A 206,830-nucleotide genomic window follows, 5' to 3' on the forward strand; every position below is an offset into this window, starting at 1 on the left:
TTCTTCTAATCCACAAACATGGAATATCTTTCCATTTGTTTATGTCATCTTTAGTTTCTTTCATCAACATCTTATAGGGGTTTGTGTGTGTGTGTGTGTGTGTGTGTGTTTAAGATTTTATTTATTTATTTATTTATTTGACAGACAGAGATCACAAGTAAGCAAAGAGGCAGGCGGGTGGGGGGGAAGCAGGCTCCCTGCTGAGCAGAGAGACCCATGCGGGGCTCAATCCCAGGACCCTGGGATCATAACCTGAGCCGAAGGCAGAGGCTTTAACCCACTGAGCCACCCAGGTGCCCCAGCATCTTATAGTTTTGAGAGTACAAGTCTTTTCATTTCCTTGGTTAAGTTTATATGTATTTTATTTTTTGGTATAATTGTAAATAGGATTGTTTTCTTAATTTCTCTTTCTCATAGTTCCTTGTGAGTGACTACAAACACAACAGATTTCTGTATTTTAATTTTGTATCCTGAAACTTTACTGAATTCATTTTATAAGTTTTCTTCTGGAGTCTTTAGGGTTTTCTATATATAGTATCATGTCATCTGCAAATACTGACCGTTTTACTTCTTCCTTACCAATTTGGATGCCTTTTATTTCATTTTATTATCTGATTGCTATAGCCAGGAGTTCCAGTATTCTGTTGAATGAAGTTGCCAAGAGCAGGCATCTTTGTCTTATTCCTGATCTTAGAGGAAAAGCTCTGTTTTTCACCTTTAAGTATGATGTTAGCTGTGGGTTTTTCATATACGGCGTTTACTGTGTTGCGGTGTGTTCCCCCAAACCTATTTCATTGAGTTTTTATCATGAGTGGATATTGTACTTTGTCAAATGCTTTTCCTACATCTATTGAGATGATTATATGACCTTTATTCTTTGTTTTATTAATGTATCACATTGACTGATTTGTGAATTTTGAACCACCCATGCATCCCAGGAATAAATACTACTTGATCATGGTGAATGCTTTTTAAAAATATATTGTTGGGTTCAGTTTACTATTATTTTGTTGAGGATTTTTGCATCTATGTTCATCAGAGAGATTGGCCTGCACTTCTCTTTTTTTAGCAGCATCTTTATCTGTTTTGTTTTGTTTTTATCTGCTTTTGATATCAGGGTAATGCTAGCCTCATAGAATGACTTTGGAGGTTTTCCTAACTCTTCTGTTTTTGGGGGGAATGGTTTGAAAAGAATAGGTATTACCTCTTTTTAAAATGTTTGATAGAATTCACCCCTGAAGCCATCTGGCCTGGACTTTTGTTTGTTCAGAATTTTTTGATTACTGATTCAAATTCATAGCTAGTAATCAGTCTGTTCAAATTTTCTATTTCTTCCTGATTCAGTTTTAGAAGATCGTATGTTTCTAGGAATTTATTCAATTCTTACACATCTCATTGGTGGGCATATAATTCTTCATAATATTCTCTTATAATTCTTTGTATTTCTGTGGTATGGTTATTTCTCACTCATTTCTGATTTTATTTATTTGAGTTCTCTCTTTTTCTCTAGTGAGTCTGGCTAAAGGTTTATTGGTATCTTCAAAAACCAGCTCCTGGTTTCATTGATCTCTTTTATTGCTTTTCTTTGTCTCTGTTTCATTTATTTCTGCTCTAATCTTTGTTATTTCCTTCCTTTTGCTAGCTTTGGGCTTTGTTCTTCTTTTTCTAGCTCCATTAGGTACAAGGTTGGGTTGTTTGAGATTTTTTTGTTTCTTGAGGTAGGTAGGCCTGTATTGCTATAAACTTTCCTCTCAGGACTGCTTTTGCTGCATCCCAAAGATTTTGGACCATTGTTTTTTCATTTTCATTTGTCTTTATGTATTTTTTATTTCCTTTTTGATTTCTTGTTTGATTCATTCCTTTTTTAGTAGCATGGGTTTTTGATGGTTGTTATTGTTTTTCATCTTCCACATATTTCTGTTATTTCAATTTTTTTCTTGTAATTGATTTCCACTTTCATACCACTGTGGTTAGAAAAGATGCTTGATATGATTTCAGTCTTCTAGAATGTATTGACATGTGATCTGTTTGTTTTTGTTTTTTTTTTTTCCTGGTTTGACATGTGATCTATCTTGGAGAACATTCCATGTGCACTTGAAAAGAATGTATTCTGTTGTTTTTGGCTGGGCTTCCATATATATCTGTTATGTCCATCTGGTCTACTGTGTCATTATAAGCCCTTGTTTCCTTGTTGATTTTCCATCAGGATGATCTGCCCTGTTATTGTTTTACTGTCAATTACTCCCTTTATGTCTGTTAATAATTATTTTATGTATTTAGGTACTCCTCTGTTGGGTGCATAGATATTAACAATTGTTATATCCTCTTGTTGGATTGTTCCCTTTAGGAGATGTTCCATTTTTGTCTCTCACCACAGTCTTTTTTTAAAGTCTGTTTTGTCTGATGTAAGTATTGCTTCCCATTTTTTATGTTTTTATTTTGCTGTCATTTACATGGTATGTTTTTCCATCCCTTTACTTTCTTTCTTTAAAAAAAAAAAAAGAAGATTTTATTTATTTATTTGAGAGAGATAGAGCACAACCAGAGGGGTTAGGACAGAGGGAGAGGGACAAATCAGACCTCCTTCGGTTAATTTTATTAGGATTCTTTTGTGCTTCCTGGATCTGGATGTCTGTCCTTCCACAGACCAGGGAAATTTTCAGCTATTTTTCAGCTAATTTTCTTCAGAAAACTTTTTTGCTACTTTGCTCTTTCTTCTCCTGGGATCTCTATAATTTCATTGCATTATATTTGATGATATCACTGAGTTCCTTTAACCTAGTATGTCTGTCTGTCTGTCTCTCTTTTTAACTCTTTGCTCTTTTTACTGTTCAGCTTGGTTGCTTCCCATTACTCTGACTCCCAGATTGCTAGCCTGTTCTGCATCCTCCAATCTGCTGTTGATTCCCTCTAGTGTATGTTTTATTTCTGTTACTGAGTTCTTCATCTCTGACTCGTTCCTCTTTGTATTTTCTCTCTTTGTTGAGGGTCTCACTGAGATTCTCCACCCTTTTGTCAAGTCCAGTGGGTATCTTTATGATCATCACTTTTAGTTATTTTTCATGTATTGATGACCTCCATTTCATTTAGCTCTTTTGCTGTTATTTGACCTGTTCTTTCAATTGGGACATGTTCCTCATTTTTTCTTACTCTCTGTTTCTGTGTATTAGGAAGATTAGATACATCTCCTGGTCTTGAAAATAGTTGCCATGTGTAGAAGAGGTCCCTGTAGCACAGTGCCCTCTGGGCACCAGAACCAGGCATTCCAGATGTGTCTCCTCTGTGGGTTGCACACTTTCTACTGTTAGGGCTGAACCTTGTTTGCTTCAGTCCAGTCAGCTGCAATGACCCCCCCACTTTGCCTACCTTCACTACGCTGGGCAGGATTTGGTTCCTGCATTGTTGAGGGCCTTTCTGAGGTCACCATGGGCTTGTAGGTGGGTGACGTCAGCAGGCAGACTAGCTAACTAGCATACTAGCCATATGCACTGAATAGCAGGGCTCTCTCCCTGCATAGTCAGCTGGAAGTTTTCACCTGCTGGAATTATAGGCACACTGGTGTGTGGGGTTATCTCCCACCTCTTTCTAGGGCAGCAATCACTTTGGAGTGGCACTAGTCTCTACTGGGGCTGCTTATAGGGTGTGGCAAGGGCAGGAGCTGGTTTGGAGGGATATCTGCTAAAATGCATGGGTTGGATAAGGCAAGAGCACAGGGGAATGTGAGGGCAGGGCATGCAGTGCCAACAAGATAGGTGGAGAATGTTTACATTGGTTCCCACAAATGTGTGACTATCTAGGCTGGAGGTAGAGAAGAGAAATGGCACCAACCAGCACTCTTATTCTTAGAGAAGTCTCCTGAAAATCTCTTCCCCTATAGGGCATGTTCTGAGATTAGTAAATGAATCTACTTTATGTAATACCACAGGCACTTTTCAAACTTCTGTCTCCTCGGGGTTATTTATTATGTTGGCTCTTTAAGGGCAGGGTCTCAGTTTCCTCTTGCTTTCCAGTTCTCCCTGGGCTAAACCCACTGGTTCTTAAAGTGCCTGGAATTAAGCTTCAGTGATTCTAAAAGCTCAAGAAGTTAAGCTTCACAGGTTTTCAAATTAAGTGTTACCGGGACTTGTCTTCTCAGTGCAGGCCCCCAGTGCCTCAGGGTGTCTGGAGTGGGGTGGGAACCTTTCTCTTCTTGCTTGTGGATTCCCTTCCATTTGTGGTCAGTTTCATCAGGGCTGTGGTTCTCATCCCCATCTCTCCTCCTCCCACTCTTTTACACGTGTCCTCTCTAAGACTTAACTGTGGAAGTTCTATTCTGCCAGTCTTTGGGGGGTTTTTTGGGTTTTTTTTTCCCCCCAGTATTAGTTGTACGGATGTAGCTGTTATCTCTGTGTGTCCACGAAACGAAGTGAGCTCAGGATCCTCTGCCTCTGCCATTTTCCTCTGAACTTTCCTCTACATTTGATTGTTTTTGATGCTTCATGTAAGAGGAAGCATTCATTATTTGTCCTTCTGTGATTGACTTATTTCACTTAGGATGTCTTCCAGGTCCACCCATGTGCAGCAGATAGTAGGATTTCCTTCTTTTTTTTTTTTTTTAAACACTGAATAATAGTTCATTGTATGTAATTGCTATATCCATTCTTCTGTTAATGAACACCTGGGTTATTTCCACAACTTGACTGTTGTGAGTAATGCTGCAGTGAATGTGGGAGTGCAGATATTTCTTTAAGATCCCATCACCCAGAAGTGGGATTGCCTAATCATATGGTGGTTGTATTTTTAATATTTTGAAGAACCTTTATAATATTTTCCTATAATGGCTACACCATTATACATCCCCACTAACAGTATACAAATGTTCCAATTTCTCCACATCCATCATTACCAATAGTACTATTTTGGGGCTGTGTGTGGAAGAATAGCCATCATAACAGGTGTTGTTGTGTTCCAGATTTTAGGGGCAAAGATTTTCGCTTTTTACCATTAAGTGTGATGGGAGCTTTTCGCTTATGGCTTTTACTGAATTGAAGCAAGTTACTTCTATGCCTTTTTTTTTTTTTTTTTTTTTGAGAGTATCATGAAAAGGTAGTGAATTTTGTCAAGTAATTTTTTTATACTTATTTAAATGATCATGTGATTGTTTTTTGTCTTTCATTCTGTTAATGTGATGTGTCACATTGTTTGATCTGTGCATGGTGACCCATTCTTGCATCCCAGGGATAAGTCTCACTTGGTTATGGTATGTGATACTTTTATTTTTTTTTAATTCTCATTTTTTATTGCTTTTTTTAAATTAAAAAAATTTTTTTATTGTGTTTTATTAGTCACCTTACAGTGAATCATTAGTGTTTGGTGTAGTGTTCCATGATTCGTTGTTTGTGTATAACACCTAGTGCTCCATGCAATCCTCCTTAAAACCCATCAGCAGGCTCACCCATCCTCTGTTCCTCTCCATTCTAAAACTCTCGTTTCCCAGAGTCTCTAGTCTCTCATGGTTCATCTCCCACTCTGATTTCTTCCCCTTAATTTTTCCCTTCTCCTAATGTCCTCCATGATATTCCTTATGTTCCACAAATAGGGGAAACTATATGATAATTGACTTTCTCTGTTTGACTTATTTCACTCAGCATAATCTCCTCCATTCCCATCCATGTTGATGCAAAAGTTGGGTATTCATCTTTTCTGATGGCTGAGTGATACTCTGTTGTGTATATGGACCACATCTTCTTTATCCGTTTGTCTGTGGTATGTGATACTTTTAATGTGCTGTTGAGTTAGGTTTGCTGGTAATTTGTTGAGGATTTTTATATCCATGTTCATCAAATATATTGGCCTGTAGTTTTCTTGTGATTTTTCAAGAAATTCACAAGTAGTGAAAACTACAAGTGTAGTTTTCTTATTTGGTGTTGATATGAGGGTGAATGCTGGCCTGTGAAATGAATTTGGAAGTGTTCCCTCTCTTTTTTGGAAGAGTTTAAGAAGGATTACTATTAATTATTTTCAAATGTTTGATAGAACTCACCTATGAAGACACAGACCCTGGGCTTTTTTTTTATCCAGGAGCTTCCTGATTATTGATCAATTTCAGTATTTATTACTCAGTATTATTATTGATCTTTTTAGTCTTTCTGTTTTTCTTTCTTTCCTTTTCTTTTTTCTTTCTTTCTTTCTTTCTTTTTTTTTTTTTTTTGCAAGAGAGAAGGGGAGAATGCATGCATGTGTGTGCGTAAAGAAGGGGGCAGAGGAAGAGGGAGAAAGAGATCCTTAGGCAGGCTCCATGCCTAGTGCAGAGCTAGATGCAGGGCTGAATTTCCTGATCCTAAGATCATGACCCCAGCCAAAATCAAGAGTTGGACACATGCCCCTTTCTGTTTCATCTTGATTTATTCGTAGGTTTTATGTTTCTAAAACTTTATCCATTTCTTCTAAGTTGTCCAACTTTTCATCATATAATTGTTCATATTAGTTTCTTCTGATATCTTTGTTTCTGTGGCATCAGTAGTAATGTCTCATCCTTTATTTCTGATTTTATTTATTTGAGTCTTCTCTCTTTTTTTCATACTTGGTCTAGCTAGGGTTTGTTGATTTTGTTTGTCTTTTAAAAACCAACTCTTAGGGGCGCCTGGGTGGCTCAGTCATTAAGCGGCTGCTTCAGCTTAGGTCATGATCCTAGAGACCTAGGATCAAGCCCTGCATCAGGCTCCCTGCTCTGCAGGAAGCCTGCTTCTCCCTCTCCCATTTCCCCTGTTTGTGTTCCCTCTCTCACTGTGTCTCTCTCTGTCAAATAAATGAATAAAAATCTTAAAAAGAAAAAAGAAACTCTTAGTTTTGTTTATTTTTGTATTCTTCCATTTTTTTATTTTATCTATTTCTTCTCTGACCTTTATTATTTCCATCCTTCTACTAACTTTGGGTTTCATTTGTTCTTCTTTACTAGTTACTTGAGATATAAATTTAGGTTGCATGTTTGAGATCTTTCTTATCACTGTAAACTCTAAGTACTTTTTTTGTTGTTATATCCCTTAAGCTTTGGTATATTGTGTTTTCGTCTTCATTTGTCTCAAGATAGATTTAAATTTCCCTTTTGATCTTTTTTTGAGTATTGTATTTCTGTAGCTAGACTAGCTTCCTGAGCACAGAAAATCTGCCTATTTTATTTTCTTTTTTTTTTCAGGATGCTTTACCTGAACCTCCATGTTGCTCTCCTGTATGCTTCTAGTGACTTGGGTGTGCATCTCTCATTGTGCTTCTATTGAACTTACTTGTGGAAATGTCTGTCTGTTTAATTAGACTGTAAGCTTGTAAGGGCAGAGAGTATGTCTTGGTCATCTTCGTATGCTGGCATTAGCACAAAAGCTAGCATTGAGGGCCCACTCAGTTCATTTGTGAATTAATTCTGTCACTCAGTCAACAAATATTTATTGAGATTTTACTATGTGCCAAGCACTAGTCTGGTTTTGAGTATATAACAGAGATCAAAACTGCTAAAAGTTTCTGCCCTAAAGAAGCTTACGTTCCAGGTAAGAGACCAGACAATATTATAAGCAAGTCAAATAAACACTATGTTGTTAAGTAAATAAGAGGAAAAATAAAGGAGGGGAAAGATCAGGAAATTAAGGAAGGAGGTGTGTTGACATTTTGGATAAGCAGTCTCACGGTTGACAAGTCATTCATATAAAGACCTAAAGAAAATGAGGTAGTGGGCTCCGTGGATGTTTTGGGGGAGAGAATAGCAAGGACAGAGTGTTCGTTATGGGTGGAGCCTCTGTGTCTGGCATGTTTGGAGAACATGGAAGAGAACAGCGGTGGGTGGGGAAGATTCTGGAAACCATTGAAAATTCTGGTAAAACCATGGGCTTTTACTGAAAACGAGGTGGGAAGCCCCTGGTGGCTTTGGACAGAGAAGAGATAAGCAAACTTACCTATTAAATGTTTTTGGAACTAAGTGGGCCAAATATGCATAGTACAAGAAGACTTAAAACTTGTATGCCTTTATAGTCTAAATTTTTAAAGGAGTAATTTAGGTTAGAAAATTCCAAATCCATAATATCATTAAAAATACGGACTTAAAATGTGTGATTAAAACAAAACAAAACTTGCTCCACCCAGTGGAGTGAGGGAGCACTGCATTTAGACATACCACTTGGAAATTTTCTCTTATCTACATTAACCAGAATAACTGGATAGTTGTCATTTCTGGGGACTTCACAAAGATCTGGCCATGTCCACTAATACTGTTTTCAAGTTATTTTTTTCTTAAGATTTTATTTATTTATTTGAGAGAGAGAGAGAGATCACAAGTAGGCAGAGAGGCAGGCAGAGAGAAGGGGAAGCAGGCTCCCCGCGGAGCAGAGAGCCTGAAGTGGGGCTCAATCCCAGGACCCTGAGATCATGACCTGAGCCGAAGGCAGAGGCTTTAACCCACTGAGCCACCTAGGCGCCCCCATGTTTTCAAGTTATTTTATCTTAAGTAAGGAAAAATTGGAGAGCTACAAACTTGCCAAGTCCTTAGCAGCGAAGATTTGAGAAATACAGATTAAATCATTTTTGTGAACTTCGGGATGAATATACAGTAATTAATTAGGGCTGCATCTACATTTAAATAGGATTTATTTATTTGCTTAAATTTGTTAACTTTGGAATATTGAAAAGCTAACCCAGACTGTTGTAGTCTCTTAAAATATAAAATCTGAGAATCACTGTACAGAATGAAGTAACTTCCTCTTTTCTTTAATAGTCTACTTTTTTTTTTTAAGATTTTTATTTATTTACTTGACGGACAGAGATCACAAGTAGGCAGAGAAGCAGGCAGAGAGAGAGAGAGGAGGAGGAAGCAGGCTCCCCGCTGAGCAGAGAGCCCGATGGGGGGCTCGATCCCAGGACCCTGGGATCATGACCTGAGCTGAAGGCAGAGGCTTAACCCACTGAGCCACCCAGGCGCCCCAGTAGTCTACTTTTAATGATTAGCTCCCAAATTTATGCCACTACACACAATTTGTGTAATGGGAAATCTTAAATCATCTTTCTTTCTGTCTTTCCATGTTTGAGATCTGGGCACCTTTGACAGAAAAAATATTTCAGGGGAGCTTTATTATTTTTACAAAAGTAAGGACAGCCTCTAAATTTTGTTAATTTCAAGAATAGCATCACTAAGTAAATACCAGATATTAAAAGGGCTGTATAAGCAAATGTGCTATTGTCCTTGCTCTTACAAAGTTGTTTATTTCATAGTCAAGGAGATGAAATTGTCCTTTTTTCCCGTAATAAAAGTGGAACGTCATCTGGACTGTGATAGCATAACATTACGAAAAGGGGCACAATCCGTTGGTGATAGAATCTTACTGAATTCACTTCGTGTGTTTTGTTTGGTGACACCTGCTTATGAGGATCGGTATTGTATTTTGGAAATACTCTTTGGAAATTACAAATAATCGGTAATTAGGTCCAACCTCTTTCCGAGGCTCTCCGCAGATCCAGCTTGATCTGTAGAGCAATTTCACTGCCCCCAGCTCCTGCCTTTCTGCTCATCAACACCATATGATCACAGGAAACAAACCCCAGATATACCGGAACATTCCTGGCTGTCTGTACATTTTGTTTCACAGACCCTACACTGAAAACAATGAACGAACCTTGAGATTACAAATGATCTTACTAACAATTTAAGAGACTTTGAATTTTTGACTTCCTGCCTGCAGGAAGGAAATGACAGTTGGAAGTGTGGAGAACAGGTGTTACCCCGGACAGCATGATATCTTCTGCTTACTAAAATAAAAAACACTGCATCAACATTCCTACGTGGAAGTGAGTTCTAACCACAAGACTCAGTCTTTCCACCACAGACCCAGCTCCAGAAAACCAGATCTGTTTCCTACCAGGAAGTTGTTAAACCCAGCATTAAAGGGCAGAGTAAGGGGCAGAGTTCTTTGAATTGGTCTTGGATGAATCCAAGTCAAGAATTTGGGGGTATGAAAATGTCCCCCTGCGTGTCCTTGCAGTTACTGGCCCTGCAGTTGCATGGCGGAATCGTCAGGGGACTTAGAAGGGAAAGAATCAGGATTGGCATAAACTGGTCTCAGCGGAAGGGTAGGTGATTTCAAACCCTCTCTCATCTCCTTTTGTCTTTGTCTCCAAGTGAGGGGTCTAGCACTGTTTCCTCCCAGGAGCTTAATGTTGCTGTCATAGCATTCTTTTCTTTGCCAGGCTAGCTTGTTCTCTATCCCTGGTGAAGGAACCTACCCTGCCTCCCAATCTGTTATGGAAATTTTAGACTATTTTAGATCCCTTAGAAGAGCTGAGGACTCTTAAGTAATTGGAGGCTATGTCTTGGTCCAGACAAATAAGACCAGCCAGTCCTCTCCAGCCTCCTTTGTTAATGGTTCAAATCCATTATAGGATATGCATTTTTGAGGACATATGGATTAGAAAATGTTGGGAACGATATTGTAACACTGGGACCTAAGTCTTTGTGAATGCTTGTAAAGAAGCATGGTCTTGGGGCGCCTGGGTGGCTCAGTGGGTTGAAGCCTCTGCCTTCAGCTCAGGTCATGATCCCAAGGTCCTGGGATCAATGGTCTCAGGGTCCTGGAATTGAGCCTCGCATTGGGCTCTCTGCTCAGCTGGGAGCCTGCTTTTCCCCCTCTCTCTCTGCCTGCCTCTCTGCCTACTTGTGATCTCTGTCTGTCAAATAAATAAATAAATACATACATACATACATACATACATACATAAGCATGGTCTTTTCCTAACATGCATCTTGAGGTGAAGAAACTGCATTCCCCAGGAGCTTTGTTTTCTCTCTTCTCTAGAGACCTTACAGAGCCATGGCTGTGCAGGAAGGAGTCCTGGGGGCTGTAATTGGGACCACACAAGGAAATCGAAGCTCACAGGCTGAGTGGACAGATTGTATTGGGACAGGTAATACGTGATTTCTCCTTCTGAAAGGTCAGTGTGAGAACCAGGATTCTCTTGGAATAAAAGATGAGTTAGCCATTATCAAAGCTTGGCACATTCCCCCTACTGCCCACCACTTCTCTTACCCTCCATCTCCATCCATTCCTTTCACGAGATCTTTCAAGGGCCCATAACGCGGTAGGCACCATGCTGAGATACGACCGTACAAAGATGAAAGCGAGTTTTCTCTGCCTTCAGGGAGCTTCCCTGGGGAAAGGGAGCTTTTGTAGGGGATCCAGTGCCCAAACTATATAGGGAGACAAGTGGGACAGTACAAGCGTGGACGAATCCAGAAGGATGCAGAAGGTGTTCTGACTCAAAGGAGGACATCCTTCCTTCTGTTTGGAGAAGGAGAGTAAGGAAGGGTTTCAGAGGGGAGGAAACTCTTAGAGTGGGGCCTGCAGGTGGAAGGCTATGCTTTTCCCTCTGTCATGTGCGATCAGAAATAGGCGGTAAAATTCTATCCCCGCTGCGTAGCCGGCACACAGTTATTCAAGGCTCTCCCCGTCTTCCGCTTGCCTCTTAGGCATTTCATTGCTCTTTAGTGCTGCCATTTAAGGGATAAGTAGAATTGCAATTCATTTATGTTGCTTTTGCTGAGAAGTTAGGGACAACAAACCAGTGGAGGAAAGATTTTAAAAAAATAGAGCATAAAATGTATATTAAGCCAGAATTGCTTTGTTTAATTGATTGTTACTAATCTGTAATTACTTTCCAATTTTTATGCTAGTGAAATACTGCAGCTATGCCAATATTAATCAATCGAGAGTGAAAACTCCTCCACCCCGCCTCACCCATTCCCCAGGGGCAACACTCTTAGTCTGAGGAGTGTATTTCTGGATTTTTAATTTATGCTTCAATCCACAGCTATGATATTTTAAGACAAAAATGAGATTGTGCCATTCGCATTGTTATACATAGCTTCTACAGTTTGCTACCCTCTCCTACCCCTCTCCTAACTCTCTCTATCATGAACAGTCTTAGGACTAATTTTCAAAGAAATTGTCCTCATATGGCACAGAGAAAGTTCCATATGGATATTGCTTTGAGTCAATAGAAAAATCAATTTGGCCAAAATTCACCTCCTTCAAGAAGCCCTCTCTGATCAACTCTACTTTGGTTTGTTTTCAGTCCCTTCTTCTGAGTCATCTAGCAGCCTTACATCTTGTTTTTGTGTACTGTTTGGCCCCTGCCCCTAAATATATTCCTTTCTTGTACTCAAGCCCTTTTGGTTGCCAAGACCAGAGAGCCCATTCTGTGAGCCCTTTGGTTGCCTCTCACTATTGACCTCCGTTCCGGTCTTCTCACTCTCTGCGTTGGCTGCTATGCTAACTCTTCCGTCCCCTCACCACTTGCCTTATGTTTGTTCCTTCCTTCACTCGGCAAATAAGTACCGAGTGTCCCAACATGCCGGGCGGGTGGCGGGGGGTGCCCACACGTAGAGTCTGAGTGGCTTTAATCCTGACTCCAGATCATGGCCTCCCGCAATTCCACTTACCAAATTCTCCCTGTGTTTCTTGGTTCAGATTTCTAAGCTGGAGCATGTGGCCCAGTTTACGGAGGGGCATTCTGTGAACCAGGGCCTGGTCATCCAGATGTGGCTGGAGAGGGGTGTGGAGGACTGTGCCCGGGAGAGCCCTTCAGTCCATCAATGTTCTCAGGTCTTACCTGTGCATTGGTGACATATCCCTAACTGGGACATAAGTGAGGAAGAACTGTGTCTCTTACCACGATCTGCTCGTAGAAAAGGTTCATAAGCTATGCTAAAACAGGCGCTCTTTTGTTTACAGGAGGTGGGCTTATTGTGGGTAGCAAGCAAGCATCACAACCTCCTTTCTGTTCAGACAGCATGACTAGTTATCAGAGCTTTCCGTGCCATAGAGAATTCGGGGTCCTATCACACGAACTCTGTCTTTGAAGGTAAAGGTGAAGAGATTAGAAACTGGAAGGAAGGGTGCCTGGGTGGCTCAGTGGGTTAAGCCTCTGCCTTCGGCTCAGGTTGTGATCTCAGGGTCCTGGGATCGAGACCCACGTTGGGCACTCTGCTCAGCGGGGAGCCTGCTTTCCCCCCTCTCTCTCTGCCTGCCTCTCTGACTACTTGTGATCTCTCTCTGTGTCAAATAAATAAATAACATCTTAAATAAATTTTAAAAAACTGGAGGGAAATTAGATATGAGAAATATAAAACGAGTGCCATTTTTAAATTCCCACACATGGAAATAAAAAAAAAAATTTGAGTATTTAAAATGGAATTAAAGACCTAGGCCAGAGTCCTTTTACTTGGTGCCAGACAATTTTATTCAACAACTGTCTTCAAATGCCCAGATCACAATTCCTATTAAAACACAAAATTTCTAGAAGAAATTACAACACAACATACCATGATGACTCAAGACAGAGGGCTAGGAGGTTAGAGTCTAGTTTGTATCCAGTCTCTCTTAAATATAAAGTTTTGTCAGGGATGACACAGAGAATCGGTGACAATTATACGGTATTAGAAATAGTTGGTGACAGAAATGGTGCTCGCATGGTTTTTCTACCCTGTCCTCTCGTGTTCTCGGTACCAGTCTTCCAGCTCTCTTCATTCGTCTGAGAGGACTTCCGCAAAACATCAGCAGGTTGCAAGTTCAAGTTCAAATAAAATAGCTAGCTTGAGGAACCGGCTGACTGACTGTTGCAGTGGGCGGGCAGGAGGCGGTAATCCTCAGAGCTGCTACCAGAATCCTGGGGGCATCGGGGAGCCAGGAAGTGCAGGGCCTCTTCTGCAAAGGGCCTGCCTGGGGAGAGAGGAACCCAGAGAAATACTGGCGTGCCTCAGGCTGCCAGGAGGCGCAGGGGAAGCCATCAAAGGAAGCAGGTGTGTGGCAGGGATCAGAATCAGTGCTCCCCTCAGCGCTCTTGCTTCATTGGTTGCCCCCGAGGCTCTCCCCGCTGCCCAGGCGGCTCTGGGGCTCCCCTCTGGCTTCCCCTCCTCCAGGTTAACACTGCTCCTGTCCTTCCTCCACACCAGTGCTCACCACCCTTTCCAAATGATCAAGTAAGTGGATCTTCTGTCCAGAAAACATTGCTTGATCGCTGCCTGCCTCACACACACGCATACACCACACACGCAAACACCCCACCCCACCCCGCACCCACACCCAGATCCTTCATGGAACATTTACATTCTGACCCCAGCCAAGTCTTCTAACATCACCCGTCCTTACTTCCTGCCACAGGACACCAGACTCTCATAACCGCTCCAGCCTCCTGCCTTCTTTTTTTGTGTCTGGAATGTTACTGACACCCCGAAACCTGCCATCTGTCCTCCTGTCTTTCCCTCCCACAGCCCAAAGAGGAAATTCTCCTCTGTGTTACCATAGCACTTGGGTTGTACTTCTGACCTCAGTGATTTTTCTCGTCCACGGGTTTGTTTCGTCTGTTGGACTTTGAGCATCTTTAGGGCAGAAATCTTCTGTCCATTCACTTTCACACTCCAGCACCTAGCAAAGGCAAAGTGCTCATTGTGGGTGCTCCCAAGTAGTTTTTGAAAGAAGGATATTCATGTTGACAGTTGTTGTCTTTTAAATATTTGATATGCTTTCGGACTAGATATGGACAGCTCTTAAGACGTCAATCCTGAGAACAGGTTCCCAACACATGCTGGTTCCCTCACCAGCAAAATAAAAATATTAATCTGGGTTACATAGCAATGAATGTGCAAGAACAGATAGTTCAGGTACCAGGAAGAAATCTGGTTAGGAGGCTGGCAGTGTGAGTCCAAACTCCCTTTTCAAGCACTTTGAAGAAAAACAAGGGGTACTTTTCCTTGATGAGGACCCAGGTTTTGGGTATCTCTTTTTGCCTGGATTTACTTAGATAAAAAATCAAGGATCGGATTACAGCTCTTCTTCTCCTTTAACTCTAAAATTATATGATTCTGATGGTTCCACTTAACAAATGTTAAGTATTCCATAATTTTTGTGTGTGTGTGCTCAAGTTGGTGATCCAAGCTACACTGAAAGACCTGCTTTTTACCAGCGCTGCAAAGCATATTCAGAAATCCATTTGACTTTGAATAATGGACGTGCAAACACATTAAGTCATCATCTCCACAACTGTTCTGTTTCTTTAAGAGACCTCGCTCGGCAAGTTGGAAGATCATTGAACCATATGAGGGTCAATAAAAGAATAAAAAGTCACTGATTAGTGATTTCAGGACAAGGAACTGGATCCTCGCTCCATATCAGTGTCCGTACGCTGCTCACAACCCAAGGGGGAGTGTTTGATCATCAGCAGCTAGCCCTTCTCAGGATGGCTTCTGGAAGACTCATCAAGCTCCTGATTTTTGAGCTTCTTGAGTTTGCTGCTTTCGCAACTCCCACGCTGGTGATCGTGGAAGGGTTTGCCACTGCCTATCAAAAGAAAGCGGGTAGCCCCGGGAAAACGCATTATTGGCTGATTGTTTCCTGTTCCATTGCCTATGTGGCTTCTGTGACTCTACTGGTATGGGTTCCTGTTAAAGTTCTCTTACACAAGAAGCATCGCCTTTACAAAAAAATTAAAGGATGGTGAGTAAAATGGTTCTAAAGCAGGGAATCTCTGTGATGCTTTCAAAGACACTTTCTCAGGTACTACAGGTAAGGATGTTTGTGTAGCACAAATGTACATAATGTATGCATGCTATGATCAGTGAAGAGGAATTAGCACTGCTTCTATAGATACGCTGATATTATGGAATCTTCCTTTAAAAAAAAATAGGGACATTTTTCCTGACTGATAGCAACACATTAATGTGTTCCTAAGTTTGTGGTTAGCATGAGTCTATGATATACTAAATGTTGGACCTAATTCCTCTGTACACTGAACTGCATAAAGTTATCACAGTGAATTTATAGAAATCGTAATTGAAAGATTATAACGTAGAATTTTACTTTTGTGTGAAACAGAGTAATGTCTATTTAGAAATGTTTATATTGCATTGTTTTGCAGGTCTAAAGCATCCTTTGACCCTTAATCAACTGAGATTTTTAAGCAACTGGTCTCTTTACTTAGATTTTTAAAAAAATAATACTTTACTATGTCAGTAAATTCTTTTTCCCTGGTGTGTGTCTGGTGGGGGGGACTGCCACAGTAACAGTATAGAAATGTTTTAAATAAATTAAGATCTAATGTTGGTTCAACAGTAATTTGACGACCATATCACCTGTATCAATTAAGTGCGAATAATCTCTGATACTAATATTTTTTCCTTTTAGATATTCAGATCTGATTTTTACTCATCTGAGATTTCTTTGTTTTCTTTGCTTAGTTAAACCTTCTTTCATACTGATATTTTATTTATTTATTTTAAAGATTTTATTTATTTATTTGACAGAGAGCGAGAAAACACAGCAGGGGGGAGGGGTAGGCTGAGGGAAAAGCAGGCCCCTCTGCTGAGCAGGGAGCCCCATGCCAGCTTGATCCCAGGACCCTGGGATCATGACCTGAGCCGAAGGCAGAGGCTTAACTGACTGAGCCACCCAGGGGCCCTAATACTGACCTTTTATTTTAAAGTCAAACAACATCAACATATTTGAAAGCAAGCCCCTGGGAATTTTAACAAGGACAGAAATGTAAAAATCATAGAGAGAACCATCTAATTGTATTGGGAGGGTGCAGAAGGGGAGGACTGACGTGTTGAGTTCACAAGGGATCTCTGGGTGCCAATTTTAGATGTGGGACTTTCATTTCCCTGAGGGCAAATATGTTGAAGTGTTTCTGGAAATAAACCATTTGGTCGACACTGCATTTATCAGTGGGGTTTAGGGATTTTCCAAACCTTGACCCAAAGTTTCAGAATTACCTGTGGAGCAGGTTTGGAGCTGAGCTGGGTCCTTTACTTCTTATATCACCTAGGAGTAACTTTGACTGTCTAGGACTCCTGGCTGGGCTGGGAGTTTTGAGGGAAGGATGGACTATCCAAATGACTCTAGAAACCATTGGTTTACTCCAGCCCAGAAAGGCACTGCTTGATTTTTGTTTTGTTTTGTTTTTTACTTTGACTCAAATCCCTAGGACTATAGGTTCTGAGTATCATTCAGGCAGCAAACCTTCCATATCAATTACCATCATCATCATTAAGTTATAAGTGCTTCTTTACTCATCACGTTTGTGCTGAGAGATTTACATGTGAATTTCATTTCCTTCTATATTACCTTGTAAGTAGATATTTTCCTGAGTTTATCATTGTTGTTCCCGAGAGGAAATTTATGATTAGAGAGGTTATGCAACTTCCCTGGTCATTTAACTAGTGAGTGAGAGGACCAGACTTTGGACCTCCATCCGTCTGACTCTGTAATCGGTACTTCTTTTTTTTGTGTTGTTTTTTTTTAAGATTTTTTTTTATTTATTTGAGAGAGAGAGAGAAGAGAGAATGAGAGAGGTGAGCATGAGAGGAGAGAGGCCAGAGGAGAAGCAGACTTCCTGCCGAGCAGGGAGCCCAGTGCAGGACTCCTGGGACTTCGGGATCATGACATAAGCAGAAGGCAGTCGCTTAACCAACTGAGCCACCCAGACGACCCATAATCGGTACTTCTAACCACTCTCCTAACTGTGTCTTTGAATGACAAGGTCCCAATCTGCTGGGGTAAGTTGAGGGTAAGGAAGAGAGGAGCTTTACAATTCTACTCCCCGGTACACATTTTGTTTTACAAATCTGGTCCACGTACTCTCCTTGTGCTAATGAGTCTTGGGCTGTGTCACAGTTACACTTTCCATGAATTCTTTGGAGAAATACTTTTTTGGTCTTTCATTTTCTTTGTAGGTGTGGCTGGGCGCAGGTGTTCTAAACAGGTATACGATAGGTTATTTAGTTATACTGCAACTGTGAAACTATTTCCTCATGGCCTCATTTGTGAACACTGTCATATTGCTATCTCTTACTGGCATAGAAGAGAAAAGTAACCTAGCTCTATCCTAGAAGCTTTACACATTCTGTACTATTAAATTAAAGTTTTATGACAGCCAGGTGGGGTATATGCTAGTATTCTCATTTTATAGATAAAGAAATAGAAACTCTAATAACTGATCGACTTTGTCAGGTCAAAAAATTTGTAAGTGGTGGAGCTGGGATTTATAAGCCCAGATTGGCCTAAATCTGTGCTCTTTCCTTTATCTTGTATAACTTCTCCTTTACTTTTTTCTGTCTTTGAATGCCAAGTGTATTTCAAGATCAGTGCAACTCTTTTGGTGTCATTAATATATAGTACATCCAAAGATGTGTATTTAGATATTATATATGATTCTCAAACTTGTGTATATGGATATTTTAATATATGTAGTCAGGCAGAGTGTTTATCCTAATTGCTAGATAAAGATGATGCAAAAATAATTGGTATTATAGAAGGTAGGAGTTGAAATAGTGACTATTGAAGAATGCTTAAATAGTTATTTACACAAAATCTTATAGGTCCTTAGTATTTACAGATAGATGGTTGTCCTATTTGAGGATGTCCCTGTAGGTTCACAATGCCATTATTCGCCCCATGAAGCTGGTATTCAAGAGAGAGTAAGGAGTGTGCCCTGGCCATATAGCTGAGAGGAACAGACCTGAGTTCATATCCCAGCTTTTTTTTTTTTTTTAAGATTTTATTTATTTATTTGACAGACAGAGAGACAGCGAGAGCAGGAACACAAGCAGGGGGAGAGGGAGAGAGAGAGGCAGGCTTCCCGCCAAAGAGGGAGCCTGAGGAGGGGCTTGATCCCAGGACACTGGGATCATGACCTGAGCCAAAGGCAGATGCTTAACAACTGAGCCACCCAGGTGCCCCAAATCTCAGCTTTGACATTGACTGTGAGGATTTGTGCGAGTTATTTAAGTCCTTTGAATCTTAATTTTCTCATGAACATAACAAGGACAACTGAGCTTTTTCATTTGAGTGCTGTTTTAAGAAACTGAATAGGATTAGGCATATACAATTCCAAGCATAATGCCTGGCACGGAGTATGGATTCAATGAATATTATTGTTATTACTTCAGGGTGAATTTAGTATTTCCATTTAATTAGCAGTAATCATGCCTCGGATAAACCTCATTGACTACAATACTGCCACTGCACAAAGCTAGTATTTCCATTTAAAACATGATCTTGTTTAGGGGCACCTGGGTGGCTTAGTTGGGTATGTGTCTAACTCTTGATTTCGGCTCAGATCATGATCTCAGGGTTGTGAGACTGAGCCCAGTGTTGGGCTCTGTGCTGAGCATCGAGCCTGCTTAAGAGTCTCTCACTTTCTTCCTCTGCCCCTTCCCACCCCATGCACACTCTCTCTCTAATTAAAAATACCAAAATGAATAAATAAATAAACAAAAATGTGATCTTATTGAATCCCCAGAATAACTCCAAGAAGTGGTAAAAGTGATTTTTTAAAAAGTGATGATGAAGAAAATTATATGCTATAAGTGATATTCTTCGAATTTGGAAAATCTTGTAGGTCTCTTTCATCCTTCGAGAAAAATGATGGCCCATATAGTGATACCATGAATATCTTACAAAGTATTTGGCACTTATACAGTGCTTCTATGTTTTGTTTTTTTTCACTTGACCTGCATGCCAGTGTTGCGAAGTTGACCGAGTGGATATAATTCCTATTTTGTAAGGGAGGAAACAATGCCAGAGATCTTAAGACATCCACACTAAATCAACAGTAGAGTCTGAACTTTAATCCAAGTGCTCTTTCCTTTACTCTGGTGAAACACTTCCTTATTCTTAGAATGAGTGTTCCTTTTTCGGGATGCCTGTCACAATTCATAATAGACTAGGGAGATAGTTTGAGGAATGAGGAAAAGCTGTTTACGTACCCACCAAATTGTATATCCCAGTAAATAAGAGAAATCCTTTCCTGGGCTATCAGTGAATGTGTGAAACCATTGAGCTACAAAGCTGGTCTGCAACTGGAGCCTATCTCAGTGGAGAGGGTACCTGGGAATAACTCATGGGGATTCCCAGAATGCCTTGGGACCCAGGGATGCATTTCAGGAATTCTCTCAGTCTTTCTGAGTACAATTACCTTGGATCATGACATGTCATGAATTCTGGGCGGCGCCATGTTTGAAACACGCCAACCTTTTGGACTGCACTTTACCTTGCTTAAGTCCTTAACCTGTCAGACGTGCTTTGCTGTTGATTTGTTGAAGATAGTGATAGTAATAATAGTAGTAGTAGTTATAGTCGTAGTAAAATAAGAGAAGTACTTATTGAAAGCTGCTCAGTAGGAACACTATGTACCAAGCATAGTGGTAAATACACGGCCTATATTATTTTAGTTCATTCTCTGACCTTTTTATGTGAGAACACTTAGAGTGTTCTTCTTACAAATAAGGAAATTGGGGCACAGAATTTATAAGACCACAGCCAGTGAGCTGTGGAACCAAAACTGACCACGGGGTGGTCTGTCTCCAGAGCCTGGTCTCTTGAGGACCTTACTATCTTACTACCTTAAGTAAGGACCTACTTCTTACTACCTTCCTCCCACAGTGACACACACCAGTCATGTGCACAGTGGTAATAACGCCTGGGCACTGCCGGACAGGCTGGACGAACGGAAGGAAGTAGAGCTTGCTCTTTTCAGACCTGGGAAGGCCATCAGTAGGTTACCATGAACTAAGCACTGGTGCTCAAGTTACTTCTTCCCAGAGCACTCCTCTTTTTTTCAGTGGTCTGTCCGTTTTCTACTCATTAGCAATAATGGTGTGACATTTGACTATAGGCTTTTTCTTCCTTGCCCCACCATACCCAGTAAATCGGGAATATATTTACTTTTGCTTTTCTCTCCCGCCTTGCGAAATAAGTCACCAGATTCCATTAATTCTTCCTCTCTCATCTTTCTTGCACCACCTCTTTGTTCTCCATGACTGTTAACCTCACCCCAGTTAGGCACTAACTTCCAGGGCCATCGTACACAGACACAGTTCCCCAAATTTACCTATGTTCAAATCCAGTATCAGTATTTGTCCTGGTTGTTTTGTTCAAGGAAGCATGAGGAACACTTTATTAACTAATGCTGGGCCTCGTGAGCTTCACCAGCCGCTGTCCTTGTCCTTTGCTGCTTCTCCCCACCATCCCCCTCCTTTCCAGTCTTTGTTCACAGAGTAAAAATCTCCTTTAAAAATGTTTTCTGCACACCCTTCCTGCCCCTTAAAAATTGAATCTCCCCCTTGCTGGTACAATGGTATTGACATTATACCACAGAATCCTAAAGCTAGAAGCCACCTTAGAGTTCTACCACACTATTTCTCACAATACAGATAGACAATGGACCTCTGACTTCAAGGGGAATTCACTAGTTTTGGTGTCTCTAATTCTGAGGATAGTCTCCCTTATTTCTATATAAGAAAATAAAAATCTGCCACCATGAAAGTTCCTCCCCATCTTCTTCGTAGACTTCATGTCCTCTACCCTCCCTTGATATGCCAGTGAATTTGGCCATGGCCAGGAGCTCTACCCAATTCCTACCCCTAATTTTCTAGATTCCCCCCCACCAAACTCTTTCTTTTTAAGTAGGCTCCATGTCTAGCTGGAGCCCAGTGTGGGGCATGAACTCATTACCCTGAGATCAAGACCTGAGCTGAGGTCAAGAGTTGGATGCTTAATGGACTGAGTCACCCAGGTGCCCCCCACAATTTCCCCTTTTTATTGCTTTGCAAGTGTTCTCATTGGCTCCTAATATAAACTCCCCCTCATATGATGATGATTCCCAAAATTGTGTCTCCAGGGTTGACTTTCCTCTGAGTGACTTCAGAGGAAAGTGTGTATATTAAACTTTTTCAAATATTTGAAGGTAGCGACCTCACTCTGCCATCCCAAGCACACCCCATGGCGGTCTGCTAAGTCTTCGGTGGGGTACAGGTTTCATCAGGTATCCTTGCTCTGTCATTTCTGGACCTTTTGCCCTTTTGGATATTTCCTTGGGACGATAGCTGACTTGTTAATGTTCAGATGATCTCACTGGATACTCTGATATCCTATGGATTCATCTGTCAACTTCAGCTATTGGTGTGATGTATTGACTTCAACTACAACTGTGTCACTTTCATCACTGAGGGTGTGACTTCTCGAAAAACTGGCTTTTATTGCAGTTACCTTATCTTGTGCTTAGGCAACTTCCAGGAACCTGTAAGTGCCATACAGTCAGTGTGTCTTACGTGGTTTTTCATGCCAGGAACAGAGTGTAGTTCACCTATTTAACAATAGTTTAGATGAATGGGTGAATGGATGAGTGCAGAACTCGGCTTGTAGTATGAGCTCATTGGGGTTAGTGTCAAGGAGGAGGGTCATTATTTTTTGTTGGGAAGTTAATGGAAGATTGTGGGGAGTCTTGAAAGACAAGGAAGGGAACTTGGACTTGAAGAGCTAGGTGATAGAGAATGTGTGTGAGTTTCTGAGCATAGAGTGGTTTCCCCCATTATTATCTGACCTGCACTTTGTCCATGAAAAATCTCAGGGCCAGAATTCTTGCTGCACAAATAGGAATCATTAACTCATCATGGCTGAGCTCAGTCAGGTCTTTCTTGGTAGGGCTACTCCTGGGGGAGGGAGGGGTCCTTCTTTCTAACTTATTCCAGATACCCCCAGAGCTCTACTGGCAGTGCCCTAGCTCATCCTTCCACCTGGAACTTACACCTGGTCCACAAGTCCTTCTCCGCAACTGTTCTGTTCTCTGGTTACAGCCTTGCACTAATCTTAGCACAAGTACATTTTCAAAGATGTGTCTGTGGGATTTCCAACATAAATTTCATTGTATGAAATTCCTAGGGTAGCTGTTATAGAGTATCACAAGCTTGGGAGTGTAAACAATAGAAATACACAGTCCCCTAATTCTGGAGGCTAGAAATCTGAGGCCAAGGTGTTGGTTGGTTCCTTCTGAGGGCTGTGAAGGAGAATCTGTTCCAGGCCTCCCAGCTCCCGGTGGTTTGCCGGCACTCTTCAGCATTCCTTAACATATTGACGCATCACCCTGATCTCTGCCTTCATCATCGCGTGGTGTTCTCCTTGTGTCTCCTCACATGGTCTTCCCTCTGTGTGTGTCTGACTCCAGATTTTCCCTTTTTATAAGGACACCAGTCGTGTTGGATTAGGGCCCATGCTGATGACCTCATTTTAACTTATTACCTCTGGAAAGATACTATTTCCAATATAGTCACATTCTGAGTTACTGGGGGTTGGGACTTCAACATGTGTCTGCCTATGACAGTCTGCCCTCTGGCCCTGTCCAAAATTCATCTTCTTCTTACATGCAAAATAGACTCATTGAAACGGAGAAGGGCAAATTTCACTAAATTGTGAGGCTTGAGAATAATCCCCTGTGGCTGGACACTGTATCCTCTGGGCCTATCAGACTGGAGGCTCCAGGTTTTTCCTGGCTTCTGGGTCTGAGGAGGAAACTTCTGGGCCACTGGTGGCAGTGGTAGCCTCTCAGGCCTCTGAAGCACTGTCAGAGTCATTCTTCCCTTTTCTTGAAAGATAGCACACGTTCACAGCCAAATAGCTCTAGCAGCCCACTTCCTGCCTCTTGAATCCCAGAAGGCTTTCCTTCCTTTTTGTCCCATCTCTGTCCCCCTTTAGTCCCAGCTGGCAGTGCCAGCATTTCTGCTGAGACAGGTGATTGGATTCACAGGTCACACCCTTAGTATCCTCTCTAGAATATCCTCTTTCATTTTTTAAAAAGATTTTATCTATTTGAGAGAGAGAGAGAGAACATGAGCGTGGGAGTGGGGCACGAAGGGGCAGGGGAAGAGGGAGAAGCAGACTCCGTGCTGAGCAGGGAGCCCGATGTGGAACTCGATCCCAGGACCCCAGGACCATGACCTGAGCCGGAGCCAAACACCCCACGAGCCACCCAGGCGCCCCTCTTATTTTTTACATCATGGATAGACAGAAATTTCCAAATCTTCAAGTTCCAGTTCCTTGACAGTTATTCTTTCTTCAGTTTCTCTCTCCCCTCTTGAATTTTGCTCTAAGCAGCCAGGAGACACCAGGCACTGTCTTCAGGACTTGGCTTAGAAATCTCAGCTAAGTATCTGAGTTCATCAACTGTGAAGTTCTACTCTGTACCCCGCAGAACACAGGTCCTCCAAGTGTTCTGCTACTTTATAGAAAGGATCACCTTCCCTCCAGTTTCCAGTAACACTATCCTGCGTGCTGCCTGAGTCTTCACCAGGAACACCTTAACATTCGTATTTGTAGCATTTCTGTTCATGACAATGTGCATCTACCAGTTCTGGAGGCTAGAAGTCTTGGGTCAAGGTGTCAGTTGGTTCCTTCTGAGGTCTGGTGGTTCACGGGCACTCTGGTGTACTTGGCCAGCATCATCTGGCTGAATTTATGCCTTCATCTGCTGTCTCCTTGTGTCTTCATATAATCTTCCTTCTGTATATTTTCCTAATTTTCCCTTTTTATAAGGACACTGGTCATGTTGGATTAGGCATCACCCTAATGACCTCATTTTAACTTCTTACCTCTAGAAAGACCCTGTTGCCAAATAAGATTACGTGGTAAGGTGTCATGAGCTGGAACTTCAACATATCTTTTGGGGAGGGGGCACAGAATTTAACCCACAACCCTTATTCATAAATTATAAACATATGTTGGCAGTCAGTCAAGATTTTAAAATACAAATTATCATTATTTCTGGTTACATAAAACACAGAACTTGGACTGGGAACAGGTTACATCATTATTTTCACTAACCTCTAATTGAAAGCTATGATTTCTTTCCGTTTTGAACGATGGTAACAAATCACAGTAGTATTACCAGAACCTGTAATTTCATTACATAGGTCTTTTCATATCACATTACAGCTGTTGCAGATACTTCATTGAATGGGTTATGAATGATTTCAGTTTCCACTAGATCTTGAGTACTCCAAAGGAAATCAGAAGACCATGTTCATAGATAGGCACGTATATTACTATATCAAAATTGTAAAAGAATTTGGATAACTGTATTTCAACATAATTGGTTGTTTTTTTAAATTATGTTTGATGAAAGGCCCATCACCGCACAAAAATTGTTCAAAAACATTGTGCTAGCCTGTGGAGAGAATGTATTGAAACCACTCAGATAAGTTTCCAGCTTCCATGGAACTTAGTTTGGGTGACTGGCAAAGAGGAGGAATGTGTAAAATGGTACACAAGAAATAATAATCAGACTTTCAGATGGCCGTAGGGCTATAAATGTATATTATTCTGTGTCAGACACGGAAGATCTGGGAGTAGAGAGCTGCTGGCGAAAGGAGAGCAAGTGTACAACTCGAAGGTGGGGCGAGTTTGCTGTGATCAGGAAATAACTAGAAGGCCAATATGGCTGGAGTTAAGAGGTTTTTGGGAGAGAAGAAGGTCATTCTAAATGAGAAAGACAGTGGGAGAAGAAGAAAAACCACAACATATAGAACATGTAGGCTAGAGTAATAGGTTTCAGTTTTATTCTAATGACGTTACTCATGCATCGGTGATTTTTAAAAATATGTAAAATGCACAAGTGTATGTATTTTATGAAAAATACACAACATAAAACTTACCATCCTAATCGTTTTTAAGTGTACAGATCAGCGGCCTTAAGTGCATTCACACTGTGTCCAGACCAACCAACCATCCGCAGGGCTCTTTTCATCTTGCAAAACTGTAACTTTATCTCCACCAAACGCTAACTCTCCATTCACCCCACCCCCCATCATTGGAGAATTTTTGGTAGGGCAGCGATAATCATGTTTTAAAAGTTTAGAAATATAACTGCCCTATGGAGACAATGTTGCTAGGCAAGAATAGAAGCACTAACAGGAAATTGGTTAGGAAGTCAGATGAGATATGATAGCCCATGACCTGCAGTGTTAGCAAAGGATAGATTGGAAAAGTTTTTTCAGTAAATATACTTGATGTAAACCAGACAGCATTTGATGATAATTGGAACAGGTATGGGGAAGGATGTGGAGTCTTTTTCAGGCATGTTAAATCTGGATTGCCTACTAGACATCCAAGTGGAGGTACCAATAGAATTGGGCATACAAGCCCAGAACTCAGGCGTATTTACATTTATATAATACTGATATTGATTTTTTGGAAAAAAGACAGAGATCGTAAGAGATAAACCATGACTTCAAGTGAAAACATTTGGATATTTCTTACTCGAACCAAAAAAATCATATATATATATATGATAATGTATATGATATTATATATATATACACATACATATATACATATATACACAATATTCGGAAGCTATGGGTAAGTAGGTGTTATTTAAAACCATGGGATTGGCTTAGGTAATTGAGGGAGAAAATATAGATAAGGAGGAGGAGTGGGAGTAATCCCTGGGACATTCTTATCTTTGAGTACAAGCTGAGTAGAAGAGGGCTTCATAAGGCTCTAGCTAGCCTTAGAGAACCAGGTGCTGCAGGAACCTAGATCTGGGCTCCGAAAGGGAGGCAAAGCTACCCCTTAAAAACCCCATTGTACCTCTGGTTTTAGCAGGTCATACTGGGTCTGGTTGGGAGAGAGGTGTATCCCGCCCCCTAATTTATGTCTATACCTAGAAGGCGAAATAGACGGTAGCATGGTAGTACCAAGGGGAAAACCTTAGTTATTTGAAAGAGTTCAACACTTTTTTTGTACTTAGAAACACATTATCATATAAATGTAATTTTTAAAATGTGTAATTAGTGAAATGTGTATTTAAGGAAAGGAGGTATTTCATGATACAAAAGCTTTGAGTATACTTTGTCTTCCCATAAATTAATGATGCTAAGTGTATATTTTAATTCTTTCTGTCGTAAGATATTTTAGGTATTATATATGTGTTGTATCCCAATAACTATTTGATTAATTGATTATTATAATGTTTAAGAAGGAGTTCAAAAACAAGTTTGAAATATTATGTGATTTTTATGTATCATATATATGTATATATACACACATACATATGTGATTTTTTATATATGTGATATATAAAAATTTTTATTTTCGTGTATATATATTAAAATGTGATATATGTGGTATATAAAATCACATATATAAAATCACACAATATTTCATGATATATATATATATATATGATTTTTTTCAAGTAAGAAATATCTAAATGTTTTTACTTAAAGTCATTCTTGGTATATGTTCTCTAAATATCTTTTTGAAAAATCAACTTTAGACATGGGGTATAATATAACGTAAGAAAGTCATGTTCGGGATGCCTGGGTGGCTCAGTCAGTTAAGCTGCTGCCTTTGGCTCAGGCCATGATCCCAGGCTCCTGGGATCGAGTCTCGCATCGGGCTCCTTGCTCCGCAGGGAGCCGGCTTCTCTCTCCGCCTCTGCCTGATATTCTGCCTGCTTGTGTGCTCTCTCTCTCTCTCTCTCGCTCGCTCTCTTTCTCTCTGACAAATAAATAAATAAATAAATAAAACCTTAAAAGAAAAACAAGAAAGTCATGTTCTTTTTTTCAGTTGGTCACAAGAGCCAGAACTCTTGGGCAAGATTCCAGATAATAATGAAAATATTGAACGTCTCTCGTCTTGTACAGAGATGCTCTTAGAAGTCCATGGTTTGCTACTTATTTGGAAATCTCTCACCCCTTTGTTCTAGAAAATATTCTGGTTTTTGCATGTGTTGCCCTTTGCCATACTCAAACATTTGGGAAATGGAAATAGGGAAGCAGTAGTTTCTTAGAAAAACTATAGATGAATGGAACAGGAACTGCTAAATTAGCAGAATAGAACAGGAACTGTTGATCTTGTACATTATTGCTTTTGCTTATTTTTTTTCTCCTTTGCTAGGAGACCTGTTATGATGATGTGTGTTATACTCACCACACTTCCCAGCTTCAGCTTTTCTATCGCAACGACCGAGGTATGGGATTTTTATTTCTTCTGCTGCAAGATTTTGAGATTTTAAAATTTCCTCTGTTACTGGAATTTGATAGAACAGTGTGCCCCAAAATTTTCTTAAAACTTTATTGTATCCAATTTTCTTCCAAGTTGCAATGTATATTTTTAAAGTACTAAGAACAGTTACCTCTGTGATTGTGAAGGAAGGTCTAGCAGCCAATTAAAAAAATACCTTCTGTGTTTGTGCGTGAGAGACAGGAATGTTAATTTCAAAATAATAAAAAAGAAAAAGCAAGGACTTTGAAAGTAGATTTGTATTTGTTTCTTTTAACTAGATGTCTTTTCAGTGTCCTCAGTCCGAAGGGACATCTACTCACATTCTAAGACCTTTGATAGTACCTCTATTGGCAAAGCATTCGCACATGATATATATTTGAATATAAACTGTATGTTTTGACTAAATGCAGCTTCAAAAGGACTCTGATAGATGGGCATCTACAGGACAGGAATATTATAGGCAGAACTTGCAGGTTGTGAGAATTTTATCGTCTAAAAAAGGTTCAAAGAAGAATGCCCTATTAACCTTATTAATTTGCACGATGCTGTGAAGTATATAATTTTCACTTCCCCAAAGTGAGTAACTTAAATTACTTTATATTCCACAGATGAAATATGTTGAATAGGTACTGGGATAGAACACTCAGGAAATTTGTTGGAATCTCTGGCGTTCAGTAATTATTTATTGACAGTAGAGAGAGAAATAAACAGACAATCAGAATAGTTATGATAGGCTTTATGAGAGAAGTGAGTACTGGGTAATGTATGATATCATTAGAAATACACAATTGTCGGACTGTGTCCTAGATTCTACATTAGGACAATATATAAATGTATTAGAATAACTTCTGAAGGCTGCACTCGATGCACATACTGTCCCTCAAACAACAATATGTGTATATTTGTATCTAGATTTATCTTTTTTTCCTCTCTCCTCTCCAAAGACTTTGTAAAGCTCATGGGAGGTTCCCAAGACCTTTAAAAATTTAGTGTACAACATTTTAAGCAACCCTATTATCGTAAAGTGATGGTATATTTGTAGTCTGATTGCCCTTCTTGAGGCAAAAAGACCATTTTTTTGGCTCTTTTCTATTACGTCCTTATCCACTGTTGCACATTTTTTCATCCTTTCATTTCATTTTTCACTCAACTATAAGACACAAACAGAAATGTGAACAAAACGATATTAGTGAAATACTACAGAGCAAAAACCAGTGTAAACACTATTCAGGTCAAAAAATAAAATATTGCCAGCTCCCTTGTTTTTTTGCAATGACAAGCTTTCCCTCCTCTTTAAAGGTAACTTCTACCTTAACTCCTAATACCATAGGTTGGTTTGTCTGGTTTTGAATCTTTCATAAGAGAAATACAATGATAGATATATATATATATTATCTATCTATCCACCTATCTATCTATCTATTTATCTACCTAATGTACGTCTGGCTTCTCTTATTCAAAAGTGTGATTCATTCAGGTTTTTGTATACAACTGTATTCCATTCATTTTCATTCTGTAGAGTAGTTCATATTATGAATATATTACAGCTTACATTTCTGCTTTTGATGCCCACCTTCAGATGTGTCTGGTTTGGGTTATTAAAGATAACACTGCTGCGAACATCTTTGAATATGTCTATTGATGCACATATGCAAGAATTTCAGCTGGTGAAATATGCAGGATTATAATTGATGGGTCATAACATAACATAATAGAACAATAAAAAAATTTAAAAGACCAAAAAAATTCAAATGTTCAACTAGCAGCAAGTGCCAGGTTTCCAAAGAGATCCTACTAAGTTAGACTGAGCACTGGTGGAGAACAAGCATACCTGTTGCTCCACAGCCTTGCTAGCCTTACCTCATAAATCTTCTAGCCATCCCAGTGTGTATATTCTTGAATCTCATTGCAATTTTATGTTGCATTTCGTCAATAATGAAACTGAGCATTTTCTTTTCTTTTTTTTTTTTAAAGATTTTATTTATGTATTTGACAGGGAGAGAGATCACAAGTAGGCAGAGAGGCAGGCAGAGAGAGAGGGAGAAGCAGGCTCCCTGCGGAGCAGAGAGCCCGAAGCGGGGGTCCATCCCAGGACCCTGAGATCATGACCTGAGCCGAAGACAGAGGCTTAACCCACTGAACCACCCAGGCATCCCGAAGCATTTTCTTATCTTGCCAATTTTTTTTCCTATTGTGTTACTTATCTTTTTGGAATTGACTCAGAAGTTAATTATATATTCAGATTTCAAGCCCTTTGTTGATTATATGTGTTGCAAATATATTCACACTTTGTGACTTAATACTTGTCATGCCATTTTTGGATGAAGAGTTCTTCATTTAAAAACGGTGCAATTTGTCGGTTTCTTTTTTTCATGGATAGTAATTTTGGTAGCTTGAAAAGATTTTGTCAATCTGATTTTGTGAATCTGAATCTCAAAGACCTGAAGATATCCTCCAATATTATATTTTGGAGCCTGTATTGTTTTATATTCTCTTTTAGATTCACAATCCATTTGAAACTAATTTTTGTATATGTTGTGCAGTAGGGAGTGCATTTTCCCCCCAGTTAATGTCTAATGGACTGAGCACTATTTATAAAAAATTCTGTCTTTCCATGTTTCTCTGCAGTGCTACTTTTACAAATCAAGTTTATATACGTACATGTCTATTTCAAGTCTTCTGTTTTGTCTGCTTTTATATACCTCTGCCCACACTACATTGATACAATTCTTCCAGGTTTATAATAGCTCTTTATACCCCAAAGAGTAAATCTTTATATCTTTTTCACCTAAATGTCTTGCCTTCTATATTTCTATATGGATTTTAGAGTTTGCTTGTCATTTTCTGCAGTCTTTGAATTTTGGTTGAGGTTGCATTGAATGGTATCATTTTTTAAAATCTCATTTTCCCTTTATTGGTATTTAGAAATAATTTATCCACTTTGGGGAGATTTTCCCCATGTACAATTATGTAGTCTATGAATAAAAATATATATTTCTTTTCTTTCCAATACTTACTGTGTTTATTTCATTCTCTTGATTAATTACACTGGCTAGGACCTCTAGTACAATGTTGAATAGAACTGGTCATGATGGCACCTTGGTCTTCTTCCTGATCTCAGAGGGAAAACTCTCAACATATCACCACTAATATGATGTTTGCCATAGTCTTTTTTTTTTTTTTTTTGCGTATACCTTAGTCAGATGAAAGAAGTGTCCCAAAACCAGGTTGGGTTTAACCTGGGCTATCCCTTCTTAGAAGACCCTGAACTCCATCCAATATCTGTCCCCCACATTCTTCAACCTAAGGACTCCCAAAGGCTCTGGTTAGCAGTAGAGTGGGAAGAAATAACCCATCCCACCGTTATCAGGAGCCTGCTGTAGTATTTTTGCATGTGTTTACCAACCTCAATCTTGAGCTGAAAGCTCTCCCACTGATAGGAATCTTTGTTACATCTTTACAAATTGTTCAAAAGTTTATGGGGCTGCTGAGAGACTATGGACTCCCAGAAGCAAACAGGAGAGTTTTTAGAAGGGAGGGGAGTGGGCGATGGGTGAGCCTGGTGATGGGTATTAAGGAGGGCACGGATTGCATGAAGCACTGGGTGATATATGCAAACAATGAATCTTGGATCACTACATCAAAAACTAATGATGTGGGGTGCCTGGGTGGCTCAGTTGGTTAAGCAACTGCCCTTGGCTCAGGTCATGATCCTGGAGTCTTGGGATTGAGTCCCACATCGGGCTCCTTGCTCCGCAGGGAGCCTGCTTCTCCCTCTGACCTCTCCCCTCTCATGCTCTCTCTCAAATAAATAAGTAAAATCTTAAAAAAAAAAAAAAAACGAAAACAAAACTAATGATGTACTATATGGTGACTAACATAACGCAATTTTTTTAAAAAAAGCTTACCGGGTTGAATACCTGAAAAGCTGGAAATTAAGCCTCTAATATTTTAGTAAATGTCTTTATAATTTAGTGGTGCTTTCAGACTATTAAAAGAATTTTAAACAAAGAAAGCACAAAATTTAATCCTTCTAAATGGTTTTCTGAAAACAGGTTCAAAAAAATAGCAGTAGTTTGACGAATGGCTTTCCTGAGATGTTACCTGACCTGCCAGTTTCTCTGGTTCTGACTTCCTTGGTTGTGGTTGATATTATTGAAAAACTCAGGATATATCCTCTTAAAGGACGGCTAAAGAGTAAGTATTCTTTTAAATATAAATATTTTTAAAAGTTTGACAGATTGGGACACCTGGGTGGCTCAGCGGATTAAGCCTCTGCCTTCGGCTCAGGTCATGATCTCAGGGTCCTGGGATAGAGCCCCGAAATCGGGCTCTCTGCTCAGTGGGGAGCCTGCTTCCCCCTCTCTCTCTGCCTACTTGTGATCACTCCCTCTCTGTCGAATAAATAAATAAAATCTTTAAAAAAAAAAAGTTTGATAGATTGTTCACCTTTCTGTCCCTCTGTTATTTGCTGACATGTTTAATGATACTTTTTCTTACAGTTAACATTATAGTTAGAAGATCAGAAATGAAGATACCTAAATATAATTATTTTAAAACCTACTTTGATTGCTAGACAGTTATTCTTCTTTGTATTTTGTTAGTACTGATAAATGAATAAACTTACCAAATATTTAATACCAAAGCTTTAATGTTTACTCTAGCAAGAAAATTTTCTAAGTAAATTGCTATAGATTTGTATTTTTTGGAAACTCTCTTAAAACCTTTAGTTTAGATAAATAAATAGTTTAGTTTTGTATACCTTTGATACAGAAATTAATGGGACTGATGCAGTTATATCCTAGAGAATTATGTGTTTTTAATTGTGGATTGTCAAAAAGCTAAAGATCACACTGACAAAACCAAGATACGCCACAAATATTCCTCCAAAGGGATCAGTCAAAACTAAATTTAGGTTGGCCTTAAAAAAAAAAAAGATATTTTGCTAATTGAATTTGTGCTTGGTCTTAAATTTTCTCAACTTTCACTTAATTTCATGTCATAGTATTTGTGTTTAATTTATAATAAGTGTATGCTATTGTTCTTGCATGGCTAAGATTTTATATTTGAGATGGGTAGATTTTTGTCTTATCACTTCCTGGTGGGGTGGAGGGGTTAAATTGAGTGAGTCACTAGGAGAATGCTGAAGAGCAATAGGGTTGACTACTACAGCCGGGAAGGAAAAGACCAGAGAATCATTTATGGGCCATGAGCCACCAGCCTTCCAGTCACTCTTACTCCTCAAATTGAAAAATAAAACGGAGTTGGGAGGCCACCAGGAAATCTGAGACTCTGAGCTTCATGTTTTGCACTCTGTCCTCAAGTGGGAGATGACGGTCATTATGTTTAACATAATGCAGGGGACAAAGTACGTAAGATGGTAGCCAGTGGCCATCTTTTGAGGGAAGAGTATCCTTGAGTTACATCTACCCTCCAGAGTCAGGTGTCTTTGTCTCAGACTGAGGAGATTCAGGAATTGCCATGTCCTTTGCTACTTGCCTAGACTCTTTCTTGATGCAAACCTATTTTGAAATTGGATTGTTTTTAATAACGCTGTACCTTCCATGTACGGGGACATTCTGTTTAAGTTTTTAGTGAAAGTTCTCTTTCTAAAAAATGTACATGCATGTTTTGGGAAATGAGTTATTGGCATCTTATATTTTGAGTGATGAGTTGGATTATCAAAGGGGAATTTTCCCCCTATCCAGCAATGATGATGATACTGAGAATTGAAATAAGAAAAGCCCAAAGAAGTCAGTCTTGGAGACAAGACTGGAGAACATCTTGCACAACTGCACAACAACCTTCTTCTTGAGCTCTTCTCTGCCTAAACTTGGGAAGGTTAATATCTGGTTTAATAGCCCTACCATTTAATGAAGTCATGCTTTAAAAAAAACTAGCATTCACTCAAAATACCTTTGCAAATATTAATATATGTTAATTTAATTTTTGGCAAGCTTTTGAACATGCATACTAATAAAATGGATTATGTGAGTTTTGAATTTATGGTGTATTCTCATTCTCTGGAATTTAATACATAAATTCATAAACATGTAGGTTATAATGCATAAATTTGAACATAAGCCAGTATGCTAAAAATATGCTGTCATTGCATGTGGTAATTCAGAATCCAAGAGGTAGAGAAGGAGTGGGTGATAAATAAGCTCAAGAAATATTTGGCTTCCTTTAGAAAATGTTGAGAAATGGAATATATTCTGTTCTGTGCTCTATCCAGAGTTTGAAATGCCTGCCCATCTATCAGCTTGTAGCAGTTATGACCTTATATTTGATGAAACTAAGGTAATCTATAGTGCTTGGATTTCTGGACACTTTCATGCCATCTCAACCATCTCAATTCTAAGCTAGCGAAGCTTGATCCTTGTGTAGCTTTTCCTTTCCTGTAATTTTAAATAAAAGTTCTTCTATATAAAAAATATGCTTATGCTTAAAGCAGTCTTCACTGGACCAGGAAATCCTTTCTGCTAACTTTCCATTACCCGCTGAAATACCTCAACCTCACACGGTCACCATGTCATAACAGCCAAGCACATCATCTCACATATCCTGAGCCTCACACAGGAATATTTTCTGACACACATATCTCCGAGACACAGCCATTTCACAGATGTATGTCGTACCTAATAATGTCACGTCCCCATCATGAGAACAAGTAATAATAGGAACACAATATATAGACTAAATGTCCCCAGCTCTTACTAGTATGTGGGTACAGGCGAGCACACTTTGATATTTCTGTTTGAATTTTGCTAGCTCAGTCCCAACCAGTGAAGGACGGGACCTCCATCCCTCTCCCTCTTCCATATTGTTCCCTCTCTCGTTTTTTAAGCCAGACCCAACGTGAGTCTTCTGTGATCTCATTTTTTGGTCCAGACTGCTAAATATTCCATTGCTCCAGCTTATTTTTCCCCAGTCATTGTTCTCACACACAAAAAAACCTGGCATGCTCTTTTCCCACCACTCTTGATTGACTCTGCTTGAAATGCTTATACCGTTGTTACTTGCCTCTGGGATATTGTTTGATGTTTTGCTGGTGCTTTAACTGACTGCCTTTCTTCTGACAGTTAGAATACTGACTTCACTTCACCGAGATCTACTTGTTTAGAGAGGTCCCAAGCAGAGCAATAGATTTTCATTTGGGAACACAAGCTTTTTTTGCCCAGAATGTCTATGTACCAACAGATTGGCTGGGATTCAACAAGTTCAAATGATGGCCATTCCACTCCACTGGAAATCACCATTTCTCCTCGTATCACTAGATCTTGTTGTTGATTCTGATAGAGCCAGACTCCTTCTCTTGAGGTAGTCCCCCCTCTCCCCCACCATCAAGGGATCTCAAGAGTTTCTCCTTACATTAGTTGTACTTATATTATCTGAACCCCAAATCATGGCCACCATTAGATTCCCCCTGCCCCATGTAGATTTCTTAACCTCCATAAAAGCCAGTGAGGCAACCAGACCCACAAAGAAGTCCATGGTTAGGAGGCAAATTTTCAGTTCTACCTACAAGGACTCACTTAAATAGCTTAAGCCTAGCTCAGGTACCACGTTGCAAGTGATATAATAGAGTATAATAGTTAAAGTACTATGGGGTGACACATGAGGTAATACTTTGTTTAATCTAGGGTGTTGGAGGTCAGAAAAATCCAAAGGGAGTATCTGGGATTTGTAGGAGTTTAGGCAGGTATGGTGAAGCAAGCTTTCTACATGGAGGGAAGATTGGGCCTCAAGAAATCCAAGTATACATGTAATTAATGGGCGAAAGTAACCATTTGGATTTCATACTATGAATGGAAAAACCTATTGCTGGAATGGAAGTTGCCTTCTTAAAACCAACTTTTGTTTGTTTCTCAACTAGTGAATGGGGAAGCCTACCAAGTTGCTTTGGGGGGGGGTGTAGGCAGAAGGGGGAGGCTTAATTGGCATCACTGGTTGCTGCAATTCCTACTTGAACCAAATCAATACATTTGCTGTTTAGGAGTTGATATTTTATGTAAGATTTCATTTGGGGAGAAAAAAACCCAGATTCTTCTGCTGTCTGGAAACTAACCCAGGACCCCATTTAGAATCACAGCCTATGGCTTTGTCTAAGGCAGTAGCATAACTCAAGTGTCCAATTCTGTACCTCTCCAGCCCATGGCTTCCTGGGAATTATGACCCTTTACCACCAAAGGACAAAGTGTATCCTCATCTGAGCTGTTGCTCTGGGCTGTGATACAACACAGTACAACACAACACAACACACTAAAATGCACTACAATACCAGGCTCATTCCAGTAGAGCACACACAGGTTTTGAGGAATATAAACACATATAACATCAAATACATTTTTTAACATTCCATTTTGAACTGTTTTACTTCTAATGTGCTGCTTTCCCAAAATCATACTCATTCATTTAAAAGATGGTCAAATAAACATAAGCAAAAAAGAAGAAAATGGAGATCAACCACGATCCTGTAGACTAGAGATTTAGAACTGATAACATCTTCGTGAACATGCTTCACTTAAGGAAACTTATTTTGTATCTTTTTTTCTGAGCAGAATGTGGTGGATATCGTCCTTATTATTGTATCTTCTTCAGTACATGGTTTTTATTGGTTGAATAATATATTCCATTATTAACAAACCCTGACTTATTTAACCATGGTTCATTAACTAACCCCTGTTGTTGGACAACTAGATTCTTTTCCAGTTTTTCACTACTAAAAAGACGATTGTTAGGACTCTTATTCGGAAGTTAAAAGGGTTGCAGAAAAAAGGAGAAGGATGTGGTAAGAAAGAGCAGGGTGATGTGGTTTGAGTTGAGCAGGGGAGGCAAGCCTTGCTTGGAGCACCCATGCATGGATGGCAGAGGTGGATGGTGTCTGGGAGACCCTGCACTGTGCAGGACCATTAGCAGCCACTTGTAGGTCACTGGCCAAGCAGTGGCTGGGGACAGAGAGAGTTAACTGTCCCGGGATGACAGCTGAGTGATACCAGGAGGATGACCACAAAGTGTCCTCGGAAGACCCTGAGCATCTGCACATGCCCAGACTCCTTGGCAACGGCACTTGCCAGAAGAAATGGGACTATTATGGGCTGGCTGCCCATGCAGACAAATAGAGAGGGGGTCATTCATAGGGGATTGGACAAATGGGGTGGCAAGATGGTCGGGCTGCATTAGGGATATCTGCACAGTCAGAGACGACTTGCTAGAGGTGAGGTCAACGGGCTGTTTGTGTGGAAAACATCCGAGCTCTGAAGAGGGGTGGTTTCCACTGTTGCATCAGTGAGAGGTGCCAGGTATGACATCGGCAGTGTAAGGTTTTCAAATAAATCTGCTCTCAGTGGCCCTAGTCCTGTTCCTACTGTGCAGTCTCTTTAAAACGCAGAGACTGGGGCCAAGAGCTGTAGGACCTCAGCAGCCTAGATAATTACTCCTTTATGTTAAATGCCTAGACGTACAATTTCTTGCTCAAAGTATATGTAAACTCTCACGGGTTTTGACAGATGTCAATCGATCAAATGGCCCCCCTCTAAAGAATGCCCTAATTTACCATCTAAACAGTAGTATAAGAAAACACCTGTTTCCCCTCAACCTTGTAAATTTGGATAATGTATTCCTTTTCATCTTTGCCAGTTTCATAGGCAAAAATAGTATGTTACTGTTTTAGTAATTTGCTTAAGGTAGTAGTGGTGTTGAGCATTTTCCCATAGGTTTCTTGGCTATTTGTATTTTTAAAAAATCATATCTTTCCGTCCTTGATCTCTTTTTCTGTTGATATGTCTGTTCTTTTGTTGTTGTTGTTGTTTTTACTACTGATCCATGAGTTCTGTAAATAGTGAGGACATTAAACTTTGCCTGTCAGAAGTATATATTTCAGAGTTATTTTATTTTAACTGTACTATAGTGTTTTTTTTTAAAGATTTTATTTATTTATTGGTTAGAGAGAGAGAGAGAGAGAGAGCGCACATGCAGACAGAGTGGCAGGCAGAAACAGAGGGAGAAGCAGGCTCCCCACCGAGCAGGGATCCGGATGTGGGACTCGATCCCAGGACGCTGGAATCATGACCTGAGCCGAAGGCAGCCGCTTAACCAACTGAGCCACCCAGGCGTCCCACTATAGTGTTTTTGATATAGGAAATTTCTAATTTGGACATTATCTGATCTACAAATATTTCCTTTCTGGATTCTATGATGTTATGCTTTAAAATCTTTTTTTTTTTTCACTCCAAGCTGATATAAATATTTACCAATTATCTTCTCAAAAATTTTGTACATTTAAATGTCTCATGAAGAGAAGAAGTTGGAATCTCTGTAGGGTATAAACTCATTAATTTATAGGCATATATATAGATAGATAGATACACCTGTATATTTATAGGTATAAACTCATTAATTTATAGGTAACCAATATCAGGAATGATAATCAGTATGTTTATTTACTTGATCTGGCAAAGCTTTTAGACCCTGCCTTTATTGTACTCCTTTCTCCTGAGATGTCCAACATAAAAAAAGGACTTAATAGAGTGCTTTAAAAATGTCAATGCCAGTCATAGCAAGCCCAGATAAATTGAATCAGGATCCCTGAGGATGGGACTTGGGCATATTTAAATCTTTAAAAGCAAAACCTCATTGGATTCTGATTTGTATCCCCAATTAAGAGCAGTGGTTTTCGCTTTCTGACTGCATGTTCAGATCGCCTATGGGACTTGACTTTTTTTTTTTTTTTTGACTCCCAGACTGAGCCCTAGATCATTAAATCATAGTTTTGGCGGAGGATAGGTCCAGGCACAAGGAATTTTTAAAGCCCCCCAGGTGATTTACACTTGTGAATGTGATTCAAGTAGATGGGCAGAAAGCAAGCAGGGACCGTTTGTACCTGTTAACCTCCCAGTGCCTTTGTAAAATAGGAAGCAAAGTTACCTGCAGAGAGCACTGGGGACGGATGGAAGAGAGAGAATCTGTAACAGGTTGGATAAGGTTTGGAATAATCGCTGAGGGTCAAGGACAAGAAAATGGATGATTGAGAGATGCATAAGGTTCAGCAAAAGATAGAACGCAGGAATTTGTCCTGGGACCAATCAAGATTATGAGAGCTTTCTTCAATGATACTGAGAAATCTGGGCATTGATTGTAGAAAAGATAGAACTGTAGGACTGATCCAGGTTTAGGGGTTCGCAGAACAGAAATGGAAGAAGGACAAGGATCTGTTGCTTTAATAGTTATTTCTTCTTATTAAATTATACAGTTTCTTAAATGCATGACAATGATGGTTTTTATTGAACTTGTACACTATTTCCAGTGAATCATGGACCACCATGTTCATGGACCACCATGTTCATGGACCACCATGCAGGGACCCACCCTTTGGGTACTCACCAGAGGCGTCTTTTCACAACACATATGCGTGAGCGTTCTCTTCCTATCAGTACGCCGGGGGAAGGTTGTTGGGGTCTCAGCATATACAGTTAACTTCTTCAGGTTAAATGCCTAGACTAGCAATTTCTGGCTTGAAACATATGTAAGGTTTTAAGGTCTGGCATCCGCAATTTTTTAAAAGTTCCATGGACAATAAAAGTTCTGATACCTACCCTGGCTGAGAGCCCCTGGTGAAAGGAAGTATTGGGACTTGTAATGCATCCCAGGTTAAAAGCTGAGAGCCCGAATCCAAATTCCTGAAGCTATTTGCTTTCCAGATTTCCTTGAAATGGAATGCAGCACACTTTAACCGGATAGAATGTAAGAGATGCCACAATAAAGGTGGGGGTGGGGGTGGGAGTGGGGGCGGGGAGAGGGACGCTGCTTTTGTCTGAATAAAATAAATGGGACTTTGAGTTCCCCTTTGTTTCTTTTTAAGAAAAAGCTTATTATACAATATAAGCCCAGCGTGTGAGCTGGGTTTCCATAATGTGTTTTGCAATGGGTTTAGAGAGTACGTATGAGGAACACTGTGTTCGGGGCTATGCCAAAAAGGGGGAGTATTTCCTTCACACCCTCCTCTTGCTGTTTAGAAGAAGGAAGTTTCAGAAAAGTACGTACGTTAGTTCCAGGATTTTTCCCTCCTCTCAAGAAATAAGTAGCTATTTACCAGACTGGGATGAGAGAAGGATAGAATTTCTGATTTATTCTTTCTAATGAAGTACCAGCTGTCAGGATTAGGTCAGCGTGTATCGGGCCAGGAACTGTATTGTGGCGATCCCCAGGCCAAAAGACAGAGGACATCACGGTGCTATCGAATTGTGACCCTTTGATTAGAACAACTTCACATGATTATAACAATTTGGCATTCAATTGTTACTTTCTTCCTACATGGGGAAAATTATGAACAATTTCAGTATCTACAGTGAGATTCTTGAGGGTTGCAGGATATTTTCAAAGTAAATATTTTAGGGAGACTGACGGAAATAAGGGCACATGAAGAACTCAGCCTGCATTACTTTGTTACAATACTGAGCCTTGTTCTTCCTATCATTATTAGTCAGCAAAGAGTATGGCCCCAGATTGAAAGTAAAGGCATAGGTCCTTGATTTTGAATATCTAGACTTCCGTGGGGTGCCCTGGGGGTGGCTCATTGGGTTAGGTGTCATCCTCAGCTCGGGTCATGACCCCAGGGTTCTGGGATGGAGCCCCATGTGGGCTCTCTGCTCAGCAGGGAGCCTGCTTCTCCCTCTCCCTCTCTTCCTCCCCCAGCTTGTGTGCTCTGTCAAATAAATAAATAAAATCGTAAAAAAAAAAAAAATCTCGATTTTCTTATCTTGGAGTGAAGAGAACAAAGTAGGTTGAGCTGATGGTCTACATAATGTATGGACGTTCTGGATCATTCCGTGTTAAACATGGTGGGTCCTTTGTATGGAGCACCATTTTGTTGCTATTTCAGAACCCCAAGTCCCTCTATTTCTGAATGGCGGGGGGGGGGGGGAGTGTTTTGTCTGTTTCCTATGAACTCACAAACACTGTCTTCTTGGAATCACCCGTGGACATTTTTGTTCCCTGACTGGTGACTCCCGATGCCTCCAGGGTCTGGGAAGCCTTTGCAATGTCTTGAATCAGGCTGCTGCTGTAGGGGTCATCTGTCTGTCCCAGTCCTGCTGGGCAGTGCCGGGGACACTTTGCACTGGCTGGCATCCTGGGCCCAAAGCCATGTGTGACATCCTCTCCCACTGTTGAGTACCAGGCCCTGCTGCCAGGACCTCCTAATGTCCCCCCAGGGCTGTGCTTGTTGGCTTTATCAGTCTCCTGGTCTCTCTTAATAGAGCTCTCTCTAGGACTCGGGGCAGGCGGCAGTCTTAGTGGCTGACCCTGTGCAGGACTCCAGAGGCCTTCTTGCTGGTGAAGGAGGGTGGAGGGGGGTGCGTTGTTATTCCGCATGGTTTGGGTGCTTTGGCCTACTTGCCTTCGTGCCCATTTCCCCCGCAAGATGCCCATTGCTTGCTTATGCGAACAGACCCCGGAACAGGAATGTCTCCCATCTTTCATACGGCAAATCTTTAGGGAGGATCTCTTGCATACCAGGAGGTCCGCTAGGTCCTAGGGGTACAGCGGTGAGTGAAAACGGGTTTTATGGAGCCCTCGATTTAGTGGACGTAAAAGCACAGCAGTGAACTACACTAGCAAATGGGTATAATTAAAGCTGAGGCAAGTGCTTTGAAGGCTAAAAACAGGCTCATTCCCATTTGGACACAGGTGTCCATTTTTGTCACCCAGCTTGGGTTCCTGCTGGGATTCCAAGCTTTGGTCTATGTCCAAGCACTTACTAGTAGAGGCATTTCAAACCATTTCAGAGTTTAGAATTATGTGTATTTGGAAATAAGATACCCATATGCTTTTTAACATTTTATGTTATTTGTTTTATTTAAATTAGTCAGTATTATATAATGGATAATTATCATATATCAATGCATATTATAGATTTATAATTGTGTATGTAATATACTTAATATATTATAATGATTAATTATTACATTATTTTATATAATATAGTATCTTGTCCGGGAAGATGGTCTTTAAACTAGCCAGCCTTCAAGCTGCAGAAGACAAAAGAATTTTCTGAGTATTTTACCTTGCCTAAAATCCAGAAATGATACATTTATTTCTTCTCATGCTTGGGAGGGAACTGGGATTGAACAGACTTTGGGATGTACTGAGAAACAGTTCAGTGCTTTTTCTAGAGAAAGTCCATGAGTTCTTCCAGAATTGCTCATGGGTTGAATATTTGTCTTGACTTCATTATTATTATGAATTATTATTATTTGGTGAAAACTTGCACACTATTTTGAACACAGGCAGTGGTATGCTGGTCAGTGTTTAAACCACTGTCTCTCCAAAGGGTGCAGGGGAAAACTTTTTGGCCCCTGCCCATAAATGGGAGAGGGGGTAACAGTGTAACTCTAACCAAAGTTTAACAAACTGTGATCCCTTTTACTATTTATTGCATTCTTCTATTTAGTGATTGTTGCGTTTGATGTGTTTAACACATATACGGCTGTTGCTCCGTGTGTCAGGCACGATTTTAAATGTTCTACACACACCAACTCGCTCAGTGAGGTAGATGCTGCTTTCATCTTTTATTACTTGGCAACGAAGCTACTGGTCTTCCAGAGCTCAGATGTGCTGCTGAAAGGAAACAAGCTCTCCACAGTCCAGCTGGGTTTAGGAAGTAGATAGCGTCAAAGTAACAATGTATATAAATGCCCTGTTGTGTCTTTTAATTTATTACGTTTTTTCCCTTAGTTTCCAAGATTATGACCAAAAGTGTTTTGTGTGCTTAATATACTTTCAAATATTTGTAATGACTAATAATTTTCTTTTTGTCTAGATTTTTTTTCTCAGAGTGTGATTTCTAGTTCATTAGCATTTCACGTTCTCTAGAACATTTTTTTCTCTCAGGAAAAATAGATTTGGGGTTCTGTTCATCAAGGTTAGTCTTCTTTTTTCCGAATACTTCTTTGATCTCCTGGCTGCCGTGAATTGAGTAACAGTCTCATTTCACAACAGCTGCCTCAGTGGCCTTGAGAACCTCTCTGCTGATGATTCCATGTCCTTTCTGGTTCCTCTGCCTTCCTCTCTCCCTCTTCCATTGAGCTCAGAGGAAAAGTCCAAAGCCTTTACCATGTCTGACTCTGCCACGTATGATAGCGTGATCTAGGGGCAAAGGGTTTGAGGTTCAAGTTCTGGTCTCTCTACTTGCTAGCTGTGTGACCTTAGAAACAATTGTCGATCTTTCTGTGCCTCTGTTTATGCATCTTTCAGGTAGGAAAATAACGGCATCTATGGTATAGAGCTATTCTCAGGATTAAGTGAATTAATGCGGAGAAAGGGCTTAGGACAGTGCCTGGTATGTAGGGAGCACTTCCTAGGTTTGTCTCCACCCCTCTTCTTCCCCCTCTGCCTCCCCAGCTCCTTACAAAACTTGCCCTCTTTCCATCACTGTGGCTGTAAGATCTTTACACACATGCTCTTTCTACCACCTAGAAAGTTCCTTTCTCCATTCTTCGCCTAATTCATTCCTACTTATTCTTCAGGTCACTGCTTAGCCGTCACTTCTCAGATGAGCCTTCCTGACCACCAGTCTCACTCAGACCTATACAAGAATTTCTCATCACAGCACTGACCTTCCTTTTAAATCCCTGCCACATTTTATTCTTCTGTGTTTATTGATGTGATCCCAGGTGACAGCATGGTCAAGGTGGGAATGTGGCTTCCATTCTCGATGCCCAGCTGAAGCTTGGTCTGGCTCTCTACGATCTGTCTGCTCCCAAAGGACAGCTGGGAGACTCACTAGTGCATTTTTACTATGGCTCCATTCCTGTCTTGGTTTTCGGTGCCTGTCCTTGTGATTCTTTTTATTTATTTATTTATTTATTTATTTATTTATTTATTTTAATTTTTTAAGTAATGAATTTATATTTCCTCATTAGCTTTTCCAGTAAAATTTCAGAATTACATAGACATTCTAGATTTTAATTGGTCTTTAGGAATTCATACAATGTGTATCCTTCTCTGATTTCAATGAGTATTTCATTCTGAATGTGAATAATTTCCTCATTTTTCATGCATCAGCCTGTCATATTTCTTTTTTTTAAACTTTTTTTTTTTTTTTGGTGTTCCAAGATTCATTGTTTATGTTTAAATAAGTTATATTTCCTTCCTAGTCTCTTTCCAAGAGGAATGCATGCTCACTTCAGAAAATTCTCCCCTACTGGTTTGTTACATTGTTCTTAGGTTTTCCCTGTAAGCTATCTAACGCTTTGGGGAATAAGTCAGAGATGGAAATACATCAATACAAAGAAATAATCAAGGGCACCTGGGTGGCTCAGTTGGTTGAGTGACCAACCCTTGGTTTAGGCTTTGGTCATAATCTCGGGGTTGTGGGATCGAGTTCCCTGTTGGGTTTCCTGCTGGGTGCAGAGTCTGCTTGTCCCCACTACCTCTGCCCCCCCACCCACTGATGTGCTCTCTCTCTCTCAAATAAATAATTAAAAAATCAAGTAAAATAGATGTGAGTCACCTACTTAAACATTTACCTGTGATTAAAATGACATGTTTTTAAGTATTTAGCTTGCACAGTGAGGACCACAGGTTGTTTTGGCGACTGGCATTAGATGTAGGGGGCTACACAGAATGGCTGTTACTTTTACTTTTTGCAGGGAAATGTCAACCTCTAGGGAAGTGAGTAGATTTCTTTCTTTCTTTCTTTCTTTCTTTCTTTCTTTCTTTCTTTCTTTCTTTCTTTTAAGAATTTATTTATTTACTTGAGCGAGCGAGAGAGAGAGAGAACGTGAGAAGGGGCAGGGTCAGAGGAAGAAGCAGACTCCCTGCCGAGCAGGGAGCCTGATGCAGGACTGGATCCCAGGACTCCAGGATCATGACCTGAGCCGAAGGCAGTCACTTAACCAACTGAGCCACCCAGACGCCCTAGATTTCTTTCTTCATGCTTAAATCTTTTGTGGATTTTGCACAAATAAATATCCTTTTCCCCCAGTAGAACACTAACAACCACAACAAAAGAACAAAGTGGAAATTTGAAAAAATAATGATTTGGAGGGGAACTCGTTATTGAGTCAAAGGGGACAGTATTGAGTACATGAAAGTTTACATTGCTTGGAGGTAAATTTGTGGGTCTACTCTAATGACCAAACAGTTTCTTGGCATCTTCAGTACTACCTTGCCCTCTGCCAGGCCAGCAGAGCTCTCCAGCCGATAGTTCTAGTACTTCTCCCTTGGAAAGAAGACAACAGAGTCCCTGTAACTGCAAATCTAAGCTAGTTTCTATTGAGCTCTAGAGAGATAGGAAGCTCCCAACCCCACTTTCACCAAATACCCACGGGTTGGGACTTTAATATTTTATTAAAAATGAACTCTAGCTAAGAATTCATTGTTCATCCTGTGACTCTTATCCTCAGATATTAGGATTCTTACTGACTGTTTAAAAATGTTAATGTGTCATGTCTTATCTTGCCACTTCCTGGCATTGAAACAGTGCTGAATTTGCAATCAGCCTCCAAAGCGCACATTATACACTGCATTATTGATGTTGACAAAGGAATTTGGATTTCCATTCAAACAGTTTTAACTACAGAGACAGGTGAAGGAGAGTTCTCCAGGACATAACATACTCTAAGAAACATAATTTCCATGTTGTTTTTCTTTCTTTTGTAAAACGAGAGATATAGCTGATGCCAGTGTGCATCTGAGTTTAAAAAGAGATGATTTTATGAATATTAAAATAATAGTAATGAGTATATAATCTTCTTTCTTACTTGACTATTGTTTATTAAAATGATACTCATTCATGCTACTCTGTCATCTAAGGTTGGTAAAGAAGTTTCTAAAGGTCTTACCATTTCCTATAAATGATTCATATCAGAAGTACTATTTCATCAAGAATTTAGATTATCTTTTTATTTTATTGATTTATGCAATTTGCACTTAAAATTTAAAAAAGGAAAACTGAGCTTTGTTCTATAAACAGCTCCTATTTATAGTAATCATTTTATTAATCATTAATCATAATAATTTATTTATTTTAAAATGTTTTCAGATCAGTTCGATATAGTTCAACAAATTTTTATTGACTTCATGTCTCTAACCTTTAGAGCTATTCAATACAATGACTTCTTTAGATTTTGTCTTATCGTATTGCTTAATAGGTAATGATAAGCATGTTTGCTGAATAAACTTTGCTAAGACCTAACAAATTCTTAGCCCCCCCCCCCAAAAAAGGTGCTTAACTAGGTAAATGAGAAATGATGTGCTCTACCATTCACGTATAGGAACCACACCATCAACATTGGTGGTGGTTTTTTTTGTTTTTTTTTTTTTGTTTTTTTAAAGATTTTATTTGTCTATTTGACAGAGAAAGATCACAAGTAGGCAGAGAGGCAGACAGAGAGGGAGGGGGAAGCAGACTCCCTGCTGAGCAGAGAGCCTGATGAGGGGCTCAATACCAGGACCCTGAGATCATGACCTGAGCCGAAGGCAGAGGCTTAACTCACTGAGCCACCCAGGTGCCCCTGGTGGCAAGTTTTGAGTTTTGAGGATCCCTTCGTAATTCCCCAACCTCAACACCCATGTCTCACAGAGAGGCACACTCGTGGGTGCACCTACATGCTCACACACAGTGTGATGTTCATGAGAAAATATCCTCCTTATTCAGATAACTGTCGTGTTGATCAGGGATAGCCTTGTGGCCACAAACAAATTGCTTTAGTCTAATCAGTTGTACTGACCGGTTAAAAACTCTGAGGATAGCACAGCTTAAAAAATCTCAGACTGAGCGGCACCCTTCACCAAGATTTCTCATGGTCAAACAGATTCTGTCTTAGGACCAAACTCCAAGCCTGGAGATCTGGGTTGTAGTGATCTCTGTGGTCTTCTTATAAAAAATGACAGGATTGGACCATTGGACTTTTAGAGTCATTTGATTTTATGATATGTGCATGTTTTATAATTAGCACATGACGTATTGCCTCTAGACAGTAATAGCAGCCATAAAGTTAAGAGATTGTCGATTGGGGTCAAACAAATCTGGGTGTAAATTCCAACTCTGCCCATTACTGTGTGTTTGTATTGGTGTGTCATTTTACCTCTCGGGCTGCAGTTTCTATATTTATAAAGTGGGAGCATAATCCCCATCTGTCAACTTTTTTCCTGAGGATTAAATGAGATAATGTGTGGAAGTGCTTATCTCTCTAACCAGTAATGGCTAGTACTGTGAAATGGTAACATGACTTGGGATCCGTAAATAGAAAAATAGAAAAAGAAGAAGAACTTTCTCTGCATTTGGGTTTTTTTTTTTATTTAAGATTTTATTTATTTATCTGACAGAGAGAGAGATCACAAGTAGGCAGAGAGGCAGGCAGAGAGAGAGGGGGAAGCAGGCTCCCCGCTGAGCAGAGAGCCCCACGTGGGGCTGAGACCGTGACCGGAGCTAAAGTCAGGGGCTTAACCCACTGAGCCACCCAAGTGCCCCCCCCCCAACTTTTTGTCATTATGCTTCCCATTGAAGTTCCATGTGTGAAACAGACGTCACATAAGAGAACACTTACAATTTTATCTTTAAATTTTAACACTTTAATTTACAAAAAATTAAAATGAAATTTTAATTTACATAACATTTCAACAAGTTTGAAAATTCAAATCTGTTTGTTGCAGGTGACAATGATAGGCACATCTGTACAACTACTTTGCAGCAAATAAAAACTGTGACGGACCAAGTGAAGCAAAATGAAGGAAGCACTTCCCCTCCGCAGCCGGCCAGGAGGACTGAGGCATCACTGCCACCGTCATCGAGGACACAGAATCCCTCTCCAGTTCTGGCGAGACCCCAAGAGCCCTCCTTTCACTCAGGACTCCTGGGAGCAATGTCCCAGCAGGATGATCGTGCCCAGATCTTCCTGTGGAGCTTTATACTGTGGTCTGACACCATAGAAATGGTGCGCGTGGCTGGCCACTCTGCCGTGTACAAGTCAGGCTGGGTATACCCAGTCTACATATTCAGTTTTATTTCTCTCCTTCGAATTATATTAACTCCTCAGAACCCTCTTCTGAATACCCTGGGCATCCTTCTCCAGGATTTACCTTTTATTTTTGTTAGACTTAGTTTGGTCATTGCCCTGGGCACTATCACACCCGTATTGGGCCTTTGTAAAAACATCCTAGTGACTGTCTCTTATGTGTACTTCAATTACTTAACCAAATTCAGGGCTTTCTCTACCTTCGAAACATCTTCATTTTAAAGAGAAAATGTAATATAGTCAAACCTCTTCATTATGCGTGTGTATACATTCGTATTTTTTTTTTTCTGGAGCCTAAGTTTTTGTAGTATATAACGAAATGAGGAATACATTGTAGAGAACACACTTTTTTTTTTTAAAATAACTGTAGCATATCACTTTTTCAGAAATGTATTCAAATGATGTTAAATTTAAGCAAAGTTTTATTCTTATGTTAACTCCCCTGGGTCTCTAGAAAATGTTAGTCATTTTAGTCCGTTATGTATACCACACTTTTTCTCAGAACACTCTCCATTAAAGCTTTAAAAAAATTAGAACATGTTTTCCCACTAAGTTAATTTCAACCATGCATTTGTGAAAAACAATATGTAAAATCTTAGGATTACCTCAGATTATAATTTTTCGTCAAGTAGTATTAGGTTCAAAATGAGCAAATACACAGATTAAAGTTGTTCTATTGATTCGTCAGGCATTTGACTGTCCCCCCCTGAGTTTTCATAGATCCTAATTATAGCGCTCTGTTAAGACTTTATGGATTTGCTTTTTTGAGTTCCCCGTCAATGTTTAAATCCTTAATCTTGTGGACAAATGGATCTCTCACCTCATCTGTCAATCCAACAGGAACTTGTAATACTTATAACTCTTAAAAATGAGAATTGAAATAATTTCTTTCAAATTATGCTATGATAATCTTTTTTAATTAAGGAAAACTTATGGTGAAGTAGTTGATTTGTAATGTTCTTAAATATGAAAATATTTTATATACACATATATTGGAATTTATAGTGTGAACAGTGCTTAAACTCTAAGGTATTACTTATCTGAGTTTAGAATGCATTTTGTGTCTCATATTTGAATATGGATGTACCTGATATATTGGGAAGTCACAACACTTAATACAAACAGTGAAGTCATGTATGTGTAGTAGGAAGATTATTGAGTAACTAATATTTTATTTCAAGAGTATACACGTTTGTAAAGTTCAAGTCTATTTTTTTGTTTCAATGCTTTTCAGTATTTTGTTTAATTAAAATTTTTTTAAGTTGAAGAATAGTTGACATACAGTATTAATTTTAGGTGTATAACATAGTAATTTGATATTTACATACATTACAAAATGATCACTATAATGAGTCTAGGTACCATCTGTCACCATACATAGCATTTACAATATTATTGACTACATTCCCTATGCTGTGTTTTATATCCCCATGACTTACTTATTTTATAACGTGAAATTTTTATCTTTAATCCCCTTCACCTATTTCACCCACCCACCCACACCCTTCCTCTCTGGCAATTACCAGTTTGTTCTCTGGGTCTAAGAGTCTGTTTCTTTGTTTTGTTTGTTCATTTGTTTTGTTATTTAGATTCCACATATAAATGAAATCATATGGTATTTGTCCTTCTCTGTCTGACTTATTTCACTTAGTGTAACACCATCAAGAACCATCCATGTTGTGGCAGATGGCGAGATTTCATTTTTTATGGCTGAATAATATTCCACGGTAATATATATCACATTTTAAAATGTATTCATATGTTGATGGACACTTAGGCTGCTTCTGTATCTTGGTTATTGTGAACAGTGCTACAATGAACCCAAGGGTGCACATATCTTTTGGAGTCAATGTTTTCATTTTCTTCTGATAAATACCCAGAGGTGGAATCACTGGGTTGTATGGTTGTCCTATTTTTAATTTTTTGAGGACCCTCCATACTGTTTTACATAATGGCTCTACAATATTACATACATTCCCACTAACAGATGTAGGTTCCCGTTTCTCTACATTCTTACCCATGCTTATTATTTCTTTTCCTTTGAATTCTAGCCATTCTTATTGGTGACGTGATATTGTAGTTTTGATTTGCATTTCCCTGGTGGTTAATGATGTTGAGCATCTTTTTGTGGTCTGTTGGCCATCTGGATGTCTTCTTTGGAAGATGCCTCTTCATCTTGCTCCTTTGCCCATTTTTAATTAAATTGTTGTTGTATGGTGTTGAGTTGTATTAGTTCTTTATGTATTCTGGATATTAATCTCTTATCAGATACATCATTGGCAAATATATTCTTCCATTCAGTAACTTGCCTTTTCATTTGGTTGATGGCTCTGTACAAAAGCTTTTTCATTTGATGTGGTCCTATTTGTTTAGTTTTACATCTGTTACCCTTGCCTGGGGAGACAGGTCCCAAAAAAATATTGCTAAGACCTATGTCCAAGATTTTACTGCCTCTGTTTTCTTTTAGGAATTTTACAGTTTTGGGTCTTAAATTTATGTCCTTAATTCATTTTGACTTTATTTTTGTGTATGGTTGAAAAAGTGGCCCAGTTTCATTCTTTTCCATGTAGCTGTCCAGTTTTCCCAACATTATTTATTGAAGAGCATGTCTTTTTTCCTCATAATATATTCTTGCCTCTTTGCCATAGATTAATTGACCATGTAGTTGTGGGTTTTTTTCCTGGGCTCTCTGTTTTATTCTGTCGATTTGTGTGTCCATTTTTTGTGTGTGCATCTGTGTTCACGTGCACACGTATGTGTGTGTGTACCATGCTGTTTTGATTATTAAAGCTTTGTAGTACACTTTAAAGTCATGGAACATGATGGCCTCCAACTTTGTTCTTTTTCAAGACTGCTTTGGTTATTCAGGGACTTTTTTTTTGCTTCCATACAAATTTTAGGACTATTTGTTCTATTTCTGTGAAAAATGCCATGGTATTTTGATAGGATCACACTGAATCTATAGATTTCCTTGGGTAGTATGGGTACCTTAATAATATTACTTATTCCAATTCATAGCCAAGGTCTAGATTTCTGTTTGTTTGTGTCCTCTTCAATTACTTTCATCAACATCTTAAACAGTTTTTGGAGTACAATTCTTTCACTTCCTTGATTAAATAGGCATTTTATGCCTTTTTGGACCCCGGCTAGCACCTTGAGAATTGTCATTCTGAACTCTAGATCTGACATATTACCAATGTCCGTATTGGTTAAGTCCCTGGCCTTTGGTACTGCCTCTTGTTCTTGTTTTTGTGGTGAGTTTTTCTGCCTTGTCATTTTATCCAGATAAGAATATATGAAGGAGCGAATAAAATTCTAAAAAAGGGTGGCAAAGCCCCTAGTAAAATGTGCTTTAACCAAATCAGAGGAGACCCCAAATCATGGGGTAGGAAAGGGGGTAAAGAAATTCAGAAAAAAAAAAATTAAAAAGAGAAAAAAAATAAAGAAAAAAAATAAAAAAGAAAAAATATATATATTAGACTGGTGAATAGAACAGGTTCACCCACTTACTTTTGGGAGTATTTTGGTCTCTTAGAAGAAACTACCTCCCAAAATTTTAAAGAATGAAAAACATATATAAGGGTAAACATGATGAAGGGATGGAATATGACTATAAAGATGAAAAAAAGATTTTTTTAAAATTTCTAAAAAGGGAGTTGATAAGATAAGTTGGTTGGGAGAATAAAGAAAAAGAAAGTGGAGAGAATTTCCTCAGGTTGGAGACTAGAACAAAGCCCTGTGCTAGATTTAGGGTATATTTTGATCTATCAGAAGAAGTTGTATCCCAAATTTTTTTAGAAGAAAAAAACCCTTATGTGTATACAAAAAATAAAGTTAGATACAATGAAGATTAAAATGTGACTATAATAATGAAGGTCCAAAAAAGATTTTTTTGGGGGAAAGGTATTGTTATGATAAACTAGTTAAAAAACGTTAAAAGAGGAAAGGGTAATATTTAAAGAAAATTTAGCAGAAGAAAAAAATAAAATTAAAAAAATTAATTAACTTTGCAAGACTAAAGAATCATGGGGAGAAAGCCATGAATTCCATGCTTTCTTTTCTCCTTCTCTGGAATTGCTGTTCTCCTTGGTAAGTGAACTTGGTCCTGGCTGGTTTACTTGCTGATCTTTTTGGGGAGGTGCCTGTTGTAATGATTCTCAAGTGTCTTTGCCTCAGGTGGAATTGCACCGCCCTTACCAGGGGCGGGGCTAAGTAATTCGCTCGGGTTCGCTTTTGGGAGCTTTTGTTCCCCGAACGCTTTCTGTAGAATTCTGGAGCATGGGAATAAAAATGGCAGCCTCCCAATCCCCAGCCTGGAGGAGCCGAGAGCTCGGGGCCCCACTCCTCAGTGCACCCTTGGAGAAAAGCAGTCAATCATTCCTGTCTCCCTGGCCTCTGGCTGCGCTTCGAGCTCACCCAGCCTGTGACCAAGCATCTCTGTCTCTGGCACACAGCCCAGTCTGGAGTCTCGGAACCCCACAGACCCCTGAGCTCTTCCAGGGGAGTCTCACAGAGCGGTGACCTGTGCCACAGATCACGATAAGGTAACCCCAGGTTGAGAGCTCACTCCTCCGCTCTGTCTCTGTAGCCAGCTTCCCTGCTCTAATACCTGTGAGCTCTGCGACACTCAGACACCCCTGATCCTTCTGTGACCCTACGGGACTTGAGGCCATGCTGTCCCCATGTGAGCTTCACCTCTGTTTAGCCTCTAGAGCGATGTCTCCCTCAGTGGAGCAGACTTTTAAAAGTTCTGATTTTGTGCTCTGTTGCTCTGCCGCTTGCCGGGACCTGGCCCCTTCCCCTGGGGTGTATCTTCCCGTAGCTTTGGGTTCACTTCTCCACCAGTCCTACCTTTCAGAAAGTGATGGATTTTCTGTTTCTAGAATTGCTGCTCTTCTTCTCTTTGATCTCCTGTTGGATTTGTAGGTGTTCGGAATAAGCTATCTAGCTGATCTCCTGCTACCTGATGTTATCTCAGCCTGCAAATTCTCCGCCATCTTGACTCCTCCCCTAAATACGCATTTTAAAAAGACTTCTTTGTCAATTTGGATGCCTTTTATTTCTTCTTGCTGTCTGATTGCTGAGGCTAGGACTTGTTGAATAGCAGTGATGATAGCGGACAGCCATGCCATGTTCCTGACCTTAGGGAAAAAGCTCTCAGTTTCTCCCCATTGAGAATGATATTTGCTGTAGGTTTTTCATAGATGGCTTTGATGATGTTGAAATATGTATCCTCTATCCCTGCACTTTGAAGAATTTTGATCAAGAAAGGTTGCTGTACTTTGTCAAATGCTTTTTCAGCATCTGTTGAGAGTATCATATGGTTCTTGTTCTTTCTTTTATTAATGGATGTTTCACACTGATTGATTTGTGGATATTGAACCAAACTTGCAGCCCAGGAATGAATCCCACTTGGTCATGGGGAATAATCCTTTTAATGTACTTTGGATCCTATTGGCTAGTATTTTGGTGAGAATACCGTGTTCATCAAGGATATTGGTCTGTAATTCTCCTTTTTGATGGGGGTCTTTGTCTGGTTTGGGGATCAAGGTAATGCTGGTCTCATAAAATGAGTTTGGAAGTTTTCCTTCCATTGCTATTTTTTGGAACAGTTTCAGGAGAATAGGTATAAATTCTTCTTTAAATGTTTGGTAGAATTCCCCTGGGAAGCCATCAGGCCCTGGGCTCTTGTTTGTTGGGAGATTTTTGATGACTGCCTCAGTCTCCTTACTGGTTATGGGTCTGTTCAGGTTTTCTATTTCTTTCTAGTTCAGTTTTGGTAGTTTATGTGTCTCTAGGAATGCATCCATTTCTTCCAGATTGTCAGATTTGCTGGCGTATAGTTGCTCATAATATGTTCTTATAATTGTTTGTATTTCTTTGGTGTTGGTTGTTATCTCTTCTCTTTCATTCATAATTTTATTTATTTGGGTCCTTTCTCTTTTCTTTTGGATAAGTCTGGCCAGGTGTTTATCAATCTTACTAATTCTTTCAAAGAACCAGCTCCTAGTTTCATTGATTTGTTCTATTGTTCTTTTGGTTTCTATTTTATTGATTTCTGCTCTGATCTTTATTATTTCTCTTCTCCTGCTGGGTTTAGGTTTTCTTTGTTGTTCTTTTTCCAGCTCCTTTAGGTGTAGGGTTAGGTTGTGTACTTGAGACCATTCTTGTTTCTTGAGAAAGGCTTGTATTGCTATATACTTTCCTCTCAGGACAGCCTTTGCTGTGTCCCAAAGATTTTGAACAGTTGTGTTTTCATTTTCATTTGTTTCTATGAATTTTTAAAATTCTTCTTTAATTTCCTGGTTGACCCATTCATTCTTTAGTAGGATGCTCTTTAGTCTCCATGTATTTGAGCTCTTTCCAACTTCCTTTTTGTGGTTGAGTTCTACTTTCAGAGCACTGTGATCTGAAAATATGCAGGGAATGATCCCAATCTTTTGGTACTTGTTGAAACCTGATTTGAGACCCAGGATGTGATCTATTCTGGAGAATGTTCCATGTGCACTAGAGAAGAATGTGTATTCTGTTGTTATGTTCTGAATATATCTGTGATGTCCATCTGTCCCAGTGTGTCATTTAAAGCCTTTATTTCCTTGTTGATCTTTTGTTTAGATGATGTGTCCATTTCAGTGAGGAGGGTAGGTGTTAAAGTCCCCTACTATTATTGTATTATTGCCGATGTGTTTCTTCGATTTTGTTATTAATTGGTTTATATAATTGTCTGCTACCATGTTAGGGGCATAGATGTTTAAAATTGTTTCATCCTGTTGGGCAGACCCTTTAAGTATGATATAGTGTCCCTCCTCATCTCTTATTATAGTCTTTGGCTTAAAATCTAATTTATCTGATATAAGGATTGCCACCCCAGCTTTCTTTTGATGTCCATTAGCATGGTAAGTTGTTTTCCATCCCCTCACTCTAAATCTGGAGGTGTCTTTGGATCTAAAATGAGCTTCTTTCAGACAGCGTATTGATGGGTCTTGTTTTTTTTATCCATTCTGATACCCTGTGTCTTTTGATTGGGGCATTTAGCCCACTTACATTCAGGGTAACTATTGAAAGATATGAATTTAGTGCCATTTTATTGCCTGTAACATGACTGTTACTGTATATTGCCTCTGTTCCTTTGTGGTCTGTTATTTTTAGGCTCTCTCTTTGCTTAGAGGACCCCTTTCAATATTTCCTGTAGGTCTGGTTTGGTTTTCTGAATTCTTTTAGTTTTTGTTTGTCCTGGAAGCTTTTTATCTGTGCTTCTATTTTCAATGACAGCCTAGCTAGATATAGTATTCTTGGCTGCATATTTTCCTCATTTAATACTCTGAATATATCATGCCAGTCCTTTCTGACCTGCCAGGTCTCTGTGGATAGGTCTTCTGCCAATCTCTATTTCTACCATTCTGTGTTACAGACCTCTTGTTCTGAGCTACTTTCAGGATTTTCTCTTTGTCACTGAGACTTGTAAGTTTTACTAATAGATGATGGGTTGTTGACTTATTTTTACTGATTTTGAGGGGAGTTCTCTATGCCTCCCGTATTTTGATGCTTGTTCCCTTTGCCATATTAGGGAAATTCTCTAGTATAATTTGCTCCAATTTACCTTCTGGCCCTCTTTCTTTCTTCTTCTTCTGGGATCCCCATTATTCTAATATTGTTTTGTCTTATGGTATTGCTTATCTCTCAAATTCTCCCCCTGATCCAGTAGTTGTTTATCTCTCTTTTGCTCAGCTTCTTTATTCTCCATCATTTGGTCTTCTATATCACTAATTTTCTCTTCTGCCTCATTTATCCTAGCAGTAAGAGCCTCCATTTTTTATTGTACCTCCTTAATAGACTTTTAAATTTCAACTTAGTTAGATTTTAGTTCCTTTATTTCTCCAGAAAGGGATTTTATTTCTCCAGAAAGTGATTCTCTAGTATCTTACATGACTTTTTTTTTTTTTTTAAGCTCAGCTAGCACCTTGATAATCGTCATTCTGAGCTCTAGTTCTGACATCTTACTAATGTCCTTATTGATTAGGTCCCTAGCCATCAGTACTGCCTCTTGTTTTTTCTTTTGAGGTGGGTTTTTCCACCTTGTCATTTCATCCAGATAAGAATAGATGAATGAGAGAACAAAATACTAAAAGGGTAGCAATGGCCCCAGAAAAATATACACTAACCAAATAGGAAGAGACCCAAAACTGGGGGGAGGGGGGAAGAAAGGAGAAAAAAAAATCTATCTAGATATATCTATATATCTCTCCATATATAGTGAATTGAATAGAGCTACACACTTGATTTTGGGTGTATTTTGCTCTGTTAGAAGAAACTGCCTCCCAGAATTCTAAAGAAAGAAAAACTTATATACATACAAAAATAAGGGGTAAACATGATGAAGAGATGGAATATGACTGCAAAGATGAAAATTTAAAAAGATTCTAAAAAAGGAATTGATAAGAAGTTGGTTGGAAAAAAAAAAAAAACAGAGGAAAAAATATGATCAGGCTGGAGACTAGAACAAAGCCATGTGCTTGATTTAGGGTATATCTTGATCTATTAGAAGAAACTGTATCCCAAAATTTTAAAGAAATAAAAACCTGTAAGTATACAAAAAATAAGTTTAAATACAATGAAGGGATAGAATATGACTATAACAATGAAAATTTAAAAAGATTTTTAAAAGGTATTGATAAGATAAAATAGTTTAAAAAGATTAAAGTAGGAAAGGAAAAATTAGAAAAAATAGAATAAGAAAAAAATAAAATTTTAAAAATTTAACTTTGAAAGACTAAAAAACCATGGGAAGGGTGCCTGGGTGGCTCAGTGGGTTAAAGCCTCTGCCTTCAGCTCAGGTCATGAACCCAGGGTCCTGGGATCGAGCCCCACATCGGGCTCTCTACTCAGCTGGAAGCCTGCTTCCTCCTCTCTCTCTGCCTCCGTGTGATCTTTGCCTGTCAAATAAATAAATAAAAAAATCTTAAAAAAAAATAAATAAAAAACCATGGGAAAAAAGCCATGAAATCTATGTGCTGTATTCCCGTAGCTCTGATGTTTTGCAGTTCTCACTGATTTGTGAACTTGGTCTTGGCTGGATATTCTTGCTGATCTTCTGGGGGAGGGGCCTGTTGCCATGATTCTCAAATGTCTTTGCCCAAGGCGGAATTGCACCACCCTTGCCAGAGGCCAGGCTAAGCAATCTGCTCAGGTTCCCTCTCCAGAGGTTTTGTCCCCTGAACGCTTTCCGTACAGATTTGGAGGACGGGAATGAAAATGGCTACCTTCCAGTCTCCAATCCCAGAGGAGCTGAGAGCTCACAGGTCCCACTCTTCAGTGCGTCCTCAGAGAAGAGCAGTGAATCCCTGCCATCTCTGTGGTTTCCAGCTGCACTGTGAGCTCACCTCACTGACGAAGCGTTTCTATCTCTGGTGCTCGGCCCTGTTTGGAGTCTCCAAACCCAGCAGATTCTTGACGTTCGCTACCTCATCACTCCTTCCGGGATCTACCAATTGTTGGGTCCTTCCTCAAAGAGCAGTGGCCTGACTGTGCCTCAGATCATGGTTCAAGGTAACCCCGAGCTGAGAGCCCACTGCTCAGCTCCATCTCTGCCTCCAGCTTCCCCACTCTGTTATCTGGGAGCTCTATAACCCTCAGATACCCCTGGTCTTTTTTTGACCCTGAGACCACACTGTCCCTGCAAGAGCTCCACCCCCTCAACTTAGCCTCTGGAACAATGTCCCTCAGTGGAGCAGACTTCTGAAAGTTCTGATTTTGTGCTTTGCTGCTCCACCACTTGCTGGGAGCCAGCCCCTACCCCCCACTGCCCTCTCTTCCCACTTACTGCTTCGGATCCACTTCTCTGCATGTCTTACCTTCCAGAAAGTGGTTGCTTTTCTGTTCCTAGAATTGCTGCTCTTCTTCTCTTCGATTTCCTGTTCAGTCTGTAGGTGTTCAGAATGGTTTGATAGCTATCTAGCTGAACTCCTGGGACCCAATGATATGAGGAACATGTTTCCTGCTCCTCTATCTTGCTCCTCCCTACCCTTAATCTTTTCTCTTTGTTTTGATGATTTTCTATGGGTTTTGTTTGAAATTCTTTCTCCTTATTTTTTGGGTGTTTCTTGTAAGGTTTTGGTTTGTTGTTACCATGAGATTTATATTTAACACCCTTTGTATATACAAGTCTATTTAAGTTAATGGACCGTAAGTTTGAACATGTTCTAAAAGAGCTGCACTTTTGCTCCTTACCCAATGTTTTATGTATTTGGTGCCATATTTTACATCATTTTATTTTGTGTATCCCTTAATTAATTATCATAATTATAATTGATTTTACCACTTTTGGTCTTTTAACCTTCATACTAGCTTTATAAGTTTTATGCACTACCTTACCTATGTGTTTTCTTCTACCAGTAAGATTTTTCCTTTCATTTTTTTTTTTTTTTTTACTTCTAGTTATAGTCTTTTCTTTTCCATCTAAAGAATTTCCTTTAACATTTCCTGAAAGGCCAGATTAGTGGTGATAAATTTTAAATTTTGTTTCTTTGGAGAGCTCTTTATTTGTCTTTCAGTTCTGAATGATAACCTTACTGGGTAGAGTATTTTTGGTTGTACTTTTTTTACCTCTTTCAGCAGTTTGACTATATCATGCCAGTCCCTTTTGGACTGTAAAGTTTCTGCCAAAATATGAACTGATAGTCTTAGAGGCGTTCAATTGTACATGACAAGATGTTTTTCTCTTGCTACTTTTAAGAGTCTTCCTTCAACCTTAACTTTTGACATTTTAATTATTATGTGTCTTGGTGGGAACTTCTTTGGGTTCATCTTATTTGGGACTCTCTGTGCTTTATGAACTTGGATGTCTGTTTCCTCTCCCAGGTTTGGGAGGTTTTCAGCTATTATTTCTTCAAATAAGTTTTCTTCTCCTTTTGTCTTCTATTTCTAGAATCCCTATAATAAAAAAAAAAAAAGTGTGGTTGATGTTGTTTCAGAGGTTACTTAAACTATTCTCTTTTTTTAATTTTCTTTTTGCTGTTCACTTTGGATGATTTCAACTACCCTGTCTTCTGGATTACTGATCTGTTCTTCTGTATCCTATAATCTGATGTTGATTCCCTTTAGTGTATTTTTCATTTCAGTTATTGTATTCTTCAGCTTTGCTTGGTTCATTTTTATATTCTTTATCTCTTTATTGGAGTTTTCACTATCTTCATTCATTCTCTCCCTAGTTCAATAACCAAGTTTATGACCATTACCTCCAATTCTTTATCAGACAGATTGCTTATCTTCATTTCATTCACTACTTTTTCTCTAGTTTTGTCTTGTTTGTTTGTTTGTTTTGTTTTGGTTGGAAAATATTCCTCTATTTCCTCATTTTGTCTGACTCTCTCTGTTGGTGCCTACGTATTAGGTAGATCAGCTTCATCTCCTGGCCTTGAAGAAGTGGCCTTATGCAGATGTCCTGTGAGGCACAGAAGTACAATCCTCCCAGTCACCAGAACTAAGTGCTCCAGAGGTTTCCCCTGAGTGAACTGCATGTACCCTCCTATTATGGCTCTGCTATGACTGGTGGGCAAGCCTGGCCCCAGTATGGTTGATTAAGAGGCCAACTGTGGCTTCTATGGGCATTCTTGTGTTTGAAGTTGGCTGAAGGCCCAGCTGATGTGTAGGCCACCCTGCTGTACCTGTACTGGAAATGTGCTTCAGTTTCTCACAAAGAGACATTAATTCATGGACTCTAAATCGTGCTTCTCCATGTATTTTTCAGGACTGTCATGAATGACTGTGGTAGCCCATGGGAAGGGCACCCCTTTAGGTTTACCAGTGACCAACCCACACATCCTTTTGCAATGCCCTTGAAAAAAAGAAACTTCCTCCAATATGCATTCCCTGTTTGGTGAGTGTTAACCCAGAAGATACAACCAAGCTGAAGAATAGGAAAAGGAAAGACTTTTACCTGCAACAAGTAAGAAGAACATCAGGGATTTTTCCAAGATTGGAGAGACAGACAGGGAGTCACAGCTTCCTAAAAGAGATACCAGCACCCAGGTGGGAAAACCTCAGATGTAACTGATGAATTGTTGAAGGCTCTGTGTAGATAACTGAGTTAAAAGGTCCAGAGGGACCCAGTCATAGGAACTCCCCATAATACTGTGAGATTAACCTCAGGAGCTTGATCAAGTTTCCATAGTAAATATTGGGGAAAAAAATTCCCTCATGCTTCCACCAGGGGGAGGAGAAAAGGAACCTATTTGAAATAATTCAGGGGAAGCTAGCTAACCAGAGCCTAATATGCTGGCTGATCATCAGAGTCTAGCTGAGGGAAGCTGACCCAGTTTCGGCCCACTTTAGCTATCTTGTTGACTTAAGGATGGGGGAGAAAACAAAACAAAACAAAACAAAACAGGGAAACTCTTGTGAAGTTCACAGTCCAGAGTCATAGACTGCCTAAAGACTGAGACCTGGTCATAAATTATAAAATGCTGCCCTCTGACACACACATGTTTCACCAGAACATCACTAAAGGCCTAGTTACAAAAGTTCCTTTTTCCTGGTATACCATGTCCAGCTATCAAGAAAAAATTAGCAGGCATACCAACAGGCAAAAAATAAAACAAAACAAAACAAACAAACAAAACTCCCAAAACCTGAAGAGATAGAACAAGCATCAAAACCAGACATGTCAGGGATGTTAGAATCCTCAGACCACGAATTTAAGACAACTAGAGTTAATATGATAAGGGCTCAAATGGATAAAGTAGAGAGTATGCAAGAACAGATGGGCAGTGCAACCAGAGAAATGGAAATCCCAAGAAGGAATCAAAAAAGAAATGCTAGAAACAAAAAACAGTGTAGCAGGAATGAAGACTGCATTCAGTAGACTTACTAGTAGATTGAATACAGCTGAGGAAGGAATCTCTGCATTAAAGGATATAGCAATAGAATCTTTGAAATCAAAGAAAATGAAGTCTGAAGAAAAAATGGAACAGAGTACCCAAAAACTGTGGACAGCTGCAGAAGGCATAAGTTATGAGTAATAGGAATACTAGAACTGGAGAAAGAGAGAAAGGAAGTAAAGAAATATTTGAAACAATCATGACTAAGAATTTCCCCAAATTACTGTGAGACGCCAAACCCACAGATCCAGAAAGCTCAGAAAACACCAAACAAGATAAATGGCAAAAGAATTACACCTCGGGATATCATTTTCAAATTATAGAAAGTCAAAGACAAAATATCCTGAAAGAAGCCAGAGGGAAAAACCACCTTATCTCTAACACCCACCTTCTCAGAAACCATGCAAGCAAAAGAGAGAACAGTGAAATACTTAAAGGGTTAAGAGAAAAAAGCTACCAACCTAGAATTCTGTACCCTGTGGAATCATTCTTCAAAGGTGTGGAGAAATAAAGACTTTCCTAGACTTACAAAAGTTGAGGAAATCTGTTGCCAGTAGATCTGTCTTACAAGAAATGTTTAAAGAAGTTCTTAGAGAGAAAGAAAAAAATGAATCAGAAACTGAGATACACAAAGAAAGGAGGAGCATCAGGAAATGGATAGATGAAGGAAAATAAAAATTAAAAAAAAATTGTAACTGACCTAATGAGTAACAGTTTGTTCAAAATAATAATAGCAACAATGTAATTATGTATGCATATGTATATAACATATATATATATATTTATTACATGCTTTATACAAATACGTGTAAATAAAGTGAGTGATAGCAATGATACAAATGATGGGAGGAAAGAATTAGGAATTTTTTAAAATTTTAAGATACTTTCATGGTAAGTGGTTTAGCATTATTTGAAACTGTACTTGGATTAGCTGTAAAAATATGTTGCAAACTCTAGGGAAGTCACTAAAAACGTTTAAAAAAGGAAGAATAACAGACACCCTGATAAAAGAGACAAAATGGAGTCATATAAAACGTTCAGTTAATACCATTAAAGGGCAGAAAAAGAGTGAAAGACAAAAAGAACAAAGAAAACAGCAATACATATGATAGATATGAATCCAGCTTTATCAATAATCACTCTGAATATCATTGGTCTAAATACACCACTTAAAAGACAGAGATTGTCAGGAAGGCCTGGTAGGCTCAGCTCTGCCTATGGCTCAGGTCATGATCTCAGGGTCATGGGATGAAGCCCCGCCTGAGGCTCCCTGCTCAGCCTGAGGTCTGCCCCTCCCCCTGCTCATGTGCACGTGCATGCTCTCTCTTTGTCTCAAATGAATAAATGAAATCTTAAAAAAGTTGGAGATGGTCAGAGTGGATCAAAAAGTATGACCCAGCTCTCTGGTCTACAAGAAACCCACTTTAAATATAAGGACACATTATAGATAAAAAGTAAATGGATGGAGAAAAACATGTTTACATTAACAACAAAAACAAAAAGCAGTAGTAGCTATATTAATTTTGGAAAGAGAAGACAGCAAAGTAAGGAAAGTTACCAGGATTAAGGAAGGTATTCCATAATGTAAAGGGTGGATATCTTAAGGAGACATAAAAATTCTTAACGTGTATGCAACCTAAAAACAGAGCATCAAACCACATGAGTCAAAAACTGCAATAGATAAATCCATTATGGTCAAAGACTTCAACACCCCTGTTCAGAGATGGACAGTTCCAACAGGCAGAAGTAAGGGCATAGTTGAACTCAACAACACTATCAATCATACTACAAAGCTCTGATAAAAAATATCAAAGGAGAACTAAATAAATGGAGAGACATTTCACGTTCATGGATAGGAAGACTCAATATTGTCAAGATGTCAGTTCTTCACAACTTGATTTAGAGATTCAGTGCAATCCCAATGAAAGTTTTCACAAGTTATTTTGTGGATATTGACAAACTGATTCTAAATTTATATGGAGAGATAAAATGTTCAGAAGAGACAACACAGTATTGAAGGAGAAGAGCAATATTGGAGAATTGATACTGCCTGACTCAAGACTTACTATAAAGCTACAATATAGTATTGACAAAACAATAGACAAACAGATCAATAGAATAGGATAGAGAGACCATAAATAAACCCACATAAAAGTAGTCAACTCATCTTTGAAAAAGGAACAAAATTAATAAAATGAAGAAAAGATAGTCTTTTCAACAAATGGTGTAGGAACTACCAGACATCCACATGTAAAACATTAATCTGTATATAGACCTTACATCCTACACAACAACTAAGTCAAGATGGATTATATATCTAAATGGTAAATATGAAACTATGAAACTCTTAGAAGATAACAGGAGAAAACCTAGATGACCTTGGATATAGTGATGCTTTTTTAGGTATAACATCAAAGGCATGATCCATACAGAAATAATTGATGAACTTGATTTCATTAAATTAAAAAGCCTCTGCTTCATGAAAGACAATGTCAAGATTAGAAGCCAAACCAGAGACTGGAAGAAAATAATTGCAAAATTCATATCTGATAAAGATTGCTATCCAAAATATACAAAGAACTCTTAAAACTCAACACAAAGAAAACAAGCAACCCTGAAGACAAACCACAAGAGACTCTTGACTCAAGAAACAAACTGAGGGTTGCAGAAAGGGAGGTGGGTGGGGGACTAGGGTAACAGGGTGATGGGCAGTAAGAAAATCACGTGATGTGATGAGCACTGAGTGTTATATGCAACTAATGAATCACCGAACATTATATCAGAAACTAATGATGTACTATATGTTGGCTTATGGAATTTAAATTAAAAAGAAAAGAAAACAAGCAACCTAATTAAAAAATGGAAAAGGACCTCGCCAAATGAATAGACACCTCACAGATGGCAAGTTAACCTACAAAGAGATGTTCCAGATCGTATGTCATCAGGGAAATGCAAATTAAAACTACAATGAGATACCTCTACACCTCAATTAGAAGGGCAAAAAAAAAAAAAAAAAAAAAACTGGCAAGAACAAATGCTGGGGAGGATGTGGAACAGAAGAAATTGTCATTCATTGATGACAGGAATGCAAAATGGTACAGATACTTTGAAAGACAGAAAGATGGTTTCTTACTAAAATAAACAGTCCTATAAAACAATCCAGCAATCAGGCTTCTTGTCATTTACCCAAAGGAGCTGGAAACTTACGTCAACACAAAAGCTTGAATGTGGTTATTTTTAGCAACTTTATTTATTCATAATTGTCAAAACTTGGAAGCAAAAAAGATGTCCTTCTGCAGGTAAATAGGTAGGTAAAATAGTTAAATAAACTGCGGTAATTCCGATAATGGAATATTATTCAGCACTAAAAAGAAATGAGCTAACATGCCAGGAAAAGCCATGAAGGAAACTTATCTGAATATTACTAAATGTAAGAAGCCAGTTTGAGAAGGTTGCATGCTGTATGATTCAAACTATATGACATTCTAGAAAAGGCAAAACTACAGAGACAATATAAGAATATGAACAGGCAGAGTACAGAGGATGATTGTACTGGTGAAGGCTATGTATATGTAAGGGCAGGGGAGTAAATGGGAAATTTCCATACCTTCCTCTCAATTTTATTGTAAACTAAGTGTCCTAAAAAAAATCTTAAAAAAAGCAGTGTAGCCTTAAATATATAAAAAATGATTTTATATGTGTTCAGGATAATATTTACTATAATAATATTTGTTGTGAAAGTTTTCATTTATATATATATAAAAATCTTAATTTTTCAGGATGTGCCTATTAAAAAATCATAATTTCTCATGCATTGAAATTAAAATATTAATAGATTTTCCAGAAATCTCTTATTTCTCTGCAATGTATTTCTTTCCTTTTTTTTGAAGATTTAGATACCTAAGAGAGTAGAATTTCTAGAATATTTCAGTGAATAGATATAACATTTACATTCTATATTGCTAAATATTATAGGTAACATTGCATATTTGTGTAGTTCTGGAAAAGAAATCTAATGTTCTTATGTTTTGGCTTCCAACTATAAAGTCTTGGTTGTTTTCAGACCATAAAGTACATTTTTAATCTTATTCTTACATTTTTTCACAAATATTAAATGGGTCAAATAACATTCTAATTAAGTTATTTTGCAAAGTTAAATAAGTTTATTATAAAAATGTGTGCGATGCCAAACAAAAGAAAACATAACACCAATTGGAGAACTGTAAAACTCAGGCCCTCAAATAATCTGCATATATGTACTGTAAATTATGATCAATCTAAATATTCTATCTGAAGACAAATTTTATATAAATAATCCAATACAATAATTTTTTTATTGCAGTAAGGCAATTGTTTTCTAGTAAACTGCAAATGCATTACTGGTGTTTTGACATATTTTGGTAAAGATCAGAACATGTGAGGAATAAGAACATAAAGAAACAGTGTTCTATCCTTTAAATTTTTAAGTTTATACTCAGCTGCATCATTATATCTTCTTTTTTTTCTGGGTCAAAATTATTGTGATACCATTTGAGCCAATTTGCCCATCAAAAGATAGTCTTGCTTAAAACAAACTTCTGAATCAGTTGCCAGTTTTAACCATGGAAAATGATAGAACAGTTTACAAAAAATGTGTTGAGCTAATTTTCTTGGAACTGTTTCAGAGCAAAAGAGTCACCAAATTCATCTTTTATGGAATTGAGTGGGTGTGAAGTACGTGATGCTTGAGAAAGAGAATGTCTAGGAGGAAATGAAATAGTTCAGCAATTATCTTGGCTATTAAAAAAGTAAGGATTTTCTTAATTTTATAGAAATACTTCATTAGCTTGAAGGAAGTGCTAGTTAAAAGCTACCACTATTGGGGTCCCTGGGTGGCTCAGGGGGTTAAGTGGTTGCCTTCAGGTCAGGTCATGACCCCAGGGTCCTGGAATTGAGCCCAGCATCAGGCTCCCTGCTTAGTGGAGAGCCTGCTTCTCCCTCTCCCTCTCCCTGCTGCTCTGCCTCCTTGTGATCTCTCTCTCTCTCTCTGTCAAATCAATAAAACCTTAAAAAAAAAAAAAGAGCTACCACTATCATCAACAGTTAAGCAAAAACCAGAACCAAAACTTAGTAGAAAAATATGGTAACAGATTTTATTTTAATGTGATAAAATATATGTAACATAAAATTTCCCACTTTAACCCTTTTTATCTGTACAATTAAGGAGCTTTGAGTATGTTCACAATGTTGTGTAATTATCACCACTACCTATTTTTAGAAGGTTTCATCATCTCAAACAGAAACTCTGTACCCACTAAATAATAAAATTCACTCTCCCTTCATCACTTGTCCCTGGTAGCCTCTATTCTTTCTGTCTCTATGAATTTCTCTGTTCTACATACATCGTATAAGTGGAATCATACAATATGTACCCTTTTGTGCCTGGATTATTTCACTTAGCATAATGTTTTCAAGGTTGTACTTGTTATAGCAGGAATCAGATTCCTTTTTTATGATTGAATAATATTCCATTGTGTGTGTATGACAAACACTACATTTTGTTTATCCATTCACCTGCTGATAGGTGAATGCTTCTATCTTTTGGCTAGTATGAACAATGCTGCTATGAACATTGAGGTACAAAAATCTGTTTTAATCTTTGTTTCCAGTTCTTTGAATATATACCTAGAAGTGGAATTGTTAGATGATATGACAATGATATGTTTAGCTTTTTGAGGAAGGGCTGAACTATTTTTCACAGTGGCTATATCATTTTATGTTCCCTCCAGCAGTGCCTAAGGGGTCCAGTTTCTCCACATCTTCACCAATGCTTATTATTTTCTGTTTTCATTTTCTGATAGTAGCTATACAAATGGGTATGAAGTGGTATGCCATGGTGGTTTTGTTTGTGCTTCCCTAATGACTAGTGATGTTGAACATCTTTTCATGTGCTTATTGGCTATTTGTGTGTCTTCTTAGGAAATATGTCTGCTCAAGCTCATTGTCATTTTTAAACTTGATTGTGTTGTTGTTGCTGTTGACTTCTACTTCTTTATATATTATGGTTATTAATCCCTTATCAGATATATGATTTGCAAATAGTGTCTCCCATTCTCTAGATTGTCTTTTCACTCTTTCGATTGCATCCTTTGATGTACAATTTTAAAAAAATTTTTAGTGAAGCCCAATTTATCTATTTTTTTTTCTTTCATTGTCTGTGCTTTTGGTGTTATCCACCACCACCCCCAAAATTCATTGCTGAATCCAATGGCATGAAGATTTTCCCTGATGTTTTCTTCTAAAAATTTTATAGTTTTAGCTCTTGACTTTAGGTTTTTGATCCATTTTGAGTTAATTTTTGTATATGGTATAAGGTAAAGGCCCAATTTCATTCTTTTGTATGTGGATATACAGTTTTCCCAACACCATTTATTGAAAAGACTATTCTTTCTCTATTGAATGGTCTTGGCACCCTTGTGAAAAATCAATTGGCCACATGTGTGAGAATTGATTTCTGGACTTTCTATTCTGTTCTATTGGTATTTATATTTCCCTTATGGCAGCACCACACTATTTTGATTACTATAGCTTTGTGGTAAATTTTGAAATCAGGAAGTATGAATTGAGTTCTCCAACTGTGTTCTTTTTCAAAATTGTTTTGTCTATCCCTTGAGATTTCATGTGATTTTTGTGATTTTGTTTTATTTCTACAAAAAATGTCATTGGGATTATTATAGAAATTGCACTGAATCTATAGAAATCTTTGGGTAGTCCTGTCATCTTAATAATATTAAGTCTTCCATTGTATGAACATGGGATATCTTCCCTTTTATTTAGGTCTTCTTTAATTTCTGTTTTATAGCTTTCATTGTATAAGTCTTTTGCTTCCTTGGTTAAACTTACTCCTAAGTATTTTATTCTTTTTGATGCTATTGTAAGTGGAATTTTTTTTCTTAATTTCCTTTTTAGATTTTTCATTGATAGTATGTTGAAATAGTATGTAGAAATGTAACTGATTTTTGTGTTTTGATTTTGTATCTTTTAATTGTGTTTCATTTGTTTATTAGCTCTAACAATTTTTTTTTTTTGGTGGAAGCTTTAGGGTTTTCCACATATAAAATCATGCCATCTGTGAAAAGAGATAATTTTACTTCTTTTTTTTTTTTTTAAAGATTTTATTTATTTATTTGACAGACATCACAAGTTGGCAGAGAAGCAGGCAGAAGGAAAGAGAGAGAGAGAGGGAAACAGGTTCCCGCCTGACTAGAGATCCTGGTGCGGGGCTCGATCCAAGGACCCTGAGACCATGACCAGAGCCAAAGGCAGAGGCTTAACCCACTGAGCCACCTGGGTGCCCCAATAATTTTACTTCTTGAGAGACACTTTTACTTCCTTTTAGTTTGATACTTTTAATTGTTTTTTTTTTTCTTGCCCAATTGCCCAAGCTAGAACTTCTAGTACTATGTTGAATATACGTGTTGAAAGCAATTAAAAGCAGTGGCCAGTCTTCAGAACCCACAACTCTGATATTTTGAAGGACAAAGTCTTTATTGTCCACTCTGACTCTCGCAAGCTACACTGGAAAATCAGTCTGCCACCTTCACACTGCCAGCCACAAAGATTGGGGATAGAGGATGGTAGCCACTGCCATTAGGGAAATGTTGAAATTCATTGAAATTTGCCAGTTCTCCACTGGGTGTTTCAAAGTTTCTGCTACAGCCCAGAGTTTCAGAAGTCACTTCATACAGTTGCTGCCAGTTCAATACTTGTTGAGATGAGATGATGGATTCCTAGAGCTTCCTAGTCCACCATCCTCTGTGATGTCACTCTCCCAAAAGTTACATTTCTTTTTTGCCTGTCCACCCCTTCTAGCCTGATATATTTTTGTTTCAATAAGGTCAAGGCCTGAAGCCTTTGTCTTCGGCTCTGGTCATGATCCCAGCGTCCTGGGATCGAGCTCTGAATTGGGCTCTCTGCTCAGCAGGGAGCCTGCTTCTTCCTCTCTTCCTGCCTCTGCCTGCTTGTGGTCTCTGTCAAATAAATAAATAAAATCTTAAAAAAAAAAATAAGGTCAAGGCCTTGAGGTAAATTCTTTGTGGGACAATTGGATTCCTTTTGTTTCAAAGTCACAGATTTACCATTGATTTTGGCTGGCCATGTGACACATTTGTGTAATTCAAAAAACCTTGAGGATGAGTGTAGAGAGAATATAATTACATTTTCTTTGCTTCTGAAATTGATATACATCTAAATTGGGACAAATTTTTTGTATTTATGTAAATTATTTATATTTAAAAGCCATGAATGACTCATTTAAAATATCTTTTTGTGTATGTGATAAATCAGTGAAACAGTGTTTCAGAAACAAACTTGTTGTTTTATCTGTTCTGTTTCATAACCAACTTTTTCTTTCAGTCAAGTCTTAGCTTAATGAAAAAACAAAAACGACAAACTTTTGTCCTGTGCCCTACATTTTTATCACCTTTGGCATCCTGTCTGAATAAAATTAGAATGTTTTAAAAAATCAGTGAGGAGACTATATCATATTTCTTCCTAGGAAGCAGTTTCTAACTTTTATAATGTTCACAGAAATAGTCAATTTGGGGGCTACTTCATGATAAACTACTCATTTAAATTTTCAAAAAAAGGGGTATCTGGGTAGCTCAGTCAGTTAAGGGTCTGCCTTTGGCTCAGAGAATGATACTAGGGTCCTGAGATCATGCCCTACATTGGGCTCCCTGCTCAGCTGGAGAGCCTGCTTCTCCCTTTCCTCTCAGCGAATCTGCTCTCCTCTGCTCATGCTCTCTATCTGGCTCTCTTTCTCTCTCTCAAATAAATAACATCTTTAAAAAATTTTAAAAAAATGCAATGTTTCTAGCAGCTTCATTTTGAATTGCTAATTTTTACCATGTTCCAGGTGTGGGTTGGCTATCTAATTACTGATATCTGCATCAAGATACTCTTAATCCACGTTTTACTTCTAAAAATAACAAAGTAGATGTTCAGGGGTTAACGTTGTGTTTAATGAACACTTTTGTTTTTATTTTTATTTATTTTTTAAATTATCATTATTTTTTTAAGTAGGTTCCACACCCAGCATGGAGCCCAATGCAGGGCTGGAACTCACAACCCTGAGATCAAGACCTGAGCTGAGATCTAGAGTCGGACGCTTAACCAACGGAGCCATTTGCTCCCATTTTTGTTTTTAAAGAAAGAATTCCATCCATCATGTAATGAATATACATCCTTGTGACCAAGTAAGCAGATTTTCTCCTTTAACAGGACCTTTCTGAAGTTGAAGAGGATGAGTATGGTTGAGGCTGGGCTTCGAGGCTTTATTAAAAATCTCTTATCCCTGTTTTCTCTGTTTTTCTGGAGAACTTTCTAGAGAAAGCCTTCTAGAACTATCTGCTTCCTAGCCTTGAGGAGATTCCCTCTTAGGTTTAGCCTCTCACTTTTCTTCTGACCGAAGGAACAAAGCTCTGTGAGAACGGTGTCTTTTGAAGCTAAGAAAAAAAGACACGACACTCCAAGCACTGAGTATACAAAATGAGGGGAATCCATTTCAGCCCTTAAGAAAACGTTTCCAGCACAAAACTGTCCTTTTTAGTGCCTGCCATTTCTATCACTCTACCGTGAGGTTGTCTGCTGAGGGGCCGTTGACTGAGCCGCTTCACTGAGGGAAGCCCAACTTCCGAGGCCAGGTAATGGCCTCCTGCTTGCTTTTCACACAGCCCCTTCTGAGCCAGCCCTGAGCCACGCAGCTGTTTCACTTCTCCCCTTCTCTGCAGGCCAGCCTGGCTCCGCGTTTCTCACCATCACCCTTTCGCCACCCTCCCTTCCTCACCCCTCTCCCACACGTGTCCCTTTCTTCCCTTCCTCTGTGTCTGCTCTTCTCAGAAGTTAGCTTACAAAGCAAAGTTGTAACTTTGAATTCCTGTTTTTCCAACTACCATCATGTGACAGGATATCTCCTTATTGGAGGTTTTCCCTAATTTCAGAAGCCCTTTAAAAGTGAGAGCTTCCTCCACACCTCTTTTCAGCAGGGCAGCTCGGAGAACAGAGTAGGGGAAGGGGTGATTGGGTGCCTGCATTGTTTTGGTTCCTTCCTCCCCCCTCCTCTCCATTAGTGCAAGTGAAGGATAAACTGTGGGACATGAGGCTGTCTCTGCTCCTGGTTTTCTTCCCTCTCGTTCCGGTCGCTGTACAGCTGTTGGGTAAGTTGACCAAAGCAGAAGCTTTCTGACTTGGGGCCTGGGGGAGATGGCACACCTTCCCTTTTGGGTCAAGGTTAATGGATTCCTTTTAATACCGTGGTGAGGAGGAAAGCAAAAGTCCCCTGCACCACCAGGTCTGTGGGGGAAACGGTTTTCCTCCTCTTGGAAGCCGGGAACATGGAGTAGGGAGGCTGCTTCTCAGGCCAGAGGTGCTACCTGGCCCCTGGCCCCACAGAACCCCTGTTTCTTTCTGACTTCTTTCACGTCCCATGGTTCCTTCCCTGTTCTGTTCTTAGAGGCATTTCCTCTGTAGTTTGTGCGTTCTGGTTTTCAATTCACAATATTCCTGTCTAAGCACCAAGAAATATCTTCTGAATGTTTTTGGCCAAAAGGAGGGTGGCACTGCTCTCTTTCTTCATGGTGGGTTTAAGGACAGGGTCATAGATCATCCTCCAAGGACAGATTTCATGAGGTTTTCACAACGCGTCTTTTTCTGTGAACAAACCTTTTAATCATCCATAGATTTTTACAGCTACAAAGTTCATCAGTATTCTAAGTTGTTCAAACTGATTTACACTTGTTTTCTTCCCTTCCCCCCCCACCCCAGAGACTGGTGATTACTCACGAGGAACAGAATCATAGCTTTTCAATTCTCAAAGACATTGTCGAGTCTCCCTTTTCTTTTCTAGTCCTTTAGACTCAGCCTGTTTAACTTCAGAATGAGAGTACCCATTAGAATTTTCATTCCCTTTTGAAATGAGATCGAAGGGATCTCAACTTTGAACTTTGGTTCCTGATCTCTCTTCTTTTCTCCCAAATGAGCACAGGCCATCTGTGTGCATTCTGTTCCAAGGGCACTCCACACTCTCCATGTAACTCTCCCGTGTGGGCGGGACTGGGGCACATCAGTAACACAGAAATGCCCGCCACCAGGAGACTTCCAGAGAGGGTGCTGACCACAGAAAGCATTAAATCGTAATGAGCACTAAGTAGTGGTGATTATATGGGGGCACTTGGGTGACTCAGTCAGTTAAGCATCCGGCTCTTAACCTCAGCTCAGGTCTTAATCTTAGATGGTGAGTTCAAACCTCTTGTTGGGCTCCATGCTGGTGTGGAGCCTACTGGGGAAAAAAGAAAAAAAGAAAAAAAAGAAGTAGAGTGATTACAAAAGGTCAAGTGAAAGACCTCTGCCCTTGCCAGGGAGCTACTTAATTACACTGTGTTTTAGATTCCCTGTTTATGAAATGGGGGGCATAATGTTACCTGCACCACGTTTTTGCAAGGATTTAATGAGTTACAACATGGAAAATGTTTAGAACATAGTCTGGCCCATAGGAAGGCTTCCCAAGTGCTAGCTGTTAAAAGTAGTGACTTCTGCGTGCCTGGGTGGCTCAGTGGGTTAAGTCTCCGCCTTGGGCTCGGGTCATGATCTCAGGGTCCTGGGATCGAGTCCCACATCGGGCTCTCTGCTCGGCAGGGAGCCTGCTTCCTCCACGCTCTCTCTCTGTCTACTTGTGATCTCTTTCTGTCAAAAAAATAAATAGAATCTGTTAAAAAAAAAAAAAAGTAGTGACTTCTTGTTCCCGCAGCAGTAACAAATTATCCAATAAAAGCAATATACTAAGCATTTAAAGGAGAGATTTCCCAAGGAACCGTGCTGAGGTTCCAGGAGACTGAAAAGATATTTTGCCTTATTGCTGGCTACAAAGCATATCTCTCAATGAGTAGGGGGTGCTGGAGGAGGAGATGCTTAACGCAACTGGGAGAAGACCACAGGCTGGGGTTAGACATTAACACAGTGTTTGTCTTGCTAGTCTGTCTTGCGGCAGGGACTTAATGTATGCTTCAGGGCCCCAAAGGTTAAAACTAAGACCAGTGAAAATCTAAGAGTTGTGCTGTCTTAGATAGGATAGTCTGCTTAGGAGTGAGTTCGCTGTCACTGAAGGTCTTCAAACAGAATGTCAATGAACAGTTCAAGGGCTCTGTATGCGACCTGGATTCTAACCCAGGCAGTCCAATAGAAACATCATTGGTTAAATTATGTAGCCATGCTAAAAAAAGTAAAAAGAAACAGGTGACATTGATTCTTATGAATATATTTTATTTAATGCAATATATCCAAAATATTTTCAGTGAAGATCACTAATATCACCTGATCATTTTATCAGGATAAAATATATGGGGATATTTTTATATTGATTTTTTTAAAACATTAAATTTTCAAAATCCAGTATGTATTTTGTACTTAGAGCACCTTTCAATTCAGACTGGCCTCATTTCGAGTGTACAATAGACCCTCAGGGCTGATGGCCACCATATTGGGCAGCATAGGTGCTAATTTTCTTTAAACTGACTCAATGTTTTGGGGCAAGAAATGTTTCTCAATTTGCTTAGGAAAGTTTCCCTCCTTGAGACAGCAGGATGCCTTGCTCTGATGAATGTCTTCCTCTTCTTAGGCACAAATATGGGGGAAGCAGGGAGGTGCTAAAGATGTGTTTACTCAGAGAATTTGAAAAAAAAAAAAATGGGTAAGAGAGCCCCTTCCAAGTTTTTTTCTCTAACTCGAAAGCCTATAATTCTGATTTTACCTTTTCTTGGTTCACACAGCACATGGACAGAGGTTAGTTACTGCTTCATAATAAAGCAGTAGAACCAAGGGTATTTGAGTTCCCATACCCCTTCCACCAGCTGCCCTGGGTCCTAACCCATGAAGAAAACCCACAGAAAGGTCTCCTTACATTCTGTGGTTTATTTATTTATTTATTTATTTTAAACTCAGAACACTTTCTCCTACCTCCCGTAGTGCATCCTGCCATCATCAATGCTGGGAGTACCCACGTCATACCTCGAGGGGCCAGGAGCCCAAGCTTAAGCGGGGGGTGGGGGAGGGTGGTACACGGAGTTCTTCTGCTTCTCTTGCCCTGCTATCTGTTAGCAGGAAGAGTTGCATTCAGCACTAATGTTTAGATCTCAGTGGGGATATAGTCATGGTAGTGGTATAGTAAGAGATGTTCAGACACAGAGGTTAGACCTCAGCTGAGAACTTTAGCTTAAAATGGAATGGCTTAGCTTATCAGCAATGGTGTATTAGTAAACTTAACAATCGATTCTCAGAGAAGAGGGAAAAAAGACCTGATTTGTGGCATTTAGTGATTTCCATGGTGTAAGATTCCTGCTATGGTTGATTTCAAACTACAAATGCTATGTCACGGGAGGCAGAGTTGGAAAAGATGCCAACAATAGGACCTCACTAGCCAATGAGTGTAAAACAAATACAGTGAATGTGATCCCTGGCTCAGTCTCATGCAGCATCCAACCTCTGTGTTTTATAGGTAAGAAAATTGAAGTCCTGACAGATCTTTCCAGAGTCCCACAACTAGTTAATGGCACAACCTATTTAGTGCTTAGGAGTCCTGACTCCCAAAGGAGTATTCTTTCTATTAAAGAGAAGCGATGTGTTTTCTTGCTGAATGAGTGATTGGTTAATACCAATCTAGAATTCTTCAAGAAACAATTCCCCACTGCCATTCCCTTTGTCATTTTAATTTTCATGAAATTTTCCTTATGATATTTCTATTTTTCTTTATTTCTAGTCTCTTCATTTCTTCCTTTACATATGACTTCTTTTAGAGACCAGATTTAAGACACACTTTATCTAAAGTTACTGAGCAAAACCAAGTTCTTGTCATTGTTTTTTTTTCCTCCATTGTTCTTATATTTGTCTATTTTTCCTGTTATTGTTCCAAACTTCATCTGACTTTTCTGAAATTGAAAAATGGAGTTCTCCATATGTAGGATATTGCGGTTAATGGTTGGATGACACTTGCTTTGCTACATGACAATTCAGCGCCTTATGAGGACGCTGAACTTAATTTCTCAGTAGGAGGAGTCAATTTTTCAGTAGGAGGAGTCATCGTTGGTTAAATGTGAACTTTACAGGGTCCTATGTGCTCAACCTCAGTTAAAGACAAAAACCCTTGCCCTCAAAAGGGAGCTAGAGTCCATAGGCATCCTTCAACACTCAGATCTGGCCTCTGGGACTGGAAGGCAAGCAGCTAAGGGAGAACTAAGAAGTCACAGAGGCCACAAGAGGAGTGGAACAAAAGGAAAGTAGCTTCTGAAGTTGCATATTTCCATAGCTGAGAGGGAGTCAAACTGATGTCGAAAGGAGAACACTAATGTCCTCTTGCCTCTTGGCCACCATCAAGCATTGTTGGATGGAAACATCATGTGGTTAGTTTGGGCCATAGAGGAGACTAGTAGAAATCAGTCAGAACACAAATGAGAGTGAAGGTGGTAAGAAAGCAAGGACCCTTTCAAAAAGAATTGAAACTGACATTGGAAGGAGAAAGCAATCTAAGACAAATTTGTCCACTTACAAACCAAGTTAAAGTCACAAAGCACGTTCAGATCCCTCGTTCCATTCATTAATCATTTTCAGATCCTTCACAATAGCCCCATGAGGTAAGATGGGTAGGTGTTACTGCCCACCTTTTACCACAAGAGAAAACAGGTTCAGAAGTCAGCTAGCCACTAAGGACCAGAGCTGATTCTTGACTATTTCCTTCTGGCTCTTGACGCTACGAATTTGACAGCTGGAGTGTGTTGACAAGGAAAGACATAAAATGTGCTCAAAACAACAGTATTTCAAAAAAGGACTTAGTCCCTCTATTTGTATCAACTGTTTAGACTTTTCACTTAGGGAGAGGTAGGAGGGCATTAACCCCGCAATATTTACTGTATGCAAAATGATATGCTGGGTTTTTTACATAAATTATCTCATTCAGAAATTCATAGCAAGTCTATCATGGAACATTATTATCCCTATTTTACAGATGAGGAAATCAAGGCAAGAATGGTTAATTTAACTGAGCAACACAACTAGCGAATGGTGGAGGCAGAATCTGATCACAAGTTTGCTGACCCCAAAGAATGCACTTTTCTCTACTACATCACTTGTCTATTGAGTTTGGAAACTCTGGAGTCTCCATCATCTCTGCTCTTCTGTTCCTTTCTCTGGGCTGCTGCAACAGCTCTATTTTCTCTAGTCTCATCCTCTTTTCAACCATTTCATGCTGTCTTCAAGACTGATTTTCCCAAGTTAATGATAATACTTAACATGGATATAGTAATTTCCACACGTCAGGAACTGCTCTCAGCCCTTTCTTTAGAAGATCTCATTGGATCCTTACAACAACCAGCAGGTTCTATTATTTCCCCCTCATTTTTCAGATGGAGAAAAGGAAGCACAGAGTGGTTTAGAAACTTGACCAAAGTCCTATAGCCAGTGAGCATCAGAGCTCTGATTATGACATGGTCATATGGACGTGATACGTAAAGACTAATTAATTAGCATGACTGTGAGGGGAAGAAGAAAGAAGAAAGAGTGGTGTAGGTTCAAAACCTGCAGATTTTGCTTGTTTGTCCTAGGATTGGGGGAGGGCCTGGCAATCTGAGGTTGAAGATCTAGGAGAGAAAGAAAGGAAGAGAACAAGTTGAGAGGCAGAAGGGGGTAGCATCCAGGACTCAGGTGAAGAGATCAGCATACTGAGGGTGACCTGCTGAGACGAGAGTGAACAAAATCAGGAAGGGTGTAGCTATTCATATCTTTAGGAAGTGACACAGGAAGTTGGAGAAATTTCTTACTCCTGCCCTCACCTTTCTCCTGAGGTCAAAACCCATATTGGATTCACCCTTGTACCTCCCCAAATGGCCAAATGCAGTGACTTAAAGTATTAGGTTCTCTGAAGATTTGGTGAATAAATGAAGGATCAGAGTGAAAACTAAAATTACTCAATTTTTCCTTTATTCTTTTATTTGATATTGCCACACTGAACACTGTGATCCTTAGTCTGGCCCCTGCCCCCAGCACTTGGCTTAGTTTTTTTGCATGTACTTGGTGTATGATAAAGATCTGCTTTTCACTTAACCTTGGTCCTTGTTGGACACCTCTGTAGGTTTTACCTTCATTTACTGAGGCTTTAGGGACAGATTTCTTGGTTTGGGTTGTTTAAGACACTATCTCTGATGGTGATCGGCGTGAAGTCGTTCATATGGGAAACAGTCCCAGGAAACACTGGCAGAGGAGTGGGGAGGTGAGATGGGAAGGGAAGGAGCTGATGGCCACTGTGGACAGCTGGAGTTCAGCCCCTGCTGGGGTGCTCTGGGTGATAAGGCAGACTATATCATCCCACCCAATATGCCAGGGATTGGGGTTGTTTCTTCATCAGCTGCTATTAGCCACTGGTGAAGAGCTCCTCCCGGGGGCCTTCATTCTCCAACCCTTCTTGCCTTCATAGCATGTGGGGATGGGGGCCTCTGATGCACCCCAGGCCCAGAGATGCTGTGCTGACATTGAGGAGTGGGGCTTGCATGCACTGAAATGGCGAAAGGCGAGAAGAAATAAGTAGAGTTCTGGCAGCGCCTGCTACAAAATATCCAATTATTTTCCTCGTATCCAGTTTCTCTATCTTGCAAAAGATCGTTTTTCATGTTTGCAAGTCAGGATTTCATTTATCGATAGTAAGGAAAGACTACAAATGTATAAGGAAATAGAGCATATAATAGTTCTGTCTCTAGAGGTCAAATTTAATAATCTAATTTTCTTTGCTAGTCAATTTAGAAATTTCAGTATTTGCTTGATGTTATGGAAAAATGTAAGACTGTTAAAACATGCTTAAAAGAATATTCGCCTTCATGGGGTGCCTGGGTGGCTCAGTTGGTTAGGTGTCTGACTCTTAATCTAAGCTCGGGTCTTGATCTCGGGTTGTGGGTTTGGGCCCTGCATTGGGCTCCTTGCTGGGTGTGGAATGTATTTAAAAAAGAAATAATATTCACACTTATGTTATTGGTTACCTGGTCTTCACTCATTTTGACATGAGATATGGAACTGAAACTTATTATCATTGCTTCTTTCCTGCATGTATTTTGACCTTTGAGGTTTCTGCCTTTGAATTAGCTACAGGCAGTACGAGCTCAGTGGGGCACAGAAGTTGTCTTTGGTTTGTCCTTACAATGTCACCCGCACAGTGCCGGGTACATATTTATCGAAAAATTAATATGAGGGACCCCTGGGTGGCTCAGTCAGTTAAGCATCTGCCTTCATCTCAGGTCACGATCCCAGGGTCCTGAGAGTGAGCCCCATGTTAGGCTCCCTGCTCAGCAGGGAGTCTTCTTCTTCCTCTCCTTCTGATTGTTGCTCTCTCTGTTTGTGCTCTCCCTCACTCTGTTTCTCTGTGTGTCAAATAAATAAAATCTTCAAAAAAATAAAAAAAATTAATTTGAGATGAGGAAGATAAAGATGAAAGCTGGGTCTCTTCAATTCTGTAAATATATTTCTTTTTTTTTTTTTTAAAGATTTTATTTATTTATTTATTTGACAGAGAGAGATCACAAGTAGGCAGAGAGACAAGCAGAGAGAGAGAGAGGAGGAAGCAGGCTCCCTGCTGAGCAGAAAACCAGATGCGGGGCTCGATCCCAGGACCCTGGGATCATGACCTAAGCTGAAGGCAGAGGCTTTAACCCACTGAGCCACCCAGGCGCCCCCAATTCTATAAATATATTTCTGATGTGTATTTAAAAAGCAGAAAGAAAAACACACATTCAATCCCATAATTGAGATGGCAGAGAAAGGAATATAACAATTCTACTGTCCTCATTTGTTAGCTTTGTGCTGTTTCTATTATAATTACATAACTAGTATAGACAGAGAACAGAATGTTTATATATATAAAACATTGGTATAGTTAATAGTGGCAAAAAAATACCACAAGGTATCTTTTGGTCAAGGTCTTGACTCCATTTAGAGCAAGAAACTGCACAGAGCAACTGCACAGAGACCATGATAAAAGGAAAACTCCATGTTGATTAGTAGGGGAGAGGAATAATGGATTATTGTGGAATCATAAAGTGATAATGTTACATTTCCTTATATTGTCTAGCAAAGACAATATCAAACTTGCCCTGCTCCCTAATGTCAAAAATAAATAAAGGAAACCAGAATAGATAGGGTTGAATTGAAATAGAAACTTTTCATTTCCAAGTACTCCTTGTATAAACAATTTATGAATTGTTCTTTGGTAAAAATAAACTTTCAGGAGAAGAAGTAACATGAAATATACTAATCACCATTCATCAGTTATTAAATAAACTAATGTATCTGAATTATTAGTCAAGATGCTTCAGATTAAACTTATGTTCTTTCATTCATTCAACTAATATTTGTGGACAGAATATTTTGCTCCAAAAAGAGATGATACAGTCCTGAATCAGAAAGATTAAGTCTTTCTACTTGTGGGATTTACATTCCAGTAAAAGGACATGGACAAAACATAACTAAATGATTTTTTAAAAAGAGTCTATTTTAAGATGGTTATGAACGTTGTATAGAAAAAGAGCAAAATTTGGATCATCTGCTCACTAAGGACTTGACGCTTGAGCTGGGACCTTAAAGAGCATCCAAAGAAGAGGGAACTTGAACTATGAAGTTTCTCAAGTGGAAAGGAAGGGTTTGAGGAACAGAAAGGTCTTGCGGCTGGAAGGTGGTGGGTAAGAGCAGGGACAGGATCATGTCCTCCCTAGGGAGCTAGGATGTGGAGGTTGACATTTTTCTCTTGTGTACAAAAGCACACTCTTAAAGGATTTAAAATTTTGGGAAAATACAGTTAAAAACAAAATCTCTTCCCAACTTAGAAAACCTCCCATCAAGGTAGAAGAAAAAGAAAACAATTTTGTGGTAGAATAAGCACTCAACCAGAATGGGATGCATATCACAGGTCATCTGCTAAAACAAAGAAATCTGACTCTTTTATATAGTTAAGTGGAAACAACCCATTACATTAGGGAGGTGCTGCAATTTGGAGTCAGCTGGCAAATTAGGCCCATCTCACCCAGGAAGCTGGGAGATCAAGAGTTATCTTCTTTGATGCTTGCATTTCAAAGAAAGGAAGACCAGAGTGAAACTATCCTGGCTTGGTCTAGTGTGTTGGCCATAGTGAAAGAGAGAAAAGAATGGATTGTCAAGGTTCTCCAGAAAAATAGAACCAATAGGGTATGTAAGTGTGTTTATATGTGTGTGTATCCCTATGTCTGTCTGTCTGTCTGTCTGTCTATCTATCCATCCATGTATCCCTCCTCTATCAGTCATCTTCTGTCTCTCTTTTGGGAGATATTAAAGGAACTGGCTCATGGAGTTGTGAAGGCTGGTGAGTCCCAAATCTACAGGGGTAGACTGGCAGGCTGGAAACTCAAGAAAGAATTGATATTGTAGCTCAAGTCCAAAGGCAGTCTGGAGGTAGAGATTTTTCCTCTTTAGGGACCTCTGTCTGTTATCTCTAAAGACCTTCAACTGACTGGATGAGGCCCACCCACAGTACAGAGGATAATGTCCTTAAAGTTGACTGATTCAAACGTTAATCTTATCAAATAAACAAACGAACAAACAAACACAGCAACAGCCAGACTGCTATTTGACCAAATATCTGGGTACTGTGACCTAGCCAGGCTGACACATAAAATTGTCACAGTATATTTTTGGGTAGAGCCAGTAGATTCTGCTTTTGTTCTAGAAAGTGAAGGACAGCTTGGTATCCAGGATGTCCTAGGTTTTTGGCTTATGGATATGAGTGGATGATGTCACCATTAATGAAAAACAGAAGATTGGATGTTTGCTCATTAAACGCCGTGATATTTAGAGAAAAATTAAGATGGAACTACAGATGAAAATGAAGTACATGAAATGAAAGTCAAATAAGTATACAAATCTCCAAAGGAAGAACACTATTTGTGCATGAAAACTTTCAAGCACCTTACCTTAAATGGCTGGTGACCAACCGGTTGTATGACTGAATATGGGTGATGAACAAATGTTGGCTGTTCAGTGATGCTGACATATGTTGTGGAAGATATTACTGTTGATGAGATGTTACTAAGCAAAACTATCTAAAAAGTGGAAGATAAGTCTAAATAGGAAAACAATTGGCAGAATAGCAAACAAATTGAACATAAAGGGCCATATAGTTGAGTCTACAGATCTATGTGACAAAATTTTCAGACTTCACTACCATTTTAGATTAGAAGAGCCTAGATGTACATTTACGTGAGGTAAATGATCATAGCGATTGGGGTTTTTTATTTTTTTTTTACTTTTTGTTTTCCTATCTCCTGTTTTATTATGATCAAGACAGCATATTATTAATATTTTGATTGTATTGCCAATGCAGAAAGTTACTCATCTTGTCACACGAGGACATAAGCAGCCACAAGATGAGATCAAGTCTGGGAAGGAGTTCAGCTAGATGGGAGGGGCTCCGGCGGGACATTGCCTGCTCAGTTGACAGTTGTCAACTCCAGAGACGCCAACAGAAGCAGGTGTTATGAGTTGAGACTCTATTGAGTCCCAATTCCAAGAAATCAAACCAAGAGAAATGAGAACCCCATTCCGAGGAAGCCCGGCTAAGGTTCAAAGTAGCACCAAATTAGGAACCCAGATAGGTTAGAGGCAGGATGTCTCTAGCAAGTGTGGGACAAGAGCCGATGCAGGAGCAGGGCAGGGAAAAATAATCTTTGAAGGCACAGAATTGTGCCCTAAATTAATGGTGCAAGAACTGATCTCAGAACGTAATGGTGCTAACCTTACAGGGGTGTTGAGGACAGTAAGTAGAATACGGCTTGGGAAAATGTTTTGTAAATGGTGAAGGACTCTGCTGTGGTACCTTAATGACTTAGTTATATTTCACTGGGATGCTTTGATTTAAAATAATGAGCTAATTACTCAGACCCTCAAATATCTGAAATTCTACCAGCTCATTTTGAAAGAACACTTGTGTAAAAGGAATTCAGTAAATCTTTAGAAGTAATATTTGATATTTATGTCATAAAATGAAGTCAGTTCTTTTCATTTGTCTATTCTTAAAAAAAAAAACAAAAAGGAAAAACCTTTACATGAATTCTGTTTTAAGGGGAAAAAATATGCTTACCAGATCCTTTTCTTTTTTTCTTCCTTCCTTCCTTCCTTCCTTCCTTTCTTTCTTTCTTTCTCCCTTCCTTCCTTTCTTTCTTTCTTTTGGCAAGAGGAAGTTCAGTTTTGCCAGCTAGCAGCTACGTGCTCCAAGTATAAGCCATCTACACATATTTATTTAAATTACCAGCCCCAAATTATAATTATAAAACAACACTGTTATTTGTAGTTATTGTCAAAAATATTACCACAAATGAAATAAAAACATATTTATTTAATCTTTACTGTGAACTTGACAAATTAGTACACTTATAAGTACATTTTTATATCTTTTTGTTATACAAAGTCTAGCATGAGCATGCCAATGAAATGAAAGTTAAAATTATATAAAAGATACGAACTTATAGATCTAGATGCTACACTATTAAGTTATCTATTGTTGCAAGGGAAAACAGAACAAAACAAAACACTTCTCTAGTAGGGCTCTCCAGAAAGCATTTAGTTCAAAGATTTGCCGAACATAAGGGTAAAAGTTCCTAAAATAAAACTATCTTTTAAGTTACAAAAAACCTCACCAATATTATAATTAGAATAATTATGTATGAGCTTCCTCTATCTCAAAGAGAGTAGGAATGAATCAGATTTCAAAATTCTATTCCAGGGTACACATATATCTAATTCTACAGCTTACTGTATTCATATCTAAATTTTCTTTTTTTTTTTAAGATTTTATTTATTTGTTTGCCGGAGAGAGAGCAAGAGAGCGTGAGAGTACAAGCAGGGGGAGCAGCAGGCAGAGGGAGAAGCAGGCTCCCCACTGAGCAGGGAGCCCGACATGGGGCTCAATCCCAGGACCCTGGATCATGACCTGAGCTGAAGGCAGATGCTTAACCATTGAGCCACCCAGGCGTCCCTCATATCCAAATTTTCTTTACTCAGATGGTTATTATTTCTTTCTCTGTTCTCGACCTTTTATGTTTACTACACTACAATTTGTGTGCATTTAAGACAGGCCTTTTGTAATGGTCCCATAATGAACTAGGATGTCTTAAGGATTTCTGGCCAGTTGCTGGGGCCTCCTGGGAAGAGGCCCCTCATCCCCTTCTCTATCTCCAGTCTCAAGGACATCCCCCTTTCTCCTGGGATCATAAGTTTTCTGGAAATGGAAACATTGGGAATTTTGACCAAAAATATTCTTTGTCACATGTATCCACTTAAACATCTTTTCTTATTCTTTTTTTCTTTTTTAAACAGACACTAAGCAATTTTTAATGTATAATGAAGATCACAAGCGCTGTGTGGAAGCATTAAGTCCCAGTGCAGTGCAAACAGCGGTTTGCAACCAAGACAATGAAGCACAGAAATTCCGATGGGTGTCTGAATCCCGGCTTATGAGTGTTGCTTTTAAATTATGTTTGGGGGTACCATCAAAAACGGACTGGGTGGCTGTCACTCTGTATGCCTGTGACCCGAAGAGCGAACTTCAGAAATGGGAGTGCAAAAATGACACACTTTTGGGGATCAAGGGAGAAGATTTATTTTTTAATTATGGCAATAAACAAGAAAAGAATATTATGCTTTACAAGGGTTCCGGTTTATGGAGCAGATGGAAAATCTATGGGACCACAGATGATTTATGCTCTAGAGGTTATGAAGGTAAGAAGCATGGACTATCTTGACTTTCTGTCAAATTTTTCTCATCTTTCTTAGTTGGAACCTAATTCAAGAAAGTAAGAAAGGCTGGGTGGCTCAGTGGGTTAAAGCCTCTGCCTTCAGCTCAGGTCATGGTCCCAGGGTCCTGGGACCGAGCCCCGCATCGGGCTCTCTGCTTGGCGGGGAGCCTGCTTTCTCTTCTCTCTCTCTGCCTACCTCTCTGCCTACTTGTGATCTCTGTCTGTCAAATAAATAAATAAAATCTTAAAAAAAAAGTAAGTATATTCTTGTTTAGTCTGTGCTAGAAATACTCATTCATTATGTTTGTGTTTTAAACCATTCTGTGTGCTATGAGAAAATGACAGTGAATAAATATAGTAAAAAGTACTGAATGATACTTTAGCTGTTTATAATTAATGGAATGAATCTTTTCTCTGTGTGTGTGTGTGTATGTGTGTGTGTGTGTGTTTAATTTCTGCTAAGGCTTTTTTTTAAACTATGGATTATGATTTTTAAAAATGAATTTTCACTCTGGCCTTTGACCAAAAGCCTCCTATTTGACATTATCTGGTTGTAGTGATAAATGAATTTAACCAGATGTCTCTTTTCCTTTGGTTTAAGCTATCTCTAGAGAAATGACCCATGGAAAATCATTCTTTCCCAAGTCAGATTGCCTAAAATGAAATCTTGACATTCCTTGATCTTTTAAGTTTCTCAACGTTTCTCTGTCACCTTATGGGTATTAAAAGACTGTACTAATGAGAAGATTAGAAAGGCTAAGGAATTAGCCTGTAAATTAACATGCAACATAGTCCACTCTTTTAGAAAGTGGTAACACCTGTGGGCCAGAAAGTCATTTTATATGAATTTGGTTCCTTAAGCTGTTGAAGGTTAAATAAAACCAGAGTATTTAGTTTTCTCTTATCTTGGCCAAATTTCATTCTCTGGTGGCTTGACAGAAACAACATAACACAAATAAAACAGAACTGGAAGCCTTTTACAAAGCCTCTTTGTGTCAGATGACGTTTTAACCACATTCCAGGTTTGGACACTTGGTTATTTGGAAGTCTTACCAAGAACGACCTCAAGGTCAGAGGAAGAGATTACCTGTTTCCAAAATTACTCTGTTACTGAGGCTACAAAGATTGGTTGAACCTAGTTGTCATAGCTCATCAGAGCCTGGGAGTTCAGATCTTTGTAAGGCCACAATTTGTCAGCTTTCCATTTTCCTTCTTTATGAAGAGGAGGAAAAATAGGCATTGAATAAGAAAGAGAAGAAGAGTTCAGAAAAAGGCTATCCTGAGGCATTTCTTGAACATAATGAAGGTTTAGAAGTTATAGGGGAAGCAGCCTAAGTAGTATAACCTTACAGGGGAAACTTGATAGAAAACTTTAGCAGGACAAGAGTGAATCAAACTTGACTGAGTCAAATTCCACAGATAGGACAGTAGTCCTAATTGAAGGATTCCAAACAAAGAAGATTGCCATTAAGATGCTGGACTTCTTATTTTATTTAAAAATATTGGGGCGCCTGGGTGGCTCAAAGGGTTAAAGCCTCTGCCTTCAGCTCAGGTCATGATCTCGGAGTCCTGGGATCGAGCCCCACATTGGGCTCTCTGCTCAGCGGGGAGCCTGCTTCCCTTCCTCTCTGTCTGCCTGCCTCTCTGCCTACTTGTGATCTGGCTGTCAAATAAATAAATAAAATCTTTAAAAATATATATGTATACATATATCACTGAAGTTACATAGACCCCACTTCTAATCCCCACCATCCTTTGTGCTCTCCTGATAATTTGAGAAGAATATGCACAGGGTTAGGATGGTGGTTCTCAAACTACATGTTTAAGAATCACCAGGAAATCTTGTCAAAAGTGCAGATACCAAGGTTCCCAAGGACATGGGGGTAGAGGGGAAAAGGTCTAAAAATCTATTGAGTTATTTCTATGAGCACCTGGGTGGTTGGAAGAAGACTGACCACATTTTGCCTGCTCCCCAAATCTCTCTCGGTACTTAAGATTTTTCTGCTAGAAGGTCTAGCACTTCAGAGTGATCTTGGGATCTACTCATCGGGATACACCTTTGATCTGAAGACAACGTAGAGAGGGTCTACGTAGAGTCTGTCTCTCTAAAGAAAACTTGAGGAAGACAACTGGCTGGAGCCAGGGATTATTTTAGAATAATGGACTCAGAATTGCAGCCTTAGCAGGATCTGAGTGTTGTCTGAGAATTTGGACCATAGAGGAAGAAAAATTGACTGCAGTTTCATGACTTGTCAGTGAAGTGGTTGGAATAGAACTTGGTTCTTTAGGCCTCATCAGGACTTTGTTAAATAAGTCAGGTTACTCCTAAAAAGGCCATTTCTGACTGAGAACTATAACCCAGCACTGAAAATTTCTTGGCTAATTTAATGAACAGTACAACTAGCCCTGAGGTGGTCTTAACAGATTTTTTTCATATGAAGGAACAGGAGACCTCGTGATTAATAGGGGTGTAATTATATCTAAATCCAGGATGTTCCTTATACAATATATGATTTGGAAAACTGGTCCTGTAACATGGTGGGACAAAAGCTAGAATTGTATCTTGAAGTTCCTAACAACTAGCTAATTGGTGAAAAAGTGACTTTGTGGTAAATGAAAATAAACCTAACTTGTCAGGAGGACTGGATAAGTACAGTGAGGAAAGAGAAAGGAAAGAGGGTAAGGAACTTAATGTGCATTATGATTTTAATATATGTTAGGTGCTGTGCTGTATGTTTTACAAATGTTATATCATCTAAATTGGATTTTGAGATGTCTTTGGGGGGCTTTTTAAAGTCATAGAATCTAAAAAACTTAATTGAGAAAAGAGTGTTTTTATCCTGGACAAATTTTCTCTGTAGAAGTTTTCCCCAGGGGGTGTCCCTACAGAGACAGAGACACTTAAATATTTTGGAGAATGTGGCTACGGGGGGTGGTATTGTTTTGGTGGAGATTTGAGCTTCTCTAATCCTTTGGCTTCAGCCAAACTACAATCAATGATGGTTTTTTATTTTAGGCAAACCCGGAGATTACCATTTTCTGTCTGAAATCGGTTTTAAGAAAGACAAATATTGACTGTCAATGGTATCCAATGGTTTTGAGTGCTTTCTTTCCATGATGTGGATTAGAGAGTTACATCCAAATTCTGACCCTTTCTCATAGTCCTTGTTGAGGGACTCCAGGAGAGGCTGGCTTGACAGGAAGTGGTGGTTGGCGGGGGGGGGGGGGGGGGCGGCAGGGGGGGCATTTAACTTTCAGTTAAGTGTTTGAGTTACACAGCTGTAACGCTATTTTTCCATCTAGAGAGTCATTCATTCTGTAAGTCCAAGCAAGAGGAAGAATGCCTTCTTCTCTGTTTTGGGAGAAATGCAGAAGTCAAGGCAGGTGTCAATAGAACTTACTACTTTTGCCTCACATGAAGAGAGAGGAAAATCTGTCCTAAAAGACAGCAGACATGAGGTGGTACTAGAGTTGTTCCTAATACAGGATGCTGTGTGTATTCAGCAAAAGATGGGGTAGAGAGAGAAGGCAGAGAGAAATGAATTCCCCATGTGGGGACATCCAATGTGGTCAGAGAAGGAAGACCGCATTCTTTCAGCATCCTTCTTATTGGAAAGCCATAGGTCAGAAGATTGACTGACATTGTAAGTGTGATCAATGTATCTCTTCTAGACATGTACACGCTGCTGGGCAATGCCAATGGGGCAACGTGTGCCTTTCCATTCAAGTTTGAAAACAAGTGGTATGCGGATTGCACAAGTGCTGGGCGATCGGACGGATGGCTCTGGTGTGGGACCACAGCAGACTATGACACGGACAAGCTATTTGGATATTGTCCCTTGAAATGTAAGTAACGTTATCACCAAGAAAAGTTTGCCACATTTAGTACAGCAGCGTGGCGAAAGACCTTGTGTTTATTGAGACCATTTTCCCCCTCAAAGTTATTTCTCATTTATTGACTTGTCACACTCTACCACAACCCTGGGCAGATGTCATGGTCCCACTCTATAATGGAGCAGCTGATCCATATCGGCTGGAGCCCAGACACAGGTTTTCTGACCCTCGGCCCTATGCTGCATCACATGACCCCTTTATTTCTGCCAACTGCTTCTTTCCTTCAATGTTTTCTGCTACTATCTGTTATTTTCTAAGACTATACGACAAATTATACTGTATATGATACAATATATACTGAATATCCCCCAGGAGTTTACCTTCATTAAGCCATAGATCAAAAATAAAATTTAAGCAAGCATAGAGTTTGATGGAACAAAAGAGATGTGAGGGGCTCCTGACTTTTTGCCAATGTGATGAAAAGGGCTTCTTTCCCTGAAAGTCGTAGTAATGAATAGTAATGATTTTAAATTTAATTTAAGAGCAGTATCATTTAATTTAATGTAGCTGTGAATCAAATGGAAGTGGATTATTTTTATGCTTGAAGGGATTTTTAAAATGAAAACCTATTATTGCAGTAATACAAAATAAGTAGCTTTGCATGGTATTGATGGGAAAGCAGCCAGAACATAAGAATTCTCCTATGTTCCTTCCACACTCAAGAATCTGTAAAGAGGGGCGCCTGGGTGGCTTAGTTGGTTAAGCATCTGCCTTCAGCTCAGGTCATGATCCCAGTGTCTGGGGATCGAGCCCCATGTCAGGCTCCCTGCTCAGTGGGGAGTCTGCTTATCCTTCTGCCTGCCACTGCCCCTGTTCCTGTTCTCACTCTCTCATTCTCTTTCTCTTTCAAATAAATAAAATCTTAAAAAAAAAAATCTGTAAAGAGACAGTGTAACAGGTTTGGGTGCGGTGGAGGAGGGCATCAGCCTTGGGAGAAGGGGTTGGGACTCAAGAAGGAGGCAAGGGAGGGGTTCTTCTACTTTCCCTGTTATCCTACATCGTCAGCCTGCTGCCAGCTACCCCCTTCCTTTTTCTACCCCCTAAAGTTCTTACTGTCTGCCCTCTTGCTCCTTCAGACTTTATGGATCACAGCAGCTCCCATTTTGTGCTATTACCCAGAACTTTCTCCTGTTGGCCTGCAGAGGGATGGGTGCTGGAGAAGAGACTGGGTGAAGATGTGGTCCAGGATGGTTCTAAGGCCACAGAAATTGCAGGAGCATTGCTTACAACTGAATTGTGGGGACCCCACATCCACATACAGTCACATTATTCCAAGCACTACTGTGAAATAATTCACAAAAATGTTTTAGTGTTTTTTAAGTTAAATCCCGAAGTCTAAGATCATACTTATTTCTCCCTTTTGATTTATAATCCCACTTAAAATAAATTTTATTTTTCAGCTCCATATATTTATTATAATTCTGTCCTTTGTGCAGTCCCTATGTTCTGTGTGAGTAGCTACAAAAAGAGGCTTTCCCATTCATAGTGACACTCCTCTCCTGTTCTTGAGTAAATTAATTGTACTTGCCTCTCTTATAACAACTCTTAGAGGTTTGATTCCTGTGAAACGTTTATAGATGTCCAACCTCATTTTAGATGCTTTTTGTCAGAATCAAGCTATTTTTCCCCCTAAGATAAAGCAACACTTATTTTCCAATGGTTGAGGACTGTCTTTCACCTTTACTTAGTAGAAAGGGTATTTTCTGAATCTATTATCATGAAGTTTCTTGGGAGTGTGGATTTTGTGGGTCTAACTATAGCATCTCACACTTAAGTGGTATTGATGAAAGAGTTGTTGGAGGTATGTACGATTTAATCAATCATTAAATGGAAGACAAATAGTTAGTCATTAATCACACACACACACACACACACACACACAAAAACCCCCCCAAAAAAATCTCACAACCTTGGGATCAATGTGTGTTGGAGCTATATCCTGAGTATTTTCTTGAATAATCTTTTAGTATTATTACTTCTAATTTATGTCTTCAAAGCCTATATATGTATTTTTTTATTTAATATATATCTTCATATTTTATATATGTCTTTAAAGTCTACATATATGTATTACTTTTACATTTATCTATAAATATGAAAGTAAAATAACTGTGGGGTATCAAAAATGGTTTGATATCAATATACATTAAAAATTTAAAGCACATTTTACACATTTCATGCCTTTCTTAAAGGGCTTTGTGATTTCCCAATCTATTTCACTTTCCTTGCTCTGTGTTTCTTTCAAAAGAACATTTTAGGGGTGCCTGGGTGGCTCAGTGGGTTAAAGCCTCTGCCTTTGGCTCAGGTCATGATCCCGGAGTCCTGGGATCGAGCCCCGCATTGGGCTCTCTGCTCAGCGGGGAGCCTGCTGCTTCCTTCTCTTTCTCTGCCTACTTGTGATCTCTGTTTGTCAAATAAATAAATAAAATCTTTAAAAAAAAAAGAGAGAACATTTTATTTCCTATTAGCCTTAAAGTAACGGTTTAATACGGGAAGATGAGGTATCAGTTATTGACCTAGTGACATTTTAATAAGTGCTCTTTGTGGTCCTTTGCATTGTTTATTGTCATGTTTTCCTTCTGTTTAGACATTTATTTTAAAGTATCATGAGAACAGGAAAAGGAAAAAACCCTTTCTCTCAGTTCTCCATAGCTTGCAACTTTAGCTCTCCAAATCGGTTGTGCTGGTTTGCTGCAGAAATTGGAACAATCTGGAGAGGTGTAGGGTCAGCAAACCTCTACACTCATTAAGAAATGGATTTTAATTCCTTGATCTAAAGAGCAAAATATACTTTTTTTAAATGAAGAGAAGAGTTAAATTGCATTTCTTTCTTGGGTCATGTATATCCCCTCTCTTCCATTCCTGGGCAAGAAAATTATCCCTTTTTTTTTGGTTTGTTTGTTTTGTGTCTCACATTTTCTACCATATTAGACCTCCAAATTTCTAAAAATATGTATTTTAAAACATCTCCATCTTCAAAAAGCCCTCAAGTCAGTCTCATTTAAATGATCTTACTTACGTGGAGAAGAATCATTTTGGGTATGGAACTAGTAAGATCTCAGGTTGTGATCACTGAAATTAAACATTACCAATTCAAATTTATTTTTATGTAATCATATAGTAATTTTATAATGAAAATATCTTAGAAATTTCTATGTTGTTGCCTGAATGGAATTTTGATTTATTTTTCTTCCTCTTTGATGTGCCATGGAACCACAGGTTTCATATCATAGTGTGTGTTGTCTGTCTGAAAAAGGTCACTTCCTTGTTACATACAAAGATTCATGGCAGCATAGGCTATATGCTTATGGGAAACTGGCCAACTTCTTGGCAGGTTGAACACGTCTCAGAAAATTTGAGAAATTACATGATTATTTTCTTCCTTACAAATAAGTAAAGAGATTATTACTCCCTAGAATTTTTAAGTAGAATTTTATATTATTAAGAAGAGAAAAGGGACATTTTTATAACACCAAGCACACAGAAATACTTCATTTGTTGACTAATTTCCCAAACATCTTAGAAGTAACATCTTAGAAGTAACATCTTAGAAGTAACACATTATAAATTATATTTATCCATTGACACTATTGGCCTTTCGTAGGTACAACTAAGTTTATAGAGTATATTGGGAACCATAAAATAGCAAAGGCAAAAATAAGCTCAAAAATGATTTTTTTACTCTGAAAATAACAATCTAACAATCAGTATCTACTAGGACCTGGGGATACACAGATTTAATACATCCTAGAGATGAGGATATGAGGCTTCAGAACTAAGGACAAACCAGTAGTGAGTGACCATGCCTGGGTGTAGGTCCAGTCATCCTGGTGGTGGAGTGCATGACTTTACCTTCTAACACCCATGCCTTCGGTCTAAAAAGACCTATCTAGAATGTGAAGGCAAAATATCTACTTGTTGAGAGAAGATTTATATCTTTTCTCTTTCTCCTATATTTTTTCTAGATTAAGGAACTTGGATTAGCATCTCTATTCTTAGTATTTTCATTTGCCTCACTTCCCAACTCAATTGATCCCAAACATCCCAACACAAAAATAGGAAGACAATGCCTCTCTTTCCTTTCATAGGCATTTGAAAAGAATGAGATACAATCGATCTTTTGAAAGCTCCCACTCTTCATCAGAGGAGTGAAGAAAATCTCCTAGGCACTTCAAAAATAAGTAAAGAAAAAAAAAAGGAAAACAAATATGCTTCAGGCAAAAATGCTCCTAGACTCGTTTAAGAAGTATTGTTACCTGAAAGTCTTTTCTATGCCTAATGCAGCCAATCGCATTTGACTTCTTTTCTAGTTGAGGGCAGTGAAAGCTTATGGAATAAAGACCCGCTGACTGGCATTGCCTACCAGATAAACTCCAAATCTGCTTTAACTTGGCACCAGGCAAGGAGAAGCTGCCAACAACAGAATGCTGAACTCTTGAGTATCACGGAGATTCACGAGCAAACATACTTGACAGGTAATGATGGGAAAAGAAAACAAAGTTGCAAGTAAGATCATGATGGTTGTATTTTGGTCCAGTTTAGCTTAGAAGCAGACGGCACATGTGATTATAGACATCAGGATAGAGTAAGTCCTGAGCAGGTGTTACAAAGTGGGGGTGGGGGGTGGGAGGGCGGCGACGGTCTCAAGAACCTGTGTTAAGAAGGATTCTGAGACTTGATCTGGGCTTAGAATAGAAGATACTGCAATCAATAGGTTATGTTCTTAGACAGGGCAAGGGCACTGTGGTGGTCATGTATTCCAGGTCTAATCTGAAGCCAAAGATTTTGCATCAGCATCACAGACATCAAAAGGAAAAAAGGAAAAGCCAGGGATGAGTCAAGAGCAGCTCAGAAACTCTGCCTCCTTTTGGCTTCTTCTCTCTCAAACTCGCAGGCTGGACAGGGTTTCACGTCTTATTGGTATTCTTTTCACGATGTGTTTGCTTTTTAAGCATTTGTTCTCATAGGATTGTAAAGATGAAAAGAACGAATGTTTGCTTGGTATGAAAGTATTTGTTGTAGCTTTGAGATCCACACTTGGGGATCAGAGAGATTAGGAGCAGAAAAGAGCAGGGAGACAAGGCATCCTCAGGCCCCTGTTCCAGAATCCCCTTCCCCCAGTTCACCCTGACACTGCTGCCAATGAACAGATCTCTGATCTATGACTTACCATGTTCAGAAAAATCTTAGTGGCTTATTTCTTGTCAAATAATTAAGAAAACACTTTTGCCTGCCATTCAGAGGCTGTCATCTGTCCCCTGGCTGCCATTCCCCTTCATGCGTGTTGCAGTCTTGACAGAAGGGTTTTGGGTTTCTCATCTTTCCCTAATACTTTCTCACTGCTACATCTTTTCCCAGGCCATTCCATGCACCAGGAATTCCCCAGATTTCATACAGCTGAAATGCAATCCTATCCATTTCTAGCTGCGTTTCTCTGGTCTGCTGCTTTTATAATAGCTACATACATTTATGTCCCCCTTCCACTAAGACTAGAAATGCATTCACTTATTTTTTGTTCATTCATTCGTTCATTCATTCAACATGGTGGCTGGTATCTGTGTGTGAGGTCTAGGTCCTATGGACACGACGGTGACCAAAGCCAGTCATGTCCTATCTACAAGGAGCTTAAAGTTCAGTGGGGAAAACAAACAGAAACAAGAAAACAAACAAATACAAATTTTAGTTAGTGCCATGAAGAAAGGAAACTGAAGGCTGTGTGGAGAATGGATTGTAGGGGCAAGTGGCTGAAAATCAGGAATGTCTTATGAGTATATATGGCTCCCCAATCCCCAAGGAGACTCACACGGAACCTTCCGGAAGAGTCTCAAAGAATGTTTGCTGACTGGCAAATGATGGTGGAACACAATAAAAGGGATTATATAGAAAGTCATCCTCGTGTGTGGCGAGGTGGTCAGTTTATGGCAAGAAGACAGTAAGTGCCCTGGTCCTTCAACGTGAAGGTGCCTATTAATCACCGTTGAACTTTGTTAAGATGAAGGTGCGTGGGCACAGACTCCAGAGATGCTGGATTGGTGGATGTGACCCCCTTCCTGGGGCCCAGGAAGCTGCAGATTGTTAACCGTCCAGGTGACTCTGGGATAAGTGGTTGAGGGACCCCCACGTTAGTGTCCGCTGCGTCAGCCATGCCTACGCATTCCAACTCACTAGCCCCCAGGCAGCAGAGTGCAGGAGTAAAGAGAGTCAGGTCTGGAGCCCCACTGCCTGGGTCTCAGCTTCTAGGCCTCAGTGACTTCGTCTGTTAAAGGGGAGAGTATGTGAACCAATATGAGGGATAGAGCGTGTCCCCACCTTGGCCTTCTTTTCTCTTTCTGGGTGATACTCTTCATTAACGGGACCATCTTTCTCCTGTAAGTTATTATTTTTATTTGAATTTTTAATTACTTTTAATTGAATTTTCAGGTGTTTATTGCATTCTTTTTTTTTTTTTTTTTTGGAGAAAGGAGTAAACACATTTATTTAGCACAACCTTGCGAAACGCATTTTTCTACTCTTCCTCTCTTCCTAAGGACTAAAGCATGAACTGCTTCACTGTAATGAAATCTTTAATATTTACTTATTGTCTCCTCTCAGTAGAGGCAGCAGTTAGCCATTTTCTTTCCATCATTATTACCGAGACTGACAGAAGACGAGCCCTCTGACCTCACCGTGTATTCACACACTCAGAGAGGGAATTATGCCTCAAGTCTGCTCAATTATTCTGTTTTGCGTTGGTCTACGGGGCCGCTAGTATTGGGGCATAGTATCAGAGTGATTAATATTTATAACCATGTCTAAAAATAAGGATGGAAATCATAGAAAGAGATAAAACTAAATTCCTATAGATGATCAAGGAAGAGAAAAGATGACTTAAGACTACCCAGGTGTTTTCTGGGCGTGCTGGCATGAGTGCGAGAAAGTTCTATGAAAGTTGAAGTGATTTCTAAGTCAGTTAGAGGAAGACGAATACCATAGGATTTCACCCAGATGTGGAGTCTAAGAAACAAAACAAACGAGCAAAGGGCAAAGAGAAAAGACAGAGAGAGAGAGAGAGGGAGAGACAAACCAAGAAACAGACTTTAAGTATAGAGAACACACTGCTGGTCACCAGAGGGAAGGAGGATTGAGGGTGAGGGGAAGTAGGTGATGGGGGTCAAGGAGGGCATTTATGGTGATGAGCAGAGGGTAATGTATTAAAATTAAAACTAAAAAAAAAAAAAGTTGAAATGGTTTCAATTGGCTTTTTTTTTTTTTTTAAAGGAATCTATTAGTGGGTTGTATTATCTTGACTCTTTCCAAGTTTCCAAGTTGACTCTTCCAGACTTTCCAAGTTTCTTGTTTCCTGGCTTTCTGGAAGCCACAGGAGAGAACCCAGGTTACTTTTTACCAACCTTCGGCAGCTACCTAGAAGAAAGGGGTGATGTGGGCAGGACAGAAGCTCTAGCTGGGACTGCAGGAAATGCTTCCCTAATCAGCCGTGTTATCATTGTGTCCCTCAAGAGCGCAAACAAGCCCTGAGAGATTCTGAGGCTGAGTTCATTTCAGATACTCATTTGAAACTTATCCAAGCCTCTGGAATTTTAGTCAGCAAATTTTAACTGAAATCTGGATAAGAATGATTTCATTAATGAGATCTGCGGTATTTCCTGATTTTCTTTAAGTCAAAAATATCATGCATTAGGGGGAAAAAAGCCTACGGGGGAATTCATAAAGTGAAGCAGAGGTTTGGTTTTTGGAGGGAAGATGTTCATGACTTTCAGGATTTATTGGGATGTAGTGGGGGAAGAATCTAGAAAATAATGGTGTGAGTAAAGGATTGTGATCTACCTTCTTTGGGGAAATATGCCACTAAAATACAAAAAATATGCCCATAAATAGTTATCTTTTTAAAGTAAGATTTATTCTATGTGAGGATTGTGAACAGTGTAAATATTCTTTTTTTATAAAAAGATGTAAACCATTTTTATGACTCAGTTCCATTTAGCTGTCATTTATTGATCAGCTGCTGTGTATCAGACACTGGGTTTTCTTTCTTTCTTTTTTTTAAGATTTTATTTATTTATTTATTTATTTGACAGGGAGAGAGAGATCACAAGTAGACAGAGAGGCAGAGAGAGTAGGGGAAGCAGGCTCCCCACTGAGCAGAGAGCCCAATGTGGGTCTCGATCCCAGGACCCTGCTGTGTATCAGACACTGGGTTTTCTTTCTTTCTTTCTTTTTAAGATTTTATTTATTTATTTATTTACTTATTTGACAGGGAGAGAGAGATCACAAGTAGGCAAAGAGGCAGAGAGAGTAGGGGAAGCAGGTTCCCCGCTGAGCAGAAAGCCTGATGCGGTTCTCGATCCCAGGACCCTGAGACCATGACCTGAGCTGAAGGCAGAGGCTTAACCCACTGAGCCACCCAGGCGCCCCTGGGCTTTATTTCTAAAGCTCACACCAACCTCCTAAGTGAATACTATTGTCTCCACTTTACAGAAGAAATAACAGGGAGAAGCTAGAAACTTCCCTAATTCCTTCTGTTCAGAAAATAGTTAGATTGGAACTGAGCACTGTCTGATGGCCTGGGTCACACTCACGAAATAGGTGAGGATCTGGTGGTCCCCAAAGCACTAAAGAGAACTTTAATTTAGTTGTGAGCCACTCCTTGCGCTGGTGAACTTAGTCTAAACCCACACTCTGATTCCCTCTGGTCTGCAGGGGTTAGTGTCTGCCCAGCGGCGACTTCTTACATCATTCACGTTCTTTGCATCATCCTCACTTCTGTTTCTACCCCCAAAATGTTGGGAAGCTATTTAATCCTCAATTCCTAAATCAGAGTTATAACTACATTATGTGCAGGATTAGGATTTACAGAACTGAAATAAGATGCGGGAAGTGAAAGCTGGCTTGCTACCGTGATTGTTTTTGATGTTGGCTGGACAATGAATTGGACCACAATGCGGAAGAGATGAAAGCAAAGGGCAACATTGGACCCAAGTATATCTTCTGTTATTACTAGGTTTGAAAGTGGGTACATAACCGTTTCAGACAATACATGCAGAAAAAGCAAGAATTAAAAAGTTCAGCCTGTGAAATTTGTATTTTGTGTTATAATGCTAAAAAAAAAAAAATAACAACCCTTGGTATCTCTATGACATTGCAAAAGCACATTAGAGAAAGAAATTTGTGGATGGTGCTCATTTGCTCTAAGTGAGGATTTATTTAACACAAAACTTGAATTTTGTTTCTAATCATACTTTTTGCCAACCTGATTCAACATAGAGTAGTAGTAGTAGTAATAGTAATAATAATAATAGCTCATTTTTATTGGGCACAGATTATGTGTTAGGCCCTGGTTTGAAAAGTATTTATTAATTCAATTCTTCAAAATAAGCCTACAAGTACCTAGAGTAGATGAGGGATGTCAGAGGACAGATAATTCCTTTAAGAAGCTATCTGCTTTGCTCTGTTATGCTAAACACAGTAATTTCAGCAATCAGAAAAAATCTACATCAATTCTTTCTATAGTCAGTGAATTATTTATAGTTTGAAAACTTATAAATGCTTATTTTCTTAATGAACAAATTTTTAAAAATACAAGAGTATTTGATTTGGGGGAATAACTATATTAAGCATTTGTGAAATGCTACTTTCAGCATCATTGTCTCTAGTATACCCCTCTCTACGTACAGAGATTATTAGTCAGGTGACTACAACTTTAAGTAATTTATGAAAAAAGTCATTCAGTGTTCAATAGTATTTAATGGAGTAATTACTAACATAAAATGTAGTGTCAGTGTGACACTGATCCCAGAATGACATTTCTAAGGCACAGAGTAGTAGACAAGTATTTCCACTTGACACATCATAAGTTACCTATTACATAAATAAGACAGAACTTTTTAGTTGATTTCTTTAATTTATCCTAAAGTGACTAAATAGTATAGTACTCAAATAGTTTTAATAACTATATGTAAAAAATAAAAGGTGACCACTGATAAGATAAATAATTATAAAATTAATTTCATATGAATGCATTTTATCACATTATTATTATTATTTTAAATAAATGCAGTCATACTTGGTGATGCTCATCCCAGAGATTTAAGACTATAGAAATACAAAGGCTTATCCTTTTGATAATCTCATCTCCTTGGTAGAGTTTACAATAAACATTTCTATTTTTTTAAGATTCCAACTTTGGAGAACCCAAAGCTGAGTCTTCACAAGTGTTAGGAGTGAGTTCTGGCATGGGCTTTTGTTTGGAGAGGAATGACACGTATCAGAAATAGTTGTCTGGTTCATTGTTGTTTATTTAAAAGTGCTATAATATTTAAAGTTATCTAGAAAGCATATTATAGTAATAACTCACAGGCAAAATTAATTTAAACTGGGATTGAATCCACTGGAAAAACCACATTGAACCTGATCTGCTAATCCTCTGCCTCTCCCCATGTTTCTTAATCTCTCTGTCTTTAATTTTTTCCTCTGTAAAATGAAGAGATTGGACTAGATCCCTCCCAAGGTACATAAAGCACCTGTCTGTAAAGAACTGTGCTAACTCAAACAATTTTTCTAGAATATCTGATAAAAATGAGCAGATCTGAATTAATTTTCACTGATTTTTACATTGCAGTATTTAATTTCATCCCATCATTATTTTATTACTTTGTTTAAAGAAATCACACAATAGGGTTTACTTTTCAGTAAGTAATTCCAGTATCGAATTCAGTTCAGTTTATTAAGCATCAACCTACCTAATCAATATCAACCTAATCAACATTCTCAAGTGGGTATTTGGACCGCGCTTTGTGAGTGCCTTGCTTCCAGATTCTGAATGTACGGAGTGTAACATTCAGGCCCCATGACCTCTAAGACCATCACCTGCCCTTTAATGGAAGTGGATGCAATAAATGTGAGATCTGGTTATTTGGCACTGAGTCACTGTGACCTCCATTCATTTGAATTGGTGACATGAATATATGCATATGTGAGCTAATGAGAAATTGGGGAAAATGTTAGTGACTTTGAGATAGCTCAGTTGGTTACATGAGAACTGTAGAGTCTGGGCTTTGGTGTCACGAGACACCTATCATAGTTTGTGGGATTAAATGGACACATACAGTACTCTGAGTAGAGTAAGTGGTAATTCTCGCATTGACAAGAATACCAACTTAAGTTTGGCATTTTACTTAAGACAAAGGATAGTTTTGCTTTTTATGCATCCCCCCTTTTTTAAATTATGTTCAACTAGCCAGTATATAGTACAACATTAGCTGTTGATGTAGTGTTCAACGATTCATATAACACCCAGTGCTCGTCACCACATGTGCCCTCCTTAATACCCATCACTCTGTTACCCCATCCCTCCACCCCCATCCTTCTGTAACCCTCAATTTGGTTCCCAGAGTCCAGAGTCTATCATGGTTTGTCTCCCTATCTGATTCCTTCCCATTCACTTTTCCCTCCCCACTGTGGTCCTCTTTAATCAACTAAAAACAGGGTAGAGAGAACAGAGAATCTGTTTTTTAGAAGTGTGGGTAGGTAACAAATCAGAGTGTTTGACACCACAGGGCTGATGTCCGTGTGGCTTGTTTTTTATTCTACATCAACCTCCACCAAACCACCCCCCCCAACTGCACAGAGTTTGAAATATTGTAATTATGATTTATGAAGTGCCTAAACAAAGTATTGTTCATGTTAGCCAAAGAATTTCACTTAGACTTTAAGCAAAATATTAATAAAAAGAAAAATTGATTTTTAAAAAATGTCATGAGATTAAATTCATAGATTATGTTCTACAAGTTTAGGTAATAACTTATGAGAATGATAGATTGAAATGTTCATTAAACATTTTATGATAGAAAACTTGGAATTTTTTTCATAATAAATCTTATTTGTTTGGGTTTTTTTTTTTTTTAATAATAAATCTTATTTGTACTATAGGGGCACCTGGGTGGCTCAGTTGGTTAAGCGTCTGACTCTTTATTTCTGCTCAGGTCATGGTCTCAGGGTCGTGAGTTGGAGCCCATGGAGGGCTCTGGGCTCATCAAGGAGTCTGCTTGTCCCTCCTGCTGCTCGTTCGTGGACTATCAAATAGATTAACAAAATCTTTAAAAAAAAATCTTATTTGTACTCCAAAATGAAGTAAAATTATTTTTTGTTGATAGAGTCTTATCCAAATTAAAAGCACACTCATACTATCCGATAGGAGTATTCCAAGATGATAGGGTCGAAGCCTGGTCATATCTGGGTTAGAAGTTAGCAAGAATCTTACTAGAGCTCGCTAAGATTCTTACTCGGGCTTTCTTTGTTTTTCTGTTTCTTTATCTGCCAAGGGAGGTAGTAGTTGTACTTACTTTAGGAGAATCTGAGGAGAAATGTTAGGCATTGTTTTTTTTATTACTTCTCTCTAATACATTTTGATCCAAGCACTTAATTCTGAATTCAATTCCATTGTCTTTTCCAAATGTCAGTTTTGTTTTTTTGTTTGTTGTTTGGTTTTGCTTTTGTTCCATAGGATTAACCAGTCCCTTGACCTCGGGACTCTGGATTGGACTTAACAGCCTGAGTTTCAACACTGGATGGCAGTGGAACAGCGGCAGTCCATTCCGGTATTTGAACTGGTTACCAGGTAGGGTCCGGCTTGTCTGTGGATAAATACATCTGGACACCAAAGTGATCTTCATCATCTCACATGGGGAGCTCCAAGAAAAGAATTGGGAGACTTTACCAAATATAGTCTATTTCTCACATACCTTGGAAATCTGCCAACTAGACTTGCATATCATAAAACCGTGAAGTTATACCTGCTTCCCGGGTTAGAGATTTGGTCTGGCAGAGTTATGACACAAATCAATACAGGACTCTGTTAAAGTACACATTCTCTGAATATCCTTGATTTGCTAGCTATTATATTCAAAATCAGATTTTCAAATTCTACAATGTTCCAGTTGAAAGTGCTTATATATGAAATTTATACTTATGAGATATATATATATATACTATATAATGCTATATAGTATATTCAAAGATTGTATATGTATTTATTTACATTTACACACACACATACTGTGAATTTAAGTGAATATGAATTATTTGGGGCTGGACAATTTCTCATTGTCTTGAGCCCTGAGATATTTGTGATATTTCTGTCATTGTTATAAGGAGCTTAACATCATTTTCTTTTGTTGTTAATCTAATAGAGTTGGATTAAAATGGTATTTCAGACATAGATGATAATATTCCATGCTAGCGTAATAATTCATTAGCACTTTTGTGCTTGAGATGCTCTATGGAGTGTGATTCAGAACTCCCCACCCCCTCTTCCAACCCCACCCCATACTAATGTTGGTTTATTAGCAAAGAGTATAATAATTAATGATTACTAATGTCTGCATGGGTGTGGAAAAGGATAGGTCACATTTTCATTTACTAATTCTGCTATGAGAAAATACTGACATAGTGTTTCTTCATATGGTCAGATTTCTTTCTTAAAAGCCACCGAATGTTTTTTGCATTGGGCTTAGGAAACTAAATTCTCTTCTATAGTACTAATTTATGGTATTTAAAGAAAATGAAAACTTTGAAAATAAGAAAGAAGCAAGCTAGCTAGCTAGCTAGCTCAGAATAGATGCCAAACACAAAAGGGAAATTTTAGAGGATATATTTGGTTTAAACTGATGCACTTTTACTATGAAATTCCACATCCAATGCATTCCTTCAGTGCATAGTAACAGGGCTGTCACTAGAGTCAGCTTTGTTTTCCTCTACAATATGGGAACTAAACATTACGGTAGAGGAATATAAGATGTCTTTCTCGTGGGTGAGGATTTGATTTGTCTGCCCACTCAGTCAAATTAAATTAGAGAATGCCAGTTGGGCTCAATCAGATCATTAAATAATAATGTTTTTTTTAAGGAACTAGAGTTTATTTTTTGCTGCTGAGTTATTGCATGTTTGGCAAGTCACTTTGTTTATTATGCAATTTTGGAATAATTATTGTGATACTTAACCACTTGCATTCTAAGGGTTCAGTGAGAAAATTGGGGGGGCTAACTGCAGTGAAAATGAGGAAGGAAATTGGAATATTGATGAGAAAAGAAAAGAAAAGAAATGTCCTCCGTTATTAAACCAAGTTCCTGAGAAATAAGAGGCACAAGGTTAAATCACCTTCTGAAATAATCTGAAACTCTCTGGAGAGTTTCTTCAAACTAAATTCAGAAACCTTGTGGAATATTAGAAGCTGTTATTGCATGAAATATTTGATTAAGCATTCAATTGTGTACTTACCAAGAAATACATCTATTAAAATACATTCACATTTAAGGTGGGGATATTTTACACAAATGCCGGAGAAGTGTGAACTCAAATCTATATCTATGGTAGCCATTTAAAGACAACTAATTGATATATTTAAGTCCTTATCACTAACAATGTTTTTCACTGTACGCTCTTCCAAAACTTTCAAAAAATGTTGACAAAAGCTTTATGGAGCAGGAGATATGGTTCCCATCTAGCAGGAAGGCAAAGTGAGGTCCAGGTCCAAGTTATATACATGTCAGAGGTCACAGAACAGAGTCATTAACAAAAGGTGGCTCATCACCCTGTCTTCAGGTGAGAGATGGCGCTAGTTTTCAGAACACTGGTTTTAAAATCCTGTATTAAGTAGTGAAAAGGCATGAGAAATGTGGGCATCAGTATATCCATTGCATTCCCAAAGTTGACTTTATCTGGTTCTTTTATCAATTTTCAGGAAGATATGGGATGAAGGGTTAGTGGTTAAAAATCTTCTGTAGTCTGGGTTGAAAATCTTGAGGAAGAGTCTGGGTTTGGGGTGGACTTTATCAGTGTTTCCTAAGTCCTGTTCCTTCTCAAGCTCCCCTTCCCTAGTCTTTCTCCTCTTTGCTGTCTTCCTTTTCCATCTCCTCTCTCTAGTTGGAGAAAGTTTTCTCATGTTCAGAAATTCTCTAGTTTGCTCCTCATAGTTAGCCTTACATAAATTTTTGGTAGGTATTTACAGTGTTTAATATGGTTGGTTTAGAACATTGTGTGTTTTGCATTTTGTTAGTTACCTCTAGATTATACAGAACAAACCCCAATGTGAAGATTGTTCAGGATTATAAAGTCTAGCTTTATTGTCAATATTGTGAAATGAGTTACTTCAAAGAAGTAAACTTGTATAATCAACATTTTAGACACTAGAATGACCCAACGATAAGAAAAGAAATAGATACTCAACATATCTTTTGCACTGCAGTCAGTAAAGATTTATTGGTGAATGTGAAGCCAGAGACAGAATGGGATCCAGTTAAATCCCAAGGATGAAGCTGTGAGGTTGTGGTGGCTAACTGTTTGCACTACCATAATAATCCCACTTTGATTTTTCCTTTTCCCCAAAGGAAGTCCATCAACAGAACCTGGAAAAAGCTGTGTGTCACTAAATCCTGGGAAAAATGCTAAATGGGAAAATCTGGAATGTGTTCAGAGACTAGGCTATATTTGTAAAAAGGGCAACACAAGTTTGAATTCTTTTGTGATTCCCTCTGGTAAGTGATCTGTTTGGTCTGAAGTGTCGAAGATATTATAATTGGAAGAAGAAAATTATAGACAAGCATAACTGTAGGAAATGACAGGTTTTGTTGATAATTTATGGAGTAAACTTTGTCATAGTCCTACGGAATTTCTTTTTGTTGGTTACTCGTAACGGTCACTAACATTTCCTGAGTGTGCTGTGGTGTTCAGGCATGTACAAAGCCTTTGAAAGAACATAAATAAGAATTCTAGCCTCATAGCAGCCCTACGAGCAAGGCATTATTATTCACACATTCTCGATGAGGAAGAGGATATTCAGAGGATATATAAAACTTGCACATGTGACAAAACAGGAATCCAAACTAGGAAATAAATATCTGCAAAGGATGTTTTTATTATATTCTGGCTATTTAAGGATTTATCTGGGCTCTCGTGCTGTAAGTTTAGCGTCTTCAGTGGAGGTCTTTACAGAAATGGGATAAAACATCCAAAAAATACCAACTGAATTTTATATATTGGCTAGATTCTGGGGAAAGAAGTCAATTATGCTCTCTTTTATAATTTTATAGAAGAATTAAGTTACTAATGCAAGAATGCACCCTTTTTTCAAATTGACAAAAAGCAGACAACCCACATTTTTTTCACTATCAGCTGTTTTTGGAGAGACACTTAATACTTTAGAGGGATGTATGTATGTACGTGTGTATTCTGCTTGAGAAATCTGACAGTATGGTCTTCTTGACTTCTCTCCTTGACTTCTAAAGTTAAAAAAAAGTTGACTTTAAAATATGATTGACATGGTTGGAAAATCAAAATTTACAAACTGATAGAAAATAATAGTATTTTCCTTCTACCTCTTAACCTCTAACACGTAGTTCTCGTCCCTGATAAATAACTGTTTCTGGGTGTTGATCCTTATCTGGTTAGTCTATAAATATATAAACAAATATGTTTATGATTATTTCTTTCTGCTTTATACAAATGACAGCACACAATACATATCTTATTCACCTTTTTCAGATAAAAAATGTGGACATCTTTCCATATGGTACAAAAATAGCTTTTTGGTTTATTTTTGTGACTCACAATAGACATTAGAGAGAGACCATGTATATTTTTGGCCAGTCACCTATTAATGGACCTTCAATTTTCTTCTGATTTTTTATTTTTACCAACAATCCTACAGTGAATAATTTTATACACATGTCATTTCATGTGTGTGATCATTCCCAAAAGTGGAGTTGCCAGACCAAAGAGTAGGTGTATTTGCAATTTTTAAAATATTTTTATGAACATATAATGTATTATTTGCCCCAGGGGTACAGGTCTGTATTTGCAATTTTAATAGAGACAGAAATGGTCACGATCTCCAGTGGGTACAGACAATGGTCCTGGTTCTTGGGTTTGATGATATTATGACTGTAAACATGTGTCTGGGAGACCTAAATCATTTTGTACTTCATCTTCTCTATTCCTCCCATAGGAGAAAAAGTATAATTCTTTCTCCTTAGAAAAAGTCATACAATTCTCCTTTAGAAGATTTGGAATTACCATGTAGGGGGAGATGAGAATGCTTTTTTTATAGCTTCCCTGGTACAGAAAGCAGAATTCTGGAACTTAGCCTTGTTACTTAACTCCCAGTTTTGGGTTCCTCATCTGTAACAGGAAATATTAATACCTGTTTTGCCTGTGAAAATATGTTCATACTGTCAAGCATTCCATAAATTAGCCTCATTTCTCTACTATGCCCCACCTCATTTCCCTTGCTAACCTTCACTTGACATGGGGTTTTGAATTTCTCTGTATTTCCTGGATGAATCATTCTGTCTTATCTATAAACTCAAATAAACCACAGAGGAAAATCCTGTGAGAGTTAAAATTATGCAGTACACATGACTGGTGGCTCCCTGGGGCAAGTGTTCTACCTTGTACCCTGTTGGTCCCTGCAGGGCTACCCCATTTGCCATAATTCCTGGGATCCTAGAACCACACTGTCACATGACCACACAACCACGAGTGGCCACTGAGATCACGAAGTAGGGCTAGTCTGACCTGAAATGTGCTCAAAGGGTATAAAATGCATACGGCCTTTCCAAGACTTCCCACACGAACGAGTAAAAATATCTCGTGACTTCTTTTTTATTGATTACATGTTGAAATGATAATATTTGGGGTATACTGGGTTAAATAAAGTAAATTATTAAAATTAAATGCACCTGTTTCTTTTTACTTTTATTTAACACAGCTGCCAGCAAATTTAAAACCCCGTATGTGATTCTCATTCATGACTTACATCGTATCTCTGTTAGACAGTTTTGCTCCACAGGAACGAAAGATCTTTTCTGGCTGCCCCTTTTCCTTGGCTGTCTTCATGTTTTAAGATATTTTTAAAGGTCACCGGTTCAGTTTTTGAAGGCCTCAGCACTTACTGACATTCTTTTCAGCATCCCAGGTAGCAAGATCAAAATATCCCACCAGAGGGCTCCAGAGTTAAAGTAATTTTTTTTTTTTTTTTTTTTTTTTTAACATAACGTAGCAGTGTAGACTATCTAAACTGTATTGAGGGGCTGGAATTTTTTAAGCACGTGCATGTTTTCTGTGATAATAATGCAGTGCTTGGTCATCATGGGTGACTGTTTACTTACATGACTCCGGTAAACAGAATCCGGGACTCAAACATGTGGCAGACAGTCCTGGTCTATAAGGGAAAAGGGCTTTAAAGGATTCGTTAAATGAATAACACACATTTACCATACTGAGCATTTGCTTAGGTAGCATGCTGAGAACGTTCACTACCAAACATGTATAAATTAACATTCATTTGGTTATGGAGTCCCTCTTTAAGCAAGGTGCATTGCTAACTTGCAGTTTGAAAGAATATCTATAAATGGTAATGATAAGCTGTTGCGTACCCAATATATTTTTTCAACCTACGTTCATTACACCAGCCATGTGCCAACCCCCGTGCCAGTCCTAGGGCATACAAGGGTGGAAAACCTGAGTTTCTGCCCTCAAATATCTTTCCTTTCCCTTTCACCAGCTCATTATTATTACAGTTCATTTTTGCAACGTGAAATCACAATTTGAGATTTAACGCTAACTCTTAGTAGCAATAATTAGGATGTTGGCCACTATTACTCATTGACTTAATAATAATTATTGTGGTGTTTGTAATTTATAGTAACATTATCTCAAATGGTTTCTAGTCCGGAAGAACACAGTGAGGATAAGTAACTTCCTATTAGTATTGCTATCAATATTAGTGAAACATTTTTACATATATGGATCCTTTGGGTCCTGTCATGTGACTTGCCCAAGATCACATGACCTGTGGCAAATTCAAAAGACTTCTGAATCTAAATCCCTTCGCTCACCACAGTATCATACGCTGTCTTGCAGGAGCAAGCCAGAGGCCATGCGAAGGCACAGGTGGCCAGCTCATGCTCTGGTAGTTTCTGTGGGTTTTTGGTGGCTCTTCTGCCCACACCTAGTGTATCTTTTGTGGATATGCATGCCAAAAAAGAAAAATAAATATTGCCTTTAAATGTTTACTATGAATTGTTTTGTATATCAAATGATAGAAAATTTTGTTATAATTTTTAAAACTCTTTTTTTCTCTAGAAAGCGATGTGCCCACTAACTGTCCAAGTCAGTGGTGGCCATACGCAGGTCACTGCTACAAGATTCACAGAGAGGAGAAGAAAATCCAAAGAGATGCCTTGACTGCATGCCGGAAGGAAGGTGGCGATCTAGCTAGCATCCACAGCATTGAGGAATTTGACTTTATCATCTCCCAGCTGGGATATGGTGAGAAACCTACAACAGTAATACACTTCCCTCTCCCCAACTCTCCATCCATCTCTGGAATTTGATCATTGTCCACTTAATCACAAATGTTATGATTTAATAATTTTAATTTAATAACTTAAAATTAATGAGATTATTTACTGCATACAATAAATATTAATTATGTATAAAAAGTAAAAATTGTTTAGAAATTTAAAGAATTTAAAAAATATTTTATTTATTTATTTGAGAAAGAGAGAGAGAGAGAGAGAGAGTGAGCATGAGGTGTGGCGGGGGGGGGGGGCGCAGAGGGAGAGAGAGAATCCCAAACAGATTCTTCACTAAGCATGGAGCCCAATGCGCAGCTTGATCCCAGAACTCTTGAGATGATGACCTGAGCTGAAATCATAAGTTGAACACTGAACTGACTGACCCACCCAGGCACCCCGAAATTTAAAGAATTTTTATCCGAGATGATTTGACTTATTTTTCTTTAAATATGCAATCAATTGACAGTTTTAAAAATATTATTTTTCTCTATATAATCTGCATTCAGAGCAGTCTACCTTAGATTTGTCAATAATACTCCATTTATTAGAAATATTGGTGCGTATGTATTTTCTTTCTTAATGCCATATTTTCTCTCACCAGAAACGTCTCTAAATGAACCATTTCATACTCTGGACTTTGTTTTCTTGATTAACCTAGGTACCGCTGCTACGGTGTTGAGCAGTGGAAGAAACAGGATAGTTTATTGGGGTAGTTAGGTGTTGGCCTCAAACTTTTAAAGAAATGTATGCCTCAATTTTAGGTATGTAAAGATTCTAAAGAAAATGTACTGAACAAAATTTCGTAAAGTTTTCAAAAATCAGTTCTATCAAAAACAGAACAAAGCAAAGCAAAGCAAAACAAAACAAAACAAAAAACCCCCCAAAACAAAACCAGGGAAAATGAGCTAGGAACAACTCCTGAAGAGGCAGGCGAGGAGGAACAGAACGCTAACTGGCAAGCAGGGGTACCTGCTGGTTAAATGATGATCATTTTCTGCTTCCCCCCGAGCCTGCTGACTAGCCGCAGCTGTTCATTTCCAGCCAGCAAAACAAGAGGAAATGGATGGTGGCGATGGTGGGGACGGCTTCCTGACGTTTATTGCCTGAAAATTGATAGGAGTCAGGGTTGGCGGGGGAGGGGAGAAGAAAAATACAGTTGACAAATAGACGGGAATTAGCAGCCTAGTCGCAGAGAGCAGTTGCAAAGACCCCAAAACACCAGGACATCTAACACCCGTGCCAAATGGGATTCTTTCTCCTCTGTGTACTTCCCTCGGTTTAATAGACCCTGATAATAGCCTGCGGCAGCCTGTAAACAATTTCTTGATATTCTCTGCTTACCCATTCTGGAGAATTAGACCAGACGGTAATAATGTAAGCAGGACTGATGTGTCTGAATAATATCATGGCATACAAGTCACAATGCTTACAGCAGGTAATAAAAGTTTGCAAATGAATCACTGGAGACCAGATTAGTTAAGGGGCTGTAGTGCCAAAGTGCAAAATTTTCTTTACTTTCTATAACATGATATAGTAATAGGAAAAGCTGGTATGTTTATTGCTCTGGTTATATAGGGAAGTTGGCTGACAAAGGTAGCCTTTATTTATTGAAGTATAATTGACATAGATTTTGTTAGTTTCAGGTATATAATGTAATGATTCCACAACTGCGAAATGATCACCACAATATACCTAGCTACCAATATTGACTACGGTCACCACGCTGCGCATTACATCTCCTCGACTTATTAATTTTATCACTGGAAGTTTGTACTTCATTTTTTAAAAAAGATTTTATTTATTTATTTGAGAGAGAGGGAAAAACAAAACGATTGGGGGAGGGGCAGAAGGATAAGCAGACTCCCTGCTGAGTGGGGAGCCCATCACAGGGCTTAATCCCAGGACCCTGAGATTGTGACCTAACACTTAACTGACTGAGCCACCCAGGTGCCCCTGAAGTTTCTACCTCTTGATCCCCTCACCTATCTCACCTTAACACCCCCCCTCTCCTTTAAGTCTGGCAACCACAAATCTATTCTATCTATGAGTTTTGTCTGTTTGTTTGTTTTGCTTTTTAGATTTCACATATAAGTGAGATTAAATGGTATTTGTACCTCTGTCTTAGTTCACTGAGCATCATGTCCTCAAGGTCCATCCATGTCATTGCAAATGGAAAGATTTTATCCTTTTTTATGGCTTTATACTATCCTTGTGTATGTGTGTGTGTGTGTGTGTGTGTGTGTGTACAGATTGGAATATCTATGTGAAGTATCTTCTTCATTTATTCATCCATTGATAGACACTTAGGCCGTTTCTGTATCTTGGCTATTGTAGATAATGTTGCAATGAACATTGAGGGCGCATATGGCTTTTTAGTTAGTGTTTTTTTTTCCTTTGGATAAATGCCCAGAAGTGGAATCACTGTATCATATGGTAGTTCTATTTTTAATTCATTGAGGAACCTCCATACTGTTTTCCAAGGTGGTGACACCAATTTCTGCTCCTACCAACCACACAGGAGGGTTCCCTTTTTTCCATGTTGCTGCCAACACTTGTTATTTCTTGTCCTTTTGATAATAGTCATTCTGGCAGGTGTTAAGTAATATCTCATTATGGTTTTGATTTGTATTTCCCTGATTGGTGGTTTTGAGCATCTTTTCATGTGTCTTTTAGCCATATGGATGTACTCTCTGGAAAAATGTCTATTCAGATCCTCTGCCTATTTTTAAATCAGATTTTTTTGTTATTGTTACTGAACTGTATGAATTCTTTACATAGTTTAGATATAAACCCTTAATGAATATATGATTTGCAAATATCTTCTTCCATTTAGTAGGTTGTCTTCTCATTTTGTTGATGCTTTCCTTTGCTATGCAGAAGTTTTTTAGGTTGATGTAGTCTTTTGTTTACTTTTGCTTTTGTTGCCATTGCCTTTAGAGTCATATCTCAAAACATACTGCCAAGAACAATGTCAAGGAGCTTACTGCTTATATTTCTTCTCAGAGTTTTATGGCTTCCAGACCTATATTTAAGTCTTTATTTTGAATTAATTTGTGTGTATAGTGTAAGGTAAGTGTTGTTGTTAAGTGGCTTCCAGTTTTCCTAACATCATTTCCTGAAGAGAGTGTCCTTTCCTCATTGTATGCTTACCATCTTTGTTATAAATTAATTGACTATATATGTGTGGGTTTATTTCTGGGCTGTCTATTCTGTTCAATTGTTCTGTGTCTGCTTTTATGCAGATACCATGCTATTTTGATTATTTTGGCTTTGTGATATAGTTTGAAATCTGGGAGTGTGATACCTTCAGCTTTGTTATTTCTCAAGATTACTTTGGCTATTTGGGATCTTTAGTGGTTCCATACAAATTTTAAATTTGTTCTATTTCTGTGAAAAATGCCATTGATATTTTGATAGGGATTACATTGAATCTGTATATTGCTTTGGGTAACAGGGACACTTTTATGACATTAATTCTCCAATCCATGAGCATGGACTATCTATCTCTTTTTTTGTGTCTTCTTCAATTTCTTTCATCAAGTCTTATAATTTTCAGTATAGAGGTCTTTTACCTTCTTGGTTAAATTATTCCTAGGTATTTTATTCTTTTTGATGCAGTTGAAAATGGGATTGTTTTCTTAATTTCTCTTTCTTATAGTCATTGTAGTATATAAAAAGAAAGCAGTTTTATATATTGATTTTGTATCATGTGACTTTATTGAATTTGTTTATTAATTTTAACATTTTTTTTGGTGGATTCTTTAGGGTTGTCTATAAAATCATGTTATTGCAAATAGTGATAATTTTATTTCTTCCTTTCTAACTTAAGTTCCTTTTATTTCTTATTCCTTCCTAAGTTCTGGCTAGGACTTGCAATATTATGTTGAGTAAAAATGGCAAATGTGGTCACCTTTGCCTTTTTCCTATTCTTAAGGGAAAAGCTTCCAGCTTTTCAGCATTGAGTATGTTAGTTGTGGACTCACTGTATATGGCCTTTATTATGTTAAGGTACATAAGGTATCTATAAGGTACATAAGGTACATAAGGTATCTATTCCCAATTGACTGATTTTATCATAAATAGATACTGATTTTGTCAATTGTTTTTTCTGTATTGAGATGATAATATGATTTATTTTATTTTTATTTTAGAGAGAGAGAGAGCAAGTGTGAATGGAGGAGGGGCAGAGGGAGAGAGAGAGTGTCTTTTTTTTTTAAGTTTTTATTTATTTATTTGTCAGAGAGAGAGAGGGAGAGGGAGAGAGCACAAGCAACGGGAACAGCAAAGGGAGAGGGAGAAGCAGGCTCCCCTCTGAGCAGGGAGCCCGATGTGGGACTCAATCCCAGGATCCTGGGATCATGAACCAAGATGAAGGCAGATGCTTAACCGACTGAGTCACCCAGGCATCCTGAGAGAGAGAATCTTAAGCCTATATTGCTATGAACTTCCCTCTTGAATGTTTTTGCTGAATCAGATGGATTTTGATATGTTTTTTTATATTTCATTTTTCTAAAGGTATTTTTTGATTTCTTCGATTTCTTCAGTGACTTATTGGTTGTACAGTAGCATACTTTATTTATTTATTTATTTTTTTAGTAACATACTTTAAAATCTCGACTTATTTGTTATTTTTCCAGTTTTCTTTTTGTAGTTGATTTCTGGTTTCATACCACTGTGTTTGAAAAAGAAGCTTGATACGATTTCAGCCTTCTTAGATTTATTGAGACTTATTTTGTGGCCTAGCATATGACCTATCTTGGGGAATATTCCTTGTGTACTTCAGAAGAATGTATATTCAGCTGTTTGGGGGTGGAATGTTCTCTACATGTAAATTACTTATCTCCATTTCCTTAAGTTTTTTTTTCTGGGATTTTTATCTTGGATTTTTTTGTTTGTTTGTTTGGAACATATTCCTCTTTTTCCTCATTTTATCTAACTCTATGTGTTTGATTCCATGTGTCGGGTGAAACAGCTGTCTGTCTCAGTCTTATAATGGAGTCCCTTTGTGAGAAATGATCTTTACCATTTAACTTTGCAGTAGTCATTAGCTGTTTCTTAAATTGTTTCTCCAATTGTTTCAAACCTAATGGGGCCCGGAACATAGTCCCCCCTTACCGAAGCCCAGGACTCAAGGGGCATCCCTTGTGTAGGCTGTGCTTGGAAGAGCTGTGGAGAGGTGAAGTGCTGCCTGCTGTTTATGGAGGCTGCAGTAGTGGCATGGGGGGTGGGGCCCTCACCTGCCTCAGGCAGGGCTTCAGCATCAGTGTAGTGGGGTAGGCACTAGCTGGTTAGATTGATAGTGCAAAAATAGTGCCCACTAGTGCTGCCACTAGCAAACTAGAGCAAGAATGCAAAAATGGTGCCTTTTTTCAGTTTTCTCTGGAGATAGTTCCAGTAGACTTTTGCCCCTCTGACAGATTTTTTTTTTTTTTTTAACAGAGAGAGAGATCACAAGTAGGCAGAGAGGCAGGCAGAGAGAGAGGGGGAAGCAGGATCTCTGCTGAGCAGAGAGTCCGATGTGGGGCTCGATCCCAGGACCCTGAGACCATGACCTGAGCCAAAGGCAGATGCTTAACCCACTGAGCCACCCAGGCACCCCTGGCAGAATTTTTAAGATTAGCAAATGATTCTCAATTGCATATGGTCTAGGGTCTTTCCAAACTGCTGCTTTTGCCCTGGGTCTTGGGGTGAGTGAGTTTGTATATCAGATCTTTAAGAGTAGAATCTCTATTCCCTAAGCCCTTTGGTTCTCTTGGATTTAAGCCCCATTGGTTTTCAAAACTAGATATTTTGGGGACTCATCTATAATTCACATCCCAATAGTTGGGGTGCCTGAAGTGAGAAACAAACCCCTCACTTTCTGGGAAGGAGGTCCACGTTTATAAGACCCCTCCTGATGCTGGGTCACTACACCCTGGTAGGGTTTTTAGCCATACTAGGTCTCTGCTTCTGCTACCCATCTCAGCATGGCCTTTTTATCCTTTGTTGAAGAGCAGTTGTTCAGCTCAGTCTCAGGTTCCTTTCAGAGGGAATTGTTCCATATGTAGCTACAGATTTGTTGTAGGGTTAGTTCAGGGTCTTCTTATGCAGCCATCTTGAACCACCTCTGGCAAAGATTGCTTTAAAGTTCAACTTAAGAATTAATAAATTTTCACTAGGGAAATATTCCCTTTTTTGATTATTGATAAAGCTTATTTATTTAAAACAATGAAAATAATGTTGCTAAAGTTAAAAAAAATTATAAAATTATTGTTTCTAAATCAAAAGCCTAGAAAAACTTTTTAGGTAGTTGAGATAGTATCTTTTAAAAATATTTTTATATTAATTGTGGAAATACAGTGGAGAAATTTGGACTTACACATGTAAGTTATTACTACTTCAAGTAAGACAGCTTCCCTAACCGACTCATAACAATTGAGCTAACAACTTTTTATACTCGTGTATTATATATTTTTATAGAGTCTAGCTTGTGCTTAGGAATTACAAAACTAGATGGAGGTGCACAATTTAGTGAAAAACATATTTATAGGGAACTTTTTTTTTCCAGATTTTATTTATTTATTTGACAGACAGAGATCACAAGTAGGCAGAGAGGCAGGCCAGAGACAGAGAGAGGGGGACGTAGGCTGCCCACTGAGCAGAGAGCCTGATGCGGGGCTTGATCCCAGGACCCTGGGATCATGACCTGAGCCGAAGGCAGAGGCTTAACAACTGAGCCACCCAGGCACCCCATGGAACTCTTAATACTTTATTTTAATTGTGGGACCTGAGGGTTTAGGTTTTTATTAGTCTAGAACCTAAATCCTGGAAGGACACGTGAGGTCATTTTGAAGCCTGTATTTGCTGCCCAAAAGATCATAATCTGCCATATTAAGTGAAAGGAAAAGGGGATCATCCTGGCAATGTCATTCATGCCTCATGGCACTGGAAACATCTGTTGGGGCTGGCAATGAGCCAATCAGGGACTTCTCCAAAAGCAAAGTTAAGTGACAACTTTTAGGAGGAAGAGATGAAACCATTTAGGGAAATTCCTATATAGTGTGGCATTTTTCTCATTTTCTACTACAACATCATCTTTAGAATCCTTTGACAAGTAGTTTTATTTTTACATTTAAAGAACATAAATCAGTCATTCATGATGAAATTTCCAATAGTACAAATTAAATAGATATTGAATTGTGTATTCTTTCATTTTTTGAATTTGCAAATATATATGTTCCTAGCCATGAAAACTTAGGCCTTAAATTTTGTCCTATTAGTTAAAATACTTAGAATTTTTAGAATTCTAACTTCAGGTAAGGTCAGTAATCTTCATAGAATAAGACAAAAAATGATTACATTTTATATCTGTACCTGGTTGTTTTTGTTTTAACTTTTATTTGTTATTTGAGTTTTTCTGGTATTTTCTGGTGAAAATGGTTACAGATTCATTTATATTTTTGTACTTGTAAATAAGTCCCAAATGTCAGGAGAGACAGTTCAAACCCTCAGTTTATGTATGTTCTCACTCCTATTACAGATATTGAGTTTTTTTGTGTGAGTTTTTTAAAATTTTATTTTATTTTTTCAGTTGTCCAAGCAGATATTGAGTTTTAACAGAAACGACTAGAATGTTGTTAATCACAACACAGTAATAAAATAGAAGTGGTTTTTAATAATACTTTAAAACATTCATGAGATTTAATAATCGTCAAATAGAGTAATAGATAAGTTAGCTATCATATTTCTAACACTGTGAGTGCAGTTGTTACGGAAAGTTATTTATAACAAAAAAGGAGCTTCACAAGATAGGGGATAATGAAGAACCAACTTCAGACTCCTTTTACCAACTGCCAGGAGGTATATTATACACCCACAATAAAAGAATAAAGTTGTGGGGCACCTGGGTGGCTCAGTGGGTTAAAGCCTCTGCCTTCGGCTCAGGTCATGATCTCAAAGTCCTGGGATCGAGCCCCGAATTGGGCTCTCTGCTCGGCGGGGAGCCTGCTTCCTCCTCTCTCTCTCTGCCTGCCTCTCTGCCTGCTTGTGATCTCTGTCTGTCAAATAAATAAATAAAATCTTAAAAAAAAAAAAAGAATAAAGTTGCATTCACAATGTAAATAATACGTTGTGCAATTAAACTAATATTGACAATGTAAAATGTAGCTGACATTTCAGATTAACACTCAAGAGGATGGTCTTTTATCCGTTATAATATTAAGGGAGTAGAACTTTTGTTAATAAAGCAGGGGGCCTTCTCTTCCTGATAACCTCCCGATTTTTGGAAAGAAAACATATGTACATTACTTTTGTGTCTTTCTTCCTGTTTAGAGCCAAATGATGAGTTATGGATTGGCTTAAATGACATCAAGATTCAAATGTATTTTGAGTGGAGTGATGGGACCCCTGTCACATTTACTAAATGGCTCCGTGGGGAACCAAGCCATGAAAACAATAGGCAGGAAGACTGCGTTGTAATGAAAGGCAAGGTAAGGCAACTTTATTTGCTGATGTCTAGCAAAAGCCAGAGAGCATTTTTCTTCCTGCCTCACTCACTACACATCATCATTTAAACTGGTATTAGTCTAGGTGATCTATCTATATTTCAATTGTTTAGCAAAGTCAAATTTTCAAGAGGACTAGAAAATCAACAGAGAGAAACTTCCAGTTCAAGGACAAAATTAACCATTTTCATGGTTATTCATACTGTTCTTGTGCTGAGTTCTAAAGGGCAATACATAGAGCTTGACTGAGCAAATGAGAGCTTTGGTTCCATTTTGACTGGTTGCTCTGAGTTGATGTACTTAGGTCTATTCTGGGTTCCACAATCCGCAGTCTGTATTTGGAGGGTTACATATGTTCTTTTAGGTTACATGGAGATGTCACATATGAAAAAATTGTGTCTATATCCTATATATGACTTGAGTGACTGAAGAATATCATCAAATTATCTTTTGCTAATGGGTAATGAACATGGTAGTTGAGAGTCTGGGTTTTGATGCATGGCTTATTTTCACATTTATAAGATGGGCATAATAACTATACCCAGCTTAATGGTGGGTGTAAGGATTGAATGGGTTAATGCATATAACAAGTACAATGACTGACCCAAACCTAATGTTCAGTAGTTATTAGCTTCTGTTTCGTCATAGGGTTGTTTTCATTGTGATTAATTGAAAGCTTAAGAAAAAAGTAAGTGTTAACTATTGAAAGGGTAGGCCGACGTGTGGAGGAAACCAGAAAGCATCATTCTGGTAAAGAACTGAAGGACAATATGGCCGAAAGCCCAGAGTTAGAGGTGGAAGGGTAGGTAAGAACGCTAGCAACTGCTGAGGTGGAGAAAATATGCCTTTGTCCAGGAGTGGCAAGACCAATTTTTCAATTTAGAAATATTACTCTGGCTGAAGGTTGAGTACCAGATAGCAGTGGGTTGTAACTGAGTGAGAAATGAGGAATCAGAGGCAGACGATATAGAAACCATTTTTCAAGGTGGTTAGGAGTTTTGTGAAGGACAAGAGAGGCCGTTTTGACATGAGGTCTCTAAGGAAGGCAGAGTAGGTGCCGTCTGAAGCAGAGTGGGGGGTAGAGCCTTAGACCCAAGAGGATACTCATTGATATGAATTGGAAAAGGGAGGAGAGATGACTGGTTTCAGGTGTGTTTTCAAGTTTGGTGTGTTGGGTGAGGGAATTTTCTGGATGGCTTTCTATGTACTTGGTTAACTTGAAAAGTCAACAGAAGAGGCTGCATGTAGACCTTTTGACACCACCACTTAAAGGCTTACAAGCTTTTTTAGTTTCTCTCTAGATCCCTCTACACAGTGGCAGGGATAGTTAAAATATAAAAACGTATTGGGGAGCTTCAATCTCTTTCACATCTTTGTAGCCAGAACCAAATTTGCTGTTGGCTTATAAAATGTCAATTTACCTTTCGTTTCAGAGATGCCATTTTTCTCTTAACAACCTTTGTTTTTCTTTCCTGAGGCTCAATTACAAGAAAACCGCCTCAGAGTCAAACATCTGATAATCACTATTTTTTTTCTCTTTGGTTTCCACAGGATGGTTACTGGGCAGATCGGGCCTGTGAGCGGCCTCTTGACTACATCTGTAAGATGAAATCTCAGACCCAACCCTCGGGAACAGTGGAAGTAGAACAAGGCTGCCAGAAAGTGAGTATAGAGCATGGATGATAATTTCAGACCCAGAAATATTATGTGATCTCTTGGCTTTATTTTTTTGGTGGTGAAAGTGCTTTATTATTGTCATAGGTAGCCAAGTGTTCCAGCTGTTTAGACGTTCAATAGGTTCTTGTTAGGGTTTGGTATCATTGTTCTTCCTGAAAGCCTCTTCCGGTGTTCTCTACAGTTACCGTGGGTGCATGTGGTCTGCAGCAACTTTCAGAATGCTGTGGGAATTCTCCTACCCCAATGGGGGAATGAGAACAGAGAATAAAATCACATGCCCGTGGAGGCTGGTGAGGGTAACAAGATTCAGGTGGGTTATGGTCATGGAAAAGGGTCATTGAGGCCTTGGTAGCCGATGATCCTATGGGTGGTGGAAACATATCCAGTAGATAACTGTTAAGTTTCAGGTAGCAAACTATCCTGTCATTTTCTCCATTTACAAGGATGGCCTCCATTGAGGACATTGCTTCTGGTGGGAATTCCTCCTAGGAGATCCCTTCAGTAGGAGGCAGATGAGACTAGCTGGTGGTAGCTGGTGGTAACCATGGAGTAAAGCCACGCCATCTTAGCGTGTGTCATCCTTGCCTGTACCTCAGTTCGTCGCCGCTCCCTGCATCTCTTTTAATTCTTTGAGATTGAAGGAAAGGGTCTCTGTGAAACAATTTCTAACAGCAGAAAGAAACTCCAAAATACAGGGTGTATGGTTATCATTTTCCTGTTTAACTGCTGAGTTGCTTGTCTTCCTCTTTTTTCCTTTCTCACTTCTCTTGGATAAAAATAAAATAGAAACTAAATCTCTTTCCAAGCTCGTCATGTTGTGATCAGATCATCTTGTCACAAACACCAGAAGGCTGAGAGTTCATGAAACATAATTTAGGACTGTCCGAATAAATCATCAAGAAACATGGAGCAGACACAAAATCAGAGATCGTTAACAATACAGAGGATCTTTGTGATAATTGAAATCCTCCCTTTAATTTTTATGTTCTGGAAATTCAGCCCAGAGAAGCTATGACTTTCTTGGAATGACAGAAACAAGACTAGAACCCTGGCCTCCTGACCCCACGTCTCACACTGAGACTACTGGGTTCACTACCAGTGTGTTTACTTTTCCTTTGTCTAATCATATGGATATATGGGAGAGTGTATATTATTGTAATTTTCTATAAATAAGAAATAATCTTTAAATGTGATTACTTCTATACAACGGATCAAAGTTTGTAAACGTATAACAGTTATATAGATAATAAAAGTTATATATATATGGTCTAGTAATTGTCATATCTATAATGTCTGATAAAATCCACTTTAATCATAGGGTGATAGTAAGATAAATAAGATAATATCCATAACTGTTGGTTGAGTGTATTTATTATGCTGCCAATGATCTTAAAGGATAAACATTATGTTCTTAAGTAGACAGGAGGGGAAACTGACGCTCAGAGACATTAAATAATTTGGTCAGTTTAAAAATACCTCCTGTGGCTCAGAGGGCTGGGAAGATTCGAACATCAAACAACAACAAAAAAATCCATTCACTAGCAAAGAAATATAACAAGACTGTTTCTTTTGTGGTTTTTTTTTGTGGGTTTTGTTTGTTTGTTTTTGTTTTTTGTTTTTTTCCTGTCTGGGTCTAGGCACTTGGTGGTGTGGGGACCTTTTTGAGAATTCAAAACCACAGGTATATTATACAGATCTGGGATTCAGTTTTCAATTCATTGTTACCTTTGTGGTCAATCTGGGGCAAAGTGGTCCTGAGTCTCTGAGATTCCAGGATGTCTGACAGATACAAATGTTAAGCTGTTTTACATAGAAGTTCCCTTTACCCAGCTGACGAGGAATCCCCTGGATGAGTTTGAAATCTTGAAGTTATAGAATCTACTACCAGGAGCTTTAGATGGTGAGATTAATGGATGTGACATTCAAATGAATGTGTTTTTAAATACTTACAGAAATGAAAGGTGAGCGTAGAACCCTGGACCAACCAAGTTTTCTTATCAAGTACTTCATTATGATTCACTTCCAAATATTTTTGATTTCCATTAAGATTTCTTTGATCCTTGAATTATTTAGAAGTGTGTGTGTGTGTGTTGATACTGGGTGGGGGTTTTGGTGGTAGTGATGGGAATTTTGTTTCTTAGTTTTTAAATAATTAGAAACTATTGATTTTAATTTCACTGCATTGTGATCATTAGTTGTGGTTATTGTTACTTATTGAGCTTTCTTCATGATCTAATTCATAGTTTTGGTAAATTTTCAGTGGGGTTGAGCAGAATGACTTTTTTTGGTAATTTTATTTTTTATAAACATATAATGTATTATTAGCCCCAGGGGTACAGCTCTGTGAATTGCCAGGTTTACACACTTCATAGCACTCACCATAGCACACACCCTCCCCAATGTCCATAACCCCATCACCCTCTCCTGATCCCCCTCCCCCCAGCAACCCTCAGTTTGTTTTGTGAGATTAAGAGTCTCTTATGGTTTGTCTCACTCCCAATCCCATCTTGTTTCATTTATTCTTTTCCTACCCTCCAAACCCCCCACGTTGCATCTCCACTTCCTCATATTGGGGAGATCATATGATAATTATCTTTCTTCGATTGACTTATTTCGCTAAGCATAATACCCTCTGGTTCCATCCACGTCGTCACAAATGGCAAGATTTCATTTCTTTAGATGGCTGCATAGTAATCCATTGTACATATATACCACATCTTCTTTATCCACTCGTCTGTTGATGGACATCTAGGTTCTTTCCATAGTTTGGCTATTGTGGACATTGCTGCTATAAACATTTGGGTGCACATGCCCCTTTGGATCACTGCGTTTGTATCTTTAGGGTAAATACCCAGTAGTGCGATTGCTGGGTCGTAGGGTAGCTCTATTTTCAACTTTTTGAGGAAGCTCCATGCTGTTTTCCAGAGTGGTTGCACCAGCTTGCATTCCCACCAACAGTGTAGGAGGGTTCCCCTTTCTCCGCATCCTCACCAGCATCTGTCATTTCCTGACTTCTTAATTTTAGCCATTCTGACTGGTGTGAGGTGGTATCTCATTGTGGTTTTGATTGGTAAAACAGAATGACCTTTGATTGTTCAGTTCGGGGTCTATATATGTTAACTAGGAAAAAACTTAACAATTTATATTATTCAAATGTTCTATATTCCTAATATTTTGTCTGCTCGACAAAATATTCTCCTTGCAATTCTGTCAGCTTTTGTTTTATATACTTTGATCTGCATTATATATACTTTGTATATATACTGTGTTATATATACTTCAGTCTTTGTTTTATATACTTTGATCTGATGTATCTTATTGACACATTGGTCCTTTAATTATGTAATTACTTTCCTTATTCATAATGTTTTTTTTTAACCATAAGGTCAACTTTAAATAATATCAGCATTGTTACAGAAACTATCTTTTGCTTGGTAGTTCCCTAGAATCTCTTTTTCCAACTAATTGTTTTTAATCATTCTATATCATGGAATGGTTCTTGTAAATATGTATCTTCATTTTTACTTTTTATCTAATTTGAAGAACTCTGGCTTTTTATTGGCAAACACGAGTTTAGTTTTTGTTTTATTTTGGTTTATTTTTTTGCATACTGATATATTTGCCTTTGTTTCTACCATCTTATTCTGAGCTCTATTTTATTTACTGTTCTGATTTCTTTTCTCTCTTGTTTGTCCTTTTCTTCATTCCACTGGTCCTATTGAATGTTTTTTTGTTTGCTTTTTTTTTTTTTTTTAAGGATTTTATTTATTTATTTGAGAGAGAATGAGTGATAGAGAGCACGAGAGAGCAGAAGGTCAGAGGGAGAAGCAGACTCCCCAAGGAGCTGGGAGCCTGATGTGGGGCTCGATCCTGGAAGTCCGGGATCATGACCTGAGCCGCTCAACCAACTGAGCCACCCAGGTGCCCCTATTGAATGTTTTGATCCCATTTTCCTCCTCTACAGGTTTGGGAATAATACATTTCACTTTTTTAAATGCTTAAACTTAGATTTGTTTGTTTGTTTTTTAAGATTTTATTTATTTATTTGAGAGGAGAGAGAGCTTGAGAGAGAAAGAGTACGAGCAGTGGGGAGAGGGAGAGAGAGAAGCAGACTCCCCGCCGAGCAGAGAGCCTGATATGGGACTTGATCCCCGGGACTCTGGGATCATGACCTGAGCCAAAGGCAGACGGTTCACCAACTTGAGCCACCCAGGTGCCCTAACCTTAGGTATTTAACATACATTTCTGACTTGAAGTTAAGCAGTATCTCTTCTGCTTCCTAAACAAAATGAAGTTCATTATTCCACTTAAACATGAAATTTTTTTAAAATTTAGAAATGTTAGACTCACAAGGAACTGAAAAAGAAAATACAGAGAATTCCCCCATGCCATCTACTTTCTTCCTTCCAGTGAGAGCTTCTTATGTAGCAAGAGTGCAAACAGCTAGGTAACTGACATGGATACAGAATATTAACTAAACTATACATCTTGTTAATTTCCCATTCCTTAACTTCCCACCTGTAATTAGTTATCTTTGCTATTTGTACATTTAGACCTGTTCTCTAAGGCATTTATTGGTTTCTTTGTTCAGTGTGACTTTCAGCCCATTTATTCCTCCTGACTTAAAATTCCTTCTTGCCAAAGTAAATCTTTTCGTGATTTTTTCCACTGGTGATATGGGAGTGGAAAACTCCCATCTTTATCTGAAAATGTCTTGTTTCATCATCACCTTGTGTAATAATTTTAGCCTGCTTCAAAATGCTCAGTTGACAGCCATTTTCAGACCGTGCTGTGTATATAACGTTTCATTTTCTCCTAGCCTTTATTTTGTCATTGGAATTCCTGTTATTAGGATAATTCTTCTTTTTTAAAAAGTGGGTCCTCTGTATTTTCTCTCTGATTGATTTTAAGATCTACTCATTAGCTTTGTCATTCTGCTAGCTTTTAGCACAGTATGTTGATTTTGGATTAATTTTCTTTTGTTTGATACTCAATGTTCTTCAGTTGTAGAATTTGTCTCTTTTGATTCTTGAAAATTATCAGTCAGTAATTTTATTTGGTGATTCTGAAACTTTTCTTAGGTTGATTTTCAAACTTTTCATTCTATTTTTTGTGTTCTCTCCATGTTTTTAAAAATCTCTTTCATGGGCGCCTGGGTGGCTCAGTGGGTTAAGCCGCTGCCTTCGGCTCAGGTCATGATCTCAGGGTCCTGGGATCGAGTCCCGCATCAGGCTCTCTGCTCGGCAGGGAGCCTGCTTCCCTCTCTCTCTCTCTGCCTGCCTCTCTGTCTACTTGTGATCTCTCTCTGTCAAATAAATAAATAAAATCTTTAAAAAAAAAAAAAAAAAAAAAAAAAAAATCTCTTTCATATGTTCATCTCTCTGCTACATTCATTCATATGAATGAATCTTTCTGAAACCATATTTTCTATATTTAATAAGGCCATTGAGTTTTTAACTTTATAGATTTCTTTTCTGGAAATTCTATTTTTTGTGTGTTCAGGTCCTCTTGTCCTTTGTTTATAGCATTTTGATCTTTAGTTATTGATTCTCCTTTTGTTAAATCATCTGAGACATGTTTTTTTTTAAGATTTTATTCATTTACTTGAGAGAGCGAGAGAGAGCACAAGTGGGGTGGAGGGGCAGAGGGAGAGGAAGAAGCCAACTCCCCACCCCACAGAGAGCCCAACATGGGGCTCAATTCCCAGGACCCTAAGATCACAATCCAGAAGGCAGAAGCTTAACTGACTGAGCCACCCAGGCACCCCTGAAACATGCTTATTTTTGTATTTTTTTCCAGATTGTTTTATTACGTTACATTGCTGACTTTCCCTTAAAATGAACCTCAGGTGGTTTATAAATTTTGACTGTGATTAGTCCCAATCCCATACCCACCCTAAGCCTCAAAAGTCATAGCTTTTTTTTTTTTTAAGGTTTTATTTATTTATTTGACAGAGAGAGAGAGATCACAAGTAGGCAGACCAGCAGGTGGGGGTGGGGTACGGGGTCGGGGGAAGCAGGCTCCCTGCTGAGCAGAGAGCCCGACATGGGGCTTGATCCCAGGACCCTGAGATCATGACCCAAGCCAAAGGCAGAAGCTTAACCCATTGAGCCACCCAGGCACCCCTCAAAAGTCGTAGTCTTACATGACCTGTGTTGTGGAAATATTTCCATTGTGTGGTTCTGCATTTTACTTCTCTGAGTGCCTAGGAATTTCTCCTTTTGTAGACCAAGATTTACTTTATGTTTTTGGCTGTGGAGTCTAATACAACGTGAATAGTGTCAAGTTGGGACCAGCACCCATCTTTGGCACAGAATCAGTATTTATTTTTAACAGAATGATTTCTTATTTCCCTGCACCTAGAACCCCAAGCAGATGACAAGAATCTGCTATTGCCTGGTTTTGTGAATAGAGTTTTCTCACTTTCCTTTCCCAGAGGGATTTTCCTTAGTGGGTATCCTCTTTTTTTTTTTTTTTTTTAAGATTGATTTATTTATTTGAGAGAGAGAGAGACAGAGAAAGGGCATGAGTAGGGGGAGGAGCAGAGAAAGAGAGAGAGAACCCTGAAGCAGGCTCCTCAGTGAGCCTGGAGCCTGATGTGGGGCTCGATCCCAGGACCCTGAGATCGTGAATCATAAAATCAGGGGTCAGCCAATAATCTGACTGAACCACTCAGGTGCCCCAGTGGGGATCATCTTTATGTAAGGACTTCAGCCCCACTTCCCTGCCTCAGGTAGACTGATGGCCAAATACCCTCATTTGTATGGACATTAGTACTCTTGCCTCTAAAGCCTCGTACCCTAGTCTTGGTCTGTTACATGACAGGACAATGACAGTCTTGGCTTGAGCATTTCCCATTCTAGTGTTTTAGTTTTCTATATGTTTTCAGTACCTGAAGATTCCCTCAAGTATGGATTTTTTGTTTAATGTTATGTTTTTATTTAGCATTTCTGTATATTTGAAGTATGGGAGAGGAACCATGCCGCATCATGTTACCAGAAGTTTGCTTAGTATTCTCCCTGGACCAGATGACCCAGCTTTATGGTCGCTATCTACTTTTGGCTTCAGTAGACCACTAGGTTAGCTACTCAGCAAACGATTTCCTTTGGCTCCCTATTCTAATACAGAAATCTTAGCCATTCTGTTCAGGTTCCTCAGTATGCATATCACAAGTCACTTTTGTTGGAAGATGTATCAGGAGGGGAGAGAATGAATATCCTGACCCCAGTTTTGTGTCATAAGAGGAACAATGTACTACTGTTTTCTTTATTCATATAAATACTTTTCATTGCATTTCAAACTTTCTATATTTGTGTTCTCTACATACTTCTGTCATTTATCAATTTATGTTTCATGATAGAGCAATTATTAAAATAATATTATTTAATTAATACCCCTGGTTATCTGCTTGATAACATTAACAGGGCTGGAAAAGACATGGCTTCTACTGCTATATGATTGGACACACACTTTCAACATTTATGGAAGCAAACCAAACCTGTATAAATGAGAAGGCTTATTTAACAACTGTTGAAGACAGGTATGCAACCATTTTAATTTCATTTGAATGTAGGTCAAGTAATGAAATGTTTTCAGAGAAGCCTAAATATCAACATGCTCTAAATTTCTGTAAATTTCTCTAAATTCTAGAAATTGACACATTGTAAATTTCTGTTCATCTTGAAGTATGGCTTGCAAAAGTAGGAGCATTAAAAATCATATCCTTATTTGGATTCTTCATTGCAAGCACTATAAAATATTTTGCTACTTTTAGAACTATAAAGCAATATTCAAAACAGTTTATTAGTACTCTAGCAAATATAGTTTGTGGATCTTTTTTCTGACCTAATATGTATCAATTTTTTTCAAGCAGGGAAACTAAGTAAAATTTATTAGTTAAAAAATGCCACTTTCTATCTTTACCATTATCTCCACCTAAAAAGCTAGTAGAGAGATTTACTGAATATTTTATTATTTCTTTACATTCTTCTGGGTTTTTATTTTTGTTGTTTTTTTGTTTGTTTGTTTGCTTTTGTGTGTGTGTGTGTGCATTGCTAGGTTTACTAGATTGATGAGTCAGAAAAATCAAAATCACATAGACGTAGAACGTTTTATATAATTTTTACTTCTAGAGTCCCAGCCATCTTTAAGGTTTTAGTTTTCATTTATTTTTCCCTTAATCTTTTCAAAGCACTGGATTAGGCACCGAAGATACTTAAATTCTAAAATGTGCATTTGACTTGTAATAAAAAGGGAAAAATGTATCTAGTTTAAATACAAAAAATTATGTCCATTGGTCTTTCAAGACACACCCAATAAAATATAGAGAATACTATTGATATGAAAAAAATCCTTTGATAAAACCAAAAAAAGAAAGATATCATGGAATTTGTATAGTCTCAGTAAAAGTGCTTATAGTTCAACCATATCCTTTTTCACATACGATTAAATGTCTAATATTTGTAGCACACTCATATAATGCTAATGCCTGAAAATCTGAATGTAGATACTTTTTATCTTATGACAAGGTGAACTTTACCTCTTTAAGTACTATGGGAACATATTCTGAGCTTCCCTGTAGTGGATCTTTTGGTTTATTGGAGCAGAGATTTCCCTATATTTTATATTTTAGGTTTGTTTTCCTTTGTGTTTTCTATGATATTTATATTCAGGAGCTCACAAACTGTGGTCAAATTTGGTTTCTAGACATTTGAGAAATATTGAGTTTAGGACTTTTAAATTTTTTTGTTTGTTCAATTTAGGGAATGAAATTACTCAGATTAAGGTCATACAAATGTTCTGTTACGGTAACCTCTCCATTTCCCTCTCTACTCTCTCTGGAGTCATCCACCTCTCTTTGTTCCTGGAAACTTTGACTCTCACTTTTCTTTTGCTCCAAAGAAAGATTTTTGCCTACATTGCTGCCTTATTGTGTAATGTTTGTCTGTGAAGACAAACTTTGGTCGCTTTACTAACCAAATTGTGTTATTACCAGATTTTGCCAATACGTGGATGAGATCCAAAAGGAGAGAAAATGTGAGAATTTGTGACTCTGCTCCCAGTTCTTTCTAGAAATTGAATCTCTGCTTCTCTATTTTTCTCAATTTTCTCTTCTGTTTCAGACCTGAGATGAGAATAAAATTGTGGGGGACACCCAACAGATTTTTCCATCTGTATCCTCCTTGATAATGTTATGACCTCACAGTTTTCTTAACCAAGCAATTGTGTAGAACATTTAAATATTTGGAAATTGGACTAAGTTTTTAAACAATGTATTTTGAAATGCTGTAGTTTTCTCCTTTGCTTTTTCAGAATTCTCTTACATGTTGAGGAGGGGCAGAGGGGCTGATGAGGAATAGAGAGAAATTGTTTGAATATATTTGAATGATTTTATTTACTCAGCTCTCTTGTATTTCCCCCTCATTTCCTTAGTAGAAATTTGCATAATTTAAATGACCTATCCCTAGGACACAAGATGTTTGGATTACCAACTAAATCATAACTTAAACATAAAACTGAGATACATTTCATGTGGCTAATTGGAAAAATTCACATTTCTAAAATTTAGTTAATTTTTTTTTCTTAAGATATGAACAAGCCTTTCTAACCAGTTTTGTTGGATTGAGGCCTGAAAGGTATTTTTGGACAGGACTTTCAGATGTGCAAAACAAAGGGACCTTTCAATGGACCATTGAGGAAAAGGTTCAGTTCACCCACTGGAATTCAGATATGCCAGGTATGTGAATTGCTTGGGGCTGAGGTTTTCGTTCACCCTACCAGTCCATTATCTTTCCATGTACATTTCCAGACAGACTGTATATATTAATTATGTTCTCAGCATTTTGTATTTCACTTTCTTTTTTTTTTATTTTATAATTAGTTCACATTGGTCTAAGAAAATAAGGAAGATAAAACTACTCATTGTCTGCTACTACTCTGTTTGAAAAATATTTAGGAAATCCTAAATGGCCACAGATGTTCTAAATGGCTAATTTATTCCTGTACCCTTGAAACTATATGAAAGGGATTTTAAACTTTTGAGTGCAATGATGAATAGAACCATCAGTGGTCTTTGGTGGCGGGGCAAGGAACCATGTTTGCGTGGAACGTATTATTTCACGGTCTTGTGTGCACTGCCTTGCTTAGCCTTTTATATGTCCGGATCTTATTTTATCTTTTTAAAGAAATCTGCCAGGTAAGTTGAAGGATTTTCATTTTAAAGATGTGGAGGGGCGCCTGGGTGGCTCAGTGGGTTAAAGCCTCTGCCTTCGGCTTGGGTCATGATCCCAGGGTCCTGGGATCGAGCCCCGCATCGGGCTCTCTGCTCAGCAGGGAGCCTGCTTCCTCTTCTCTCTCTCTCTGCCTGCCTCTCTGCCGACTTGTAATCTCTCTCTGTCAAATAAGTAAATTTTTAAAAAATCTTAAAAAAAATAAAGATGTGGAAACTAGAACTCAGAAAACATATGTGAGTAGAAATATTCTAGGCGTGGGCTTAGACTAGCCTGTGTGATTCCCAAATCTGTGTCGCTTGGCGTGAACACCGCCATGCCTCTCGATCAGTTTGGATTTACCTTCCCTAGTAAGTAGTTCTAGAAATAGTCTCCGAACGATTGTTTGCCTTCTTTATTCACTGGTATCACAGCATGTGACATTATTCACTGTGACACCTTCCAACAATTCCACATCTTTAATAGCAAATGTTTCGTTGTGTCTGGGCGAAAAGCTAAAGGAGGACCGTTAGTTCAAGTGCATGAACTTACTACTTGGCCTAACAAGTCCTAATCTTCAGAAGTTCTTTTAATTTGTATTCTCAAATTATTGGCAAAGAAAATAGATCAACAATTTGGATAGTGGAATTCTTGGTGAATTACTGAATGTTCTGAAAGACGGTAGGCTTTCAGTTTATTTTGAAATTAACTGGGGAGGATATTAAAAAATAAAATAAAATTAAGTGGGCAGGATATTAAGAAAAATATATATATATTTTAGCATCAGTAGGAGTGGTAATTCTTACCCTCTTGGTCATACTCCTTATTTTTACTGGCGTTGACCATTCAGTGGTAGGATGTTGAGAGATTAATTTTGGAATGTCCTTAGGGAATAAAAATGGATGATATCAGAGCCATAGAGAATCAGAGATCTTAGAGACATCAGAGATCTTAGAGAAAATGTTTTGGGAAATATGTGCCTTCCCAGAACTTTGAGAGTTACCTCTAAACACTGAATGTCCATTAAAAGAATAATAATAAAAGATTATCTCATGCTAGCACCATAGACTCTTGGTGTTTTCAAAGTTCTATCTTAATGAATTACTATTTGGAAATAATCACAACTGTAAAACAGATTTATAAATTGTTAAGCTGACTATAGTCCTCATTTTATTTTATGTGCCTTTTTATCCACTAAAGCTGGCCCTCATCACAACTCCAAGATAGGTAGTGATATTTGCATATTAAGGTGAGGAAACAGGCCCAAGGTAGTTGCAAAGTCAATAAATAACTAAAATCTCTAGCTCAGTTGTATTTCATTTTGAAGTCTGTGAAAAATTTCTGTTCTGAGAGACCTACAAGGGCCCCATGGGGGGAAAATGGCTTTTAAAAAACTTTAAAAAAAATTAGACCACTATTTTTGCCATTATGGTAAATTTTGTCATACTAAAATCATTGTATTGTTAGATATCTATATGAGGAGCACCCTGACAGATGTTAGAAATACAAAATGTTATCAAAACCCTGATGTAGGAGATCAAAATTCTGTTAGGGATGTGGGCCATGCAAATAAAAGGTAAATAACAGGTCAAAATAGCATAAATGAATTGCCAAACACTGCCAGATTTCTCCTCTATATTTTCTCTTCATATGCGGACTTTCTTTTTTTAAGATTTTATTTATTTATTTGACAAAGAGAGAGCACAAGCAGGGGGTACAGCAGCCAGAAGGAAAAGCAGTCACTCCGCTGAGCAAGGAGCCCTGATGAGGGACCCGATCCCAGGACCCCAGGATCGTGACCTGAGCTGAAGGCAGATGCTTAACCCACTGAGCCACCCAGGCGCCCCTTTTCACGTGCAGACTCCACCACGTAGTTCACAGTCCGGTGTGTACTGTCTTCTGCAAGCACCGTCAGCCATCAGTAGCGCCCGTTAAGTGACTTCTGCTTTCTGTATTTAATACAGGGCGGAAAACAGGATGCGTTGCCATGAGAACTGGAGTTGCAGGGGGCTTGTGGGATGTTTTGAGATGTGAAGAAAAAGCAAAATTTGTGTGCAAACACTGGGCAGAGGGAGTCACTCGCCCGCCGGAGCCCACGACAACCCCCGAACCCAAATGTCCAGAGGATTGGGGCACCAGTGGTAAAACAAGCTTGTGTTTCAAGGTGAGTATAGATTGCTAAGCTAATAAAGAATGTGGAATGGGTTTCGGCCTAAAGAATCACACGAGGAATCAAAATAGAAGCCCAAACCATGGTGCTCAGGCTCGACCTGCAGAAATTCCAATTTTATTCATCTGGAATCTGGAAGGTGATCTGGGCTTCCGTTCTTTAAAATGCTCTCCTTGGGTTCACACTAATGACAAATTGCATTTCGACCAACAAACATGACTCACAGAAACTTTCTTCCCTCGCTTGCTTTCATCACCCTCCCTCTGTCTCTTCTCTCTCCCAAGCTTCCCTGGCTTAGTCTGAGCTCCCAGCTCCTTGCGTCTTAATGGAAATTTCTGTTTGCCCTCATGCTCTCCCTCTGCATCTCATTTTGCCCTGTTCTTAGAGGCCAAGTTTTTAGGTAAGTGCACGGATTGTGCCCATAGGCATCCTAGAGGTAATGCTCCACTGTTCTGATTAGGCCCTGGTTGTTACGCCTGCTGGGAGAGGAAGGCTCAGCTAGGTAGGGGCACATGGCTGTTCTGTGCCGTTTAAATGATAATTTGATATTCTGTTCTCACTTTATCCATTCCAAGGTCACACCATCTATTCTCTCCTTAGGGAGTCAAGTTGACCAAAACAAATGAGACAAAAACCTCAGTGATTGATGCATTGGTGTATTTTTTTCACTCTTCTAAGTCATATCCTTTCTGGAGGTTAGTTTTAGTCAAATACAGAAATGTGCATATCTACTGCTTAATGATACTATTCTCTAGTGTCCCACTCTCAGGACCTCTTTCATTCAGTCCCTTCGGTGGCATATGGCCATGGCATGCCTTGTAAGGTAGCTCAAGTTGAAGGAAAACTGGAATTACCAACATGTATCAGAATGAGGGTAGTTAGGGTGCCTGGGTGGCTCAGTGGCTTAAGCGACTGCCTTCGGCTCAGGTCATGATCCTGGAGTCCCCGGATCGAGTCCCACATGAGGCTCCCTGCCTGGCAGGGAGTCTGCTTCTCCCGCTGACCTCTCTCCTCTCATGCTCTCTCTCTCTCTCAATCTCTGTTTCTCAAATAAATAAAATCTTAAAAAAAAAAAACAAAACAGAACGAGGGTAGTTAGTCTTCTGTAACTCAAGGGGTGTGGCTAGTCAGTTTAGTCACTCCCACTAGTAGCCATAGAGACTGATAACCTGGTCAATCATGGTTAGGCAGTTTCAAGTAAGCATGTAATTTACCTAGAAGGGAATGTATAGGAGCAAGACAGGAGAGGATTTTGTAAATGGGTTAATTGAGGATGAACACAAAGCAAGTCGGGTGTTTGTTGTGGCATCTGGAAACGTTGGCATTGACTACACAAAGGCCAGTTTCATCCTAATCACAGTCATTCCCCCAAGGTGGTAGGCTGAGCAGATTTATTGCAAGGTTTTGAGAGAAGTAGCAGAATTCTTCAGAGCTGTGAAGCGAAAGGGGTTCTGGTAGAGATGTTGCCCAGGTGGGTATTTAACAAATTGGAATATGTGCTTCACTAAAAAATTATGTAGTTTTAGAGATACGTAGGTAGGGTTTTTTGGAAGTATATGGACTATCTTTGTACGTAGGAAGGTAAGGGAGTTATTAATAAAACTTAGGTGATGGTAAATTTATTTAAGAAAATAAAATCTTGTGTCACAGTGGAGCAGGTTGAAGTTCTCACAGGAGTCTTGGAAATTACTGGAAACTTGCTCAAGATACTTCTGTCCAGATGGCTCAAGTTGGGGTCAAGGTGAAGATTGCCTTGGGTTGCTTAGTGACAGCTGAGCAGTCATAGTCCGTTGCGAACAAATCCCATTTCCCACAAGCCTGTGATGGTGGGGACCATGACCCATGAGAAATAAATAAAAATTACAAAAGTTGGTAGATACAATAGACTCCTATACTATTTGCATAAAGATAGGTATTTCCTGGTCTGGAATTCCATTTTACTACAGAACTCACGATAATACGAGATATTTCCTAATTTATATAATCTGTTACATTTAGTTCAGCTTATAACCTTTTTTTTTTTTAATTTTTTTATTTTAATAAACATATAATGTATTTTTATCCCCAGGGGTACAGGTCTGTGAATCGTCTGGTTTACACATTTCACAGCACTCATCATAGCACATACCCTCCCCAATGTCCATTTCCCCACCACCCTCTCCCATCCCCCTTCCCCCCCGCAACCCTCAGTCTGTTTCTTGAGATTGAGTCTTTTATGGTTTGTCTCCCTCCCAATCCCATCTTTTCATTTTTTCTTTTCCTACCTCCCCCCAAACCCCCCCACCTTGCATCTCCACTTCCTCATATCAAAGAGATCATATGATAGTTATATTTCTCTGATTGACTTATTTCACTAAGCATGATACCCTCTAGTTCCATCCATGTCGTCGCAAATGGCAAGATTTCATGTCTTTTGATGGCTGCATAGTATTCCATTGTGTATATATACCACGTCTTCTTTATCCATTCATCTGTTGATGGACATCTAGGCGCTTTCCACAGTTTGGCTATTGTGGACATTGCTGCTATAAACATTCGGGTGCACGTGCCCCTTCGGAGCACCACGTTTGTATCTTTAGGATATATACCCAGGAGTGCAATTGCTGGGTCGTAGGGTATCTCTATTTTCAGTTTTTTGAGGCACCTCCACACTGTTTTCCAGAGTGGTTGCACCAGCTTGCATTCCCACCAACAGTGTAGGAGCGTTCCCCTCTCTCCGCATCCTCGCCAGCATCTGTCATTTCTTGACTTGTTAATTTTAGCCATTCTGACTGGTGTGAGGTGGTATCTCATTGTGGTTTTGATTTGTATTTCCCTGATGCCGAGTGATGTGGAGCATTTTTTCATGTGTCTGTTGGCCATCTGGATGTCTTCCTTGCAGAAATGTCTGTTCATGTCCTCTGCCCATTTCTTGACTGGATTATTTGTTCTTTGGGTATTGAGTTTGATAAGCTCTTTATAGATTTTGGATACGAGCCCTTTATCTGATATGTCGTTTGCAAATATCTTCTCCCATTCTGTCAGTTGTCTTTTGGTTTTGTTAACTGTTTCCTTTGCTGTGCAAAAGCTTTTGATCTTGATGAAATCCCAATAGTTCATTTTTGCCCTTGCTTCTGTTGCCTTTGGCGATGTTCCTAGGAAGAAGTTGCTGCGGTGGAGGTCAAAGAGGTTGCTGCCTGCATTCTCCTCAAGGATTTTGATAGATTCCTTTCGCACATTGAGGTCCTTCATCCACTTTGAGTCTATTTTCGTGTGTGGTGTAAGGAAATAGTCCAATTTCATTTTTCTGCATGTGGCTGTCCAATTTTCCCAGCACCATTTGTTGAAGAGGCTGTCTTTTTTCCATTGGATATTCTTTCCTGCTTTGTCGAAGATTAGTTGACCATAGAGTTGAGGGTCTATTTCTGGGCTCTCTATTCTGTTCCATTGGTCTATATGTCTGTTTTTGTGCCAGTACCATACTGTCTTGATGATGACAGCTTTGTAATAGAGCTTGAAGTCTGGAATTGTGATACCACCGACTTTGGCTTTCTTTTTCAATATTCCTTTGGCTATTCGAGGTCTTTTCTGGTTCCATATAAATTTTAGGATTATTTGTTCTATTTCTTTAAAAAAAATGGATGGGATTTTGATAGGGATTGCATTAAATGTGTAGATTGCTTTAGGTAAAATAGACATTTTCACAATATTTGTTCTTCCAATCCATGAGCATGGAATATTTTTCCATTTCTTTGTGTCTTCCTCAATTTCTTTCATGAGTACTTTATAGTTTTCTGAGTATAGATTCTTTGCCTCTTTGGTTAGATTTATTCCTAGGTATCTTATGGTTTTGGGTACGATTGTAAATGGGACTGACTCCTCAATTTCTCTTTCTTCTGTCTTGTTGTTAGTGTAAAGAAATGCGACTGATTTCTGTGCATTGACTTTATATCCTGACACTTTACTGAATTCCTGTATAAGTTCTAGCAGTTTTGGAGTGGAGCCTTTTGGGTTTTCCACATATAGTATCATATCATCTGCAAAGAGTGATAGTTTGACTTCTTCTTTGCCGATTTGGATGCCTTTAATTTCTTTTTGTTGTCTGATTGCTGAGGCTAGGACTTCTAGTACTATGTTGAACAGCAGTGGTGATAACGGACATCCCTGCCGTGTTCCTGACCTTAGCGGAAAAGCTTTCAGTTTTTCTCCATTGAGAATGATATTTGCGGTGGGTTTTTCATAGATGGCTTTGATAATATTGAGGTATGTGCCTTCTATCCCTACACTTTGAAGAGTTTTAATCAGGAAGGGATGCTGCACTTTGTCAAATGCTTTTTCAGCATCTATTGAGAGTATCATATGGTTCTTACTCTTTCTTTTATTAATGTATTGTATCACATTGATGGATTTGCGGATGTTGAACCAACCTTGCAGCCCTGGAATAAATCCCACTTGGTCGTGGTGAATAATCCTTTTAATGTACTGTTGGATCCTATTGGCCAGTATTTTGGTGAGAATTTTCGCATCTGTGTTCATCAAGGATATTGGTCTGTAATTCTCTTTTTTGGTGGGATCCTTGTCTGGTTTTGGGATCAAGGTGATGCTGGCCTCATAGAATGAGTTTGGAAGTTTTCCTTCCATTTCTATTTTTTGGAACAGTTTCAGGAGAATAGGAATTAATTCTTCTTTAAATGTTTGGTAGAATTCCCCTGGGAAGCCGTCTGGTCCTGGACTTTTGTTTGTTTGGAGATTTTTGATGACTGTTTCAATCTCCTTACTGGTTATGGGTCTGTTCAGGTTATCTATTTCTTCCTGGTTCAGTTGTGGTAGTTTATACATCTCTAGAAATGTATCCATTTCTTCCAGGTTGTCAAATTTGTTGCCATAGAGTTGCTCGTAGTATGTTCTTATAATTGTTTGTATTTCTTTGGTGTTGGTTGTGATCTCTCCTCTTTCATTCATGATTTTATTTATTTGCGTCCTTTCTCTTTTCTTTTTGATAAGTCTGGCCAGGGGCTTATCAATCTTATTAATTCTTTCAAAGAACCAGCTCCTAGTTTTGTTGATTTGTTCTATTGTTTTTTTAGTTTCTATTTCATTGATTTCTGCTCTGATCTTTATGATTTCTCTTCTCCTGCTGGGTTTAGGCTTTCTTTGTTGTTCTCTCTCCAGCTCCTTTAGGTGTAGGGTTAGGTTGTGTATTTGAGACCTTTCTTGTTTCTTGAGAAAGGCTTGCACTGCTATATATTTTCCTCTCAGGACTGCCTTTGTTGTGTCCCACAGATTTTGAACTGTTGTGTTTTCATTATCATTTGTTTCCATGAATTTTTTCAATTCTTCTTTAATTTCCTGGTTGACCCATTCATTTTTTAGAAGGATGCTGTTTAGTCTCCATGTATTTGCGTTCTTTCCAAATTTCCTCTTGGGATTGAGTTCTAGCTTCAGAGCATTGTGGTCTGAAAATATGCAGGGAATGATCTCGATCTTTTGGTACCGATTGAGACCTGATTTATGACCCAGGATGTGGTCTATTCTGGAGAATGTTCCATGTGCACTAGAGAAGAATGTATATTCTGTTGCTTTGGGATGGAATGTTCTGAATATATCTGTGATGTCCATCTGGTCCAGTGTGTCATTTAAGGCCTTTATTTCCTTGTTGATCTTTTGCTTAGATGATCTGTCCATTTCAGTGAGGGGAGTGTTAAAGTCCCCTGCTATTATTGTATTACTGTTGATGTATTTCTTTGATTTTGTTATTAATTGGTTTATATAGTTGGCTGCTCCCATGTTAGGGGCATAGATATTTAAGATTGTTAGATCTTCTTGTTGGACAGACCCTTTGAGTATGATATAGTGTCCTTCCTCATCTCTTATTATAGTCTTTGGCTTAAAATCTAATTGATCTGATATAAGGATTGCCACCCCAGCTTTCTTCTGATGTCCATTAGCATGGTACATTGTTTTCCACCCCCTCACTTTAAATCTGGAGGTGTCTTCGGGTCTAAAATGAGTTTCTTGTAGGCAGCATATGGATGGGTTTTGTTTTTTTATCCATTCTGATACCCTGTGTCTTTTGATTGGGGCATTTAGCCCATTAACATTCAGGGTAACTATTGAGAGATATGAATTGAGTGCCATTGTATTGCCTGTAAGATGATTGTTACTGTATATTGTTTCTGTTTCTTTCTGATCTACTACTTTTAGGGTCTCTCTTTGCTTAGAGGACCCCTTTCAATATTTCCTGTAGAGCTGGTTTGGTGTTTGCAAATTCTTTCAGCTTTTGTTTGTCCTGGAAGCTCTTTATCTCTCCTTCTATTTTCAATGATAGCCTAGCCGGATATAGTATTCTTGGCTGCATGTTTTTCTCGTTTAGTGCTCTGAATATATCATGCCAGTTTTTTCTGGCCTGCCAGGTCTCTGTGGATAGGTCCGCTGCCAATCTAATGTTTTTACCCTTGTATGTTACAGACTTCTTTTCCCGGGCTGCTTTCAGGATTTTCTCTTTGTCGCTAAGACTTGTAAATTTTACTATCAGGTGACGAGGTGTAGACCTATTTTTATTGATTTTGAGGGGCGTTCTTAGCATCTCCTGGATTTTGATGTTTGTTCCCTTTGCCATATTAGGGAAATTCTCTCCAATAATTGTCTCCAATATACCTTCTGCTCCCCTCTCTCTTTCTTCTTCTTCTGGAATCCCAATTATTCTAATGTTGTGTCGTCTTATGGTGTCACTTATCTCTCGAATCCTCTCCTCGTGTTCCAGTAGTTGTTTGTCTCTCTTTTGCTCAGCTTCTTTATTCTCTGTCATTTGGTCTTCTATGTCACTAATTCTTTCTTCTGCCTCATTTATCCTGGCAGTGAGAGCTTCCATTTTTGATTGCACCTCATGAATAGCTTTTTTGATTTCAACTTGGTTAGATTTTAGTTCTTTTATTTCTCCAGAAAGGGCTTTTATCTCTCCGGAGAGGGTTTCTCTAATATCTTCTATGCCTTTTTCGAGCCCGGCTAGAACCTTGAGAATTGTCATTCTGAACTCTAGATCTGTCATGCTACCTATGTCTGTATTGATTAGGTCTCCAGCCTTCGGTACGGCCTCTTGTTCTTTTTTTTGAGGTGAGTTTTTCCGCCTTGTCATTTTGTCCAGGTAGGATTTGCTTTCTCCTGCTGTGGAATTCCGCTGTTCTTGGTGACTGAAGTTGGTTTTGGATGGTTTCTTGTTGATCTTCTGGGGGAGGGGCCTGTTGTAGTGATTCTCAAGTGTCTTTGCCGCAGGCGGAATTGCACCGCCCTTGCCAGGGGCCAGGCTAAGTAATCCGCTCGGGTTCGCTTTCAGGAGCTTTTGTTCCCTGAGCGCTTTCCGTAGAGTTCCGGAGGACGGGAATGAAGATGGCGGCCTCCCAATCTCTCGGCCCGGAGGAGCCGAGAGCTTGGGGTTCCGCTCCTCAGTGCACTCTCAGAGCAAAGCGCCCAATAGCCCCGCCTCCCTGGCTTGCGGTCGCGCCTCGAGGAAAGCAGTCAATTGTTGGAGCTGGAGAAAAGCGCCGGGTCGCTTTTGTTTCCGTGGCCTCCGGCCGCGCTCCGAGCCCACCCAGCCTGCGACCGGCACAAGGTAACCCCGGGCTTAGAGCTCACTCCTCGGCTTTGTCGCTATAGCCGGCTTCCCCGCTCTAATACCTGCGAGCTCTGCGGCACTCAGACATCCCCAGTCCTTCTGTGACCCCGCGGGTCCTGGGGTTATGCTGACCCCGCCTGGGTTTCCCCCCAGTTTAGCCTCTGGAGCGATGTCTCCCAGTGGAGCCGACTTTTAAAAGTCCCGATTTTGTGCTCCGTCGCTCTGCCGCTTGCCGGGTGCCGGCCCCTCCCCCCGGGGTCTATCTTCCCGTCGCTTTGGATTCACTTCTCCGCAGGTCCTACCTTTCAGAAAGTGATCGATTTTCTGTTTCTGGGATTGTTGCTCTTCTTCTCTTCGATTTCCCGTTGGATTTATAGGTGTTCACAATGGTTAGATAAGCTATCTAGCTGATCTCCTGCTACCCGATGTCGTCTCAGCCTGCTACTTCTCCGCCATCTTGACTCCTCAGCTTATAACCTTTTTAGATGCTTTGCCAAGTAAGTGTCTTTTGTGGCATGTGCTCCAATAGTTGCTAAAATACGCAACTGTAAGGAAAAAAAGACGAGACCATTGTAAAGACATCAACAGCAAAGTATTGAAAGACTGCCCAGTTATTCATTGTTTAAGCTAAACAGGATAACAAACTGTGGCACAATTTTTGTTTGCTTGGAAGTTTTTTCCTTATTTGTGTTTCTCTGTATCAAAAGTTATTCAGGGCCCCTGGGTGGCTCAGTCAGTTGAGTGTCTGGCTCTTGATCTCAGATCAGGGGAGCCTGCTTAAGATTCTCTCTCTTCCTCTCCCGCTGCCCCTTCCCTCCCCCAGCTTGCACATGCTTTCTCTCTCTCTCTCTCTCTAAAATAATAATAATAATAATAATAATAATAATAATAAAGCTCTTCTCTTTCCCATCTAATACTTAACCTAACTAATCCTATCTTCTACAATGAGCTGTATACCTAACCCATATGCCTGAAACTTCTAAGATTTTAATCTAATTTCTCCTTTGCTGTAAAATGCTTTTTTTTTCCCCTAAGGTTTTCTCAACGAAATATCATCCCACACATTTTGTTACCCGAATACTTACTCCTAAATTGATTTTCAACCAAGAGAATTACCTTGCTTTGTGCCATAGCAGTGTCTTACTTTCGATAGAGTGAAAGCTCATCAAAAGTAAATAATTATTTCTCTTGATTTGATAAGCAATTGAGTATAAAATAACTTCTGAAACGATATCATCTTTAGCTGTTTGCAAAAGGAAAACATGAGAAGAAAACCTGGTTTGAGTCTCGAGATTTTTGTAAAGCTCTGGGCGGTGACTTAGCTAGTATCAACAATAAAGAAGAACAGCAAGCAATATGGCGGTTAATAACGTAAGTGTCTTTTCTGTGTAATACTCCTTTCTTTTACCTATTTGGTGCTAACGATGTTGAGGAAATTCTTATATTTTTGAAATTGTTGGCTCATAATGCTACTTGGAGTGCCTATACTGTATCTCAAATTCAAAGGACCTTTTTGATCTGGTTTCACTTCCAAATGCTTTGATTTCGTAGGTATAAATCCTGTGATGAATTGATCTATAAAGCACAAGGCATAGGGCACCTGGGTGGCTCAGTGGGTTAAGCCTCTCCCTTCCGTTCAGGTCATGATCGCAGGGTCCTGGGATCGAGCCCCACATCAGGCTCTCTGCTCAGCGGGGAGCCTGCTTCCCCCTCTCTCTCTGCCTGCTGGTCTGCCTACTTGTGATTTCTCTCTCTCTCAAATAAATAAATAAAATCTTAAAAAAAATAAAAGTACAAGCAACTCAATAAATCTTATTAAATGTTAAATAAATGAATTACTGTCTTTTATTGCTTTCCAAATATATATTCTCAAATGGTGTCTTATTTTCAGTATACTTATAGGCTATACCAAAATGCAATTGTATAATGCTTATATTTAGTCACTGAATCTCATTACCTGGTTTGGAAGGTAACTTTCAAATTTGATTAGCTCTTACAGGTAACCAGACTTATTTCATCCAATAGCATAAGCTTTCTTTATGTCTTGTAAATTGCAGGGCTAGCGGAAGCTACCATGAGCTGTTTTGGTTGGGATTGACATATGGAAGTCCTTCAGAGGGCTTTACTTGGAGTGATGGTTCTCCTGTGAGTAATTTGATTTAATATATCATTTTCTCACTTTATCATGTATTTATTTTGATGTTATCCTTGGGCTTAATCCAAATTTTTGGTAAGACAGGCTATTGTGATAACTACAAACATTTTTCTATGCAAAAGTAAATGTTATTTTGGATCATTATTCTGCTCCTGCCCTGATATAGTTCTCCTGTTCACCCAAGCTTATAAGCACGGTGGACTGGATGGAAAAAAAAAAAATTAGAAAACTCATTTCGCTTTTCTAATAAAATAATATTTTCATTCTATCATTGCAAAACTGGCGCGCAAGTAGTTAAACTTCTTAAAAGTTGCATTCTAAATAAGTGTTGGCGAGGATGTGGAGAAGACGGAGCCCTGTGCCCTCTTGGTGGGAGTGCCAACTGGTGCAGCTACTCTGGGAAACAGTATGGCGGTTCCTCAAAAAGTTAAAAATAGAACTATCCTCTGAACCAGCAATAGCACTACTGGGTGTTTACCCCCCAAAATATGAAAGCATTAATTCAAAAGGACCCATGAACCCTTATCATTATTGCAGCATTATTTACAATAGCTAAACTAGGGAAGCAGCCCTAGTTTATATATAGAATATAGAATAATATCTCATTCTATACGCAATGAGATATTATTCAGTCATAAGGAGAGAATGAAATCTTGCCATTTGCAACAACACAGATAGAGCTAGCGAGTACAATGTTAAGTGAAATAAGTCAGTCGGAGAAAGACAAATACCGTATGATTGCACTCGCAGGTGGAATTTAAGAAACAAAACAAGCAAGCAATGGAGAAAGAGAGACAAACCAGGAAACAGATCCTTAATTATAGAGAACAAAGTAGTGCTCCCAGAGGGGAGATGGATGGGGGATGGGTGAAATAGGTGAAGGGGATGAAGAGTGCACTTACCTTGGTGAGCAATGAGTGATGTGTAGAATTGTTGAATCATTACATTGTACACCTGAAACTAACATCACACACTATGTTAACTGTACTAGAATTATAATTAAGAACAACATAAAAAATTGAGAGTTTTATAGCTTCTTATAGATCAGGAGATCTGGAAACAACTTTTGAGAATCTACTAGTAACCCCTGGGCCTTGTCAGCCTTCCCCATTCTCGGGAATGGAGAAGTGAGAGGCTTGGGCACATGCCAGCAACATTTAGTGTTCTAGTCATCCCAGGAAGTGATTTTATGTAATTTCAGTTCTACCTCCTCTTATAAACCATCAGCAACTTTTCAAGGCCCTTGAGTAAAGTGATTTATTTGATAGTTCCATTGACACTTGGATTTCATATTGATATTTCTGGAAAATACTTTGTCTAAAACTGTTGGCTCTGATTCCACACTGAAAACTACAAAGTGGACCGGAACCCAGCCCTCCATTGATTTTCACTGTTAATTTACATGAAGGCTGGTCGCTTGGTTAGCAGTATTTCATAAGTCTTTTTCCTTTAAAAGAAGAACTAATTGTACTTCTCTGTCTAATGAAGAGAAAAGTTTCCAACAACACACTCAAATATTAGCCCTTAAGAATTAGGGATATTAGAGATTTAGGAACTTCCCAACACGGAGAAGTGGGGCTTTTTTGCCAAGTTTTCCCCATATGTAAATCCCACTTTTGTGACCCTGGATCCATTCTGTGAATAAGACCAAAGAGGATTTTATAGTAATTAACAGCATATTCTCTTCAACTTTGAAAATTTCCATGTAAGGCAAGCTATTTCTTTCTCACCCATTTTCATAAACCTTGCTTTCAAAACAAAGCTATTGCAAAGAAATAAATGGAATTAAAAATAATATTAATATACCTTTCGTTTCCTACTTGGATAAATGATAGGAAGTGGTCTGATAAAAATGATTAATGGTTGCAATGTAATATTTTGAACATAGGTTTCATATGAAAATTGGGCTTATGGAGAACCTAACAATTATCAAAATGTTGAATACTGTGGTGAGTTGAAAGGGGACTCTGGTATGTCCTGGAATGATATTAACTGTGAACATCTTAACAACTGGATTTGCCAGATACAAAAAGGTATGGTAACCTGTCCTTTATTTTATCTCATGTTGGAGAACTACCCTCCCGATATCCCAGTATTTTCCCTTTATTAGAAGAACCAAACAAACAAAATAACTAAATAAGGGAACTGGCAGGGGCCATCATTTCACAGGATAAGAATGAAGTCACTGAGTACAGATAAACGTTCCAAAGGAACAGAAGATCAAAAGGCCACCCGGGAATCCTGGACAAGAGTCACGTCCTCTAAAGTTGTTCTCACAAGCTGTTATTCTGGCTCAGGTTCTATAGGGGGCGGAAGTGGGTGGGTAGTCTACTCTGCGAGCAGAGTCATGCACACGCCATTCCTTTTTTGGAATATTTACCCTCTGACCTATGTTAGCCCTCCGATAGGTGAAAGTTTCCCAAATAGTCTAAATAGGGATTTCTTAAGTAAATGTTTTTAACACAAAGAACAAGCACCATTTTGAGACATCTGGTGCTGTGATTCCCAGCGTGTTACTGCTGGCCAAAAAATATCACTACATGATGTCAGTCATGATCTGGGACTCAGAAAGTTCCACAAACCCAAGTCAGGCATTGAGGTCCAAGGATCCAGGTTCTTAGGTTAAGATCAAGGAATAAACAGATCTTCCCCAGAACCACCATGTACGAAAGCTTCCTCTTTTGTCAACAGTTCAGTGGAACCACATTGCCCTCTGCTGTTGGGGACCTTGGCTACTTGCTAGAGACACTTGCTCTCACTGTCCATCTGAGTCTTTTCCTCACTTCTCACAGATTAGTGCTTTCACAGTTTTCAGAATGAAGGCATAAGTAGTGGCCCGTTTTTCTTTGGAGATCTCCATGCCACCGATGACTAGTTTCTCTATGTACCGTTGGTAGCTCTATACTTACAGGTGTTAATGGCATGAAGCCAAGCTGGGGAACCTGCCTTTTATCAGGCTCTCACAACATCCAGATATATCGACTACTTAGAAAGAAAAATATTTTGTTCAAATTTAGTAAAACATACATTTAATAAAAATAAGATTCTTTGACGAAAATGTTTTATAAATAAAAAGTTCATCTCTAATGGTTTCAAATAATGAAATTTTGAGTAGTTTCACAGCTAATTATAAGATGTGTAACTGTCAACCAAACACTTATTGAGTACCTTCTCCATACCAATAACACATATATTTTATCCCACCTCTCTACACGTATGACTAATTCCTTTTAGCTGTTGACAGAATTGAAGATAGGCAATTTAAACCTTGTCTGGGATTTGAACCTAGGCTTTCTGAATCCAACACCTGTGTTCCTTTCTTTCCTTTCTATGACACCATTTGTTGGGCCTGAAAAGTGTCTTCCAATTTTGGGTGGCAATGACTTACCTAGTTCTGCTGTCCTTCCTTCTCCAACTCCATGACATGATGGGAGAATTGGAGAGTGGAAGAGAGGGAGAGAAAGAGAGAACAGTTATGTTTTTAGATATTTTGACCCAGGAAAATAGTAAAATTAGAAGGACATGAGATTGCAGAAGTTCAAGCACACTTTAAAATCTGATTTCCTTTTGTTTTCCAGGACAAACACCCAAACCTGAGCCAACACCAGCTCCTCAAGACAGTAGGTGTTTCCTTATTTTGTGATCTGCATACTGATGATGTTTTTTTTTCTCTCTCTCCTTTCTCTATGAAACATACTTAAACCTAGGAAGAACGGAATTTTCAATATTTTTGAGATTCTAGTGGAAGATCTAGTGTGGATCTTTTCCTCTAGACAGGAAGTGTGGATCTTAGGCACAAACCTAAGGCATTTTAATACAAAGTCTTAAGGGCTCTTGAATCATATCCCAGGGGCCAGATCTCCTCTTTTTAGTAATGTATTGGTTTCCAGTGCTTACTGTAACAAATTACCACAAACTCAGTGCCTTTTTTTTTTTTAAGATTTTATTGATTTATTTATTTGACAGGGAGGGACACAGCGAGAGAGGGAACATAAGCAGGGGGATTGGGGAGGGAGAAGCAGGCCTCTGGCAGAACAAGGACTCCGATGCGGGGCTCGATCCCAGGACCCTGGGATCACGATCTGAGCCAAAGGCAGCCGCTCAATGACTGAGCTACCCAGGCGCCCCTCACAAACTCAGTGCCTTAAACCAACACACACTTATTCAGAAATATGAAATCAGTTTCACCAGGACAGCATTGGCAGGACTGGGCTTCTTGCAGAGGCTCTAAGGAAGAATCTGATTCCTTCACTAATTTCTAGAACTGCGTTCTTTGCCTTTGCTAGCTCATGGCCCCCTTCTCCATCTTGAAAAACCAGCAGTGTAACACCTTGCTTCATTTATCACATTACATTCTTCTCTAGTCAGATGTCCTTCCTAAAGGATACTCGTGATTACATTAGGGCCCACAGGATGATAATAGGATATCTCTCCATCTCAAGACCCTTAAATTAATCACATGTACAAAGTTCCCTTTACTATACAAGGTAACATTTATGGATTCCAGAGATTAGGACATGGATATCTTTGGGGGCTCTACAGGAGCCCAGACTGTGGAACACCATGGTTTGGAAGAAGGCTTAGGAGCCCGCCTGGTGTGTGAATTCCTTTTTCCTCCAGTTATACACTGAAGTGCCCGAGTTCATCTGTTATAGGCTCTTTGTTATATTGAGATGAAAGTTGATTTCTCCCAGCTTCCACTTCTTGAACTCAGAACATCATGCGTGCAGGTACGTAAGTCCTGCCAGCTATGCGATCCCATTAATAAAAGTAACATTGGGACTTCTTTTACCCAATGACCGTACATGGAACTTAATTGAGGAGAAAAAGTTCCAGAGTTGGTGCCAAGCAGCTATCTGGCCTTCAGTAATTCAGTCTGTATTTGGCATAACTATCCTGCTTATTCTGGTCTCTCAGAGTTGCAGATATTGCTGACAAAGCTACTTTGTCCTTTCCACTTTTGTGTACCACAAAGAACCAGATTCTTGAATTTGTCTAAGTAAACTTCATCATCCTTTTTCCATTAATTTTTCAGATCCACCAGTCACCGAAGATGGGTGGGTTATTTACAAAGACTACCAGTATTATTTTAGCAAAGAGAAGGAAACCATGGACAATGCCCGAGAATTTTGCAAGAGGAACTTTGGTGATCTTGTTTCTATTCAGAGTGAAAGTAAAAAGAAGTTTCTATGGAAATATGTAAGAATTTGATCAATTGAAGGATGAAACAGTGATGTGATAAAAAAAATTATAATGTCTACTATTGGTACCCGATGATGTAGTTTCAAATTATGGGCTGAATTTGAATTTTCTCAGGTCAGGAGAAAGATGTTCATGCCAAAGGAGTGGTGGGGGGGGGGTGCCATAACAGAAATAAGTGACCTGATGGCTTAAATATTCAGTGCAGAATCATAAAACCTGGAATGTTTTTAGTTGAGGCTTTGTGAGGACGGAGGCATGATGGCTTTGGGTGCACTAATTTGATTTTCGAAGATCATAATTCTTAACTAGCTGTTATATGTCAATCCTGGACCCTTTGTGTATAGTGTAGGTTGATTACTTAAATATCTATCTTAGCTGGACCAAACTGTTGGTTAAAAGTACAGCTTGATTATTCATATAAACATCTTTCTTCATTGTACCAAAATTGTCACATAGTAGAGCATAGTTTATTCTTTTCAAAGGTACTTAGCTCAGTATTTCTTTTTCAAAATCTTCATGGAATCCTTGCTGCTTACCAGAAGGGAGGTAAGAGAGAGCGCAGACAAAAATAAGGTGAACATAATGAAAGAATAAACATTCATTTGCTTACAAAGGTATTAAAGAGTAGCCTGACTTATTTTCATCTTTGTAGGTATATCTTGGTTTGGAATTTTTAGGATATTTCCTTATATTGTACAAATATATATGCATATGAAGTCTTTCCTTAGAAGCAAAATACCAAATGGTTACTTTGTTTTAAAAAGAATATCTTCAATAATTTAATTACTATAAGCATTTGGTATTATAGAGAATGATTTGAGGTGTTTGTTTTATAAATTCAGGTTCTTATATGATGTGCATATTTTTCTTTTTCTTTTATTTAAAGCATATTTAATTTCTAGAAATTAAATATGGGGCTCAAAATTTGGGGCTCAAATTCACAACCCCAAGATCAAGAGTCACATGCTCCTCTGATTTAGCCAGGCACTCCAATATTTTTCTTATTATTTCTATGAAAAACAGAACTTTGAATGTGCAACAAAATTTCTGCATGAATCCTCCCTTAGAAAATGTCCCAAATGGGCTGCATCATTAATAAGTGGGGTTTATTTAAGAATTTTCTTATTCTAGGGGTGCCTGGGTGGCTCAGTTGGTTGAGCATCAACTCTGGGTTTCAGCACAGGTCATAATCTTGGAGTCCTGAGATCCAGCCCCACACTGAGCTCTGCACTCAGTACAAAGTCTGCTTGAGATTCTCTCTCTTCTTCTCCCTTTTCCCCTCCCCCTGCTCATGCTCTCTCTGTCTCTCAAATAAATAAATAAATCTTAAAAAAAAAAAAGAATTTACTTATTATATAAGTAAGGAATGAACTATATGTAAACTTCTGCCTTTTAGGTAAACAGGAATGATGCACAACCAGCATATTTTATTGGCTTACTGATCAGCTTGGATAAAAAGTTTATGTAAGTACATCAAAATGAAACAACTTTGCTTCAGAGAGTGATTTGATAAACATCTAAGTGTTATTTTGAGGCTAGTTTTGCTGAATACATTTTAAAAAATCCTACTGAGTTCTCAATCTGAAAAACATCTTTTTTTTGGTGGGTTTTTAATTTCAATTCAATTAATTAACATATAGTGTATTATTAGTTTCAGAGGTAGAGTTCAGTGATTCATCAGTTACATAGAACCCCCAGTGCTCATTCCATCAAGTGCCCCCCTTAATGCCCATCACCCAGCTACCCCATCCCGGCACCCACCTTCCCTCCAACAACCCAAAGTTTGTTTCCTATGCTTGAGAAGAGTCTCTTATGGTTTGTCTCCCTCTCTGGTTTTATCCTGTTTTATTTTTCCTGGGTTTGTTTCTTTTACTAACCAGAATCATACTGTATGTATTCTTTGGTGTGCTTGTTGGCAATGTTCTCAGCCTAGCACATTCCTTTTATCCATTGTATATTCCACAGAATTAGTATCACTGTTTGGGTTGCTTCATTCTGCCATTATAATAAGGCTGACTTTTGTGTACAAACTTGAGCACAGGGGCTCGAATTTGAGGGGAAGAGTGTCAGTTTGAGCCCTTGGCAATCTGAGGTAAATGTGTGTTGACTTGGCATTGAGTAGGTTGCAGGGTGTGCACGCTGACTCAGGTAGGAGGGTAGCTGGATTGTGAATTTGGGACCCACAGGCTGATGGCATCATGTGTGACGGGGACATGGCTGGTTTTGCTTTTAACTTTTGTTTTTCTAGGAAACTATCACTCCTTCTATTCTAAGTGAAAGCCTTGCTGGATAGAGTATTCTTGGCTGTAGATTTTTTTCCTCTTAGCAGTTGGAATTTATCATGCTGCTTTATTCTTTCTGCTGAGTTTCTGCTGAAAAACCCACCGATAGCCATATGAGGTTTCCCTTTTATGTCACTGCTTTCCTTTCTCTTGTTGCTTTTAAAATTCTCTATCACTACTTTTGGCCAGCTTATTTACTTTGTGTCTTGGTGCAGATCTCTTTGGGTTAGTTTTGTTGGGGGATGTCTGTGCCTCCTGGATCTGGATTTCTCTTTCCTTACCCAGGAAGTTTTTACTATTATTTCTTTAGACAAATCTTCTGCCCCCTTTTCTCTCCCTTCTCATTCTGGGATCCCTATCATGTGACTGTTATGCTTGACAGAGTCACTAAGGTCCCTGGATCTATTCTCATTTTGTGTATTTTTCCCCATTCATCTGTTCAGCTTGATTATTTCCCATTACTCTGTCCTCCAGATGGCTGATCCATTCTTCTACTTCTTCTTGTTTGCTATTTATTCCAGGTGGTCTATTTTTATTTCCATTTAGTGAGTCCAATAGCTCTAGTTTGTTCTTTTTTTACATTTCCTATCTCTTAGTAGAGGGTCTCATGGAGATCTTGCACTCTTTTCTCAAGTCCATTGAGTATTGTTTTGAGCATTACTTTAAATTCTCTATCAGACATATTTCCTATTTCCATTTTGTTTAGGTCTCTTGTGATTTTGTTTCACTCTTTCATTTGGGACATATTCCTCTGTCTCCTCATCCTGTCTCTTGTGTCTGTTTCTCTGCATTAGGAGAGTCAGCTATGCCTCTCACTCTTGAAAGTAGTGGCTTGATGAAAAAGAGGTCCTGCAGTGCAATGTCTCCTTTTCACCAGAAAACGGTGCTTCAGGGGTGTCGCCTATGTGTGTTACTACAGAGGTTCCTACCGTTGTGGTGGAGCTGTATTTGCCTTCAGTCCAGTCTGCAACAGCTCTCTGCCTGTTGTGGGCAAAGTCTGGTTCCTGTGGTGTTAGTGAGCCAGTTGGGGGCTGCCTTGGGCTTGAGTTGAGTCAGACTGGGAGTTTACCAGAGATGAAGTAGCACCGAACTGCAGGCACTCTCCCTGTGTGGTCCCCTGAGAAGCTTTGGGTGCTGGGCGGGGCCTGCAGTCAGACCAGCTGCCTGCCCCCAGCCCACTGCTGGGGTCACAGTCGGACTGGCATGTGGTTCTCTTCCGTTCTCCCTGGAGCAGGACTTACTCTGGAGTGGTGCTGGCCCTCGTCTGGGCTGCTTGCACACAGCCCGACTGGAGGCACCACTTTGATGGGATCCTCCCAAGAGCGATCAGAGGGGGTGGATCTGCTTCACTGTGGCCTCTTGTCTCTGTCAGTCTGCAGAGAATCTATTTTGCCTAAAAAGTGTCTTTAAAAAGACAAAAATAATTTTTTAAAAATCCTGTTAAATATTTTCAACATCATAATTCTCAAACAACTCAAAGTCTGATTTAAACTTGCATAATTCCACCTATCTTTATTTTAGGGTATCATCACATGTTAGCCAGTGATCTACTAAGAAGATGTATTATACGTATATGAATACTGAACTTATTTTGGAAAATTATGATTCCCACTTGGACCATCCTTGGTGCACAGAATTAAAGGGTCCTTTTATGTTGCCCCACTTATGCTTTCACAGCATTACTTCGAAATACCCTTTCAACGGCTTAAAATGCTTCCCCTTCAAAGGAATGACTGTACTGTTTTCTATTAGATACAGGGGCCAGGAAAAGCTGTGGGAGGGAGGAAATTAGTACATTTTTGGGGTTTCTTTCCTTGTTCATTAATACACATGTTCTCCTGAGTTTGAAGAGCAGATATGTCTTCCTGGCTCAGGCACAGATGTTTTAGCCACATGGGTTCTGTGTGACCATTAACTGCCATTTTGAGATAAAGATCCAAACTCACATCATTATTTTTAAACATCAGAAATGCTTGATGCTTCTTTGGGCAAGCACCGTTTTAATCATCTCTAAAATGAGAGGGTCGCATTTGATGATCTCTTGCTCTCTTTCCAGCTCACAGTCCCTGAATTTCCATGATTTATGAAAATAAACATCAGCCCACATACCTTAGGAGAAACCTAGAATAAACATGAAAATCAGAGTATGGGCTTAATGAGAAACTCTGAATTCTTGGTCTCTCTCTATGGGTGGTTTTGTTTTGTGGGAATCATGCCTAATAAGTACTTGGAGAGGCTGTTTGCTTCTGGTCCCCTTCCAAAGAAACTGGGATCTCTGTGACCTTTCTCACTTCAAGACTAAAGGTAGCTTCTTCCAGGGAGGGAAAAGAAGACAGACTAGCCAGGACATTGGGCTGCTGCAGAGGAGCAAAATGCCACAGGAAGCACCAACCATTTGGGAGTTTTCCTGCTGGTCTCTCTAGAATCTTCTCTTCTGTTTGCTTAAAATCCTGTGCCCTGTTCATCTTCCTTGACTAATCCATTCCCCACACCAGGCTGTAGCCAGTTATCCTAATGTTTGGATAATTATTACTAACTGCCTGAATTTTCTCTTCCAGTTGGATGGATGGAAGCAAAGTGGATTATGTGGCTTGGGCCACAGGTGAACCTAATTTTGCAAATGACGATGAAAACTGTGTGACCATGTATTCAAATTCAGGTAAACTAAAAATCTTGAGTATGCCTTGTGGCATGTTGTGTCAACCCTACCCTAACCCTAGGCTAAATGTAGCAAGTCATGCACTTCAATCAGGCAAGAAAAGCAGAGAAAAAGAAGTTTAATTTCAGGAGCATCACTGTTTGGTTTGTGAGAATGGAAGCTTGACATTTGCCCTACTACATGACACAGACATCTTACTTCTCATTTTATGTAACATTTCTTCACGTTTTGATTTGAGCAAAATATCCAAAATATTTATCTATCTCTTTTATCTCTCTCCACATCTTTGTAAAATGAGAATCATGGCAGAACTTACCTGTTGTTGAGTAGATTAAAGATGTAATATACCTAAAATACTAAGCAAATGCTTCTTTTATCTAAGTTTAGGTATTATTAGATTATTGTTATTAGCTCTTAATGGCTATTTAAATAATACATCTGCAACACTGAGTTTATTTTGGGCTCATAGGAAGCTCTCTATAAAGTTGAACTATTACCAGTTTAAGTGAAAGAACAAAAGAACAGGGCATAGATCTTTCTAGTCACTTGTGTAAAAATGTTTGTAGTCTCAGCCATTTCTGAGAATCCTTATAAAACATAAGTATGTTTTTTTAAAAGAATGTTTTTAAATGCAAATATGTAAGTCTAACTTGGCTACTTTGTCCTTTGCCAGGGTTCTGGAATGACATTAATTGTGGTTATCCAAATGCCTTCATCTGCCAGAGACATAACAGCAGCATCAATGCCACGGTTATTCCAACGGTGCCCTCGGTCCCAGGAGGTTGCAAGGAAGGCTGGAATTTTTACAATAACAAGGTACTAAGAAAATTAGTTGTAGTCTTGGCATTGGTCAATACAGAGAGCGACAGTGCACATCTTTCAGCTCAGAGGTGACTTTGGCTTACCAATGACTTTAGAAAATTTTAGGCAAGAATAGATACAGGTTCCTATGTCAAATTCCTTATAGAAATGGAGACTATGCTTGAAGATAGTCTCCAAATGTGTGTGTCCTTTGTTCTGAGGAAGAAAGAAACTTTGCAAAGGAAGTTCATGGGTGACAAATCTCACTTAAACTTTTGGATCTCTATTTGATTGGAGTAAATTTATATGTAGCTATCAGCTTCATGAAAAATTTTCATTTCTTTAGAGCGAACACGAGTATCTTTATTTAGTCCCTTTTTTTTTTTTTCTCTTTCATCCAAGTGTTTCAGAATCTTTGGATTTGTCGAAGAAGAAAGAAAAAATTGGCAAGAGGCACGGAAAGCTTGCATAGGATTTGGGGGAAATCTGGTATCGATCCGCAATGAAAAAGAGCAAGGTATGCGGACTTGCGCGGTTAGTGATGCATTTAAATATGTAATTCTCCCCCCTCTGATAGTAAATGGTATTTTGGTTTTCCAGAATGAACACTGGCAGGGGAGAAAACCCAAAGACACAGGGAGAACGATTTTATTCAGTTGTAGACACCGCCCTGGGCATTGAAAATAACCTTTTCATTGTTAGGACAATTCTGTGAAGCCGGTAATCATCACCCCACTTGTGAGTGAGGAAGTGGTGTTCTGGGAGCCCATTGCTAAGGAATCAAACTGGCTCTTTGACTTACATTCCGTGCTGTTTCCGCCAAACTGGTTGATTCCCCAAAGAGCCAAAGAAGTAGAGTAGTTCTAGGAGGGAAATGGAAAATTGCTAATTTATTGCACTTCTAACCACTTAATCACATACCTCAAAATGCAATAAAACTAATTTTAAATAGGAACATTGAACAATTTGAGACCCCCCCCCCAAAAAAAAAACCCATTAAGGATAAACCAGAGGTTTGAAGGAAATATTGAAAGAGAAAACGGACCATATCCATATAGCGGATCAAGAGAAAGATAGTTGACCAATCTTGCACGGTCTTTTCATGGCCATCTTACCGGAAACAGAGACTAAGCTAAATAAGTGACGCGTCACATGAAGGACGATACTAACCACCAGCAGACCAGCCAGATGATGTTACTAAATCCGTAGAGGGTTTGGAAGCCGCAGCAGCAGCAAGTGAGGCATGTTTGAAAGACCTTCAGTTTTCACAGCCTGGAAAAGAGAGGGTGCGGGCTTTGAAAAGGGGTGACGTGGACCTCGATTGTTTCAGAATGAAGACTTAGCCCCAATGAAGGGCTGTTACAAAGAAACAGATTTCGGCTCCAAATCGGGAGGCCATTCCCGTAATTAGAACTGATTAAATGAGCTGCTTTATAAGTTCTCTAAAGGGCTGTGAAAAGGCTTACCTTGGAAAGTTCTCAGTTGGCTGCTGTAGAGTCACACAGACTGACTGGTACGTAGTAGGAAAGATGTTCAGTAAATATTTTTACGAATGAATTTATGTGAGATCTTGAGGGGGAGATGAGGAACTGCATAATTTCAGGCTCCCTTTTGGTTTTGGGATTCTTTGACTTCCAGAATCATTTACATGTCTCCGAAAATATACAAAGAAGACAGACCCAGGAAACTTCTATAGCCCTCACTCAAATGTTTCCTCTCCTCTGTAAATGCTGTCATGGTCTCTCTTGGAACACGAGATTCAATAAATCAACCGAGGTTTCACTTAGAGCCTTTGTCAAGTTCAGCAACTTGCGAGACCCTGAAAGAAAAGGGTTAAACCATAACACACAATAGAAACATTTTCAGAATAGAATATTTCCCTAACTGGACTACCATATTTTGGGCTTAACTACCCAGCAGAGAAACATAATAATTGATTTCTTCTCTTAACCACAAAGTGCTGATTCCTGGCATCACAGAATTAGAACCTGGGTAATAGAGATGTACAGAAGGAAACAATTTTCAGATAAAATAACATTATTCCTGGCAAAACCGGCACACGTTGTTGAATTCTTATTGTGGTTGTTGGCAGAAAAAAAAGTCAGTGCTGAAATATTGGCAGGTAGTGCTTTTCCACATTCATTTAAATTTGGGGATGGGGAAAGTTAAGATCTTATTTAGGAAATAAAACAAAACCAAAATAAATATCGAGCCATGCTCTTCTCCCCCTGAAAAATGTTGAAAAAAAATTTTTTTTTCTTAACCTTTAGTTGAGAAATAAGCAAATCCCTAAGCAGAAGGAGAATATACTCTAACAGGAGAATAAATGTGTAACAATGCCCCTTCCGTGGAATTGTTTGTTTCATGAATAAACAGCTTCTCTCTGTTTTGCATTTTCTTGGGGTAACCGGGATGCTTAGTCCCTCTATATCCCATTCGCATTCAGGAGCCTGGGTGTAAGCAGAGGTGTTGGGAAATTGTTCTGTCCAGCTGGTGCTTATTCACCTGGGCAGCCTTGGCTCCTGGCCTGCGAGGCTGCTAGCCTTGGAGGTGGCCGGGAGGTGTGGGACGCATGTGCACAGGCAAACGCACACGGGATGGGGCACGTGTTCACTGAAGCCTTTTACAGCTTCTGGGCATTCGCCACCCTCCTTTCTGCCACAGAACGGGCAAGGAAGCAAAAGGCCACACTAGCTCTACGTTTGCTGCATTTTTCTAGATCTTCTCTTGTAATGATGCGAGTGATGCCCCTCCCACACACACCCCCGGGTTTGATTACACGGGGTGGATGTTGCTGGCCCCTTGGGGGTTTCTGCCAGTTCTAATCGGGTAGCTCTTTTGGTTTGGAATTCCAGTGTGATGATAACTTGACAGCCTTGAGCATCTTGTTTGGACAAGTAGGTTTAGATATTTTCTGGGTTAAGAGCGCTGTTTGCCTCCCTAGGGTTCTCTTATCTAAAGAATCAGGAAACCTGCTAACTCATTGGATGAGTGTGTGTGAATTAGAAACACTAGCCCTTCCTGCAGGCCGGCAGGCAGCCCCAGCCCAGATCGGGGGAAGGGGGTACGGCATGGCACTCCCGGGGCAAGGGATGGACTCAGCCACCTTTGTCCCAGTTCCCCACTGCCCCTGGGCACGGCCCAGCCTGTCCAGCTATCTGCAATGGCCCAGATAAAACCTAGCCTTTGATTATATGAAACTTTCCAAAGTACAGACTGAAGTGATAAGGTGAATGTAAGGTTAGAATGTGTTTTCATGGTAAGTGGTTTTAAACAGTAATAAAGACCTTAATCACGTACTCAGTATTTTAAACTTACATATTTTGAATATTTTCTGTATTTTGAGTATTTCCCCCCAAAGGTTAAAATTATCTTGTGGAACTTTCTTTCAGCCTTTCTTACCTATCATATGAAGGACTCCACTTTCAATGCCTGGACTGGGCTGAATGATGTGAATTCAGAGCACACGTTCCTTTGGACGGATGGGCGAGGAGTTCATTATACCAACTGGGGGAAAGGTTATCCTGGAGGAAGAAGGAGCAGTCTTTCCTATGAAGATGTAAATATCAGTTTCAGGTCACCTCTCTGCGTCCGGTCAGCCTGCTCAAGGGTAGCAGATTATTGATTCATCTGTGAAACATCTACCAGAGTTCTTGATCTGGTTCGCTCTTGTAGATCTTAAGTGTTTCAGACTCAGCCTGCCTTGAGGGAAAGGGTATAAATTCAATTACAAACTCTTGGGCTTGTGGGGTAGGTGGTGGCGGTCTCAAGGGATGGGAAAACCAGCTCCATTCCGGATCCGTGTTTTGGTCAAGATGTACACTTGAGCCCAGAGTAGCCAATTTTATTTCTATCGGCTGCCTCGAAACTCTTGAAGCTTGTAATATTAGCGCAGCTACGACTCCTTCTAAAGATAGAAGTTATCTGCCATTCCTTGAGGATTTACCATGGGCCAAACACTGCTAGCTGCTCTCACGCGTTAACCTAAGAGACAGAGGCGTGTTTATTTTCGTACTTTTCATCTGGCATCATAGAACAGTCAAATGGTCCATGTTAAACACCACGTTAGGTATTGAGAAAAACATGAAGAAACAGCAGCTTCTGTTCTGACCTTAAAGAAGCTTACGTTTATGTCAGACCACAAGTCTGATACAGGAAAGAAGAGAGTATGAAGTGTGAGTGTTATAAAGCCCTGTAGTAGGCCAGAGGAAAGAAACTTACTGTGGGATAGTGATTTAGTCAGTCAGTACTTACTGAGGGAGGCTTTCATTTGATGAAGGAATATGAGAGGAAAAAAAAATCAGCTATGGGTCTTTTCCTCAAGAGGCTTAAAACAATGATCAGGGAAGTTGGGTATGTGGGGTGGGGAAGACCATGCGAAGTGGACAAGGGGAATAAAGTCTTCAAGAAAAGAGCACCAGGGGGCGCGTGGGAGGCTAAAGCCTCTGCCTTCGGCTCAGGTGGTGATCTCAGGGTCCTGGGATTGAGCCCCACATTGGGCTCTCTGCTCGGCGGGGATCCTGCTTCCCTTCCTCTCTGCCTACTTGTGATCTCTGTCTGTCAAATGAATAAATGAAATCTTAAAAAAAAAAAAAAAGAGCCCCAGGTGGGTCTGGGTAGGAGTAAATGACTTGGGATATAGTAAGGTTTTTATACAGAAAAGGAGTAGGAGTAAACTTGGAAAGATTGACAACAGAATTTAGAGAAATTTAGTTGCTCCAGGGGTGAGTTTGGACTTTGTCAGATGGCCTGTGAGAAAAGGTTGGAGCAGAAAAATGATCTGATCAAAATGGTACCTTTATGATAGTTAATTGGGTGAGCTCTGTGTAGGGTAGATACCTTTAGATGATGGGTCAGTGATGTTCTGTCAAAAAATTCTTTGAATCTTCATTACACTCATGAGGGCTAAAAACTTACTGAAGAAGTTAAAGTAGAATGGAGTGAGGTGAGGTTTGCTTAGAAAAATTTGTGTGAGGGGTGAATTTTGTGTAAAGCAAAAAAAAAAAAAAAAAAAAAAATTATTGTTGCCCAAGTTTGTTTTGTTTTGTTTTGAGAACCTAAAGACAAGCAGAAACAATGGAAGCAAAAATCTGCAATCTCACCACCCAGGGAAAAAAACAGTTAATTTTTTGTTGAATTTATTTCTAGACTTTTTCTTAGTGCGTGAAAAATAGAAAGTTTATTTCGCAAAAAATGGAATCAAAACACATCCTCTGTTGTTACAATTTCAGGACTTGAAAAGTGACAAGGATTCACTACAGTGTGATAAAGAGAGTGTGAGAGAACTCTTCGTACAGGTTCTGTGGTGGAAACATGCTTGCTCTGTACGGGTTTGCCGGAGTGGAGCATAGGCTGTAAGCCAGGGTAATGGAAGATAAGAATAGCCGAGAGGGAAGATGGGAATGAACGGAGCATCTAAATGTGGGGTTGGGAGTTCCTAGGAGTTGAAGTTCATGGGATAATGAGGCTGGGGGCAGGGAGGTTGCAAAGGCAGCTAGAGGAGCACAAGCTGTGGACCAGGGAATAGGGGGTAGAGCTAAGGACCGGGGCTCTTTCCATCTTTCTCCTCTGCATCACTGGCATGCTGGCCTAGCTCTTCACCGCCGCATGGGAGAGAAGTTTCGGTCGCCCTGTCTGTTCAAGATAATACCCAATCTTTCCTTCCTTTGTGGCTCTTTACCAAAAAGAAACCCTTCCTGGGGAGCACTCCTGCTCTCAGTGCGCTTTGCGTTCCTCATTTGTTGAGAAGCAAGATAGTGCAGTGCTGTCGTCTATGCCAGGAGACAGGATGCCTGGGGTTTGTATCCTAACTCTTATTTATTAGCTGAATAACTGTGGGCAAGTTAGCCTGTGCCTCAATGAACCTGCGCCTCATCTCTCTCATCTATGAACTGGGCATACGCATAGGACCAACCACTAAGGATGGCTGTGAGCTTACAGGAGTTAATATGCATCTAGTACTTAGTACAATGTCAGATATTATAGATGTGAGCTCTAATTGCTAGAGCCTATGGGTAAAGAAGCGCAACACATGATAAATCAAAGACTTCATCTGACCCTGGATGAGAACTCTGGCAGGGGCAAGTTTTTCTTTACTCGCTTTGGCTCGTAGACTGTCCTCTGGAAGTTTGATATTGCAAACATATCCACAACAAAAAATAGAAAAGTCTTTCCAGCCTGGCATACGTCCATGTACGTTTGCAAATAACATGTGAAACTTTCTAGTTACATGCCAGCCATTTGCTCTGAATCCATAATGATAATCATCTAAATTAAATTAACAATGAAGAAATATAGATTATACTCATTTCTCTTTAACAGTAGGATACCTGTTTTGGGGTTTGAGTCATGAGAATTTATATGGAGAAGACATTGTATTCTCCTAACATTTGATTGCTAAACTTTGATAGAGATGTATACCATTTCTCTTTTTTTTTTAAAGATTTTATTTATTTATTTGACAGAGATCACAGGTAGGCAGAGAGGCAGGCAGAGAGAGAGAGGAGGAAGCAGGTTCCCCGCTGAGGAGAGAGCCCGATGTGGGGCTTGATCCCAGGACCCTAGGATCATGACCTGAGCTGAAGGCAGAGGCTTTAACCCACTGAGCCACCCAGGCGCCCCAAGAGATGTATACCATTTCTGACAGCAAAGTTTCTCAGGCCTGTCTCTAAAATCATCCCAATCTATCTGGTTTTTAATTAAAAATAGCAAGAATGCAGTGTGAGAGATTCACTTGGAAAGTGCGAGCAGTTTCCTGGAAAAAAGGATGCATTGAATGTGACTGTAAATGAATCAGGATGATCTTTAAATTTGGTGGTTAAGAATGAGGCTTTTTCCTGACTTATTAATGAATTGATTAAAATAATGAGTCACACTACTTTTTATTTTCCTTTCTCCACAAATGTACAGGCTGACTGTGTGGTTATTATTGGAGGGAAATCAAGGGATGCAGGAAAATGGATGGATGACACGTGTGATAGTAAACGAGGTTACATATGCCAGACACTCCCAGGTAGGTTCTGCCAAACCTCGTCTGCCCATAGAGCTGGGTGGTTTAATATATATATATTTTTTTCAAGATTTTATTTATTTATTTGATAGAGAGAGATCACAAGTAGGCAGAGAGGCAGGTAGAGAGAGAAGAGGAAGCAGGCTCCCAGCTGAGCAGAGAGCCCCACGCGGGGCTCGATCCCAGGACCCTGAGATCATGACCTGAGCCAAAGGCAGAGACTTAACCCACCGAGCCACCCAGGCGCCCCTTAATATATTTTTAAAAAATGACTTCCTTCTCAATTTTGCTCTAAACCTTAAACAGCTCTAAAAACATAAAATTTTATTTAAAGAATGGCCATTCCCAAGAACATTGTTTGTTTCTCACCACAACCTGTGATCAAGAGAAAAGGCGACATTTTCTAGAAACTATTCATGAGTGTAATCCTTCACCCATTACCAAAAAAATTTGCACAGATTACCCTTGAAGTTGGAACTTTTTCTAACTTCATAAGAAATGTAGGATATTCACCTACCTGTTCCTTTTTAGCAATGTCCCAGTGAGAATACTTCGGTTCTGCTTGCGTAATTTGAGAACCATTGGCACAGAACATCATATATGCCCCATCGGTTCTGTATTCTCTGCCTTTAAAAATGTAGATGTCTTTTTTTTTATGATTTTAAGAGTGTACCCAGTGTGGGGCTCGAACTCACAACCCCGAGATCAAGAGTTGCATGTTCTACCGACTGAGCCGGCCAGGTGCCCCTAAAAATGTAGATACCTGATTTGTGTTTCACTTTGTATCTTAGGAACCCCGGTGGTTAAACAAAAATAAAACAGAAAATGTGCATATTTGCTGAGAGTCCAGATTATGGTTGCACACACTTTAGTGTCCAGTGAAAGAAGAATACAAATGTCTAGTTACACAAAAAGAGGGCCAGAAATTAAAAGGTGGTTTAGAGAGGAGGGTGCGGGGGCGGGGGGAGCTGCTCTCATTCCGAGAAGAGCTCTTTGTGAGTTTGAACTAGAAGGTACTTGTTCTAATACATCAAACTGACTTTTTCACACTCTCCAGGGAATCAGGCAACTACGGTCAACTCATGACCATGAGTGAAAATCGCTTGAGATATTTTCAGGTGATTGAAAAGTGCTGCAGAAATTCTAAGCTTTCATTAATTCAAAAGCTGGTCTAGGACCTGTTGCTTTTCCCTCTATGCTCTGTCCTATGGCTGCAGAATTTTAGGCCACCAGAAAAATACACATGCCATCTGTGCCCATGTTTTGAGGAAAGGAGGGAATATCCTTCCGGGATATCCTTCCAGGAGTGAGTGCTGACTCACAAGCTCTGAAAATCTTTTTCTTCTTATTACAAACATAAGTGATAGAATATTTGCCACTAATAAAAGCTTATTAAAAATAAAAATATGGGGACACCTGGGTGGCTCAGTTGGTTAAGCGGCTGCCTTCGGCTCAGGTCATGATCCCAGCGTCCTGGGATCGAGTCCCACATCGGGCTCATTGCTCCGCAGGGAGCCTGCTTCTCCCTTTGCCACTCTGTCTGCCTGTGCTCCCTCTCTCTGAGACAAATAAATAAATAAAATCTTAAAAAATAAATAAATAAATAAATAAATAAATAAATAAAATAAAAATATGTATCATCATTCACATATACCTTCATGTTTTTATTCATATATATATATTCATGTATGTATGTGAATAAAACCCCCATTTTAAAGATTTTATTTATTTATTTGACAGACAGAGATCACAAGCAGGCAGAGAGGCAGACAGAGAGAGAGGAGGAAGAAGGCTCCCCACTGAGCAGAGAGCCCAATGCGGGGCTTGATCCCAGGACCCTGGGATCATGACCTGGGCCGAAGGCAGAGGCTTTAACCGGCTGAGCCACCCAGGCGCCCCAAAACCCCCCATTTAAAAAAATATGTAACACATGTTCTTTGTTGACATTTTAGAAAATGCAGAAAAGCATAAAGAAGGGGGGGAAATTACCCACAATCCAACCACCTGAAAATAACTTCTCCATAGTTTAGTTTTTCCTTAGTCATTTTATGAATGTTTTAATAAACAAATAGGACAGATGAGCTATTTCCTAATTGCATATAGCCTTCCGTGAAACTTTTTTAAGCTTTCCTTGAAGTCTCATTTGGCACTTTTAGTGGTCCCCACATTCTCCACGGGTATTAAGACAAACCCAGACCTCTACAAGTTGGGAAATGTAAGATCATTCAGTCTCTGCAGGCTGTATGTACCCCATGAAGGGTGCTGGTCGCAGTCTCTTGGTTTACCGATATTCTTCTACCAACACAAGGTGGCAGCAACAGCAGAAGAAAGGGGAAGCGGCCTTGGCCGAAATGAAGTCATTACCATACTAGGCGTAATCAAAAGCACGTTTGGCATTTGGATAGTGACAGAACAAGGCCGATGGTAGATTAGGTCGGTCTTAGAGTGGAACATGTCTGAGAATTAGCCGAGACCAAACTGGTAGGCGAGGACATCTAGAACCCTAAAATAGGAGTTGGCAATTTTTTTCTGTAGAGGGACACACTGTAAATATTTTAGGCTGCAAATATACATTCTCTGTTGCAACTCCTCAGCTCTGACATGATGCTAGGCAGTCACAGACAACATGTAAACAAGTGAACGTGGCTGGGTTCCCATAAATCTTTATTTATGGACACAAATTTGAATTTCGTACAATGTTTACATGTCCCAAAATATTGTTTTTATTTAATTGTTGTTATTTTTGTCAGCCATTTAAAAGCCATTCTTGGCTCTCTGGCTGCAAAAACAGACAACAGGCCAGATTTCACCCTCTGGCTGTCATTTGCTAACCTCTCCCTTTAGGGCATCCATTAAGGGACACAGAAAGAAACTCTTTTTGGGGTGTTGACCGTAAGGGAAACAAAGGATGGGTGGGCTTTAAACAGCCATTAGAAATGCATGCTGGGGGGTGCCTGGGTGGCTCAGTGGGTTAAGGCCTCTGCCTTCGGCTCAGGTCATGATCCCAGCGTCCTGGGATCGAGCCCCGCATCAGGCTCTCTGCTCAGCAGGGAGCCTGCTTCCTCCTCTCTCTCTGCCTGCTTCTCTGCCTACTTGTGTTCTCTGTCTGTCAAATAAATAAATAAAATCTTAAAAAAAAAAAAAAGAAAAGAAAAGAAACGCATGCTGGAAGGCTGAGGGAAAAAGTTCAGAAAGCCAAAGTGATTCTGTTTTAGGCTCTACCCCCTGAGTCGGTTTGGTCAAGAGATGGGATCCCTGGAGGAAGGGTGTAAGCAAGCAATCATCAGTAGGAGAAGAGCCGGATCCTGAGATAAGGGTTAAATGACCCAGGACTGGTGTCTGGCTTCATGCCAAAACTTAAAGCAGGCTCTGGAAGGTCCATTACTAACAGGTAGAGTCAAATAGATACAAATAGATGCAAATTCATGGAGAGGGTGCAGCGGACAGAGGATAGGGAGGAAGCTCTGTTGGTGACCTTGAAATATGACCAAGATGGTAAAACAAAGATTAGTAATGACAGGATGGTAAATATTCTTTAATCAATGGAATTAAACTGTGTCATTTCTTTCATTCAGATACTAGATCTCATTGAATTTGCAAGCCTTTGGGGTGTTTTTTTTTTTCATTTTTTTTTTTAAATTTAGAAACTTGATTACGTATCTATATTAATGGTCTAAATACAGTTTGGAAATTATTTCATTCAACCAGCCATACTGATTAAAAAACAGAGCTTTGTTTTTTGGTGTGAAATGACTCATGAAAATATTTTTAACACCTGATGGTTTAGATTTATGCTATCCTGATTATCTTTATAATGTGTGAGATATGGTAGTAGAAGACATGTACCATTAACCCTCAAAGAAATGGTTATTGATAACGCTAATGAAAAATGAATCTTTTTATTCCAGACTCTTCCCTGCCTAATCCTCCAACAACAATTCCAACAGATGGCTTTGTTAAATATGGTGAAAGTAACTATTCACTCATGAAATTAAAGTTAGAGTGGCATGAAGCGGAGAAGTATTGCAAGCTTCACAGTTCCCTTATTGCTAGCATTCTAGATCCCTATAGTAACGCATTTGCATGGATGCAAATGCAAAAATTTAATGAACCTGTGTGGATCGCCCTGAACAGTAACTTGGTAAGATGCTGGGAACATATGTGACTTGACGTGATTGGTAAATTGTGATTAAATACGATTCTCTTTCTGTTCATTCTGTTGGATATTTGTTACATGTAAGACACTGTGCCGGGCAATGTGAATGATGCGAACGTGAACTAGACCCAATCTTGCAAGGACCCCAATGCCTTCAAGGATCTAGCAAGCTGGTGATATCTGTCAGAAATCAAACTAAGATTTATATAGCTTATATTAACTATAATATTGCTTTTGAATATTAAAATTAGATTCTGCATCTAAGCATTTTTATTTATTAACTTACTCCTCTCTGGTGTCCCAATTACAACTATGCCATCGGAATTAAGAAAGCAGATCAAGGGCATGGTTCCTGGCTCATGAGGCACTTTTACTTTGTCAAGGCAAGCCCTAGAGTTATTGGTCCAAAATTGCATGAAGAATTTCACTTCAGTCAGTTCTCTGTGTTGCATAAAAGAAAAGGGCAGGTTGGTGGAGCATTGGAGTGGTGGGCGGAAGCAGTGGGCACAGAATGAAGAGTGGTGATGAAGTGGCCAAAATATGCCTATCATGAGTCTTCTCTGATGCCCTGTGAGCCATCTGTCCTCCATCTACTAAGCTAGCCAGCCGGCAGACTTCCTAATAGAATAGCGAGGACTGCAAGTAACTAAGGGACAAGATCGAAAATGTCGAAGAGAGGTGTATAAAAGCGCTAACAAGAGAAGACAAAAGGTATGGGTTGAGTGAGGGAAGAAGGTAAAGGAGGCTTCTCAGAGAAAGTGGCTTTATAGATGTGGTCTAGGATGGTTGGACATAAAGAAGGAGTACCTCGAAGAGACAAAAAGGCAGAAGGAGCTAGGACTGGAAAGCAGGTTGGTGTCAGATTTGAGAGAGCTTCTAATTCTGTGCTACAGAGATAAAAAGGTGCACTTCATGGGCAGAGTAATTCCTGAGTGGGGAAGTGAACATTTAAAAGTAAGTGGTTCCATAATGATTTCTGTGATGAAACTTAGGCAAGACATTTTTGCATCTATGCTGACTCTATTTTAGTGATGAATTTTCTTGATAGTTCATTTTCTCTTATAGACTCATTTTCTTCTTATAGACATGGTCACAGATCTCTCATGAGTTTAAAATAGGTTTTATTTATTTTTAAAAAGATTAAGTAGATTTTCCACTGTACCAACCTTTATAATTAAAACAGTAGTATTATCTTCCTTATGTCTGTGGAATTAATGACTATGTAAGTATTATGTGATTAAATGTGATAGAATACTACAAAATCCTAACTTGGAATAGCACATGCTTTTGATTTTGTCATTAAATCTTTGGTAATTGGTTTGGTAAGTGAAATAATGTGGTTAAAATGGGAGCTATTTGAATTATTTCAAAATTCATTTATCTCATTAATACAAAAATCATATTTTTAGGCATTACTTGTGAAATCTCTCAGGCTGTTAAGAGGATATTATTGATAAGTAATATTTTTGATGTTATTAATTAATTTATATGTGATCATAAATTCATTCTACTAAATTTAATAAGAAAGTAAGTGTGCAAATTGAATAAAACAATCAACTGTGTACAAATTACTATCATAATTTGCTGGAAGACCACCTTACTGGAAAGCAAGACCCCTAGGCTCCTCTGTTACTTATCCATCTGATCTCACCTGTCATTTGTCATGTGTACTTTTTCAAAAGCTAACCAATGAGAAGGTCAGAAGAGATTAGTGTTTCTCTCCAACGTCTATCAATGAAAATCACTTAATTTTCATTATCATTTCATTGATAATATAATAGACATTTTATTTGTTCTGAAGACAAAATTTGTATTACGCTGAAAACCTGTGAAGAAAGTGTTTCATAGAATAAGATGTAGGTGAAGTCTGTGTTTTTCAAATTAGCTTCCAAGGGTAGAGTTATGGGGAACTCTGAGAGTCTCTCAACAAGAAAAGTGACATTTACTGAATTTAAGTTGGTAGAACTTATTTAGAAAATGTACTTTTTGTTCCCAAATGTTGGAGACTGTCAAATCGTAATCTCAAATATACTTCTGCTCCTCACTGGGTCTTTTTGGTGTTTTCTAAATGAGGCGAGACTCTCTGTTAATGGTGGTTTTTCTTCTTGCAGACCAATAATGAGTATGCTTGGACGGACAAATGGAAGATGAGGTTCACTAACTGGGCTGCTGATGAGCCCAGACTGAAATCAGCATGCGTTTATCTGGATTCTGATGGCTACTGGAAGACCGCATCTTGCAATGAAAGTTTTTATTTTCTCTGCAAAAGATCAGATGGTAATTGAATACACAAAAACAATCAAGGGATTTGACATTTTCTCAATAAGCTAATACATACCGCTATTGATATTATTAAACAGTAATATGTTTTAGAGTTTTAAGAATAAGATAATAAAACCTATCCCTTCACCTAACAAAAGACTGACTTGGGAATAAACAAATGTATAGAGATCTGAATAATAGAGAGAGAAAATTTTCTTCAGTGTTAGAGTTTATTTGCATTTTTTAGATTTTTGAATTTTTATTATTGAGATTATCCTCTGCATCTATGATGTCAGATTTGTCAGGAAATTGTGATTACCTTTTATATCAACAGCATATCTGTATCAGAGTAATTTTTATCAGGGTGCATGTGGATTAATCAAAGTCAGTGAGATTATGGTTTTAGCTTTCCTAGAATACAGTCCTAGAAGTGAGCAAGGATACATTCCTAGAGTTTTGACTGTCCCATTTCGTTATATCACAGACATGAGTCATAGCTAACAAGCGTTACTAGGCGTTAGGATTCCAGAAAAGAGTGACTTAAAGGGGGACTTTCTCGGCAAATTGTTTTTAGGTGACCTTTTTTTAAGGAACTAAACATCTTTGTAAGTATTTATAGATCTGCCTTCTTCAGGATGACTGTGATTGATTTCTACGCTATCGGAATACAGTCTATTGAAATATATTTAAAACGAAAACAAAAAGATAAAGTAAAAAGAACAGCCAATAACAAAAACGTCAGATCCAAATGATTATCATCAGAACTCCTTAAAAATAATCGGCAATAAAATTTTCCTTAGCTGCTACTCTATCACACTACAGAAACTTTAGATTTTATTTTATTTGAACTGTCTTTTTATTAACAGAAATCCCTGCCACTGAGCCCCCACAGCTGCCCGGCAGATGCCCAGAATCAGAACACACGGCATGGATTCCTTTCCACGGTCACTGCTACTATATCGAATCTTCGTACACGAGAAACTGGGGTCAAGCTTCTCTGGAATGCCTCCGAATGGGTAAGTGCCACATTGATGTCAGAAAATGCCATCAACCTCTACTCTGGACTACTGTCAGACAGGTAACACTGTACATTAAATCATATGGAATGGGAAGATGCCTGTTTATTTTTCTCCATAATTTATACCATAACAAAATGCTCAACATCATCCCCTCAATTAATTTACAACACTGTAGCCTCAATATTTTAAAGAAATACAGTAGAAAGTAATCATTTGCCGAACAAGTCTTTCTTATTTTCTGCCCTAATATTCTAAATTGTTAGGATTGTCATTCTCAGTTGTCGAGAGTATTGTGTTCACCTCTTCTCCCAAAAGCTCAAGGATCCACAGTGCCCAGGGGCCATTTTGCTTTACTGTGAATAGAAAAGCACGTAGCCTGGGTTATCTGATGTGTGAAGAAAAACAGGACAAAACTCAAATAGACCTGACATAGATGGATGATTTTCCTCTCAAAATAAAAATGTTAAATAAAGTTAATTTGTCAGAGTGCATTTAAAAACCCCACTAAATTAAATCCTACTTTAAAAATTACTGAATTGTGCTTATACTAATTTGTGATTATCTTCGAAGTCAGTGTTCTTTATCCAACAGCGATATATATACAAGGGTTATAATCTCATTTCCTTCAAATTCATTGAAAAATTGACCTTGAGTTTTGACCTTTTCTTTTTACTTTTAGGCTTTTTTTCCCCTTCAGTTCCATTGAGGTATAATCAATACATAAAATTATAAGACATTTAAAGTATACAGTGTGGTGGCTTGATACCATCAAGTTAATTAATACATCATATCACTTATCACATATTTACCTTTTTTTTTTTCTTTTCTGGTTGGAACACTTAAGTTCTACTCTCTTGGTAAATCTCAATTTTTTTACAGTACAGCATTATCAGCTATAGTCACCATGTCATCCATTCAATCCCATATGCACACGCACACATATATACACACACACACACTATATTTTCTTTATGCAGTCATCTGTTGATGGACATGTAGGTTGTTTTTGTACCTTGACTATTGTGAATAATGTTGCAGGGAACGTGGGAGGAGAGAGCTACCTTTGAGAAATGATTTCATCGCCTTCGCGTATATAGATACCCGGAAGTGGGACTGCTGGTTCATATGACAGTTCTATCTTTAATTTCTGGAGAACCTCCATGCTGTTTTCCATAAGGGCTATATCAGTTTGCATTCCTACCAACAGTGTACAGGGGATCTCTTCTCTACATCCTTGTTACATTTATCTCATCTTTTTGATAATATCCAGTCTAACAGGTGTGAGGTGATACCTCATCTCACTGTGGTTTTGATTTGTATTTCCTTGATGATTAGTGACATTGAGAATTTTTTCCTGTACTTGTTAGCCATTTTTAAATCTTCTTTGGGGAAAAAAAAATCTATTCAGGTCTATTTGTCTATTTTTTAATTGAGTCTTTTTTTTTGGCTATTGAATTGTGTAAGTTCCTTGTACATTTTAGATCTTAAACCTCTATTAGGATATACAGTTTGCAAATATTTTATCCCCTTTCATAGGTTGCCTTTTCATTTTGTTGACGGTTTCTTTGGCTGTGCAGAAGCTTTTTAGTTTGTGGTAATCCCATTTGTTTATTTTTGTTTTTGTTGCTTTTGCTTTTGGTGTCAAATACTATACACACACACACACACACACACACGTATATATATGTACATACGTACGTACGTGTGTGTGTGTGTGTGTGTGTATAGTCATTGTTCTTGGGGAGACAGATAGATAGATAGATAGATTCCTAAAACAAGTAGCTTGCCACCTGTTTTCTTCTTTTTGCTCCTCTGGGTGTATTTGATTGGCTCTTCTTGGAGGCCATCGTTTCTTGTTTCCACTTTACCTGTCTGCACTTTACCTGTCTGAATCCCACTCCTATATGTTTCTGTTCCGTTATTCTTTAGCCCTGCGATTTCTGTTTGGTACTTGTTGATTCTTTCTCTCTCTCTCTCTGTTGAAATTTTCGTTTTGTGCATTGCTTTTTTAACCTCAATGATCATCTTCATAACTGTTGCTTTGAACTCTGTCAGGTAAATCAGTCACCTCTGTTTCATTAAGATCCATTCTGAGATTTATCTTGTTCTTTTGTTTGGAACGTATTTCTCCTTTTCTTCATTTTCCTTGACTTTCTGTGTTGGTTGCTGCACATTGGATAAAACAAATACCTCTCCCAGTTTTGAAAGCTTGGTGTCATGTAGGAGATGAACCTCATCAATCAACCCAACACAACCTCTTGTTTGTCCCTCAACACTTTGTTATGGTCTAAGCCGCCATCTTTGTTTTTTAGTGGCTCCCAGTAGTTGAGGGTGTGCAAGGACCCTGTGATGTCCCAAAGGAGAAAATCACAGTCAGCACATAAATGCAGGCTGATTAGAAGCCGGACTCTCAAGTGGCAGCTAGGAAAATACGTAAGCCAGGTGTGTACACGTGCTCCTTCCAGAGAAACATTGGTGACCTGCTTTTGTCATTGTGGCAAGTCAGAGAAAAGAGGTGGTGGAAGTACCCACCAGATAGCCCAGACTTCATGGAAGATCACACACTGCCCCCAGATGCATGCAAATTAGCAGCTGGACCACAGGCAATGGGTTGTAAAATGTACAGTCAGTCCCTCTCCAAGAAAGGACTGGAAAATGGGCATTTTTGCTGTTTCCTCTTAGCTGAGTCCTGAGTGTGGGGGTGGGGACAGTTGTGGTGAAGTCTCGTGTGCCCATTTAAGAACTGTTTCTTTGTTTTTCTGTCATCCTGTGGGTCTTATGGCTGCAAACCCCACTGGTTTTCAGAGTGAGGTAGTTTGGTGGCCTGTCCCTTAGGGGGAAGCTTTAAAACTTGGAGTGCTAGAGGTGTGGTCCAAACCCTTCTCTCTTCAGGGGAAAGCTGGGAGTTGGCTATTCCTCCTGATTGTGTGGTGCTCTACTGGAGAGTATGTCTCAGCCTTTCCTACTCCTTTAGATGTAGAGATACTCTCAGTTACCCCATATGTCAGAGTAACTCAGCTTTCTTCTGGGTTTCTCTGAGGTAGTTGCTCCATGTGTAACTGTTCGTTAGTGTGTCTTTGAAGGAAGACATTTCAGGAACCTCCTATTTTGTCATCTTAATCCCTTGCTGTAAGTTTTGACTTCAAATTCTGAGTCAAGTGAAGTCTCGTTGACTGTTCTTTGTTCATTTTGTGGGGGGGGTGCTTTATTGTAGGGTATATATATCATATATATCATATGTTGGTTTAGTTCCTTTATTTCTTCATTTCTACTTTCATATCTATATAACATCACATATGTCTATAATTGTTATAGATATGTTATATAGAGAGATATTACAGATATGTTATATATATATACCTGTTACATATGTAGAATATATGTATGGAACATACATAATGTATATGTTACATATATATGTCTATAATTGTTCTATCTTCTTACATATGTATGTTATATATGTGCCTATAATTGTTATATCTTCTTAATGAAATGAAAATTTAATCATTATACATGTCCTTATTTGTCTCTAGCAACAATTTTTGTCTAAAAGTTTATTTTGTCCAGTATCAGTATAGCTACTTCAACTTTTTAAAAGTAACTATTTGCATGGTATATCTCTTTCCATGCTCTTACTTTCAATCTTTCTGTGTCTTTGAATCTCATGTGTGTATTTTGCAGATGACATATAATTAGATAATTTTAAAATTTATTTTCATTTTCTTATTTTAATTGTTAAATTTATTCTGCCAATCTGTTTTTATTACAGCAGTTAATCCATTTATATTTAATATAATTATTGATAGGGTAGGATTTACATCTGCCACTTTACTTATTTGCCATATATCTTGTGTCTTTTGGCTCCTCTATTTCTCCATTTCCACTTTCTTTCATGTTGAATAGATAATCTCTAGTGTACCATTTTAATTTCCTTGTTATTAAAAAATGAGTTATAAACAAAAAATAAATTAATAGTCTCTTATTTTCACTTAGATAGGTACCTTTATTAGTGCTTTTTATATCTTCATATGGATTTGAGTTTCTGTCAAGTATCCTCTCACTTCAGCCTCAAAAACTCTCTTTAGTATTTCTTGTAGCATATATCTGCTTGTTACAATTTCTCTCCATTTTTGTTTAACTATGAATTTATTTTTTTCCCTCATTTCTGAAGGATAGTGTTGCTGGATAGAAAGTTGTTGGTCAACAATCATTTTCTTTTCCAGCCTTTTGAGTATCTCGTGCACTGCCCTCAGGCCCCCATGGCTTCTGTTGAGAAATCAGTGTTAGTTTTTTTGAGGTTTTCTTGTACATGATGAGTCACTTCGCTCTTGCTGATTTTAAGAATCTCTTTCTTTTGACAGTTTGTGGTGTGAATTTCCTTGCAATTATCTTACTTGGAGTTTGGATAAATGCGGAGTTTCCTAGATGTTTACATTAATGTTTTTTGTCAAATTTAAGAATTTTTTTAAATTTTATTTTTTAAAAGATTTTATTTATATATTTGACAAAGAAAGACACAGTGAGAGAGGGAGCACAAGCAGGGGGATTGGAGAAGGAGAAGCAGGCTTCCCGCTGAACAGGGAGCCCAACATGAGGCTCGATCCCAGGACCCTGGGATCATGACCTGAACCAAAGGCAGATACTTAATGACTGAGCCACCCAGGCACCCCAAATTTCAGAATTTTTGACCATTATTTCTTCAAGTATTCTTTTTGCCTTTTTCTCTTTTCCTTCTCAGACCCCCATTATGTATATTTTGATACAATTGATGATGTCCTACAAATCTCTGAGGCTCTGTCAATCCCCCCCCCCCATTATTCAGACTGGATAATTTCAATTTACCTGCTTTCATATTTTTTTGGCTCTTTCTTTTGCTTGATCAAATCTGCTCTTAGGCTGCTCTAGTAAATTTTTCCGTTCAATTATTGTGATTTTCAACTCCAAAATTGTAAGAAATAATTTCTGTCTCCCTCTTAATATTCTCCATTTGGTGAGATATTACTCATACTTATTTTTTTCCCATTCTTTACACATGTTTTCCTTTATTTCTTTAACATACCTGATTTGGTCTTTGGTAAATCAAAGGTGTGGCTCTCTCAGAAACAGTCGGTATTAAATGCTTCTTTTCTTGGGTATGGGTCATACTTTCTTGTGGTTTGTTTTTTTTTTTCCATTTCCTATATTTTTTTTGTTGAAAACTGGACATTTTAAATAACATGATGGGCAGCTCTCAAAATGAGATTCTTTCCATTCTACAGAGTATGCTGTTGTTCCTGTTTGTTGTTTTTTCTCTGGTTTAGTGATTTTCCTTCTCTAATTCTGTAGAGCTTGTATTCTTTTTCATGTGTGGTCACTGCAGTCACTGCTTACTTAATTTAGTGGTCAGCTCATGGCTGGGAACAGATTTCCTTAAATGCCTAGAACCAATAAGTCTCCCAGGGTTTCCTGAGGGACTCTGCCCAAAGGTACTGCCTTCCATATTCATTCAAGTAGTTTAAAACTCTGCCTTAGTCCTCCCTTCCTGTTTGTGCAGACACTCAAGGTCAGCCAGTGGTGAGAGCTTAGGAGTCCCTCAGATTTTTCATAAGCATGCATGTCATCTTGGGTGTGTACATGCCCCAGTACATGTCTGTGGCCTTCTAGATTCCCAAGAATGGATTGAAGTTTTTTGGAGCTCCCTGTGGACTGCTTATTCCCATTTTTCCTTTTAAGTTTTTTTCTTTGTTATCCTCTTTTCCTCACCTGTTATCCCTGCCTCGGTCATCTGTGATGTTAACAATTGCCACTGAAAGTTTTTGAAAAACACCATCAGGAAGAAGGCTGTTTACACTGTTGAGTTCTGAATTAGGATAAATAAAGCCAAACTTTTCAAGTGAGACTTTCCATGGAACTGTCAGATAAAATAATGGAATTCTTTGAATTGGGACTTTGAAAGAGCTCCAACCCCATTCTAAGTATTCTGGTGGCTTCTAGGCTGCTGGTTTCACTGCGATTTGGGTGCTATTTGCTTTTAAGGTAAACAGAGAGCTGAGGATAAGACAATGAAATTAGAACAAGTTAAAACACCATGAAGCTCACTCTTTATCCAAGTTTTTAATGCAGGTTTTTTTTTTTAAAAACTTGCAATGAATATGGAGAAACTTTGTTTTCAATTTTAGGTGACATGTTTTCCCGTAAATAAAATGAATGATTCTCATTTATCAAAACATGTCCAAAATATTTTGAATTAGATGTTATCTTTGAAATATATTAAACAATGGAATATGTAATCATGCAATAAAAACAATCATCAAGGGGATCATCCAGGAGTCAGACCATACATGCAGGCATACAGTTAAGTGTAGGGTTCTGAGATTCAGAATGCCTGGATCATGTCCTCTACTATCATTGGATCTTGACAAATTACTTACCCTCTGTACTTTTGGGTCCTTATCTGTAAAGTGAGGTAACAGTAGTGCTCATTTAATAAGGTAGTTGTAAATTTCTAGTGAGATCACACTTGTAATGCACAATGTGAAATGTCTGGCATAAAGTGCTTAAAATATATTAGTTGTTATTATTATAAAGCTATAGATTTTTACTCTAAACTCTAATGCTGATACTGAATCAACTCTAATGTATTGAGAGATGTTGATGTCAAAGTAATCTAACCAGTCTTTCAGTTTTCCTCTCTCTTTTTACTTTGTACAGTCCTATACCTAAGAGCAAGATTAATAATTAATCCTACTGCCTAAAAAAACTAAGTGTTCTTTATCACTACCTTAAATACCAATCTCTTTCCATCTGCAGAGAGGCCTAACCCAAGTCTTTTTTCACATGTTGACCAAAGCAGTCCATGCAAACTGAGCCATCTAGTAACACTCTAAGTTCCTCCCAGTAGATAGGTCTATCTACCCATCATTTGTCTAGATCATATCGTCATGAACCAAATATGGAGGAATCCATGTATCTGCATGCCATGTTCTTGAAGAAGCTCTAGGCTTCCCTCTCTATGTCTCCTCTCTCATTCCTTCTCTTCTTGGATTTATTTTCTATTCATTCCACTTGAAATCCTATGCTTCTCAATATCTTAAATTCTTTTTCTCCATGCTCTCCTTTAGTTGCTCCACCTAAAAAAAAACCTTCTCTCCATTTGACGTGTCAGTTACATATCATACCTATTTTCTCTTCTAATCCATCCATCTATCTATGCTATCTCCTGAGCCATGACCTTGTTAAGACATACTCTATGATGACCTGAATAGACATTTTTCCAAAGAAGACATCCAGATGGCTAACAGACACATGGAAAGATGCTCAACATCACTAATCATTAGGGAGGTAAAAATCAAAGCCACAATGAAATACCATCTCACACCTATCAGAATGGCTAAAATCAAAAAGAAAAGAAATAACAAGTGTTGGTGAGGATGTAGAGGAAAAGGAACCCTCATACACTGTTGGTGGGAATGTAAATTGCTACAGCCACTGTGAAAAAACATTATGGAAATTCCTCAAAAAATTAAAAATAGAACTATTGTATCATCCCATAATTCCACTTTTGAGTATTCACCCAGAGAAAACAAAAACACTACTTCAAAAAGATATATGTACCCCTATGTTTATTGTAGCATTATTTATAATAGCCAAGACATGGAAGCAACTTACATGTCCATCATTAGATAAGTAGATAAGGAAAATGTGTGATATAGGTATATATGAAATGGAATATTACACAGCCATGAAAGGGATGAGATTGTGCTTTCTTTTTTTTAGAAACTTGATGGACCTAGAGGGTATTTTGCCAAGTGAAATAAGTCAGACAAATACCATATGATTCCATTCATAAATGGAATCTAAAAAAGGAGTAAACAATCAAAAAGCAGAATCAGAGCTATAAATACAGAGAACAAACTGATGGTTGCCAGAGGGGAGGGAGGTAGAATGTTGGGCAAAATGGGTGAACATGAGAGAGGGAGAGATACAGACCTCCAGTTAAGGAATTGGTAAGTAAAGGGAATAAAAGCAGAACATAAGGAATGCAGTGATAATATAATAGTGATGTAATTGGACAGAGGGTAACTGTACTTCTGGTGAACATAATATAATATATCAACTTGTCAAGTCACTAAGTTGTACACCCGAAACTGATGTAACATTGTGTGTCAACTGTAGTCAAATGGAGAAAAACTCACACACATACACATTGCTACAACCAAACCCCCCTCAAAAGGGGATATTACATAAATGCTTAAATATCAGGAGGCAGGGATCAAAGTGAGCCATCTTAGATTCTGTCTACCATGAGAGCTATTGCAATAATTTGAGTGTGAGATACTAGTGGCCATTCTTAAGGTAAAGGTAGTAGAAACATAGAGAAACAGACAGATGTGACAAATATTTAAGCAGTAAAGTCAACAGAATTTGGGCATAGGCACTAGAAAGGGTGGAAGTCAAGAATGATTCTCATGTTCAGGCTTGAGCCAGTGGAAAGATGCTGCCGCTGCCCATTCACTGATACATAAAGAGCTAAGGAGAAATAAGATTTTGGGGCAAGAATTTTTTGAGTTTTGTTTTGTACATGTTGAGCTTGAAGTGCCCATGAAACATTACAGCAGAGTTTAAAAAAAAAAAAAAAGACACGTCCTACTGGTCTTTGCATGTCTTTCAGCAGCTCGTTCAGTGTCTTATACAAAAATTATGCTTAAATCAGGGAAATACAAATCAAAACCACAGTGAGATACCACCTCACACCAGTCAGAATGGCTAAAATCAACAAGTCAGGAAATGACAGATACTGGCGAGGATTGTGGGGGGTGTGGGGGGTAGGGAAGGTAAAAATGAAACAAGATGGAATTGAGAGGGAGACAAACTGTAAGAGACTCTTAATCTCACAAAACAAACTGAGGGCTGCTGGGAAGTGGGGGTTAGGGAGAGCGTGGCTGGGTTATGGACACTGGGGAGGGTATGTGCTATGGTGAGTGCTGTGAAATGCGTGAGCCTGACGATTCTCGAACCTGTACCCCTGGGGCAAATAATACATTATATGTTAATAAAAATAATTCAAAAAATAAATTATGCTTAAAAAAAATTTTTTTAAGTGAGCATGAACAAGGGAGGGGCAGAGGGAAAGGGAGAGAGAGAATCTTAAGCAGGCTCCACACTCAGCATAGAGCTCAGTGCAGGGTCTGATCTCATGACCCTGAGATCATGACCTGAGCTCAAATCAAGAATTGGCCACTTACTCGACTGAGCCAGCCAGGCACCCTCCCCTCCAAATCTTACTGTTAGCAGGGAAAGTGAAATTTTGAGAAGATAAATGTCCACTTTCTGACATTCTTCCCCTTAAGTGGAGATGTTGGGGTGATTTTTATTGCTCTTACTATCAATACTGTCATTATAAAAATATTATTAGCAACTTAAATGTCATTCCATCATGTTGTTTTTTTATACTTTGCAGGCTCCTCTTTGGTTTCCATTGAAAGTGCTGCTGAATCAAGTTTTCTGTCTTATCGAGTAGAGCCACTTCAAAGCAAAACCAATTTTTGGATAGGATTGTTCAGAAATGTTGAAGGTAAATTTGCAGAACAATTATTTAATCACAAATATTTCAAAATGTTCTGTGCAAAAAAGGTTTTCTGTTCCAGAAAGTCTTGCCTTAAATAATAAATTTGTGAAGAGTTTGGAAATTCAAACTTATACTTTCATTTAAAATAAGAACTGAAATTTTAAATGACTCCATATTATGCTATCTTGAAAGCTGTTGATTTAAAGTGTTTTCTGTAGCTAAGTTAGTTTAAGAAGAGTTAAAAAATAATTTGTCTCTTTTGCCAGGAAGAAAAAAATAGGGAAGCTTAAGTATATATATTTGTACTAATTAGGAATCAGTTTTCAAACAATGCTAATAAGAAACATAATCTTCTCAGTCTTTTTTCTCAGTAATAATTGGTTATTATAATCTTGCATACTAAAAGTCTGGTCGTCAACAACAATTGATTATAGTATAAAATAATATGTTTAGAAATTTTGCATGAATAAGTAGAATTTATTTTAAGATGGTTAATTTTTAACCTCTGATTTTACTGACTTTATTTGATCATCAGGAAAATGGCTGTGGATAAACAACAATCCAGTCTCCTTCGTGAACTGGAACACAGGAGATCCTTCCGGTGAACGAAATGATTGTGTAGCTTTATCTGCATCTTCTGGATTTTGGAATAATATTCACTGTTCTTCCTACAAAGGATATATTTGTAAAAGACCAAAAAGTAAGTAAGAATTCTCCTTGCAGCACCTGTGTTCACAGTCCATCCTAGTTTCTTTTAAAAATTAAGGGGTCAGGTGTGGGATTATAATGTGGTTACCGGTCCCCTTATACAAGCTCTCCCCCACGTAAGCGATAAATCCCCGGTGATCAGTTGTCCGCAGCTCTGAGGGGACAAACTCTGTGTGCGAAACTGACATAATGATTTAGATATATCCATACATTTACGATGGGATCCCCAGGCATACGGACTGTAGAGTGGCACGTGGTTTGAGGAGTCGGCTTGCAAAGCCTTATGGCATAAGAGGAAAAAGGGATAAAGTTTGCCCTCTCCACCAAACCAGAAGGGATTGGAGTTCTAGAGATCCCTAGAGAGGGATCAGAATTCACTGTGGAATAAATCGTGTAAGACCAATTAAATCTCCTTCTGAGATTAAGCAGCAGATCATGTAAATACAGGAACTGGGGGAATTAATAGTGTTCTATGCCCACAAAGTAGTACTCTCTAGACTTGAATAATATTTTTATGCCATTCTGCTTCACATAATATCCAACTCTCCCTACAGTTGTAGGATGTTGATACAGGATGGATGGATGGATGGATGGATACATACATAGGTCTTCTAATTTCCATTTATCTATCCTCTATCATCTATCTCTATATATCATATCACCATGGACCAAATATGGAGGATTCCATGTGTCTGTGAACCAAATAATAGTCACTATCTGCCTGCAGTTATTCTGGGGTTTTATAAGTATTTAATTAATTTTTTTATTTCACCAACAGTTGTTGACGCTGAACCTACACATACGTTAATTACAACAAAAGGTAAGACCACTGTGAGATTTTAAGTTCTGTACTAGTAATGTATCAATACAGTTTGTTTGTTTTAAAAACCATAAGAATACCTTCCTATATCCCCTGTATTCAGTAGAATTGCTTGAGTTACATTAACCTTTGTCAATACGTCATCAGCCTCCCTTGAATGATGCTCTAGGAAAGCAGGCCTGGGAGTCAGGTTGGGGTTTTTACCATAGATATTATTGAAAATATTGCTCCATTACAGTGGTGTCTTGTGCAAACCACAGGAGAGATTCCTCTCCAGAATCCCTGTGGTTTTCTTCTTTTTTTTTAAAGCAATATTTTAAATTTTATTTTTATAGACAACTTGAACCAGGTAACTGAAGGTAACTGATCTTATTTCACCAATTTTGTCAGCAGCTAGAAGAACTCAGAGTGACATTAATGGTTTGCTTGCAATCTCCTTATTAGCCCCCTGGGTGTTATTTTTTAACTAATTATACTCATGAGTTCAGATTCCCTCTACTCTTATTTTCTTTTCCTTAGTTTTTCTCCTTTACTTTTTTAAAAATCATCATCATGATGATTATTTATCTTCATATGATGTATTTGTAAGCACCATTAAATTATTTTGAAACAGGTGTACATATTTTAAAACACTGATGTTTGCAGGGTGCCCAGATGGCTCAGTTGGTGAGCATCTGACTCCTGGTTTTGGCTTCGATCATGGTCTCATGGGTCCTGGGATCGAGCCCTGTGCAGGGCTCCGTGCTCAGCACAGAGTCTGCTTGAGATTCTCTCTGTCTCTCCCCCTGTTCTTGCTCACATTCTCACTCTCTCTCTCTTTCTCTCAAATAAATAAACCCTTAAAAAACAACAACAAAAAATTGATTAACTAACAAATGGAATGTTCCTGCAACTGAACAATAATCTTAACACCTAAAACAATCCTCTAGGTCACGTGGACTCCTGTTTTCATGTCCTGCATTTCTGTCTGACAAACGTCAAGGAATATTTGACACGAAAGGACATTTATGCATTTTGGCTTTTCCAAAAAAGGAAATTGTCTCGTTCTCCATAGTATTCTACCTTTTGCCTCTCTCCACCTTTCTCCTCACGATTTTGTTTATTTCCAGCTGACCCAAGGAAGATGGACCCTTCCAAACCGTCTTCTAGCGTGGCAGGAGTCGTGGTCATAGTGGTCCTCCTGATCGTGGCGGGTGCTGGCCTTGCGGCATATTTCTTTTATAAGAAAAGACGTGTGCCTTTACCTCAAGAAAGCACTTTTGAGAACACTCTCTATTTTAACAGCAGATCAAGTCCAGGAACTAGCGATATGAAAGATCTCATGGGCAACATTGAACAGAATGAACACGCAGGCATCTAGTATCCTAATGGGATTTCAATATATTTGAATTTCATAACATTATAACTAAAATGTTAAGGTCTGTAATGCAATGTGATTGTTTCTTTAAAAATTTGTACTGTAGTGAAATGGACTGTCCTTTTTCTTTGCCTCATTGAAGAAGTAATTGCTCGTGTTCTCGTCTGGCAAGGGATTTTCACGAAAGAGGGATAAGGATACGGACTACCACTTGAAAAATAGCTTAGGTGAACACAGAACCCAAGAATGCCAACTTAAAATGTAAGCATCACTGGTGTGTAGCCAGTATCATCTGCCTGTGGGTTAGAAGAACCCCAAAGACCTAAGCTTCCTGAAATAGATCAAGGAGCTCCCAAAGCAATGTTACCCATTGAACTGTAATTCGGTAATTAGAAGACCGTTTAAAAATTCAGGTACAGATAACCTCAGGTGGCATGAAATTTTAGTCACTGTTTTCGCTTACCAGTCATGATTTTTACTTCAGTTATTTAGAATTGTATTTGTATACATGCAGAAAGAATGAGGCAGCTGAGAATCTTGTTTTTTCTGAGCAGGGTTTCCCAGGCTGAATCTTGCAAAGGTGTTCTTTGTCCTGTTATATGTATATCAGGAACACAAAGATGTGAAATAAAAATGTAAATTTGCATAACTGGATGTACTTAGATAATGTGAAATAAACATCAAAGACAAGGTCTATTTTTAATATATGTGTATTTTGGTGATCTTGGTAAATGTCAATTTTCTTTTAAGTAAGACTTATTTATCTGTTTACCATATACTTTACTCTGAAAATAAATAATATGATTAGTAGAGGAATTCTTTAAACCTTCCATCTATTTGAGAGAGATGTGTTGCTAAAATAGGTGTAAAATGAATTCTTTTCCCACAGTGACTTGCATAATTATTCTAGATCTTCTCCTGTAACACTGGTTCAAGTCAGAATTCAACAAAGACACTGTTACTCAAAGTTAGGTCTCTAATATCTTTTTCCCACTTTAATAATTAATCATTGCTTTTTGTCTTAAAAAATGTTGCCTTAGATAAAGCTTCCTGTTCATTGTGTAATACTTGGGAGGTTTCACATCCCACACAGCTACCACATATCAGCCCATCCTGGCCTTTGTCGAGACCTGCAGTCCCAGGACAGGACTCAGACGGCATCAAGAGGTCTGGGAACGTCCAAAAATTACACGCATAATGCTGCGCTAATTTGTGTTTGTGCCCTTTTTTTTTTCTTTTCTGGGAAGAAAATGGCAGATTTTCAGGTAAGTCTGTAATTCAAAACAGATGAAGAAGCTGCACGTTGGGTGGGATGAGGATGGAGTTTCTAATACCCCAACTCAGATGAGTAACAGGCGGAAAGAAATAGGAAGGGAGAGGTAGGTCGTTGTGGGAAAGGTTGCTGAGCACAAACAATTCCCTCTCATACTTGAAACAGTAGAAGACAAGTTGCTTTTTATTTTCTTGGTAAGAATGAAGCATTTTCCATCTGAAGAAATTTCAATGGAAACGATGACTGTAGAATCACAGCTGTATGTACTGAACTATGCTAAAGGAATGACTTTCCTAATATAATATATATATTAGGATATATGTATTAGGAATATATGCTATATATATTATATATACTAATATATACTATGCATATATCACATATATACTGTATATAGTATCTATTATATATATTATATTGTATATATAGACATATACTATATATACATAGTATATTACAGATACTATATATAGTATATCATATATAGAGAGAGATACAGATATATATTATAAATATACATATGCATAGTATATATGTAATAACTATTATAGATATATAGTGTGTGTATATATATACTATACTATGTATACTGTGTGTGTATATATATATATTTTTAACGATTTTATTTATTTATTTGACACAGAGAGAGAGGTCACAAGTAGGCAGAGAGGTAGGCAGAGAGGCAGGCAGAGAGAGAGGGGGAAGCAGTCTCCCTGCTGAGCAGAGAGCCTGATGTGGGGCTCGATCCCAGGACCCTGAGATCATGACCTGAGCAGAAGGCAGAGGCATAACCCACTGAGCCACCCAGGCGCCCCTGTAGTATATATATTATATATAATCTATATTATAGTATCTATAATAAATATTATATATAGTATGCATAGTATGTGTACCCTATAGAAAGATATATACCATATATAGATACTATTTCTATACATAGTATATGCATACACTGTATATACACTATACTATTTATTATATAAGTATATATACATATATACTACATATACTAAAATATACATATTATACATGTATTATATATATTATATGTAGCATGTATTCTTTATATATATACACACTATATAGTCTCTTTATATTTCTTTTTCCTAATACATGCATATTTTTTCCCTTAAGATACAGGAGAGAACTAGAAATATAAAATAAGGAGAAATACATAAAAGAGCATGATTTAAAAATTATTTACAAAAATCATTATAACTCAGAGCCACATAGTCACAGAAAACATTTTGGATGTCAAACACGTATCTCAGAATTAAACGTCTCGCCTTTCTGACAAATAGTCCACATTTGGCACAGTGCTGAGCATTAGATTTCGCACTCACATTATCTACTCGAGTATATAATCAAATAGTTTGGTCATTTGTATCTACACAAATATCCAAACACAGTAGTAAAATATCAGGGATATTTTGTGGGTGGAGAAGAGCCATTGTATGCAGTTTGGGTCTTGGTTGCTGGAGGTGAGTTGTTTCATTTCTTTACCAGAAATTCTATCTGGCAGACCAAATGTTTAATTGCTTTCCTCGACGGCTTGCTCACTTCAGGTTTGCATCAGAATCCAGCAGCTGGAAGACTCTTGAGGATATTTTTTCCCCCCAGTGGAGCTCAGACAATGTGAATCATCTGTAACTTGAACTCTAAAACTAGAATTGGTATCTGTAGAGACTGGCAGACTCTGAATTCACTTTTCAGGAGTCGCTAGTGCATCTGGTTGTATGTTTGCCCAGTCGTCTGTCAGGTGTTTCTGGAGCGCCCGTCACATGTGCCAGACATGGAGCCACCCACGGGAGACTCAAATACAGGTACGGAGCAGTGCGTGTCCACAGACGTGCACAGCCCAGATCATTTTACAATGATATAGGAGATCCACTGGTAGAAATAGGCTTAAGATATTTTTTCAGCTTGGGGCCCCTGGGCGACTCAGTTGGTTAAGCGTCTGTCTTCAGCTCAGGTCATGATGCTGGGACTGAGCCCTGCATCAGGTTCTCCACTCAGCAGGGAGTCTGCTTCTCCCTCTATCCCTCTCCCTGCTCATACGCTCGCGCTCTCTCTCTCTCAAGGAAATAAATAAAATCTTAACATTTTTTTCAGCTTTCTTGAGATAGAATTGACATATAACCGTGTCAGTTTAAGATGTACAACATAATGATTTTCTATCTGTATGTCTTGCAGCATGATGACCTCAGTAAGGTGAGTTAGCACAGCCCTCACATCCCATAGTTACAATTTGAAATATAATTTGTCTTAAGCTTTTAATGGAGCAGTGATGGATATAGACAAGGTTTTAGCAATGCCAGAACTGAGTTTTGTGTGTCCAAGAGGTTAACTTAGGGAGGTACCCTCCTGAAGAAAGGTAATACGAAAAAGTAGGTACAAAAGTGAAAATTTATTCAAAATGAAAAAAGAAACAAGAAGTTACACATTTTTTAAAGTTGGCAGCTACAATAAATATCATAAATTCAGGACAAATTATGATTTATTTTTTAATAATTAACTGCCTGATGTACTTTGTATTCATTTTCTAGGATTTACCATAATGAAACACCATGGACTGGTAGCTTAAACAATGCACGTTTATTTTCTTCCAGCTTTCCTACAGCTTACCGTTCTGAAGGTTGGAAGTTCAAGGTCACTGTACTGGCCGGGAGGAGGTGTGGTGCTCTGATGTCTCTCTCCCTCTGGCCTCCAGATGGCTGCCCTATTCCCGCCCCTTTATATAGCTGTCGCTCTGTGTGCAGGAGTTCCTTGTGTCTCTGTGTGGGTCCTACCTCCTCGTATAAAGGTACCAGTTAGACTGGACTAGGTCATACCTTAAAGACTGTGTTTTTAACTTAATACCCTCTTTAAAGATCCTATCTTCATATATAGTCACATTCCGAGTTACTAGGGATGAGGGCTCACCCATTGGAATTTGGCAGGGGTGGGAGGACTCAGTTCAGCCTATCACATACTTCAGAACACTTCTTTCTGATTATCCCTTGTATTTGTCAGTTTTCCAGAGAAACTGAACCAATAGAATGTGTCTGTCTATCTATCTATCTAACATTCAACTATCTTTTTATCTACTTAGCTCTCATCTATCTAAAGGGAGAAAGATATTTTAAGGAAAAGACTCATGCATTTGCAGGTGTCTGATAACTCCAAAATGAACAGGATAGGTGAGCAGGTTGGAGACCCAGGGAAGAGTTGCAGTTTGAGTCTGAAGGCGGTCAGTCTGCTGGCGGACTCACTCAAGGAAGGTCAGCCTTGAACTGATTAGACAAGCCTCACCTGCACTAAGGAGGATAATGTGCTTTACTCAAAGCCCACTGATTTCAATGTTAATCTCATCCAAAATAACTCCTTCACAGAAACATCCAGAATAATGCTTGAGCCCATATCTGGCATCATGGCCCAGCCATGTGGACATGTAAAATTAACCACCACACGCCTTTAAATGGCAATGGTTTTGCAGTATTTTTTATAGAGTAGAAAGATAACGCAGGCTTCAGCATGACAGAACAAAGTTTTGAAAAATTCTTTCATAGTTTATAGTTTAACTCTTTAACTTGTGATTGATAATGTAGTATAAATTTTAGGATTAAGGTCAACTATGGGAAAACCTCTTGAATTTCATTCATCTATAAGCATTAATACTTAGGGCATTCATTTGAGTTCCTGTGCACGCATGTGTATGTAACAAGTAATTGTAAATACCTCTGAATCTGGTCATAATCACTAATCAGTTTGTTGACATTTTTATAATGGTTTATTATGAGTGCTTGGTGAGGTTGGTATTTTGTATCAAATCAGCTAATAGTTTAAATGGGACCTGCATTTTATTCTAATTCTTTAAAAGAAATTTTTAAGATTTTATTTATTTATTTGACAGAGAGGGAGAGAGCATGAGAGAGCACAAGTAGGGGGAGGGGCAGGCAGAGGGAGAGGGAGAAGTAGCCTCCCCACTTAGCAGGGAGCCCGGGTGTGGCTTGATCCCAGGATCCTGGAATTAGGACCTGAGCTGAAGGCCGATACTTAACTGATTGAGCCACCCAGGTGCCCCCTTTGGCAAATAAATTTTAAAATGACAAAATAAGGTATACTTTCTATACATCCAAACGTGCAGTCTGCCAGGAATTATAAAAGAATTTCTCAGTTGTTTTTCTGAGATGTTCCAAAAATATTTTTCCAACTTACAGGTAAAGTGTATATGCTACCTTACGTCACCCTTCCATTTTGAACTGGTTGGATGACAACTGAAATTTCGACTTCAGTTTTCTTCCCTGTGGTAAGTGGAGCAATTTCTGTAGACTAGCCTCTGCTGGCAAATGTTTCAAGTGTTTCTCAATCCACTTACATGGATCCTGGGCACATTAGGATGTGCTCACACTACTGAATAAATTCTGGTTCTCCAGCGGGCTGGACAATCTGATACAGTGGATGGTAGGTGCGTTCCCAGAAGCCTCGAGGTGGCTGACTGACATGATGGTTTCAGGAGACTGAACCACAGTGTTCAGTCCAACGTGAATCTAGCCGCTCTGTGAAGGGATTTTGCAGAAGTAATTGAAGTCCCTAAATCAGGTGACTTTAAGTTGAGGATATTATTGTGTGTGGGCCTGGCTTAATCAGTTCAATGGTCTCTCAGAATTGGGCTTGGGCTTTCCCTGGGGTGGGGCTGGGGGCAGACTCTTGCTTTTAGGAAACTGTTTGGCCCGTGGAGTTCCAACTTGCTCCGGATCTCCCCTTTGTGATGGCCTCCCTGGTGGATTTCAGACTTGCTCGGACAGTCTGCCCAGTTACATAAGCCAATTCCTTATGTCTCTAGAGACATTTACCTATTATTTATCATCTATCTATCTATCTATAGCTATCATCCATCTATCATGTTAATATTTCCTACTGGTCCCCTTTCTTTGCCTGAACCCTGACTGATATACCTATACCGACAACCACATAAACATATTATTCCATTAAACCAACCCAATACATTCCGAACTCAATGTCCCTTTACCCTGATTCCCAAAAGTGCTCACGATCATTCCCATACGACCTGACACAAGAAGGAGTTTAATGGAAGGGTAGTAGGAGTAGAGAGTCTGAATCAGTTAGGGTTAGAATATCTTACTTTGGCACATCTTATTTTGAAAAACACAACTGTGTGAAAACACGGCTAGGACCCTGTCCAAGAACTTAAAAGGGATGCATGCAAGGGAAGGCTCCCCAAATTAGGCTTCCTTTGAAAGCGTCATTAGAGAACCACTCTGAATGTCAGGACGAGTTTCTGAGAGAGGGGCCATTGGAGAGGAGACCTGAGCACAGCCCCATAAGATGAGAGAAAAGACTATCTCGGTGGGGAGGAGGAGGGTAGGAACAGATGCCAGACAGAGGAAATCTGGAGCAAAACCAGAGAGGAGAACCCACTGGTTGTAGATAGGGAGTAAAGTGGGGTGAACCTGGTAGAGACTAGAATTCAGGAGTCACACCCTCAACCACAGGCAGCTGGCATCTTCCGTTTGGTCCTCCCCTCGCTTCATCTGCATTCAAAGCACCTTTTTTGTTTGGTTGTTTAGGGATGTTATTTATTTGTTTGACACAGAGAGAGAGAGAGAGAGAGAGAAGGCACACAAGCAGGCAGAGGGAGAGGGAGAAGCAGGCCCCCTCCCTGAGCAGGGAGCTGGATTGCAGCCTTGATCCCAGAACCCCAGGATCATGACCTGAGCCGAAGGCAGAGGCTCTGAGCCACCAGACGCCCCTACCTTCGGAGCACCTTGATGTGTCGGGTTCGGCCCAGTTGACCTAACCAAGGACACAGCGTGTCTCGCTAGTTCGGTGCTAGGTAAAGCTGCATATGTAAGCCGGCCTCGCTTCCGGAGGTCCTGAGAACTCACACTCCTTTTTTCTCAGACCTTTGTGTTTGGAGCCACTAAGTTACTCTAGTCGATGCAGGAAGAATTAGGCTCTGAGACTGCTGGGGTCTTCGATTACCTAACTATGGGATGCGCAAAACAAGCTTGTTGGCGTAGCAAAATTGGAGGCTGAAAAATGTTAATTTAGAAACCCTTGAATTATGAAGAATATAAGGCCCCTGTATTAGTGAGAATTTCTTTTCTGCTAATATCTTAGGGAAAACCTATTCCATTGGCTATAAATGGGCATCTCCACCCAGGTTGCCCTTTTTAATTGCCTGGGCCTCACCTCCAACCTGTCAAATGAGAATCTGGGAGTGGGACTCAGGCACTGGCTGCTTGACCAGCAGCACGGAAGAGGGCAAACCAATAAAAACTGCCCAGGTGACCTTATGAACTGGATAATGAAATAATAAGGTTAAATAGTACAAGTTTGAAGGTGTTAATTGTTCCTCAGGGTTCCCTAGCAGGTCAAAATTCTTGAGAAAAGGAATATGGTCATAGTTTTCAAAATTAGCAGAGGGCAGTTGGTGAATTTCATGATGTAGGATGGCTGCCCTTAATATAACTTTTTCTTTTTCTTTCACTAAAAAGAAGATATAACCAAAAATAGTAATATTACAATTTGCCCTTGCATACTTCTGGTTTTTCTTAGAGAATTCATATTGTATGCAAATATCAAATAAGAAAATTTCCTTAAAACACTGTTTTTGGTCAAGCCTAAATAGATGTTGTCATAAAAATGTTTCAGGAGATTTCTTCCACTGGAACTTTTATCCAAATTGGTGCAACACATATTTTGGTATTAGAATTTCCTTAGCATTCTATAAATAATGTTTTTTTTTTTTTTTTTTTTTGGAAGGGTCCTTGACAGGCAGCAATTTTGAACAAAAGATGGCACTGACATTGGAAAGGCTCCCTGAGTTGGCTGGAGATCCTGGCTGTGCTGTGGGGGCTTTAAAATATTAAAAGTTATTCATGGTGTCCCTGCACGATTAGATTTTGGCAAAGATTGTTGATCTCACGCAATGAGCTCTGTGGGTTGAGTGAAAACCATTCCTATCACAGCTTTCTCCTTATGGGTCTGATTACAGTTCATGTACACAGAGTTCTCCCAGAGTCTGAGAGAACCCCGCAAAGCGATCATGCTCCCTTTTCTGTTAACTTTATGTTTTCCTTAAGGACAGGAAAGTTCGAGACTCTGTGGGCTTGCTCCTGATTTGGGGCTTTGGCAGGGGTTCTCAAACCGTGACGGGCATAAGAGTCACATAGGGAGTGTATTCAAAAATACAGATTCCTCTGGGCTCATGGTTCTGATCCTGATTAAGAAGAGCTGGGTTGAGGTCCTGGAATCTGCCTTTCAGCGGGCATCCCAGGAGATTCTGATGGCCGCGGGCTATGATTTTCGATGAGCTCATTTTCAGAATCATTTTGCATTGAGATAGCATTTCCTTAAAGCTGTTAGAAATCTCACATAATCCCATAATCCCTGAGGTAAAAGCAGGATAGCCAAATAGCATGGGAGTTAACCAGAGTTTCAGTTTTTCCATTCTTTCTGTTAATTAACCAGGAGCTGTTGATGCTAAAATCTTCCTGCACTACTTTTCATAAACTCCCTTATACTCTCTGCTCTCTACTGAATGTTTGCCTCTCCCCCCACCCCCACCCGACTCATACATTGAGACCTAATTCCCAGTGGGATGGTCTTAGGAGGTGGGGTCTTTGGGAGGTGATTAGGTGGTGAAGGTTGCGCCCTTGTGAATGGAATTAGTGCCCTTATAAAAGAGACCCCAGAGAGCTTCCTGTCCCTTCCATCACATGAAGACACAGAAAGAAGACTACTGTCTATGAACCAGGAAGCAGGTTCTCACCCGACACTGAATCTGCTGGTAACTTGATCTTGGACTTCCCAGGCTCCAGAACTGTGAGAAATAAATGTTTGTTATTTCTTGACCTACCAAATCTACTAGAATCTACTAGAATGCCTATGGCTTTCTATTAGAGCAGCCCAAGTGGTCTAAGACATTCTCCCAACACTAACCTGTGCCTACATCCCCTTTATAGTTACCATTAACGAATATGTGTGAGTTGATGATTTGTGTCTCTTGTTCAATCTTAGAATATTAACTCAGAGAAGGGAAAAGCTAGATATTATGTGGTCCTGGACAGAACCCTAGATCCTTGTGAAAAGCATCATTTCTCTTTGCTGTGGGAGAAAGCAAAGAAATTGTCCCTAGAGAGACTCCCCATCTCATGGAAATGTCAGTTGTGATGGGTCAGGGTTTGCTCATGTTATAAAAGGGAGTACATGGAAACCTTGTAATGCTGTGACCATCAGAACTCTGTATTCACATTTATTTTCTTGATAAGGTGGAAATGAAACCTCATCAGCTTCTTTGATAAAAATTGCAATATTTCAAAGAGGATTCTGTCTCTTATTTTCCCTCAATTTCCTGGAAATCAGGAGCAGCTCTTGGCAAGAAGGTAATAGGGATAATTTCCTATCATGCTAGACACAGTGGCCTGTAATTGAATGAATTCCAGATGGTCCTAAAGTGTGTTCTGCCAACTGCCACGTTCCACCTGAGGGGTTAATTCCAAAACCCCCAAGTCCTGGCTCTTGAGCTGTGAGGACAGAAGAGGAGATTTGAAGTTTCTAACAGACAAGAATGAAGGATGTGGGATCAACAGTCTCTAGGTATCCCCGTCTCTGAATATGACAGTTTGCTTATCAGGCAAGATTTAACTTCCTTGAGGAAATACCAGGTGTAAGAGATGTGCAAGATCTCTATGTGTTTTGTGTTCTTGACCTTGGGTCTCAATACAAAGTCCTGATTTTCTCTGGTTGTGTCTGGCCTTCTCTCTGGGCCTTGCGGCCATGTGTCAGTAGGTTGTGAATACACATGAATTATGGAAGAACTGCTTTTGTCAGAAGAGTCTGCTTCCATATCCCAGGTAGCCCATCAGCCCCTGACTGCTGTGGGCCACCTCCCCACCTGCAGGGCAGCTCTGCGGGAAACACCAGACTGGAGCACCTGTGGTGTGTGTGCCACAAGACAGGTAATGGGACTCTTGCTTTTATCATCCAGGGAGCCACTCCTCGCCCAGTGAGGACCACCAGGCCAACATTGCAGAGCACGAAGAAGGAAGCAGATCCAGTGTGGGGCCTTCTTCGCTTGAGTAGCTGACAGAGATTTCACTGCCAAGTAACGGAGAATCTGGCAGAATCTCTGAAGAGCCTCAGCCAACTGGAACTTTGGAAGCCACGGCTTTCTTCTGAGCTCCCCCTCAAGATGTGTATAGTCATTGCGCTTGTTTTGCTTCCTCCCTGTTCTTGTTTAAAAGCCAGATTTCTCCCTGGACAGACAGCAAAATCTCAGTCCTCTGGGGTTGCCATAAGGGCAGAGAGGAACAGGGAGAACAAGCTTGGGGAGGCCAGGGCGGTATCAGGTAACCTTTCTTGAAGTTGATCTTTAGAGTATCCAAGCCACTGTGTTCTTTTGGACTGTCTTCAACCAAGCATTTCCCACAGTGCCAAGCCTCAGGATATCAAAGAACCACTCACAAAATATTCTCTCTCTCAGAAGAAGCAGAATGATTTTGCTAAGAGGGCATTTCTGCCAACACATATCACATAGACTGAGACAGTTAAAAAAAAAAAAAAAAAGATTAAAAAAAGGCCTAAAGAGATGAGAGTGAGTTTTCAGTGGAAAGAACACAGTCACTCCCCTTCCAAGAGTTCCTGTGATCCAGCCAACCTAAGCTACTTTGGTGGATGCCACCTCCTCTGTGTCCCTCAAGAATGACTAAAACAATGGGAAACATGGTACCTCAGTGACCATAACTGGTACCATACCTGGGTAGTCATCAACATCCATAATCATGCATTTTTTTAGCTCTCACTTTGTTTTCTTCATTCAGTGGTATTTCAGTTTCCATTGTATCTGATAGAAGTGTCCAGGGGTCAAGGGCTTTAAAGAACCACAATGGAAAAATGACAACTGTATAAGCTACAAACTCAAAAGCTGTTGCTGGGACCTAGCCAGAGGTAAATGGTCAAATGGACACACCCTGTTCTTCTGAACACACCAATCATAGCATGACAACTTCCCCAAATATTTGACAGATCTGTGAAGCTGGTCACTCCTGCAATTCTGGCAGGCCCTTCTGTATTAGTACAGAAAGCAGACCTACATCCATTTGGTTGAGTGTTGAGGCCAAAAGTACCATCATAAGGATGATCAACACCATCACCTATCACCCCTAAGGAGTCCTGTCTAAGACAGCAATGATCACCATTAGGGCACGAAAAGTTGAGTCAGAAATGAGGATACCATCCATACCACCCATGGGGCTGAAGGCCACACCCAACACATGAACAATATGAAACCTTACAACTTTCAAGAAGGTGGTTGAGACAGTACGCCGATTACTGATGACAGACAAATCTAGAGTTGAGGCTGTTTTCAGTACTGTCTTGACAGAGCTTATAAAAATGCTGAAGATGCCAACAACAAACTCAAGACAGCACAGATCCATTGGGTCATATGTGCTTGTTGTCACAAAGCTTCTGAATGACCCTAAAAAGATTTTACCCTTGGTGCCCCTTTTAATTTTTCTTGTCATATTTATCTTTAAAAGCTTCAAGAAGAACTACACCCACAAAGTTCTTAATTAATAGACTTTAGGTGATTATGAAGGAATTACTGGAAGGATAATTACACAAAAAACAATTTCTGTATTAAGTGTGCTTGGAAATCTGGAAATTTCTGTATTAAGTGTGCTTAGAAATCTTCTTTTGTGATCTGTTAAGTCTAAATCAGGTTTTTTTAATGCATTGTTTGAGGGAGATGCCGGATACTTAATAGATTTGTTATAAAACTAATGTTATAATTAAAAGCTCCATCCTTTTTTTGAAATTGAAAAAAAAATGTCATGTTATAGACCAGGGAAGTATAGTAACTCTCAGCATAGAAGTAAGCAATCCCAAGCTCATCATAGAATTAGTTTATTGGGTCATTTTTCAACTTGATCATATCTAAAGAGAGAATTCTTGTGGATCTTGACTTTTTTCTCCCTTTTAAAACAATGTTATGTTTATAGTTCATTCTAGCTAGAAACTTTGTGAAATGTATGGAGAGTAATTAGTATTGTTTTTATAACTAGTCATTTAATGAAAAGAAAAATAAGATCCTAGAAAAATAAGTAAGAATGAGAATGAATAAGTACTATGTTTGTGGGGCACCTGGGTGGCTCAGTTAAGCATCTACCTTCAGCTCAGGTCATGATCCTAGGGTCTGGGATCAAGCCCTGTGTCATCCGGGCTCTTCCTCAGCAGGGAGTCTGCTTCTCCCTTTTCCCTTTCCCCCACTTCTTGCTTGTTCTCTCTCTCAAATGATTTTTAAAAGTCTATTAAAAAAATACCATGTTCATGCTGATAATTCTCAAATTTGTATCTTTAGCCTTAACTTCTGCTTGGAACTTTTAACTTGCCTACTTGACTGCTCTATTTGAATGTTTCATAGATAACTCACATTTAACGAAATAGAACATAGGCTGGCCCCCACGCTATTACCACTCTGGTCTCCATTTTGTCAATGGCAACATGAGCTATGCAACCATTCACTCTAGACAACTTGGAGCCATTCTTACTTCATCTCTATCCCTAATGCTCTGTATCTGTCACCAAGTTTATTCAATTCAATTCCCCAAATAAGCCCTTGGTCTTATCTATGTCTTTCTCTTTTTATGGCTGCTCCCTAGTCCAGCCCTCATTATATCTTGCCTAAAATACAAAAGCCTGCTACCTGATCTCCCTGTTTCTGCTTCTGTTGTCCTCCATTTGTCCTCCACTTTGCAGCAAGTGGCTTTATTAAAATGAGAGTCATATCATGTCACTCCACAACTCAACACCTTTCAATAGCTTTAAATTTCATTTAGGAGACCACTCAGCATTCTTACCATGACTGGTAGGACCCATGTGATCTGCCCCTGACTTGCCACATGTTCACCACCCATACTCCAGCCAACTAATCCTCTCTCAGCATTTTGGAAAGTAGAACTCTTTCACCCCAGGGACTTTGCACATATTGATCCCTCCACATGGAATGTGCTTTCTTCCCAGCTTCAAGATCTAGAGCTATTAGATCCTTCAGGTCATTTTCATTAAGGTAGTCTCTGATTCTGTTGGTCTTCAACCCAGCCTCCTGCTTGTTTCCATAACACTCATAATTCTTTAATATTTCCTTTATTTGTTTATTCCTTTCTCCTCCCTGCCCTCCTCCCCCACCCCATGTAACGAAGGCAGGAACCAATGTCTAGTTTGATTCATCAGTGAATTTCTGGTGCCTTCCACAGTCCTTGGCTCATGATGGTGTTTAATAACATTTGTTAACTCGACTGAATCAATGGAAGAATTTAAATATTAAAATATTAAAAGAGAGCAACAGGCAGAATCCAGAGGAGAGCTAACATCAACTTTGAGGGGGCAGGATATAAACCTACCAGGAAATTCAAAAGAAGCAGTCAGAGAGGAAGGATGCTGCTAGAATATTCTGAAAGCCAACCAAAGGATGCATTTCAAGAAGGAGGACTAGGGAGGAGTAGGCTTGGCCAGATGCTGCCAGATGTCAGGTGAAACATGGGGTGAGGCTGTCTACTGTATTTAGCATTACAAGGGTCATTTGTGACCTTGGCAATAGCAGTTTCAAGAAGACTGGTAAAGGAGAAGAGAAATCAGGCACAAGTTACTGGAGGGAAAGATTTCAGTATGATTGAGTTAAGAAAGGACCTAGGAGAGAAGGAAAGTCTAAGAGCCAGCAGTGAGAGGCTATGATCAATGAAATACACACCCCATCCCCCATCATCCACTTCCATGGAACCCAAAGCCCATGGAGGAAAGAAGAGACTTCTCTAGAGTCACTGTGAAAATCACCTGGGAGGTTTTTTGTTTTTTTTTTTAAAGATTTTATTTATTTATTTGACATAGAGAGAGAGATAACAAGTAGGCAGAGAGGCAGGCAGAGGGGGAGGGGGAAGAAGGCTCCCTGCTGAGCAGAGAGCCCAATGTGGGGCTTGATCCCAGGACCTCGAGATCACGATGTGAACCGAGGACAGAGGCCCAAACCACTGAGCCACCCAGGCGCCCCAAAAATCACCTGGGAGGCTTTTAAAAGTACCAATATCCTTGGCCCTACCCTAATTCAATTAAAGCAGATCTGTAGGCATGGGGTCTAGATAGGATATTTTTATAAAGCATCCAGGCTCTTCGAATGTGCAGACCATGGTGGAGAAATGCCAGTTTAAGTAACTGTTTTTACCTTTCTTTTGTGTGTTGAAATAGCACTTGCAATTGGGGGAGGTTTCCTAGTTGGGCAAACACTGAGTTAGGGTGGCTGACAGCTGCCAGCAGGAAGGGGTGAAGAAGTTAGTGGGTACCTTTACCTTTATCCAGCCGAATTGTTTTAAATCCATGCATACATTCATTTATAAAAATGTGGTAGAATACACATAACATAAAATTGGCCACTGTAACCATTTTCATGTGTGGAGTTCTGTAGTAAGTATATTTACATTGCTGTGCAACCAATCTCCAAAACTCTTTTATCTTGCAAAACTAAGACTCTATGCCCATTAAATACCTTTCCATTCCCCTAACCTCCAGTCCCTGAAACTACTATGCTACTTTCTGCCTCTATGAATTTGACTTCTCTAAGTAGCTCATATAAATGAAATCATGCACATTTGTTCTTTTGTGACTGCCTTATTTCACTTAGCATAGTGTTCTCAAAGTTCATCCATACTGTAGCATGTGTCAGAATTCCTTTCCTTTTTTTTCTTTTTTTAAGATTTTATTTATTTATTTGAGAGAGAGAGCACGAGTGGGAGGAAGGGGCAGAGGGAGAAGCAGACTCTGTGCTGAGTGCAGAGTCTGATATAGGGCTCCATCCCAGGACCCTGAGATCATGACATAGCAGATGTTTAACTGACTGAGCCACCCAGGTGCCCCAGAATTCCTTTCCTTTTAAAGACTGAATAATATTCCATTTATGTATAGATGACATTTTGTTTATCCATTCATTGGTCTTTGGACACTTCATTGCTTCTACTCTTGGTGATTGTAAATAATGCTGTAATTAGCATGGGTATAAAAATATCTCTTCAAGACCCTGCTTTTAATTCTTTTGGGTAATTCTCAGAAGTGGGGTTGCTGGATCCTATGGTAATTCTATTTTTAATTTGTTGAGGGACCATCACACTGTTTTCCACAGTGACTACAGCATTTTATATTCCCACCAGCAGTGCATAAGAGATCTAATTTCTTCACATCCTTCCCAAAACTGTTTTTTGTTATTTATTTTTTGATAGTAGCTACTTAAAATGTGTGAGGTGGTTACATCATTCATTTTTACTTTTGCTATTTTTTATTTTTTGTTTCTTTTTTTGAAGATTTATTTATTTATGTGAGAGAGGGCACGGATGAGTGGAGGCGAGGGGCAGAGGAGAGACTCTTCAAGGAGAGTCCCTGTTGAGCACAGAGAATCCCACAGGGCTCAATCTCACAATCCTGAGATCATGACCCAAATTTTGATATTTTTTTTTAAAGATTCAGATCTTTATTTATTTGAGAAAGAGAGAATGTGCCTGCAAGTGGAGGTAGGGGAGGGGCAGAGAGAGAGAAAGAATCCACGTTTAACATGGAGCCTGAAATGGGGCTCGATCCCATGACCCTGAGATCATGACCTGAGCCGAGATCAAGAGTGAGACACCTGGGGTGCCTGGGTGGCTCAGTTGGTTGGGCATCTGCCTTCAGCTCAGGTCATGATCCCAGAGTTCTGGGATCAAGCCTGGTGTTGGACTCCCTGCTCAGCTGGGAGTCTTCTTCTCCCTCTTCCCCTTACCCCACTTGTGCTCTCTCTCTCGCTCACTCTCTTAAATAAAATCTTTGGAAAAAAAAAAAAAGTGAGACACTGAACCAACTGAGCCACACAGGTGCCTGCACTTTGACTGTATTTGAGAACTTCTTTTTTAAAATTATTTTTATTAACATGTAATGTATTATTTGCCCCAGGAGTACAGGTCTGTGAATCATCAGGCTTATACATTTCACAGCACTCACCATAGCACATACCCTCCCCAATGTCCATAACCCAACCATCCTATCCCTACTCCCATCACCCCTGAGCAACCCTCAGTTTGTTTTATGAGATTAAGAGTCTCTTATGGTTTGTCTCCCTCCCGATCCCATCTTGTTTCATTTTTTTCCTTCCCTACCCACCACAAACCCCACCCTGCCTCTCAAATTCCTCATATCAGAGAGATCATATGATAATCGTCTTTCTCTGGTTGACTTATTTTGCTCAGCATAATACCCTCTAGTTCCATCCATGCAGTTGCATATGGCAAGATTTCATTTCTTTTGATGGCTGCATAGTATTCCATTGTATATATATACCACATCTTCTTTATCCATTCATCTGTCAATGGACATGTAGGTTCTTTCCATAGTTTGGCTATTGTGGACATTGCTGTCATAAACATTCAGGTGCACATGCCCCTTCAGATCCCTACATTTGTATCTTTAGGGTAAATACCCAGTAGTGCGATTATTGGGTCATAGGGTAGCTCTGTTTTATTTAAGAACTTCTTAAGTGAGGCTATACCAGGTGGTGTTGGATTTTTCAATGGATCTCCACCCTGGGGGAGACTAGGATTGGGTAACTCAGACTTCAGTAAGGCTCTGTCTCTCCTTTTCTTGTAGAAGTTTTTGACATCTCAAAAATAAAGAAAAACAGTTACAAATCATGTCCTCTGATAGGGTTCTTCCTCTCTGGGGAAGACATGTGCACACAGCCCTGTCTAAAGGTTTCTCTCACTCTGAATCCTAGAGAGGTGTGAGGAGGGCAGATTCTATTTCTCAGTGCTGCTCATTTCTGGGCAAATCTTTGCTGCTCATTTTACATAAGATCCAAGATAACCAGAGGCTTACAAAATGTGCAAGGGAACAGAGAGGCCAAGCTGTTGACTCCTTTCTTTGGCCTCATCTGTAGAGGACAGTGTCAGTCTGGGAGAGAAAATCATGATGTCTGCTGAGTTCAGGGTTGGAGGCTTTAAAAGTTAAAATATTTTTTGAGAATCTATGTACCTTACTACTACTCTATTATAACCCTGTTGACTTTAGCAAGCAGGACACATTTGATGAAAAAAATGGAAGGAAAATATTAAGTTTGTGTTATGAAATTTTCTGTACCCAAGAGACTATGAAATCTGACTACCAGATATCTATTTAGATTACAGAAATGTGAACCCCTGCATTCAGGATCTAACTTTTGTTGCAAAAGGTTGAGTTGCCCTTGCCTTTCTCAACACTCCCTTACCTGCCTCTCAGAAAAGCCTGCACAGGCTAAGCTATTAGACCAAGGAAGTGCTGGAAGGTTTATGTCTGCTCATGAGCCAGAATAAAGTGTGACTCCCCATGGGGTCCCCTCAGAAATCTTATTTATATGTCATCCAAGGACACCTTGAGAGTTGAAGGTAGATGGCAATTTGGGCTCAGTGATAATTATTTTGTTCAAGGGCATTTCCAGTCTCTCTCCTCCACTTGATTTCACACAGACCTCACTATTTTACTAGTGCCCAAGTCAACTTGCCTTTTGTTGGCGCCCACGGAGAATAAGGGATTCCCATAGAACATGCTGTACGTTTCATAGTACTTAGACTGCTGCATGCTGTTGGACTTTTTGTCAGGCTTTTCTCTGACAAACTGTGATTGTGGGCAGAGATCATGCTCCATTCATCATTGTCTCACCAGCATATGGTGATGTAGGCATGCTCAATAAATATCTGAGTATGATACGATGTAAATATGCAAATAATGCCCAATGCTCATTTAGCACTTCCTATGTGCCATGTACAATCATTAATTGTACTAGTATTTAATTTAATTTGGGTAGACCCTCATAACAGCTCTATGAAGGCAAGAGCTGTTCCTCTTCACTGAGAAAACTGATAGAAAGTTTAAGGAAGTCATCCAAGTTCACACAGCTAACAAGTAGCTGAACAAGGAATGGAGCCTGGGCAGTCTGGCTCTTGAGTCAATAAGCTGACTTTGAAAAAAATAAAAAAGGAAAGGAAGTAGGGAAAACAAGGGTTTTTAGCTGTCTGAACTCCCTTCCTGGGCAAGAGGGAGCACAGGTCACCAAAGGCAAATTAGGAGCTGGCCATGAGGTGGCTCCCGCGTGGAAACCCAAAGAGAAGGCCAGTGCGCTGGCCCAAAGGCACCAGCAGCAAAGCAGTGTTCACCAAGACAGCCCCCCAGAGCCGGGGGTCATAGTGGTGGGGGTGCGAGGCTGGTGGACGTCCAAGCTCCACCCACCCCTCCTTTTCCAGATGACTCTTCTCCCTGGGGCCATTGGGTAGGGCGTGATATCAAGGATTTCAAGCTGAATTGCCAATTTCAGTACTGAGAACAACGAGTCAGGTATTTCACTGTGTTTGTTACATTTGTCATCATCATGAATGAATAGATAATGCATATATAGTGTACACAAATTAAAAGATTCAAGAGGATGGTGAACCCCCACACTGCCCACCCCTACAACCCCCTCCCTTACCCACTGGCGACCACAGCTGGACATTTCTTGTGTATTCTTCTAGAGATCAAATATATATATATATATTTATATATATGTGTGTGTGTATATATACACACACACAAATATGTATAGATACACATACACACATTATTTATATATGCACAGCATTTCTCTGGAAGAATATATAGGAAACTTTCAACAGTAGTATTTATACACACACACACACACACACAAACACACACACGTGTGTGTGTATATATAGGAGTGTCCACTCATCCATTTTCATCTTTCTAAGGTTTTCTTCCTTTTTTTTTTCACACTGCTGTCCCTTCTCTGTTGTCTTTATTTGATGTATTATGCTTCTTTTATTTAAAAAATCCTCTGTTGTCATTATAATGGAGTTTGAAGGAGAGCTCTGAGATAAACACATACCACATTTAACCGGAAGTCTTGTTAAAAGGTAATGATGGAGCACAGCTGAGACAGACCCAGGATTGGGCAGCCACAGATAATCTATGGGAAGCTGGGTCAACTCAAAGAAAGCAATCTAACAAAATCCTGGTTTTAATAATAATAACAATAATGTTCATTTCACATTATCAGTGCTGGCTGATGTACTTTACACAGTCTCTCTCATTTAATCCTCACCTAAAATAGGTACTAAATCATCAGCAGCATTTCAGAGGTAAGGACCCTGAAGCTTACAAAGATCCAGCAAACTGGCCAAGGTCATAAATCTCACAAAGGACAGAGCCCAGGATTTAAATTAACATCTGCCTGAAACCTTTCTCTTAACTCCTGGGGCTGCGTGTTCTATACTCTCCTGGCTTATTCCTGACCACTATGAATAGGTTGACTCAAACTTCAGTTTTGTGAATGAATGTATGTCCATGAGGACAGGATATGCTGAATGTGATTTTCCACGGTCTGTTGTTCTCTTCAAATGGCATTTGAAAAATAAGATAATTCTAATTATCTTAGAAACTGGTTGATGAGAACCCGTTTGACCTGAAGACATCCCACCCGACGCCTCCAGTATCCCCCTGTTTTAGCCTTAATCTTTGTACACTCTCAAACTGTAAAGTCTAAAGAAGTTCAAGTGGGACATGCTGTGTAGTTTCAAAATGAAGCTGAGGTTCCAGAAGTTCTTAATAGAACAGGAAACTGGTTTCAATAATACTATATTAATACATAGTTAATTTTATCTGTCAACTTGACAGGGCCATGGGTTACCCAGGTAATTGGTTACACATAAATTCTGGAAGCATCTGTGAGGGTGTTTCTGGATGAAATTAGCATTTGAAATCAGTAGACCAAGTAAAGCAGATTGACCATCTTAACATAGGGCTCATCCAGCCGGGTGAGGGCCTGAACAGAAAAAGGTGAAGGGGGAATTCATTCTGTTTGAGGGTCTCTGAACTGGGATATTGGTTTTCTCCTGCCTTAGGACTTGGACTAGAACTTATACCATCAGCTCTCCTGGTTCTAAGGCCTTTGGACTAGGTGTCTTGGGACCTCTTATCTTCCATAATCACATGAGCCAAGTCCTTACAATCAATCAATCAATATCTATCTATCCATCCATCCAGCATCTCTCTAAACTTTATCTATGTATCTCCTACTGGCTCTCTTTCTCTGGAGAAAGTGACTGATCTAATGAGATGGGAGGTCCCGAAATACTGTGAATAAGGCCACTTCCCTGCACGGCCCTAGGGGGCACCATTCACCTCAAGGATTATGGGAATGCTACTAAGTGAAGTTGAGACTTCCACTCTCATGAATCCAGGGCTCTTTACCAGCAGTCATGGGACCCCAACGGGGCTTCTCTTTATAATACAGAAATGCCGTCCAGTTCAAGGAAGGTCTGATCGAGGTGTTTGCAACGTACCCTTCACAGCAGGAACCCTGGGACACAGCAGTTATTTGAACAAAGGTGTTCAGCTCATCAAGCGAGGCCCAGACCATAACTGGAGGTTTTTTGGTTTTGTTTGTTTGTTTTCTTCATTTCATCTATAGAAGAGGAGGATTGTAAGTAGACCAAGAGATCAGAGGAGCATGGCTCCCCAGGATACCATTTCCTCCTCTCAGCACCTTTTCATCACCTTGTCATCTTGACCATGACTTTTTCTCTTTCAGTGTTTGAGCTCATTTCTTTTAAGCTAGTCCTCTCCTTCCCTGGTGGCAGGTCTCCTGATCACATCCATTTTCTTTTATCCATACAGGGATCACACAGTTCTAATCTACTTTTCCTTCTCTGGCTCATTCATTCAATTATTCATTGATTCATCCATCAGATATTTATTCAGCATCTACCATATGCAAGGTACTTTGTGTGAAAACTGGGATACAGCAGGGACAGGAAGGCATAGTCCTTTCAGCTACGGACCTTGGTGGACTGCAGGAAAGACAGAATTTTAAAAAATGATTTCATTATTGAAGCAAGCATAATGGAAGGAACTTATGGGAGGTCATGAAGGTACATATTGGGATCAGAGAAGGCTTGAGAAAAATTAAAAAGGGTGGGATGAGTCAGAGTTCAGGGAAACTGATCATTGGAGGACTGGGGGCGTGGGCAGGGAAGAGCATGTGCGGAGAAGGTACAGAAGTGAAAAGGTATAGAGTGAGCAAGGGGGTAGGCCATGCTTGGGCTGAGGCTGCCCCATTTCTTAGCTCCCAGTCTTTGCAAATGCCTAGTTGAGATTTTTTCTTTTTAATTTTCCATTCAAATCTCCAAAGTTTAATTAAGAAGGAGATTGCTGGGGGGTGGCTGGGTGGCTCAGTGGGTTAAAGCCTCTGCCTTCGGCTCAGGTCATGATCCCGGGGTCCTGGGATCAAGTCGAGCCCCGCATCAGGCTCTCTGCTCAGCGGGGAGCCTGCTTCCCCCTCTCTCTCTGCCTGCCTCTCTGCCTGCTTGTGATCTCTCTCTCTGTCAAATAAATAAATAAAATCTTGAAAAAAAAAAAGAAGGAGATTGCCAGATGGAATTATTTTTCTCACTGGATGTAGTCCATTAAAAATTAAGTCCTACCTTCTCTCCTTAATCAGAGCTGAGTGATTCCTCCACACACGAGAACAGAGGACAGGCCCTGAACCACACTGTAGTATTGTTGTTTGGGGCTGGGCTGAGGTGTCCCAATAGAACAAGGGCCCGGGAAATCGGAGTGGTGGTTGTTGTATTTCACACAAACTATAATGGTAACTTGCACGTAGCAGATTCTAAACAGCTGCTAGCCCAACTGAATTAATATGTGTTGATCTCAAGGTTTTCTGGAAATTATCTCTAGAAAATTAATTATTCAGGGAACCATTTTCTCAGTAAACGATAAGGACAACTTCCATTTTCTAACATTAACTCTTCCGGGATTATTTTTCTCCCAAACAACCCTCTCTATTCCCTCCCCTATTCTCAACCAGAAGCCGGAATTTCAGTGCCCCTTTGCCTCAGAGATGGTGAGAGAAACATATACATCACCACAGCTTGGGACAAGTAGGATAAAAAAGTATATCAGGCACAGGTGATGAGGATTCTACTGCGGCGTGGGAATCATGGGAGGCTTTTACAAGAAAGGGGTGTCTGAGCTGGGTCTGAGGGAAAGCGACACAAACAAAAGGAACAGAGATGTGGCAGCGGAGGGGAGAAAGGGCCATTTCCGCTGGACAGAATAGCATGAATACTAGAAGCTGGAGAAGCTCCAGGTAAGAGAAGTGAAGGAAAGTGGCCTGGAGAAGGAGACGAAGAAAGAGAGGCTAGCGAGGGACTTTCCGTGGAATTATTACTGTAGAGCTTGCGTAATAATTGCAGAGCGATGACAGTCCATTTAATGAACTCACAGCTGTGCCAGCTACCAAAATGCCATGAAGGCAGGTGATAGCCCCATCTTAAAAATGAGGAGAAGGCTCGGGGCACCTGGGTGGCTCAGTCGTTAAGCGACTGCCTTCAGCTCAGGGCATGATCTCCAGGTCCTGGGATCGAGCCCCACATCGGGCTCTCTGCTCAGCACAGAGACTTCTCCCTCTGCCTGCTTCCCCTACTTGTGCTCTCTTTCTCTCTCTCTCTCTCTCTGTCAGATGAATAAATAAAATCTGGGGGGAAAAAGTGAGGAGAAGGCTCAAAGGGCCCAGAACATATCCTACATGGGGCCAGTATTTTTTCCCCAGGTCTGTCTGATTCCTATTATCACCACGCCTTGCTTTAAAGAACTCTAAAACCATCCTGGCTGGCGGTTTTAAAAAAGGATTTCAAAGAGCCCTCAGCTGTTGTGGAGTTCCACAAACAATAAAAAATACTTTCCAAAACATAATTATCACTCTTCTCAAATTCATATATTAGGCTTCCTCCTCTAAAAAAGCGTTTTGATGCTAAAATAAATAAATGAATGAGAAAAGGAAAATCTTTGATTTATTCCAATCCTCTTTTAAAAATGATTTTCCCCCATTGTGCAAAATTATACATTTACTATAAAAAAATGTGGAAAACAAAAAAGGAGGAAAACATCACCTATATTCCTACCACCAGTGAGGAAACATTACTACTTAATTTATAGTAATATTCTTGCCATGAATATATTTGCCATAGTTATGATCTCTATAACATTATACATGAATGTGTAAAAATAACTTTTTCTTATTATACAATTTGCCTAATGACTGGATAAATATTGCAAAGATCTCTTTCCTACTGAGAATAAAATCTACCAAATAAATAAACACGGAACAACTCATTTTGTAGAATTCTTGTGAAGACCATTAGTTAAGTCAATATAAATAGTGTTGAATCATTCTTTCTGGCAATAGTTGAGTTCAAAAAAATTTTTAAATTGTCATTAACTTAAAGGATATTCAAAAGATAGAAATTTCAGCAGGTCACATAATTCTGAAATACCCATCTGTTGACACTAACCTCTTAATCTTAAGAGCAGGCTCAAATGTTAAACCAGGATTCTGCCACTTTTCTAAAAATATTCTAGAAACTTCAATGGTTTTGGTGTGTGGAGTAAAAAATTAGTTTGAGGGTTAGGTACCTTAATATCTTTTCATCTCAAATTACAAAGGATTAGTTCATTTTAGAAACAAGCGAGGAAGACATTAAATTAAAAAGGAAAAAATTCCCAGTGTGTTAGACTGGCACTGAAGATGCTGGATAAATATTAGATGTTGAATATATTCTTTGTCATATTTGTGGCTAACCCCGGAAAGTCTGGGAAACAAGTGAAGTTGGGGTGTGGCTGAAAATGGAGAAAGATGTTCCACTGTCTCCACTTCCCCGGAAAAGAGTATGGATGAAAAATACAACGTTTTGGAATGTGAACCGTAGTAACTCCCCAAGCTTCTCCCACCGACATGTTATGCCCCCCTCAGGGATCCCCACAACCTGGTACTCACCTCCTTCTGGTTCCCCTCCCCCTTACCCCACCCTTAGTTGTGGATGGAACACGTGACTCCCTTCTGACAGGTGAAATAAGAAATACCCCTTCCTGATTAGAAATCCTAAGCTTGCCAGTGAGTCCTGTGAGTCTGAAAAACCCTCCTTCCACCCCACAAGTCTCCCAGAGAAACCTCAGTGTTGCCGGAAACACGGGCTGCAGCCCGATGGCGCTCCCAAACGCGGAGCATACGACGGCCACGCCTGACCCACAGAAACTGTGAGATAATAAATGTCTCCCATCTAGAGCCTCGATGTGTGTGACTCTGCTTTGCAGAACTGGATGACTAATACACCTATTTACACAGTGATTCACCCGGAGTGAGTCAGAAACGCGTTGTGAAATTGAGTGGTCAGCAGGCCTCTTTCTACCCACTCTCCATTTCTATTAGCTTTTTCCCTGTCTGCAAATGTCACTTCCAGAAACCGAAGATGACAAGACGTTATCACTGTTGTCTCAAGGGGTACCACTGTGTGCACGTGGCACAAACGAACAGAAGCCTTGGTGAAATGGACCCAGCTTTGGGTCAGGGCCCCAAACTTTAGGGAGGGGCCTCCAGGGTTCCTGTGGTGACTTGGATGGACTTTTAGTGTTTTAGACTCCTTCTTCCGTCTTCCTGTGGCTCCAACTTGAGTGGGGAGGCCCTTGGCTTCCTGCTCCTCAGATCGCTGGGGCCACACTCAGTGTCACTTCTGCCTTCCAGACAGGATGCTCTCTCAGCATCCCCAGCAGACTTCCATCCACATTCACCTCAGATCTGGGTCACGTGCCTCACTTCTTATGAGTCTGGAACAAAGTGAGGGGTTCTCATTGGGCCCTCGATTGCCTTGAACAGATGGAAAGAGGAAGGATGGACGTGGGGTAGACGTCTAGTAAAGTCTGCCACTCAAAGCTTTGTTCTCACAAAAAGAACCACGGAAAGACAAGAAAAAGGAAGGGGGAAAATGAAAAAGAGCAGAGACTAAGGACATGGAAAACAAGATATAAATGAGGATTCATCAAAACCAAATGGGAAGGTGCATTTTTGAAATGTCTAATAAAATAGATCCATTTCCAGCAAGACTGACACAAGATAATGAGGAAAAATGATTAATTTTAAAGTTACGCACATAACGTAATCCAAATTAGGTTAAAATAATAAAAAGAGATACACTAAAAGGTAACACAGATATAATACAGAGAGCATCTTTTTTTTAATATACTCTTAAGTATTTTCCATAGGTTTTTAAAATTAGTGACCATAGATGGCTTTTATATAGAGAAGAAAAATATTGTTTGAAAGTTGCACATAATAAAATGTATGTTTTAAGTCATTTTTACTCTCAGCTTCCAAATCAAAGAAGGCCTAAAAGTCTAAGTTAAAAATTATTGACATATTCTAATTGTTATTCACACAGTGATGTGGATAGTGTCACAGAATCAGAAGATGTGTAAGACAGTCCCTACCCCGTAGGGGCTGCCTTCTCAGTGGAATGTTCTGTTTTTCCTCTAAGAATCCTTTAGAGGACACGTAGTATTTGTTTCAAATGCCTGGTAGGTAGTCCTGTGAAGTATTACATAAGAGTGGAGCCCGAGGTTCTGTTTGTTTTAAAGTTCTGAGTTCTGCTTACATTTTCGCTTCCTCTAAGAATTTCTGGACTGAAAGGTTTGGGGGAAGAATTGAAAAATCAGAATGTAGCAGATGATTTCCTTGGTGATGAGCTCTCTTCAGATTGCTTTGTGAATCCCGCCCACCCCATGCTGTGCTGTAAAAAGGCTTGCACTTAACAAATAAAACCAAGGGGACTCATCACGACTGATGGGTGCTTGGTAGGATGAGCACCAACTTCCATTTGGATGGGCCCGGATTTCTGGTGACGCCTACCAGCTGTATGACACTGGGTATTTCTGAAATGGATAGTGAGATGTTCATTAGGTTCAATTGGTATAACGTAAGAAAATATACATGAAGGTGCTTAGCACAGTGTCTAGGCATAGAAGACACTTAAAAAGTGTTAATGGACATTTATTATTATTAGTTAGAGAGGTTAGTGTCTTGGAAGAGAAGGAAGAAAACCATGTAAAAGGGCACATGGGAAGAAACTGGGCCCAGAGGCAGCTCAGAAAGGTAAGACCTCCTATTACTGCCAGAGCTGGCCCCACAGGGGCTAGGCAGGATGCTGGAGGAGAAGGGCACATGCATCCCTCCACCAGAAACAAAGCCAAAATTTGCTGGAAAATTGTTGAAATAAATATAGAAATCTGTGACGATTATGGAAGTGAACGGTGATCCCTAAAGTTGTACAATGGCCAACCTTCAGAACTGTACAGCGCAGCCCTGAACTAGACCCACAAGATGGCTTTACCCTGGTGTCAATCTCTTAAGTTGCTGCCATTTATTTTATGTTTCCTGGTGGGCCTCTTTAAATTCTTTCTAGTTCAAGGCAGGGTAGACATGTAAATATATTATAAGGCCCAAAGAAGAAGTTTGAAACACAGGCTATACCAAAAGACAAAGACTCAGAACCGAAGGAAAGACTGGTCAAGTCCCACCTTCTCTCCCACTTCCTGTCTGCTACATCTTCCTGGGAGAATGCAAAGCGTCTGTCTATCAAGACATATTGCATCAGGTAAGTGTGGTCTCAAATGGGGCCAAATGCCTCGTAACTATCAATCAGGAGTAAATTAGCTCCTTCTTTGTGCAGAGGGCTAGCTAACATCTGAAACTCATTACCCCTAGAGGTTGGTTTGGATTGCAAATACAAGCATGTTTAAGGAAGGTTGGTTTCAGGCAGGCTGCACCCAGGCAGTTAAAGCTACAACCCGGAGTCAGGTGCAGAAGGTCAAGCCACTGGGTTCTGCTAAGTGTTCTGTTCCTTTATGACTCCAGCTTTTCTCTGGCCGGCCCTCCGCGCCTTGGCCTGACTTGGAGACTACATCTTGGGCTTCTGCCTGCCCCACCTGAACGCCGTGTCCCCAGGGACAGGGACAGGACTGTGGCTGGGGGTCGACTGTGGGGTGCTGCAATCCCTGGGGACAAACAGAGCAGGCTTGGCCATGTGACATGGGGAGGCAGTTGTTTATCCAGTGGGGAAGTCGTGAGGCAGTGGGTAGGCTGGCACAGGTAGTGGGAACAGCTGAGAGCTATTAGGAGGGCATCTGTAGCCCTGGAGAGCCTGAGACAAGATAACAGGCCTTCCCTGGGTGAACATCGGCACAGAGGAATCGGGAAAAGTCCCAGAGGCTCAGAAGGGCCACTGTCCTGGGACCCTAGGTTAGAGCAAGTCAAGACCGGGTTCTTCTATACACCGCAGGTCACTCGGTAAGATCTGGGCAGGGAGCACAGATTTTAGGACCTGCTAATTAGTGCAGGGCGGGGAACCGCCAGCTTAATTCCAGAAACAAGGTCATATGGAGGTACTGAAAGGTAGCACGTGCTGGGAGGCCCGGGTAACATGTTTTGGATGACTTTGCTATAGACACCAATCCGTAAGACAGATAAGGCTGAGGTGGTCCCCCAGTGGGGGTGGCCACCGGCCAGGAGCCTGAGCTGCTGGGAGCTTTGTCGGCGCTCCTCCGCCCCCAGCCCACTCCCTTCTCTGCCCCGACTCAGGGCCCCAGCTGGGGAGTCCTGACCCCCTCCTCACTCCTCTCCCTGCTGGACTGATGATTCTCTCTCTCTCGCTCTTTTTTTTCTTTTTTTAAGATTTTATTTATTTATCAGAGTATAAGCAGGGGGAGCGGCAGGCAGAGGGAGAAACGGGCTCTCTTCTGAGCAAGGAGTCTGATGCAGGACTGGATCCCAGGACCCGGAATCATGACCTGAGCCAAAGGCAGACGCTTAACCAACTGAGCCACCCAGGCACCCCTGGATGGATGATTCTGGACACTGACTCCCGCTCAGCTCACCAGAGGGCTCAGGAGAAACAGGCCAAATCCCTTCCCTTGACAGTTGAGGCAAATCCATCTGCTCTGTGCTGTGTGTCATTGGAGAGAAGCTGGGCATTTCTGGGAGCTTTTGCCCCTCCTGTTTCCATAAGGGTCACAGCATTCTCTCAGATTGTCTCCTGCTGTTGTTTCCAGTTCTCACACTGTTAGTGACGGAGAAGACCGATCCCCCCCCCCCCCGTCTTTCTCTTTCTCTTTTCTCTTTCTCTTTTCAGTTCCTCTGTCCCCCATGCCAAGAAGCCACACTCCCTCCACATCCTCCTCACCCCGACCCTGGAACCGAACTCAGAACTCCCTCCCTTCCCTGCAGCCTTCGGTATCACGTGGTGTTTCATGTACTATGGGCCACGTACACATACTTTGTCCATTTTGAAATCGTGGGTTTTACCTTCTCTTACCTCCTCCACAATTTAGCACTTTGTTCTCACAGTCGTTGCTTTGCTAATAATTTGTCTGGAACGTGTTTCACAGGGTCTTGGGATCCTTACATCACCGCTTCTACCGCAGATTCTGGGATCAGAACATATATAGGCTAATTCAAGTTCCCCACTTCCATTCACTTACTTCCCAGGTAAGAAGTTTATGCCTCCAACAAATACTTTTCTTCTTGTTGGAGGACCTCTTTTTATGGATTTTCGAGTGCCTTAAGTCTTTTAAACCTCTGCACCTTATGTAATGAAGGGCTTTATAGAGCTTATCTTTTCAACAAATCTTTGGCTTGAGTGTGGCTAAAACAGTTACAGAATCAACTGGAAAGGGGAAAAAAAAAAAAAAGATCTTGATCTAACACTAAAGCCTTTCCATTCTGCAAGGTGAAATCCTTTGACCTAGATCTGTCCCTTAAAAGGCAAGGGACTGTAAGAGATTCTAAGTTTTTCTTTGACTTTTAAGAGCATTCGTAAATACTGATATAAAAAGTCGGGTTCATCAGCCAGTTTTATTTGATTTTCCTGAAAATCTGCCAGACAGAAAGTTCTCATTTTTATCCACCTTCATTGTTACCCCCAGAGCAGCCCTCTCCATAGCAACTGAAAACCTCTCTGGGTTGAAATAATCCTCTCCAGCTCCCAGTGCACAGTCAAGGAATTTTAAAAACAGAGGACTTTGTAACCACAAAATACTCTCCAAGATTTAAAAGGCCACGGAGCTCCAGATAAATAATCATTTATCTTTCTTCTAACGGTAAGCACCACATTTAGAAATGTTTGTCTCATCCTCTGTCATTTTTTAAATGCTAACATAAGAATCTTAAACTCTCTTCTGTTTTCTTAACCGTAGAAGTAATCCCAATATCCCCGCTACTACCCCACAGTCATTATTAGCTCATCTCTGGGCCAAGATCTGACATGAGATGCTGTTAACATTTTTATTATTATTTTATTATTATTATTATTTTTGCAGAAAGCTGATTGGCTCTCAAGTTGTTCCTCATGCCTTTAGTGACCATTGAGTTTGTGGATTTATGACAGCTCTTGAGATCTTGAAACCCTGGGCTTTTTCTGCTAGTTGGTACTTTTAATAAACTAAAACCTAAAAAATGACCAGTGTCTCCAGGCATGACTGTTTCCTTCTAGTATCCTTCCTTAACAAAAACCATCCCATTCCATGTGATATGGGTAATTTATGGAAATGTATTTTCTGTTTATTTTTTACTTACTTATTTGAGCAGTGAGGACCACCCAGCCATGAGAGTTCTACTCTAGGATGGGATAAAACCAGCGTATTTCCTGTCTGGGTGCTAGGACTAGTACCACCTGCAGAATGAAGAGAGAAACTTCTTCCTAATTCAGTTCC

General features: G+C 39.3%; 2 protein-coding genes across 2 annotated transcripts; both read left to right on the forward strand.

Annotated features, from left to right (window-relative positions):
* Nucleotides 1-15,246: 15,246 nt before the first annotated feature.
* Nucleotides 15,247-50,076, forward strand: TMEM236 (transmembrane protein 236; the record flags this gene model as incomplete). Its single annotated transcript, XM_080812420.1, has 4 exons — nucleotides 15,247-15,503; nucleotides 27,738-27,810; nucleotides 31,901-32,042; nucleotides 47,502-50,076. The coding sequence occupies 4 exons, from the start codon at nucleotides 15,247-15,249 to the stop codon at nucleotides 48,083-48,085; spliced, it is 1,056 nt and encodes a 351-aa protein (XP_080668546.1). The 3' UTR covers nucleotides 48,086-50,076.
* A 20,686-nt stretch (nucleotides 50,077-70,762) lies between these two features.
* Nucleotides 70,763-177,616, forward strand: MRC1 (mannose receptor C-type 1). Its single transcript, XM_080812401.1, has 30 exons — nucleotides 70,763-70,934; nucleotides 83,146-83,547; nucleotides 87,237-87,410; nucleotides 91,769-91,933; nucleotides 99,958-100,071; nucleotides 102,839-102,985; nucleotides 106,593-106,778; nucleotides 115,118-115,275; nucleotides 116,842-116,952; nucleotides 124,392-124,507; nucleotides 126,555-126,703; nucleotides 129,140-129,339; nucleotides 138,180-138,307; nucleotides 138,994-139,081; nucleotides 140,980-141,124; nucleotides 142,670-142,711; nucleotides 144,127-144,290; nucleotides 145,690-145,757; nucleotides 149,134-149,234; nucleotides 149,908-150,050; nucleotides 150,438-150,552; nucleotides 153,428-153,594; nucleotides 156,945-157,047; nucleotides 160,953-161,185; nucleotides 163,312-163,477; nucleotides 164,329-164,478; nucleotides 173,921-174,034; nucleotides 174,564-174,728; nucleotides 175,515-175,556; nucleotides 176,666-177,616. Exons 1-30 carry the CDS (start codon nucleotides 70,874-70,876, stop codon nucleotides 176,914-176,916), a joined length of 4,368 nt encoding a protein of 1,455 aa, XP_080668527.1. The 5' UTR covers nucleotides 70,763-70,873; the 3' UTR covers nucleotides 176,917-177,616.
* Nucleotides 177,617-206,830: the final 29,214 nt, after the last annotated feature.

Source organism: Martes martes, assembly GCF_963455335.1.
Source record: "Martes martes genome assembly, chromosome: 8".
NCBI classification, from domain to species: domain Eukaryota; kingdom Metazoa; phylum Chordata; class Mammalia; order Carnivora; family Mustelidae; genus Martes; species Martes martes.

Bases quoted from the DNA above. Each gene is read 5' to 3' on its own strand.
- MRC1 (XM_080812401.1), top strand. From the start codon at position 70,874: ATGAGGCTGTCTCTGCTCCTGGTTTTCTTCCCTCTCGTTCCGGTCGCT. The intron at 116,953-124,391 runs GTGAGTATAGAG...TAACATTAACAG, and splicing joins TAGAACAAGGCTGCCAGAAA to GGCTGGAAAAGACATGGCTT. The intron at 161,186-163,311 runs GTAAGATGCTGG...TTCTTCTTGCAG, and splicing joins TCGCCCTGAACAGTAACTTG to ACCAATAATGAGTATGCTTG.